Raw genomic sequence first — 288358 nt, 5'->3', positions numbered from 1 at the left:
TAAATGTGTTATTTTCAGTTTAAACGCTTCAGGTCTAAAAAAAAAAAAAAAAAAAAGTCAACTTCCAAGCAAATGTTAGCTTTGTCATAACTTTAAAGACCTTGTTGCTTTCTAGTGCTGAGATATGTAAGGCCTACGTGGCCTCTCCGAGCTCCTCCCACGCCACAGACTTTGCGCCTGCAATCGCAGCAGCTGTGGCCCTTTGAGCCTGCCGATACCTGTCTGCTGAGTCCGGGGTGCCCTGGGGCCAACAGGCTCTGAAAGCCTCCTTCTTCAGCTTGACAGTTTCCACAAGAGTGTCCTTGGGTTGCCGCCATGACAGGCACCAACAAGCTTCCGGCCACAGCTGCACATAGCCGCTTCCACAATGGAGGTGTTGAACAGGGTCCACTCGGACACAAACCAATTCTCATGGAGGTAGGAGTGGAAATCCTTTTGGAGTGAAAAGCTGCCATATGAAATGTGAACTTTATGGTGATAGGTTAGAAATGTGTAGAAAACATTGCCAATCAGAATTAATCAGCTTCCCACTGAATGTCTCGTGTGGAAACCAAACTTTGCGTTATTTCAAAGGGGCTTACAATTAGTTGTTGTTGTGGGTCTGGCTATTTTTTTAGGGAGGGAAACAACTGTTCTAGATCGTCTAACAAGTGGGAAGTTACTAAGAAAGAGGAGAAAAGGATAGTTGAGAAAGGATAAAAACGTAACGATAATGGGCTGAACTAATTTGGCCACAGTATTTTGGGAACAAATCAGACTTATGCTAATTTGTTAGTTGGTTCCAAAAAAAACCATTACGACTACATATCTATATATCCATCCATGTGTTTACCCACTAGGTCCTTTTGGAATTGTGGTGATGATAGAGAGAACAGAGAACCACAGACGTCCCTGCCATCCGCAACTTATCGCCGCAATCTCATCCTGGGGGAGTCGTTCCCACTCTTACAGACAGAAATAATCTCTCCAGCAGGTCGTAGGTCGACCTCAGGGCCTCATCCCAATTAGCCATGCCAAGCACACCTCCAACAGACGTTGACTGGGGAGCATCCTGATCAAATGCTGGATCTACCTCAACTGGCTCTCGGTGCGAAGGAGCATCAGCTCACCTTTAATTTCTTCCCTGATGGCCCGACTCTTCACTTTCACCAGCTGTATGCGACAAGCCCAATTAGCTCATCATGTGTCCATCCACCAAATATCTCCTCTTACCTATTTGTATTGTATAATTTCTAATACTCACATAACAGGGAGTGACAGATTGATGAACATACTGGTTTTAAATTGAGAAAATCAATGTAATGAACGCATAAAAAAATTCAACAAAACATTCAAAAAATAATAATAATACACTGATAAAGCCAATTTTAAGGCAGACTGGATGCTACAGTGACCCACACTAAACCGTCAGTGACTCATTCCACCAAAGTGCACAATACAGCACCAGAGGAGAGCCTTCATTCCTGTGGCACTAAGACTCTGTAAATGTGTGTGTGTGTGTGTGTGTGTGTGTGTGTGTGTGTGTGTGTGTGTGTGTGTGTGTGTGTGTGTGTGTGTGTGTGTGTGTGTGTGTGTGTGTGTGCGCGTGTGTGCGCGTGTGTGCGCGTGTGTGCGCGCATACCTTTCACTCTGTTGCCTGAAAAAAGCGACGTCCAAACAACTGTATAAAGTGACTAAGCGAGTTTCATGATGTCACCCATAGGGATGTGTACACTGTGACACATCACCTAATCAAACAATAAATGATTGGATTGTTGTTAATTGTTCAAGGACGACAGAAACAATGCCTGCAAAAGAGCTTTTTGTACAAATAATCATCCGCAAATACTTAAACATCTCTCACTGGCTATCACAACTGCTCCTTTAAAGGAGACATATCATGCTTTTAAATCCTTCCTTTTTACATATAAATCATACAGTTGTGGTCTATATAAAGCGGAACTGCAATGCTTGGGTCTGAATTCCTCATTATTAGAGCTCCACAGGCCCCTTTTCAACCCCTTTTCTGATGTGCTTCTGAGAGCAACTCGTTTTGGGGCGGTCTCTTCAAATGCAAATGAGACACTTCATACCCCGCCTCCTCTCCAGGTTGCAGAGGTGACACTCGGTTCAACGCCACCCTGTTCGGCCATCTTTGTAGTTTGATAGAACAGATACAATTATCTAGCGGTGCAGAAACTTTATATTCACACATTATTTACAAAATGTCAACAACGGAAGATTTGTCCATCCAGCCATACATGTTGGAGCCAGAGTCGGACCCGGCGGAGCGAGATGAAAATGACGATGATGCACCTGCAGAACAACGTCTTCATATGGATGTAATGCCATGGTGTGTTACTATATTTACACTAACTTCTCCATCCATGCCCACTACTACAATACTGCCTGTATTACAACGACTATTTAACACAGAAGTTACATTATAATCTAAAACGAGCACACAGCGCTAACATATGAAGACGGTGCAACTGCTAATGCTAACAAAACAATGACAGGGACGTCTTATCATCACACTTTTTAGCGTTATATACAGCTTACCGAAGTGCTCTGTTCGTCGTCTCCATAGATAGAAGGAACTGACCGCTCAATCAGACGAAGTCTTTCGGCAAATCCTTCTTTATACTGGCGGAGGTTGCTGAAGCAGTCATCCTTAAAGTGATTCGCGCACACAAAAATGACCTTACCCACAGATGTGGGTACATTTCTGTGAAAAATAAAACTCAACCAGGCACTTCGAAAAGGTTCTGATACTGGGAGACGGTGTAACGACACTTGTGGGTTACTACATCCAACAACCGAACATTTCGACTTATCCTCTCGTAACTTCGGTTGGACTACAAAATCGCAGCGAGAAACAAAAATTTCGGATTGCTCGAAATGTCGATGTCCTAATTTGGCAGTTCCGCTGAGAATACTGTGACGTCATTGTTCAAAAAACGTAATAGAGAATAGAAAAATCGAAACCGATCGCAAAATATGACCAAAACAGAATATAAAGATATCAACGGAGCACCTGAAGAGACTACTTTGAACTTTTCTGTACTTCTAAACACTCTAAATATACAACAACATGCATTTAAGGGCTAAAAAAGTGGATTTAGCATGATATGTCCCCTTTAATCAAAAGAAGTGTCAGAGCAGCTGGCCCTTGTTGCATTTCTATTTTCTGAGGAGTATTATAGCTCTGTGTATTGATTGATTTATTATTTATTTATTTATTTATTCTCCCCTTCAACACATGAAGTGACAAAAAAGTGTCACTAAAAATGCATTAATCGCCTATTTGTTAAAGCTTTATGATTTATTTTGTTCAAGGTCTTACAGTATGCATCTTTAAGGAATCGTATTTCGTTGGCGTATTTCCTCTCAGATGACAGGCGACCAAGATAACTTTTGATAATCTTGACTCATTGCGAAATAAAAAGACAGAAAAATGGAAAGTTTGATGCATGCAAGTCCCACTGTGGTAGAGTGTGAAAGGAAAATTAATTTCCCAAAAATGTCATTGTTATGGGACATTACTTTCTATATAGAAAGTGCTCTTAAGTTGTTTTCAGTTTCGAGCTTTGTTGATAAATCTTTCAGGGCCTCAAAACCTTCATTTCATTGAGTCTGGCCATGCAGGTTCTTGCTTTGGGAGACACAATGGTGAGCTGTGGTATTCAACCTTCTGTAACCTCAAGGCCACCACTGCCCTATTCAGTTTTCATGTGTCTGTTTTGAAGCAGTAGACAAAAAGATGGTTAAATTGGTTTTTGCACAAAGTTTTGGGTTCGATCCCCCGTCTTTCCATGAGTCAAGATCTCCAAGTTGCTCCCAGCGATGTGCGAGTACTCTGCATGGCAGATGCCACGATTGGTATATGAATCTGTGCATGAGTGAGAGTATTAAAGTAGTAAAATGTACAATATGAATAAATCCCAATTTACGTGTTTATCCACTTTCTATTGTCGTAGGGAGTTGGAGCTGATCCCAGCTAACTATGGATTACACCATTTAGGGGTCAATGGGAGAAAACCCGGTGAAAAATCACACAAGAAGAACATGCAAACCCTACACATGAAATATCTCCACACACAAACTGGGACCAGACGTTTTCTCAACCTCTACACCTGTGCAGCCTGGCATTTATAGACTCAAACATATAAACATAACTGCTGTAAGTGAGAAAGGAATAAACTGGATACAACTTCTGTTGATATTGATTCCAACTATGTGTCTCCTTGATGATTGGGATCAGTCGAGAAGGCAAAGCTTGAGTTTGTTTGTAGAGGTCGTGCTGCAGTGTGCTTTTCCTAGCTGTGTCATTGTGCGCAGAGCAATGCGCAATAACGGCATGACAGGCTGTAAGCATTAGCAGACCGGCTCCTGTCTCAAAAATGACCAACCTCCCAAACAACCGCAACACATCTAATTGACTCATATCTCTTTGCTGTTCGCCTTGTGTTAAATGAAGTTCACAAAAGTGTGCAGCCTGACACTGGCATAAACTCTGAGGCTGCATCTGTATCGACTGTGACTGAGTCCTCAGCTGTCGGCCAAAGCTGCTGCATCTCCTCCTGAGGAGCAACAGTGCTGTGATGCACCAGGGTTTTATAACCGTGCCAACACACACACTTTTTTTTTTTTTATTTCTCTAGCAGTGTGAAAAACATGGTTTTCACAACACGTCTAATGACGGTGCTGTGTCAAACAGACTGTTCTTGAAATGCAAAATGATGGTTTGAGGGTTGAAATGGATTGAGAAACAATTGCATGATCATTTCCACATTTTTCTGAAGAACTGCGGTTCAGTGATATACAGCGGTGGATTCCATTTTGAAATGTCATGGCATCACGCGGTGTATCTTTAAGCTTTTCAAGGATAGGATCACCACAGATCTCAGCTAACGATGGGCGAGAGCAGTTTCCACCCTGGTTCGTCCATCACAGGACAAGTGATGTTTCTGTTGTGAGTGAAGCTGCTTTTAAACAAAGAAATTCCACCAAAGAGTGGGGGATTTGTTTGTTTTGCAGTTGTTCAAGCCACTTGTGATAAGTTGCCTGTATGATGAGAAACTTGTGGGTGTACACACGAAGCAGCAGGTGCACGGCAATTGTTACATCCTGGAACTCTATGAACCAGACATTTTACAGAAAAAAAACCCAGATATTTGATCTTTTTCTACCACTGTACTTTCAAGGGCATTGTTTGTAGCACCCAGGTCCATGCTGGATATATTAAAGTCAATATTCTATGTAATACATGGCTTGTACAGTAGTAGTTTGGTTTACAGATACATTTTACATTACATTTGGTTCTAAATTTGATTGAATAAATAATCCAAACGCCACTCAGGAGCCAAAAGTGCTGGTTGTTTTAAATGAGCTAAATGTACCTGTGCACCTTGCATGGAAACTTGGAGATCATTTTCAATTTGGCTTGAATTCATGGCTTTGGTCTATTTATGTAATTGTGGGAAAAGTGATCTTTGGCTTACAGAATGCAATCTGTTAATCTTTGAGTTGCAGCAGATCTGTCACATTTACTGACACTGCGGATTCTATTAAAACTATATTAGCAAAGTTAACTTAGTATTTGAAATTTGCAAATGTGCAAAATCATACCTGTTAAATCATGGTTTGACGATTATATTAAGGAAGAATGAAATATTTGTTACAGACGCTTGCATTGACCATACCTCCGTTTCCAAAACTTAAATCATCAACAACTGGTTACAGCCGGTTGGAATTGATCACAACTGACAATGTCACCACTGAGAGACAATGAAACATTTACAATTCAGCCCAAACACCTAACACAGGCGCAGCAAAAATCATACATAAGGCTTTCTTGTTGTGAGTCAAAAGTGTTACGAAACCACTGTGCAGCCCCATGTATTGACTGATTATTCATTATACTTCTCTACTTTCACTGTTTCCTACATTTCTATAATCTGAATTAATGATTCAGCCCACACTATAATTAAAAACCAACATAATTAGATGTTGTTTGGTTGAAACACGGTGAATTTGGACTCCTGTAATGCAAATCGTTGTCACATGGTTCATTTCTCCCAAGATCAAACTGATGTGAGATGCGGTTAGCGTTGAGATAATATTTGGAACATGTCCTCATTAATTAAAATGATTGCTATAGAATAACAAGCATTAACATTTGCTTACTTCTACCCCACTGCAGCCCCCACCTGCGACTGTTGCGCTCCACGTGAACCCTGCATGGTGTTTGTCTCTACTTCGCACCCATGGGGGGGGGGCTTTTTTTTTTTTTTTTTATAACACTCTGCATGTCGCTATGTGTTTCGCGCTGATGTGCTTTATCGACGCAGCGGGGAGGATCCCCAGGAATAGACTTGCATTTCCAAGTGAAACTATACTGCTTCCTCAAGTTGCAATATGACGCCAACACCCTTGACGGATTTTCGCCCGGCGTGTGCCAGGGTCCCACAAGATGACATTTTTCGCTGACAAGTTTTGAAATAAAATCAAAAATGGAGTGGAAGTACTCATAAATGATACACATTTCCCAGGGCTGCAATTTGGTTCCTGTTGAGAAAAAAAATCATCTTGGCATCTGCTACTCATAAAATTATATTAGCTGTGTTTGTTAATGGAGAGTATTGTGAAACTTGCCATATGCAGCATGAGTCATTACACAAACTTAAAGAGATGGGAAAAAAATCACGACGCTCACTGACAACAGAAAGACAAAAACAGAACGGAGCAGCTCGTTCAGAAGGCTTTTATGCCTGTAAAATGTGACAAAATTGCACAATTCCTCCCATTATGAACTGTAAAAAGGCATCTAATGGTAATGTGGCTACATACGTATACTCCATACCCTCCCTCGTGAAATGCAACAATGCTTTGTGTACCAGCTCTTTATAACCTTTGCACATAATATGATCCCGATAACAGCAAGTCTCTAATTCCAGCTAAATGCAAAAGCATGAAAATTCTGAATATTCCGCTGATGTTTTAGTGTATAGGTCCCAAAAAGTGATTAACAAAGGTTAAATTATTGTTGTACACATTCAAATGCCACAGTTAAACGAACCTGATGTTCACAGAGGTTGTCAGAGAGCTTTAATGTAAATCTGTTTATTTATGAAGTTTGAAACAGATTAGATATTAAAATAAAATTATAATATAACAATGGACACATAAAACTGAAAAAAATGGCAAAAACGTGTGAACACAATTATGAAACACATTTAGAGAAATATACTTTAAGCTAATTAAGAATTCTCAGTTAACAATAACAGTTGTTAAATGAGTGACTATAAAAGCTTCAACAAAATATCTCCCATATCTTATCTTATATGTAATACCGGAAATGATACAAACCAAACAAAGATACTAGATTAACAAACCATCCATCCATCCATCCATCTTGAAGCTCAGATATCCCTGTCCCCTCCAATGTCCCTCAGCTCTTCCGGGGGAACCCCAAGCCGCTCACAAACCAGACTGGAATAGGTATAATCTCTCCAGCGGGTCCTGAGCCGACCTTGGGACCTCCTCATGGTCGGACACACCTTGTAAACATTTAATAGAAGAAAAACTCATTTCTGCTGCAGTCTCATTCCTCCGGTCTTGACCCACAGTTCAAAGCTCAGAAAGGTGGGGATGGGAAAATAGATCGACCAGAAAACAGAGAAAACAGTCCAGGACTGTGACTAGAACCCCAGGAAACTTAAACTCCTCCGCATCGGGAGGGGCTCCTTTTTTTGTGAGTCAACCATGGACTTGGATTTGGAGCTTTATAATATCAGAAACATATAAAACCCTTTCATGATTAATAGCTTAATACATCTGAATGGGATATATTTCTGTAAGAGGATATAGAACGTTTGCACATTCCCAGTGTTTTTGTTTTGCCACTTGTTTTATGGGTAATTCTAAGCTCAATAGGCAAAACACATCAGTATAAGAGATTATAAGCAGAGTTGTCATGCTCTGTCAAAAAGCCAACACAAACAGCACATATTTAAAAGCGTATCCTTTTATGTCTTTTGTAACGTGCCACAAAGACAAAGTTGAGGCATATTAGTACCAGACATAGTGATGGTGTGTTGATTATCTCAGTATCGTGAGCAAGAAGAGAGGAACTGTCGAAGACATCCAGGTACGCATTGGGAAAGCGAGGCAGGTATTTGTGATGCTGAAAGTATGATGGTCTATGGCATTCACAACCCAGACCAAGACTCTGCGGGTCAAATGTGAACATTGTGCTCCTGGAGACTGACAGGGGGATTAAAGTAGAAATTGCAGGTGTTGCATCAACAAGAGTCTGAAGAGCATCTGTCAGATTTGGTGGCCAAGAAGAATCTGTAACGAGGAGCTCTGAAAACAAACAGGGCAGTGGCCGATCAAGAAGGAGATAAAACAACGAGCATGGAGTTGGATTAGCCACACAGTAAGGAGGCCAGGTGGACATGTGAGGGCCCTTGAGTGGAACTGAAAGAGGGAAGCGCAAGAGGAGACCCTGACAGACCCAAGACACTCTTGGAGAAGCATCAGAATGTCAAAGTTGAAAAACAGAAGAGTTAAGTGGTGTGAAGCAAAAGATACTGCACAAAATGGGGTCAGATGGCGAGTCTTCCATCAGGAGTGAAGAGGATAAGGAAGTGACAATCCTTAATTCATCATTGTTCAGAAGAAACAGGAAGACATATGGAAGCTACCAAATATGACCACATTGGTACTTAATGATACCTTTGGTTTTGTCCTTTATGTAGTTCTTATTAGTTTCCTTTATTCTGTTGGAAGAATGGTGTCTCAGACAAACCAGCTGTAAGGTAATCATAATGGAGGCCAAGCCGGTCTGGGCAGCGTACCAACTGCCAACTACTGCAGGGTGAAGGGAAAAGAAGAAGGAACCTTGTCCAGAAGGAAGTTAGCGCTGGAGTTGAGGAGCTTTGTGCAAGCCAGATGGTGGGGATGTGGCAGCAGGGGGCACGGACTACATTGGAACAGGCTGTTGATCGTGAAGTCACATGGCCAGAGCTGTGGAAGGCTGAACCCTTCCGCATCATATTACTTATACAGTCCGTTTATGATGTGCTGCTTAGTCCATCCAACCTTTTCTGCTGGAGCAAGGTGGATTCGCCATCATGCTCCTTGTGCCAAAGAAGAAGTATTCTGGAGCACATCCTCAGTGCTTGTCCCAAAGCGCTTGGAGAGGGCCGTTACCGCTGGCGGCACGACCAGGTGCTGAAGCTCATCGCAGAGTCCATCTGCAGCGCCTTTGACCATAGCAAGCGTCACCTACCATCAAGACGAGAAATCGCTTTCGTGAGAGCAGGACAACATTCAAAGCTGCGTCCAAGAGCCCAGACAGGCCTCCTTGGGATAACTCACAATTGGCAGATGAGGGTGGACCTGGAAACTTGACTCAAATTCTCTGGAGCCATTGCTGAGACCACCCTATGACCAAAGGTTGTGCTGGTCTCTGAAACAACCAAGCAAGTGGTCATGCTCGAGCTTACAGTGCCCTGGGAGGAGAGGATTGAAAAGGCCCATGAAAGAAGAAGCGCAAAGTACACCGAACAAGTGGAGGAGTGCCGCAGATGGGGGTGTCGATCGAAGTTGGTGGGAGGGGCTTTGCAGGCAAGTCCCCAGGTAAAGCTTACAACCTCCTTGGCATCAATGGGGCGTGTAAGAGGAAGGACATCGGTAGAACTTCAGAGGCAGCTGAGAAAGCCTCTCGATGGCTGTGGATCAAAAAGGACGAGCCATGGAGTAAGTCTTCTTGGACACAGGATGGGAACTGTTCACTCCCGGTCGGGTCGCCTGGGTGACGGTGTCTGAAGTTGAAAGACCTGAAACTCCCGATGACCTCAGGTACTATCACTGATGATATGTCCAAGTACATTGAGAGATGAATCCCACTATCATAAGTTTCCTTTATTCTGTTGGAAGAATGGTGTCTCAGACAAACCAGCTGTAAGGTAATTATAATGGACATCACAGCTGTGTATTAATGTTCTTTTCTTCAAAGGTACACTTAGTATCTTAGCAGACACTGCTTCCTATATAAGAGTGTGTATTGCTGGACAGGCTTTACTATGAAGTGCAAGGTTGCTGATTGGAGGCGGTGATAATTCTCCTGTTAAATACGCCCACACATGCATTTCACATTGCACAGGAAGTATGAGTCATGTGGACCTCAGTGTGATGTTTCTCTTCTGTACTATTTTCCTCTTTACCCTCACACTGAATGCAAGGTTGTTTTCAACTTTTCTCACAAATCTCATTATTGGAAATAAGTGCTCAATCCCGCAATTTGAAGACAAATAAATAAAAAATGTTCCTTCCTGCTTTCATTTTGCAACTGATTGGAGGAATATTATAAGTATCTGATCCATACAAGAAAGATTTGCGCCAGTCTTTTTAATGGTGATTCGGACAGATTCATCATTCTGTGTTCACAGTAACAGACAAACAAACAACAGAAAAAAAAAACTTTTTATGACTGACTGGCACATTTCAGCAGAACAATTTCTCCCAAAAGTTTGAACTCACCGTTGCGGTGAAGGTCTGATCGCTGCTGAACGTGTCGAACAATGCCGCTTTTCCTTGGAGGATGCCTGTTTCGTCACGTTACTGGTTTCCACCCACACACTGCAGCAGTTAAGCATCGTTGTTGTCTAACTGACTACAGTGAAATCCACTTTTATTTTGTTTCACTCAAACAATGGTGTTGATTTATAAAGGACCCACTTGTCAAAAAATCGCATCCGTGCTGCAAGATGAAAGGAAAGAAGTTGTTGAAAAGATGTTCTGCCATGAGTATTTGCTGAAGAGGATGCAGTTTGTTATTCTAAAGCATGCATGTATGATCTGATAGTTTGTAGAAGTTGTGTGGAAAATAGTCTCTACGAGGAGTTCTCCCTTATTTTCAACAACAGAATGGATGTTCTCCATGGCAATAAAAAAGTAATCAAAAATAAACAAATCATGTAATTTCACTATAAAACTAAAATATTAAGTTACAGTGGTGCTGGATTAAGAGACGTACAGAACTTTGAGGATTCAGTTATATAGACACTTGAGTTGCTTTGTGTAGAACTTCAAGGCAACATTTGAATGGCAGTGAGGACCATCTGTGGTCATGGTGTTCTATGATGGACATTATGTTTATATTTGAATAAGAAGCCCTTCAAGTGGCTCTGAAGAGAGTTTTTATTTTTTTTTTAATCAATATGACAAAGCGCCATATAGGCAAAGGGTCAAAGATAAATTGTTGCATTGCAAGTGACACACTTCTACACTTTCTCTTTTAATTAAAATAAATTTTTTTAAGTTATAAACAGTAACGTGAACAAATCACGCAAAAGTTTGGGGAGTCTATCATCATTATCAAGTGAAAGCCTGAAGAATGAAGCTCCTTTAAAAGGAATTAAACAAAAGAAGGCTTGAAGTATTTTTAGTTTGTGTAATAACTCGTCAGGGTTTGGAATATACTATGTTGGGAAATATACATTTGTTCCATCTATTGAAATATATTTTCACCTTTAAACCACATACTGATGGCTGCTTGATGGGGGGTGAGAGCAGAAACTTCCATTTCCACAGTCAGAAATCCTGCAGGAATGCACAGAGAGGAAAAAGACAGCACAGACTACTGGAGTGAGACAGAATATCAGTGACGTGAATATATACAGCGTGAAGAGAAGAGCTCAGTAAAAGTCTCAACAAGGAGTTGTACTTGACTTTAGGTTGTTCCTGACAATAAATTAAAATAAAATGATGTCTGTGAAAAAAATATAAGGGATTCTGGTTTATCAAAGTTACCACTTCATCAAAACAACTTTTCTTTTTGAATCAGGTGTGATGAGCACAAACATTCTTAAAGAGAATAGAACTGTGTTTTCAGGACAGGACAGTGGTGGCCTTGATACTGGAGAAGTGGACTTGGGATTGGAAGGTTCAAACAGGTTGTAGGCAAACAGGTCACCACTGTGGCCCCTTGAGCAACACGCTTGACACCCACCGGCTCCCTGGAGCATCTTAATCTGGCTGCCCACCGCATCCAAGAAATGCGATAGGAAAAAGATTACAAACTTAATTTCTCCAAGAGAATTAATAAAGTATGGTCAGTTTATAGTGCTGTCAAAACATTTAAAACAATTATCTGATTAATCACAGGGTAGCTGTGGATTATTTTCGATTAATCCCTATTAATTATCACAAATTTATTGCATATATTAATCACGTTTTATTTTGCATGAGCAAACAGACTCAAGAAAGAAGGGGGGGCACGTATGTGCAATTAACATGTCTAATAAACACCTTTCATAGTTCATGTTAACCAAAAAGCATCTCTCTTTGTCAAAACAAACATTTATCTATGTTGATGTGGCTCTGTCCCTCCTTTTTCAACCGCATCGACTACGAAGACAAACTAACTTGTTGACATTGTCCGAGGGAAGAGCTGAGCGCCTCTTATTTACAATGTTTCTTGCAACTGAGAACAATCGTCAGAATCCCAAACTAATGTATGCATCGCGGCAATGTGGTATTTTAAGCTTGAAGGGCTTCAGTGAAAAGAAAACTCCTTCCTGCAGAGTGTGTATAACATTTTGTGTTGATCGACTGTTCCACCTTGAGTTTTTTTTTTTTAACTCAAATTTCCCATAGAGGGAGCCAATTTGCCATTAGGAATATTTCATATAGTTCTTTCTGTGACTACAGGAACGAATTGCATATGCACAACGGCATGCCCGACGGTAAGTCTACTGGGACAAACTATCTAAAATGTGTTGCCAGAGACATTTCTGCGCTGCAAATGGATTAATTGCGTACATTTTTTAATCAGAGTCATCATGATGCATTACTGCCTTCATTTTGACAACCCTACTATTTAATTTAGTTTTAGCAGAGAAGGAAAATGTAATTCTGTTCTTCATGGTTGATGTTGGACTTATTGACGCGTCATCTGAGCAGAACTTTTCACTCATGTGGTTTCCAGCAACGGTTGTGTGATTGGTTTAGAAATTGGGCATTGTCGATGCAAAAACATGCTGCGTATTTTTTATTTTTTTCATATGTCTTCTCTCAGGAGTTTTGAGTTTTTCATGAAAAGTTCTGACCAGATAGAACTCAGTTCCTGTTCCAGCCACCTTGATACATTGATCCATATCTCTCTGTTCTTGTGTGTCCACCTTAAGACATGTAGAATGCTGGGACCCCAGGATCAGAGATTAGGAACACTCCTCTGTTATTCACACAGACTATATAATGTGTCACTCATTATATAATTATCAGCGCGCTCATTATTAAACCGTGGAGGAATTAGTTCACTAATCTGCCCCAAGTTAAACTTTTTTTTTTTTTTTACTCGTCAGCACGGAGAACGTTGCTTCCCTGTGAGGGCAAATGTTCGTTCTTCATCTAAAAACAGACACTAACATAGTGAGAGGCAGTCAGGGGAATTGAAATGGAGCACAGCCACTCTATAAGTGGTATAAAGAACTGATCCCAGGGCTATTGCCCAGATACTCATGTTGCACCTGATAGGAAACTACTTCGATAAGACACATCAACAGATTCAGTACAAGAGAGTCGCCGTCCAAGTCCAGGATGCAACAACCCTTTGTGGTAACAGTCGCTAAAACAGCCTGTACTTTGACTCCAGTGTCCTTTTGTGTTTTCAATATGCCTCTAATAATTCTAATAATAAAATGCTTCATTATCCTTTCATGATATAAAATGAAGTTCAAAATGCACGTCAAATTTTGCAAGTGTTTTCCAAATAAGTACTTTTTTTTTTTCTTTTTTCTTTTTTTAAATTGACAGGCACTGTTTCAGAGAGAATTAAATGCTTAATTATCCACATTTATGAAATGCCTTGGGGCGTACTTGCTTTGGGCCCGACTGCGTGAGCGGTCAATAAAATATGAAAGAACATTTTGGCACCGCTGACCTCGGACTTCTCAGTAAAGAGGGAGCTCACTGTGAACTCGGTGCTCTCCCGCTAACCACGGCCATGTGACAGAAATCAAAGCTTTGGCTTGTGCACAACACTTAAATAGCCAGCCATTGCATTCATTAGATAAATTGGCACTCTGATATGCTCGGATATCTTCGCCAATTTGTTCATAATGTCAGGGTTCACAGTGCATTTCTGAGTTGTTAGCAGCCTGGTGGAAGTGATACCACCTGCTGTGATGAAGATGCTTTATAGTGTGAAATTTCCAGGAGGGGGGGGGGGGTTAATTTGCCCTTGCATCCTGCCCACATGGAGCAGAAAATAGTTTCTCTCTGTAATAAGTACACAATTCTGTAAACAACCAGGGACGAACATTCAAACATGGGGTCTAATTTTATGCAGGGAGGATTGCTCGGTCTTATTAAAAATTCTGTTTCAGACGGCAAACAATTCATACAGTATCACCATCTCGACTGTCACTAGTGTTCAGAGTGGAGCCTTTGATTTCAAAATTAGAGTTCATGTATGGTCAACCAGTTGAAATACCAGGGAGCGCTTCAAAGTGCCGTCAGCATCATTTTTTTTTTTTTTTAGTTTTCATATTTGTCTGTTTTTGGGAGGGCTGAGAAAACATGAGAAAAAAGTGACTGATGTTTTATTGAGTCTGTTTGCCTTTTAGATTTGTCTGACTCCATCTGATGTTTCCTGTTGCTTTTCTTTTTGTCCCTGTCCACCCCCCTTCCCTCCATCACGTCAGATCTGGCTGCCAGTCAGCCCCTCTGATTTTCAAAGGCTCCAGAGCTTGAAACAGAGACTCTGAACATGGGCCAGATTTTCATTCTCTGATCTTCTCTTCTCACTTCCCTCTATCTCAGTAAGCCTCCCCATTTTTGTCTGTTTCTGTTTTCCCGATAGTCAGTGAGGCAGACAGGCATTCAACAGGCAACTATTGAATGATGGCGCCACAGAGAACATGAAGAAAATAAGTCTTTCTGCTGTTTCTATAGGTACAATATAAGTCTTGGCGTCCTCCAAAAGCTTTCCCTGAAAGCATGAAGTATAACATGATTATACTATGGGGAATTATTTTTATCAACTGGCAAAATAAACACAAAAAGAGAGAGAAAGAGAGCGAGAGAGAGAGACTACCCGTTTCACCGTGATTAAGATAAATTATTTGATCAATTGTTTAGGAAAAATGGAAACATATTATTCATCACACATAATGTGATCATCGCAACCTTTATACATTTAATGCAAATGCTCGATTTTCTAACTTCCTGCAGGTTAGAATTAAAGTGTGGAAAATCTTGCACCTGCCAACCATGAATGTGCATGAAGTGTTTACAAAATGAAGATTGTTATTCCTGCCCTTTAAAAATTTACAACAGCATCCATTTATTTATTTTTATGCCGCATGCTTTCTACAGGACCGATTTTAAGGTGATTTATGCAGAACTACTGGAATAAATATTCAGCTTAAGAGGCACGTTTAAAAAACTGAACGCAACATGTTAACTTTTTGCCCCAAAAAATCATATGTGAAAAAGAACTAATGCATAAATTTGTGTTTTATTTTTACACTCCTACGTGGAACTTAACCTGCACCTTTCAGCTCCCAGCACACCGATCATATTCTAGTGACTCTGAAATTTTAATGTATTCAGTGGTATATCCTGTTCTTAACTTTATATAAATGTTGACTGATGTTTACGTTGCCTGCGCTGGGCCAAGATGTTAATTGAAACACTGTCAGAGTCCGTGGCGGTTTGCAAATTATGCAATAAATAATTCAGATTTTACTGAATTTATTCAACTCTTTGGCATAACTTTGATATTATACATGTAACCTCAATGGTGGATGCCTGAGCTAACATTGGGTTTATGCCTCCTGTTATACTTGAAAAACACATCGACATTAGACGTATGCTTATAAATAATAATAAAATAATAAAATATTGGTTTTGTAATATTTTTAAACTTATGTAGTTTCTGTAGCAAATACTGATGTGATTAAAATGTGATTGGTTGCAGATAATTAATTACAAAGCCCCACATTATTAGAATTTAATTTGGATCAAATCTGACCACAAAGACATATTACAAGAATCTGATCATATGATACAGGACAATCATGTAACTTACAATATCAATCTATTACACAATTTGAAAATCCAATTTTAGTGAACTCACTATCAACAATAACAGCTACTTATCATTTGTAATGAGACATATCAATTAATAGTGGTTTAAAATCTTTTTCTTTCATTATTTTCCTTAAACATCTGATGTCTGCATTAAGCATCCTACAATTCCACTTTTGTACAATGAAAACCAGCTATCTTCGTCAATGAGAAATATTCCCTGCTTTGGTCCTTCGGTGGCAGTTTTCTGATTCAAGAGAAGAAGTTAAGAGAAACAAGAAGTTAAGAGAAATCTATCAACTATGGTGATACTGAGAAATCCAGCCATACATGTCCAATGAATGAAGGGTTACAGTACTTAAAAGCTTATTGATCCTTTTTTTTCTTTTTTTTTTTTTAAAGCAACTCAGAACATTTCCATAATGACATTTGTAAATTGGCTTCTTCCCCTTTGTTGCTTCTTGTTTTGGTTCTGATAGAGTGTCGGTGTTAGTCGTTTCACACGCAACGACTGAAAATACTAAATACAGTTATTGTATTTTAAAACGAGAAAAGGACTGACACAAAAAGACTTGCAGCTTTAATGACCACCTTACATCATCATCCTAGGATAAAAAAAAAAAAAGAAACAAATGAGGAGGAGACTTCGGCGGTGTCTTTTTCTTCTCTTTTGAAAAACCGCACTGTACAGCTCTGGCCAAAAGCTCTTTTTTGTTTTTGCTCCATTGTTTGTCTGTTTCTCTCTTTGTGGATTTCCAGCAGGAAGAATGTCAAAGAATCTCAGAACAAACCTGATTGATCAACTTTCAGGCGGTGACCCTTGACCTTCGGTCTTTTTGAACTCCCTCCATGACCAATAACCAGGCACGATGTGGCTGTGAGAAGGCATCGGTTCCAACCTTCTCTCCAGATCCAACCCTGTGAGAAATAATGCTTCGTTAGAACATCGAGCACCCATAATCTCCGAGGCCTGCTTGACACCCTGTGCAAGTCATCTTCTCTTTCCTGAGCCACCACTTACTTTATATTGCTTCTCATTTGCTTGTATTAATTACAGTGAGCTTTCCTCATGTCTTTGTCTGTCATAGTCCTGCACTTCCTCTTTCCTGCACTATGTCACTGAAACGTATATTTTCAGTCACTCTGAGCACCGTTGTCAGTTAAACCTCTAAAACACTGCAAAAGGTTTCTGTCTTCACATGAAAATGTTGTGAAGACGGGGTCTGAGAACCATCTGAGGTGTTTCTTTCTCAACTTTTGCCAAGACTTTAGGCTGCTCTCCCCGACCACTCAGCGCCTGCTTTACTCCTTCCAAAACTCCACACTCTGCCTTTTTGGAAATCCAACCACTTCATGTTTGGCTTTCCTTTTTCTCTTTTACTGCTTTTCACCTCCAAAGTCAACCTTACAGTCACTGATCTCTTTCAAATGATATAAGATGACCATGATCTGCTCTTGTACATCACTCGGTTTGTCATAATGAGGTACACGTTCAACTGATCAACTTTTTTTTATTACCTGTTTAAATATGTTGTGAATAGTTGGCCTTTACGCTCAGCATCAACATTCTTCAACGTTCTGTTTGTAAGGTCACTCATTATATTGCAAGAAGATGTAATCCGCAAGACTACGTATGTTCCGTCTGATTGTTTTTACACACTTAAATTGGTAATATGGGGACAGAAATGACAGAAATGATGGATGATGGTTATGTGTGAATATCTTTGCTTGCTGTGACTCATCACGCAGGCAGTCTAATAATAACTGCGGTTTGCGTCCCTCTCCTGTGTTTTTCTATTGACATTTTCATCAGAAAATTGCTCGCAAATGAATATACAAGACACGTTTAAATTATATTTGCTTTCTGACCACTGTGTGCTTACCGATGCAGGGATTTACATGTTTTATATATTTTGCTGGCTGCTATTGCTCCACACACCTAAGACTGATTAAATGTCCAATCACACTTTAGAGAAGAAAGTAAGCGTATTCATCAAAATGTCAAGCTGTTTTTTTTTAATTGCTATACCTCTAATAGAGAAGGGAACATGTGTTCAGTACTTGCTTATGCTATATGTAGCTTATGATATATGGGAACGCCAACAAGGAACCCACAAAGGTGTTATTTTTATATATTTCTCTAGATGGAAAAAAAAGAGAAAAAAAGACAAACAATCCTTGAGTTTTCCATCTTTACAGATGTAAAATGACGAGTATTTCTGTAAACAAACGGCACATTCCTGATGAAACATAAGGTGGGAGTTTGAACAGTGTGGTGTTGTACATTATCCGTTAAGATTAAATGCATATGAAAAACGTAGTTGTCTTTGAAAAGTCCTGGCGAGTCCTGTGTGACACCTCATTCTGTCTGAATTTACTAGCCTGCTCTCTTCGGTTATCATCACTTGCTACCTCTGGGGAGCATGAGAACGGGGAAGGGGGGTTCTGAAAACAGACATCAAACGGCCGGAGAGACGTTGCGGCCTATCTCCTGTGCGTTCCGCTATGACCGAGGCTCTCGCTATCATGACAAGGTCTATCTTTCAGTGCACTGAGTGAACTAACCTGCAGAAGGAAGATAAAGAAAAATGGGTTCAATTTCTTCCATCTGAGAAAGTGTGCTTGTTAGAGCAGAGAATCCATTCCCGTTTCCCTGGGACCTTTGATCTGGGATTACACAGGAAGCTCTAAGATGAGAGCTCTATGCTTGGCCTGGGAGAGCTCATGATAGAGCAGCCCGAGGTGGTCGTGGCCTCTGAAGTGAAAGCGGCTGCTGATTCTGCTGTGAACCCAGCTCGCACGCCCGTAAGTGGATTATTACATGATTGTCAATTTTCATCAGTTGAGAACGAGAATAGAAGTAGAGAAAGCTTGATCCCGATTTCCTCTGGCAAAACGGAGACGATATGTTCACGTTACCTGAAATCCATGTGATGTAATGTTATTCATGTACGCGTTTTTCTCATGTCCTCTTTGAGAGTTTGTGTGTTTCAGACAGGTAGGCAACAGCCTCCTGATCAAATGCTTGAATACTCACGTAAATCTCCATCATTCTACATTGCACTATTGGAAATACCCCATTAGTGCAGTTTCAATAAAGTCAATGATCACTAATTTGCTTAAGCCAGTTAAACATGAAAGCATTTTTGGATTTGAAAAAAAATTATCTCAATCTGGCAACACATTTACATGTAAAACTTCGGTTTGTTATTATACTATACTCTGGTATACAGACACTGGCGAAACACATTGACACAGATTGGAACTCACAGAGGGAGGCCAGCAGGAAGGATTAGTGCACGGAGATGCAGACAAGACAGGTGAGTCAAAATGAAACAGGAAGTGACATCAGGGGCCTATACTACAACTTGGGATTTTCTCATATAGAGGTAGTAATTTCAGGGTTCAGCCCTTGGTTTTCTGTACTGCGACGCTGGTTCACTTCTTACCTGGATAAATCACCCCTGCAACTCACTCTGAATGTCTAACCAGGTTATATTGTGGACTTTAAAAGTTCAGCCTCCTGACCAATGAGATCTCTTCGAAAATGACCTGTCTATTCTTGGAAGATTGTCATTGGTGCATGGATTCGGAGCGAAGAGGAGAGTTTTTGACATAATAAAACAAAGCCTTGTCACAGAGGCTTTGAAGGATATTTGTGTTCTTGTTCTTGACTTGTTCCCAAATCTCTTTAGCTCCGCGAAGGCTGCGTTTGTAATAATGAGGTTAATGGTTGGGCATGGCAGAACTGCAGAAACATGAATTTGTGGAGCGCACAACTACCAGTGCTGTCACGGTGAGGAATTAATATACCAACACAGAACGGTCTCACACTGGGGAAACTGAGCCTCATAACAAAGCAACGGAAAATCTGAACCAAAAGAAAAGCACTGAGGGAGTTCTGCCCCGACACATTTCTGCCATAATAAGTGACATTGAGTGATCTGTCCGTTTATATTGTCCGACAAAATTAATATCGCATAATCTCGTGAACTTGGGCAACAAGTCAGGAATTTTTGGACTACCGAGTTGTTAGCATGCTTCAAGTTATTGCTTATGAGGATCGTACATGTCTGGGTAAGTGAACCCATGTAACAGAGAGATATCCTGGGTATGTTTATCACGAGTCGTAGTACAGGCCTCAGGTAAGAGACATGGACTTGACGATGAGACCCGACATATTCCGGCTACCATTGAGTTTCCAGCAGTACACAAGGCTGCCACACAAGAGCGTTATGTCAAACTTCTACTTCTAACAAAGTAGCACACGTCGCAGCGCAAGTGACCTCACTTTAGACTGACGCCGTTGTCTTTTGTTTGCCTGCCTCATTATAAACTATACTTGCCAAAAAGTCCCAATAGATGCATTTCTAGTGCATTGATATCTTTAAGCAAAGAGAACATATTGAGCTATTAATCAACTAAACTCTAAGTCGATGGCTGAATGGTTTCTTGTTCAGAGATGACAGATGGCTCAGAACTGTACGAGTTTATTTAATTACTTCATTTAAGTTTATTAATTACGTGGACCAGATTACTATGTTAATCTCCAAAGTGGGTCAGCGCGCGAGACAGCAGCAATGTCATGATTTATAAAGTTTTCCCTTGTCATACACAGGTGAGCTGTCACACAGAGGAGCCTTTACTAAACATAGCAATATAATAATATACTGTACATTGAAATGTAGGACAAAAAGAAAACAACTCCCACACCAGCAGTCATTTGTGACATAAGAGAGAGAAAAAACTTTGAAGTGGCAATGTGTAAGTGCACGCAAGTTCCTGAAGAAAGTGAGAGAAGGCAATCAACAAACTTTCAACCATGACTGGACTAAGCTGGCAGATTATGTGTCATTATTAAAGCGTTTTGAATCGTTGAAATTGGGCCCGGAAAGGTAGACTATACCACAAATACACATTAACATGTATGAAAATCTCCTCACGATTGTATTGATGAATAGACACTAAATAATCGATCAAGTCGGTCTTTGGACTGTGCAGGGATTCAGGGAGTCTGTAGAAAAGCTGTGCTCACGCAAGGAAAACATTCAGGAAATAAATTACGTTGGAGCGACTGTTTCATACATGATGTTTGCAACTTGGCTGCATTTTCTGTGAGATTATACATTATAATCACTTATTTATTTGGAGCATGGTTTGGTATACAAATTCAGAGGCAAGGTCGTGCTAATGAATGTAGATGTATGGCTGATCCAAATGGAGAAACCTCTCCATTTTCTGTGTCATAACCTCTACGGTTGCCAGAAAGGATATTTGTCCATATATTACTATTTAACAGTTATTGCTGACAGATGTGTGAAATACTTCTCAAAATGACAACTGGAGGTCATGTTTAGTCTTTATTTTAACCGAGGTTGTTCATTCGTTCGTTCGTTCGTTTGTTTAATGACGTGTTTATTTATTTACACACTTTGAAGAATGGAAGCTTAACATGTAGAAATACTGATTCTTTACTGGAGAATGAGCTTTCCTTTCATGACCTGCCATTGCGTCAGGCTGAATGAAGTACTTACACAGCTGGGTTAGCGAAAAAAGCAACTTTGATATGCATTGAAAAAGCCAGCCCTGTGTCACAACCTCCAAGTGAGTGTCGACTTCTACGATACAAATCGAGGAACACATATCTGACATAACTTGGATAACGCTTTATTAAGCCTTTTCTGTGTCAAGAGACAAAGTCACATGCAAGATACAGTATATCGCCACTCTATAGTTTTACATACGTTTTTCTTTTCACAGACATTTCTATAAAGAAAATAAAAAATACAACACTTATTCTTTATTTGAACTTCAAGCCGACAGACTGGACTGCCAGGGCCCAGCCTTCCCTGGATGACGGACTGTGCTGCTGCTCCTCGATATGAACCAGCCTACGTCGAGAGGGTTGTTGTAGACAGACAAGGTGGTGCAACAACTGTGTTTTGCAAATGAGCTAAAACCACTAGGAATGTGTCGCCTCGTTCATCGAGAACCTTTAATACTAAAATGACTCCTTTTCAAAAGCCCTTCCCCTCGCCGCTTAACAATGGGGCCGCAGAATAATGCACTGTTTTTCCAAACTACAGAGTTTATACATGCATTTATTCAATTGGCATCCCTCTGCTTCCTTCTCCCGCTCCTCTCTCTCTTGGCCTCTCTTTTTCCTCCCCCTTGAACTCCTCTCTGTGGATTCATGTTGTGATCTTAACGTTATAAATGGGTTCTCTGGCAGCGCTTAGATTAGATTTGTTTCTATGAGATTCATTCCAGCCCTAACTCTGGTCTCGGTGCTCATGTGGCTTGTTTCCTTGATGAATGCCCCCTGCCCTGTCAACAGTCATTTGCAAGATCTCTTCTCATAAACTCGCCCACAGAGGGAGGCCGAACTCCTCCCAGCTGAATCCATAATGCAGTCCCTTCAGAAGACTTTTACCTTTACTGGAGTCATTCAAGCATCCAACTCCAGAGCATGCGTACTTTAATTCAAAATAATTAGAATAATAATGGAATTAAGACTCCTAAAATATGTTGCCCTGTCTTGGGACAGCTGGTGCATAGCCTTGGGGGTTTGTGTGAGTGGAGTGCGTATGGATGATTGGGTTTTGATTGATATGTGTGCTCTTTTCCTTAGGGAGCAGAAAGAGGAGTATTTAATGCCTATTGCTTCATACAGAGTGAAGTATTGATCGCCATGGCCTCCATCTTGCCTTTGTCACACACCCTTAGGCCTGACAGCTCCCACTGCTTGAATAAGATGTCATTATTTCTCAGTTAGTGGGGGTTGCTCTCAAAAACTGACAGTAACATTTGGTCGGGTTTTTGTCCGCCATTGTACGATTATGCGGAAAAGGATATGAGCAGCATTGTTTGGTCTTTTCGTTATTACTGGCAAATCCCCCAAAGAAGCCAAGCCAACAATGAATTTATCCTACTAACAAGTACAGCCTGTGCAACCCCATCTTAGTACAGCTTCTGTGCCACAGAACTCTGCTGTTATCCAAAAGCTATTAAAAAGACATTAAAGAGCTGCACTGCTGCAATGGGTGACGGAGGCTTTTATTGCCAAGTACACGGCCAGTGTAGTTTATTCTCAAACAGCGGTGATTGTAGTTTTGGTCTCTGCAGAGAAGGTCTACGTTAGGAAGTTGTCACTAAGAATGCTTAGGGACACGTTCCTGTTTACTAAGTGTTTTGGGGTTTTTTTTGTTTCTTTTTTGTTTTTGTATGCGTGGAATATTCAGGAGCACAGAGGCAACACTTCTATTAGTTTCCCGATCTGATATAAACAAGTAAACCCATGCTTTCTTAATTTGCTACACTGTCGAGAACAACTTTTTAGCCATTTTGAAGAACAAATCAGGCTGTTATTAGCTCCAGCATAGGGATTTAAGGCAGGACGATCAATACAGATGTGAGAGAAAATGTGGACCACTTCAGCTTTAATCAGGACCAATATTGTTCTGGTTATAATCAAAGACTAGACTGTAGTGCACATACCTTTGCATTGACATGCTGGCATGACTTTGGGCTCTTTGTGGGATTATTGTCGTAGTACTTTTGGATAATGTCTTTATACAAATTTCAAAACGGAGCACAAATGTGTATAAATTGAGATTAGTAATCTGCCTTTCAATAGAAGTAATGTGACAATATGAACTTTTGTTTTAGGGAAAACCTTGACCTTTTATGCACTAATTTTCTAAATATCACTTATTTCTGTATATAACATATTTATCTATCTGTTGGAATTGTTGTATCAAACTTGCCTTTAAAGTGGAATTAAATGTCCCTTCATGATGTAGTGATCTATGTTATATCGGGGATTCGTGGCTGAACAAATGGTAAAATGAACAAAACAAACAAAGGAATCTCTGCTAAGGACAGGCCAACCACGATCGACAGGAATAAATAGAACATATCACTCTAATCCGTTTTGTGGTCATACTTGAATATCTTCTTTGAAAATAGACCTGGACCCACTCCACTGGAGGTTTCCAATTACCAAACAAAGTTTTGCACAGCAGGAGCTTAAGGGCAGCAGCCCCAGATCCACAAATAAACTGCCCTGAAAGAGCAATTGGACCTTTAATTCAGTGACGTGCTGAGGAACAAAAGAAAACAACATACTCTGAAGGGGCTGATGTATTATTGGTTGTCTTGTTATTTCATTATTTACCCACTAAAATGGTCACTATTTTTGTCATTGGGACACTAAATCACTGCAGAGGAGTAAAACCAAAGTAGCCTGAGAGATACAATCAAGATTTCGCCACAAGAGGAAGTTGGAAACAGGCTGACCTGTGCAGGACATTTTCCCATTGTCATCATTATCTTATCGGCATTGTGGTTTTAGTTTTAGTTCGCATATTGATATGTTTCCTGTTTTGTCTGCTTGGAATTACAACCACCACCTCTTCCACTGTTGCTGGACAGAGACCCACATACCAGAGTGATGTGCATCAGCATCATGTGGTAGAAAGTGTGATATAAGGATCATGGGGCTACTTGCTTAGGTTGTTACCTTCAGTAGATTCCCCTGACGCACAATAAACGGGCATATTTCAAAGTCCATCATAGCTATTCAGTCCACCAGATGGTTTATGTTATTATAGAGGCCTTAAAATGGAACTTAATGCAAATCAGCCATGCTCTCACTTATCGTGTGAGCACAAAAAAAACACAAAAAACTGTACCAATTGTACTGAAATCAAAGAACTTATTATTTTATTAGTGTTCACTGCAGTGAGAGAGTCCATGGTGGGGAAAAAAAAAAAAAAAGTCCTCTATAACTAAGTTTCAGGCATACATTTGACATAATCAGTTCACTGGCTTCACACTGCTGTAGGTCTAATTTGCTGTGGACTACAGACCCGACTGGTCAAGCTACAGCGTCAAATTCCTCACTTTTTAAAGGGTAAAAATGGAAATAGAAGAGGGGGAAGAAAGTGCTGCTCAGCAGCAAATCTCATATTGAGACATGTTTTCCTCTTTCTGTCAGCAGTGAGCAGCGGGCGTGATTGACAGAAACCCAGCCCTCGGCGGTGAGACGGGTTCAGCAGGCGACATTTTTTAGGCATCGAGTATTATTTTGTATTTGTTTACCTGGCATAGACACGCAAAACTGGGATTGAGTTTCCGATACTTGTACAAACTGATTTGTTAGTGTGTGTACCTCTCAATATTAACTGAAATTCTAGTTCCACCAAGGAGACACTTTCATCCAAAGCATTGCATATATGACAACACAACGATAGTTGCACTGCATCTGCACTTCACACCATTAAACAAACATCAAGTTATGAGATCATTGGTGCGACAAACATATGACAGCTTTTAGCAGTGACGGACCATGGAAAGTAGGGAATAAAACAAGAAAAGAATAGACCAGGACTACAAAAACCCTATACAGTGTAATGAGAAAAAAAAAAAAACATCCACCGAGGTCCCTTTCTAGCGCCATGGCAACGAGCAGACAATGTCATTACATCTTGTTCAAACACAAATCCAATGTACACAACAAAGAGGCAATTCTATGGTCTGCCTGCTTTAATGTTCCCTGAAGACAGATAAAGAATCCAGACCCTAAGGTGAGGTATGGCACCTTTTGATGAACCACGCAGGGGTGAAAAAAAAAGAAGAAGAAAAAAAAAAGATAAGCATGTGTTTGTGGCCACGGAGGTGTGATTCAATCAAACTCACAGAGCATAAAGCATCTAAAAGATGACAGAGTCGTTTAATTTTGCAAGGGGGGGGGGTTTAAAACTGCTGGTAGAAGGTGACTCGATGTGGCGCGATGCCGGTGAGGGAAATAATAGAAACTGCAGGGACAGGAAGGAAAAAAAAAAAAAAAAAAGAAGGTTTTACTTCCACAAGACAAACAGTGATTGACACCTTTTGTGTTAGATAACTGAGGCGGTGTCGCCGCTTCGTTGGTCAGCGTTTGTCACAATTGCACATGTCAATGCGATACTCAAGCGGTCATTACGCAAGAAGAGGTGAACACGCGAGAAGACTTTAATAGCTTTGTCTTTCGTACGTGATCTGGAGCATCTATGCTGAGCTGTTCCACTCCGCCGTGCTAATGAGTGGATTCCATCCGCGCTGTGTGCGGGATGAGTGTCAATCAATCTTTAATCATTCCTTCTTTTTTTTTTTCCACTGTATTCACCTCTTTGAAACCACATAAGATAAGAGCTCCATGTTTTCCCACTCATGCTACAAGAAATAATTAAACATTATCCAAGTGTAAAGCGACATCCAATGGCAATTTTTATTTTAATTTATTTGATTCTATTTTTAAATGGGGGGGGGTTGAATTTGTTCTTGACTTTACATTTTGAGTGGTTGTAGTTAAACCTTCAAAGAGGGTGTTGAGCAGTACAAAACAGAGCTCTGAGCTTGTAATATTGCCGGATGATTTATTTCACAAAAAAGGAATAAAAAAGACAAGCAAGTGAAATAAGCCCTGCAAAAAGCACTTTTATCCCGTCACCTGAGAGCTATCCACTAACGATACTGAAATTGGAAGCCAAAGTGTCAAAGGTGGTGCACCTTTACTGTTTTCAGAGAATTAAGCCATTTTTATTATGCTGAAATCTTTCAAATCAAGACAATGAGCCGCTGTGTGATGAGTCTGGCATTGAGGAAGGATTTATAAAAAGCAACTGAATACTAAACGTGACACTAACACTGGGTGGGTTTCAGATTCAGCAAAGTTTAATGGTCACGGTTCAGAATTATGTTGATCCTGTCAATGTAAATTGGAAATTCTTCATTTCATATTATAACACATTTTGTAATGCCGGGGGCTGCTGATAATTTGGTTTTGAACAGGAGCTACCCCCCCCCCCTCCGAGGAATAACTGGCAATGTATAGAAATACCGCATTTTTCGTGTCAATGCTTCTCGTCTCTGCCAAGTTATTAACCCACTGAAAAGGAACATACACTGGGTTTACAATGACAACAGACAGGTTGACCGTCTGTTTAGTTTTGGCTCCCTGGTGATGTCGTAATCCATCATCGCCAGTTAAAGTTCTCATGAGGCTCTGAAGGACTCATGATGGCAGGTTTTGTAAGATCATGATCCAGGAAAACGAATCTCGAGGACTGAGCTGCTGACTCATTTTGATCTTAAAAAAAGAGCATTTTTCCAAACCACATCTACGATAAAGTACCTCACTGCTAAACCAGAGAGGGACTTACAATTCAAATTACAGCTTCAATTTGTGTTCAGAGCCTCCTACAGATGATTTTTGACAGATGAAAGATTGCGATCGTGGGAGAGTCATTGTGAAATCTTGGGTCGTGGCTCTAATCGGTGGCCATAACGTCACCGTGAGCCAGATTGAAGGATGGTCATGGTCGTAAGCCTGCGATCAATATCGGGTGGTGTCAGATATTTTAGCCGATCATACCTGCTGCTGCAACCTGCAGCCTGTTTTTGTTTGGGGGGGGGGCAATCACGTTGACGTGTTGCACAATATACAATTGCGCAACACGTCAGCTGCGATTCAGCGTGTGTATTCGTCGTACAATCAGCACACATGTCGTACAGTGTGGCGGGCTGCGACTTATAAGCACATAGGAGCTTTTAATGAGAAGTGTGAATCCATAAGAACAGCAGCTTTACAAAAGTGAGTTGTGAAATCTTTTTCTGGATTTATTTTTTAACAAATCTGATGCAACAAACACTAGAATTATTATCTCTGTTACTTAAACTAACCACCTTTTTTATATTCATCTGAAATGGTCCACACACCTTGAAAAATAAGGGACTCCAGATATTTAAAAACTCTGTTTAAACCTAAAAGTCTCAAGTTTTACTTAATGCTAGATAGTTTAAAGTTTATCTAAATAATTTTGTTGTTGACCGGCCTTTTAACTCTGTGCAGGTGACGGCCCCGTTTACACAACATTTTCAAATGAAAATGAAAAACCTTCATTACGTTTTGGGTGTCACTTTACGCAACAGTGCTTGTAACCGCTGAAAACACAACCTTTTGAAAATGGCTCTCAAGATAGCAGTTTTCAAAAACGGTCCGACTCCATCACTGTGGAATAAGGGGAAAATGCAACTTTCTGAAAACACACCGCAGCAGTAGTAACACGCACACCCCCGCACACACACACACACACCTAGGGGCAATTTAGGGTTACCGTTTACAATTTAGGGTTTTTGGATTGAGGGAGGAAACCCGGAGAACATGCAAAGGTAATACTTACTACTTATTACTTACTTATTACTTCGTATTTCAACCTATTACATTCTCACTGTGAGGTGAGAGCGCTCGCACCTCTTTCACTGTGCAGCCCCACTTTATTGCGCCAACAGGGAAATTCTTTACAGATGTTCGACACAGAATATGAATATGATATGGTACAATATTAAAATATCAAATAAGTAAGAATAAAAATATTAAATAGGTAGATGGAAATGGTCTTATCAATATTTGCAAGCCAAACAGTGAATTACAGAAGGACTCGACAGTATAAACTATTTACATATTGGTGTCGCTGGCCTGAAAGCAATCAGCTGTTCCCTCATGTAAACAAGCCAGCTGTCAGAACATACAAATAAATAATATTTTATTTTGTTCCACGAGGCTCTACCTCCTCTGAGCACATACCACTGGTGTGAGCGTGAAACTTTTGCGAAACGAAAATGCAAAAACGATGCATTTTCACCTGAGACGTTGTTGTGTAAACGGAGCCTTAATACCAAAGTTGCAATAAAATCATGGAATCATAAACCAGCTGAAGGCCGAATGACCTTTTAAATGTTTATTGCAGAAGATATATTAATTTGTTGAAAACAGTACATAACCATGTGAAAAAGAATTTCCACCTACTGGATGTTTGAATTATAACTGTGGTACTGAAAAGCAATCTTGAGTCCCAGCACAGAAAAAAATCTATTAAACGTCTTAGTTTAGACAAAAAAAAAAAAGTGTGCATTTATGTCATCTTGAATGCAGTATTGACCGTCTTCTCCTGATGTGACTCCAACATTGACCATGACCGTTGACATCGACTGATACAGAGTGCCACGTTCGTATCGATGGGCAGGCTTTCTCAGTCTTCACACTACACAGCAGAGCTCCGTCCTTCGCTATGTAATCATTACTAAGTAACGTCCGCGTGGCGACTGGCTCACGGCTGTAATGTTACCTTATATCTGCCAAGTGAACATCCTTTGGATTGTGTCATTCCTTCTCGGTCACAGAAAGACCTGCGAAGATGAAGCCCTCTAAAGGATTAATAAATTCACAAGGAAAAGTTATGATATTGCTAATTTTAGGAAGTGTAGAAGATAACAGGATTCTCCACTGATAATACCAGAGGCAGATTGTTTAAATAATGAGTCTCTTTCTAGAAACAGTATCGCTGCAGAGTCATTTTATGAAATCTAATCTTATTACCTTCCACCGAGTCATTTCAGCACACCGACCGAGGTGTGTTGGGTATCAGTCTACCCAATACTAGCGACAATACATCTGCTATGAAAACACTTTCAAATTATGCAGAATGAATGCCATGATTAAGTATTGTTTTTCATGGTCCCTTCATCATTCTTTGTCACAAGGCGCGGATTACAATGCAAAAAAGATGAACAAACTATATTTGGATTTGTATCCTCCAGGCAAAATACGATACTTTAATAATCAGAGTTCTTTATTTCATAATCCTCTTGAGATGCTAATTTGGTTTAGATTGAAAAAAAACAAAAGAAAAGAAAGACTAAGTAGCGCGATGTTCCAGTTGGAGGAAGCTAGTTTTAAATCAATTTCCATTTTTAGAATTGTTGTAATTAGTCCGCCTGCAAGTTTTTATGTACGGTTCCTTTCGGCACGTCTACAAAAACAAATCTCTGTACATAAAAAGTCTAAATGTTCAGTATTGTAATGAAATTCCTCAACGACGCAGATTCCGTTTCGTCAACGGCTAAAAGCAGGTCAGATGAACCTGCCTTGATATTGTGCAAACTTCATCTTCAGGGTTCTGTAATTGTATTTGGTGCCGACTGAATTGACTTTTTTCGCGATTTTATGCTCCGATCACATAACACTGTTTTAACACCGAGTCATTTCTGTTTCTCGAGGAAACAAATAACTGAATGTCACAAGAAATACGTTTGTTTATGTGGACTAAAAACTGAAGTTACTTGTGGCTGTGTTATTACCACCGGGACTGTTTATTGACTGCGGTTTCAAGTTTGTGAAGGGATCTATGTTTGCGAAGGACGGGACCTTAAAGGCCATATTGTTATTGGCTTTTCATATATCAGGGCTACCTGGGCTCAGCAAGACCCGACCTCATGCTGCATGGACAGGGCAATTATTTCTAAAAGAGGCACATCTGTTTTTCTTCCCTGTCATCATTAAAACAGACACAAAGCACTGCGTTTTTGTGTAGGTGTATGGACCAGTGTCAGCCTCGGTCATAATAGGACAAATGTTTTAAAAAAGGGTCTAGAATGCTCTGTTTGAGTATTATTTTACAAATACTTGAGACTCTTAATCACTTTTTATAATTACAATTATTTGCTATCTATCTTTTCTCTAAAACGTCTCCATCCATTTGAAACGAGACTTACAAACCGTTCCCTGAGTCTGCCGTAATGCAAGGTTGCGTGTGTGTAATTTGACACCAGCTTCATTGTCTTCCCAGCTGCTCATTTCAGGGATCGCGACAGTAGAACACCTGCCTCCCCAAAAATTCATTTTTAGCCACATTTGAACTGTGTACCCAAGAAAATCTCGTCTGACATACAGTATGGCATCAAACAACCGAAACTGTGCTTAGTAATAAAAGTTCCACCGTCAAAGTTCCTGAATTTAAGTCCATAAATTACACAAATTGAAAATTATATGGGGAATGCATCATGGAAGTTGTTATTTTAATTAAAGTGCCAATGATTGCCAGGTCAAAATAGACTCTAGTCATATTTTATCCACACAAGTAATACAAACAGTGAAAATATACTCATTTATTCGGTCCTTTCTCCTATTTCAGCGGAAAAATAAGATCATTTGATATAATAAACATGTCTACAAAACACCAATATTTCATCACATGATCCGTGTGTAACTAATTACTGTCGGTGTCATATTGCACAAATATTACCTGCTTTGCAGGCATTCCGGGGTCGGGCAGAAACCCTGTGCTGCCAACACTATCTGATTACTAGATTATCTATGATTTATAGCAGGCCTACTTAAAGCAGAAGGTGTTTGGGGTTGAAAATGCAGCTGCAAGTCAACATAAGCATTTCACGTGAGCCGCAAGCTAAACCTGAAGTTTAATGTAATAGTGTCCACTTCACTGAAAGGTGGGCGAATGAACGAATGCATGCATTTGCAGTTGACATGTCAAGTCCATAAAGGATATGGTGCCCAAGTGAGAATACCTATTTGTATCTTATCAAGTAGTAAAGAACTTTATCTTGTTTGTTTTTGTTTAAATTGGACACCCTGGATTCCATGTCTTCTTTACCTGTGCCTGTACAAACATACAACGCAGCCCCATGTGATCTGAGGAGACACTGACAGGTGATTTTCTCCTTTCCAACTCGTCCCGGCTCCAGTCAGCTTCTCCCTGCAGACATGATTGTATTCTACTCACTCTGTTGCTGTTTGCCACTGTTGGGGAGCGGGGTGTGTGTGGGGGGGGGGCTCGCCATTAACCACAGTGTGCAATGGGCGCTGCTGCCTCTAAGTACCTTTATTAGTTTGTCCAAATGAGAAGCGAGGCCAGGGAGGTCGGCCATCAACACGGGAAAAGCAGAACGAACCAAGATAGCCACAGTGAGGTGAAACCCTTAGAGAGTGAAGAAATCAAGGTCTAATATGGTTGTGATGTCCCTAGGCCAAAGCCATCTGGCAGACTGAGAGTGATAGGTTTGCTAAGGCAATCATACATCACTTTTCACCTGTATCAAACCAATTGGCTGGCCTTCTATGGACAGCTGCTCCCTCGCACAGTGTTTGACACCTTGATGGATAATGGATAGACATAGACTCCATATGGCAGATACAGGGCAGTATTACGCTGTCTAATTCAAAATCTTTTTTTTCTTCTATTCTCTTCCTTGAAGCGTAAAAAAAAACAACGTGGAGAGCATGTCATATACACTGAACGATCCATGCAGACGAGCGAGAAGAAGTTTAATCCTTCCATCCTCAATTTGCGTCAAATATTCCCCAACTCAAAAGATTCCAACTGTCGAGAGAGCTATTATTCTAATCACCTGCAACTTCGCTGAAGAACCTACTGATTGTTGGTAATGACAGCTGGGTTGTGATGATAGCATACTTCTCATGTGACAGTCTCGCGCTGATACTGCTGCGCTTGAGTTATGTCGCATATTGTCTGCATGCTGTTTGTGCTCCTGTCATCAGGGGCAGACAGCTAAGATCAAGGTGGAAAAAAAAAATGGGGACTGGTATTCAGGAGGTGTTGTGGCTTCAAATTCCAAATATTTCTCAATTTCTAAATTCCAAATACTTATTATTTTTACATATATATATATATATATATATATATATATATATATATATATATATATTTAGTAGCGCAGACATGCGCACATGAAAATTATGAGACAGAATTTATTGCACAAAGCTGCATTTAATTTTGCCCACATATAAACACTCAGCACACAGGGCTCTGTTCACCCGCAACATCCCCTCAACTCACGGTGCAGCACAGACATAAAATGAGGAAGCAACGATAACCAACACCATAACGGAAACACAGAACTACGGCACGTAACCGTGGCAACAGGCAAACAAAGTCCCGGGAAGCATTTCCCATAAACCCTGAATGCCGCTCCCTCATATATATATATATATATATGCTTAAATACTGTATCCTGACCTAACATTTTCCATTGAGATATTCAAATAATTTGAACTCTGTGTAGAAATGCAGCAGCTCGAAAGCCATTTTCCTAAAGGGGAATCTGCAGGATGCCAAGAATACCCAGATGTTGCACTGAGAACAAATGTTGAGTATGCAGTGGATTAGTCTACTTTACTTACTTTATCCCACATCCAAAGGGACAGAATGATCTCTTCTTGTTTGTCCATTCTATGGATTAGCAACGGCTCCTCTGTGAATCCGTTAAAACAACTGAAACACCAGGAGAGGTAATGTGAGCAATAGTGAGATGCCACTGAAGCCAAAAAATCTGAGGTAAAAGTTTATCTTTGGGAAGTTTTTTTTTTTTTTTTTTAGTCCATGGACTCAGTTTTTTTTAGTGAGCGTTAAGGTTCAGGTGAATCATATATTTCAGCTCAACACTTCCTTCCTATTATACAAGTCATATGAGATGTTTAGTATGTAGAAGGTGGTTTCAAATACTGCCTGGATATATAATTACAAATCAGTCCACATTGCTTCAAGTCAGTCATGTAGTGGTACCCTTATATGAATTAATCTTCCGTTGTCAACTGCAGAAAATCACTCAAAATCTCTTGCATGGTTTCGTCAGGTGCCAAGTACAGATAACGTACAGCGTTAAAAGGCTGGAGTTCAGCCTGAGTTCATCGAAACTGGGAGGTCTGCCTTGACCGCTGTCTGTTTCATACATTATGAAGTACAGAGAGCTGTGCAGTATTTAATCACTTCTGGGAGCTGAGCTGCCGATGATCATCATGCCTTCCTGAAAAACCTTTGATTAATAGGACTTAGGTTTGATAAGCAGAATCCTCCTGCAATCCTGTGATTCACGCAAACACACACACACACACACACACACACACACACACACACACACACACACACACACACACACACACACACACACACACACACACACACACACACACACACACACACACACACACACACACACAGAGAGAGAGAGAGACAGAGAACGACCACAGTCGTTTGCCCTTTGCAGGAAGTGTTTTTGTTTTGTTGTTTCTAATGTTTGGTGTACCCGATGCAAAGTAGATGTCCTAAATGAAAATGAATCATCAGGGAACACACTTCCACGGTGCGCATGCCATGACTGTCGTGTCACAAAGGAGCACTGTTTCTATTAACCCTTACCTGTGCCATAAAGAGGTCAGCTCTCCGGGGAGGTGATTATTTTCCAGCCTGCTTAATGGTCCTTACTGGCAGCACTTAATGAAAATTAATGACTATCTTCAACAGCGTGCGCACACAAACAGGAATACCACTTCCGTCATCATTGCCTATTTATTGCGATTGTTTAACTACCATTCATTGTCAGGTAAAAAAATAAAGAAAAACAATGATCCGTATGCAAAAACAAATGCATCGTTGGGACTCATCTGCTGCTGTGAGATGCTGCTTACAAGGTTTTTATATTTCTCTCGAGTGATGAACATCGGACTACCTCTGTTTAGGAGCTGGCTATCCTAATGTGAGGGAATAGAATATAAGGACATTTAATACACCTCATTAGGTTTCCATTATATTTTGCTTTGGGTGATGGGCTGAAATGGGCAGTCAGATTTGCCTGTTTCTGTCAGTGATATACAGACAGCAAGATGACATGATTAAGGGGTCGTTTGGTTAATTGCACTATACTGGCAGAACGTAGATGAAATAGGTGCCAGGGGCATGGTAATTCATGCGAGTCACATCTCGGAAAAACAAGCTGAGCAAGTTATGATTGCTTTTAGCCTCTTGTTTTTTTTGTTTTTTTTTTAATCTGTCCTCTGTATGCAAATGACTATTAATATACATGAAGAGATATGCATTCGTTTGCATGCTATATGCCGTGGTATCACGCAGCGAGTGTGGAGGTGGCATAGAGAGAGAGAGTGTGGGGGGGGGGGGGGGGTTGTTGGCATGAGATGAAGAGCATTCTGTTAAGTGTTTATCGCACATTTTTCACCGTGACTGGCCTGATTTTGGTAAACAATCCCAACATGCCACCTGGGCAAAGGGCATGGAGGTGGCGGTGGTGGCGCGGCGGCGGCGCGGTGGCGTGACATTCACAATGTAATCAAAACACATTAATAATGCAATTAAATTGAATTCCCATGCAAGCCTGTTGGATAAAGTGGTCTGAGGGCCGTGGACACCCACAGCCCTCACCCTTGCATCCTCATCAGTATGAAGCCGGCCCTCTCGCTGCCATCCCCCTCTGTCTCGTGTGCTCCAGCCCCTTTAATCTCTGTCGCTCACACACTCTGCCCTTCTGTCCGACCTCCAACCTGCATTCCCATTTTATCCGTCTGACACCCCATTGTTTCCATTCATTCCTCTCATTCTCACCACCCTTCCCTTCTCCTCCCTGTCCTCCCCTCTCCTTCCCTTCGCTATCCGGAGTCAACACTGTGGCAAGACTGCCATCTCTGGTCCTGACATCATTTTCTTGTTGCCATCTTCCTCCCTTGTGTCTGACTACGGAGTCCTCTGTACCCCGCCCCGCTCCCCCCCCCCCCCCCCCCCCCCCACCACCACCACCACCCCCACCCCAGAGGAGTGCTTTCAGAAGCAGCCATCCAGCAGTGTAATGAAGCTAGACTGCCATCTACCGCCCACTGGGAGTTTGCCTGTTACCGTCAGGCCGCGTTCTCCTCCGGCAAAGACAGAGCAACATTGCCATCTGCTGCAGCCGCAGAGTGAACATCCAGTTTTGCTGCAGATTCTTTGTGTGCTGCTTTGGTAGCTCTTTGGAGCCGTTTCAAGTTACCTGAGGTTACAATGTGTTTATTTTCTGGTTTGATGTGATTATACTTGTCATTCTCTTTTTTCTCAGGCAGAACAGCTGAGATTAAAAACTGTTTAAAACTGCTTCAATGTGCTCCTGATTGTGCATGTCTGACCTGTGTTCTTTGTGCTGTGTGGAAACTTTTCTTGACCTCCGCAGTCATTTGTGCCAGACCGAGTAGAAAATCTTAGAGAAAATTGCTTTGTCTGCATTGACGCGACACTGCAGGATGACTCACAGCACAGTGTCATCAATCAGACACTGTATTGTTTATTGCAGATAAATGAGCTTTTAGGTGCACAATGAAGTTGTTGCCATTTTGCACTACAAGATTATTTCACAGTGTACGCCAATCAATATGGCAATAAATCCTGCGGAACACTGAATCGAATTAATAAATGTCAAAAACTTGTACACGCTCAATAGAGTAGGGAGTGCCAGCCTGGATTTTTTGACATTTTTTACTTGAACAATAGCTGCGATCTGGCAGTGTGGAGAACCTCCTGTGCCAATGTTTTCTCTCTCTCTCTCTTTTTTTTTTTTTTTTTTTTTTGTGATGCATTGCTGCTGTTCTTTACCACGGTGATAAACTGCAGTTTATGCCGCCGCCGCAGTTCCACCTGAAGTCAAAGCTTTGAGGTCAATCAGCACGATACACCAACACAATGACCCCTTTCCGCCTCTCCCCTGTATAGCTTTTATTAAAAACACATTCCTGCATTCAGCCCACACAGGTGTAAACACTGCTGCTGCGCAACATGCGCACATGATTCAGGCATTTAATAGAAGAGTCAAGGACCCTTGTGAAACTTTGGAGATGATTTCAAAACGTTGCCATGGCGTTGACTATTTTTCCATTAACTAGATTTATTCTTTTATCCTTGAAAGTGCAGATGATATCAACTCCTCATATATTTGTGATGGTGCTATACAGATCTCAATATAAACTATATTTGACGAGTAGACAGAGGGTCTTTATATTGTGTCTTTATAATTGCATGCACTTCACTGTGGAGCTGGACGACCCTTTCTCATTTATTCCTGCAACGTTTTCCCGTATCTGTATGGGAATTTGTGCTGATTCATTCTGTAGTGTATTTATGAGGTCCAGCGCCGATGCTGGACAGTAAGGTCTGGCTCACAATCTCTCTTTCAGTTCATCCCAAAGCTGCTTGATGACTCTGCATGTTTTATCATACTGTAGCTTTATGGGTCTTGCAATGTCCCCTGGGACACATTCAGGTTGGAAGAGAAAAGGGTCTTTAAACTGTTGCCACAAAGTTGGAGGCAAAGCATTGTCCAAACCCTTTTTTTGGTCTGGCTTAAATGCAGGAATTCAGTAATTAAAAGGCATTAATTGAATATTCCTTGTGCTGGAATTGACCTGTATTCACTCTTCATTCACTACAAAGTAGTCTTATAACAAAAACACCACAGTCACAGTGAAAATGGTGACAGATTTAATGATTGTCACGGTTATCGCTGCATTATTTAGGTCATGATGGCAGGATTTATGTTGGATGAGTGAAGTTGTCTTTATATTTGAATGCTGAACAGACACAGTGCGTGATCTTCCACTCATTTCTAAATACGGTGAGCCCCGCTTGCCTCCGGAATGGGGAAACTCAGAGTCAAAAAAAGCTCAAGCCCACTTGAAGCTAGGCTTGATGAACTCAGAGATCAAGCAGTGTTGTTTCATGGCACTTAGGTTGTTCTGAGTTGCGTTTTATGAATGGACGGATTTATGACGAATAGACGTTGGAAAGGTTCGGCCAGCTTGAAATGTGAATCTCAAGATTCAAGTGGGAAAACGTTCATGAACTTGGAGTTGAAATCGTAATATGGCTGCAGGCGACGTACCTCTGTAAACAGTGTTGTGAAGATTTTAAATGATGTCACATCTTTCACAGATGTTTTCAACGTCCCAAATTAAGAATATAGCGCTTCATGAAAATTGGTTTCAGTGTCTTGGTTGCCAGAAAAAAACAAGATTTTGACATTCTCAAAAGTGTTCTGCTTATTTAGGATAAGCAACAAGCTAATGGATGTGATTCCCAAAAATTAAGGTGGTTTGAGTCATTGTTTTTTTATTATGACATTATGACATATTTTCTTCTATCTTTGAAGTGAAAGAAATTGGGTGAAAAAACTAAATAATAATAATAATAATAATAATAATGATAATAATGATAATAATAATAGCTTTGTGTCTTAAACTGACTAGTTAATAAATTCAGTTTAAATATTATGCTAGGTATAAAATAATAATTAAAAGAAAAAACATGTATTCAGACTTCATACATTCACCGAAAGGCTTGGGAAGAACTGTTATGTCTGTATTTGTTTCTGCAGGATTAAATTTGGACGAATTGCAGTGAAATGTTTCAATGTCACTGACTTTGAAATCAATATTTTTCATGTAAATAATTGCATTATTCTAACACTGGTGTGGTGTTTAAAGTGCTTTATGATAATGTCCAGTATTTTTTTTTCCCCTTCATCCACCATTGATTAGGTCACCTAACTTGCATCTCGTTCTCTTCCCGGCTCCAGAAGTTATTGTATTTACACCAGTAAATAACCAACGAACTAAAACAATGAGTTGTGGCTCCGGCTAAGTCCAACAACAGGCCTATATTATTCTGTGTCCACTCTGCAGGCATTTGTTTGATTTATTGTCAACAAAGAAAAATGTTCATGCAAATTTAAAACACACACATTAATCACGAGAGCAAAAGAAAAAAAATCCCCAATTTGTCAAAGCTGCCGCCGTGAATTTAAGTTATCATTCATTCGTCTTATGTGTTTTCTGTGTGAGTTTTTTTGATTCTGCTTCTATTTGATCCTTGCTGATAATGAAAACACCCAAATCAATCAAATTTCATTTATATAGCACTTTTAGTGCAGAGTGGTGGAACTCAAGGAGCATCACAGGAAAATGGACACAATAGAAAGAAGAAAACAAGAAAGTACGAAGAAAATGAAACAAAGAAATTCTTAAAATTTCAAAAAAGCTGAGAGAAAAAAAACAGATTGAAAAAGAAATCACATACAGTATTAAGTAAATTATACAATTGAGAAAATGCATGTAAAACTGAAATGTAAATGCATTAAATATCAACATGAAACATTAATGTAGTGGTGAAACTTTAAAGACCAGATCAACTTACAGTAAATTAAAACACAAATAGAAGACAAAATAAAATGTGAATGAATGGATGGATGAATGAATGAATGAATGAATGAATGAATGAATGAATGAAAATATAACCAAATGATTTTTTATTAACACTACGTTTCTCTAAATGTTGGCAAAAACCTTTTTGATTCTCTGGCACTGAAATGTCTGCAGTACTCAGTGTGCATGTCTTCACAAAGTTCTTTCTGCAGATGTCCTATTGCTGACAGAAAGGTGGATGCTTCTCACTTTCACTGCAGCATCTTGCAACAATCGATTTCGCTCAATGTTTCACTGACGTGAATCCCACTAAACATCAATGTGTCTATCTGGCCTGCATAATTCGTATAGCACACAATTATTATTGCGATATCAACATATGCCACATAGATTTGAAAAAAGGTGACTTGATTCCAGCATGCACTGAACATTCATGCTCTCCAAATTCAAAATGACAGGATTTTACAATATAGAATTAACTCACTAAATGTGTGCAGTTGACTAATTGAAATATCTAAATCAAGCTTGAGCAGTTCTCAAATGCTGCCGCCGCCCTCTCGATCAGGGCCGTCTCCGCCCTCCTTGGACTCTGCCTCTGCCTCCGCCCTCCTTGCCTCTGCCTGGCGCCTCACCGTCCCGGGGCCGCTCGCTGCAGCCCCCGCCGTCGCTGCTGCCAGTGAGCGCGGGGAACGCCTCCGCACCATATATGCATTACAGGACACTTCCACATGACATTGGAGTCCTCCACTAGTAGAACCAGAAGGGAGTCCTGTAGAGGGTTTTCAAGGCTTAGAGAAGCTGCATGGCTTCAGATGACAACTCCAAAGTTTGTCCCTCTACCTGCATACTAATAACATCTACACTCACCTGGATGAAGGTACATTATGTTCACAGGCCGCCAGAGGCTTTGGTAATAAATCTCTCATATGTATTTTCTCGTATGGAAAGGCATTCCTTACTGCGTTGACGCACAAAGCCATCAGACGAATGTCGGAAATTTAATAAAACATGGAAATTGTGACACCGTATTTATTCACAGTACCCATTAAGCAAGTGACAATTGACACATGCGGGGGGGGGGGGGGGGGGGGGCTTTTATTAAATGACTCTGTAGGTTGGCAGTACTCAATAGTGTGTGAAATGTGTCAACTACATTTTGTAACCACTGATAGAAATCCAATTAGAAATTAATCCTGTTTAGATCATTTTATAAGCAGTAAATCATGAAATATGTGGTAGTTTGCTGAGTTTTACACTTTAGTTACACATTTTGTTTTGCAGTCCGGTAAATTAAGCCTTGAATACCCAAAACCCCCAGGTAGCAAATTTCAACTGTGTCATTTTACTGGGAGCCCCATAAAAGGATTTTAAAGCTAGGAAACAGTTTTGTCTAGTTTCATCTATTCTGTCATCAGTTACAACTGTGAAATTGAGGTTACATTACTGACCTGACTGAAATTAATATACGGGTCATATTACATCAATCAATCTTCTATACTCCTTTTCCTATTAGAATGTGTTAGAAATGAGCCTCCAGCATGTCAGTCTGGTCATCACACATGATTAATTGACTAGGGACAGAACCAATATTCATACTGTGAAGGAGTCACTGTTGTCTCACAACTGTTGCACAATATTCATGTATTTTTTGCAAGCTGGTCATGGATACTAAAAAATGTGTACTTTGCCACTATTGTGCGATATATGCAGGATTCTCTGCTATTCCATGTAAAAACAGCTGCTGACTTGATTATTTTCACATATTTTTGTGCCAACTGCTCACCCCATTATGATAGACTGAAGTGAAGTGTTCTCCCTTTGTCTGTTGCCAGTTTGTTGTGTTACGTCTTTTTGTTGAGGTACTACATTCCAGGCAGTCCAGGTTATGTATGTATTCACGTCAACTCAGTTTTGCATATCACATATAGTCTGTAGACGATCTTGTTAACGCTGAAGTCTCGCCCTTCTGATTCATTATCTTTTTTGAACTCTATCTGACTACTCTTTCTTTTCATAAAGGAACTTTTTATATCAAGAGTTTTGTTCTTGTCTCTGGTCTGAATCAGGTCAGTGATCATGATATGGTGATGACGCGGTCATGGAGAATTGTCATCTTGCCACATAACTTCTTTAAATTAAAAGTTGCATAGTATGGCCTCAGGGCCTTTCTCTGTAGAGTTTGCATGTCCCCACTGTGTGAGCATGCGTCGTCACCGGTTTCTTCCCACACCATGCATTTGAGATTCATTTTTGTGAATCTTTTGACTGGTGACCTTAACCTATAGACAGCCCTGCGACCCTGAGTTGGATAAAGTGCAGCCAGATGAATGGATTGTATGTATTTAACATATATTACATTCTGTGGCTTGCAGCTCATGAAAATCAAGTACTATGTCAAAAATGTTCATTTTATAAAAGTAGGCATTGGCTTTATATTTCTTATGTACTTTAAATAAGCATGTACATATTGGAATTTGTCTTTTTTTGAGTGTGTAACATTTTCTTCTGCAGCCACAAGAGGGGGCAAGTGCTTCATGTGTCATTACCTTCAGCAAACCCTCCCAGAAGGTAAATTACTGACTTCCACTCGCTCTGTCTTTTGTGGAAAACGGGATATATGGGACAATTTATAATTGCAATATTTAAAATTTCACATGCTCCTCAACAATACACGATGATGCCATTGTGAGGTTCATCTGAAAGATCAACATGAACATAAATGTATGAAGGTAGGGTGAGAATCGTACCTGGATTTTAACCTGAAGTATTGAGCAAGCACTAACCGTGTTTCTTGGATTAAGTGAAGGGTTTATAAATCAACTTGTTGTCCTTAAATCTTGCTCTTGTTTTGAAAGGTTTAAGGTTAAGTAATACCTTAAATGAATCTGAGTTCTAAAACTGTGGGGTGGTGCAGAGGAGAGTTGTTCCTTTTCCCTTTTAATTCCAGACATCAAGATGCAAATTTTTAGAAATTGTTTTTTATAAAAAAAAAAAAAAAAAAGGGTTTGAAATCATAAAAAAAAAAAAAAAGCTTAAGCACAGAAAAGCAGGCGTATATCATTTACAGTTGCAGACTGTGCATTTGATTTTTCAAATTAAAAATGCAACCAGCATGAAAATAGAAGGAAAACAGTAGACGGGAATGCCCTCGTCTCTTTAAATACCCGCTGGTCTAAAGCAGACATGATTTAACGTATGTGGGCCACATCGAGAACCGCCGTCTCCAGTCTTTGTGTTCTGTGAGGCCATTTCCCAAAAATCATCTGTAAAACCAAAGTATTAGTTTCCCATTAAACCACATTTTAACCATCAAGTGTCATCACTTTGTGATACTCTATTATCAAATGCAATTTTTGTAGCATTTCTAAATGAATGGGTTGTAATTATACTCATATATCCTGGTGGTAGAAGTGCTTGGCTCTCTGGGAGGGTGGATGATATTTTGTGGCCCTTTAAATAAAAGTAGCACATCAGTAGCTTGAACCTGTGAGGATGTCTTTATTTACAGAGGGTTAGGGTGACTTATGAATGCTTCTATCCATCTATCTTCTGTACTTTCTACATCTTGTCGTCATGGATAACTCAATTTAGAATAATGAACCAAACTATGAAGTTCATGCACATGCTCACAAGATGGCTCTCTTTACCAAGGATACTCACGCTCAGCATGTAAGAGAGAAAGAATCTGCAGGCCTGAATCATTTTATAAGGATAATATACAGTATGTTGCTACACATGGCTCTCATTACCAAATGTTACTGATTTATAATCATTATTGTATCAGTGTCTGAATAATATACCCTCAACATGTCGAAAGTAGTGCTTTTCACTCTCAGCAGGAGAGAGATTGAAGCTTAAACTGGAACATCAACACGGCAAAAAGTTTCTTTTTGTTGAAACACTTGTTGGCGTGACGCATGGACGCAGCTCGACATATTCCTCCTCGTATGATTTAGACACGGAGGCTGTCACGCTTTCTCCTTCCAAGGAATCAACGCTGGTTCACTTTAAGTGTGACCGTGATCTTTTGCGCCGCTTTTACCAAGAACCTTTTGCGACTACACTTCGGCCAAACCTTAACTGCCGAGTCAACTGGTCGGAAAACAGCTTTACTGTTTCATTTGGATGATGTGACAGTTTCTGCCTCGCTGTTCTTGATTACCATCAGCCAACTGGTTTGTGGTTATTTGTGTGTTTTGTGAGACACAGGGAAACGGGGAAATGCATGAAGCAAAGGGCATTATATGAAGTTTGGTGGATGTGTAGCTTTCTTCAGCATTGGCTGATTAACGCTTAAAGCTGTAGTTATATAGACTATAACAGTTCAGTCCAGTAGCCATACTGATTCAAATAGTCGTCATCTTGTCTGATTAGATTGGCCCCTTTTTGATTGGATCATAAACAAGGTCAGACTCCATGTAAACAGCATGTCTGATGGCTCCCGACTGTCGAAGCTCTGTGCTCATGTTTGTCACATAAAGCTTCATGCACGGTGTTTACAGAAAGACGTCGTGGAAAACCACAACTAGTCGATGCAGTAGATCACACTACTTTTTTTTTTTATAATCGCCACTTCCTGATCGTACTCTGAACAAGAAGAATGTTTCTACAGTGCAATTCAGCTTTATTAATCTCACCAGCAAGTCCATCTTTATTATTGGTAGGTCTCTGGTGATGCCCAATGGGGGAACGTGTGTGTGTGTGTGTGTGTGTGTGTGTGTGTGTGTGTGTGTGTGTGTGTGTGTGTGTGTGTGTGTGTGTGTGTGTGTGTGTGTGTGTGTGTGTGTGTGTGTGTCTCAAATGACCAACATCACAGTCCAAAGCATCATGGGATCGACCCGCTGAGTGAATCAGACGCCAGTCTTGGTGCGCTTAAAGCCACGCATCAGTGAAAAACAGAGAAAGTTGCTGAATGTGCGGACAAGAAAACAGTGGAGTAACAGTCTTAAATATGTGTGATGATTGAAAAGTATAAGTTGTTGAGTGCTGTTTAAAAAAAAAAAAAATTGTGTTATTATTGTATAATGTTAATGTTTCCATTCCCAGCAAACGGCACCCTGGGCTTACTTCAACACATTCACTTGCAGTCTGTCCAGCCACCCCCACCTCCCCTCCCCATTTTTCCTCCCCTCATTTTGCGCCCCACATTTTGGAGCCTGACTGCGAGTCTGTGGCGCCACATTCATAACTGACAGCTTAATGCTGCAGCAGAAATTGTTTTTTGTGGAGTGGGCAAAAAAAAAAAAAATGTGAAGGGATTTTGAAAAGGCTTCTTTTAAGGGTGGGCTTTGCTGCGCTGTCTTCCTCATCATGTGTCATAATTGCCTGTTTAATGATCTTTAATAACAGAGTAGGGCACAGCACATTGAGCAAGACACTGCCAACTATTGTGCCTTCCTGCCCATGACTTGAGGTAAATGTTATGACGCAGTGGAGGATTTTCACTCGCTGGCAATATCCTTTCCAGCCAAGTTTGCTGTCTGTCAAACAGATCCGAGCGAGGGCTTGGCTGCTCAACAAGCCAGAGCGTGGATATTAAGGTTATTTCATATTGCAGGTTCTCTGTTACCTCTGTACCAGACAGATAATGCTCACATCAGGTTGCTGGGGTTTAATGTTGTCGCTCACATTAACTTGTTAAAATAGATCCTCTATTATTCTATATTTTTTTTTTTTTGTAGTATTATAGCAGTTTTCTGATCAACATTTGCTAAAATCTATAAATATCTTTTTAAAGCTTGCTTCTTTCTTCCTATTTGAGGTGAAACAATGACAAAAAGGAAGTGGAGGTTGAAACTATTAAGCATTTAAAGAAAATAAAACATCTGATAAAGTGCAAAGCGACATGAGCAATTTGCGGATTGCACCGTCTTGCCATATTTCTAAAGAAGAAAAAGTTATACTTTTCCTTTTCTACGGTTCCAAATTGCCCACACCAGTATATCTTTCATTGTGTAAAACATTAGGATACCAACGTTTTACCAAGAATAACTATTTGTGAGATTGATCATGTGCAATGTGAGTGTTGGAGTGAAGTCTTGTGGTTTAAGCTCCATGAAGAACTTCTCGTACCACCAACCTTTGAAAACACATTCAAAGTCTTCCAGGTTTGTCAACCTGCGCTGGTGATGTGATGCCGGGTGGTGCTAATCATTATTTGTGACGGAGAGTCATAGTGTTGTGGTTTCTATCTGCGAGTTTCTGTTATTTCACGAGGGCACTGCTTCCAAACTGTAATACAAAAACCTCCTGTTGTACATTAGGCAACCTTTTACAGATTTCACAAATGCATATTCTTATTTCAAGCGACATATCTAAAAGTGTGTGGAACAACACCAAAGAGCTATTCTGGCAAAAAGTAATTTGATGATTTCCAAGATTAAAAAACATGTTTTGTTTTTTTTTCTTAAACCATTTACACTTGAAACTTTTTTAAGAAGCTTTAATTAAAGAGATAATTGGTTTCAAAACCATTTTTAATGATTCCTATGCATATTTCATTCCATACGACATAACAAACTTTCAGAAAGGATATATTGAAAATGCTACTTCTTTGCTAGTACAAGTTACTACCGATTTTTTAACATTTTGGTGTGCATAACAACACATTGTCATCATTTTTACCCATTTTCAGTCTAAAATAAAAACCCATTACGCTCAAACCATGAGGCAGCGCTGGCAAATAGTAGCAACAACCCATGTCTGTGCTGGTTTCTTGTCCTCTGACCGCGCTGAGTTACAAGAATAACCACGAATCCTTAATTTTTAACTTTGCAGTTTGTAGTGGGTGTGCGTCTTCCCTGCATGACTGCTGTGTAAATGCATAAGCTTTCAAGTCCGGTTAAACTGAGAGTCCCATGGTTGTCAAACCCGAAACAAAGTAGCTTTTCTTGTCTTCTTGGAAAGTTGACTTTGTGGAGATGGAGGGCTTGACTCCTTAGAAAGCACAGCTGTTTTTAACTGTACGTGTGTGTGTGTGTGTGTGTGTGTGTGTGTGTGTGTGTGTGTGTGTGTGTGTGTGTGTGTGTGTGTGTGTGTGTGTGTGTGTGTGTGTGTGTGTGTGTGTGTGTGTGTGTGTGTGTGTGTGTGTACTAACACACATGCTGATTTAGAGTGTGTGATCGCCTCGTACGCGGGCCTGTGTGTGTGTGTGTGTGTGTGTGTGTGTGTGTGTGTGTGTGTGTGTGTGTGTGTGTGTGTGTGTGTGTGTGTGTGTGTGTGTGTGTGTGTGTGTGTGTGTGTGTGTGTGTGTGTGTGATATCTGAATGTGCGCCGGAGAGAGAGCACATGTGAATTCATGCCCCTCAACACACTCACAGTTCGCTCTTTCATTGTACACAGCTTGCGTCACAGAGCCGTACAAACCCTTCACTTTTTTCGCCCCACAATGTAGCCAGGAGCCAGAGCCGTGTTGAAGCCGAAGCCCTTTAATTAAAGCAAGCAAAGCCTTTGGGTGCTTTAATCATATTACCCCAAACTGTCCAGGACTTGTCCTTTCTTGTAAATAAAAGCAGCTTTCGACAAGTCAGAAAGTGTGCAGACAGGTAGATCGTCCACACCATATTGTGTTTGGCAGCAGAGCCGCTCCAGACACAAAACCCCTCTTTGTCTCATTCACTGAGATGGTACTTGAGTGGAAAATGGGCTTTGCTCCGGAGCAGTAATGATGTTGTATCTGTGTTTTCCATCAACGTGAGATAATGTTTAGGGAGAAGCCCGCAGCTGATTGTGATCTTCCTCGTTAAACCTCCGTTTGTGTTAATATCGAGCAGCTTACGGCTTCACTTTCCTCCCTCACAATTGTTATTCCAATCTTCTGCGATGTAGGTACTGTCTGGAGGCTCGGAAGCTTTGACAGCCAAGGCTCTTGTGGCCGTCAGCTTTGAATGTGTCTCCTGTCACATGGTTTCTGGATCTGCATCGCCAGCAATGGGATTTTCTTCTGTCATAGCTTACACTGCACACATATAGACATATCCCAAAAGATGTATTACAATAAAGTGGAGTTTTTTGTAGATGGAAATTTGTCTGTGCCCCCCACCCCAAAAAAACAAAACATAAAACATTTGATTATCCAAGAAAAAATCTTTAGACATATTAGAAACACTAAGGAACAAAACATTGATTCCAGATACATGTACTGAATAGTTTGATATTGTTATGACTGATGATGTGCTACAATGGTTATAGTGAAAAGGGTTGCAAGATTCTGGGAATTTTCAAAGTTGAAATCCTTCCATGGGTATAAACAGGAATTTATGGGAATAAACCAGAAATGTACTAAATCTTAGATTAGCTCTCAATAGGGATCTTGAATATAATTGGTGTGTGTGTGTGTGTGTGTGGGGGGGGGGGGGGGGGGGGGGGGGGGGGGTTATTTTAACATAATCCTGACTAAAACAACATTTCATGCATATTCAGTTGAATATATATGCCACCCCATAATCACATGCACATAGCAAATCACAGAGCTGACCTCAGAGCTATGGAGACCACGCCCCCTATATGCACTGTGCATTCCTCCATCACATGCACTGATGATTCCTAGAGTCCTGGACCCAGAACACAACACTATTGAAGCCAAACATTTGGGCCTGTGGACTGCCCAAAATGGAGTAAGAAATTAAGGAATTTAATGTGTTACTGATGCTCAACTTATCAACGTCACATAAAAATATCAGGATTGTTGTGAATTCAATTGTTTCTATGATGCATCGCAATGCGGAAGTGGACAATTGTGCATGGATGAAGCTACAAAACGGTTCTAAGGACTATTTTCAAAATTCTCTAACTTAACTTCCCATAAAATGTACCGGAGACTTCCTGGAAATCAAATCAAACTTTATTTGTACAGCACTTTTCATACAGTTTTTGTAGCACAGAGTGCTTTATATACTTTAAAAATAGAAATCAGGCTCGTAAAGACTAGCAGTTTGTTAAAATCTGCCATTATATCCAGTTGAATTAAACATGGCGATTTAACCGCAGTAACTATATACATTGTTTGGTTCAGGCTCGTCGTAGCTCATCAGTTGGAGAACCTTGGTACATGGTACAGTGAGCAGTGACTTAGTTAATGCCAGCTTAAGAATGATGTGTGAGATTCCACTCAAAAGTTGAACTTCAACCAGATGGAGACAAATCCCCAACAGAATAACCAACTAAACCAAACGGGAGAGTTATGATGGCGTTCCCAAGAAGGTAAAATGGTAGGAATGAAATGATTTTAAATAAGTGTGTGTGGGGGGGGGGGGGGTATTCAGCAAGCTGGAACAGAGTAGCATGTATTGTTTTGTTAATTTTTTTATGATGACACATCAACTTTTTTAATAGAAATGCTTAAATAGATCAAATGTTTGCTTAACTTATTACCCCAAACCAATAAGTACACTCACTTTTTCCACAAAACTCAAAATTAATTGGCAAATACATTTTCTAAAGTCAACAAACAGACTAAGGCTGAAGTTGAGGATTTCATTAAGAAAACCGATCTGGACGGGATGCATATCTTAAAATGTTTCTTTGTGTTTCATTTCCAATGATTCACTTTTCCATTTTGTTCCCATCACTGTCTGACCGATCGGTTTAACCATTGTTAATTCTGTTTGGACTGAATCATTGTCGGTAGTGATGCATGGAGATTAAAGAAGCATTAAGGAGGCAAATATGAGCTCCTTTTTTTTAGGTTTGAGACCAAAGACACAATAAAGCTGTAGAGATGCTCCGGACGCTGTGAAAATGGCCGTGACATAGCATGGACATTATCAACCACAGAAATGTTCCACTGATTGACTCAACTCTGCTTTCAACTGTAGTGTAATGGAATAAGCTACCCCAATCAGTGGGGGTCACAGCCATGTAAGTGGTAGTATATTATGATTCTGTATTGACCTGCAAATGTGTTTAATTATAATAAATGTGTTGGGTTTTTTTTCTTCCAAGGTTATTTTACCCTCCTGCTAGGGGACTGTGACAAACTGCACTGGGTTTTAAAAGCAGGTTTTAAAATTAAATGAGATTATGTTTTTTATTGGCATTCATTCCAGAGCTGCAATACAGAGATATACTAGCATGTACCAGGTTAATACGAGTTATACTCTTTGATGAAACTTGCAGTACTGAAGCCAAAGTAGCTTTAGTTGTTTGAATCAAATTGCATGAAACAACAGTTATATTTTTCAGTATTTTCGGACTCGCCCGTGTTAATGTTTAGAGCGTTTAGAGTTCTCTGTACTCGTGTGTGTGGTTTCATCACAAAACCAATGAACAGTGGCAACTTGTGGCCTCGGTGATACTTGGATTGTTTTCAGCCTTTTCTGCCATTTCCATTGATTAGACATCAAACTTTTCTTCATGCTCAAGTGTGGATGGACTGTGTGGTTCGATAAACCAGTCAATCAAGCATTGAAAGGTGAGAAGAATGTGCTCCAAGTGTTTGGATTCACAAAGAGTCTGCTGCACCGCACCGGTCTGGAGCTCTTCAGCTGATGCAACGTCACATCATTGGCATTTGAAAGCCGGAGCAAAGACCAGCAGGGAGAGTGTGGAAGGAAGCACAGTGCAATTGGTGTCCTGTGGGAGGGCTTATCTGAGGAGTGGGACTGACAGGCCTGTAACTCTCGTGGCAGGCTGCAGGCTGCAGGGTTAACCTGCCGTGGCAGCCAGCCAAATACTCCCAAGTAAGCGGGTTCAAGTTTAGGCCTCGTGACCCGAGAATGATAAGGTGAAGGGTCGTGAACAAGTCAGGAAACCATTGTTTTTAGAAAATCCCAATTATTTGGTTATTTAAGTCGACTGGGGCTCGCGCCCCTCCCCACCCTCTCCTACTGCACCGAGAGGTCTGCACACCATCACCGCATTAACCACATGTGTGCTGGTGAGAGCTCTGTGGAAGGGTGGAGGGGGAAATGCAATGACACACAAAGAGAGCAAAGTAGGCAGTGAAAGGGTCCTCGTGATTAGAAATCAGGTCTGGAACACAAGTTCTGAATTACACAACGCCGCATGGAAACTGTAGTAACTGAGTCACTTTGGTGAAAAAATACTGGTATAGTGAGTTTGTCGAAATGCTTCCGTGCGGTGTCGCTTTCTTCCGTTCAAACGGAAGAAAATTCCCGTCGTAATGTAAGCTGATAACAGTTGTCCCTTGATTTTCCACAATCATCCAGTGTTTTCTTTTGTGGTTCTTAGAGAAAGGCAGTGTGTTTCTTTCTGCTACTTTCTAGTTACGGAAGACGTGACCGGAGCTGGCCTTTGCTGAAGCACTAAGCGCTCTCTTGTGAATCTATTATCTCCTCAAATGAGCAATTTAAAGATGGTAGCCTCTGTCTGACCTCCTCTCATCCTGAGTTCCATATGTGCTGATAAACCAGGCATGTGTGCGCTGAACTAGGATCTATTTAAGGATGTGCAAGTATCTGACATTGAAACAGGCAGTGCGCCAGACGGACAGAACTCCGAAACTCGATTGAATTTGCAAGCAAATGCATTTATTAACGTTTCACTTTGGACTGACTGAGCGACTCGCAAAAAGACAGTCAGACTCCATTTACTATGTTCCTGTAATTGGTGATTGCTTTCTCAGTGGCGCGTTGCTTCATGTACCATGAGCCAATCATAAGAGGAGGCTTCTTGTGTCTCCATAATCAAAAGATTTCTGTTTGTGTGTCTGTACCGGCACAAGGAGAGGCGACGAGTCATTAGCACCATAAAGTGCTGAAAATCAAAAACCCCACACGACACAAGACATGAACAGAGGGAGGGGGAGAAGGAGGGGGAATAAAAGGTAGTAGAGCTTGAATGAAAGGGGTTTTGATGGGCGTGTAGGTGCAGCAGGAAAAAAAAAAAAACAATACAAGGGTGCAGATCTACAAACATTGTTGTTTATCAAAGGGAGCGGCCCTCCCACCGGATTCGACGGGCCCCCATGGGGGCAGTGCCAACTCTTGGCCTGACTCCTTGTCTGCCCGTCTCTTTGGCAGCTGCACTGGGTTTGTCTGTTTGAGTCTGACCTTCCTGGACTGAATGCCGTCACACAGAGAGCTCCCTGCCAAGGGCTCATTTGCACATAATAAGTTTTCAAACATAAACTAGAAGATGAATGCTGGAGGCATGCTTTCTCATCTGGAAAACAATTTATCTCTGTCTCTTGTCAGCAAAGCCATAATCCAACTGAGTCGTTCCTTCTCCCTCTCTCTCTCTCTCTCTTTTTGTTTTTAGTGCTACAACTTTTTATGTTATTCCTGAGTCCGGATCATAAAGCAGGCTTCTTGTTGGAAACACATGGTTTTCAGGTTGTTAGTTTTTTTGTTTTTTTTCTACCCTTGGCTTTTGGACAATCGGTTCCCTTATATACCCCTTTACTCCACTTTGCCAATACCACAGAAACCCTTTCCTTCCATTTAGATGCCTGAAGTCAATACAAACCAAAGAAACAGAAGCCCGTGCCAACAGTGAGGCTTTGAGGAAAAAAAGTTTGACACTGGAGGAAACTATGAAAGCATGCGTATTTTTTTTCGTCAGCGCGATGAACGCTCTGCGACTCGATCCTCATGAATCTACTTTTATAACTGACATTTTTGCCGTCACATCCCATAATGATTATGTGCATTACTTCCGTTCTTATTGTTTAATTTATCCATTGAATCATCTGTCACATCACATCGAGCAGTCCAGGGGTGTATGGTACTCCTGAGAGGTGCTTCGCCGTGCTTTTTTTTTTTTTTTTTCCTCCGCTGCCAGTGTGATCAATTGTGGTGTGTATGACGTTCCTCCTACCCACAGCCGTGATGAATGGAAAACTCATACTGCGGTATGTGTAATTTCCATTCAAATCAATAGCGACTGTAAAGAAATAGGGGGAAAAAAGACACTTTCACTCTCTTCTTGTGGATCGTGAACGCTTCAGGTCAGACTCTCAGTGGGCACATCAAACAACAAACGCAACAATCAAGTAAAAATGAAAACATTGCAGCCATTAAGAGAATCATTAGAGGGATGTGTACTTCCATACATTTTCAGTGGGCGGGATGCCTGACGTTTAATCTGTGTGGTAACATACCTGCACAAGTCGCTCACAGTCCTGGTGCTGAGCGATCCACTGCACACATACATCATTAAAGTTAGAACAGGTCCTCTCATAATGACCCACAAGTAGCAATGCGCACACGCTTTACATTGTCCAATCCAGTGTAGAGATCTTGTCGGTCTTGTCTAGTGTGTGTTTAGATCTGCTTAATTTTCTTGCTTATTGACTCAGCTTTGATGATAATGAACGCAGCTGCTGCTGCTTATGTTGACCTCAGCACGGAACTCCTTCGCTCAGGATCTGGGACAAAATGGACACTTTTTACTCTGCAAAAAAATAAAAAGAGGGCATCACTGTAAATATTTTTCTTTAAGATGATGAAACGTTATATTAAAGTAAACACAGAAAAGGTAACCAACCACCCTTTCAGCACACTGCAGCGGGATTCAAGGGCACGTCTTTAGTTTACATAAGTAGTTTAGTCTGGACTAATGGACTGTTGGTCACTAAAGTTTACTGCACAGCTGTATGTGGTGGAACAGCCATGGGATTATATATACCCTGTAATGTTAGTCTACCCTATTTTTTTGTTTACTGGTATTCAATGATCCTTAACATTCCCTTCCTCAGTAAGGGACATGGAAGGGCCCAAGTAAAACATTCAAGGACAAATAAAGGCAAATAAGAAAACATTGACTGATACAACAGCTTTACTTAGTTTATTTTTTTAATCTAGCTATGCATCTCGAATAAAATTTATAGACAGGTGCTTTAACAATCTTGTTACATAAGATGAAAATAAAGATCCTTGACATCAATGAGTCAGCCTAATGGGGAGATTTTCTCTTAAAAACAAGGAAGTACAATTCTATCAATCAACACTTTATTTGTAAATGTCTTTTTGCACGTCAAGGCCATGTGTGCATAACGTTTGAAGTGAAAACGCATCATTTTGCATTTAGACGGCAATGTTTTGAAAATGGCATCCGTTTACAAGGAAATGGCTGAAAATGTAGTTTTCATGTTGGGCCACTAGTGGATGCTGTTGTTTGTTTTTGTAGTAAAACTTATATACATTACTTGTTTTAATGTATTTAGTTAGTTTCTTGGAAAGCTTTAATACATTATTTTATTCATATATTTCTTTGATTTCTTTATAAAGCACTGTGAATTGCCCTTTAAATGGTGCTCTTTAGATAAATTTGCCTTGCCTTGCCTAATGTTTCGCTTTGAATGTACTATCTGTCTTGACCTATAAGAGATGGATGCCTGGGTGGATGCATGCACTGATTTAATTTCCCCGACTTTTTTTGTGGGCAATGAATTTATACCTCATTAAAAACACTGCTATTCAGACTGAGCAGACACGCTCTGGATTTCTGTGAATATGAATTATCCACACGCCTCCCTGGGAGCCTGTACGGGATGCCAGGGATCCCTCACTGCTCTCCACCCTCTCATCTGAATGATGTCTCATGTATTTGATTCTGGTGCTTGTAAGTGGAGCTCTTTAGGGGCGTTTGCAGCACCAGGGGAGGCGGATGTCAACCTTCCCAGCACTCTGCCCTTCATTTGTTGAGAAAACAAACATTTGCTATGAGGGGAGCGGAGCTGTCAGGGGGTGTTGGAGGGTAGGAGCGGGCGAAGGAGAATGATGATGACTTCATCAGCACCTTTCAGGGTTGGCTGTTGTGAGCAGGATGAATGGAAGCTCAATGGATTGTGAGGATGAAGCAGAAGTGAATAGAAAACAGGAATAGTTGAAAGAAATGGGCTCAGTTTTCCGGTGTTTTTCTAAAGGAACTCATTTCTTTTTCTTCTTTTTTTTTTAAATTACCTAAAAGGCCTTAAATTGGTTACAGATTGTGTTTGTGATATAAAGATGCTGGTGTGCGTATTGGAGTATATCTTTCCATATTTTTCATTTGTTACACTATTGTACCCTCTATTTTCCCCTACACTATATTCTTTCAGTAGATTTCTTTGATCTGCTTTTCTGCTTAGTTTGGCTCTGGTTGTTTTGGGCCCCCTGCCGTGAAACAAAGTCCCAGTCTGGGCTCACAGTGAGAATGCCAAAATTAAAACCAACAAGGACAAAATAGCCTCGTTCTGGACAAAAGAGCAATTAATCACTATTTAAGATTAAAAAAAAAAAAAAAAAAAAAAAAGATAACTGGGACACAACAAGTACTCTGTGGAAAGTACCAGTGCCCAAAGGTTTGCTGTTGTCTATGTAGATTCCTCCACCATCTGCTCCCGCCCTGAAAGTCTTCTGTGTGGGAGTCTCGGTCTGCTGCGCAGTCTTTGAGTCACCGATGAGTTCAAATGCAGGTAATGTGCAGCATCTGTAGTCTGTTAATCTAAACTTTCATTCTAGTTACTTTGGAATAGAGGATGCGCTGCTGAAAAATAATCAAAAAGTGGCAGTAGTCCTCTTTCCACTCCTACCAAGACAGACATTAGTATTATAAGTGCCCTGTCCATGACTCTATCCCTGATTCTTTAATGTCATTTTTATTAACCCAGTTCGCATTCACAGGTGAAAGGCAATGGATAAGTAAAGAAAAGAAATATGTCATTTCTTGAAGGACTGTTTGTGCATATGGAAGGCAATTTGTGCCATTGACCAAGTTAAAAACTTATTTTTTTCTGCTTAGCGTCTGTCGTACCGTTTATCCTCGGACTCTCTTGCGTTTGAGACTGGCTGCTGAGGCCGGCTCGGATTCCCACAACATATTACACTGAAACCAAACACTGGGAGACAGAAGAACTTTTCATATCGTGCAAAAAATCATCAAACAACTGGGAAAATAAATAAAACAAAAAAAACAGAATATAAATTTTAGCTCCTCCATTAATTTAGAGAGGAAATCTGTTTCAATTTGTTTAAGGGAGCCACATTAGATTAGTCATGATAAAGCCTTATTTTAATGTGATTTATTTATTTCTTTGTTTTATTTGTTTTAATGATGCAACTGTGGCAGTGGCCCACAATAAATCCAGTGGAATATGGAGCACTTACATATTTCACTTAGGTTTGTTAGGGTTTGTATACCTAAAACAAGTGCTTTTTCCCACACAGATATTTAAACCCTGAGAGAAAATGGGCCAGTGTTGACTTTCCGAGCACAGATTACTGTGATCTGCGACTCTCTTCCATCCACGCCGAGAAAAAGATGCAAGCAGATGTAAAGTGACTCACAAACATCAAACCGTCGTCATCCCCGCAGATTCTGATCTGCTTTCACTTCAGCTCTTGAATTTATAAAATAATAAGCAATAAAGGCAGAGGGGGGAGAGACGTGGCTCCCTGGTGAGTTCGCTCTTTATTCACATTTTTCTCGCACCTCTCACCTCCTTTAATCTATTTTATTTTTTTATTCAGTCACTCTGGGGTAGTCCGTCTTCCTCAGCAACAGCCTGGTATGAGGTTTTTCTTGGCAGCTTTTCTGCTTCCTCTCATCACATGGAGTTGACCCTGCCATCACCTGCTTCAGCTTGTTAGCCTTCTTTATTACAGCCTATATGCCCGGCTCTCCTGTCAATTTCTATCACTTCCTTTCATCATCACTCCGTGCACATCCAACTTCAGATCTCATCTTGAATGATGCTGCGCCTACATACAGGAACACTGTCGCTTGAATTAAAGCTACAAATGCGTTCATACACTATACACAGAATAACAGCAGGATATGTGCTACATTATTTTTATGTCGTCACGCAGCTCAGAGGTTATCTATTAGATGCCAATAACAGAGACATCGTTCAGGCCGCGTTTACACGACAACGAATACGAGTGTATCCGCAAAACTTTGTCTATTTGTTGGGTCCATTTTTATACTGGCTCCCTAAGTGGAAAGATTCTTTCACAGCCGTGATTCCCTCCTGGAGAGATTGACAGAGGTGACGGTGCGCTCCCATTGTAAAAGGTTTATGCTTATGCGCCTTTAAACAAGCATGGCGGACCCGTAGTGATATGACTTGTAGTTCTTGTTTTTTGGTCCATATCGGTAGTTTAATAGTTGAGACTCATGCCTGATAGCATCTGACTCGTCATCAGTCCATATGAAGGTTGGGTTTTCTCGGTTTTGTTCACGTTTAGAGCGTATTGTTCTCTGCGCACAAGTCTGTGTGGTTTCATTACAAAAACAAGTGACAGCGCCCTCCCGTGGTCCGGCATACTAACTACATTGCTGTAAGTGTGTCTGCTGCTGCGGTGTAAACGCACCACTTTATTTTATCGCGATTGTCTTGTAAACAGGGCCTCAGTAAAGTAGCAACCCAAGAATAGTCTGTCTACACAACTTCAGGAGAGCTACCTTGTAAGAAATGATGTAAGTATATGCTGACTCATAATCGGCCTTGATTAGAGTGTATATACGTAAGCTATTTCAGCCAAAGTCATGGTTGATATGAGCTTGATTTAATTTGTACAGATGAGTATGAGCTGCTCATTCATTTTATGATTGACTCTAACCTAAAACGTGTAAATTTACATATGAATTGCCACTATATAAATAACCTGTATTTTTCAGACTATGAGTGCACTTGAGTTTCAACTGTCAAAAAGTTCATCGTGAAGAAGAAAGAAAAAAAAATCAGGACAATGTTTTCAAGTGAAAACGGAATACTTTAGTTGCATCTTTTTACCCGAGAATGGTGCTCAGATCCACGGAAAATTTAACTTTTCGAAAAGGCTCGGACTCCATGAATGAAACATTGTGCTATAACCATTGACAATGGTGAGTACACGGATGTTTGTACGGACAGATTAGAAGTAGGTTTGCTAATACAGATGACTCTCTGCATAAAACTTTCATGTGCCACTCTGGAAACCGCCATTGTTGTTATTGTCCATTTCCACAGAAGAATTATTTAAGACAACTGTGGTGCACAAGTGCGGTAGCAGCGTTTCAGAAAAGTTCCATTTTCCCTGTTTCCAAAAGGTTCCACCTTGGGAGCGGTTCAATTAAAAAAATGTTTTGTAAATGGATATAATTACCCCGAGGTGTGAGTCGACGGCTCTGCTACTGATATCTGTTGTTTTGTTTATCCTACAAATAGTTTAAGTCTTGTCCATCTGACGTTGCATTGTTAACTACTCATTCATACCATTTTATGATACTTCATTTTAAGTGTCATCCAAATCCAACCAAGTAGTTGTTATAATGTTGGATCAAGATTGGCGACATTAGATGAACATTTTTCTATCTGAAGAGGCAGAGCCTAAAAATGTCATCAGTCACTTGTGTGCGGTGTGGGATGGCATTTTAAATGTCTGTTATGATAAAAAAAAAAAAAAAAAAGAAGAAGAAGAAGCAGCTTCTTTTCACCACAAGCATTTATTCAGCACTTAAGCTTGTGTTTTCTTACTAACCAAGTATAGATTTAGGTAACCCTCCGACAGAGAGACCACATGAATTAGGGTTTAATGATTGCTATTTTTTTTTTTTCCCCTCGCATCGTTCTACATTTCTATTTTGTCCCTCCTCTGTGTTTTTCACCCTCTGCCCAGAGCTGGAAAGAGTTCAAACCTCAGTGAAAGCTGCTTGCCTCACATTGGTGTGTTTGGGAGGGGAACAAAACCCAGCAAACTGGTGAGGGATTAAGAGATTTTAGAGCTAATCTTCCAATGAGAAGCGTCCATAGTCGTGAATACGCTGTCATCAGTGTTATTAATAAAGACATAGGGGATTAAATCAGCAGAAGTTCAGCTGTGTTTTACAAAGGATGCTGTTGTTCAATGTCCCCACCCTTACTCTCGTGTCATCGTGCCCCACCTTCTTCCCATCAAGGAGATTAAAAAAAATAAAATACCTTACAACTTAGTCAGACTAATCAACGCGTCACAAAACTAAAATGTCTTTCAGTACTGTCATATCTTCAGCCAGTTTATTGCCTTTTGTATATTATTATTGTTTGAACTTGGAAACTAATAATGCTCAATTGGTTTTTCTTTCATCTGAGATGAATCTGAGGACACAGGAAGCAGTGCAGCAACCAGACCATTTTGAGAGCTATTTGTAGCTCATTATGTGTTCATTAGTGTTCAGTAGACTCATCAAGGCGTGCCCCAGAGGAAAGCGGGAAGATTCACAGAACTTTGGCAGATGCTGAATTTTAATCAGAGGTCTAGACTTGCACTGTAAAGAGTTTGAAGGTGAAGATCCGTGTCGTTTTAGCGTATCAGGATAGCAGAAAAGAGCCTGCTGTGTCCCACCACAGCTCAAGTTCAATGTTCTTCTCCTTTTCAGTCATTATTCGACACAAATTCACCACAGATGTTACAAATGAAGTTGGCTTCCTTATAGGCCATAGTTTTATTTGAGTTTTCAAGCAATTGTGTTTCTAATTAGAGACTCCTTACCGGTGACATGTGAACAAAAAAATGTGATGGAATAGTTTAGAGACCCGGCAAACTTAAATTTCCTCGATACTTAAACTCTGGGTTAGCTCGCGGTAATTGATTACTGTCATGAAATTGATAACACAGACATATTTACAGACTTTTCTATGAGCATGGTACTTTTGAACTACTGTCCCTCTTTATTATTCTCCATCAGGCTTCTGTATTTTCCCCATAGTGCTGCAGATGTATTGGCAGCTCTGAAATAAAACCTTGGATTAATGTTTTTTTTAAAGCTTGTTGTTTCTATTTTGCATTCTGGTTGTTTATTTTAGCAGTGCGGTTGGACCTCCTTCGTGTCATTCGATCAACAGTCATTTTCTTTCGAGAACAGGTGTTATGCCGACTTCTTCCAAGTTTCGCAACCAACTTGAATGAGCAGCTGCTTGGGGTACTCACTATTGAACACTACCAGACATTGATAATGACTTTGATCATTCAATTTGATTAACTCAGACAGGCAAAACGGATATTTGTATCACAAGTTGACTTCCAAATAATGGATTTGACTTTAGCTGAACTGTTGGTCATCAGGCTGACAGCAGGCTGCCATTCAACAATATGTCCAAATAAGAGACAAATACTATGTGTCACAAAGTCCCTCGTTTGTGAGCACGAGTTCAGTGGAGATGAAAATTTGGTATTTTCAGGTTCAGTACTTGTGAGTATCACCACATGATATCACCGTATTATATATCCGAAACATATACACATTTCCTGTATATTTCTACCAATTTCCGCAAGTAACTGGTATACAGGTAAAACAAATGAACTCATTGTATCACCCCCAATGTCCTGGTTTCTGTAAACTGAGTAACATAAGCTTTAAAACATTATATTTACTGTGCTAATAAAGTCAGATCAATATCAGTTTTTTAGCTTTAATTTCAATAGACCATGCAATTATTGACAGATTTGTTTGTTTCAAATAGATTCCAGAGAGGCATCAGAAAATACCCAGAAGCATATGGAAAAATACAGTTTTGTTGTGCTGTCTTGCATTGTGCATCGCTGCAGTAGCAGCTCTACTTCTAGTTCTCAATTCATAGACGGTCTCTCCTGGTTTGCACCATACAGACTGAGAATGGTAGGTGATTGCACCATGCTTTGAAGTTGGGATGAGGACCATTACCCAGCTGTCCTTGGGCCGAGGATATCCATCTCCTGTAAGAGGCGTGACATGGCCAAGTGAAGGTGATGATGTTATGAATGAGGCTGGTGGGCAGCACAAGGTAAGGCTGGCTGCGTCGTCACTCAGAGCAAGAGTTGACAGGGTCTTTGCACAGACAAGGAGACAGGCCTTGACTACGTGGGCAAGGTTAATCTGAGTGATATGCGGACTTGAAAGAAGGTTGGCCAGTCTCTTATAGCACTCCGGCACTGAGCATGGTGCATCACGGTATGTCTTACGTGAAAAAACTTTAAGGAATTTGAGCGATGCATGTGTATTTGCACAGCACGGTAACTCACTCGCAGGTCTATGCTTGTTCCAAATTTCATAACATAGCTATCAACTAGCAGATAATTGGCATCTGGGAGAGACAGTAAGCAGGCAGATGTTCCTCAGCATGAAATCTTTTTTTTTTTCTTTGCATTGAAGCCTCGCAGGAAAGAAGATTTTGATCCTGGCCAAGCACTGTTTGATCTGTTTTGTCCCTTTGTTTTATACGGTCTTTCACCAGGGGAGCTTAGATGAGCTAGACTGGCAGTGATGCCGCAGCAGGCCAGTGTTTTGAACCAGCTTGTCATAGAGAAATCCACAGAAGCATAGCAGCCATCTGGACAAGTACAGCGCTGTTCACTTCAGCAGTCATTTGGGATCTAAAATCGTATATTTAGGTCAGATGGCAGAAGGAATTCGATGTCAACCGTCAGTACCATCAAGTCCTCAGTGGAAATGAATTTGTTATTTTCCCTCTTTCTGTCAAATGTCCAGCAGTGAGGTTCTCTAAGGTTACATTGCAACAGCCTTGAATGGCTGTCTCGTGATGGGCGTGGTGGATGGAGGCTCATCTAGAGCAAAATGGGCAAACACTTCCTGGTTCTCTTCTCAGGGAGCCTGTGGCTGATGTAATTGAAGTGGGCAGAGTGAGGGCCGGATGATCCCCCTCTCACAAAGACAAACTCATCTCTCCAGCTCTCTTTCCTCTGTTGGATCTGCCAGGCAATAGAGCTGTCGCGTAGTGAGTCTACTAATGGAACACCCAGCTGGCAAGAGGCTTCATCACGCCACAGTGAATTATTCAGTTTCCAGAGGGTTCTCCCCAAATTATTTAAAAGCCGCGTTAGGACTAGCAAAGCACCTCCCCAAAATAAACTCCAAATTTGTTAGTTACGTTTCCAAACGCTTCACCCATCTCTTGTCAAGTCCCCAAGCTAAAAAGATAAACTGCTGTGCAAGTCCGCCCTCAGCAAAAAATGATCTGATGAGTCAAGACTGTTTAATGAAGCTGCTCACAGTTCAGATTGCTGAGTAAACCACCACATTTTTGCATAGTTGCATTATACACATGTAACCGGTGTGTCAGACTCTGCGTTGTGTGCGTTGTGTTTACGAAGAGACTCAGACGGAGATGAGTGTGGAGGCCGTCTGCACTAAACACAAAAAAAGAAACTACAATTTTTCAATTGTCCTAATATGTGAATGCTCCTACTCCTCCTAACAAGAATTCCGTAAAACTGTGACATAGCTGCTTGTCAGTCAAGACATCATGCTATGCCAAAGCTGATTGCGGTAATAATCATATTGTTATTTCCACTCTGTAATGCTTTCCATAAAATAATGTCTAGAAATGTGCAATTGATTCCACAACATCGTACTATTTACTACAGAGGCATACAATAGTACGTTTCTGTAGTAAAATATTCTTGGTATTTGAACTGATGGATATTTAATTCAACCTTGTGACAAGAACAGGAATGAAAAGGAGGTGCAGCTGAAGTTTTATGTCAAACAAGAGAAACCTTCACTTTTGAAGAACTGCCGACCCCAATCCCAAAAACAGAAAAGAGATTTTTCAAGAAAAACGTATCAGTTAAAAAAAAAAAAAAAAGAAAGAAAGAAAAGAAAATGTGTCTTGAATGAAAAAACATGTCTTCAGCATTAAAACGAGCCTATCCATCCATCTCCTGTACTGAATCAAGGGCAGGGTACGTCCTGGACGGCTCAGCAGTCCATTACAAGACAAACACAGAGAGACAGTCAATAACACATTCATACCTACAAGCAATTAATCTAAAGTGAATGTTGTGGGTTATGGGAGGAAACCGGAGTACCTGGAGAAAACCCATGCTTGGACAGGGAGAACATGTAAAGTCTGCAGAGAAAGCCCCCCCAAGTATGGATTCAAACCAGGGGTAGCAACGACACCTACGCCTACATTTTTCAATACACCACAAAAACTATCACTTTCACCATTTGATGTGTTGTCTTTGTAATACTTCGTCGTTTATGAACATTATTTTTCATGTGTTATCCACAAGGTTCCAACTTTTGGGGCACTGCTCTGGGTAACTGGGTAACTGTATCTGTTTATGTAGCCTTTATTAGTGAAATGGTTGCTCTAATCCAGGATGTGGGGCACAGTATCGTCCCGTTGCAGAAGACAGCCTCGATTCATTGCGCCTTCTGGGTAGGTGTCCTGGCAAGATTGACTGATTGGAATTCCATGTCCATATACATCACACTCTATCCCCGTCCACTCAGCAAAGAGTGGATAAATCACTGCGTCTGGGCCGTCCCTCAGCAGGCCTCCAGAAAGCCTTTAATAACAGACTCAGGCTGCCTGCAGTGCCGGCCCCTGATTGTTTTGAGTGAAAACAGATGTGGTTGCTTGCTTCGCAGTGTAGCCCTGCTTGACTGAGGTTCTAAACAGACCTCTGTCACAAGGCCCACGCCGCCATGTTGCCGTACTAAAACATCCGGCGCCAATGGGAAGCCACCTGAACTCCCTCCTCCCACTCCCTGTGGCCTTCGTTATTACAGCATCACCCCGTTGCCATGCCCCGTTTAAGAAAGCAAAAAGAAAAGAGGGAAAAAAAAATTTCAAACAAGGTGGAAACAGGCTTCCTTCTTCGCTCTCGTAAAGCATACTTGAGAGTCTGGGTGAACACATTCATGCCCCCGAGGCCCTGATGAAATCAAACACCAGCGCCATGCCCTTTATGTGAGCCAAAAACACTGGCCATGTTTATTACATCTGACCATCTGGGTTTTACACGTGCACATCTGCTGGACAGCTCCTCACAGCCATGCATTCACACATATGTCAAAGGTCCTTCCAACAGCCACGTTTAACATATAGGCAACATGATTACAATAATTCAACACACCTCTTCTACCCTCAGAAAGCTCACGCAGGTACTTTCTCTACCCTTGCATTTAAAACCATCTCTCCTCCCCTTTTCCCTTTTTGCAAACGACACAATGATCACTTGAAGGGAGACAAATGCCTCTGCAGCGGGGGGAAGAGACCAACAACATCTCCTGCCGGGTCCTTGGTGACTGATATTCTTCACTGATTTGTTTAAACAGTCTCAAATGTCCCTCCCAGCAGTCTCCATCCTACCTCAATAACTTACCTCCACTCCCCCTTCAGGTCTCACATGTGGCGTGTACTTCTGCAGCCCCGAGCGGTTGGTCAAGAAACCCTCCAGCCCAGAAGTTTAAATTAAAGCAGGATGGACCCCATATCGTAACCCTGCCCTTAAAGCAGATCGACATAGAGTTTTAAACTTGTTTCGTCACCCCTCCCACAACCCCAATAGGGGTTGTTTGAAGGAGCCGTGTGCTCCTTCAAACAACCCCTATTCCCCCTCATCCGCTCCATGTCCAATTTGTTTCTCACACCTGAGTCTGCCGCAGGAATCCAGTCGCTCCGTCCCACCCAGCTCAGCACGTTGTGGTGAATCAGGAAGGAAATATTTACCCAGCTCTGGTGTGAAAGGGCTGTGACCTCTTGGTCGAGCAGAGAGTCAGGATGTGGCTGTTTCAGGTATGGTAATGTTTAAACATGTCACTCACAATGGCATAATATGAGCCCTGTAAGGTTGGAGTGTCAATTAATAGTATTTCTTTGTGATATTTGGATTCACCGTACTTCTATATTGGTTTCTATGGCAATTGTTTGGTAATTAGTTTCTTGTGAGGCAAGACGTTGATGCGGAGGCCCCTCTGGTGCCAAAAAGCTGTGATAATTGTATCCTTCAGAGCATATTTATCACTGTACAATAACATTATTTACATTTCAATTCCTTGACTTTTGAATTAAGCAATAGAATATATTTAAAACCCAAACCATATATTTGTGTTAAGATTATATTCCAATTAAATTGGTGCAAACATTACCCATCTTTGGCTTGATTGATGCACAAAGTCAGAATGAAAGGTACAAGACAAATGTAATGAGTTGCATTTCATACAGAATACAATAGAATGGTACAGTTTAATAGTAGTCTGATTACAATGGATTCAGCTTGACCTCAAACACCTAAGTATGTCATGAATGAGGGATTCACTTAATCGCTATTGTTGATTAAGGCCACCTTCACAGTGAAAACACTTTTTTTGCATTTGTAATTTCAGAAAAGAGTTGCGTTTGCATAGCAACGTTTTGAAAATGATGTCCGTTTACACGGCAATGGCAGAAATGGAGAAAACCATGCCGTTACCTCGCCAGATTACTCGTGGGCGCTATTGGTTGTTTTTCACAGCGAAACACACACACATGCACATGGAGAACCATAGGCTATGAACCATAGCGAGTACATGGACATGCGTGGACAGACAATAGAGTTGGATTGTTATTACTGCGACAGTAGGCCACTTTGTGCTGATAAAACTTGTATTACCCTGGGTAAGATGATAGTCATGGTGGGTCGTAACTTGAGGCATGACTTTGCATGACAAGCTGGTTTATTTTCAATTGCAATCACACTGCTATAATCCATTTTTAAAGCAAAGCATCCACAAATGTTGCAAGGAAGAGCAGTCACTGATATAAGACTATCATTCTGTACAATACATGAAACTGCACTGATGGGTGCAGAATAAAAGAAGTCCTAAAAAACGACAAGCAAATATGTGTAACAGTGTTCAATTTAAACTGTGTTTCAGAGGTAAATCATGGTGATGTTTCTGTCATGGTATTGTTTCTTTTATGATTTTCAAGTAAAGTTAATCTAGTTTGTTCAAAACAGGTTTATGCCATTATTTAAGAAAAAAAATTAGAATGCTGTCAGCTCTCTTATATCACTGCCACTTAAGAACCAATCTGCTGTAAGCTCCATTAAGCCTGATAACCAAGGCCATTTAAGACCTACGTAATTAAACTGCCAGTTCGTACACTGAGGTCAGACATTCAATTCAACATATGAATATGACAGTTATAGTAACATAAGGATTTTGAAACCCATTTGCATTTGCCTCGGAGCTATTTCTTTTTTGGCGTCCTCGAGAGCTGTCCAAGACACAAAGGGAGAAGATGCAGTATATTACCATTTCTGACAGTGACACTTCTGTTATAGAGTTTTCATTGAGCTTTAGACATCGATGTCACACAAGCCTGATAGAGGTATGCATGAGACATTAATAAAATATAGACTCAGTCTGGATAAAGTATTTATTTGTTAGGGTGATGGCCGTTTTCCATGAAGTTCTGTTGTACAGATGGGGAGTGGATAGTTCTAGTTACAAACCGCAATAGTGGAGATAATTGGCCGCAGTGGGTCAAGATGCAAAGGTTAGTTCTACCAGTCTGAGCTTTTTTTTTCATTTATTTATTTTACATTGAGTTTTGCAAACACCTTCCTCCCTGGATTGGAGAGAAGGAAAATGTCCCCTGACACGACAATGAACACCATCTTCACAAAGACATAATAACCTCCCATATTGGTCTATTACAGTCCAGGGTCTGAATGCTAACCCTGAAACGTCTCAAGACCAAATAGGTTCATACCGTATATGTCCATGGCCTCCCGACCCGCTCTATGTGACAGGATGATGTTATAGATCTTACTAAGCTGTCAACTGTGTCTGAAAAATATCTTTTTCACAGCCTCTGAAATGAAATTCATCACAAGTGAATTTCTACACTAATGTGATTACATTTACTGATTGTGTATGTGCTTTGTCATTTCAAAAGCAGAATTGTTATTTATTTGCCCACATACTCATTGAGAACAATTGTTGGACTGGTTCCGCTTGTCTATGGCGGCAGTGTGGATCTGACAGAGAACCTCTCCAGGTCGTTATGCTGTGGACAACCACGCAGAAAAGAGGACCATTACTTTTTTGCATACTAGCATTGTGAGCTCATAGCACTAATGGAGTTGATCAATAGTGAAGCAGTCGTTTTTCAGGTTAGAGGTCCCGTCAGATCGCAACAACACTGTAGGTCATTACACACATTAGCAGCCAACAGATAGACTTACTGCCATTATCATGATATATAAAGCAGTATGATAATGCAATTAGTTTATTTTAATGCCTGTACCATGTCACTTCTGTTGCTGAATGAGACAAAATATTGATGCTCAGTCTATAAGACAGCTGAAGTATATCTCATGTTTGATTAATGTGCTCGTTAGGCCAGTCAAGCATGTGCTAAAGCACTGTACCTGTGTGTGCAGCGCTGATAATATTCATTACTGTGTTCTTGAATGACGCTTTGCGAAGCACAGCTTTGGAACAAAGCCGTGTTGAAACACACAAAATAGTAAAAACAACCAAAGAACAAACCCCTCTCAGTAGTAGCATTGTGCCAGAAGGTACCGGCAAGCATGAGAAAGTCCTGTTTCGGAGTTGAGCCTTGCTCTGCTCCCTTTCGATTGCCTGAAACTGAAGAAAGCCAGGATTTCCTAATGCCCAGAATGGGGAGCTCATAACAGATTGATCTGCAACAGGGGACTATCCATTCTTTGCCGACAGACTGGTCAGTAAGAAAGAAGAGAGCAAAAACAAATCAGTCTGTGGGAGAACAGTCTGTGATAGACATAGTGTGATCCTCAGGACAAGTTTGCACCTGGCAGAGGAGGATGTGAATCTGTGGCTCCGTGTGCTGTCAGAGATAGCTTATCATGGATCCATTCTGTCTGGACATTAGTATGGGTGAGTCAAACACAGCCGTTCCTCTTCAACACACTCGTTATCCAGTGAAGGCTTGCAGAAGATTGGAGCTTTTACCAGCTGACTCCCGGTGAGAGGCAGGGTACTCTCTGGTCAGCTCAGCAGCGCATCACAGGGTTTGAGTCAATCACAGAATTACGTAACTTAGCTGCAGGGAGTTTGTTTGACTTCTCATATCAGCACTATTTTCTGACTTTTTAACTTCTTGACCTGATTGAAAATTGCTTGTTACCTCGAGGCAGTATTGTGACTGACATGCTAAAAAGAAGAAATCAGTATTGTCTAAATCAGCGCTTTTCAAAGTGTGGGAAGATGACCTCCCCACCCCGGCGGGTTTGAACCTTAATGTGCCCTCCCAATTCTCCCGCTGCACATGCTTTGTCTCATCCCATGTAGTAATTTCTGGTTGAAAGAGGAACTTCCTAATGTTTTTCAGGTAATGAGTTATTTTTTTTGGCAGCTGCTGAGATCCTAAAGCAATAAAAACAAACCCACAGGACTGTTCCCGGGACAAACGGAGACACACACCTACACAAACCGCATCGAAGGGCAGATTAGAGTCATTTAAGGCCCCCGTTTACGCAACGTTTCAAGTAAACATGCATTATTTTCGCATATTCGTTTCAGGAACATTTTGCAACACGGCAACATTTTGAAAACAATATCTGTTTACACGGAAATGGCGGAAACGATGTAAACAATGTAGTTGGTACACCAGGCCACGAGTTGGTGCTGTTTGTTGTTTTTGGAATGAAATCGCACACACACGCACGCAGAGAACAATATACTTATAAACATTGACAGTCGTGAGTACACAAACATTCGCATGGACAAACAAAGTTGGACCGCTATACTCTCAATGATAAAAACTACCAAGTCCCAGGAGAATATGGACGGGGAGTCATAACACTCTGAAGTCAGCCATTGTTGTTTTTGACCATCTACTCGCACATGCGCAGATGAACACTTATTCTGGCCGTGGTGTACACGTGCAGTAGCAGCATTTCGGAAAAGTTGCATTTACCCCCCATTTACGTGGAGCGTTTTCAAAAAGTTGCGTTTGCAGTGGCTCAGAGTAAATGGAAACTTAAAACGCACTGAAAGATGTTGCGTAAACGGGGCCAAAAAATGTCTTTAATAAAACAAAATAAAGTTTTCAAAGTTTTTTTCATCATAGTTTCCTCTTGGAAAGGTAAAAAAAATCACAGTATGAAATAGCATCACCCAGACCCCAAAATGCTTTCTGCACTTTGAAAATGTATCAAACATGACTAAAACTTGGAGCACAGTTTGATCGATTTGAGCATCATGAGAAGATTATCTGTAATAAAAAGTGCGTTGCTGTGACTGACTTGCCTTCAAATTGATAAAAACGTAATTTCAAGTGATTATTTTTAGGGTTTGAGTCAGACTCCTAGACATTCTTTGTAGGTCAAAGGTCAACACCCAGTTGGCAGCTCCTGCAGTGTATCCGCTCGATGCGCTTGTTTGTTTGCGACAGTTGAGTTTGAGCACATACAAAGGTTCTGTAAGTAAACTCCTGGATTTCAGACATCTGGAAAAAAAAAAAATATATATCCTAAACTTGATACAATTTTGTACACAAGTTGCCGAGGAGACTCGGTAGGATAGAAAACACTCACGCTACAGAGGAGCCCTGGTCTGTTTGTTTGTCAGGAGGGACTCGGGAATATTGATTTTGCAAGTGTGCCTGTGTGTGTGTGTGTGTGTGTGTGTGTGTGTGTGTGTGTGTGTGTGTGTGTGTGTGTGTGTGTGTGTGTGTGTGTGTGTGTGTGTGTGTGTGTGTGTGTGTGTGTGTGTGTGTGTGTGTGTGTGTGTGTGTGTGTGTGTGTGTGTGTGTGTGTGTGTGTGTGTGTGTGTGTGTGTGTGTGTGTGTGTGTGTGTGTGTGCGTGCGTGTGCGTGTGTGTGTGAGAGCTGGCACAGAGCCCTGGAATGCAAGCAGTCAGTGTTGCAACAGCCATGGCAATTCTGACCACAGGCTAGACGACACACAACATTTCATGATGTACTTTACTTTAGATTGCTTCACACTTATTAAGTCTTTCAGTGCATTTTGCGCAGTAGGTTGAAGGTCACATTGTTCTTATAATTGTTAACCACTTAAGGATTGATTATAATCAAGACATACACTTTAGATTTACTTCTAAATGCCCTTTACACTTTATTATAAAACTATAAACTGAGTTTTACTGAATGATAAAAGTTCTGGTTGTCCCTTTTTATTATGGTTTATTCAACTTCTATTTTTTATTTTTTTTATTTCAGAAAAGCCAATAGTGTGGTAGCCACAGTTCCAGCAGAGAAATGGTAATAAGTCTTTAAAAATGTTGTTTTTTTTGGTTTGACAATAATGTGGTCTGTTCCAGAAGGTGAACAAATATATAGTTCAATGTAAATTGTGTATTTATTACTTTGCTGCCCAATTCCATAGCATTTGGTTATCTAAAATACAAAAGATACAAAAGCCAGTATTCAAGGACGTTGAATTAGATTCAATTGAATTTTGAAATACAAAGACAATGTCAGCATTACTCGAAAGGCAAGAGAGATACGGATTTGACGACACTACTGTTTTTATTTTATACATATAGTATCTGTTGTAAAAGAGAGAAGCAATACAACTTGTGATCTTTTGCTTTTCAAATTAAAAAAAAGAAAGTTAACATTCATGTTTGTCATTTTGTGTAATCTTGCTTTTTTTTTTTTTTTTTTAGCCCCAACAATCACAAATCATTAACAACATTTTTGTTGTACTTTTAAAAGTTCTTGTCAAGATTCTGATGACCTTTTTCTCAATTTGAAAGATTTCAGTACCTCGGGGGTATGCCTATTATACCTATTTATGCTACAGACCTCCCAACTGTGCTCAACTGGTCGATGCCCCACAATGTGTTTTACTAAACATTGTATATCATATCTGATTTTGTGGCCCTGTGTCCTAACTTGTCTTAATGTTTTGCTCACACTGAATATTAATCATTCATGGATTAAGGTTTGTTTATGTCAAAATAGGTGTGAAGGGAAACTGATGATTGAGTTTCACAATAATACGTCCACTCCATGTGTACCAGATCATGAAAAATACTGGGAGGAGTCGAGGCGAATAGATTAATTTACAGTACATTTTGATTTCCAACATCTGATCACATTTGATTTTTATTTGGTAACTTAATAGGAGATATTTTCTGTGTTTGTACATCTAAGGCTTCACTTTGAGTTTTTTCTGAATCATTCCTGCTGCACTTGTGTTCTCCCCACAGCTTTGACTTTTTGACAGATGATCTCCCATACTGTGTTTTTGCCAAATTCCAGTATTTTTTTTATTTTATTTTTTTTTTCTGTTTAACCCTTATGGTATTACATTTCATTTTGTGCTTGTAGGGTCTAGCTAAAGCAAGAATCTGAATAGTTCTGCTTGTCCGTATTGTCACTGTTCTCGTACGTTAACTCATCAGCATTTTAGTAAAGCAGGCCCTTTTTTTTTTTTTAATCCTTTAAAATTCCACAGTACTAACCTTTAATCTGTTCACGAACTCTTTTCAATTAAATGGTGGGCTCAAATGCACAATCTTCATTCTACACAATGTATTCCTTTTCTGAGGTTTTCTGGGGATGTGGTTGTAAACTATAACAAAGCACTCCAGTATGTTGTGGCTAGTTGAACCGTGTTTACTCAAGTCTGTTTTTCCTTAGTTACGCTTCATTTCAAAACATTTCTAGAGCTGCCTCCAGCGTTCAACTTTCAAGTTATGAATCAGTCCTTGTGCAAGAAGTTGTAACATTTGCAAAATATCCCCGACTTCAGCTTCGGCTGATGAGAGAAAATAAATGTTCCATCAACATGGCGTCACAGATGAAAGGCACTTTAGAATTTTAAACAGCGGGGATTCACCAAAGAGCTCGGGCGCTCTGCCGTTTGCAGAGCCTAACGATTCATTTCCCTCCATGCCGCGGCAAACATGATGTCGACAACAAAGCAAAGCGGAGAAATATGTGTGTTGTTACAAAAACCAGATATTTGCTCTTTTCTCTGTCTGCGGCTTTTTTCCGGTTAACGCTGAGAGAGAGAGAGAGAGTGAGAGAGAGAGATAGGAGTGTCTTGCACTAACGCACTCTGTCAGGAGGCTGTAAGGTATTGATCGCAGCAGTGTATGAAGATGATGGGCTTTGACAGCCCACTGTGTGGACCTGAGCTGAGTCAGACAGGAGCCTGCTCCGGCTTCTATCTGCAAGGGGCCCAGGGTCACGTCGGTGAATGACTGCATCCCTCCGTGCGCATGAATGCATCGCAGACATAGGCGGCGAGGAGACAGGAGCGGAGGAAAAATGTGCCTCCAATCTTTAACATTTAAATAGGAGCATCAGCTAAATGTCAAGCTTGCAGCGCGATTTCGACGGCAGATAATTTTGTGTCAGAAAGGCTTACGCCACTTCATGTCAGTTTTTCAGAGTTGCGACATTTAACCATGGTTGTGGTTAATGATTGACTTGCTTAAGCTCCCGTAGTTTTCAATCCCTTGTTTTAAACTGGCATTACAAAGGGAGCATGTACATTTTAGTTTTTCTTTTATTTCAGGCTTGTCAAGAGAAATTGTGAAGCTATCCAGCATATTTTCCCAGAAGGCAATGTTATGCTTATGGCTTTTAAAACAATCGTCCAAAACCTGAAGATGGTCCATTTTCAGTGATAAAAAAAAAAACAATAAATAAAAAAATTGTTTCTGCTTTGACCCTGTTCACTGCACTCTTTTAATGGATTTTCAGAAACACTAGGAGCCTTTGGTTTCTGGGAAAGTCCGACAAAACCTGCCGCTGAGCAGATGTTAATAGCGTCCGCCTGTGGTAAATGCATTTGGGTTTCGGCTGTTCATGGCCATTAATGGTAATGGGGAAAACCACTCATTCGTTAGAGCGTAGTGTCCCTACGGTAACTGCACATAGGCAGCGGGGGGACCCGTGTCAGGAAAAGAGAAGGTCTTGAGAGCAGCTACGAACCCCGGACCTGATGAGGTGTCTTTGAACAAAACACTGAAGCGCTCTGACCTCAAACAGCCCAGTTCCAGTTTAATCTCCTGATGCTCAAGTCCTCCCTGTCGGGACATTAAAAGAAACTTTCCAGAGATTGTTTATTGCTGTTGTGACGACACCATTCTCATGAAAAAGACGAGGAGCCAATGGAACGGTCTGCTTTCTGTTGGTCATATAGCAGGAAGTCGTTTTATTGTACGCAATCCTTGGAAAATTCTCAAGAAATTAAGTTATCGAAAGTTTTGAGGACGTCTCATCCATCAAGTTGTCTATTTTTTTTTTTATTATTCTTTTCTCAAGATTTTCTTCAGTTCTTGATATATTGACTGTAAATGCAAAAGGTTTCATTAAAGGAGTCACATTGTCATATTTTTTCTTAGCCTATTCTTTAAAAAAAAAAACCCTGAATGGGTGTGTTATTAAACATTGAAAGCAATACATTAAATAAACTCTAGACTCGTGTTTATCGTGATCAATGTTTCTTGATATTTGTTTGGAGTCTACTTATGCCCCACTAGACAATCCGGACATAACTTTTAAAGGAGACATAAACGTCCTGCAATCCTGGCCAATGTTCAAGATCAGCCAAAAATGTTTTCTTTCTCTCTCTTCCTCTCTTCTCGCAAACATATTTGAAATGAATGCTCTACACAATAACACAACCAAGTGCGCTGAGTCTTCACAGTTTAGTGCCACCGCATTCACAGGTTAACTGTGAATTTTCACTTTTTAACAAGTCAAGTTTTGTGCACCCGTTTTCCTCACTTGTCTGTCACTTCACCTCAAGCTTCAGACTCAGACTCGCAGAAATACTGAAAACTCGGGTTTATCACATGAAGGTAACAAAATCCATATTATCGATTCATAAGGTCCACAAAATAACAAAAAAAAAAAATTTGTGGTGTTTTTAGGGACGTGTAAATCCACTGGAGCGGGGGTGTCCAATACAGCCATCATGGTAGATCACAAAGGTAGTCAAGGTCTGTCTTAATCACACATAGTGCAGTGAAAAGTGGCAGCAACAACTTCATTAATCAAATTGCTGTGTAGTGAGATAATTGCAGACTGAGCTTTGCAGCGAATCATGTGACATCACATAAACAGTTAGGAGTAATGGCAGAGTCTCCCCGCGTTGTTTCTACGGTAACTGTTGCTCGCCTTTCAGCAGTTGCTGTTTGTGCCAGAAGGTGTTTAAAATAGTACATGTTTGCAGTAAACAGAGATGACGTCCTGCTGAACTGTAAGTGTTCAGCTCGGAAGTACAAATTAATTGTCCGTTTGATTGACATGTCACGTATGGAAAAGTTCAGTTAAAATGTTTTCTTGTGTATAATTGGGTTAGGTATTAAAACTGTATTTGAGTACAAGGCCAAATATTTAATGATTAAAAATGAGAACTTATTTCCTTATTCATTTTTTCGGTAGCTCTTTCTGAAAAGTGGGTTGCAACCCAACAAGGTGTGAATCCCTACGTTGGAGGATTCAGCGTCAGTTGCACTGTTTCATGGTCTGTGGTTAAATTATTCTCGGTTGCATGTCGGGTTTAAAGAAGGAAAAGAAAACCTTCAACAACTGCTTTAATAAGTTGAAGTCTGGTGTGCCATTATGTCGTGGCATTTGTGGTCCAAATGCAAGAAAGAAAACGAGCTGGAAAATTGAGCAAACGGAAATGGAGATACACACCTAAACACATTTGCATCCAAGGGCAGATTAGAGTCACCTGAGGCCCCTTTTATATGACGTATCAAGTGAATGGTAAATGGACTTCAATTTGCATAGCGCTTTTTTAACCGCGCGTGTCTTGCTCAAGGACACTCCAGCACGTGGACAGGTGGAGACGGGAATCAAACCTGCAACTTTCCCATTGGGAGACGACCGCTCTACCAACCACGAACATTTAGTGTTTTATGCATTTTCACTCACGCCTGGAAACGTCAGAAAATCCTTAAAACGATGTGTTGATCATTCTGGGCCACAGGTTGGTGGTGTTGGTTGTTTTTGTAATGAAACCACACACATGCGCACAAATACTCTTTAAACATTAACAATGGCGAGTACACGGACATTCGTATGGACAGATGAGAAGTCGGATGGTGACTGGAACTTGTTATTGTCCATCGACTCGCACACGTGCAGAAGAACGATTTACTACAGCTGTGGCGCACATGCACAGTAGCAGCTTCTTCCTCTGTTTACACGGCGATGCAGTGTTTTCACAAAGTCGAAGTCTTCGGTATAAAATAGACATGCCTGCAAACTTTCTCAGAAGCTCTTGATGAGTTGGTACCAGTGGCTGACACTTGTAAAAAGTTTGATTTAAGGGACTCTTGCAGGCATCGTATAAGAAAATCAGATAGGACAAGTCCAAACCCTACATATTCAAACTAAACACTAAACTTAAAAACCTTATAATGCTCATCAGATGCTTAGTATCGCTGGAGTGGAGCACTGTCATGGCAGCGTCATGCTGCGGGGGCCTCTTCGGGGGGGCGGGGGTTCAGCCAAAGCTCAGACTGAACGTTTGAGTTTCTGTGCAAAGATTTGATGATTGTAGTTCCATATTCTATCTTTCATATTGTGACAGAGCTGCAGAGAATCTGTCAAGAAATAATGAGAAAAATCATCCAAATCCACTCACCCGGTTCTTGTTAAGACGCAGCGCACAAGACTGTAAAGAAAACGATGGGCTTTTCTTGGTTTTTGATTAATTGCACCCTTGAAACGCCTGTTAATGACAATGAAAGTGCACCATTTCTGAGAAGGTATCTTTAAATAATGATTGCAGATTAAGCAGTGAAATTTTAATATTAATCCACTTCACTTTATAAATAAAAAATGTAAAATGTTTGAAAAGTGAGATTATGTAAGAACAGTTTAACATCTATTGTGTTTGTTTCTGGATAATTGCCAATGAAGCATGTTTTAGAGTGGTATACAATTAACTTTATGCGAGACGCAAACATTTTGTGACACTTTGCACATACCAATTTGATCACTTTTACTGAAATGAATAGTGAATTTGTTTAAGTTTTACCTTGGCTTAAGCTTGAATATTTGATTTGGGTTGTTTTTTTGTGTTTTTTTACAAATGCTTATCATGAAACATGTTGTCACTAAAGTCATTCTGTTTGTTTTGTAGACTCACAGTAATAATATTTTCAGCCCAGTACTTGGTTTAAACCACAGAAAACATATTTTGAAGTATTTCTTTTTTTTTTTTTTTCATTTCAGGCTTTTGTATGTGTATAGGGTCAGTCTGGTGTCACTTCGGAATTTAGATGGAACACAAATGTTTTCTCCAAGGTTGGAGGAACTCTTGTTGACGTATCATTTCTGAAATAGAAGGCTGATGTTGTGGACATGTGCTATACACCTTCTGGACGTATTAAGTGTTCTGCTTTAGATTTGTGTTTCAGTGATTTATGTAGAAATAAATGAAAAGCAATCCTCCTGGCATTGGCGGCTGAGTGCAGGTCCACAGTGAGTAATCTCAGAATGTGTTCTATCCAAGGCTCAAACTAATGAGCTGGACTGAATGAAAGCTTTCATCAAATCCACTTTAAACACTGTAAGCAGTGTTTCAGCCTGTAGAAGTCACTCAGCATGACTGGCTCCGTAATGACCTCCAAATGTGTTGTGTGTGATTGCTGCCTTGCAGCCGTGGCCTCCCTCACTCCTTCACCCCCTCCCTTCCTTTCTCTCACACCAGCCTGATTTCATGGGAAATTTGCCCTTTTTGTTTGAAGATAAATATAATATACATGAATGAAACTATGAAAATAACAATCACCCAAATCGTCCAGAGTCAAACGAAGGAAGGACCAGAACACAGGCTGAGGTATAGCTCAACAAGAGAAGTTTATTTTAACAAAAGAAAGGAAAGTAAGCTGATGATGTGCGGCGAGGGTTCACAGAGCCGTGGGGATGAGCGAGCGAGGTGTGTGCGAAGTGCCGGAGTCGAGCAGGTGAACGGAGTGAACCAGATGAGGCAGGCGGACAACTTGACTTGAGGCGATCCCATCCAAACCGGGGGTAGGAGTGAAGAAGACGAGGCAGGCGGGCAGCTTGTTGGCCACTGGAAAAAGACCATGAGCGACTGTGCACCAGACCAGCTGGCACAACTATCTGGCGATTCATCACTGGGAGGGATAAGAGCTAAGTGATCCTCCAAATACACAAAGAATGCACCGTACCACAAACAGGAATCCCAAGAGAATCTTTACAGTCATTAAAGTACATTGACATTATCTTAGCAAAGTGTTGTTTTTAATTTTTGGATATTTTATTTGACCAGCGTATGAAGTTCAATAACACAAGCACATTCACTTAGGAGTTATTTTACATTTATTCAGTCTTGTAATTTTCACTCTTCTATCAACTAACACTGGGTGAGGGGCACCTTTGATGGACTGCTGACTCATCAGACTCATCAGTCCTGCAATCAGCGCCTAGTCACATTTATTTTACCGATCATCAACTAAGCAAGCCTCGTGCCTTTGCACATATGTTGATTTGTGACATATCACAATGGATGTTCTCATTCCCAAAGCGTCTAAATATTGTCACTGTGTCCATTCACTGTGGTGTATCAAAGTTATACAGCAACAAAAAAAAATGCTTAGATTTAGGCACCAACTCTTGCTCAGTCACATCTCAAGAAAAGTATTTTTAAACACCAGTCTCCCCTACTAAAATTCAGTCTAGAACAACCTCTCATGTGACTGTAAATGTCATGAAGATCATCATCAACATCAGACAGTTTGATGTTCCCCCAAAATATAGTCCAAGATGCAGTTTTTCCCCAGTAAACTGTTGATTTCAATGACTGATGAGCGGAGAATCGTCTACGTCGCGAGGATTCATACTCTTCTTGACATGACTGTACAATGTCACAATAATCAATTTAATACAGATTACATTTCAATAGATAACTGAAAGCACAACTGGCAAACCAGTAATTGCGCGAGACTCGGGGGTGTAAAAGCCTTGTCATTTGCAGTTTATCAAGAAATGGATTGCTTGTTCATACTCTGCAGTCATAGTACGAGCACCTACCGAAGCACATGTTCAAATATAAAACCAAAAGTCAGTTTCATCAATGCTGCTCACTCAAGGGGAGTGTTAGCCTTTGACAAGGCGCTATCGATCTGCGAGGAGCTTCCACAGCTGGGGTAAGACGGACTGTATCTGGTTGTGCAGAAACTACCCCCTCAAGGCTCGACGAGTCCTGTTCATGCCGTAAGTGATTATGAGCAGCCGCCGCAAGTGGAGCAGAGAAAAAAAATATATAATTCCAAACTGACAGCAATCAATAGCAGTAATGGACATGAATCGAAGTGAAGACCAGGCAGTAAACTCTGCCAATCTGTTTAATGAGGGGGATGTTTATTACAGCTTCTGCTTTTTGTCCTTTTATTGGAATGAGAACAAAGTAGACTTCGTCCTTGGATCCTTGAGTACCACATATACCCGGCTAGCCATTATGCTCACTGTTTACAAAAATGCCTAAATAAATCCTCTGTACCTGTCTTACTCTAGGCAGACGTCGGCTCATTAACATAAACTTTATACGGTCAGTCACTTACTGGGTCTCGATACATTTTTTAACAGAGTATTATGTTTTTTGGAAGACTTGCTCAGGAAGCGATAGTTTACTTTAACTGACAAAGTCCAAACAGTGAGAGATGGAAACTTTGGCAAGTCCAAGGTGTGTGGTGACAAAGGATTGTTTGAAGTAGGAAGCTGAACATTGAAGACGATCCACTGAATCTCTCTGTCTTTCCAAAGCGTAATCGAGCAATTAGTCACTGCCTATTAATGGAAATATGCCGTCTTGGCATGTCCAGTAACAGGTGACAGATGTATAGAACGTAATAGACTAAGCTTAAAAATCAAAGCATCTGTTACTGTGGTTTTCCAAGTGATAGTTGACCTACCCCAGGGAGACGCCATGACTTACAGAGGGGGGGAAATCAGGGAATGCTTTTTCATGAGATCATAATTATATTAATCATAATTATAATACAGACAAACTGTTGAATAGGATTTTATGCAAAATCATGCCCTGACTATATAGGAAAATTTACTTGATATTTCAATGAAAAAAAACATGTTACGTGCATATCTAGTTCTGATGGGTTCTTATCCCACTCTTATCTAATCTAAGTTCCATATTTATTAATAAACTGATAAAATTGTTGACAAGAACACACACACACACACACACACACACACACACACACACACACACACACACACACACACACACACACACACACACACACACAGTAGAAGCAACACAACATTGAACTTCATTAAAACAGTCACAGTCCACTCTAAGTAAATGGTAAATAGAGTTCACTAAGTTCACAGTTCACACTTTTCCCACATTCTTTTGTGTGAATTCTTGCTCAAGGACATGAACAAATGGGGGATAGAACCTGCAACCTTCCAATTGGGTGACAACCCACTCTACCAATCCACCCATAGCCCACCAAGTTAAAGGTTCTCGCCTGATTTTGGAGAAGAAATGTATGCGATTACACTGAACTTACTTGAAAACTAATGTTGACCTTTTATGTCTCGTACATTGACATAAACCCCATCTTGTAGCTTCCTCTATAAAATCCATTCATCCATTGAACATAAAGATTCCAGCTATACTCAGGCAAACCAGCGACACAACTCAATTTACAGATAACACTAGCCATTATTCAGGATTTGTATATCATCCAACGGTTGACTGAGGTTGATAATTCAAACTAAACTTACAGGTTTGACATAACTCCAACAAATTCATCTTCAGGAGCAAAAATCTCTTATCTGAACAAACTGCTTCACTATTGACAGTTAAACAAACGTAGGACTTTTCTATGGATAAAGAAATGGAGAAGTAAATTGACTCAAGATGTTTTTCTGAAAGTGTTTGCTTGAATTTCTATAGTGTGCTGCTTTCTCTTCTCAGCACTGAAGTTTTCAAGGCCTTTTTTTTTTTTTCTTTTGTGGTCCTTTCTCAAGCTCTGCAAGCATTGGGACACATGAGCGCCTCTCCTGAGATCTACCCCCGGTGCTCTCAGGTGATCTGCCCGTGTGGATCCGTTTACCAGTGGAGCAGCTGCCGTGGGAGGTTTGAGCCCTCTTAAAAGTCGACGTGGGGTTATGGTTACAAACTGCAAAGGCAGTGGATAGGAGGGCCAGCTTAAGGCCAGGGGGTGCCGTAGGCCCCCTGCTGTGAGTTCAAAGAGAGGTCCCCAACAGCTGTGGCTCTCAGAGGAGGCCCAGTGGGCTGGTCAGGCAGCGGGGAGAGGCAGGAGCGGAGGGTCACATGGCAACTCAATCTCACCTCAAAAACCAACTTGCTCTGTTCGTCATGATTTCCACATTTTTGGGGGTGAAATATATACTCCTAAGGTTTTATCGCAGGGTGACTACTGTAAGCCTTTTTCTCATTTCTACTCAAGCTGTGTATATTATTTTCAGTTGCACAGACTGCCTCTCTAACATGGGCGAATCATTGGCGTCACAACAATCTGCACTCACAAAGGAAGCAATCATCTTAGGAGAGAGCGTTTGTTTCCGTGATCATTTTAGTAGGTTGTGGCTAAAGTTGCATTGAAATCAGATCATGCAAATGGCCCGTGTTGAATCATAAACCTGGCAGATTTCCTCATCAGTACTTAAAAGATGTGAATTTGACGTCTGTGCACAGACTTGGATTGACGTCAGTCAGATTGACCACATGTCGGGTGAGAAAGTCGAAATGGTGAAAAACAGCACTCCTTTTTTAACGAGCACTGAGATGCAGTTTGGCCCAATTCAAGGTTAGTTTAGCTGAGACGTGAATAGATTAGAGACGTAGCCCTGTCAGTGGGCGAGCAGTTCTGTAGAGAGATCCTGATAACGCAGTGAGGAATTGACAGCCCAGTCTTATGGGGAAAATATCACGAGTTAGAATCTTGTCACATATTTGGATTACTCACATGTAATGCAGTATTTTTGTACAAATCACAAGGTTTGTCAGTGATACCTATATTTATCAATGATCATATTCATCCTGTCGCTAGACATGTTTCCACCTGTAATTTGACTCAAAAAGGCCGAGGTTGACCCTCCTACGTGCGCCGCATGTCGGAAACAAAACACCAAACAATCCACATTTCAGTCACCAGTCAAAAGCATCTGTGACCGTGTCTGTCTGATTCTGCTGTCAGTGACACTGACAACCAATAACTGTAATCCTATGTGCAACTTCAAGCCAGACAGAAACTGACACCAACCAAAAAGCAACACAGCACTGAATGTTGGAGCCGAGATCCAGTCAAATCCATATTACATTTTTTGCATGAGCAGCAAGGCCGGTAGAGTGATAAAGGTTGTCAGTCAATATGATGCAAGGCGTTACGTTGTTGACATTTGGCGAGGAAATCTTTTTCTTACCACTGGTACTGTGTGTTTGTTTGATTTCACTTTTAACCATGTAGCAACATAAATCTATATATACTTTATAACAACTACAATGGGACGTCTCAGTTGCAAAGAGAGGTCCAAAATGGAACAGCCAGGACACTTCAGGAACGCGTAGCAGGAAAGGTTCCTTTGTTAGTTATCTCCATCCTTTGCAGAGTTTTGCTTTGTGATCCATGATCAGCCTGTGAGTTGTACTGTAACATTCTGAGACGTCTGTGAAGGAACGTCGGCATAAACCTTTGTGAGCAGTGGCACAAGATGGCATTTGGATGCTTCATCACAACAGTGCAGAGGCTATAGTGTATTTGGTGGCACTCAAGTCTCTGAGCACTCGTACTTAAATACTTCTTCTTCTGCCAAGTTGACTCATTGAGACTTTAGCAAGAGCAGATCATCCAAACCTGACACAGGTTGACTAAAGCTTAGACCTGATCCTGGGTTTCACTGCAGTGAGTCAGCATTGCAATCGACTGTGCCAACCTGTCTCTCAACTCATCAGCCCATATCCCCGCGATTGGTTGAAAGCGTTGCTTCCTGGTTTTTGAAGTTTTTCAGACCCTTTCTTTTGAAAATGATATCCATGTCTCCAATATGAATCTACACATGAAGGATTGAAGCTGCTCTGGTTTTTGGTTTCTGGTGTTGGCACGACTCCTTGTTGAGATTGTTTTAAAAAAAAATTTTATAGGTCACCCAGCTGTTTATGAAAGGAAAAAAAAAAAAAAAAAAAAAAACTGCGTAACCAATAATGTATTTTTTGAAACTATGGAAACATAGAATTTTTTTTTTTTTTAATAGGTCACCCAGCTGTTTATGAAAGGAAAAAAAAACAAAAAAAAAACCTGCATAACCAATAATGTATTTTTTGAAACTATGGAAACATTTCAACCTTTTTTCATCTGCATAAACAAGTCATTGTGAAGCCGTTTGCAGACATGATTAAAAGCTCCCTTCCCTGTAAATACACCTGTCCTCACTGTGGGTGTTGTGTTTGCTGCTGAGAGCTTAACATGTACACCCACAGTAAGGCCGTCTCAATCCGGTAAATGACAGTTTCTCCTATCTCCTTTTAACAAACTGCATTAATCGCTACCAGAGTGGACACTCATCCAGTTAATAATGAAAAACCTCTCCAGAACTAAACTCCTCAAAGACCCGGAATAAATAAATACTCTAAATGTTCAGAGGCCCTTTCATTATCGTATTTCCTGAGCTTTGATCAGTGAATGATCCAAAAGTAGATCCTTAGATAAAGTAGAACTGTAGTACATGTGTATCTGACTTTTCAATCACCCTCCCTATTCTTGTCTCCCCTAGTTAGAATGTTCCCGTAACATGATACTGTATAAATATTTGTCCGACATAACTGCAGGCCCATTCAGCTGATCCTGAGGCTTCAGCTCAGGCACAATGGGCCCTTATCCTGACCAAGTAACTCTACACTTGCCTCCCTGGTCATTATTGATGGCCTGGTAAGTGTTACAGTTACAAACCAATTACTCTACCATTAATGTTAGATGAGCTGCTCTACAAGTACAGCTCGATCCTTATCAGTTTCCTTCCGTCACTTGCTTTTTACTTTCACTAAACTGCAGACCTTCCCCGGCGCACGGTTTCAGTCTCTAATAAGTGGGAGGTGAGAGTGACAGCTGGCAGTCTCAGCCTTGTATCAAGGGGAAATTTTGCGCAGTTCAAGAGGTAAAGAAGTCAAAAGGTGAGCAGCGTGGCCCCAGAGTGACTTTGGGAAATCTGGTGACCCGGTAAAGTGATATCACGCCACCAAAGAGAAGAAACAGGGAGAGGGGGAGGGGGAGGAATGGTAGAGAGGTGTAGGGATCGAATGAGTTGCACTACCACCTCCACATGTGGTTTTTACCAGCGCATAGTTACAGCACGTCTCTCCGGTCGATGTAAAGGAGTACATTTAAGTGGCACCAACAGCAGTTTTGTTTCCACTCCAGATGTGGTGAGTCGTGTCAGACAGGTGGCTTGTTTGCGTGGAGGAGGGGGAGGAGAGACGGTTCACAGATCAGGTCAACACCTTTCACATCTCCATCAACACATCGGCTGAGAGATCCATTAGCACACGCTCACTCAGAGTTGTCTTTCTCAGGAAGACTCTGAAACTCAGTTTCAACATGTCGAGTACAGTTGCTATCAAATAACATTTCTGGGTAAAACACTCATTTGCACTATCTGTGTTTTTATCATTGTGGTGCCGAAGAGGGTGTCTTTTATGTAAAACTTAGTTTCAAGTTTAAGGGAGGAGAATGCGTCTTTGAAATTAAGATTTTATGGAAATCTTAAGCTTCATAGCTGCATAACTGCTGGTTGATCATAAGTCACACAGTGGTGTATTGGTGAGCAAACTGAATCAATAATTTGGGACGTTCTCCCAAGCATTTTAGAATGCGTCGAAAGAAACCTCAAAAAAAGAATCTCAAAATAAACGGTAGATTTTCAGTCATTAATAAATATGAGTATATCTTACCATTTATATACATTAACAAACCTGGAGACATTTGCAAAATCCTGAAAGCATTTCTGTTTGTGTGCGTCTCGTAGAAACACACAAGAACAAACCACAACTGACTTTTAGCCAATCACTGAGCAGGTCTGGCGATGCGCGATTTAAATGTCTTGTCAAGTCTTGGACATGAACGGAGGCCGATTGTTTTCATTTTATGTCAGTCACTCTGGTGTTCATCAGTATTTGGTGACATCGCTACTAAGCCCCGCCTCCTTGGGGCGGCTTTCACATCGCCCCAAGCTCACGCGCGCACACACACACACACACACACACACACACACACACACACACACACGCACACACACACAGACAACGAGAAAGAGAAAGAGAAAGAGAAATCAAAAAATCCTCTCTTTTATTGAACATAATCTGTAGAAAATGTAGTGAATACAATTCAGGGTCCATTGTTAGATTGTTGGTAAAAATATATTTAGACAGAATTAGAGAATATTATTTATTTAAAATTTTTTCTTTAATTCTTCTCGATCCAAGGGAGGGCGGCGCACTGCTAAAACTATAGAAAAAACTTTATTTGTTTATTTGTACTGAGAACACTACATTGACTCACAATAAAGTTAAACTTACACATTGCAATGTTATATGCAACGAGGCTTTACAGCGTTGTTTTGGCGATAAACCAACGTTTTTGACATTTTACACAGATGGTCGTACTCAAAAAGTGGGAATTACGGTTCACAGGTATGCGTACCAAATCTTTTAAAAAGAGGATTTCTGTAAGATTTCAGTTTGCTGGTGTTTTATATGGGTCATTATGTAGACCAAATTGTCTTTCAACTGCAGTGTTAGCCGTTTGATTCCCTGTCTCACTCTGTTCGTGTGTTGAAGTTTCCTTCGGTCCAAGCATCGAGCAGTGAGTTCAATTCTTGGACCCAAGAAATCACTCAGTGGCGTACAAGCACCTTGCATGGCAGAACTCACCACCGGTGTGTGAATGTGATAGAACATGTAAAGCATACACGCCAGAAAATGCCTTATATAAACTCTGATTAATATGATAGAACTCTGACCTCTGATGTGTTCATCATTTTAACTCCAAACACCAGCTGTTTCAGACTGGATGCAACAGTGACTCACTACACCGCCTTGTGGTGTGAAGTGGTTTCACATGAATGGGTGGGTGCGGCCAATTGGTTTACACAATGACATACTGTACATAAATTCATAAAAGGTTTCCTACAGGTATTTTTGAACGACTCAAACAAGGGTATTGCATAATACATTATGAAAGAGAACATCTTTTCAAAGAATAGGACAAATAAAATTCAAATTTTTTAATTTTACATTTCTAATATAGATTCCTCAAATATTCCCACCCTGGAAAGACCTTAGGACAATTACAGGCTGCCCTCTCTCCTTTGTATATATACACAAACACAAATACTGTCATGTCTGTTGATGGTGGTACCGAAGCCATGCATCAGCAGCTTTGCAGAGGAGTTTGTCCTTAAGAATATGATAAAGAGGAAGCAGGCATTTCCTCCCCAGGAGGGATGTTTTCCGTTGTACGTCCTGTGTGATTAGTGAGACCAGAGCCTCCTTCCCCCCTAAACTGCACCAGCAGACAATGCTTTACCACGCTTTCACAGAAAAGAGGTTTCATGTTATACAGCATGTTGTGAAAATGCTCTCCATCGCATTGAGACGGAAAGTCTCTCTATAATTCATAACTCTGCTCCAGCTTGCACTCGATCATGAAACTGTCATGAGACAAGTCTGCAGTTTTGCATCAGGTCTCTGCTGCTTGAACGGAGTTAATCCATCAGTGTGCTTCTTTTAACAGTGACTCAGTTTGACATACAGAATTACATTTGTCCAAACACTGAGACCCAAGACAAAAGTTTGTTACAGCAACACGAAGAGGGTAAAGTTACCTGAAACCAGGAAAGCCCACTGTTAGGAAAAGCCCCAGCAGCAAAACTGTCCACTTTAGCAATGCTGCCCAAAATTTTTACTCCATGAATCACCGCGGACAGAATCACAGAAGGAGCTGTACAGTTGTGGGAAATCAAGCGCTCTCCTCATCTCCTCTGGAGTCCGTCTAGGGGGGGTTAGTGGGCCGCAGGAGGAGGAGGAGACGCATTATCTGAGTCCAGCGAAAGTGGAAGGGGGGGGAGAGTTGCTGGCTGAAGTTTATGGAGATTTATGACTCCTTCCCCAGCTCTTAATTGCCTCCTCCTCTGTGGGTAGTCCTGGGAGGCCCATGGTGAACGACAACCAGCACCAAGGGCTCCTGCAGGTGGGCCCACCGAAATCCCACTGTTCACTGAGACCCTGTTATGGAGACAAATGGTGTCGCGGAGCACTCCGAAAACCAGACGACAAACAAAGAGGAGGAAGCGAAAAAGAGGGAGAGACAGACAGTTGGTCTCTGAAAGGTCTCGGGTCTTCAACTTGGCCTTCAGAGGGAAAGAAAGAAAAAAAAGAGAGATTTATGAGAGCCTTTGCTTCACTTTAGTGGTGCCAATTAAATATCTATCATTGTAGAGTGCTGGGTTCTAACTCTGACAGGAAGACGTATGTGAACTTGATCTTAGGACATTAGTTTTGGGAAGACAAGTCCAAAACCAGGAATGTATCTCTTTCCTTTTCACATGGATTTGCTCTCTTCTTTCTTTTTGCTTGATCAGGTAATAGGAGATGAAATAGGCTGAGGCAACGCCATGTAAATTGTAAATTTTTCTTGGCAGACGGACACATTTACACACTTTTGTGCCAACTGGGACATCTGCAAATCATCTCAAGACCACAGACCATGTGGGATATTTATTACAATTTTTAACGCAATTTTGCATAATTGTGGAATTCAATGTTCTCTTTCTGAATATTTTGATATTTTTCATGAGCGTAGCGAAATTGGCAGCTGATTTAAAAAGCAACTGAGTCTGTTTACCGAAAACATGATTCTTAAAAAAAGATCCTTTTATTAATAAAACACATTGCTGCAGTTGTGAAGCCTTATAAAACACTATTTACACTACCAAGGACAGCTGCTTTGAATTTTTCCTTCAGCTGAGCTGTTTTTTGTTGTTTTTTTTTAAACATTTTTATTAACATCTATGCCTTGTGGCTGAGATGATTTCATAGGTTGAATCAATAGGGGCATGGCATTTATGCGGTCTCACTTGGTGAATCGAGGCCAAACACTCTGCTGTTGATGGATTTCTTTTCTTTTCATTCAGACTTCAGCTTGCTGGAGCCACAGCTTGCCACCCTGTGTTGTTTTCAGTTGTCTGTACCGTCTGTACCGGAAACATGAAGCATGTTTGTATAGTTCAGCCAAAGGTGGAAATTTCCTTTTTCAGCAGGTACTTTTATAGCTTTGTTACAGATTCAGACATGTGACTTTATTATTATAATGAAATATGCAGAACATGTGTCTTCAAACATCTATGTGGAACTCAATTCTATCCAAGTAAGTATCGTAGTGTGATGGCCATAAATCAGAAATATAAAGCATCTACTACCATGAGAATAGGTAGAGTTTTTAAGACCTTTGAGAGCCAGCAGCTATAGATATTATCTATAAAAACATCCATGAAATCCTGCATCCAACCTAAGTTTATAGCGTAGGTCCTTCTAAAAGCTGTGGGCCAAAAGCAATCCACAATCTGCAATCTGATTAAAGAACCCACCGAGCAAAATGTAAAAGTCACCAAGAAAGTGTTGCATTTTTAACACCGCTTTCTTAAGGGTAGCAGACATAACATAACACTGAGGCCCAAGGCAAAGATGTCTGTGAGGTTACCATGAAAGCTAGTGACGTCCCCAAACTAGCATTCGTCTCAAAGCCATACGCTCAAGGTGAGTTGGTAAAAACATGCACACAAAAGTTTGCAAAATCCAGCCAATATAGGTGGGGTTGTTTTTTTTGTTTTTTTTTTGGGGGGGGGGGGGGGGGGGGGCATTTCACTGTGTTTTGCATCACTCGAATTGTCTTTATGTTGAGATTGCTGCAATTTCTGGTAGTGATTATACATATTTGAAAAAAACAGAGTTTTTCAAAACATATAGTGTTTTAGAGTGTAAATTTAAAAGTTACTATGACATTATATCACCTGCACCACTGGAGATTCTCAAGTTGAAATATCCATGAAAGAAAGGCCATATTCTGGCATAAATTTATCTGGTTTCTCTTTTTTTACCCCCCTCCTCTCCTGGCAACCCTCAGACTTGTCTTGCATCATCTTTCAGGCTGGAAAACAGGTATCCCTAATACATCATCCTCTGTCACTCTCAAAGTAGCCACTTCTTAATAAGACTCATAGCATCCGTTTTCATTTTTAAGGAGCCCGAGGAGGAAGGAAAAGCTGCTTCCTTTTCAGGTGGCAGCGTGCATGGAGTGTCAGGACTGTTGGAAATGACAGGCTCATGTTTATTGCAGGGGGACACGTCTTGAGTGACTGGCTGGCAGTAAGTGCACTAATGACTGCGAACAGTCTGGCCACTCAAACCATGAATATTGGATACGTATATAGCAGCACATTCACACACACACACACACCAGCAGCAGCAGCTTCTCCCCTCCCTCTTTCCTGTTGAACTGGCGCTGCCTCTGCCGCTCATCCAGCCGAGCCCACCCACAGAACACAGGGGACATATGTTGTCATGAGGAAGGTGTGAAAAGGGAGGAATGCTGGAGACCTGGACTGCAGTGAGTGCGACATGCAGGCAGAGATGTAACTAAGAGGAAAGGAACTACAAAACCCATGATACTGCTTGAAGTGCTGCTTTGTACAACCTGCTGGGTTAAATATAACTCTGTTTGGGCTGGTCGTGCAGTTCAGAGCGAGGTCAGAACGGGATAACTATTAGTTGGATTTAGTGTGAGTGTGCGTGTAAAAGTGAATAAATTATGACGTTTGATACTACAAAATGTTATAATAGACTATTTTAGCAATCTTATAGGTACAATTAAAGAACGTTTCAAGTGAAAACGCATCGTTTTTGCATTTTTGTTTCAGACTTTTGTGTTTGCACAGCAGCATTTTAAACCAATGTCCATTTACACAGAAATGTCAGAAACGCTAAAAAATCATGGTAGTTAGCATGCAAGGCCAATAGTTGCCACTGTTGGTTGTTTTGGTTATGAAACTACACACGTGTACAGAGAACATTAAGATAAGAACATTAACAATGGTGAGCACATGGACATTCTCATGGATGGACGAGAAAGTTTGATTGCTATTACAGTGCCTCTATATAACTACCGAGTCCCAGGAGAATATAAACTGGGAGTCGTGACACTCTGGAGGCTGCTATTGTTGTGAATGTCAAGCTGCTCCCCAACATGCAGAACAACTACTTAATATGGTCATAGTGCACATGCGCAGCAGCAGCATTCACAAAAAGTTTGGGTTTCTCCCTTTTCCATGGACATAGAGTCAGAGCATTTTGGAAAAGTTCCACTTTGGAAGCCATTTCCAAAAAGTTGCACGTAAACGGACACTCAAAACATTAGAAAGTTTTCACTTGAAACGCTGTTGTGGAAACGGAGGTTCTGTTGCAGTTGCTGCAGGTAAACATGCTGGCCTGGATGATGCTGGGTGCTGGATGTACTCTGTACTCTCTCAGTGGAATGCGATGGTCCCTCCCACCGTTGGAGACAGCCTGTAGCGCCCGAGCTTATGCCAATCCGGTCTGGGCTTATAACCCCGTAACTGCTGTCTCCCGTGTTGTTTCTGTCACTGGGACACGGGAGTGACCTCTCCCGGGTGCAGGCCCGGGTGAAGGTTATGGAGATCCTGGGGTGCCTAGTAGTCAGAATCCCCCTCTTGGCCTTGCTGGCAGGATCCAACGGAAAGGACGGGCCGATACACTTAGTGTCAGCGCAGATGCAGGAGTTGTCGGAAGGTGTCACAGCGTTCCAGGGGGGCGCCACTCCTGATTTTCTGTTGGAGTTTACTCCCTTAGCCTTTCCCAAAGCAATGGTAAGCCACAAGGCAGTGGAACTCGTATCCCTGAGTGGGGGGCCCTAACCGGGTACTGACAGCCGAAGCCAACTGAGGCCACGTCTCGCCTCGGCAGGGTCGACACTCCCTGAAGTAGCACCACTGGGCTACCCGCTACCACAGCACAGAATAAATAGACGTCCCATTTCCCAATGACGTTAACATGTTTGAGTAGTTGATTTGACAAGATGAGTTACTGCAAATGTTAGGACAGCTACTTGTGTTATATGATCTTGTGGTTTTCCTTAAAGGACACTTTTGACACTGAGGCTGATGTTAAACAACAGATGCGCCATTCAATTATATTCAATTATTTCGATACAATATCTGAATGCAAAAGTAGTACTTCTGTAGGTATTCTATCGTTTATCTTGTGCGTCATTGAGCTTTTTTCGCAGATAACTGCTATCATTAACATTATTACTTTCATTTGGCTTTGTTCCACCACCCACCTGCCCAATAAAGCGCAGGCCCTGCAGGAACAACAACCTGTTTTTGTGTTGCAAAATTCAGCAGAGTAGTCATTAGAAAATTAACCTCTGCCATTTTGTTTTCATGCAAGACAAAAGAAGCCCATGTTCCAGGCTACAATTAATATATGGACGGAGTTCTCTGAGCCATCTGGATCCTTTTTCAATCGACATGCTCTCAGAGCTCGAGATAGGACCAGTGCTGCTCTATTATTCCGCAGCTATCTCTGATCATCATCTCAGGCCCGTTTTGTCAGGGACTCAACAGCTGCAGGAGAAGCACTGTTTATAGTTTCCCAGCAAAAGTGCATGCTGATAAGTAAATTACATTAGCTTTGCATTCTGAATTATTTAATTCTTCCTTTATTTGTGAAGAGCCATAGCCGCACCAGCTGTAAACAAATAATTTTTCTCTGAATTACAACTGAAATTGTTTCCATTTTGCACTAATTGACGATTAACATTAGGTTAAATGTGACATCTTATTTCAGGGCTAACATTCATGTTCACTCTAGCTTTAAGGCGCATACCAACCAAAGTGATTGAACGTATTGAACAGTGTTTAATATGCTTTTATTCTATTAGAACTGTAATACATGGTATTATTCGCGGTTCCCAATGCATGACCCTGAACCACCAACTGCTTAGGCTGCGCCTGAAAGAGAATTCTGAGGAAAACTTGTGCCAAATCAAACATGCGGATCACGTGATCTGCAGTTCTAATCACGGAAGGATACCGACAAAACACAACACCACCTGTAAAAGTTGTATATCAGACAAAACAGCTAGAACAAGAAACTACAGTATTATGAAGGTGCAGAAATGGGAATATCGCTGTGATTTATACAATATGAAATGAAACAAAGATGTGTGCAGTTCATAGAACTGCAGCTTCGAATGAGAGAGGAGATCGGGGTGAATCAAAGGAGCCATAAAAACAGTCCCAGGCTATAACTTTCTGTTACTCATGCATTGTTTCCATTTTTCTCCTTGACTATCACCGATATCTTTTCACTTCAATCAAGAAGGTCCCTGAACTGTAATGATATATAGTGGTTGTAACCAAACCACTGTATTTCCTGATCTCTCTAACCTTGACTAGTTATTTGAACCTAAACTGTGGCTTTCTTTAAATCTAATCAAGGGGTGCTCGTCTCGCAAACTGTAATCCAGTTTCTCCAAAACATGGACTTCACTCTCAATTTTAAAGAAAACATCAACAACCTGATGTGTTTTAAGATTGTAACTCAACGGCATAAAAAAGGTTTTAAAGGCATGGCTATCCAGAGTGAATAGTCTGGCTTTTTCATTTCATTGTACGTTCAATTCATTGTCGTCATTGTGTGGATGGAGAAAACTATACTGAGCATATGTGACTGTAGTGACACTTGTGTTAGTTTATTTCACTGCTTGAGGGCCGATCTATTCTAAAACCTTCTGGCTTAGAGGTTGTTTTCTTAAATTATATCCTGTGAGTTTTGCAAAGTGTGGATCATTGCTAACAAATACTTTGATTTGAATTCCAGAAGAAAACACAAGTTATACCCTTACGTTTGTCTGGGCCAAAAGGAGTTGTGTATGCAAACCTTTGAACTGCATGAAAAGTCAACAGCAGGGCCTCAAATGATGCTTTCATATATATATAAAACAGTCTGTGGTTGCCAGATCTGCTGAGTGAATGCAGCGGGTCAAGCCTCCCTGCCCGATCGAAATCGCCGAACGCTGCACTCCCATATGGTGCAGAACCCCCCTGCCTTCCCCCCATTCCTCTGTCTAATGAAGACCAGAGGAGAGGATATCAGGACCTCAATCAGCCGCAAGTCCCCTTCACATATGTTTCCATGAATCTCCGCTCATGCGCCGAGCCGTGCGAGCTCAGGGGAACACGCTGCCGAGCCTTATCATCATTCCTCTGAGGACACAGTCAACAAAACCACATGGGCTGTCGCTGACAGGCAATGCCTTGTCACAGGCGGGCAACACCTCGACGTTTGATCATGTGATAGTCTAGGCAGCTGGGAGCTGGACTGTTTGTGTCACGTGTTGTAATTTGTCGGGTGAAGACTCGCTTGCTTTTGAGGAGTTTATGAAAGGATTGGGGGCGGGGGGGGGGGGGGGGGGGGGGGGGTTGAGAGTGATTGGCAGCAGGGCTTCGTAAAGAGTCCAATGTACAAATGAGCTTTTCTTTCCAATCCTGCTTCTGTATTTTAGGTTAGGTTCTTTTACAATATACTCTCATTAGTGCCTTTGGTCACTGAAGTTCCTCTTGAAAAACTCAATTCTGGACTATGGCTTTGATTTGTGTTTTCATATGTTATTAAAAACTTTATATCAGTGTCCCTTTCAATTTATAATTTGTCCTTAATTAGCTTTCATTTGAGTGTATTACTATTTTGAACATGATTGCTTAAATATCCTTTCTATAACTGTATGGTCTGGCAAACAAGAAATTGCTTTTTGCTTTTTTTCCCACAAATGTTTAAATTCTTTCTAATCCTGAGCAATGGGCAAAAATCTAAGATTTACAAGGTCTAACCAAAAAGCAGTGATTCCATTAATTGATTTTGGTTTCGAGTGGGTTTGTGTCTTTTGCGCTGAATGTTTTCCTGCGCATCACCCAGGTTCAGTGGCTTTCACCGTGTGACCCTTGGTGACAAATTCACTGTTGTTGTCAATTCACAGGAAAAAAAATCTGTCTAATCTGTGCATTAAACTGCTCCTGCACACATGCATGTGCTCACAAGAAACCAATACCATGGAAGTAGGAATCACGATTTTTTATTTATTTATTTTATTTTATTTTTTTCAATGTGAAGGGCGGGCTTTCCCAGGGTGAGCACCAGAGAGCTTCAGGCTGAGAAACTGCAGGAAAAATCTGTCTTTTCCCAGAGTGATGTATTTCCTTTGAATTTCTTAGACGAAACCATGATATATATATATTTTTTTTAATGTAAAAACATGGCGGGCAAAGCAATCATGAATTGTAGAGGCCAAGCCAACGCTTTAAGACACTGAGTTGCTACACCAGGAGTACTTAATTGACGCTTTGTCACTGTCAGAATAATGATAATCCGAGACATAATTCACAATTGAACATCTTTTTTCCTTCATTAACGTCCAAACTTACTGTGTCCAGTAAACTCACGCTCATCTTTCAAATATTAAGACGTGTCCCTGTTTCACCAGTTAAAAACAGTTTTCTTGTGAACATCTGACAGAAAGGTTCCCCCATATGTAGTTCTCTTGCCAATCACCTTGTGACACCAGTGCAACGTAGAACCATATATACATAAATATACATTCCGCTCCTACGAGAATTATATGTAACAACAGATATTTTAGGAATCTGTCAATAAAATTGTAAACTGAGCATAAATAAGTTGAAAACTGTGAAAAATGTCACTGTTGCAACATTTGCACGCGACATCCGTTTTGATGTGTATTGGTTTAAAATAAGTACTTTTTCCTTCATGAAATAAAAAAAATCTTGTTGTCATCATAGTGTCAATGATGGAGACATGTTTAAAATCATGGTTTTTGGAAAGTTTTTAAAGGAATATAAGTCCAACAACTCTGACTTTATGGGAAATTCAGTTCCATTTTTGATTGCATTGTGATTACTACGGTCACTTTTACACTTTAACATACACCTGTGTTGTTTGAGGACTTTATCATGTTACATGTTAATATTGTATTTGTATTATTCATAGTATTTACTTCATGCATGCAGTTGTGAACAAGTCGATGTCATCGTTTCCACAGTCCCAATGCATTCGTATGGCACAACCTGTACTCCGACAAGTGGCCCACTGGAAAATTCTATGCAGTCAGATGTTTTTAGAAGGTGTGAGCACATTTGTGTGTGTGTGTGTGTGTGTGTGTGTGTGTGTGTGTGTGTGTGTGTGTGTGTGTGTGTGTGTGTGTGTGTGTGTGTGTGTGTGTGTGTGTGTGTGTGTGTGTGTGTGTGTGTGTGTGTGTAGGTGTATGGGTTCAGGTGGTGTTTCATTTTAATCATTGAGGTCTTCAATCATTGGAAACATTTTCTCACACAGGAAGAATGTCCAGTCATCTAGAGCTGCAACATCTCGCACATTTATAGCCAAAAGGAGATTTACACCAACTTCATAGAGGATCAAAATAGTAACTGCTAAGTGAGCATTTTAAGTTGCACTTTGCAGACTATCACCACATTAACTATTTTATTTAACCTTCTGAACTTTTTTTTTTGAGTTGCTGCAGAAGATCTTCATCACTTTTATACTTAACTATTTTAAATTCTCTTGTTTATACACTTCATTTGTAGCAGTATCATGATGTTTTCATGGATGAAATGTTTAGTTTGGACATAACTTGGGGTATTTCATCTGTTTAAATGGCCAAAGAGGGAATAGACCAATGCCATGGGCTTATTGAAACCCATTCCACGAATTACATGGGATAAACTATAATATGAATCATATACAACCCCCATGAAAAACTATTTGACTGCACTGGTACTCTAAGCTTTAATCTTGAATTATTCTATATTTTGCAGCTTTTTGAAAGTCAGACAGTGACTACATTAAGTTGCATCTCTGAGAGCAGAACAGCACCAGTTCAATATTACATATCCTGGAAGTCGTCATTGTACGGGACTCAAAAAACAAACAAACAAAAAAAACAGCAAAGTTCGAAGAACGACTTAATACGGCCGTGGTGCACATGTGCAGTAGGAATACTTCAGAAAAGTTTCCCCTGTTTCCATGAAGACGAAGTTGGAGCATTTTCCAAAAGTTTCCCTTTTGAAGTGGCTCTGACGCCGTTCACGTTTTCTTTTGTTTTTTAAAGGGTGAAACGACTTCTTTAGCACCGAGTGTCCAGAAGTATTACAAGCAATCTATTCCAAGATCTGGAGATTTTCCAGTCATCTCTGCAATAGCTCCTCAGTGAAGGTCATTTTGCAATTAAAACTTTTACAAGGTGCAACATTTTACATGTTGCACCTCCAAATGTGGTGATATGCGTATAAACAAGGTGCTTGCACTACGTTTTTCTTGCGTGAGCGTGATCTAAAGTGAAAAGGTAAAATACAGGCAGCTTAAAATATCACATCAATCCAGCCAGAATGTGTTCCGTATTACTAATCAGCTCTGCAGACGAGATGACAGTCTTAAAGCGAGAAAAGAACTCAAGTGGTAGAATCTTTGGTGGTTAAGAAGAAGGCCGCAAATAGATTAAAAAAAAAAAAAAAAAAAAAAATGTGTTTGCACACTGTGGTGGTTAGATGTGCACAGGCTGAGACAAAGTGCAAACTGGCTGCCCTCATTTCAGCTTCCTACGTCACGACCTGATTTCAACCCGCAAGCTTTCGTGTTCGGTCTGTGATTTATTAATTTCATCTACCAATGTAATGGAGAGGTAATGAATAGGAGAAGGGGATTGTTAAGTGGATGATGGAAGCAAATATGAGGGGAACATACAGCTGTGTCCAAACTTTCCTGGAAATTGGGGGGGTGGGAATTTTCTACTCAATCTATTTTCCAGGCTTGTGAAAACACTGTAACTTTAAAAGCTCTCAAAGGTGCAATCTGCTGAAGCACCGAAAGCACCATCAGCTGCCTGTACACCTTTACTGAGCACGAACGAGGCGGTGGGTGTGGAGAAAGGAAATGCTTTCACTTTTAGCTTCAAATCTGCCGGGGAACAGTGTCATTTTCTTCCTTATAATATACTCAATTTATTTTCTAGCTGTATAAAAAGCACACATAATGGCTTAAAAAGCTCTCAGGGGGGCATTTTGTTAAATCACCCATGTAACGCCACTGCAGTATATAGTGTATAAACAGTGTATATACCTTTTTATTTGGTTGGGTTGTACTCTAAGGTGGCAGGCACACCATGTGAGAAAACAGGAAGTTAGCCAGCTGAGTGGTTTCTTTCTTTTGTCTGCACTGCACTTTAACCCGTCGATGGAAATAGGGCTATGGAAAGTGTGACTCCTGCCACAGAAAAAAACAAAATGTTCAGAGCAAGTGACAATGCAGGAAAACAAGTTAAACGCCTGGTTTGTGTGACCGGCGAGAGTTTCACACAAGTGCCACCTTTCCTTTAGTTCAACTACTTTCGCTGGAGTATTTAGCTGGGATTGATCGAGCGCTTCAAAAGATGCAGCTCTCACTTTCGAATGGATGAGATCTCTTGGCCCGTCGTTGCCGGATTTCTAACAAGAGAGGAAAAAAAAAGAACCCGAGCTGAAGTGAAACCGCTGTCTCCAGCAACTCTGCATGACTGCATGCTGTTGAGCAACAGTCGCACACTCTATTTACTTGTATTTCCTCTGCCAGGCGGGTTGTTTTACACTTTCAACATCCTGCTCACAGGGTGCCACGAGAGGCTGACACTGCTGTTTAACTCCTGCTTTATTTAGACCCGTGAACCTCCTGCTTATGACTAAAAAATATGAACAGAGGAAGTAAAACATGCTTAAAAATCATTTTTATTAATAGCAACATTGTATTAAAAAAAAAATGCTATGCTGTGCTACACTGGATTATTTAATTAATAGTTGAAATGCTGATCTGGTTATGGGTTAAACTCAGTACGTCAGGATGAACACGTGTCCCAGCATCAAGCTCATCATGCAGCCGGCCTGTGACCAGGTGGCCTTTTTTTACTCCATTCCTCCATTTGTCATCACAAAAACACATACACATGATAAAGTCGTCAAAAAGATGTCATTCTACGATACATGGTAAATGACTAATGACTATTGAATGACTGAAGTTGTGTCGAGTTGAAACATGAACGTATGCTGAATTTATAAGGGACTTGAAAATATGTTGAAAATAAATAGTTGACTACGTATTGCCATTTCTACAATGTCTGTAATGTAGAGCAAGGGTGCTAAGATAGTCTGTCGTACACTCAAACTATTTCGTCATAAACAAATCCTTCAACCCCGCGAATGAAAGACGTGACCTCAGGTGACATGACGCTTTAGATTGTGTTATGTCCCCACCACCCCCCCCCCCCCCCCCCACCCCCCACCCCCAAACACACACAAACACAGTTAAGACTTATTCTGGTGTGTTTTCAGTTTGTCAAGGTATACCTATTCTAAATAATTGGCACATGCGGAGCTTTTTTGCGCAGCTTTCTGAAACTTTTCTGAACTGATGTCACAGAAAGACGATTGCCATCATCTTAAAATAGCCCGGGGTTGTATCCTGTGATTTCAAGGGAGGAGTGAATGTGTTAAGTGTTTCTGTTCCACAGAGGATGTTACTTGCTGGCAGGGTTCATAAATGCATGTCTGCGGTTGATTGTGTGTGTGCCTGTGTGGGTGTGTGTGTGTGAGAGGATGCTAAATGAGGCAACGCTGGCGTTTTTTTTCCACTGTGAATAGACAGGTAAAGCTGTGGGCCGCTCGTCACGGTGAGTGTTTGCTGTTTGTTTAGTTCTGCTTGACCCGGTGGACTCCTGGAAATGAAAAAGAGGTGGAGAGGTGCCCCGGGGGTTAGGAGGTCAAACAGAAATGCAACGCCTACACACTGTAGCTCAATTCCCTCTTTGAGTCGAAGAAAATCCACAGCGAAACACTGTGCAGCAGTTTGGTTCTCCCCCCCATTTCTGCACAATAAATCCTTTTCTAAACAGTCACCAGAGGTTAAACTGTCCAAGTTCAGGCTAACGGGGAACGACATCAACAAGGAATGATGCTCAAAATCTGACATTTTCTGAGGAAGTTTCAAAGCACTAATAAGCGAGTATAAACGTCTATAACCTCATAAGTCAAAATTAAATTAAAAATCCTTTTACTTTGCAGTTTTGTTATCCTTGAGAGATAAACGCTACAGCAAAGCCATAATCCCTTTTAGATTAAGTTCTTTATACTTCATTGACAGAGCGATCCAACACCGAGGAGGAAATGCTAAATACCCACTGACAAATATTACTGTTTATCCAGGGGTGATGCAAGTGGAAATGTTTTATTAAAAACTTTCAGAGATAAAGGAGCACCACACCAGCTCATTTATCTAAAACTGAAAAAAAGAAATAGATATAAAGCCATAGATCGGACTATCCACGAGGGATTCCAACATGTACAATAAGTCAGGGTTATTTAACAGGAGTGTGTCCCATTCGCAGTGCTATGGAACTGAACTGTTTACAGTATTTTCTGCTATCAATGAAATATTTATCGAGGACATTACATAACAGAGACGGAGAGAGCGAGACGACGGCAAATGAGACTGAGACCGAAAGTGTTTGCATGTGGCATTATTATCTTAACATTTTCCGTAATGACGCACGTTTGAGTATTTCTTTGTTTTTGTTTTTGTTTGTTTTTTGAAAATGTACCTATGTGGAATAAATTCATGACAGAAGTGGGTCGGAATCTCGCTGCTTTGTACTGGCGCCACAAAAACGCTGTACATGAGGAATATGATTTCGAAGGGTCTTTTCTATGACTTTTTTTTCTGCGCAACATGACCGGTTTATTTTTAGTGATAACTCCTTTTTGTGTAAATGTATGCATGACACAAAAAAAAAAATCAGTAACACACACATACACACACACACACACACACACACACACACACACACACACACACACACACACAGCATCACAGTCCATGAACTCCACAGATTTTAGAAACGTTTGTCTGTGAGCTTGTATCATAGGATAACTAGGGGGAACTTTGTGTTTCCTGTCTCTTTCAGCTCTGCTTTTTGGCGTCCAGAAACAACACAGGCCACACAATTGTTACCAATTTGCTGCAAACTGTGTGTGTGTGGCTGGCATTCAATGCTCAGCAGGTGGTGCAAAGTGGTGTATCTGACCTTTTTTTTTTTGCTGTAGCTAAAAAATGTGAAAGCTCCGAGGGAAAAAAAAAACAACACAGTGGGGGAAGTACACACTAAGAACGCAAACTCATTGTAAAGGTTCCGTCACACCGTCCCCAGAATCACAGTCCTTAAATGTCTTTTACTTATCGCATATTCCTCCTTTAAAGTCTGCAAATCTGCACGATGCATTGACTTATGGCCTTTTCTTTTCATAGGTTCATGTTGTCTTGTCTTGTCTGCATAAGCTTGACACATTGAATCTCATATTTTGACCTCAGATCTGCAGAGTCTTCCAAAGTGGAATCCATCAAGGACTCCAGGTGTATACAAACTTTACTCACAGTTAAGGTCACAGCTGCCGAGGGAAAGAAAACTTCCTCTTTATTGAACCTTTTTTTTTTTAAAAAGCAGACAATCATCCTCCTGCACAGTAGATTGCATTATTATTCTCTTATGACTTTTAAAAACACATACTTTGATGTCACCTACCCTCAGGAATCTGTTCATCACATATTTGCATTCCATTGAATTTTAAGCTCCAAGCCTAAATTTGTCCCCTCAAATTTTTGGGGGGGGATATTCATTTAATATTTATACCCCATAAACAAAAGGAAAAACAAACTCTGAGACCCCACCCCCGAGGTGTAAAATTATACAGTAAACAATGAGAATAAATACCACCATGCTTCGCGCCGATTGTCCTTCAGGCAGCTTGCCAACGCGTGCTTGGCCCACGTCCTGTAATTGTCAGATGAAATAAGAGGGACGACACCAACACCGACAGGACCGTGCGGCAGGTTTTGACATCCAACCACAACACAATAAATCCTCAGTGAGAACACTGAGGATTTTTTTGTCCAGGGATCCCACTCAGCTCCAGCTATGTGTGAAGTAAGAACACATAGCGGTCATTGTTCAAGTGTGTAGGAGACGCACATGAGTGCAACTACTGTCCAGCAGACCGGGGGACGGAGCTGTGGCTGCTGTTGCGGTCGATGAGGCGTCTGTTGTACAAAGTTGTCACTGTGACTCCGGCACATGATAATGAGGAAATAATGAGAAATGAGTCTCACTGGGGCATAATATGGAAAAAGTTGACGCGATTTGACACTTCAACCCATTGCAGGGCAGCCCAGACTTCACATTGTGTACATTTTAACCAAACCAATATCAAGAATGATAAGGAACAAAGCGGTGTCCTCATCACTGTTCTTCAGCAGATTTTTCATGTGAGTTTCAGCATTTTGAGACTTTCACTCGTTACATTTGAACACAAACGTCTGTACTTTGTCCCTGTCACACAATTCAAACAGTCTCATTACTTGTTGCATCATCAATGGCTCAATGTCAATACTTTCTAAAATACAGCTTTAAATTGAGTCCATACTCTTGTATATCTTGTTTTTAGTGGTTGCTTATTGCCATTCCTGTTTTTACAGCAAAACTAGTTTTTCCCTCGTCCTCAGAGCAGATTAGGAGATTACAAAGTACACTACTGGAAACTAAATGCTTCGATTATCAGACCCTGGAAAGCCACAGAAGACGTTAAGCAAATGTGTCCACTGGTTAAGTCATACGTCTTTCATACACGCCACCAATGTTACCAGTTTATGCCCATGAAGTGGTGAGTAGAAAACTGTGACGAAATGCAATTCGTGGCGTGTTATTTCCCAAACCGCTGCAGCAAGTTGGCTGCATGCGACTGCAATTTGTCCACGTTTTGTTGAGAAGCTTTCAGCTGCATCAGGTCAGTAAGTGTCAGAAAAGTAACATAAAAAATATGGTAAATTTAAGAGAGTATTTGTTTCCCATATTTGTTGCTTGAAGTTGCTTCCTTCTACATTTAAAAAAACAACAACTGACCAATGGAAACCAATGTATCATGAAAATATGTTCACATCTTTCACAACATCAAAAGATAAATCATCAACACTGGTGATCATGCTGCGACAATCATTCATTCCCCATTTCATCTGTCCGCCAAGATGCCAACGCTGCATTAAAGCAAAGCCTTTATAAATCCTGTAATTGGACTCCAGACTAAAAGACAGTTCTGAAGACAGAAATGAACCGTCCACGTTCAATTTCCTCTCATCGATAAACCCTTGTTCCCACGATAATATGTCGACTTTATGTTGAGTGTCTCACACTTAATCGCCGCCCAAGTAGGGCATTTCACATCTTGGCAAGCCTCTGTGATTATTGTTTGAGGCAATAGTGCCACGAGTCACAGAGAGCTTCAATCATTATAATAGCAAAGAAGATGAATGGAGGTCAAGCAAACAGGTCAGCGCGTCTTAATCATCCTCTCGGCACATAAATCGTTTCAGGGAGAGAAAAAAAATGGAGATGGAGAGAAGCAGTTTTCTCAAATGTGAACAACAGATCTTTATCCAGGGAGCCGTTCAAAAGAATGTCTGATTGTTCTTTAACGCTTGCATTGTTATTGATGGTTGTGTATTTGAACATGTTGAAAGGGCAAAAAAAATAATAAAAAATTAAACAACACTACTCCTTCAGATTTGAACTCGGCTCCAGTAGCATTGCAAACGAGGAGCTGTTTTCATAGCGCGGGGTTCATTCCTGGAGGAAGTCAGCTTCACATGAAGGTAATAAATGGAGTTTCCTTTTTGAAATCCACTCCATGCCAACCTGAGTGGATGACAACCACTGATAAGGTTAAACAAACACCACGGCCTATCCGCTTGAAGCCCCAGAACCCCCGAGACTCACATACGTATCACATGCATGTATGCAGGCTGGACTCCGGGCTCTTAGAGCTGGGCCACCGTGCGCTGCCATCTGTACCTGGTCGCAATCCTTTCCTGGAGCCTCTGTGCCGATAGTCATCCCTGTGCATAGCTTTATTTTTCTTTTAAGAGTAAAAATAAACAAGCAAAATCATAAATATTCAACCAAATGTTTCCCAACTTTCATTGTAAGTTTGATATAATTTGAACGTTTTTAACTATTGTGGGCTAAAAACCAGCTGGCCTCTGATTCATGACATTTCTTTGTATCACATTATGGTGTAATCAGACTATTGCATGGGGCAAAACACAACTTTTCTGAAACGTTGGTACTGCGCATTCACACCTTGGCCAACAGTTCTTCTGCACATGCGCGAGCAGATGGACAATAACAGCAATGGCGGCCTTCAGTGTCATGACTCCCTGTCCATATTCACCAGTAATAGCAATGCAACTTTGTTGTCGGTCCACACGAATGTCCGTGTACTCACGATTGTTAATGTTTATAGTGTATCGTTCTCCTCATGCATGTGTGTGTGTGTGTGTAGTTTCATTCCAAAAACAATCAACAGGACACACTAGTGGCCTGCATCATTTTCATTGTTCTGCCGTTTTCGTGTAAACCGACATTGTTTTCAAACCTTTTCCATGTAAACTCGAAACTGGACCTAGATCGTCATGAATTTGCATTTAGTTATTGTTGGGAAAAAAAAAAAAAAAGTTTTTTAAAAAGTGCCAGGGCCCTTAAAAAGCGGTACCATAAAAACAATAACTAGAGAATTGCAAACCAAATTTACATTTATGTTTTTCAACATTTTAGACTGACCATGAAAACTTTGTGGAAATAGAGTGACATCACCTTGTGCAAGAACATGCAATATTCCCACATTTCACATTAAAGATGTGTTATGTAGTATTTAAGTAATGCCACTTTTTTTTACATTGTTCCTTCAGTGTTTGTAATGCTCACTGTTTAGCGAACAGTATTTTCATCTTCTTATTCTTATTCTCTTGTTACACCGGAGTCGGAACCTTTTTCAAAAAGTTCCACCATTGTCGTGTGAACGGACCCCCAAAACGGGTCTTAGTTTTGTCGAAATGGTGAAACACTTGAAGCATTAAAAAAAATAAAAATAAGGAGGGAACTTTTTGGTTGCTGGTAGCTGCTCGTCTCACCTTTTCTGCACCGCGGCTTTCTCATAAACTGTCACACCTTGTTGAGAACTGCTCCAATCGTGCAAAGAGAAAGTTATAAAGAGGAAGGGGAGGGAGGAGGAGATTGGAAGGGGAGGGGTAGGACGGGCAGAGGCTTCCTCACAGAGCCTGGAGCTGTGACTGTGAGAAAAGGCTGTTACGCTATCTTCACAGAACTCCCTAGACCGAGGAGGGATTTTATCTCTCGGTCCTTTGGGAGTGGAAGAGGCAATAGAAGGTTATTTCCTGAGAAGTGAAGCGAAGACAGTGTGAGTGGGGAGAACGAGAGAGAGGAGAGAGAGGAGAGAGAGGAGTGGGTAAGGAGGCTTTCTGTGTTTGCAGGATGTGAAAGGAACAGGGGGGAAAAGGAACAACCCAAAGCGACACAAACACCAAGCAACAACAAAACACAAACAGCCCATCGTGGTAACCCTCGGTCCCACCTTTTTCACACTCCCATTTCCACAACAAAAACATCCACGCTTGCTTCTGAGGCGCCGCCGGGTCACAGGAGAAGACACGCGGAGCGAGCCTGAGTGAAAGAAATGCAGTACATGAAACACTCTCCAGACTTGAACGTCCTGCCTCCTTCATATGCGGCTCGTTCCTTAGTCAAAACTGCACAGAACAAACAGCTATCAGAGGGAGAGTTGGGAGGCAAAGGCATAACTCAGTGATTGAACAGGAGAGCGCAAAGAGAGGAGAATCCTTCAAAGACACCCATGTGGTGCTCTGGATCTGGGTCAGGCTGGGGTTTTTCTCTTTTTCCTCTACTACTGACTTTACTCCGACACTGGCTGCGTCCCGAGTCACCATGGAGTTCACCGTATTTATAGTCAGCCACCGAATCTACTCCACTGTTACCCCTAACAATCAATGGCATGAACGCATGAAGACTTGTATTGGTGCACTCCAAAGGTACAAGTTATATATATATATATATATATATATATATATATATATAACTTTTTTTTAAAAGGGACTAATGTTTAGTCCGAATTCTTTTTGAAAGTATGTTCTAAGTCTATAATGCTTAATTGTATGTTGCCAATCATACAAATAAATCCAGTAGGAAATTGACCTGTTTCAGATAATTTTGCAATGAAATGGCTGAATTTGTGTAGTTTTGGTCACGTCAGTGTTATTTTTATTGATTTAATCTTTTTGTATTTTTATTTTTTCTAAATCGTTATTATTTTTGGCAATTTCAATTCCTTTTTTTGATATTGTATCACTACTTCTGGCATGCCATTTCATTTCTGGATATTTCACTTAGCATCAGCATTTCAACTGAATGGTGAATATTTATACTTCATTATCATGTTTTCCCTAAACATTTTAACTTTGCAGTTTGCAGTTAATATACCTATTTGTTTGTTCACATTTTCTTGAAATGGTACATTGTTTTATTCTGGTAGTTGTTGTTTTCTTCCTTCTCTCGGCTAAGAATGTTACATTTTCTAATGTTCACCTCAGATCTTCCTCTGCCGAATTACTATCATCACAATGTATCCTCAGAAGGGTGAAACAAACCTCCGTCGTTCTGACTTTGTTCTCGTTAGGTTGTAAATAACAAATTAGCTTGAGGTGCCAGCGATTTCCCCTGGAAACATAAACTGCAGGGGTTGTTCTTCGAGCACATTTGGTCCATCCTGATCTCAGTTTTAAGAGTTTGTCAAAATCTTGATTTGTCTTCAGGTGATATTTTGAAAAGATCACTTATGATACAATTCCATTATTGTTTAAATTAAAAGAGAAAAGGTCGTTATTTTCAATGTTACATGGAGGAATGGAGGATTGATTTAAATACTTAATATCTAACCCCTCTTATTTAGTAACCTGTCAAAATAAATCCCATAATGTGCCATATGTGTGCAAGATAATTAACCTAAACACACATGTGTTGCAATTTATAGCCATATAATTTCCTTGATGGGCTCAAATATCAGTCAAATAATTCACAATCTTGTACTGTCTTACAATTTAGTCTGTTTTAAAGAAATCGGCTAAAATTAGACTGAATGAATATTGGCTGAAAATTAAGATTCTCAAATACTTGCTTTAACGTACGTATTTTACTTCTTTTTAAAGCTTTAATGCATTTATTTTGTAAAACACTGTGAATTGCTTTGCATCTGAATGGTGCTCTATAAATAAATGTGACTTGCCTTGCAGAGACGCATGGAATGTTCATTAAAATGTATTTGTACAGTGCATGTCAATAAATATGGTGGCACCATTGCACTTATATTAAATTATATTTTCATGTTAAAATCATTGAGCCGGTGCAAAGGCTGTGAGTTACAGATGTGCTGCTAAAGCAAAAAGGCAAAAACCCTCCATGAAGCTTTATATATTGTTGTCATTTTCACAAATTCTTCAAAAGTAAGACCGAGCTCCATGTTTGGCAGAACTTTTTAATCGTGTATTATGAACATTATCTTGCAATAGAATGGTGGAAAAAAACATGTTGCTAAATATAGTGATTTGAATCATAAAAAGGTGAAAGATGTTATTTTCCTTTTACAAAGGTTTCAAATTTGACCTCCAAAATGACCAAAAAAACAACCATCGAGCGCCGTTAAAGATAATGACTGTATTTAAACGTGATTGATTTTTAACTGTGCCGAGATTGTCTGTCTTGTAAATGGCACCTAATGGAGCAGATAAAATATAATAACTTACAGCGAGTCTTAAAATAGTTATGACATTTACCCTTAGAATTACTCATTCCTTGCACTGTGTGAGAAACGGACTCAAATGTACTTCCTGCTCTGAACAACGGCATCATGCAAATACACTTTTATGGGCTCGCGCGGACTTTTCACCCTGAGTGGCCAATAAAATGATGAAAATAATGATTCTAACCCAATGCTTCAAATCCAGTAAAAGTTTAGAATCCAATAAAATTTTTGTGTATTACGCAGAACCCCCCCCCTTCCTGTTACAGTGTTTACTTCCTTCCTGCTGGTGGGAGCGTTTCAGTCGAAATTACTACTAATGGAGATGTTAACCACAGCTCGAGGTAATGCCAGCTCAGCCTATGAAAACAGCTTCTACTTCTTGCTTAATTACTGCTTTAAATGTCACAAATAGGGATAAATCCTCTTCGTAAAAGGACCGTGGCCTTTTTCTTTAATGCTACCGTTTCAATTAATCAATCGCACGAACTGCAGAGCATGAAACATAAAAGCACGAGAGACTCCACAGTGCTACAGATTCCCGTGTGGTCGTGTGTGTGTGTGTGTGCGTGCGTGCATGCGTGTGTGTGTGTGTGATGGGGAAGGGAAGGGTGGTGGTGGGGCGCCTATCCACTTCACAACAGCCCTCTTCCCTCCCTCATCACACGCCATCTCCGCGCGAGGGTGACTTTGAGCGGGAGATTTACTGTTTCACCGCCGGTAGCCGCGCAGCACATGACAGGGTGCCGTCTCCCTCCTCGTTCATCAGAAAGAAAAATGGACGGGAGCAGTTGGGTGCGGACAGGACATCCATCTCCGCAGTAATTATGCACAGAGCTGCTGACACGTCGTCGGACTCCTCGGTGCGCCGGGGCCGGGGCGGGAGAGATGGACAGGGCTGTGGTCACCTCTTTTCAAAACCTCTTCCTCTGCATAACTTATCCATCATCGGGGAGACAATAGAAGTGCAGGGAAATGCAGCGGCGGCATCTTTGGATAAACGTAACGCAGGTTCATCGGTTCTCTCCAGGAATCAAACGTCTCTCGTCTCTCGTCTCCACTGCAATGTCCTCAGTTTAAACAAGAACGGTGTGTCAGACCAAAACTGTCAAAAATATAACTAATTTATTACAATTGCGCAAGAATGTTCAGCATTTTTACTTTAATTAACAGATTCTTCTGTATTTCTTATGTGTAAGAATCAGATAGACAAAACTAAATCAGAGGCCTTTTAATCAGAATTCAAATAAATGTTGAGCATTGAACTAATGTTTTTATTTAAAGTGGCCTCCATTGAGAAAACTGTAACACTTTCATGCTCAAGGACACACAACCCGCAAAATATTATGGAAATAGAGGGAATCAGACCAGGAGCCTCCTGAGCACTGGTGTGATGCTCTGACCACGAAATGTCAATTTCAGTCTATGGTTCTTCAATAACTTGATATGCACAAAGAGGATTTATTGCATTGTTTAACATCTTGTCTTTGAAGCTGTAGCGTGACCCAAAGCCACATGAATACTGTATTTCACTTCATAAACAAGACGAATACCCTTGATGTCTATTTAACATTTAATAATGTCATGATGAACTGAAGTGTTTTTTATTCTTCAGATAAAAGGCTTAAAAAAAATGAAGGAAAAAAAAAAGATGAGAGGGTGACATACAGGGAAAAGAAAATAAGTTGGGTATTGATAGATTATAGGAGTACAACAATTCAGTCTTAATTACATGAGCTGAATCTGCGAGGACAGAAACTACAATCCACAATCAGTCTTGTACCCGTCATGCAGCTGGAAAGAAAAAGAAGAGTGCACAGCTCTGAGGGAGCGCCGGGGTGTCCACCGGCCGCCTCAGGCTTGTTTTGCCCATGAACAGCCAATCTGACCGACCATAACACAAACCAGCAGGAATGAGTTGATGTCTGGACTGATAGCGACGTGTGAACAGTATTTTCAGCAGAGCAGCTTTTTTTTTGAGGCAGTAAAAACTGCAAAGTCGTGATATTTTAATTCCCGATCTGAAGAGAGGTTGAGTAACGTCCCATGCGTCTGTATCAAATCGCAAATTTGTGTGTTAACGACCACACATGAAAAATGAGTCGCACACTTTGTCATATTTCCAAAAAGCCAACCAGCTAACGTGCGACGACGTTCAAAATCCCTTTGCAAGATCACCCCCCTTTTTTTTCTTTTTGTTTTCCAACTTGCAGCTGTGCCATTTATTTGTCTTTCAGATGTGTGCAAATTTCCTCCTTTCTTAATCGGAGTAAGCAGGGAGGATTACTTGTGTTAAGACCTGCCTCGTTATATTAAAAAAAAGGAAAAAAAAGTACTCAACATAAAAACCAGATGGTAAATGATTAAATGCAAAGTAGTTCTTTTTCTTTACAAACTTTACGAAAACGGCGCATAGGCTGTTTCTCCGCTTACTGCTTGTTTCCATTGTATTTATCTGCTTTTATCTGCTATTTGTGCAATACATCCACCCCCATATTGTGTACATATGTGTACATGTCCACACTTATAGGCACCGTGTGCATATTTTTCGATTATATTGTATTTTTATCTGCTTTTTTTAGTTCCTGCTATGTGTGCTTCTTTCTCTGTACTATCCTGCTGTACCACTACAAATTTCTCCACATGCGAGATAAATAAAGGGATATCTTATCTTATAAACCTTATCGATTTTATGATGATTTCATACGAACAGTTGTGGTGAGACAACAGAGCTCATAGTCAATAAAATTGAAATAAATTGTGAGAAACTTTTGGCCACAGTCTCATTTGAAATATACAATCAGATTGGATTTGTACTTTTACTTTTAATTTGATTGCTTTTGTTTCATTTGCAAACACATTGAATAACAGAAGTCCCACACATATGCACATAAGCTGCACTTCCACTTTATACATTCAGTTCTCTATATAACAAGGGGATTCAGGGGCTCCTGGACCAACGTTTACTTTATTTTTTATTTTATTTTTTTACAAGAATGAGACAGCTCTCCGCTTCGTGAGGCCTCCACTTCTGCACACGCTGCCCGGTCTGTGCCGCTGAAGGGCCTTGCTGGCCATTTATGTGTCTGCTGTCACACTTTGGAGGAATTTTCCATTTGCACTGTATGCGATTTTAGTGTTGTCACTTTGCAAGACCGAAAAAATAAATAAAAACGGACCGAAAGCGTCTTTCTGCATGGCTGCTCTGGTTCAGATCCGTATAGGACGTTACGCAGCAACAGCATGTAGACACTGAGCAATGACAGACAAAAGCCTAAGTCACAACTGTATAGGAATTTAAATAGAGCAATCCCATAGGGTCCCTTCTCCGTTCACCCCCCACTCTCAGGAACAGACGTTCGAGTAAAAGAGAGAGAGAGAGAAGAAGGAAAAAGTGGGGGGGGGGGAGAAAGTGGGTTAAATATGTGGTTTTGCGCTCGATCCCACCGCGGAAAACGTGATTAGTTTTTGTCCAAAAGTCCCTGTGCATACGTTATTGTTCCTCCGTATTGTGGATAATCTTCCCCTTCAATTTCTTACCATTCCTGCAAGACACCAGAACAAAAAGAAGACGTGGTGTCAAAACTTCTGCGCGTCTGCGCGATGCATCTCGCATTAGAGCATTCTGCTGAGAATGGAAATGGAAGCACATTTTAACCGTATAGCCTGGAACACACTCAAACTCTTTATTGTGCGTGCTTGTGGGGAAAGGGTGGAGGTGGGGATTTCAAAGTCTGACACACTCTAAAACTGAACCGAACAAGCTACTTCAACTTGGTCTAAACTGTAACCTGGATGCTAGAAGCTTGAAAAGTATGGCTGGTGCATTTTGAGTCGGAATAAGAAATGAAGGTTTTTGGTGGTTCGTTTGTGATTCCAAAAAGAGACTGACTAAGAAACAGTTTAAAACAGCAAGCTTGACATATCAAGTTGCGCAAACATGACTTAACACTCCTCATTTTGAAAGCAGCCGAGTTAAAATGTGCCAATAATTATGATTATTTGTTGTATTTCATATTTTGAGCACACTCTGCTTCAAGCTTCAAACTCAGTTGAGAAAATGGGATGTGGTAGCCTGAGCTTACTTTTTTAACTTTTTTTTTTTTTACAGTGCTCAAGCTTCCACGGCTTTGAGTCATCGTCTATTTACAGAAAAAGCCTATAGAGAATCATTGCAGGCAATAAACTGTATATTACATGTAAAGGGTGCTGTCAAGAAATCCCATAAATCCACAACTGGCATATATATATATGTTTCAGCTCATATGGGTAGATTAACTCTGAGTGGGCCGCAAACAAAGCAAAGAAAATTGGAATAAATTATGCAAGCAAATACAGTTGTTGGTATAGCAAAAAAAAATAAAAAAACTACAAAGGACTCTAGAGTATCTCTACAGTCTGTCTCGGACTAATTTAATTGTTTCCAGGCAAACGAAAACAAAGCAAAAGAATAAGTCCGGCTCCCTCCCAATGTGCTCTCAGCGGGTAAGCATGGGGGGGGGGGAGAACAGCAGTGAGCTGTGGCCTCCCTGACTGCCTGCACAGTGTAGGGTCTGACACTTTCTTTTTTTAATTAAATATTCCCTCTCATCCTCGGTGTGCGGCTATAAGCGCTTCAGGTTGGGAGTAGGGAAGAAGGGTGGGGGAATTCTGCCTTCTTTTTTTTTCCTTCAGTCTTCCTCTTTCTTCTACCACTCTTTAGGAAACTAGATATATTTAGAAATAAGGACATTAAAGAAGAACACCCCCACCCCCCACCCCACTCCAAATGCTGAAGACACAAAGGACCAAAGTCCCAACCCTGATAAATCACATTATGCGAATAGAAGGAATAAAAATGGAGGGAGGGATGGAGTTAGTCCGTCGCTGCTGAAATATTCCCAGCAAGGACTGTGCAGATGGCTCAATTACGACTTGTTTTCCGTGAGCCTCCGACGGATCGTTTGTCATTTAAATCACCTGGCTGAATCTGCTGATAACTACACCAGGCTTTTACCCTCCTCTGTTTTTATAAAAAAAAACAACTGTCAAAGATTTATGGTATTTAGTTGCTTTGTGCACATTAAAATTGAGTGTTGTAGTTAAAAAGGTCAATAAAACCAAAATGCCCCGATCTTCCTGTATGTGTGATGACAAATGCGTTTACCAATGTATTTAGGGTCGTGTTTAGGGTTCACTGTCAATGCTGATGACTTACCGTAGTTTGGTTTGATGCCAACTGTAATTAGAGACCGAAGCCTGTCTTCCTCATTCATGATATATAAGCTTATATAAGCCTTTTGCTGCATGTATACATTCAGTTCTTTAGAAAAAAAAAATAAAAAATCTCATCAAATAATATACAGAGTAAAATATATTGCAAGCAGTAATTTCTGACATTTTAAATATAATCGTTTTTAATCAAACTTGTGTTTAATTGAAGGGCACATTTGAAATGAAACTCAATGGGAAGTCCTAAAAACGTTCTACAATGATAATCATTAATAAGAATAAGAATAATTATAATAACACTTTTAACTTTGTCTATGCATGTAATAAGCATGACAAGGCAATACCAAAGTGGCAGATTCTCTTCTGATGGAAAAATAGAGGATCGTTTAATTGAAAATGCATGCGTTTTGATAAATAACAGTTATGTAGAAAGATACTGCACATTTATATTTAACTAATTATTCTCAAATGCCAGCGTTCTCTCCACTCTAGAAAGCTTTGGCCTCTGGCAGCTCCTTATTTGCTTTCTATTAAAACTCCAGCCTCTAAAGTGTTAGGAATGACCTATCACATTACATAATTCATGCACGGAGCTGGTGAATAATGAATGTTTCTGTCCCGGTTGATGTGATGCCAGGGGTGGAACAGGGCTGCTCTGTGTCCACGGCCGTGTATCTCTTGGAAACCGAGTGCTGATGCCACAGGTTGTCTGGTTTTATTTTCCTGCATGCTTCAGCTGTGCCGCAGAAACACTAAATAATGAGACGTCAGCTCCACAGTATGCTGTTTTTCATTACTGTCTTGTTGTTTTTAAAGTTCTGTTTTTTTCTTTTTATCTCAGTGAGGGTTTTTTTCTTTTTTTTTCTTCCCTCTGTACTGACAAATTCGCGAGGATGAATTTTGCCTCGCACAAACTGAGTCATCTTTTAATCTGGGCTCGCGCTCCCTTCGGACCAACTGTCTGTGTTAATGTTTTATCAGGCCTTTTGGGCCCGTTCATCACAATTCTTTGTGAGGATGCCAATGAGACATCAGGCCACGTGAGCTCAGGGTTTCCAAAGAGCCAACAGCTTCTTGCTGCTCGAGACTTGCATTAACCTGAGCTTTATTAATAAGTAATGGCTGACATGTTTGTGGCCCGCAGAATCTGCAAGCGATGAGGCCTGCGCTAGAAAATTTGCCAAGGCAGAAGTTGAAGAGTCACAGCCACAGTTGGTATCATTAGCAGCCGAGCAATGGATACCCAAACCAGCCTGGGGCAGCTCATCTGTACTTGTCACTAGGTTGGCTTCATTAGTCACTGTCCAGATGACAGGGGGCTCTTGTAAAGAATATCTCACCCCCTGTGGAGAGCTAAGTGTCCTCGCAAATAGGCTGCTGACCTCCAGAGGGTCTCTGGTCTTGAGGGTATTGGGGAGGGGGTGCCAAAGATGAGGATAGGCCAGAAGTGGGGTGAGAGCATGCAGACCGCAGGGCACAGCCAGGCCGGGGCCTCTCCTTTCTGGACAATCCCCGGAGCTGACCTGCCCCTGACCCCCTTCTCCACAATGAAGCAAGCCGACTGGTGACTCCCCCACCACACTCTGATGAAGTGGCAGATTCCCCAGAAAGAGAGAAAAAAAAAAAAAAAGAAATCTGGGGCCCCTCTGATAGAGAATGGAATACCAAGCAGTGACATGCTAATCTGCTTGGTTGATGATTAGGAGTTGGGGATGGAGGGAGTGGAGAGGTTGGAAAGGCAAAACTGAAATGATGTGAAAGAAATCCTGGCAGCTTTTTGATGTGTCTTTCTTTTGATTCGGTCTCTCTGCCGCACTGTGTAAATGACAGCAGCACTGTCAGAGTGGAGGTATCTGTCTAACATGTGGACGTGTGAGGGATGATTATTCTTTGATGTGGAGGTTGTGTCTGGATCTTCAGCGCGCTCCCGTACACAACTGCTCTTTGATATTCATTTAAAGCACTTCTTTATCAGGGAATTTGTTTATGTTGAATTAGTAACGCTTTGATTATTGGACAGTTCACAGAATCAAGACATGACAAGAACACAATTTAAGAATGCTCAGTTGTTAGTCATGAATTCAGTTTCAAATCCATGCATACATGCATATATTGGTCTGAACAGCTGTGAGACCTTCCCTGCAATTGCAAAGATTTGCTATTGACTGAAGGGCCAAAAGTTGCAAGAGTGAATTATTAAAGCACATATTTGGTTCATCAAAAGGTTTGTGTTTGATTAATGACATGATTTCTGTCTTTGTTTTAATAATATTAATTCATTCCGGGCATTTGACATTTCAAACGTGCGCAATCACATATGTACTCCGACATAGCTATATCTATATATTGTACACACACACCATATATATATATATATAGTTTTTAATGATAATATATCAAATACATTTATATTTTATAAAGATATATTCAGACAAAAAAATATATATTTCAGCTTACACACACGCACACGCACGCACGCACATCCATATTGCATGGCTGGCCAGTAAAACCCTCTGGTCAGCCACATGCTCATTCATTCATTCATTCATTTTCTTCCGCTTATCCGTTTCCGGGTCGCGGGGGTGACAGTCTGAGCACCGTCACCCAGATCACATTGCACCATTTAAGAACCTTCCTGCAGGTGGTGAGCCCACGGGAAGGTGGCGCCCGGCGTGGGACACGAACCCACTACCCTGAGATTGTGAGTCTCATGCTCTACCAACTGAGCTAGCCGGGGGACCGCCACACGCTCAGTTGGTTGATTAATGTGAACTTGACTGAGGGTTACATACATGTAACATGGCTGAGTGAAGTCAAACCACTAGTCAGATAAATGTCCAGTGACTGGCATTTGGATTTGTGTGATTAGTCTGCCAAAGATTGGGAAAAAAAAATTTTTGACAGAGTTCCACCAGTGGTTAGACGTTAGATGTTATATCACAGAATTTCCACCACCAGTGTCACCATTGGTTAACTGAATGTAAAATGCTTTTTTGGTCATGACTGACAAATATTGTTTTACTAACCATTGTTGTTGCACCACTGGTTTGCCAAATACTTTATAAATGACTTAGAATATTCCACCATTGGTCACCATTGAGTTATGTTCAAATTGGTTGGTTAACCATCGCATGACTGATCATTTGAATGTCATGTGCTCGAATCAGGTCCACATTTGAATATTTTAATGTGGTATGACAAAAGTTTCACCACTGGTGTGTTAAATGCTGCACGGTCAATCAGTGACGTGTCCTCACTTATAGGCATGAACTTTGGTTGATTCATTTATATAACAGATTGAGCAAACATCCTGGATCAATTTTCATATTTAAAACTGCAAAGAAAGCCTGAAGGTTTGATTTTTACATGTTCTTTGGTTAAATGTTTTTTTCAGGCTTGCATTCATTGTAGTCAATAAGTGAACATAATGGGGGGGGGGGGGGGGTCTGTTTTTAGACAAATTCTACAAATGTCTTTCCTCCATGCCGGCTAAGTATACATTTTGACAGCGTTCCACGAGATAGTCTTGTACATACAGCCGTCGGCACTTTCCCTGTGTGGTAAAACATTAGTGAGACGATTGTTTGCACTTTAACTCCAAACCCTCTGGTGTTCCTGTGGCCCTTTGTGCTCGCCGCAAACCGTGTGCACAATCACATTATCATTACAGAAGAAATCAGTCATATTAAACCTCTGCGCTGTCACTTGCCCTGCAATCTCAGCTGTGCGTTTGCCAAACAAGCATGGCAAGACATAAGACGCATGTGAAATGAGATTTGCATAAACAGTGTTGCTCTGTCATTTATTTATTTTCTCCCCCCTCAGTGCGCGAGGAAATAAATAAAAGGTGCCAGCTGCTGGTGGCGTGCCTCAAACAGGTCTCGTTACGGGGGTCGAGACTTTACTGATGGTATCGTTGCATTAATGACATAATGACCTGATCAGGCTTTCAGGTGTAGGTGTTGGGGAAGTGTAAATTGAAGGCACGAAAAAGGGCTTCGGGATCAGGTGGAACCTCGCGGGTATTTATTGTGTGAATCATTATGTCGCTAATGGGCTTGGTGGTGACGTCACAGGAGGTAAGCTTAATTCTGATGAAAACTTTCAACTGGCAGAAGATCTGGTCACTGCTACCCACAACAACCAAACCCTGTTTAGAAAGACGACAGCACATTCGTCGTCAATGTGACGCATAAAGCCATCTCATGTAGAACATGATTGTTTTCTATTTTAGCATTTTTATTATTCCCCTTTTCACACTTAAACCTGGAAAATTTTGTTTAAGACGATTTCATTTTCCAAAATGACGTTGGACATCAAAGTTGTTGTTTTTTTTAAACTTCTGTTTAAAGAATATTTATTTGTTATTTGATATTATTTATAAATATATCTTGGTCAATATTTATTATCTTACACTATTTTGTTAGCAGTGACTTCAAAAAGGATGAAAAGAAAGTAAAACTGTTAATTCTCCGTGGGATCATCAGTGCTTGCTATTTTAGTTACTTTATTCAACTGTGTGTTGACTAAGTATTAAGGTTATATAAAAAGCATGAATATTGATTTACAGAGAACCATGCTGTAAACCTCATATACACTTTCGGCAATGGGTGTAGGGCTTTGTATTATTAAACTGCATTACCAATCAATTGTTTGCTTTCTCCGACCTTCTAATACTGCACCTTGAAGTTTGCTCACATCAGGATAGCAGAATGTTAGATTGACACTGTCTGTAATGTTTACGAGTGCTGTCCCAATTTTACATTGCCTGTACATAGTTTTGTCTGAATGTATAACACATACAGGATTTCCCATGTTGATGCCAGCTGCAGATGTAATGAATCGTACATGCTGGAAATAGTTTCAACTTGTACAATGCAGACTGTTGTACTCTTCTTGAGTCTGAAAAGTGACCTAGCAGTGTGACATTATATACATATATTTGATCTGTTTAAAAGTTTGTAATCCTTTAAATCAACCTAAACCTAATCTAATCTGACTAATTACATGAATTCAGACTCTCAAATGATATTTATTGCATTTATTCATGCACAAATAGTAATTGTATGATATATTGCATTACGTTTTTTAAACTGCTTTAAAAAAGGATGGTATTTTATGACGACAATGAATAGGTTGTAATACTGAGGTCCAAAAAATCAGGTAATGGGTGCGATCACCATTCATTGAAAGAAGAAATTTAACACTACATGTCAAAATTTAAAAAAAATAAATAATAACAACTTAGAATTCAGTGCAACAGCACTACCACTTGTCATAAGTTGTCAAAAGATATATTTTCCTTAATGCTACATCAATTCATGAAGGGGTTTGACTGGCACAGCTTGATTGGCCATATAATGTTTAAAAAAAACCAACAAAAAGAAAAAAACGTTACATCAGTGTCCTCGGCTGGAACCCAGAATAAAAGCCTGACTGACAGCGAGAAGATCAAGCTTCTGTGTGTGTTTCTCCATGAATAATGAGTGTGCAAGTGGGTTTGTGCTCACACTCAGATGTGTAACGTCTATCTGCAGGCAGGTGGAGAGATAGTTAGCTTGAATGTGTCTATTTTTGTGTGTGCGTGGGTGGATGTGTTGAATGTGTGTGTGTGTGTGTGTGTGTGTGTGTGTGTGTGTGTGTGTGTGTGTGTGTGTGTGTGTGTGTGTGTGTGTGTGTGTGTGTGTGTGTGTCCTGTGTGTGTGTGTCCTGTGTGTGCGTGTGTGTCCTGTGTGTCCTGTGTGTCCTGTGAGTGTGTTTTGTCTGGGCCAGGGCAGACTGTACAGGATGGGGCTTCAGCTGAAGGCTTGTCTGCTGCCCCAGTTCACTGCGACACCCGCTCCCTTGCTGACAGCAGCCCTCCACCCGCCCCCTCCACCAGCCCCCTCCACCAGCCCCCCTCCCCTTGCTACTTCTTTTCCATCTGAAATTTCATAGATGTATTCGGGCAGCTCAATGACAACACGTCTCTATTCCTCCTCTGAAAACCTCCCAGCACCAAGCAAACTTCCTTACTGAGCTGCAAATTGGCATGCTGGCCTGGGACTATCGCCTCACTCATCTTGAACGAGTCTTTTGTGGTTGGAAAGCCTTTTGAAAAGTTTTTTTTTTTTTTTCATACTTTGTCATTGGGAGAGGAGAGACGCTTTCATAAAAACTTGAAAAAGCATTTAGCTTTTATACTTAGCATATTGTCAGGCATGAATACTGTAACTCTGTGGATGAACTGCTTTGTTTATATTTCATTTCTTTCAGTATTTATTTACATGCAGCATTCATGGGTTCAACACCCTATTCAAAATTCAGTCTGCAGTCCTATGACTTTTTTTTCTTGTCTCTAACCATCTGTTCTCAAGCATTTTCAATATCTGAGCATGGCGAAGCATAGTGTAGTTAAAGGAACGCTATAAACAAACAATTTTTCTAAATATACTAGATGATCTATGTTGATGGATGCGTGGATGGATGGATGTGCTCTTGATGCAGTCGTACATAATGTAAATGATAGTGATCTATATAAGATTACAAATAGGGCTACACAATGTATGTATTGCAAATGTGCAATACATTTGAAATCTCCATATCACAATTGCAATACATGTTCACATGCATGGTTCAATCATGTTCTGTATGTTAAAATATTTGCATGAACAGATGGAACCATACTGCTGGAGGTTGTGGTGATTGTCTTGCATTTACATTACATCTTATCTGGTGGCAAAAGGCTCCAAGTCATCACTACAAAAGCACCAAAATCACCAAAACAAAACCATAAAATCAACAGTTGTTCCACGCTGTGTGTGTGTGTGTGTGTGTGTGTGTGTGTGTGTGTGTGTGTGTGTGTGTGTGTGTGTGTGTGTGTGTGTGTGTGTGTGTGTGTGTGTGTATACACAAGCTCTAATATCTAACTGACATGCCTGAAAAGGGGTAAGAAGAAGTAAAACTTATCTAATCCTACCCCTTCTCTAATATTCAATACTGATCTTACATATTTATCATATAACTAATACATTTAAGTCCTGCATTCACATTCACACAGACAGTGCAACCCTTCAATATACATGTTCACACCCAAACAACCACATAAAGACATACTAACAGCCATCTGTGTACAGTATTTTTTTTACCATGTAAAAGACACCCATATAGAATCATCACCGACCTTCGTCCCTGTACTTGTTAACAATCAACAGTCTGATCCTTTTTTTTTAAACAGTCTTATGCTTGGATATTGTTTCAGGTCTTTACTCAGTTTGTTCCAAACCCTCACATATACAAATGTAAGCAAATGCATGTGTGTCTGTTTATCTGTTGGCAGGTCTGCATTTAAGAAATAGAACTTTAGGGCCCCTCGTGTGGCTATGCGTGTGGTTCGGTTTTCTTATGGAAACCAAAAGAGAAGCTCAAGACTGACTAATTCCAAGCCTGAAGTCAATCGTTTGTTTTTTTTTCATTTTGGAGGTGTGAGTAGTCAAACCTCATCTACCCATCTTCTCCACCATTTTTATCCCACTTACTTTGCAGGGCAGCTGGCCCTCGCTGACATTGCACAGATTGCCAGTCCAGTTCAGGGCATATATAGTCAGTCAATCACTCACATTGAGACCTATGGTCAATTTAAAGTCTCAAAATGCCTTGTATGAAAGGTTTTTGGACTTTGGGAGAAAGCTGGAGTACCCAGATAAAAACCCACGCTAACACAGGGACAACATCCAAACTCCACATAGAAAAGGCCCTTAAGTCTGGAATCCAACCAGGGACCTCTTTGCTGGGAGGAAAAGGCTGATCATCACCACATTCCAATGTAACCTGTGTAGTCAAACCAACAGCTCACTGATCATAAAGTGGCTGGGCTTTCACTACTGCTTGGCCACTCCAAAAGTGTCTCATAAATATGCAGACATCGCATTGTTTTACATCATATAAAGAATTTATATATTTATCGTTTATTATGCATTGAGGATCTTTTTTGGAGAGTATTCTGTTTGACGTAAAACAACGTGCAAGTGAATCAAAGTTATTTGAAGAGAAATGAAGATAAAGATTGATGCCACATCTGAAAGACACCAATAAATACTAACAAATAGATACAACCCCTTGAATTGATGCATAACTTTGCACACAGCTGTTAAAATATTCACAGTGGACTTGGTCAAGTCCAAATTTCTTATGGTTTGGAATATTTTGGATATAAATCGATACATTGAAACAATCTCAAAAAAAATGACTTTACGTACACTTAAATCATTTTAGCTTTTTCTTTTTTCAATAGTATTAAATATTTCACTTTTTAAGTTGTACTTAATGCTTACCTTTTCACAGCCAAGGTTATACTTTATTAGTTATTTCCTGTCTTGGAAAGGAATGGTAAATCTGGAGGGTCTCTTGCCTCGGAGGTGTGAAGGAGGCCCTTTTTTTCCCTGTGGCAGGGCCTCTTGTTGTGGGGGGGGGGGGGGGGGATGGAGGATGGTGGCTGTGTGCAGGGGGTTGTGTACTGAGAGGAAGAGGGTTAATCATGTTTGCAACAGGACAGGCTTCCCCTTGAAGTGGGAGACAGTGGTAGGAAGTGTTCAGATTTATGGTGCTCCGTAGCCGTCCGTTGTAGCCGCCTTCACCGTGGCAGTTGACCAGCAGACAGAAGGGGAGAGTGTGAGAGGCGCAGTAAATCACAGCGAGAGTGTGGCTCAGACACACACGCACACACACACACACACACACACACACACACACACACACACACACACACACACACACACACACACACACACACACACACAGTCAGCACCGCGCTGGCAGTTCACAAGCAGATAATATGCGAAGGAAGGGCGGACCTCCAGTAGTCTGCTGACAAGATAGAGCTGTTTTTATGGATGAAAAGTTCTGGGAATTTGTTTTTCTTTCCATGTTTTGCTTGATTTTTCTTCAACTTCATATCCTCTGTGGATTGTGTAAGCGACACCAAGCTTCGCTGAGGAACTTTTACTCGTGCCAAGGCCACACAGAGGTTTACATTTTCAAGTCTCAATAATAAAACATGTTTCAGGAGTTTGGTGTGCAGCTGGAGCCAGACCTGCATCAAACATATTATACACATAATGACAGGCAATTGTCCTGATTTTTTATTTGTTTTGTTTTTTTGAGTGAAGGCCAGAATCTTTTCAGGGAAAATTACAGTTCTCTGAAAAAGTAGGCTGTTGTTTTGACTTACAACTATTGTTTTATATTTCCTCATTTTGTTATTTGTCTCACTGCTGCCGGTTTGTCAAAAAAAAAAAAGAGGCAATGATTTATTGTTATTCTACCTGCTTCAAGTTAACAGGCCATTTAATTTGCAGTAGCCAGTTCTTATCAGTCCCTTAGATATGAAGGCAGTGGGAGTCTCCCACACTTCTTTGTTGGTTAAGTTGCCTGTAATCAAGATTTATGAATGAAGAACAGCCCTGAACAAATATAGATGACATTTTTCATTCGATTTGATCGCAGAAATTATCTGTGATTCAAGAAAAGACAGATTTAAGTTGAGGTTGCCCCCCCCCCAAAAAAAAAGAAAACAACAAAACAATTTTCTCAAGTTGTTAATGAGTTATAAAAGAAAGCTTCACATTGTGGTGATGCACATTTATCACTATTATCCAATAAGTTTCACCTTTTGGAATCCAGAGCGTAAACATTTTTCTGACTGCTGTAAAAAATGAAGGCGATAAATACGAATAGGGCAACATGAGCTCCTGCGAGGAGGGTTAACACTGACAAATAGCCTCATTGGTTCTCTCTCTATCCCCTGCGTTGAGTGGGCCGCACACATGAAATAATCCCTCGCAGTGCGATCTCCATGGGCCGCCTCTCAAGCACAGGAAAAATGACTTTGATTTTGTCAAATTTATTAACTCCATCAGTGTCCGGGTCACATTTGACTCGCTGAGGTTTATTATTAGCAGCCGTCTCTTTGCGGGTGCCTGTGTTTGCGCGAGACTGTCAGCGCTGCTCGGTAGGTGAGTGCGCAGGAAGCCACAGAAGAGGTGTCCTGTTACTCCACTTCACTCTAATGTTCCTCTCCCTGAAATGACTCTCTGTCCCTTTTTTTTTTCAAGCACCGTTGAGTCGATTTCCTTGGCAGGCGGTCTGGGGATCGCTTAACGTGCAGCGTGTGCATGTGTTTGTGTGTGCAAGAAGGACGAGGTGTGGAGCCGCTGCAGCCTCAGACCTAAAACCAAGCTGGATCGTCTGAGATTGATGGTCTCGGCAGATGGGGTGTTCTCTTGTCGTACTTGCGCTGCCGTGCCCACGTGGACTTTGGCCTGGTTGGACCATCCATCCTCCGTGCTGCGCGGCTGTGAGGCCCCCCCTCCCTCGCCTGAACGTGTGCTTGTGCCCCGTGTGTACACAAGATCTCTGGCCTCGGCGGGGGAGTGTTTACCCAGCTGAAGTCCAACAGTGTCGCGCTCTCTCCCAGCTGTACTGTACACTCGAGAAGGGAAGTCACTTAGGACAAATCAAGTGACTGCTATGTGCAGGCTACTCTGAGCGTTACAGCCCATTAAATGTCAAAACATGTCCTTTGAAAAGTTTTACACTCTTATTTTACCATTTACTACCAGCACTATGTCTTACATCCCGTAGCACAGTTGTCAAGAAAGGTGAGAAAAATATAGAAATAAAAGAATACGCTGTAGTTTGTCATATGAGACAAAGCCGAGCAGATTCTCTGTGGTATACGTCTCTAATGCCCGTTTCATCGAAGTTTAGGACGCAGGCCTCTTTATTTGGCCTCTTATTCTGGCTAATCTTAGGAAAAAGAAATTCGATTTGAGATTTTTTACCAGCTCCCATGCCAACATGTACTTATGCAGCAAGTGAACCAGATCCTGCCAGTCGAGGATTGGACTACACAGCCACAGCAAGCACTGCAATCTAACTACAGACCAATCCATGATGCAGCATTGTGGTTGGTCTGATTTGCCATTAAAAAAATCAATTAAAAAAATAGAATCCAGTTGGAATACAATTTTCAAAAGTTAAAGTGGTCAAACTGAATTGCAAATGTCCTGTAAAAAGTCAAAATGTTGGCCAAAAAAATCAAACAAAATGACTTTGTTTTGGAAAAATTAATCTTTCAATTGTCTTAGTATTTAATTTTTAATATATCAGAATAATGTCTTTTTTTTTTTTTTTAAATGTCCATATTATCATTTACATTCAGACACAGTCTAGAAATGATCCTCTAGAAAAACCCAGTGTTGGTTTGGATGCGGGTCTTTTGTTCTCACGATTGATGATTCAGCTGTAGTTTGAACACGGACTTATACATCTGTGTGGAAACAGGCTGGGAATAGACAATAGACATTATTAAACTCAGGTGTTTTGACAAGAAAACAGATCGTGTGGTCGCATTCTAGGTTTCTGCACACAGAGATAAGACTCAAGTCTTCCATTGAGTTTTGAAGGACTGTTGATGGAAAATGGACATCCTGAAGGTGACACTTCATACGTCTTTGGTTCAGGGTTTGGATGATTACAAAAAGGGCATTCAGTTATTTTCTCGGAACATAATCTCATTTCTTTTCGGGTATTTTTTCCCGTGGAGAAGAATCAAAAGTCATTGTGAAAATTAAAAATCGGTTGCATTCGTCCTCAAGCGGAGAGAAAACAAAAAGAGCAATTTGACTACACCTTCAACCCTTTCCAGAGCCGTATTTCACCCTCTCAATCTGTCAGCCCCAGCAGCTCAGTGGCTCCATCATGGCGCAATAACGCTGGACTCAATCGCAGGTACGGAGATGATGCTCTTCAGGGAGGGTGATTCTCCCCTCTGCGATAAGACCAGTTCTGCCAAGGGCTGTCGAGATTTATCGCTGTGTCTGTTTGAATGTAGCCAATTCCACTTTAATATGATATTAAAGAATGATGCATGCCTGCGCTTCAGACGATCCCATCGAGGGAGTCTCATCTGCCTATGGCAGCATTCAAAACCCCCAGCTTGAAGAGTCAGAGATACAGCTGATGTAATGTTTAGTATTGATAACAGCCCATAGCAGAATATGCTCAGATCCTTTTTTTTTTTTTTGGGGGGGGGGGGTTAAACTACCTTTTCTTGGCCTGGTGCCTGGATTCTCTCCCTGCGTCAGTCGGATTTAATGGACAGACATCCACAAAGCTCTTATCTACCCTTGTGAAATGAACTGTATCTGTAGCAGCACAAGCTTAAAGATGTGCATTCGGGGTAAAATGTACATTGCATGTACGCCATTGGAAACCAGAAAATATTTCTGAAATGCGTCTTTGGTAGGTTCATGCTTGTTTTGGCGATTCCAAGAATGACATAGTGGAAAATACAGAGGCTTTCAGTGAAATGGCTTTTGAAGGTCTTGTGAGGGATTTTGGTCATCTTTTTTTTTTCTGCCGGTTTCAAACTTGTGTTACGTAGAGCACCATATGGACCCTGATCTGCGGTCACTGCGATCAATCCGGCCAAATGTGTTGATCATCTCGTTTTAACTGTTTTGTGGGTCATAGTAGGTCCAAAGCGACAGACCGTTTCGAGTCACCAACTCACAGAGGAAACATGTTTTAGATTTCAGGACGTATCCCAAGAAAAACAGCGTAGTTATGAGGAAGTGAACGCGCGCTCTCTTTTAGAATCCGTCCTTCCAGCTTGCTTGTTTTCCAGACCAGATAGCAGAGAGCATGTATCTGCCTCACTGTGTGTGGTGCTGCTTCTTCCTGCTCCAGCGTTTGGTGTGTCAGCTCTTGTTGATTTCCGCAGGGGAAGTTGCCTCAGTGCTATCCTCAGACAAAAGCCCTGACCCCGGGGGTTAAGGAATGTGAACTCGGGGCTGTGACGATCAAGACCTTCCCTTGGGGCAGACAATGTTGAACACCTACGCAGAATGGCCTAATGAGCTCAAAATCCTCAATCAAGTAGTCACATTTAAGTGGAATCAGATTTGAAAAGGACATGGCACTTCTGCTTGAAGAAAACCACTTCAGCAAGATCATTCCTTTGATTTTGTGACCTGAGACATTGGGCTTCGAGTCCCTCTGTAGGAAATTACGTTTTGAAAAGGGTACAGGCGAATAGGTTTTTGATCAGTTGAAATCAATCCGGCCATTGATCCCTCAAAACAAACCAATGGAAGGCTTGAAAACGTAACATAGTGTGTGTCTGATGTGTGAAGAAGGAAAAAACCGGTCACGCGAAGCTTTAACTCGTGCCAGTTGAACAGTAATCATACTCTAAAATGACTTCTGAGGTATTTCACTCACTTCAAGCGATCCGATTAATTCATAATGCGCCAGCTGGTATCAGGATAGAACAGTTCATTTATTCCGATTACTACTCATTCAGTGCATGCTGGTTGTTTTGGAAAATGATTTTCCTTTCATTTTCATTTCATTTCACTCCAAACCTTTTTGTTTGCATACATCTTAGCACATCTTTGAGGGAACAAGGTGGTGTTCATGAGGAAAGTTTTGTTTTAGTGTTTTTATTTTTAATCAGCCAGCAAGGTTGCAATATAAATTTGATTTGCCCTGATTAGTAATCTTTTCAACCCAGAAATCTGTAAATAAATAAATAAATAAAAGCAATGCATTAAAAAATACCTGTCAGTACTCATGGACCGGCTTGTGTGAAGTAAATACTAACTAAATAAACCTCTAATGGGTTTGTAGTTTTACGGTTTTACACAGTAATTAGTGATAGCTTGCACTGGCTAATATAATTAACCTTGTGATAGTTTGACTTTCATGTAATTATTTTTTATTGTTATGACAGTATAAAAAGTACTAACTGCAAAAATCTCATTTCTATGTTAAGACGCATCTACTTTGTGTGGGGTCTCTTAACTCCATGATCCGTCCCAACTCACCCAGCCTGTACCTTAGCATCCAAATTGCTTATTGTGTGTTTACCTAACTATAAAAAAATAAAAAATAAGTCATAGCCCATATCTTTGTGTACATTCCTCATGGCTGGAGACCATTGTCATTACCAATGAAAGGAGGCCATAATAACTTTTACGAATGAGCCTGTTGTGAATGGTCAAAGTACAAAGGAGACCAAAAGGCCCTTGTCTCGTTTATCACCCACTTTAAGAGAGAGATGAGGAGGAGGAGGGGGAGGAGGAGGAGGAGGAGGAGGAGGAGGAGGAGGAGGGGTGTGTGTGTGTGCTGTCAATGCAACCATAGCAGTGTATCGTAACAGCGGTGGTCTCTCATCCCCTGAGGCCCAAGCACATTGCAGTGGAGAAACAGAAACAGAAAGGTTAGAAGCAAAAGAACGGAGCCAAGAAGATATCGCAATATTAGAGGGAAGCGTGGAGCCGAAGCCTTTGGGAGCAGAGGTGTGAGCTATCAAGGTGAGCCAAAACAGCCTCCAGAGAATTTGACTGGATGGGGGGGGTGAAAGGTCGGCACGCTATTAATCACGGCCCAAGTTGAGGATTAAATATCTTTGTGTTGTGAGGGGTTGAGAGAATTGGTGAAGGAATCAGCCTGTTTAAGGTGTGAGTAAAGACCGTGTCTGTTTTATATTACAAAGTGAAGTCCCCTGCAGGCAAAACAACCTCCTGAACCAACCTAAAACGTCCAGTCACTCACCCTTCAATGAGATTTTACCCAACTGATTGTCTCACTTAACATTATGACGCTCACTTGACACATCTGATTGATCACTGTTTACATTGAAAAGGTAGAAAATGTCTTTTTTCCCCTCAAAAATAGGAAAAGAAACTTATTTGGCGGTATTAATATATTATTTTAATCAATTATCATTCATTCTAAGTAACTGCCTCTTGTTATTCTATTATGGAAAGTTAAAAAAAAAAAAATCTAACTTTCCACTGTACATGGAATATTGAGTATAAGACTCAATGTGTAATATTTATTTTTGTATGTATTTCATTATGTTGAAAAAAAATAAAAAATGGTCACACTGTGTAACTTTGGCATTAATGCTGAAATAATGTTCTTGTTTTGTACCACTTAAGCTGCTTAGGTTTCACTTGAACAGCTTACCAACGCCGCTGAACAATCACATGTTAAAGAGAACTAAGTTATTCATACGGACACTTTCAACCTATTATGATTCTTGGCAGTGGAAAGCGAAGAAGTCATACTCTACATCTTTACAAAAAAAAAAAAAAAGACTTAGCAGAGGCAACAAATGCAATATGAAGACATAATAACACCAAACTATCAAAAAAGCATCCACTCGCCTTCACTGCTGTCACTTTTGTATACCCCCCCCTTCACCCCAAACATTACATGGAGCCGCTCCTGATCAAAAGATAATCATCGATTCTATCTCCTCTACCATCTGTACATCTATAACGCACACACACACACACACACCTCCTCTTTTACACGTGCGCACACACCTTGAATCGGTGCCCAGTCGTACTTAATTTTTCTCTTTCCCCCCCCCCCCCCTGCCTTTGATCTTTGATGTGCCATGCATTGCATTAATTATGTATCTAGCCTCAGTACAAATGTGGCGAACACCTTCAAGTCTCTAATAGAAGCAGGCTCATCACAGGGGCCTCGAGGGTGGCTGGAGGAGGTGCGAGCAACATCCCTACATCACTCCTGTATGCTCTGCATAGGGGAACATTGCAACGCTCTCCTCCATGCCAGGTGCTCTCCTGCAGTCCGGACCGAGAAGGAGAAACTCTTATGTCTTGTTCAGTGTTGAGGGATTGAGCGTTCAACTGTGATGATCAGAACAAGGTGGGTGTGACACTAATCAAACAAACTTGGGCGGCCCAAACAATAGAATCACAAACCTATAAGAAATGATCTACACTGGTGTGAGAAAGAATTATGCAGTGTGAGCGTGCTGGTGCTCGCTGCAAATATAGCCCGGGGGGGGGGCTTTTGTAAATCTGCCCCAAAACTTTTATGCATGTGCAATAAATTTATAGTTTAAATCCCCCCACCCACCCTATTTATGCGAATCACAGCACAAATTCAAAAACATGAGCAGACATTTTTTGGAGAGGTTTTGGGGCGACACGTTGAAGTTTCTGTTTTGTTTTACACAATCTCAACACCCGCACACATCACTGATATGGTTGGATTAGGCTGCAGTGCCCAGTTTCCGTTTTGGATGCGATTCCGATCCGATGTGTCATCAGATCTCTGAAACAAACAAAAAAAATAATAACTTCCAGGAACCCTGTTGACCACATCTGTCAATTGACACCAGCCTCAACTCAATATCTGGCTCGCTACTGCTATGCCTGGAATGTGCTGCTCCTTGAAGGAGATAACTATGAAAATAAAAACGCGACAAGTTGATGCCAGCTCATCCAAACTCAAAAGAGAACGCTGAAAACTATTCGGCTTCCTTTTAAGCTTTGAGTGTCAATGTTCAATAGCTGGCTGCTTCTTTATTTGATAACAAGGTATAGTAATGCCAGTTCCCATTTGAAGCAGAGCAAATTTAAAGTTGTTTCTTTTGGAGGGAATCACAATTTGCTATGATTATTATAGCTGTCCAAGTGTCTCGTCGTTAAACACGTGATAAACATGCATTAACACGTACATTCTCCCTATGAAGCCTAGTGGCGTTCCTGTTTCTTTGAAACATATATGCATTCGAATTATCCTAAATAGCCAAAATGTGTCTCAAACTACAATTCAAATGAGGAAACGGATCGGCAAAAATGACACATCCTCTTTTCTAAATACTGAAGTCAAACAGATGCACACAAAAAAAAAGCAACTAATATCAGTAATTACTATTCATGTGTTTGTTTTTTGCATCTTTTGTTTTGAGCAAGTCGTGTAAGATTTGTCCATGTGCAGGAGTGAATTGTATATTGCTTTGTGGAGTTCGATTACCGGTAATACTGAGAAAATAAACCGGACTGATAACTGGGGGAATTAACTCGGCTGCACTTAAGAGCATTTCACTGGTTTTGCAGTGTCAAAGCAGTTTACACGATTCAGCACATTCACACGCCCACTCCGATGGTGACGGCTGCCACGCCAAGCGCTCGACCTGAATCGGGAGCAATTTAGTGTCTTGCCCAAGGACACTTCAACAGAGCGAGATGGGGAATGCCAAGAGAGTTTGCCTAGTTTTTATGACGATCTGAAATGTGTGACTTTTGCCCAGAAATCTACCATTTAGGTGAGGAATGGGTTTTTCTTGGAAAAAGGGCGCTGACACAATTTCCCACAAAACCTCAAAAACACTGAGTGGCAGAAGAACTCGATCGTCTCATTTCTCCACTGGTGAGCAAAGACAGTTGAAAAATCTTCGCGCTGAGCCATACAGCCCCGGTTCAACACATGTGACCAGGTTAAAATAACAAGAGATAAGCACTAAAAAGAGTAAGTAGCTGCTGCTCAGCTGGAAGGGCTCAAACCTCTACCTCTAGGAAAGGTGCAGACTTCTCACTGTCTGGGATGAAATGCACAATGGCTTTTGTTTTGTTGTTCTGTGTGTGTGTGTGTGTGTGTGTGTGTGTGTGTGTGTGTGTGTGTGTGTGTGTGTGTGTGTGTGTGTGTGTGTGTGTGTGTGTGTGTGTGTGTGTGTGTGTGTGTGTGTGTGTGTGTGTGTGTGTGTGTGTGTGTGTGTGTGATTTGAAAGTTATGAAGACGCCTGCAGCTCCGATGTGTGGCGTCGCTGCAGCCGCGGCGCGCGTCGGTGGGAGTACCCCCTGCAATGGTCCCTTTTGCAGAGCAGATCCAGTAGTTGGAGTTGTTGTACACCGAGAGAGAGGGGAGAGGAGCGCGAGCGCAGCAGCTGAGTGAGCAAACAGAGGTAGAAACATTAGGTTATCTTCTGAGGCGATCGCACACCGACCTGTCACTTTTGCCGCTCAGAGCCGAGTGTTTGCGTGAGAGATCCCCGGGCGGCAGAGAGAGAGAGAGAGACACAGAGAGAGAGAGAGAGACAGAGAGCGGCAGCGGCTGCAGCTGCGCTCCGGTCCGGGTCTGGTCTGCCTGAACGAGCCGCCCCGTGAGGAAAAACTCCCAAACGCGGTCGTCTCAGCTGGCATGAGCTAACCTAACGAGTCGGACATGGAAACCAAACCATTCCTGTCATTGGGTAAGTTTGTTTGTTTAATGACAAAGCCTTTCGCTGCTGGTTTTGATAGCACTCCACTCCCCCCCCACCCCCCCTTCTCGGGACGATAGTGTGAAACGTGTCCTCCTGTTTCTTTTTTTGACAGCGCGTGGAGCGAGTTGGCCAAACACGTTTTAGGGTTTTTTTTGGGGTTGTTGTTTTTTTGTTTGTTTTTTGGAGCTTGTTTACGCGCTCCGGTTGATATTTCTCTCCCACAGTTTTTAATTTCTTCTCGTGCAGTTTGTGCTGTTCTAATGAAACCAGAGCCTCATATACGTCCGCCGTGTTGCATATCTAATGCAGCCATTTGAGCTGATGACATTTGGCTTTGAAACGGGGTGACACCGCTGCGCTCCGCGCGCAGGAGGCTGCGCCGCGCGCCGCGCTCGCCTGCTTGTCCTAACTTTGCACATTTCTGCACACATTTTTCTAAACGTTGCGTAAGTTCAAGTGTTGCCCGAGGTGAAGCTGTGCGTCCACGTGTTAGGAGCACCCGTAAACGAGCTGCACGTATCCACTTTAAAAAAATGTTTTAAAATAAAACCTTTTTGGTTATGTTGTTGATGTTTTGCGGGTAAGTGCGCGCACATACGTTCAACCTATAAATTAAAGTGACGTGGCGATTATGTGAAGACAGAGACAAAAAAAACAAAAACTTTAAACACTTTTTGGTTTTGTTCTTCACGTGTTCTTGTTCAGCTTTAAGGTAAATTTAATTATTTATTTGCAAGTTTGGTGAAACTCTCGCAGATGATTTTTAATAGCCCTCCCATGCAGTGAGTACAGTGTGTGCAGGAGTTAGTTTGCTTTAAGTCGCAGTGGTTACATACAGGTGACACAGGTGTGTGGGAACTACAAGAGTACTCGAGAGTACGTAGAGTTTAGGGTAAATATCTGCTTTTAAGAACAAATCATTTTTACATTTCACCCTGACGTTTGTGTTCCTAGAAGTAGCCCTTTGTAGGAAATCTCTAAAAAAACATCTGTAGTGATTTAAAAAGAGCCACTCACTACAGTATATGTTAACAAAAAAATACTTCCATATATATTTTTGTCTTCTAATTAAAAAATGTTTTTATATTGATCTGTTTTAATTCCCATCTTAAACACACATGAGCACAGCCCCACTGTAAATCATTAATGTTGATAGCTACTGTAAGTTTGTGCAAAGTGAACAGAGTAGACCCTTGTCCCCTTGAAGCAGAGATCAGTCCAGAGCTGCAGAAGACCCCCCCCCCCCCCATGTCCCCCTGTCTTTCCCTCCTTATTGTGTCTGTTGCTCTTTCATGAGGGCGTCATGTTACACCTCTACACATATCATCAGCTGCCCCTGAACGCACCGAGGAGATTCACAGGGACTTCTGAGATGCCGGTGCACTCTTTTCTTCTGTTACAGCACCCCCCCCCCCCCCTCCCTTTTCCTCCTCTGTTCTGCTTGCTGACACCGTCGCCACAACGCCCTTCATGTGGCTTCCCAGAAATACGCTTTAAACCGCCCGTGTTACACGCACACACTGACAGGCTGTTATTACAGGTGCAATGTATTGTGTGTCCACGCTGAAAGTGATTCAAGTTCCAGTCCGCCGCGGAAATGTGCTCTTGAGTAGCAGCCCGTGACGGCATATGTCTAGAGAGAGTGAAGTCTTATCTGCAAGTGGTTGGTGTATGGCTCAACACTTAGCTGTTTAAATGAGCAGGAGCACTTTTACCATCTCCTTTTTTTTTTCTTCTTCTTCTTTTTTCCCCTCCTCCTCTACTCTGAGCCACACCACATGCTGTATCAGCAGCTTTTTCATTGCCTGTAGCCCTAATCTGCCGCTCTTTAAATCACTATTTATATTTAAACTTGCTCCAGCATAGGGTTCCACTCCAGCTTCTTATTGTTAATTGGCCACTTCAAGGACGTCGCTATCTGCAAAGTCCTTGAATTTATCGATTACCCGCTCACTCAGTGTAATTATCTGTCGAGCTGCATTAGAAATTCTGACATGCAACTGTTTGAACTGACACCGAGTACATTTTTACAGTTATAGATCGCCTGATGACGACACCACTCCTTTGGCACCGTGCGCTCTGTACGCTGATGTGCCGCCCGGATTCCCACTATCCCTTCCCACTGCTTGCCTGACATTAAGCTATGAAGACTGAAGCGATGACATTGAAAGGAGAGTGTGTCCTTTTGTCAGAGACTTATGAGGCTGAACGTGACAGTCTGTCAGTGAAATAAACAGTGTGGCTGTGACAGGATGGGAGAGTCTTAGAACAGCGCTGAGCTGAAGAGCTTTTTAAATTAGTTTTGTTCACTATCGAGTTTCTATTTGGTTGATTATTTTTGGCAAAACATGTCCGCATTTAGCGTGAATGAATGTTGCACGTGTCGGGCTTTATGGGTTGAATTGATCTTCTCTTTTTCTTTTCTAACCTTTATGCATCGGGATGTAGTTCAGACTGAAAGGCACACGTTAACGGATTTCGGCACATTCGATAAGATTAACTGGAGCGCAGGCAAACAAAAGTGAAATCTATACTTGTGACAGTTTGGAATGATTTAGATTATTTTCTCCCAGGTGAGATTATTTTTTTTTAAAGTCCTCAAGTCATGAAAAAGAGTTCAAACATGGCAATTAAAAAAAAACAATGAGTTGAAATATGCATTTTTTGTAATTTATGTATTTCTGACAGTTTGATTTACCGAACTGATCGATTCAACAAGTTACCAAAACTCAAGAAAAGACTTTAAACGAGCCTTAAAGTTGACAACCATCACATAATCTCCGATGTGTGCGACGTGCGTCTGCTGTGTGTGGTATTAAAGACACTTATATTGCTTAACTCCGACCTTTTCAAGTTTTCCCTTCATATATACCCGATAATCTAAACCTGTGACATGCTTCCGTGTTTTTTTCTGCACGACACAGCAGATAACAGAAAATGGAGAGAAACTGTAGTTTGAAGTGGTGCTGACTTCATCCGCAAGAGGAAACGCCAACTGTAAAGTTGTTTAAAAAAAGTTGGATGTGCTTTATTTTAAACCTCGCAGACACTCGTTTGTAAAATCAATGAAGTTCATGGTCTTTGATGAGAAATGGTGTGTGTGTGCATGCAAGAAAACGGGGGTGGGGGGGGTTCTAAAGAGTACATTCCTCCTCTGGCAGTAACTCAGGAACAAAGGTAATTCTGCTGGGAGGTGTGTGTGTGTGTGTGTGTGTGTGTGTGTGTGTGTGTGTGTGTGTGTGTGTGTGTGTGTGTGTGTGTGTGTGTGTGTGTGTGTGTGTGTGTGTGTGTGTGTGTGTGTGTGTGTGTGTGTGTGTGTGTGTGTGTGTTCGGTGGGAGTGGGCTGGTGGAGTTACACAGTCAAAAGCATTTGGCCAAGTTTGTCTTTTACGGCCCGTCCAGTTTTGTGTTCCCGATGTGATGCTTTCTGCCCCCCCCCCCCCCCCCCCCCCTTTGAGAAAAGGGGCTGCAGCTGTCATTTTTATTGGAGGAGTTTTATAGCGAGACTTAATGGCTTAAAGTGACAGCTCTCTTTCCCTCGCTTTTCTCCCCTCCCCCCCCCCCCCCCCCCACCTCTCAGTCTCACCCACGAGGTCTTTAACTCAAGCAAATCAAAGAAAATTTGCTCGCCTTGGATGTGCCCACCCTAAACTTTCCCACCCTTCACCCACGCCGTCATCCAAGCCAAACTAATACGAGAAAAAAGGCTGATTTATGCTCAATTATGAACCCGGCGCGAGCCTGTGGACGAGTGTGTTATTTATTTTCATGCTCGTGAAATGTCTGCTCGGCAGCATTAATTTATTCTTCATGACTTTAGAAGAAGCAGTGCCGGCTTCACGTGAGCCAGTGCAACAGATTTCCGCCTGTCGCGTTCGCCGCTTCCCTCCTCCGCAGCCTGCTCTTGTTGATGTTCCAAACATAGTGGTAATCAGAAAGTGCTGGAAGGCTCTCCGACGCACGTGTCGCGCTGAGACTCAAAGGCTGGTTAATTATTTGTGTAAGGCGCTCCTGGCTCGCAGGAGGTCTTTATTGATAACGGCCACGCTGAACTTTGCACTGCAGACCTTGACCTTTGCTCCCTATATGCTCCATCATTCCAGGAATTTGCCGTGGGCGTCCAGTCTGTTGTTCAAAGTGTTTATAGACAGTAGCTTGTAGTTTGCGTCTTTGATTACCTCTCTTTTGTCGGATTTTTTTGCCCAACCTGTGGTTCATGGTGAACCACGTCAGGGCTGAGAGAGTCCAAGGTGATGCGCTCATTGCTTTATTGTTGTTTCTTTCCCAGATTTATTCAATTTCCAAGTAGGAATGAAACGACAAACAGCGGGCTTACAATTAAACGGATAGCTATCACAATTACCAATCCAATCCAAGCCAGTGTGTGGCTACCGCACTTTAAAAAAAAAAAAAAAAAAACTCAGTGGGCGCAGCATTCACCGGGCTTGTGTGCGTTATGTCGGCAAAAACAAGGCGCAAGACGGAGTCTGAAGTGTGGTTGTATTATTTTGAAGAGTGTGCAGAGTTAACCTTGATTGAAGGATGGATTTCTAGTTAGGAGAGCACATGGAAAAGAAAACCTCAGCTAAAGAAAACACTTCCATACCAAGCGGTCAGAGTTGAAGCCCCTTATCCTTCAGCGAGCTATGTTACGAGGCGGTCCGTGTATACACCGTGTGAATGCTCCCCGTGCCACACATGTTCATATATATAGTTCCCATTTTTCTTAGGTAGAAGTTAATTAATACAGCAGTAACTTGTGTCGGATGGTGTCACAAATTATTTATAATGCACTAAATTTATTATATGGTACTTATAGTAATATAACAGATTTTTCAATGCTGAAACGCGATCGTGCATATTAGTGCTTCTTGAGCTTTTTCAATGTACTGGAAAGGATGATCGTTTTACTCGCGACATTTGTGATTTTATACTGTTAAATCTCCATTTACATCATTGAAATAAGATCAGGGCCCAGGGGTCCTACTTTATAGCTGAAAGCAGGGAATTATTTACTATTATTTATGGTATATTTAATTCTTCAATGCACCAAATACTCAGTTTGCATCAATAGAATATATATATATATATATATATGTATATATATATATATATTTTTTTTTTTCTTAAGTACAGAAGGTTGGCTGTTGCAGTGAACAATTTTCATGACTCAGTGATGGACTCATCCAAGCACCATTGGTCTCAGGGTCTATTGCAGGTCCTCAGAGTGTCTCTGAACGGCTTTTCTGTGGCCTGGCATTATTCAGGGTGCGTACAGTCACCCGTTTGAAGTGGAAACTTACTCTCTGCGGGGATTTGACCAGATCGTACTTATAATACGTACTGAGAGGAAGGTCGTTTCGCCCTACTCCAGCCAAGAACTCTCTTTCCCTCCGTTCAGCATTTCCTTCCAGCTCACATCATAGAACGAGACCAGGAGAGCCAGAGAAAGTCGATCCGGACAGAAAATGAGAGAAAAAGAACTTGGAGAGGGGGGGACGCTGTGATTTTGAGAGTTGTCAGAGGCTAACAACCCTTGTTTCTCCTCCCCAATCCTCCAGTGTGCGTGATTTCAGTAATAGAAACTAATGTCAGGTCTTTGTATATGTTTGCGTAAAACTGTCTTGGCCCTTTGGCGGTTATGATGTGTTTATAATTATGTTATGAACATATAGGCTTGGATGGGATTCTGCAAGGGAGGCGTTACTAATTGTAATTGTAATTGGCTCCAATGAGAACCCCTCATGTAAAAAAAGATTTATTTTCAACTCATAAAATGAATGGAAAATAGCCTCTCTTTTCTTTTTCTTTCTATTTTTATACCCCACTTGCAGATGATGCGTGGCAGAAGCAAGATTAGACTACAGTGGATCACCTCTTTGTACGTGGTAATAATATGTATTTGTTACACTGGTTGAAGTATCATTAGTGTGGAACATGATCAAAAGCTGGAATGATGCGTTTGATGTTTGCGTTCCGTACAAAGAAAAGAAAAAGAATGAGATTATGGACTCCAACTGTGAGCTTGTTTTTCTAAAACTGTATGCTCAGGTGTGTGTACACTTACACGCACACACACGCACACACACACACACACACACACACACAGTCCCCTACCTGTCTTTCTTTTTTCTTTTGAAGCACGTGTACAGGTTTCATCAATGCTGAGTGTGTATACATGTAAACACTCGCCGTCGCGGCAGAAACAGAGCGAGGTAATTAAGACGCTGCTCTGTCACAGCTCCTTCTCGAGGTCACAAGCAACTCGAGGAGGTGTCCCAGTGTTCCCCCACGCCCTCCTCCTGCCCTCCTCTTTACCCGCCATCATCACCACCGTGACTGCTGTTACGTTTGTCTATCACCTCGCCACATGCAGGGGGTGGGGGGGGACAGGAGGAGGTGGTGGGCTTTCACGCACTTCTGGCCACACGGCCTCGGAAATCCCACGGCATGCAGACACCTTGGTGATGTTCTGTGTGTGCATGACTGACTATGTGTGTGAGTGAGTGAGTGAGCATGGTAGGATGTTTGGATGTAAGCAGAAGGCGTCAGCTTTTAGAGTGAAGAGTGAGCGTGAGGTACATTTCCACTTGCGTGACATCAAATGCTGCTCGCTACTTTGTTTAAGAACTCCCCAACATGTCACGCGTACTTACATCAAAAGAAAAACTAGGAAGATCTGTTTTGGGTCTTTGCGTTAATTGTTAAAACATCTCTCTCAAATTATCAGAAGATTGCTCATGTATGCAGCGTTTCATAAATATGGATCCAACAGAAATGTTTTCTTCTATTCCTGAGCCCCTACCATACTGACAGAAACAGAATGAGGTTCCTCTTTACAAGGAGTCTGCTCTGCACCAACATCAACGGCATAAACAGGTTCAGATATCATTTGTAGCGAGGAAGGTGATTGCATAATAAAAATGTCAGTCAAACCTTGAGCATGCACACTCTGATTTGCAGTCTTTTCTCAATAAATACAGACTCAGTCTTGACAACCTCGTACCCCGGTTCTTATATGTTTCGAGCACAGCTCGGCTGCCATCGTGTTCTGCTCAGTGAGAAACGGGTCCAAATGACTCTCTGAGTGTTGAAGGTTGCCGACCCCTGCACGAGGTCGATGTGTGTGGTTCAGGTCACGGTGTGTGCAAATTGGGGACAGGAGAAAGAACACTGTTATCTGGCAGAACAAATATCAAAGCACAAATACAGGTACATTATCTACCTCACATGTTTCTGTTCATTTTTGCTTGTCTGACAAGATCGTCACGTCTCCCTGCTGTCATGCGGCCCGAGTGAGAACCCTCGCCTCGTAGTGAAAATGTCCTTCGTGTGAGTCCGGGATGAGCCGGAGTTTGCATATTCGCCCTCTGCGTGCGTGAGTTGTGGTTTGAGGTGACTCTATAAATCAAAACACCATATGAGGAAGAAAAAAAATTCTTCTAAGCACATTTAAGATATCACGACAATGAGAACGTGTGAAATCACTGTGACCTTAACCCCTGATCACGGGCTACGAAATGTTGATTCAACCAGTTTTGACAATGTAGATATGGATTGAAAATGTAGAGTAAAGCTAAAATGTCCCCAAAATAACTTCTTAGGTAAAGTACAGAACCCTGAAAAAACTTATTGAAGTAGATACTTGCACTTGTCCAGAAATGAGATGTGACCCCAATGAGATTCTCTCACGCCATCAAATTTGAAACCAGCCTTGAGTTAAAGTGGAAATGTAGTCATTTCTTTTTCAGAGGTAAGTACACATTTGCTTTGAACACACACACCCGCACCTAGAAAATTCACTTATTTTAGAGCAGCCATAATTTAAATCAGACCTGGACAGAATAAGGCTATGTGGCCTGTGGGCACAAACACAGGTAGCTCATAATAGTCGGTGACTCACTTCTTGAAAGGGTGTGTTTTTAAACTCTCCACATTTTCAGGCGTCCTGTGGATGTGACTGTCATCTCTGTAACTGCAAAACATAGCCATTAGCCAAGAACAAGCTCTACTTTGCCTTGTGTTAGTCAGAAAAACCTGGCATTATCATAGGCTGCAACATTCCCACAATAACAAAAAAACCTTCCCAGTGCATTTTCAGGAGCGCCACTTGAACAAGGCATCACTTATTTGTACCCATTAGCACGGCCAGAGTTATGTAAGCAAAGGTGCTGCGGTATATCTGGAAGGAATTAAGTTGTAATAATAGCGTCGATTCATTGAAGGAGTAACGCAATATTAGTTCTGATGAGATCATATTCAGCCTCACATACTCTTAAATGTGTCGTGAAACCTTTCTTCTCCAAACTTTTTCCCTTCCTGAATAAAAAAGAAGTCGTATATCATTTAAATTTTTCATCTTAAAAGCTGTGACAAATACTGATGTCTTTCAATATGCCTGAATATATATATAACGCTTGCAGCTTTTGCAGAACATGCATGGAAATGACGGCCAGGTTGAAAAGAACTTTTGCGGCGAACGCCACACGTCTCGTTCCTATTTCTATAGTGACTGCTGTCCTCTGCATACCTTTCAATGCATTCCAGGCTTCGTATTGTGACATTTGTCTCTCCTGCTCACTCGGGACCACAATGACAGATTACAGTATGAGGATACCTCAACAGCTCTTTCCACAAGGCTTGGATTTGATCTTTTCCTCTGCTTCTTTGGCGTCTGCACTGCTGGGATCAACAGTAGTTGATGTGCGTGATGAGATGATTGTACATTGATTTCTTGCATAAGATACCATTAAATGTCTGCAAACAATTTGCATTAATGATATTCATACTTGTGGCAAAGGAAATAAATAGTGAGATAGTTTTGCAACTGCCAATTCAGCCAGAAGAAGGTTCAGTGTCATGCAGCGATGATGTCGCTTTGAGATTTAGAATAGTTTGGGAACATCGAGGTTTACATGATAGAGATGCAGAAGCTCGTGATTCTGAGGAGGAAGACTCCAAAAAGTCTTCAGGCCCACCGATGTCTTCTCCTCATCATGAGTCATCGACAGAAACTGGTTTGATTTACCTGTAAACCAAAATGGTGCATATTTAGACGTGTGAAAGTGCAATATCAGTTGTTTTTGAAGTTATGCCAACTTGTAAAGAAAAGATCTGAAAGTCTTTGAAAAAGTTGTTTTTTTTTTATCTTTTCTTTATGTTCTTTTTTCCCTCCCAATACGTTCTGGGTTCAGGTTCAACTTCCGTGAAAGTCCTTTACGCCATCGTTAAGAAATTAAAGGTTGCGACTGCAATTACGATAAACAAAAGCTCCATTACGGGGAACGGGCAAACAGTCAGGATTACCGATGAGATGCAGGATATGGAGGGATATTAAAAAGGATTGACACAGGTTAGCTCAGATTAAACACGGAGCCTACATTTGCTTTTGTCAAACAAGTTCTAGCTTTCACGTTACATTAACGAATCATCACGCGTGAGGGGACATGAGAGGAGAGAGGAAGATTAAATGAAAGATAACAGGGTTCCTCTGTGGGTTTTTCTCCCGCCTTCAGTAGTGAAAGAGCGATTAACCGTTTGTTGACGCCTGCAGGTCTGAAGCGCGTTGGTACATCCGCCCAGACCACGGCCTCTCGGCCTCCACTCACACGCACACACACACACACACACACACACACACACACACACACACACACACACACACACACACACACACACACACACACACACCTGCGTGCCTGCAAACGCATGAGGACAGGCACATGCACAAACAGTCTGTACTGAAGTCTGGAGGGCTTTGTCACCTATGGTTAGACACCTCGCCGCGGCCGTCTGGTTTCTGGAATGTTCTCAACTGGAGGAAGGTGGAGGGGTGTTAAGAGCGAAGGGGGAGGGGCTGTCTATCTGGAAAAACGGCACAGCACTCGTGATAGAGACACATGAACATACTGTACCAATTATTTCACCTTAAATAGCTTTGAGAAAAATGGAAAGGAAAATATTTCATATCTGCCCGTGCTGTTTGAGTGACATGTCTTTGAGGGCACTGAGACGGTTGTTCCCTCCCTTCCTCTGCGACATTCACTTTTTCTTTTTCTTTTTTTTTCTTTTTTTTTATTATTATAATCTATTTTAACATTTTATTGTCCCATAAGGGTAATTTACTTTGCAGACAGGCCTTGCAATAAAACCACACAGGCCAGCCATTCAATACAGAACAATAAGGCCACATAATATTGGACAACCATGAAACACATTGTAAATTGCTCCAACATAAACCAATCTTGACCATCGAGAGACCAGAGCACAGGGTCTACTTATTTCTTCGTGTTAACTGAACACCACTGCTTAGTCACTCAAAGTAGGAGGAATGAATGAATGAATTGCAAAAAGCACATTAACCGGTTACTGAGTTAAAAGCTCTTTCTCGTCGACTGCAGAATTGAATGTGCTTAATAGACTGGAAAAAAAAAAAAAAAACAGCTCACATTGTGCCACCAAGGAGAAATCTAAATGGATTACGTGCAGCACTTTTTTTTATCACTGCTTCAGTCATGTACTTTTTTTCACTTGTAACATAATTGATCCAGAACATTGCTTGTGCTATTTAAGAGAAGAAAGTTGAACGACCAGGTCTACCCGACCGAAAGACAGACGCAGGCGTGCAGGTGCCGGTCATGTCTTTGTCGTCAGCGCTCTTACATACCAAAGTGCTGACAGTTGCTGCCTGCACAAACGGCTCCGACAAGTTCAAGTGTCACAATTACGGTGCTTTCTACTGTTTGAGCCCAGAACGGGGAAACAGAAGAGGACCGCAGATGAAGTGGAGCTGCTATTGTTAGTAGTATTGTTGTAGTATTGACGGGGCAGTATTGAGCTGAGCTGGTTTGTTTGCCGTGTTTGTATCTGCAGTTAACAGCCATGGAGCTGTTGAATTACTTTCTATTCATCAAGTCAATTAGTTTTGTTCAGATCAGAAAGTTTTATAGATGCTTTGAGATTTTATACATTATCTATCATTGGTTATGAGATTTCAATGCACTAGTCAGTAATCAGTCTTTTTTTTTTTTTTTTCAATGGTTAATTCGGCAATATAGCACAACCCCAGGTTGTGAAAATCGATGAAACGCTTGATATGTGTTCGTTCGAGAAAATTACACAAGAATGACAGTTGACACTCTTTTGCGCTACGCGTAGATTGAACTAACGGATGCACATGCATGATGAGGAATTTCACCTGTAACTGTATGACTATGAAAAGGATTCCTACTTAAACCCTAACAATTCCACCCCGAGGTTACAGCTTCAGATGTGTCATTTTAAGTGGGTTCAACTGTTAAAGAAAAACTGGAATGAGCAGTTGGATGCACCTTTAACAAGAGTACTTTCATTATTGCGGTTTGATCGGTAACTTAAAATCTGAATTTGATCACAATGAATCACTGCTGAGTGTTCTGAAATGATTCAATAGCCACGTGTGTGTGCGTAATGAGTTTGGGTGAACACTTGAGCATGCATACGAGTCCTTTAGGCCTGAAAGTTTTTATGATTGTTCTTAATAAATTCGACTTTATTTATATTTTGGCACATTTGCTCGAGTACACAAGTGATGAAAGCAGAGAGCATGTACTGGGAAAACGCTGTGTAACCGATGACGAAAAGTGGTTGCTCACAGCTTCCCGTGACATGTGTGTGTGCATGTCTGCTTTAGATGTGCCATATGTGTCGTTACCTGACTCGGCAACATGTATGTTCTGTTGGGGGTTGAGATGTTAGGAAATCCCCGACACACTTGATTCACAGCCTGATATGTGCAGGGCGGAGCGGCTTAGAGTCAGTGTGCCGTCTGGCAGCGGAGGTAAGGTCAGGGGGTTGCGGCTGGGTCACGCTCCGTGGGAGCGTGCAGCCTCTGCAGACATGACAGCGTTTCTATGACGGAGGAGAAAAGATGGAGAAAGGGAGAGAAAGAAAACAAAACCCGATCAGAGTGGAGTCGGGAAAAGAGGAAGTAGGGAGCTTGTTGTTTTTATTTAGCTCCTGCTTCACTCAGCGTATGCCCCCCCCCCCCCCCCCCCCCCCCCCCATTGGTGCGGCTATTGTTAGCAACAGAGTTAATTGTTAATTGATCCAAAGAGCGATAAAACAAGGCAGCTAATCTCCCTCTTTTCTGACAAACACACACATGTGGGCTGTAGCGAATGAGAGTGGATGTTTATTACAGGATCCTAGTGGATGCTAAGGTGCCCCGGGGGCTATTAAAGCCCTCACTTAAAAGGCACTATTGGGGAACAGTGATGTGGGCTGCTCCAGGGAAGAAAAAGGGGGAAGAAAGAGAGGTCTTCGGTGCGGTGTGCAGAAGGAGGGAATAAACAGAGCGAGCACATCTGGATTGCCTCAGCAGAATATTTGTGCAACATCTGGAAAAATTCCCTGGAATTTAAGGGTCCCCTCCTCTCATTTCAGTAATTTTTTTTTCTTCTTCGTCTTCTTCTCTTCACTTCTTCTCCGTCCTGTTTTCTGCATCTTCAAAGTCTCTTACCTTAAGTGCAGCAGGCACGTAAATACTCCCCGAGTAATGCTTGTTGAGCCCTCGCAGACTTTATAGCGGGCCAAATTGGGCCCATGTGACCCAACTCCCCTTTGTGCACGGTCGGGCTAATTAAGTGGCACAGAAGTGAGAGGGCACCCGGTTGCGGATCCAGACTCAGGCCAGACCTGGGCCAAACACAACCCCTCGTAAAAGAAAAAAGTAAGAAGGATCCCTCTCTTTAATACAGACGATAAAGTTTAACTCGCGGCATAAAAAAATAAGCTCTTTGTTTTGTTTTCAGCAGAACTCGAACGTAAGCTTCTGGTACATGCATGAATGAGCCACTGTATGTTATGATTAGACTACAAACAGGCCATCTTTGTTTCTCTTAAAGAGCAGCTTTTTCATGTGGGACTTTGTTGTCATTGAAGAAAAGAAAAAAAAAAGGCTTTCCTTTGAGAAGTCCCATGAGGGGTCCAGAGAAACCTTCGTATTTAATCAACACCTTCACTCGCTTTGTATCAGTCGCGTTTCAGAGGTCCAAGGAGGCCTTGACAGTACATTGGCGATGCAAGGCGGCGCTTTCGTCTTGTCTCCAGCACAAGATCACAAGCGTGGTTCTCTCTCTTCTCGTCGCTGGGCTGAGCAAGCGGGCATTCATTAGCGATTAAGATTCAGACGAGGTTCTGAGTGCCTTCTGTCTTTACCTGGGCGAGGCTCCTCGTGGGTCGTCGGCGCTGACAGGCAAGGCAGCTTACTCGGGAGGAGCAGAGGTACATGCTAATGCAGCGACGGGGCTGATCAAAAGAGATGCATCGCCGGTGTCTCCTTCTGATGGGCTTACTGATGTTGATGCTGTGGGCCCCCACCCCCTCCCGAGAGCCACAGTATGCACAGGCAAGGAGCAGGGCAGCGATCAGACAGAGGAAGAAAGGATGGAGGGAGGAGGGGGGAGAAAGATGTACTCGTATCGACGGGGGTAAGTGACAGTGAATAAGAAATCCAGGGGAAGATGAAGGGAGGAATCTGAGGATTAGTTCTGAATCAACGAACCTTTTGATTGACTAAACTTTTAAACTTTTGGTCAAAAGTACGTCAGACATTCACAGCTTCAGATGTTGAAACAGTAATCTGCTGTTGTTGTGAAAAAGCATCTTGCGCTGCCTGTTTGAATGCAGGTCCGATGTCCTTCACTTTCCTACTCATCGGCAAACCAGACGTCAATCATCTCTCTTTCTGTGAGGACACGGAGCCGAATTTCTGTTTCCCCTGTGCTGCTCTGCAGTTGGCCTACATCTTTCTGCCTGGCTGGAGTTGACATGTTGCGCCCCTTTCCAGGAATGCTGATGTTGACCACGCGGATGGTTGTGTCTGTCAGTGTGATGATAGATTATGTGGAGCAGCGAGAGTCTGGATGAGGATATGTGCCGATGTTTGTGTCGATCTGTTGAGCCAGTGTGATTCAGCATGCAGCGGAAAAAACTTAAATGAGCTAAAACCAGATTATATAAGGTGGGAAAAAAAAACCTCCACAGAAATCCAGTTGAGACCTTGATAATAAAAAGATAATTTGCTTCAGGAGCACAGTGAGATTGTTTGTCAATCCAACCGTCTTCTCTTGATTGTTTCTCTTGAACTTGATTTTATTGCAAGGCGTTAGCAACTTACTGTCTGACCCTATAAATCCTCTTTAAAAGGGTGTGTGTGTGTGTGTGTGTTTGTGTGTGTGGGGGGGGGGGGGGGGGTTGTTTGTTTTTTAGGAATTGTTGTCAGTATTTACTTTAAAGTTCTGTATTGTGCATCAAACAGAAAAGAAGAACTTGATTGTGGCAAATTCCTACATATTAAGAGCAAGATTAAAATTTTAATTTCCCATCTACATGTAGTTAAACGTAATATGCTTAATGGCTTTAATGAGCAAAATTCAAGAAATAGTTTTTTTCGTTGACATTAAACAGCTTATGTGCAGCAACAGATGCAATGTAATTTGACATCAGTATCATTGTCTCGTCCACAGCTTTAAGAGTTATTCATTCGGAGCAAGTCTCCTCACAAACATGCAGTTAAGGTAACTGTTGCACATTGACTTCCTTTAACAGAAATGTCTGATATTTCAATGCCACATCCAGGGGAGAATTCAAAAAAGAGAATCAAAAATTGCTGATTTGATATAATTACATGCCGACAAGACATTTTCCTAAAACACCATTATGACAGGTCGGGTCGTGCTTGATTCAAAATGTATGCAGCCTGCGGGCAGGAAAATACGTGCGACCCCTACATCAAGCTCCGCTGGGACACATTTCTTTCTCATCTTTAGATTATTGCGTATGCGGACGTCTCCGGGTGACCTTGCTCTGGCTCGTCCACTTGATTGTCCGTCCCTTGATCCAGATTCAGAGAGCTGTTTTTATGAGGGAGCGCGACTGCTCAACTGTAAGCCGATCTGACGGTCTGTCTCTCGTGGTCAGTAATTGTTATTTGAGATAAGAGGGGTTTTTTTGCCCTGGAAGGCAGATTTAGTATTTTTGGTGCAGCCCTCATGCTTCGTTGGCTCATCTTGTCTCCCGGTGTCTGCAGGTGGACGTGTGCTGATGTCATCAGTGGCATTTTGGTAGCCCTCAAAAGGTGCCTTACCTTTTGACCCGTCAGACCTCTTTGTGGTTTCTAAATAAACTGTAGCTGTTTGATATTTATGTGCTTGAGGGAGAGGGCAGTCGCTCTGACTATGCACTGAAAAAAACTACGAATAAATCTCTCAAGGGTCACCAGAAGATTTACTGTTTCATCATGAATGCCTTCAATAAATACCAAATGGAATTATGTTTACACTTGAGCTAAGAAAGTTGCCATAAACTTGAAATACAGCAAGAACACACACACACACACACACACACACACACACACACACACACACACACACACACACACACACACACACACACACACACACACACACACACACAAAGCTGTGGAAACATCAACAAGTGTCACAAGCTTGCTATAAGTAATTTTCCTAGTCTTTAAAACTGTCACGACCCCTCAAACTTGCGTAAAGCAACTTAAATATGAACAAGTGTCAGTAAAGGCGTATGGCCAGTATTGTCCAGCCAATAAAACATTATTATAATTGAGAAGAACGATGCTTACAATAAGTGTATTCTTTTTACGATTCATCAGTCATCCTTGAGAGGACTCCACTGAATCTGAAGCAATGAATAGAAATGAATGCCTGTTAACAAATCTAAACAATGCAACGCTGAATAATCATGTCCATTGATTGGATACACTTAATTACATGTCTTTAATAGTCATTAAATTCAATAAAATGAAAAACAACTAATTGTTGCTTGATTTTTGATATATTTCTTTCTATTTTTTATATATATATTTTTTTTACATTATTGATAAATAGCTATAATAGATGAATGTTACAATGGATTGTTGAAGACACATCGTGCAAGGATGTGAAGAGCTTCGGGCAGGCCTTGAGCAATCTAGAGTGGTGGTGTGTGCTCGTACCATATGCTGCAAACTAAACCAAACAGGTCCATGGTCACGCCACCACTGAAAGAAAAGAGTAATGTTTGCTGAACGATTCACAGAAGAGCCACAGTCTTTCAGGGATAATGTACGGTGACATGGATACAAAGTAGGGCCTTTTCAATAATGTAGTGCCTTGGTTGGTGTATTGGTGATTAAATCCAGTGACGTGAACGGGGAGCCACGCTATGGTACAACGAGGCTTCGGTTCAATCACACTGTACACTGTTAGGATGGACATTGTACTGTACAAATACACTAAACAAATGAGATTACCGAGGCTTTTTGCGGCCAAATGTGTTCTCAAGTATCAGTAAAATTCCAGTTAAGATGAAGGTCTTTGTTCTTTCAGCTAGACAACATCTTAAAGCACACATGAAGTAGGACCAAGACGTTTTAAAAGGGGAAAAACTACACTTGAAAACCTTTAGAGAGAGTTCAAATCTGCCAATGTGCAAAAGAACCTCGCACACTTTGAGCTTGAACGCGCGCCGGCGATACTGAGTCTGAAACGTTCCAAACGGATGCAAGAAATGTATTTTTGGAAATCAAATGTTATCCAAGTTATTTATGAAGATTTAATAAATGCTGTAGTTGAGAATCAAAGGGAGCTGTAATTCAGAATCACATCGCAACTCACGATTAACCTTTGTTTCATGTATGAGCTGTATAACAATCTATAGTTATCTCCTACAAAGTCACATCATTTCATCTCGGAGATCTTACGGTTTCAGCCGCCAGCTGGTTTAGCTCTGCTCTCGTAGTGCTCGTGACCGCAAACACCAGAAAGGTCAAACCTATTGCGGAGAGCCACGTGTTGGTATGAACCATCAGTGGCATTACATCACATTGATTGCCTCAAATCTGGTTGGGGGGGGGGGGCGGGTCTCCGGTTCAAGTCCGCTTATTGAAAGTGCGAATGTAAGCCAACCACAAATTTCAAACCGGTGATCAACATCCTCTTTCTCACACTTACACATCCTCTCTGTGTGTTTTCCGCACCCAGCCCGCCACAGGCGTGAGTGAATGATCGGTATTCCACTCGGGGCTCCAGGGGATTGACTGAGCTTTGGACCGGCTTAGCCTGCAGTCCAACCCTTGATTGACAGCTATAGTTTCCAATTTTGATGCAGCGGGCCAGAGGGGCTGATGGGATATGTGAGGCATTTGGCATTTTATGACACGTCACCCTCCATTATGTCATAAATTTGCCACATGTATGAGTGTCAAGTCACATCAGAAGAGCATCGGTTGGGGTCGGTGAAGATTTTTACGGCTTTTTTCACGGATATGACTTTTACAGTACGACTACAAATGTAGGCCTGCATCCATAGACACCTGAACAAAAATACCGAATCCCTCTCCTTCACTAGTTTCACCACAAACTCATGATGAACAGACTGATGTACTTTCATGTCTTTATTTTGTATTGTGATGAAGATGTCACGGATAAGAGAGATGCACACAATTCTGTGATTTGGACCAGATAGTTCGTGGCAAAGTGAATGTTGAGTAGTTGAAGGTTGGATCAATCCCCTCGGCCCTCAGAAGTGAGCTTACGACTGTAACACAAGTCATGGGAATAAGGCCTGTTTTAATAGAGAATTTGGAGAGAAACTCTTGGTCATAATCTAAATTAAAAGCAGAATTCAAAATATACTTAGACTTAGTTATTTTACGAGATTATATTGTGACAGTGAATAGTGTGCAGCCACACAGAATTAACTGAAACATGGCCTTTAGGCCTGTCCAAACCTTAAATGGTGTTTCTGCTGCATTGTTTACCAGAGATCTACTGCATCATAGACAATCTTCACCTGTTTTTTAATAAAAAGATTTTATTTAATTGTTTTTCTTCTTTTGTTCTACTGAAAACCAAATTGCTGCACGTCACAGCACTTTAAAGACGCATGTGTCAATGTAACAGTTGGCACAACGTTTCTGAATGCCGCGTTAATGTGGGTATGCTCTGGCCAATTTTAGCCTGTCCCACACAAAGGCGTTACAGTAAGAGGGGTTAGTGTGTGGCTCGCATAGTCATGTGACCAAAGATAGCCTGAGATAATCTCAAACAGTGTTTTAAGACCGCCTCGCTCCGCTGCTGAGTGTCACTGCTGCTCCGACTCCAGCTGCTTTCAAAAAAACAGAAATGCAGGCATGAGATCGTTCATGGATTCTCATTGAGAATTCAGCCACATCCTCAGTCCCCGTTTACTCCTGTAACTAGCATTTTCACTCTATGTAGATGCTGCTGGACGTAAAGGATAATGCTATTTAATAAATCTCTCCAACCTTTTCTAAACTGCTTCATCCAATTTACAAGATCCCAACTGACTGTGTCTGAATGCAGAGATCAAACACACTCACGTTTACAACTACGGGCATTTAAAGTCACAAAATAACCTGAAGGGCATGTTTTTGGACAGCGGGAGGGAACCAGACTTCCTCGGGAAATCTCACACAAGCATAGAGAAAGACTGCAACACCACCGTGCAGCCCCGCTATTAACCTTAAAGGCTAAAATCCCACAGTGTGAAGATGTCTTCACAGGCCAAAAGCAGCATTATTATGATGAATAGTGATAATGTGCTTCAATACTCATCAGCCTGCCAACTACTGTTGGAGTCGACTCCTCAGGATGCAAGTCAACGTGAAGACGAAAACACATCCACGCAGGCCAAAACGTAATGGCACACTTCTGCTGTCACTTTGTAAAGAGTGAAAATATGTGACATCTTTGTTGTTTTCTTCTTCTTTTTTTTTTCTTTTTTTTTTATTACATTTCACTGTCCTTTGCATTTCCCCGGGATAATGGGCAGTGTATGTTACAGCCATTAGCCTGTCACAATGGAGCGGTCTCATGCTGGAACCGTGTCCCCTCCTGTTATGATCATTTTCATGCTATTTGCAGGCTCCCGCTTTGTTTCCCGTCTCGGAGGGAACGGCTCGCTCAAGTCTTTGCTGCTCTGTTTTTGTGCTCACTTGAAAAGCCCCGCTTCAAGCCGGGCGCACTGTGCAGCTCCGTGCACACTCTGCCGAGCCTCATCCCTCCCCTGTGAAAGAGAAATAATTTATAAAAAATGAAATCTACATTTGTTGTGTAAATGACCACATGCTGTAGGATATTTAATCCTGCCTCCAGTCGATCCCAGTCATGTGACTTGACCTAGTTTTGTATGGCTTCCTCTGCCAGCCTCTTTTTTTTTTTTTTTTTTTTTTTTGGTCTTCTCTTTCATTCTTTCCCTCACCCTTTTTCCATCCTAAGCTTCGCTGTCATCGTCTTCTCCCATCCCTCTTTTCACTTGTTTTCTCTCTCATTTCATCCCGCTCCCTTTTGGTTCGCCACCATGTTGGCAGCTGTCCTGTTTCATGACTGATCCAAGGATTTGTCTTTCTCACCCTGACGTGTTCATATTCTCAAGTGTGGCCGAATCACTTTGTCCTTGATTATGTAGCGAACACAAACCCTGTTTCAAGAATTCTGTCACATGAAGGACACGACTCTATCCCGCGGAACGAACGCCACAGTCCTGACAGCAGCAGACGAGTTATCGCCGGAGTCACGACAATCACTCTTGATCTCTGCAAGATCTTTAACCACACGACAGTTATGCTGAATCATTTCAGCGTCAACTAATGAATTGAGCAAGTCAGATGAAGATCGACTTCACTCAGGATTTCCCTGCTTTCATTTTCAATCTCACCTCCTCAGAGTCAATAATACGAATCTTTTAGTGCCATAATTAAAAATTTTATTGATCAGTATCCAGGCGTAAAAGTCTGCCCATTTGGTGCAGTGCCAGTGCTGGTTTAAATAGATCTGCACTAGTCCTGAATATTAAGCGAGGCTTCATTTAACAATGTTTGACGATGGGGAATGCAGTAAATACAAGTAGCACAGTATAGAGGTGCAACATAATGAGAAAAGCTGTTTTGATAGAGGGATTTTCTCTACGTGACAGCTTTCATTCAGTCAGCCTGAAAAAGAAACTGGAGTATTTTGTTTTGGAATTACATATATTTCAGTTTTGCACATACGCACACACACACCATAATAGTTAAACGTTTGTATTTAACTTACAGACAAACAGCCACCCACACTGGCATTCACACCTACCACTATTTTAAGTCATCCACTAAGCTAAAGTGCATGTTCATGGGTTGTGGGAGGAAGTGAGAGGACTCTGACAAAGAGAGTAGATGTAGAATTCATTCACGTGGCCCCCAAGTGAATGGTTTGAGCCTACAGCCTTTTTGTTTGGCACACTCACAAAAATAAATAAAAAAATAAAAAGAAAAGATAATAAAAGCAGGACAAGGTAGAAATCTATTGACTTTGCATGAATTGCATGAAACAAGAACTTGTAGCTGAAGCTTCAGTTTGTGAGTGTGTGAGTTCACGTTGCGGTCCGATTTGCTCGTACAAAAACACACCGTGCTTTGCTTCGAATCCCTTTTCACTACAGTCGTGTTTTTGAAAAGGATAAACAACATATATGGCCACTGGGTGTAATTTGTTTTCTTTTATCTGTGTGAAGACGACCACTTATCTTTCAGTCCAACTGCTCGGCCCTGTTCACTCTGCAACTTCTTAAAGTGTAAACAGTAAACACCAGATATATATATTACTTGTGCGGCTCACTCTTTTGAATTTAATAGTGCTTCTGTAACACATTTTACTTTTACTTGTCGACCTGGATCAATGGTGATGCATTTGTTACACACACCAGTTTTATGACCGAGAAAGACCATTTGAAGATGCTTGAATGTTTATAGTGTTTCTCTTCACCTCACTGTGTGTGTGGTTGTATTCCAAAAACACAGCATTAGCTAGTGGCCTGGCGTGGAACTACAGCATTTTCAGAATTTTATCGAAACTTGAAAATAAGAAATCAAAACTTGAATATGAACCTTTTCTGAAACAAAAATCCCAAAACGAGACTGTTTCCAGACGGCGGTTCTCCTGGAATTTCTGGCATGTATCCGTTCCTGTGTCCGGGAGATCACTTGGGCTTTGGAATGACACTGTAACGTGTAACAAGCGTCAGCTGTGTCATCCTTCTCCTTCCACCGTCACGTACACTCATTACATTGGCGATTTTTACAAGCCGTTTCCTTGGTTGCCTCAATAGCGCTTCATAGGCTGATGTTTCAGGATATGATGTGAATTAGTTGTGAAGCTTGAGAAGCATAAAGTTATGTAATTAAGATGGTCACTTATTTTGTTTATTCATTCAATTGAAAAATAAACTTTTGCTCTGTGTCACTATATCAGAAGCTAAGAAAACGTAGTTTACTGGAACTTTAATGACGGGAACACTATGGTACTTTTGTATTTCTGAAGCGATGGCAAGAATAAGTCTTTGTTTATGTGGATAACTACAAGATAAAACACTTCACGCTCAATAAAGCTCATTTCATCTTGAACCATTTCAGCACATTCGCTAAATTTAAAAGAGTCTTTGTGTCTGCTGACCCCAGCGAAGTTCGAGTGCTCCCTGTGTGCGATTATTGTTACGTAACGAGTACATGAGATCCCCAACCAGATCTGGACCTTGTCATGTGTTTGCTAAAGACCCGAGGATTATTTAGGACTTTGCTCTTCCAGTAACGCTTCACAGTTTGAGTTTTATCAAAAATGTGTTTTGGATTGATGTTCTGTTCATGAGTTTTGAACCCAAATTCTCGAAGTCAACCTTCTAACCGTTTCTGTTTGTATTGATAATCGGTTAGTTTGCACCAGGAAATTGCTGTTTTGTTTTTTTACAACCAAAGAAAGTCATCCCAAATATTCGATGGGTAAATACATTTTGAACTAGACAATTGGAAAAGTCTTCAGTACTTCAAATTTATTAAAAAAACAAACAAACAGAATAATTGCTTCTTTGACTTCTGGGGATTGTTTTGATGTTGTCCAGCTCTCAGTTCAGCTTCGTATTGTCATATTTAAATAGGAACGACATCATAGCTTCAAGCCTTCCTTTTGTTCTGCTGGACTTGATTGATAAATATTTGTGCGATATAATGGACCTCACACCTGAATGCCTCCTCTGTAGACAGACAGAACTCACTGGTTCTGCTGCTTGTGCGACTCTAAATAACACTAAGTCACGGTGAAGTGCTCAGCAAAAGGACTTATCTATTTTTAGGCTTTAGGCACTGCGCTCATATGCCGATTACGAGGGGGAAAACCCAGAATTTTCCCCACATTTCTGGCATGTCCTTCTTCATTTTGCATTTGGCAATTCATTTCTAGCCTTTGTTGCACAGTCTTAACAGTTTGTTCTTGTTTTTCACAATGTAAAACGTTGGAGGGCGGTACAGATGCAGTTAAGTGCATGCAGAAAATGCCACATGGGTCATTATTGTAAACACTGTGTCCATTTACAGCTCTGTGTTTAAATATGCAGGAGCTTATTCAGAATAAAAATTACTCAAAACTATATAACACCTACCCTTTGTCATTGTGAGGATATGGAAGCAATAAAAAAAAAAATCTCCTTTTGTACTGAGTCCTCAAAACTTAACTTCAACCTTTCAACATACTGAACAAATAGGCTTGTGCCACAATAACAGAATGTGCTCTCTCCCTTGCTGAATTTCATTCACAAATTGCATGGTCTTTAAATGCCAGTCTTAAGTAGGCTTAAATTGAACAGTTTAGAGAAATTATACAAATCAGTTCCTTCTTAAGCAGCAGCAGTCTTTAACCATATTATTAATTACAGACTTTTAATGCTGATGCTTGAATTTTAACCCATACAGAGCATTTTTTTGTGTCTCGCCTTGGTCTCTAAATTCTTAAACTGGACTTTGCTGTTTTAGTGCCTCTTGCAGATCCCGGTCTCACTTGACTGTTTTTAAAAATAACGATACCAAAGGAGAGGGGTGCGCTTTACAACCAATTTAAAGTGTTTTTTAACCCCTGGGTGGGATTGTGCCAACACTTTTTCCTTCTGGAGTCGTCCACTCCCTAATGGAGATTTACAGGCTACGAGCTGGAATCAACATTACTGGGTTCTTTTTAAATCCCCCTCCATATTTAATGAGCCCTTCTTAAAGAGGCATTTTAGCCAAAGAGTGCACTTAATCCCTGTTTTCAAACCGAGCCTGAATGTGGTCTGTCTTGTGTAATTCCTATTCTCCTTTATTATGATATCTTTTTTTTTTTTGTTGTTTTATTGTCGTTCTGGGTTTCAGTGCACACCCATGCCGAGCAGCTGCAGCACCAGATGTTTTTGTTTCAGGTTTTGAATTATGGACCACTCATATTAATGTGTCTCGCGTAATAGCCTTCAAACATGTCGTCTGTGCAGGGTTCCTTTTAACAAAGCTTAAAATGCTGCTATGATTTATTTTTTTGCAATGGCACACAATTGCCTACATTCACCAGGGTCTTAAGAATAACAGAATTGCAAAAATGTTATCAATCATTCACCAAAGCAATTCATGTTGCAGGAATGCTGAACATTAGACGCTCGGAGCTCCGTAAAATGGGGAGGCTGTGCGACGGCTTCTCGTCGCTGTTATTTGTAATGTTTTCCTGTCCGACATCAATGTCTTTTGTGTCCTGTTTGTTTGGGATGTTTGAGTGCTCTTGTCAAGTTGAGTTGCAGTTGGATGCCAGATGAATTTCAATGTAAACTGACAGAAAAGTTTTTCTGTATCGTATTGTAGGTCATGATTTTTTATTTTTTTTTGTTCTATATTCAAATATTAATGGAACACCTTTTTTTTTTTTTTTTTAACAACATCACACACTGACACAAGCTTGTTCACTGTACTTGGTGGGTAAGAATTTGAGTTTACATCCACGGCAGTGAAAACTGCAGATCCAGTAGGTCTAGTTTTGGCTTGTGTCTTCAACAACTGGGTGAGAGTTACAGAACACATTGTTCAAAAGCAAAAAGAATAGCCCATGTGGGTGGCAACACGAAGTCCTCCCTCCTGTTTTGTCCTTGGGTGTTTGCACATGTTTACATCCTCAGTCAGTGAGTGGACTCCGGTTGGAGTTAAATTGAGGCGGCGGGAGGAGGTTAATGTGAAAATCTGCGCTCCCTTAGAGATGGATGCGGGGGCGTGGGGAGTCAATTTTGCAGTGCCTAACAGGAAGCGTGCTCCGGGACCTTCCTGCAGGCAGAGAGCAGGCCACAGGTCGCCGTGACGATGAGCGCCGGCTTGGCTTGCGGCCTGACTGTTGATGCATTAGCTGCCCTCCCCACAGAGTATTCATCTCTATACCATAAAGATTTTTTTTCAGCATTAGCTGCTCGAGGTAATTTTCTTTGATCACTCCAAAACATCAACTACAATCAAGGCAAATCGAGGCTGTAAACTTAGACCAGAACTGTGTCCAATGGTAACCATTAATCAAGGCTAAAAATAGTTTTGATGCTGGATTGAAGCCGCGCAGGCCGGGCTGAATCCTCACAAAATATTGGATGAGTTTCCACGAGCGATCCATTAGAGGAAGAGCATAAGACACAGTTTTATCGCCCCCCCCCTTTCTGGCAGTTTCACAAGGAATAAAGAAAGAGCCAGTGTGCGCCTTGCCAAGGGCTGTTGGTGTGGGCAGATAGTCTGTCATGTGAGCAGCTACTGTAAAAGATCTATAAAGAGATAGTAGATTTTTTTTATTTATTTATTTTTTTTTAATGTTTCCTTGTGTCCGTTCTTAGAGTCATTTGCCCAAGGAGCCGCTCTTGCTTCCAGGCAGCGGTGGGGCCCTTGTTCCCCCATTTGCCCCGAAGAAAGGTTCTGACGGACACGACTGGTCTTTGAACCAACCCCCTTTCTTTTCTTCCCCTTTAACCTCATTTACCACACTCGTTTAGTTATCCTCCCCACCTCCTGTCCGTCTGTGGCTGCTCTACCAATGGCCCCCACGTTTGGCTTCATCACGTCACAGCAAGTGAGACAAATGACTGTTATAAATTACCAGGAAAACTCCGCTTGTGAGTCTTCTCTGCTTAACACCGTGGCGTTGCAGTGTTCCGCGCAGCCCAGAGAGGAGGCGGTATGTCTGTGGAAAAAGGTGAACCGATGAGGCAAATAAATACAGTTTCCATTTAGTATTATTTAGTAGTGCGCCGTACAAATGGACATGCATATATTTGTTATGTCAACCTTGAATAGATCTGCAATAATGTTGTTGAGTACTGCGATAGCAGTATGATTTGTGATCAGTTCAAACGTTTAAGATAGTTTACAGCTGCTCTTCCTGCACACACACACACAGCCCGACGTCAGTTAACTGAAACTTAAAAACAGAAATCACCAATATCTTACTTTGACAAATAGAAATCTTCTAATCCAGCCCCCTTGTCTTCTATTTACAGCAGAGATTTTAAATTGAACTGACTCAGAGAAATGAGCAGCTGAAACAGTATCTTCCTACTTATAGCGCAAAATATCGTCATGGCTGTTACTACTGTTGTGCACACGCATGCACGGTGTGTGCAGGAAAAAGCCCACAAGATAACAGAGATTAAGAAATTCTACAGCATGTCAGTTCAGTATCTGGTGGAGGTGGTGGCTCTTCACACCGAGAACAAAGCCACAACCACACGCTTCGCGAGCTGTTTAAGGGGGTGTGTGTTCAGTTTTTCTGCCCCTTTTTCTTTGAGTGTGTCTCGGCCGGTTCTTCTATGCTGGTGGGGACCTAAACCTGATTGCACACTAACCCATGGGGACTCCCGTCACTAAGGAGACAGATGTTTAGGTGAAGACTCATTGTGAGGTCAGGCAGTGGTGAGGGTTAGGGTAAGGTTGGGAGAAATATTTGGGTTATGCAGCTGGGTTTAGATTAAGTCTACAGGAAACGAGCGTAAAGCCATTGTAATGTACCCAGAGGGCAAGGAAGCACGTGCATCTGTCTGTGCCTTGTAATAGTAGAACAATATCAGTATTTCTCTATTTTTTTGTTGTCTTTTTTTTTCACCCCATGTTTGTCTTGAAAGTTAACTACTGATTTAGTCAAATGACTTTAATGTTTAATTATAGCAACTTCCGTCCTCATGGAGTTAAGGCTTTTTCCATCACTTCTTCCTAGAAGTATAGAGTAGAAGTTACCTTTTCTATAGATACTTGCAGCATCAAATGCCACACCAGGGCAACTGCCAGTTTCATTCTTCTGAGACTGTGTGAAAGCACAGACTTGGTTTCAGACAAAGTAAAAAAAATGCATGGCTCTTTTTTTTTTTTTCTTCTCCTGACAGAGCCGTTACAGAAAGGTGCTCTTGTTCATTTCAAAAGCGCCTCAGTTTAGGTCTCACAAAACACAGTCGCTTAATAAGTCATTCAATAAAGCTGTCCAGTTAAACCTCTTTACTGCCAGTCCAGACCTCAGCAGCGCTCAATTTTGTGAGTCAAAAAAAGTTTTTGTTTTTTTTAGATTTTAGTCATCTTTGTTTTTCAGTGAAGCGACGACTCATCTTCGTCGCAGCATCATCTTCCTCCTCGTCGCTTTGTCAAAGAAAGTTTAGCCGCAACTGATTAGGCCTGTTGTGGCTGAACCTGAGAATTGAGTCTGCTGGCCAAGGTCTTCACGGGTATCTGTTACTACGGATTCACTTTAAACCTTTCATTAGGACTAAAAAAAAAAAAAAAACAGCCCTCAGGTTTCTGACGCTGGCCTCATGATCTAAAGTGCAGCTGATCACGGTTCCAAACAAACAAAAAAAAAAGGCGTTTCATTTTTCTAGTGGTTCATTGATGGAAGGCGTGTATTACATTTTGACATTTTTGACTATCTTATATATTTCTGGTTTTTATTTGAATGTGTAGAGGACATTTCGAAAATTGTGAAATGTGTATAAAGAACATTTGCTGAAACAGTCAACATTACGTCATACGTTCAGCACCATATGACAAACTGTGCAGTTTTTACTTAATTTGTTATGGACCATTTCCAAAACTCATAACTCCTCACAAAATGCACCAAATTGGATTTTAATGTCCTCTCAACAAATCAAGTAATCAATTTTAATGGGAACCGTAACATACGGATGTGTGTATGTTATTAAAAAATTAAAAAATATTTATCATTCCTCTGTCGCTCAACCTTTTTGATATTTTCATGTGTTCAGTCTTACCTTTTATGGAAAACCGACCCAATACGAGTGCATTGATGCTGTTGGGACAATGTTTAATGTCTGGCTGAATTAAATGCAGTAAAGAAACCTCCAAAAGCTGAAGTCACTGGATGTCAGTTGGACTCTGAGATCTTTGCAATGGTATTCAAACTGAGACAGAATTTCAACCCAGTGGTGGTGTTTCTGCTTTCTCAACCTGAAGGAATGCGCGTAATTACCAAACACAGACAGCAAATCGTGCAGAAAAGGCATCAAAAGTATTCACATGTTTGTAGAACACAGTAAAGCTATATCTGCTACGAGTATAATACTGTGATCAGCATTTAGGTACTGCCTCTGGTGATCTTTATGAGGCCTGCTTTGTTGTCCTGATGGATCTGCGCAGGCTTTTTTCGCTCAGCTTCAGATAAACAGGAGCTCAGAGGCATGTTTAAATATGGCTTACTCTTTTTTCAAAATGCAGAGAGAGAACACAGTTTGCTGATGGAGCTGATATGCGCAGGAACTGGCCAGGATGCCTCTTATAGCTGATAAGTATCAGAAAAATGATGCCGAGGAGCTCAGACGAGAAATGTTTGATTATCTGGCGATTTTGGCCCAAAAATGTGTTTTAGTTTCGCACAAAGATGGACCTGCAGGAAAGTGGAATTGGATCAGCTCTGAGATTATGTTTATGGCCTTTCATACGCACTTCAAGTGCTCAGAGAAGATGGTGTCCACGTGCAGCCCAGTGCTCGTGTTCGTGTGTCTAGTAAGTGCCACACGATTGTCAAATGTGCATGTATAGGAATTTCATTTAAATGCCTGTTTGAGGAGGGGCTCTGCAAAGAGATTTGGGATATCCCGAAATCCTTTTGTGAACAAAAATCATTGGGAATCGTTAAGAGAGAAGAACATCCCTGCAGGCGGGAATTTTAAGTCACTGCCGAAGCGGATTTTTTTTATATAATTTGGCTAAAAATAACAAAAGCCTGAACTTTCTTTTAAGAAATTACCATTTTTCTTTCTATTAATTGCATATATGTTAAGACGCAGTCTCTTGTTTAACATATATGCGAGGAGTGTTATTACATTATGGGTGTATTCACACGCATCTACTTTGGTTTGGCTGAAGTGAAACAGAATAGTTTGTTTAGTTTGGCCCATTTGTGTCATTGTGAACGCTGTATCCACATCAAAAAAAAATAGTGATACGAGAGTTCTTTACTAAAACACAATACTACAATAAGAAAACAAAAAACTGTCTATCCCTCTTTCTACACTATCATTGTTTTTTTTTTTGTTGTTGTTTTTTTTACTGTATTTGTAGCCACCAGCCATTTATTCTATATTGTATTTTCACAGATAAATCTAGCTGTCCTCCTCAGCAGGCTTAGTACACCCCTGAACACACCCTGCAGTCAGTCGTCTGATTGAAAAGTCATATAATAAAGTTTTTTATTGAACTACGTATTGGACTTTTGGTACTATTGGATCAATGCCTCATTTAGATGATCATTCATTATCAAAGTGCTAGAGTATTGATGGCTTTGAAAATCTTAGTCAGCTTACAGATAATAAATTAGGACTTAATTTGAATGGAAGTTAGATTGTTAGAACCTTTAGATTGGTAATTGTGGATTGAGTGAAATAATGTTGATGGATGGGTAAAAAGAACTCATTTAAGGCTTTTCCATCCAGTCATCTTCTATATTGTTGTATTCATGTTGCTTGAGAAATCCATGAATGCTGTGTTTTTCAGAAGTGGTTATTATTGCTGCCGTTCCTTTTTTTTTTATATACATATACCAACTATTCCCCAATGACCGTGAGATCCATTAATTTTCTAATAAATGTTCGGCACGTTTCCCCTCGATTTCCTATCACCTTGAACTCAAGGTCACGCATGTAAGTTGAAAAATCCAAAACAGTTCAATTGTATAAAATAGAAAAGCAGTGGAGGACGATGGGGATAACAAACCAGATTTTTCTTCCAAATAAAATGTGAAAAAAATAAACAAGATATTCTCAAGGGCATGTGGAGATGTCTTTCTCGCCCAGGTTCACCTTCCCTCACATGCAACTTTGATGCTTCCTCGAGTATATGGTTGAAGGTGAAAGGCATTCTCGATGGTAACTCTAGCGACTGATGGCCCCCACAGGACCGTCCTTCCGCGCACTCTACCAGGACCTCATCCCCTGGAGTCTCATGAGGGAAGAGCCTTTTCTTTTATTGCACCTGGGAGATGCGTTAAAGGCGCAGTGAACTTTGACCTTGGGCTTGATCACTCTGGCAACAAAGGACACGAACAATTGGCATGCTTCTGGGGAACTCAGCTGCAATCCCCTTAAAGTCTCATAAATGTTTGATTTGATTTTATTCAAAAGATCTGGGATCTTGTAAAGTCTGAAAGCTCATTCCTTGATGAATTGGTTAAAAAAATTAAAAAAATAAAAGCTCCACTTTAGCCCTTATCAGCAGGCGTTTGTTGTAATGGAAAATTTACACACCTTTGTTTCATTAGACCCTTGTCATTAAGTCTTTCTTTTATTAGCCTTATATCAATAAAAAAACCTTTTCTTCATTAGTAGAACATCTCAAAGACTTGGCTTCATTAACGCAACGTTGTAAATGCTGGATGCGATTTCATTAGCAACCTATCTTTAATGAGGAAACCCCCAGCGTGTTTACATTGCTCTGATCCCCCCACGATTGCTGGTAAGGATAATACTGATTGGCTCTTCGTCGAAGAGGGGGAGGGTACAAGGCTTGACGCCCGAAGATTGGATCATGCACTTATTAAAGCCTGTGAGATCCTCGCTGGTTGGAAGTAATGAGCGAGATCAAACATTTCTGTAATCAAGGTCCTTGCAGGGTGCGCGAGCCAAGACATAATGATGCGGCGTGTTGGGGAAGATTTAATGACAAGACGTGTACCGACCTTACCGCTCATGACAGTGGATCCTCAACCTGCATGTACACGTCCGTGCACTTTCATCATCCACTTCAAGGCATGGAAAGCAAAGCCCTTCACTGAAAATGATTTATCACGCCAAATAAGAAAAAAGAGGGATGCGCGCCTCTCAAATCTGCAGTTTTTCAAACATTTTTCGCAGCTGTCAAGCTATCCAATGTGTCATGATTAATTCTTTGTAATCAAATCCGTCTCATTTAAAACGCAGCCTAAAGTTTCTCTTTTTTTTTTTTTTTTTGAGACGCGGAGATCGTGTTCAGGTTCCAACCAATTTGTACATATTTCTTGTGTTCCCTTCAAGCTTTAGGTGAAATTCCAAACCCTTTGCCTTGGCACTGCTCTGTCCCGTGGGAACATTATTTCTGCGGACGGCGAGCAGTGTAGGGCCGCTTCTGTGGGCAGAGCTGCTGTCTCCTTAGTTTACGTTTGATTTTGGAAAAGCACAACTTGACTGGGAGGCCGGGCTCGCGTGTTAATGCCCTAATGTTCAGTGACATTGCTCAGAGCTCTACAACATGTCATTGTTTGCCCTCCGAACCCTTTGTACGGCCAGGAATGCGCCGTGTTCGCCGAGAATTGTGTTATTTGTAGAAAATGTGAGTGTCCATGTCAAGACTGCTTTTTTTTGGGGGGGGGGGGGGGGGGGGGGGGGGACTTCCAAGACATTTGTCTTAGTCATGTGTATTAATGTGAGTCCCAGGAGGAGAACATTATAGGAAACTACAGTGAATGAAAAAGAAGTGTTGATTGGAATAGGTATTGTTAAAGTGTTTCACTCAGAAGCTTGGGAAGACAAATGTCTCATTTACATCCCTTTGTCATCACTTCCAATGTGTTATTTATAAGTTGATGAATTTGTTAAAGACCCAAAAGATGAATAGACAAACTACTGACACTTGTTTTGTTATTACATTAAGGTAATGTAGTAGTAATGTAATTGTTTGCTTTAAAAAACAAAACAATCAAATACTCAGACTTTGGGGTAGCGGATCTTGTTAACAAAACATTTCTTTAGGAGGCAATTTTTTTCTATTTTTAATTCTGACTTCATCTTTGTTCATTGATTCAAAACCTCTGATGTTCGTCTAAGAAAAACTGAAAGTCCATTTCACAGTATTAGTTTCTCTCTAAACAATATATTTAGTGATGTACTGGCTAAAGCTCCTCTGAGTTAATATTTGGAGTGTCGGTCTGGATTGTATTACTTGTTTGTATGCCTGGGAGTTATTGCACCGGGGTGATGACGGAGAGGCCGACAGAAAAATCTAATTTGGCAGATCACATTGAAATGATCTCAGCTGATAGATGGCATGGGAGCGGAGTGTAAAAACATGTTTGTATTAGAGGGTGAACTAATCCCATTAGAACAAATTTACAGCTTATTCAGAACTTAATCTCGCGCACACGCACGGTCTTGACTGAAGTCCAATCGACTCTTTCACTGTTGTTACCCAGGACAATTACGGCAAATTGTCATTCCGTTTACGTTCAAGCCTTAACCAACATGTCTTTACTCCTAATGATACCCCATAATACTTCTGACATTTCCCAACATCTGATAACACCAACATTGTTACTGCCTCTCCTCTTTAACAACATGCGGAGAAACAAGTTTGTTTCTACTTTAATGAGACGGTTAAAATACCCTCCTGGTCTGTTTTGCTTCATGCGCGTTGTATGGGATGATCTCAGTCTGCCTGTTTTCTGCTCTGGCTGGTCCAGACTTGCTTTGCTTTTTGCCCGTTTCTGTTTCATACGTAAGATTAATCAAAGCTTTGAAGACTTGCATTGAACATGAGAGCCCCCCCCCTCCCCATTCCCGCCCCTCGTCTCTTCCCCACTTCCCTCTGCACATGCACACTTGCACACCCATATAAGCAGAAAAATATCAGCATCCCAGACAGCTTATCATGGGGAACTAATTCAATATCCCTTTGCCTGTTTTAAATGTCACTCTCTGAGCTCATCTGGAGTGACATGTTTTTCATGGTGGAAATAAAGGAGCTTTATTGAGCTCAGAAATGCGGTGTTGAGTTGGGGGAAGGGGCTGGAGGTGGGCTCGTCTCTCTGCTCGTCTCGATGTCTGTTAGAAATCCAAAGGTCCTCATCGGGATCGAATAAACTTTAGATTCGTAAAGGTCTTCCGAAGGCCAGTACGATCCACCGGAGTTACCCGGTGGATAGATAAAGATGAGCGATTTCTCCTCTGATGTGAAAAGTACAATCAGGAATTTCCACTTCGGCTAAAAGCTTTCAGCGCAGTCGAGATGTTAAATACCAGTCATCGGCTTATCAGGAACTTCAGATTGTGTTAAAATGAATGCTTCTCAGTATGGTAGTTTTTATAGTCATTAAATAAATCTTCATTCGAACTCAATTTCTTTATTTTTTTTTATGTTTTCTATCAATTTTGAGGGATTAAAAAAAAGAAGATTACAGTGCTACAATTCCAGAAGTAATTTGCAAAAAAAAAAGTTTCTATTTTTAGAAAATCTGGTTCTTATGTTGCTTTTCCTCTTCTCAGATGATGTCAGTGACTGTTGAGTCCTTGCCCGGAGGGGGGGGGGGGGGGATACAGCCTCCTCAGTTGCCTCATTGTGTCAGATAATGACTTCCCTATTGAAAATGACCCCAGTGACCCCAGAGACAGACAGTAAGACGGCCCCGTCCACCCCCTGGAGGCACCCCGACTCACTCTGGCATTTTGCCCAGCGCGGAGCCGCTAACCTAAAGTCCCGCGTGCCCTGACCACCCCCTTTGCCTCCCTTTCATAGTTTCCCGCCGTCAGCCGCGGGTTCCGTCTCATGTCCGCAGTCCACAATGTGGCTGACATGAGCCGGTGTCCGAGCTGGTGTGGTGCCGCTGGAGAGGAGGTTAGGGTGAGGCCGGCTGCAGAGCTGTAAATGTGAGAGGTTGGCTGGCTCTAACGCAGCACGGTGCTGGTGGAAAGTCTTTAACCAGTTTCTTCGTCGCTGTGTGGGTGTCAAACAAGAAAGCTTTTTTTTTTTTTTTTTTTCAGCTGGAGCTGGCGTCTCTTCTGTCCAACTGTGTCTTAAGGTGTCAAGAAAACACAGAATATTATAAAGTTTGCCACCGGTTTTAATTGTCCTTTTAACATTATGCTTCGCCCTTCAACTTTATTCACACTTTCTCTTTAACCGCCACGACTTTATTGTCAATTTTTTTAAATTTAATTATTCACATTTTGTTTTTTGTTTCCCTTTTCTTCTCAGTTTGTTAAATTTGCTGACATTTTACCATTTTACCTCAACATGTGGCGATTGAATTGTGGATCTGGATCATGTTTGATTGGCTATAGGTAGGAGAGGTACAATTTTGAGAGAGATCTTATATATTCCATAGCAAATCCAAAAGAAAGAGAGATTCACAACATGATCCAGATGTGTAGGAGGAAGACCTGTACCTTGGGTGGAGGACAGGTGGAGGAGTGAAAATTGCTCTGCTTGTGCCTTCTTGTTCTTGATGTTTCACTTTTTCAACATCTTCAACAAACGCGTTCTCTTTTCAACCTAACTACACCGTCCACAGCCATGCAGTCCGTCGGCTGCACAAAAGCTGCTATTTGTCTCCACCTCATCGTCTTTAATGTCCCGTCTTCTCTGTCCTTGCAGGGTTCTTGAAGCCCCAGTGCTCGTTGGCTCCTCCCATGCAGCGAGGTCGCCCAGGTGAGGTCTGTTCCTGCTTCAGCGGCATGTGTCCCCTCCATCAGCGTCGCATATCCACAGGTAAGACCCACTGTCTTAAACAAATCCCAAATACCTAAAATCCACGTTTTGCCAACGGTTCCTCACTAAAGGTTAAGCGTCATTGGGTTGACATTTTCACCCATCCAGCTATGATGAGAAACGTTTACTCTATATGTGCTGTTAATCACACATATCGTGACGACGTGCAATTAAACTAAACTTAGTTTAACAAAACAACTTTATTTCACCTGGGATAAACAGTAAACAAAAAAAAATAAAGGTTCAGAATATTTTCTCAAAGTGTAGATAAATTGACATAAAAACATTTAGGTTTGAGTAATATTGAACCTTAATATTTCAGAAACTGAGGACCAAAGCTTTAAATTTCCTTACACTCTTAGTCTGCTTTGGCATTATTTATATTCCAGACAAATCCAAGGTTGACATTTTTGCTGATAATATATGTATTCATGTAGTACACAGACACGCAGACATCGAGTGGCAGCAGTGTTGTATAGTCTATTTAAATACTTCCCAAAAAAAAAAAAGAATACAAGTGAGAATGACTGGTGTTGTCAGAGGGTGGAAAGTACTGCTAATTTCACTTACACACACGCTTTTGCTCATGCCACCGCCTGTGGTCGGGACTGTTCTCCGACGTTGGTTTTCATGATTAATGGTGTGTATGTGGAGCCCCCTTTGATGGACAAGTTAACAGAGGTGCCCCCCCCCCCTACTCCTCACACCCACCCCACCCCTTCTCCATTTGCCAGTTTCCATTCTACTCAACATTTACTGGCAAAATTTCACACAACTATTGTGGATGCGTATTGGTCTGTGTATATGTGTATATGCATGTACACTCGTACATGTGCATGTTTGCGATTGTCAATCATTTTACTTTTCGTTGCATTTTGCTTGAAAGGTGCTATACACATGAGCAAATATCTATTGATTGATTTGTTCTACCGGCAGCGCATCCTGTTTTTCTGACACCACTCCATATTCTTAATTCAACTGTATGTATCTGTCGTGCTTATACGACGATATATTTATCACTGCATCCCTGAGATCTGCTCAATCTGCTGCAAGCAGCTGCCCGTCCTGTGAGGAGAGCATGAATCATATGACAGGACAAAGTCAATTACACATTTGAAAAAAGATGAATTAGAAACGTCTTTTTAAACAAAATACCTTTTTTTTTTGGACGAGTTGTGAAAGGATGCCTTTGTGTACAGCCTTGTACATACATCTTCTTGAGCTGTTCGTAGTTTTAGAAGTATTTGCACGTGAAAATTAAATGTTTTTAGTCTTTGTCTTTGGACAAAAAAACAGTTCTGCTCCATGAGTTTCTAAACACAATCGGATCCATCTTTGGCACAATCTGAACTTGATAGGCAGAGTGAATCCTCTCTAAATATTTTAAAGCCTTTATCAAAACTGCCTTGAGGTCTTCTTATATCCCTAATCTTTAAATCATAATCCACATATCTGACATTGAACCTTTAACAAAAATAAATAAATCAGTGTTATGATTACACAAATCCAGCTCGCAGTTTGTTGGGGGTTTTTTTTTGTGTGTGCAACATTTTTCCCCTCAAGAAGCAGTGCAGAGTTGTCCTTGAAGCCATGTGACTATTCTTTTAAAAAAAGAAAAGAAAATGTGACTGGATAATGCCGTAGTATATCCCATTTGACTGTTGACGCTCGTTATTTGTCTGGATGACCTCCGTATGTCCTTCAGGCCTTGCTTATTGTCAGAAACGTGCGTCTGGAACGACACTTTGTCAACAAGAGTTGTAAATAAGTTGAAATTAAATTAACTGAGTTTTCATGGCCAAAATATGCTTAGAAGAGGTTTTTATTGTTATGTCTTCATAATAGTCTTCCAGTTTACATAGACAGTGCTTTTGTTCCCTAAGAGACCACATTGGGTTTTTCCTCTGTTAAAAGCACAGAGAGATGACAGTGTTGTATTTGGTGCTATATAAATAAAGTTGAATTGAATTGAATTCATTAAAAGAAGAAATAAACTGAAGGCAAGACGCAATTTAGAAAATTATTATGGATCAGACTAAAGGAAATACTGGACAGTCAGTGCAGCCATCCAATTACTAACTGGTACTCTTGAGAGATACTCCCACTGTGCAAACAAAACTCTAGAAAGTACACTTTCTATAGGTACTTATGAGTCCTGCCCATCAAACCTACAACAACCCGCTGTGGTGTGTCCAACAGTCCTCCGACCTCCCGAATAATCTGCTGTGATGTTTTGCAAACATACATTTTTCTTGTTTTTCAATACTTGTACTCAATGCTCTGTGTGATTTTTTTTTTTTTTCACATTTTATTTCAAAGAAGGTCTTTTTATATTCTTCACCTTAAGAGAGACATTTTCACTCACACTTCATCAAAACCGCTAAGTTTGAAGTGAGTCAACAAACGAGTCCGAGAACATGATGTTTTTGAACTTGTTCCAAATTTGACACAACTGAATTGAAGCACAGAGTTGACGTCATGTCTGTACTGTTTTTTTCCAGGCTGTTGAGTGAATTTGCCGTGTTTGGGGGGAAAAAAATTAAAAAATACTGAGCCTGATATGGCCTGGACCTGGTACCAGGGCTTCCTGGGCGTTAGGTGTTAAGATGATCATCTTAACACTTTGAATTGGCAAATTCAGTCTGGGATACCTAGCCTGAATGAGCAGGGTGGACATAATCCCCATCAGCATCCGAAGCTAGAGAAGTAACACATTTTCTAAATGCATGTTTAAAAAAAACAATAACACCAAGAGACTTAATGCCTTCTTTTTTCATGTGGGAAGATTAGGCTTTTCTCGGCACAATGAGAGCCCGCTACCCCTTCTTCACAGGCAAATACTTTTTTTCATGGACGTGTTTCGGCACGATGAGGTGCACAGTTACTCCACCAGCCCCCCCCCCCCGTCTCCTTGTATTTTACACAGTTTATCTTGATTGATTGCCACATTTTTTACTGTCACAGCTTGTGGTGAGGGTGGATGTGTTTCCTGAACAATTTGGACCATCTGGATTAGGAGCGTAGTCTCACTCAACTATGTCAGAGGTTTACTTCTTTGTGTCGTGGCTATTTTAAGGCCAGGTTACTAGGATAGAAGTCGCTTTTGATTATTTGGTCTGTCTTTGACTCAGTGGCAACAGGATAAGAGGGAAAAGCTGTTTAAAAAAGTTTAATTGTACAGTCTTTCCTTGTTGTTGCACCGTATGAAGTGATGCAGCTAAATAGCAGCATGCGCCTCCAGTAAAAAAGAAAAGTCGATGCATCTGTGGGTGGACAGCTGCTCCGGAGTCGAAAGTTTGCAGACCCTGTAATGACCATGGGTCTAATTATGGAACGTGTTACTATAAATCTACCAATGTCCACAGTTTGCGTGGGATTGTCTTCCAATTCAGCAGCTGGATGAGAGCCGCAATGACAAGCTTCTGTGGGGAGGCGCGAGGCGTGCAGCGGTGACTGAGCAGGAGGTTTCTGGGAAGGTTTGTGAGCCTCGCCCGGAGCAGTGGAAGTAGTTTTGGGGGGGGGGGTTAGCGGCGATCTGCTGAACTCCAGGCAGCACACTGATGTGGCCAGGCTCGGGTTTCAGCGGTTTTACATTGTTTTGGCTTTTCAAAAACAAACTCTTACTGGAAAAGGACCGTGAGAAACGTAGCGATGGCGGGAGTGTTTCCACAGAATCGTTTTCAAAAAAGCAATCATTTAATGTTTCTTTTTCTTTTTAAGAGTAAAAGAAATCGTGATGGGAAAAGATTTTTTTCTTTCTTTTTGGAATTGCTGCACATGAGGTAGGAGAGAGAGAGAGAGAGAGAGAGAGAGAGAGAGAGAGAGAGAGAGAGAGAGAGAGAGAGAGAGAGAGAGAGAGAGAGAGAGAGAGAGAGAGCATTGAAAGCAGGGCTTCTTGAAAAAGGGCCTTCACAATGCGAGCCTTGTGCTGCGATTTGGTCTGTCCTCACCGAGCTGAGCAGAGGAATGGAAAAGATTATCCGCAGGAATGTCTGGGGTGCCCTCAAACGGAGCGGGCCGCGTGACTGGCCAATAGGAGCGAGGCCTTGCAGAGCGGCGGGCTAATTTTTTCCTGATGAACTCAGCCGCCTGCTCCACAATGCAGTCTGATTGCCAGGGCTGAACTCACATATGGTCTGTGTTTGGAGGGTCCAAATGACAAGACCGATTCTGCCTGGAGAGAAAAAGGAGGGGGGCGGGAGAGTTGGACAGAGATGATTATTAGTGGCTGGCCCTCTTCTTTTTTCCCCCCGCTTTTTATTTCATTACTTTTCGACTGGCGCTCCGGAAACATAATCTGACTGTCCTGTGCTCCCTGCTGCAATGATCCTACCAGGTGTGATATTAGCTTTGTGATGCATTGCTTTTTTATTGATTGCCTTCGATAAGCACCAATTATCCCCAACGCCCGGCCGCATAAAGTATTCAATGCAGTCCCACTTTATTACAGTGCTTTAGAATTATCTCATTGTCTCACAAATGCTGCCAATTAATTTGGAACGCGCTCACTATTCAGAGTACTTGGAACGAGGCGCCATTGCCCCTCCGCATGGAGTGGATCCAGTGTAATCTATGGGGGAAAACTCTCGACCGAAGGCTCTCTCGCTCAGCACAAGTTGAATGTGTACTCATTGTTTTTCTATGTGTGCTCTTTAGTATTAGCACGGCGCTAATAAGCCATGTGGTTGGCCTCCGGAGAGAGGCCGCATGTGTTTGTAGACCTTGTGGTCACACAGCGGGGTTTCGGACTAGCGCTGTGGAGGCTAAAGATAGTGGTTCTGAAAAAGGGGGAGTAAGGGGAGGACTGACGTTGAGTTAAAGTGGCTCCCGGCTCCTCATATTTCCCATTGCGGGGTCCTGCAGAGGTGAGGAGGGTCACAGAGAGGGAGCTCGTTAGCCTCGATGCGCTTCCCGCTCCCCGAGCTCTAATTGGCTGGCCGGAGTCGGTTGCTCTCCCCCCGTCTGCTTCCTGTTAGGTCAAGAGCCACAGGAGCTGGAGGATACAGAGCTGCCATGTATTCGGGGGGGGGGGGGGGGGGGGGGGGTACTCGTCGGGACACAGTTTATTTTTAATATACAAACTCTGACTATCACAGCTCGTCTCATGAAGCAAGTCCGCCCCTCTGCACTGACACACTTATCTCTCTTTTTTTTTTCACTGGTATGTGGTTTGATTAAGACCATAAGGCTGGAGTCTGTCATTACAGTGATAAAAAGTGCCAAACTGTATAGTTAATTAGGTGTTTGAGTTTATATGAAACCCATCAGATACCGTGAGGCACGTCCACTGTGGTTCCCAAGATGCACTGCCTCCTCCATGCTGGAGAAGATTTTCGAATTTGAAAGATTTCTAACTAAGTGGGTGGGAGGCAGAAGTTTAATGAAGTGAAGTTGTGAAGAGTTTAATCCCTCCTTGAGATCCTCATACATAAACAGGAAAAACACTAAAATCTAAATCCAGATTGATTAGTGCTCCTGTTCTTGCTAAAATTCAGGCCTTTGTTCCAGGGATTTATTTTTATTTTTTTCAATGCAATTGTTTTTGGAGCTGTTTAACTTTACTGCATTTTGGATTAATCAACGACATACAGCAAAAAAAGTACAATGAGAGATCAGCTAACAGCAAGCAAGAAAAGAGTTGTAATTAATTTGAATTTATGTTTTCGATTGCATTGGCTATGACATTTCATTGAACTTCACATCAACCAAGTTCCAATCACTTCTAACTTTTTGAATGTTATTGTTTCTCTACAGCAACTGTTGGGTCACTGATGGTTTTTAATTTAATATAGATACATTTGCTGTTTGCTCAAATAATGAGACAGAAGATCTTCAGTATGCAATAATGGAAAGTGTGCACTGTATGCACTTTTGTGTGCAGCTGAGTGTAAATAACATTTTTCCTCCGATGATCCACATTTTAGTTGTTGGCTAAACTGCAGAATCAATCGATGGAAAGCAATTTTATTTACTTTTAAGTGGCCATGCATTTTAAGAAACATGCATTTGTCGGACGAGGAGTGGGACTGAGGATGTTGGTCGAGAGAATTTCGAAATTTAAGTTTATTCAACAAACATGAGCGTCAGTAGCATGCAGAAGCGGCACCGTACACAGTTTATTCATTTGCTCGAACAAAAGGTTTTGAAGGATGTTACAGTGGTAAGTGTCACTGGTCAACTGTTAGTGAGGAATATATATTATAGAGCAAAATACAATGATTTTGGCTGCAAACAAATATATCTGGTCACTAGGGTTTTTCCCCCTCTTTTTTGAATCCAAAAAATATGTTGTATCTTTAGTCCTCTTCTATAAAATAAAGAGGACTAAAGATACAACATATTTTTTGGATTCAGAGTAAGTCCCTGTAGAACCGAGGTGAACTGCTAACTGGTCAGAATAATCTGTGGGCAAATTTCGATGAATGGTACATTATCTATTTTTAAATAAATTGTTATTTATTACAGGAGCTTCCTCAACATTATTTGCCATTTTGAAGAGTTAGTGATTACAGTTTGCATTGATAGTTTACTTTACCCTAAAGTAGGAGTGAATTTAGAGCCCAATATGTTTGGCTTGTGCATGCTTCATACTCTAATAAATTCTCAGCTGTTTCTTTTATCAAATGGGGATTCACAGGATAGCCATAATTATGTATCCATCGTATCCGGTGGGATTCCCCCAGCAGATGACATGGCCTGCGGTGGCCGGCTGCCACCGCAGCAGCAGTGAGGACGCTGCCGCCGAGGCGGAGGTCTCCGTGCTTGTACAGAGCGACGGCTGCCATCCATGGTGGGTCACCAGAAATCAGAGCGACGAAGCCTTTGATAACTCTCTGATCCTTTAATCCCTCGGCAGCACCATCATGGTGAAATGCTATATCATTGTCACAGTGGCGAGCGAAGGGGAGCAGGCAGCCTGGGACACTGGGTGATGTACACAGAGGGTTCACATTCCCCGCTCTGTACTGTCACTGTCATCTCAGCGGTGTGACGGAGCGTGCGCGAGTCAAAGGTTGCGAGTTGAACTGGAATATTTAACTGAGATCAAATCCTCAGTGGCTCTTATATTGAGTTAAAATTTGAAGCACAGTTGTGCAGAGGAAACAAAATTTAAATTTGAATTATCAGGAGAACAGCATAATTGAATGTCTAATGAATAATAAAGTGCAATACAGCTTTATCCATTGTTCCTCTCCTCTTTAATAATGAGAAAGGCTCGAGTAAAAAAAAAATCTTTTTTTTGTCTTACATTTGCTGTCTGTTGCATTTTTTGTTATATTTAGATTGTTTATAATTTATTCTCTCAGAGGCCGTTTACACACACGAGGTGAAATTTAATTCTGCTGTAGTCTATCCCTTCTCTGAGTTTATCCTGACCCCGTGAGTGAGATTAACAGTACAGTGTGTGATGATTTGCATCTGGAAATGAGAAAGAAGAAGAAAAAAAAAAAGGAAGAGGAATCCTGCATTTTTTATTAACATCAATTAAACATGAATAAGCAAGTTCTCATTCTTCAGGCCCCATGTTGCCTAACACAGAACAGTATGTTAATCACAGCGAAGCACGTCGGGTTCCGCTGGAATATATGGGCAAATTAACCACCGGCATGAATATAAATTAATGTGTACGTCTTAACCTAGATATCAAACTCCTCGGTTCAATGTGCGCCATAAGATAGCTGATGGAAACATCACAATCAAGCTGTGGTGCCACTGCAGCTTTGTTTTTTTTTTTTTTTGTTTTTTTTTCCCTAGCTCTTTAACCCTGATCCTGAGTGCTGTGTTTACATCAGAGAGGCTGACAGAGTGTCGAGGGGCACTGGCCTCATCTAACCGCAGATAAACATCGGAGCGCCGGGGTATGAAGGAGTTGCGTGTGTCGCAGAGTAACAGTAAGGCGAAGCTCGTGACGCACTCCGTGCTCCACTGTGCAAACAAACAGTGGCAAATGTGTTCTTTACGTGTGGGAAAATGCGCTACGGGATGGGATAAATCATACATTGCACAAAAAAACTCTCAGCTCATGATGAAAACAAAGAAAAAGACACGCGGTATGATGTATGATCATGATCAGCAACAGGAATGCAAAAGAAGACATCGTTTTGAGGAGTGCCATCCGTTGCGGCGCCTATTTTTGTTTTTCCTCCTGTTTGCTGAGATGATGGACAATCCGGAAAGTTTGCTTTAAGGCATCTGGATCAGTAGAGAGCAGCAGCAGGGCCAGAGAGGAGAAGAGGCCAATATCTGTGATTTATTTATCAAGTCTTATTTTCTCCCTTGAACCATGTGTTTCCTGTTGTTATGCTTTGCTTGCAACATCCAATGGTGCTTTAGTCACGATGAAGAAAGACAGGACCAGAAAACAGAAGAATTTTCTGGGGGACCTTTTGTGTGCATAAAGTTTAGACACATGTACAGACATGTACTCTCAAATTGTGTGACACTTTAGCATTTTTCTAAATCATTATGATATTGTTCTGGAGGCTGCACCGGGGTGTAGCGTTTAGCGCTCGCATTCAAAGTGAGAATCTCTCCAGTTTGTGTGCAGGTTGTTCGGTGTGGCGTTTGCAGTTCCTCCCTCTATACGTGAATGGGTTTTGTCCTGACACTGTTTGGCTCCGAAATCCAAAAACATGCATTTGAGATTTAGTGTGTGTGACTGTCTTTCTCTTTGAGTGATGGATGGACATCACCCTATAAAATGTATTAACATTATTTTCCATCAAGCTTGAATTGGCGACATATGTCAAGCTTTTTCAAACACGCTCTTTGCTTAAAATTTAAGTAATACGGTATGTTTTGCCTTTAACTTCTAAAACAATTGAAGCACAGTTGAAAAAATTCAGTTTTTGAGAGTTGTATTCCATATGTGAGACAACATTATTTCTGATATGTTCATACCCCTGGTGAAAGCGCACAGTGTTGTGTATGACGGTTCACCACAAAATGAAGTGCTGGAAAACAGATCATAAAGTTGGACTGTTCATTTAGAAATTGAGTTGCTGGAGAGGCTAGATTTCTCGTTTGGTCTGGGAGTGACTTGGAGTCCCCCAGGAAAAGCTTGAGGAAGTTGCTCGGGGACAGAGATGTTTGGGCCCATGGATGGATGATAAAAGAAAAATCAATATCTTAAGAAAATAAGATACCCCTGAGGCTTTGAAATAAATTCTGATGTCCCTTTTTCACAATGGAAGCTTATTTTGAGGGCCAGTTGGTGTAGTTGGGGCATTAGTAGAAATGGACCAGCTTTTTTAGACGTTAAAAATATCAAACCAGGTTGAGAAAGTCTGAAAACTGATGGAGATATCGGTTTATAAGTTTGTACACTTGTTGATGTTCATGTAAGATTTAAGGCAAATCTGTGGTAGTCAGTCTTGACATTTGTCTAAAATCTGTTGATTTGATGTAGACTGACCCACTTAGGATCTTGTTTGTTCACTGGCCTGTTTGTTGAGGAGGGTTGTTTTTTTTTTTCGTGGACCTCAGGTGTCCTTTCAGAGCTTCAAGCTGTCAGTGTCAGTTGGGGCTGTTCCCTTCTTTTCTAGGGTCAGCTGGCTCTGTTCACCTCGATGGGAAGTTGAAGGGCAACGGCAGCTACACATCATCAGGCTCTGTAAGCCCGGCCTCTCAACCCCCAGAGGAGGAGAGGCAAAGGGGAGAGACTGTCGGGGATGTTTGAGGTGGGGTGAGGAGTTAGCAGAGGGGAGTGAGGAGGGGGAGGCGACTGTTGGTATTTTGACGCTAAAGCGATTCGACACGCTTGGCATTATAGCCGGCTTGGCGGCAGGAAGAAGGAGGGAGAGGCGGTGCAACCGAGCGCTTGATCCGAATGTCACCGAAGCCGATCTCATGAAGTGGAAGGTCAGAACCGCAGCACCTGCCGCCCTGGCTCAACCAGACCCCGCCTTTGCAATCCCCGCAAAGGGCGATCCCAGAAACGAGGAGTCTCGGAGGTGGAGTACACAGGGTCACATAGGTCTGTAGAAGAGCGCACGGTGGGCAGGTGGACAGAGGTCGGCCTGGCGAGGCTCCGACCTCTCAATGTCACGTCTGTGCAGCTGCACAGCAACAGGCGCAGCCGAGTGTGCTAATGTGTGGCCAGTACATGCTGCGATGTGAGAGGTGGAAGTGGGGGAAGAAGTGTTTTTAAGTCCCACGTGCTCCGTCCTCAGAGGGCGCTTGTTGTTGAGGTGCGTGGAGAAAGAGAGGAAGAGGTGGGAGGGAAATGGTAATGCAGCAGCTAATGGAAATGTCTTGTCAGGACTTGGTGTTGGCCTGAGAAGCCGATGGTCCTCGCGGAGTGGACGGCGTGGCCGCCCTGCAGCTATAGCCACTGTTTTACCAAACAAACAGATGAACAATGGCGACATAAGAAATCTCAAAGTCAAAAAAAGAATGCTCATTAAACATCAATCCAGCTATGATTAGGGAGTGATTCTTGTATGTTGCTGACTCAGTACCTGCGGCGTCTTCAACTGTGTTTAACAGAATAGTTTCATGTCATTCAGAGGAAATTTCACCAGTTGAATCCTTATTCTATAAAGATTTTTACAGGGATTTGTACAAACGTCAGACATTGAATTCAATTTGACCTCATGTATTCTCAAAAGGGCTTTGGTCATTCGTCGAGTCAACTTTTATATCGCTTGTATTTTCTGTGTATTTTTTGTGTTATTGCCAAGGAAAGTTCACATTTTTCAATTTCGTGAACTCTGGCTTTACACAATAGATGAAGTATCACTTCATTTCAAAATGTCTCCAACCGTTCACAAACATTTTCATATAACTTTTAGATTTACTTTACTTTTTTTTACTTTTGTCTTTCTTTATGCTAAAAAAAAACAATCAGTATGTTTAATAATATTTTCATTTGAACAGAAGTGCCAAATTTATTGGCATCATAAACTGTATTAGACAGTTATTACAGCTGCTTTACACATTCTTTTAAAACTAGTTAAATATAAACATCCTTAAGTAATGTTCGGCTGAAATGACCCCTTTTGGCTGCTCCTTGGGCTACTGGAGTGTTGGCAGTTCCACTTTATTATAACTTGGCTCGTGTTTTAATTGTTTTGGTCATCCTCTTTAGCAGTTATCATAACACAGAGCTTGCCAGAGTAATTATTGTGATCGCAATAAGACATGTCTTTATCAAGAGGTTGGTCACACAGGTTGTAAACAAGCTGACAGTTAAACCCGAGTATTTAAGGGGGCTTCATTGGAGATAAAACTTAATGTGAGCACCCTCACAGTGACAATTATAACAGTTCAGCTCCACCAGTGGCTGTAAACTGTGACAGATGCTTATGATAAGCTCTCCGGATGATCATTTCACTGTTTCCCTTCCAAATAAATGAGTTTCACCTTGAGATTGTGTGGGCGATCAACAGGTGCCTCGATGACGACTGTGATTTCACTAAATTGTAATTGTTCTTTTACTCGGCCATCCCCTTGCCCACTCTCCATTCTGTCTGGCCAAAGGCAGACCCGGGGCATTATCAGGGGTGGTTAGGGAGCCGTTGCAGAAAGCTGACCTTTCGTGTTTACCCATGCAGACGGCTCAGTCGATGCGACTGTGTCATGGAGTAGCGACTGCGGGAGAAGAGAGAGCACCAAACGCCACAGGGGCTTCATGTCCACAAGTCCATTACGGCCACTGACATTGAGCTAATTGACTGGCGTAGCTGTGCATCAGTGACGGCAAGACTTTGAAATGAAAAAAGGGAAAATAGACAGAGGAAATATCCAAAAAGAGATTGGAGTCAGCGCCAGAGGGGGGGGGGCAGGAAAAGTCAAAGTTAAAAGTTGATGGCTCAGCATTGACTTATTCATGGTTATTTATCAGATGTTTTGACTGTGGTTCAGTTGCCAGACCTTTATGAATCATACTGATAAGATTTCTTGCTTCACAAACTTTTAGGGTGACTTTAGGGGCATGATGTCGTTGCAGTAAATACATAATGCCAAGTCCTTAAGAGTGCAGTCGACCCTAAATTTGTGGTGTGTGCTTACTGGACTCTTTGTTTGAACTACCGGTGGAAATTTAAAAATAAGAAAAAGAAAAAAAAGCCATAAAAGAATCAGGTTTTCAACTTTGACGCCCTCTTTCTCTAAAAGTTAGTTGTAGAAACACACGCACGCACGCACGCACGCACACACACACACACACACACACACACACACTGGAATAAATCATTTATTGCAAATCTCCCACAGATGTGAAGAGACTCAAACATATAGACATTTTTCTGTTTGACCCATAACCACTTTTTCATTTTATGTTCTACAGGCTTTCAGGATTTCTTTCTCCTTTTAACGTAAAGATTTTTTTTTTCCCCCGGTTTCAAGTCAAGGCCATTTAAGTAAAATATTGAAAATAACATAAAGTACAACTTCAAAGCCAAATGACTCCATTTAAACTCAAGACAGCTTAAATGATTTTCAGATAGGAAAGAAATAGAAGTATTTCTTAGGCTTGCGGTGATTGGTTACTGAAGGGAAATGAACTGCCGCGTCGAGTCAGGCAGGAACGTTTCACTTGGAAAAACATAGTGAATTACATCATTTCCAAATGTAAATATCTTTCCTCTATGGTGGCTCGTATTTTACTCCATTGGTTGGACGCCATGAGAGAGGAGAAGTCAAAGGCACAAAAGCAGTTTGATTGGATGTATTTTAGTGTTTTGTGGTCTGATAAGTGGTTTTGAAGAAAGGGAAGTGAAGTCATGCTTGAGGAAAACTGTGAATGTCCAAATGAGCAATGAAAACGTAGCTTCTGAAACACTACTGACTGAAGCTCAGCTCCACACTAAAATCTAACCCTGCATGACCATGATGCATCGCAGCTGCAAATTGCTCTTAATTTGAGCCTAATTACCCTCTCACTGGTGTTGCCATAGGGTGAAGATTGGACTTTCCTCTAAAAGGCAAGATTCCTCCACTATGTCTATCACTGGGTTTCGAGTGAGCTCTAGTTTAGACAGAGTTTGAGAGATCCTACATTAAAGCAGGTTTGTCTCTGTCACTATGGCAACACCCATCGTGTCTGGTGGTCGCTCTGGAAACGGGTGATAGTTTAGGTAAAGGTCAAATTACCCCTGGAATGGTGATCAGGTAATTACCAGGCCAACCAGGTAATTAGTTTCCTGGCTCTCTGCTCTTATTGTTACTCCAACTACCTGTCAACCCACCTACACGTGTTCCAATGAATCAGCTGTAATATTTTCAATTGGCAGAAAATGGGTCAAGATGACGGATTTGGGTTCTTTGTGGCTCAGACTTCATATCAGAGGTCACATTGACCAAATATTTTTTTTTGTCACTGATTGGATTTTTTTCCCCCCAAAGCTGTCTTTCTTATTGATTCAATTACCAATGGTACATCTTCTGTGGGGGACTCTCAAAGTCAAAATGACAGCCAAAATAGAAAGTGTATCGTAGCCTCAGCTTCATACATGTCATAGGTGTGTCTTCATTTCACACTGCACCTGCTTTCTCCATTCCCCCCTGAGGCTGCTGAAGGCTTACCCAGGAAGGAGTTAATCATTTACGTGACAGTTTTCCACTAAAATAAAAATATGAAACCATCTACCTGTCCTGGAACATTTAGTTCTTGCCTATCTGTTAATGCTTGTCAAGTTGAGATCTTTACAACATAAGGGTAGAGGCTTTGTGCCAGAAAGAGGAGCTACTGCTGGCTCAATGCATCAGCTTTTTTCAGGCGTTGTGTGTATTTGCAGTTATAACTGTATGTGTAGAGTGCTTGCACTGAAATGCACACGTAGGCTTGCGTACATATGTACTGTATTTAAAAGCTTGTGTCCTCTTCATCTCGCTGCCAGCTGTGACAGACTGTATTTCAGATTTAGCGTGCGCCACCCAGGCGAGTGATTAAAGAAGAGCCGAACAGAGCCGGCGTCGCTCATCGCCATACAAAATGACTCGTGCATCTCTCTGCTCAGGCGGTTTGTTTTCTACTTCTTTCCTACGTTTGGAGTTCATCAGGATGTGATGCTAAAGCACCTTTATGTCAGAGACGTAATGGGTGGCAGCAGCTGCCTGTAACCCAAGCTGATAATGAGCATGTATTTGTGTTTATTTAACACCCTCCATGCCATCTGTTCCATGTATTGTGATACACACACAAACAGAGCACGTGTGTATGAGCCTGATGATTACACAACAACCAGACTTTCTTTTTTGTGTGTGTGTGTGTGTGTGTGTGTGTGTGTGTGTGTGTGTGTGTGTGTGTGTGTGTGTGTGTGTGTGTGTGTGTGTGTGTGTGTGTGTGTGTGTGTGTGTGTGTGTGTGTGTGTGTGTGTGTGTGTGTGTGTGTGTGTGTGTGTGTGTGTGTGTGTGTTTGTGCTCGGGCGACATCAGCTGCTGCTGATCCGACACCAGCATAACGTTTTTATTATTCAGACTTCTGCTTTGTGGCAAATCAGGCAAAAACCAGTCAGGATGGGCACCAAGTGTTAAATACACATGAATCAACGGAAGACTAGAAAGGGAGACGCGTGCACAGTCGCATGTCTGTGTACAGATGTGCACATAAGTGGATTTGATTAACATGAACTGGAGCATACGTAGAGGACGAATGTCTGCTGACACCATCATTCTGAAGACAGGCGTTCGCTGAGCTTCTGTGCCCTCCATCTGTCTGTCACGGGTCAGCAGGGTTAAAGGAGCATTTAAAGCTTATGGGAAAACAAACAAGTCTATTATCACTGATGGTGTCTCTGCGTTATGTGATAATGAAGCATGTGTTGATTTTTGCCCTTCACTACCTGTCCACATAACCATTATTCGTGATCTTGCCGCATTTAGCACGTGGGAGTGCAGAAATTAATTCTCGAGCAGAGAAACGCTGTTACATAATGATCCTAACCTGAAAAGTACTCTGTTCTCTGAGCAGCCGGCTAAAAACAGCTTTCATAGCACAGCTTTTACAGCACTTTGTTATCTGACTGCATGAGTTATGTCTTAAGATGGTGATACAGTCGAGAGATCAGAGGTTCACCTGCTGTTATTGGCTGGGAAAGTGTCTGGCTGATCTTTTATCTTTCAGAAAATTTGCCAATATGTAACCCTGTCGTCGACGAGCTGCATCTGTGTATCAGCAGAATTCAAAACAGAGCTATAGCGATCATTTACATAACCTGTAAATACGTACTTTTTTTATGATACTTCAGATATCTTGCATGTGTTGCACTTCTGAAAATGCAACTCTGCACCTGTAGTGTGGGCTTTCTGTTTAATGTTTCAACCCTCCACTCCCAACCAACATTTATTTAGTTTGACAGATAATAAAGTCCTATATCAGTGACTCGCTGAGTGATTAAGTGATTGGATTAGTCAATTTATGCCATCAGCTTACCAAGTGCATGAGTAAAAGTTAAATTAAAAGCTTGCATAGTCCAGCCTTGTTTGTAGGCTGAGCCATAAACACTCGGACTCATCTCAAAAGCATCCTACTTTTTTCTCTCTGTTTTTTTTTTCTTCTTTTGTTTCTCATTGGTAACAATTACGTTTTGTTGGCTGCGACATTTTTAATTTCAATAGATTCAAGGGCACAAGGAGAGTGCACCGGATCATCCTTAAATAGACTTACGTGACTGGAGTACCTTGCAAGGTTGTTAAATATTGCTAACTCAGGGGGTAAAAGCTCGCACAATTCACTGATTGAATCACTTACGAAACAGGATATTAATGTGAAGTGCATTTTTGAACAGGGCTAATATTTTTTGAGGAAAATCAGCTGATTGTTCCTGTGCAGACTCATGGGCATGTTTTCAAATGTACTCAGTGGCTGCTTTGACTCCATTTTTTTTATGGTAACTCTGCATCATTGATTTAGGGAATCATATCTTTAGAAATACAATGTAAATACATGTTGTTCATGTTAAACATAGCAATTAATCTAAAGTTCTCATGTGCGCCGAATCAGGGTATGTACGAGTTGTATTAGTGTCAGAAAAGATCAATGCTCATACGAGATTTGATGATTTTGTTTTTCCATGAAATATCGACAGATTCCATGAAAGTTTTCACCCAAGACACCAAGTTTCCCACCGTCAGTGAACCAGAAACCAATGTCCAAATTGCAGACAGACATGGCTCAATAAACAGGGCAAACCCATCCATGGATTTGACATACATTTTAGAACTTTTCTCGCGGTGTAGCTTGCATTTAGACTCAACTGAATTAGAGTTCTGTCTTCAGGAGAAAGAAGAAGTGTCTAACATGTCTAACTTCATTCTCAGCAGAGGCTGTATGATGACAAATAATAGAGATAGTTCATCCTGAGGTTTATACTATTCATCAAACAGCATGAGTGATGCAGACCGCTTCATTCCTCTCAGCACTGTTAGAGGAGGAGGAACATGTGGGTGAGTTCTACCAACTCACTTATTAATACGGATGTTAGTGAAGGAAGTGTGTGTGCAAGGGTTTCATTGTTTGAGGTTATGGTTTACATGCACATCATAAGATTGTGTAACATCCCCAATCATGTTTTGCAGTCTCTCTCAATTAAGTCTTTAATGAATCAGCCTTTATGGGGTTTGAAGTTAGTTTTGATAAGTGCAGAAGGTAAAGCCAGTACTTAGCTCTCGCTAGATTGATTTTACCAGTTCCCCCGCTGTGATCGGATTGATACACAAAAGAGTAGATTAAAATCCCCCATTTCAGAAGGTTCCCGAGCAGCAAGTTCTAGAGAAAGACTGTTTGATAGTTTGCCAAGCTTCAGTTTGCTCTCTATTCCTGACAAAGAGGTAGGATTATCTAGTTGCATGACTCAGGACCTGAGTTTGGGTCTCGACAACTGATAGCATTTATATACTGTTAAAAATCAGCTGTACACACACCGCTCTGCTGCGGTCACACTCTTTTGTTCAGTGCCTGCTCACAAGCTGCAATGTCTCGTTCTCTGCTCGACACCAACTGCACACTTCACCCATACATAGTCAATTTTTCATTTCTCTTAAACAAATCAAATACAACATTTGTCAAATTCAGAAAATGGCGGGTTGTTACCAATCCCAGTCGACATGAGACAAATACACTCTAAACAGGTGGTCATCACATCACAGGATCAAAAAGAGTGAGGACAATCTCACACATGTTCAACAACTCTTCGTGTCTTTTATCTGAGGGAGGAAACCAGAGTACCCAGAGAAAACCGTGTATAATATGGAGGCGGATTTCATCATCTGTGTTTTTCAGTTCTTATCCTTTGAGTGCTTTACAGGTTAACTATAGACACAAAAAAACTTTGACTTGGCAAAACAATATGTCTGAGAATATTGCACAAGAAAAGTAGAAATAGAAATCTTCACTTTTTGTTTGTCGGTGTCTTTCATAATTCAGTATGAAACATATACCTGTGTAGAATATGAGACAGTGCAAGCCTGTGATGTTCTTTGTGTTCAACATTACAAGTCTCTCAGCTCTGCAGACCAGGGAGACAAAGAATCCTGCCTTGTAGTTTGTGTATGAAGACATGCCTCCAATCACACATGACAGGAAGCTGAGTTGCACAAAATGCTTAAAAGGAGCGTTTAATTTCATTGCTCACTCTCTCAATAGAGCATGTAATCATGTGTTCTAGGTCTAGACATGATATTTTACACACACAGTACCTGTGTTTGATTTTCCTGACTTTTGACAAGAGTATTTGCAGTCCCATTCATTAAATCATTGATTCCCAACCTGAGTTATGGGACCCACTTTCAGGGGTGGGAGAGATCACAAGTGGCCCCTGAGGCTTTTTCCGCTTTGAGGTTGTCAAATTTAGATTTGCACATGTCAAAGAAAATCATAAGAAGACACTTTTAAAATGTAGAGTTTCCAATAGCTTCTAGTGGGTGTGTCCACTGATTGTTTGGCTTGTTTTGGGGGCAATCAGAGATTGTAGAGGGGGTCCAATGCAATTTGTGGGTTCTGGGGCCCAAGAAGGTTGTGAGAAAGTGCTATTCAATGAAATGTCAACTGATGAGAAAATGTTTAATAAAGTGCCAACCACTCTGATTTCCAAATATACGTATGAATCCTACGCTTCCTTAAAAATTACATTTCTTTCATTACTTTTTGCACAAATTGTAGTTGAAATTTGGCAGGAAAAGTGGTGGACAGAAAAGTACTTTCCATGTCAGCTTGCCCTTTCATCTTCTTTTTTTTTTCCCTCTTACTCTTGCTTGTTTCCCTCTCCTTCCTCCATCCTGCTTCCCTTTCTCTTCATGCGATTAGTCCTGAATCATGTCCCAGTCGATGTACTTCTCGGCCAACTAAGCCAATAAATACGGTGGACGTGATTGATCCTTCTGCCTGTCTTGTTTACACGGCGTGTGCTCGCCTGCACCCGAAAGAGACGTTGACCTTTCACACTCAGGGCGGCTCACCCCCTTTATCTCGCATCATTGTGCAGCTGACGAGTCAATCGCGGCCCAGTCATGTGGGAAGGTGTCTCCGACAGCTGCGGAGGACCACGCGGGCGTCTGTGTATGCAGGGACGATAAAAGAAACGGAAAAGAGATGTTTGAGACGCGTGAGGGCTTATTTATTGAAGGTGGCTGTGGCTTGGGGAGGCAGGGCCGACGTTCCTCCGTCATTAATCAACTGCTGCGTGGACCTTGAGGCCGCCGGCTCGCTCTTCTGGTCAACTCTGGAGTTCAAAGGTCGTCTCCCAAGCTTGTCTCCAATCTGTACACGTATAAATGGGCCGTGTTTGGGATGATGCTTGTTGTTGTGTCAATTAAATGGATGGTTGAGTCAGGTGGTCGTCTTTTTAAAAAATGACTGCGAGGTGTTTTTTTTTTTTTTTTTAAATATGTATTGCTATGTGTCAGCTGACTTTGGTCCATTTTGTTGAGACTTGCTGCGGTTGGATTGTAGATTACTCATTCTATCCAACAAAGGTCAAATGAACTTGGACATTAAGCTACTGAGTTCTATTTCTAAACTCTGTTTGTCACAGTACGTATAACAGTTTGTTTTGTGGTCTACCTCAAAGCCAGCTCACTTTTGCAAATCAGTCAGCATTAGCCAATACCACTCGTCATTGGTGTTTGAAAATCTAAGATAGCTCTTGTTGTATTACTTACTGGAACTTGATGGTCATAACTAGTCACTGCAAAAGTAACAAGTGCAAAATAAATGAGTATTAAAAAAAGTTAATATTGTAAATGTGCTACATTTCTTTTCTCAAACTTTGTGAAGGACATCCATTGTGGTTCATTGTCGTGCTGTCAAGGCATTTCTGAGCTCCAAACTACGCCACAACACGGAAAATCCAACGTGGAAACGTGCAGCTTTCACTCTGCAGCAATTATAGTAAAGGATGTAAAAGTTAATCTCTTTATCATGTGATTCAGTCTCGCACTGTTGAGCCGACCCTCTGCGATTGGCCTGCTGACCCCTGAAACCCGTCTCGTTCACCTGCCCCTGCTAATCTCACCCGCAATAGTGCACTTGTTGGTGTTGCACTTACTTCCGACCATACGGATGAGTTCGGGCCGGCTTGCTGTCGAGCAGCAGTGCTGTGAAAGAAGCTGACCTCTTGACCTCTTCCTGTCCATTAAAATAGTTATTCAAGAACATATTCTTTAATTCGTACCATCCTCTGCCATTCGCCTCCTCTGCTGGTTTTTTTCTTTTTTTTTTGTTTTTCTCCCAGCACTCTCCCTGAGGTATAAGGAAAATGGAAAAAGTGAGTGAAGCAAATAAAAAAAAACACAGAACGAGAGCTGAGATATTCTACAGGGGATTGTGGGAACTCACTGATAAAGCCTTGCATCTTAATCCATCCTAAGGCCTGTCTTACGGTGTACTATGAGCTTTTATGTGATCATTAAGAGTGTGTGCTCGTATGCACACCCACACGCGCACTTGAGGTTGGGGTGTGTGTATGTGGCTCTGCGTATTTGATATGTTAATGTTTTCTTTTTGTGCATTCACTCATGCACGAGTCCACTTCTTTTGAATCTTGTATTTCAAGGCTCCTCCAGATCCTCAGATATCAGCCGTGGAAACTCGCCACACCTCTTCACTTTTCAACAAGGCCACTACGCCGCAAGTGCATAATGACTTGTTTTATTACTCATAAGTGCATTAAAAGCACTAATTAATGCGGTGCAATTCCGCCTCTAATGCAGTGCTCAAGGTATGGATCGCTCTCCCCCTTCCTCGCTCTCAGGTTATTCCTTCAGCTCCCTCGCTCCTCCCTGAGCTTTAGTGGAATTTGGCTGATGTACGCCGAGGGGAGGAGAGGAAGGAGGCGCTCATCTTGTTTCAGAGCTTTATGACTCTGACGTGTACGTCTGTAATTGCGGTTATGGGTGATTAAACTCTCGATGCCCCTCAAGATCCGCAGCCAGCTATCAGTCAGCGTCAGGCTGAGTGGCGCTGCGCTGTTCTCGGAGCTTCAGATTGGTTCATGTGAATGTCTGTCAGACAAAGCCACTTCATGCCACTCTGTACCAATACTCCGTAAAGGAGCTGCAAGTCATTAGTATAATAATCAGGTTCTCATTAATAGGATACTTTGAGTTTACTCAATCCTTTTTCAGAAAATAAGAACAAAGCAATATCCTCAGACCCTTGAGCATTATCATTCACTTTGTGTTTATTCTCTACAGCTGTATTGAACTCCAGGAAGCACAGAAATATCAGTGCTTTGGGAAAGGGCTTTTAGATATTTTCTGTAGTTACAGGACTCAATTGATAGTTTTCCTAAAAGTACAATTGGGTTGTGATGGGTATAATCTGCAAAAGACTGATCAGGTTTAACCTTGACAAGACGAGGCAATTCAGAAGTCAGAAGTCTGAAGACTTATGAAGCCTGAAACATGAGAAGACAGCGTGTTGAAAAATGCCGATCAAATGACAATCATAGCGTATTCATCATTGCCAATTTCTGTTTTAAATTTGAATGGAAATTCCAATTCACTAATCTGTTTTAAAGATAAACTTGCTTGCAATACGGGCACCGAATCCAGTCGGTGATGCATATCTTTCCGTTTTTTAAACCAACACACACCCGATTCGCACTGCTCTTGAGATTTTTAAAGCACCTAAGTTTCTTATGATGCAAGGCTCTTAAGTACAAGTCATCTCATATCATTAAAAAAAAATGCTTCATCAACCTTTTGCAAAGTATTGCTTGTTAAAGTTTCCAACACATAGATTTATGGGTCTTGGGCATTTTTGATGTAATGCTATTTGGAATGAATAGGTGTGCAAAATCCGTCTAGAGTTTAACAGTGTTGATGTTGAATTTGTGACTGTGAAATGTGAAAACTAGAACGGTTTTACCTCTCTCTTGTTGATTGATTAATCTTCTAACAGGTTGTTTCCACGTCGGCTATATGTTCTCAGGATTGAAGCGACATGGGAGAGAAATGTTGTTTATTATCAAATCCAAATATAGAAGTTGTGTGTGGGTGGATGGAAGTCGGGTACTGGAATGGAGAAGCACTTGATCATTTTGTTTTATCTGTATGTTTGTGCGGAGTGTGCTTTCATGCTTGCTCTTGTATCTATTCAATGTGTTTGAATTATATTGGGGGGGGGGGGGTGGTAGCCTTGAGGCTGAGGCCTGATGCTTGCTGGTCTAATTGGCATGTTAATCATGTCTCTGTGGGTGGGATTTGAGCGTGTGTGTGTTTACGAAAGATCTATGACTTATCTCTAGAGGCAACACACGACCGCTGGAGTCTTGTCCTCCTCGCTATCCTGCTCTGACACTCCCGTGGCGAGAGGGAGTTTCGCTCAGCTGAAGGGAGACTGGAAAGCCCGGTGCTCACTCCCTACCTATTCCTTCTACTTTGAGTCCAAATAAAACACTCAAACATGCACTTGTGTGCTGATATTCAGCTGCTTGTGTGTGTCGGTTATCTGCCAGTGGCCTCCTCTTTGGCTGAGCCTTTGTCCTCTTTCAAATGGACGATATTTTCTCTTGTCTGTCCTCTTCTCATCCACACATTATGCTCAGAGAGAATCCACACTCCTTTTACCCCTGAGGACTCTCGTTAGTCCCGGGCAGAATGACCTCGTAGAGAAGGATGTGGGGGTCACCAGGGCAAGAAAGAGAACCTTTGTCACAGCACACACAAAAAGAAAAACTAGAAATGTCACGAAGAAGAAGGCCAAAGATCAGAAGATCGAGAGGAAGAATAAAAAAGAGAGTGACGTGAAGAAACACCTCCTGTTGCTCCACATCAGAAGCTCTTGTCTTGTCTTTACTGAGGCAGTGCGTGGAGGTCAGCCCAGGTCAGCTCCGCTCCAGTCGTCTTTGGAAGCTTGAAGCTGATCAATAGGTGACAGTCCACATGTGTCTTTTACATGAACACACTGAGAACGCGCTCCTCTTTTAATGCTTTGGTAATCAGCATCGATGAAGTTTTTGAAGATCATATTAATATGAAATCAGCCTCTTTTTTTTTTTCCAAGATAAATTGTGACACGCTAGACAGTCTTTTTTAGACAGTTTGTAAATGAATGGTCCTACTGCATAAATTGACCATAATGAAAGTGATGTACACTAAAAGCATATTTCTGTTATTTCTGGTCTCATTTTTGATTTTTTTTTTTGTTTGTTTTGTCTTTTTGGTCATGAGAAGCACATATGCACAAATCTGTCTGTGGTGACAAGATATGAATAAAAAGGTTGAAGACATCGCAGCCTATTGATGTGTCCCTAATTTTAAGATTTGACTGAGTACAACTCATTGATGAACTGCTTATATTTCTAAAGCAATCAGAGCAAATGAAGTACAGAGAAGGCATCTGACAGCGACAGCCAGGGCAACTGGAGGTGCACGAGTCACAGAGCGAATGATCCGGTGCCATAAATCCTCGACCATATGCCACAACTTCCTGTTTTTGTTTAAAAATAAAGACCCCTGTTCCAAATTACAAGTTACATAAGTAACATTTCTGAATAGGATTCAAAATGTGAGCATATTCTCAACAGTTTTTGAATCGTTTCGTATCTTAACTCATCCACATAGCAATCTGCTCTGTGTCAGATAACATGATACGATCTGAACTGTTTCATCACACCCCTTCTAATGAAATTAGTCAAACTTGTACATAACGCTTAAAATGTGAATAAAGCCATGTCAATCCTTGATTGTAGATCTATTTTCACAAAGAAATCAAGAGGCCATATCTTTCATATTGGATTATTGTCTAATCTTCAGCATTGATTCTGCTACTACACAAACACCCTTTAACTTTTTTTTGCATTTTTATTTAAAGATTGTAGCCCGATTCGTATGAGTGCTGTATTGTTTTTTTTAACAGTATCCTTATATCCTCTTTGACCCCCTATCTCTTAGGTCAAAGTAAATATTCAGAGCAATTCTTGGCGTTTTGTGAGTCTTTTAATCTCATTTCGCTTTTCAGTAGGCACTGCAAAATAAAGCCAAATAACTCTTGGTGGAAAAACCCGAGCTGAAGCCTCTTCTGAAAGCCTTTGCTGGACAGTGTGTGTTTGTTGGAAAGCTGCCAGTGAAAATGTAAGAGAGGGGAAGTCAGCAGACTGGCTGTCTTCTGTTCACTGTTGTTCAGATTGACTCTGTCAGGCCTGGCCTTTGAGGACCGTGATCCAGGTGGTCTGTTCTCCGCAGAAGCACCCCCCCCCCCCCCCCCCCCCCCCTCCCTCCTTCTCTCACCCCTCCCGTCATCTTCCCCCTTGGCTTTGCCCACAAACACGCCTGGCATCGGCAGCTTCTTCCTCCCAAAGCGGTGGCGTCTCTGCTCCGCCAATCCCAGCACTTCCTCGGCTATGGGCACATCAGCACGGGCCAATGAGCGACACCTGTTTCTCTCTCTAGAGAGAGAGAGAGAGAGAGAGAGAGAGAGAGAGAGTCGCCGCCCATGCCAATCATAGCACTCACTTTATTTGGGCCCCTGTCACCAAGCCAAACCCAACACGTATTTCAATGGCATCCAGGCCACGAAAGACACCAGCAACAAAAATATAGAAGAAAAAAATAAAACGACCGAGAAATATGGATTTTGTCGCCAGGGAACGGACCTTCCAGAAAATGACTGGCCCAGCACAAATGTCACCTCAAATGTGCGTTACATCATTGCATCATTGGAAAAAAGTACCTTGCACTTAAGCAACCTTTTGATAGGACTGAGGGATCATTGTTCACTGCTGAGACTTTGTGAGAATGACTCATTTTCTTTGCCTTTTGAAAGTGTCAGGCTGTTCTGTATGATTGCATGCACAGCTCAGAACTATTCCTGTATGGAAAAACTTCACATGAGATCAACAGTTTAGTTTGAGTTTTCATCCCACGACAATCCTTGAAAATTCTTGGTTATGTTACCATTGGATGATTCCATTGAGGCTTTTAGAGAAATTTGCAATCTACTGAGGGATGTTGATAAGTATTTGTCGGTTAAAACTAAGCATACTGTATGTCTGTCTGTTAACCATGAAGAATCTAATAGGTTTATCTACTTAAAATTAATCCAGATTTTGCTAAATAAATGCCTTTGTCCCTTTGTTGATTTATTTATTTTTTTTGGTAAAAAGTTTTAATTATGTACAGTTAACCTGATTTTGATCAGCTTAAAAACACATTTAAATCTGTTAAAACTGAAAAAGAAAGCACTTGTGTGTGACTCATTACAGGCGGTTCCTTCACTATTAATGGCTACAAAAGGATCACAAAAGTCGTGCTCTACGAAAAGACAGGAAATAAATGTTAAGGAAAATGAAACCACCTTAAAGACAATTGAGAAGACACATGGAAGAAACAACACAACCAACTGGAGACGAAAAACTACAAAAGATCTGTTGCAAGATAAGACACACAAAACAGAGACACGGTTACAAAGAAATGCTAAATGACAGCAACTCTACACAACAACAAGTAATCATGCAGAGATACAAAATTCTTAACAAAGCAAAACAAAAAAAAGCCATACGAGTGCGAAAAATCACAGAGAAACTATGAAGATACACAGACAAATGACAATCGTACAATTTACAACACAAAGTGATTCCTAATCAACATAGTAACTAATGCACGTGATATGAGATTACAGAAAGGAAACAAACATGAAGCAGTTTCATAGTGACTCAGGTTAAACACACAGATCATCACAGCTTCTTCTGGAGGGTGGAGCCCTCTACATGTCTGTGACCAGGGGCCTATTAATTCTACCTTCCCCAGGTTTATTGTTTTTATTTCATAATGAGGTTCTCCAATGATCAGGGAGTTACTCTCTTCGAACTACTACTGGACAGGAAATGTTGTCTTCAATATTACCTCATGTGGGGAGTCTCGTGCCTCAATATGTTTTGGCCCCAGTCCTCCTGGGGATCCTCCGAAACATTCTTCCTTCTTCCCAGATTCCTCACATGTATCCTGGGCACACAAAAGAGCTCAGCAGGAGTCGGTGCTGCTGTTGTAACTCCCAACACCTGGAGAAGCATCCGACTCCCCCGTGTTTGTGTTGTGTTTGCACTCTCTAAACATCAGCTAGTTGTGTTAGTCACGTCCCCCCCCCCCGCCAAAAGCAATGGGTTCATCATGAAAGAGAGCATAAACACGTGTGAAAACATAAACAGAGCGGGAGTGAGAGTGAGAGAGAGAGCGTGAAGCCAACGCAGGTATCTGCGGAAAGGAAGGAGAGCTGGCAGCGCTCTCGCCGCTGTGTCTTCCCAGGACATGAAAGCCTCGCTGCTCCGAACTGGGATTATCCTCCACCTCTGGGGAGTCCCTGTGTTGAGCGGGGAAGGCAGGGGGAGAGATGTGGAGAGAAATTGAAGGAAACAGGATTGGAGGCGAGCAGGGATGGGAAAAAAATGAAACATGCGAGCACCAGAGTGAGTGAGAGATAAAGAGGCAGCCACACAGGTGCCAACTTCACTTAAGGTCCTGTTGATGCTCTCCGTGCCTCAGTGACCATCTCTGTGCCTTACGTTCACCTGACTCCCCTCTAAAGCGTGACCCATGCTCGTAATTCAGCTCCGAAGCATGTCCTTGTTTGATCCTCCCTGAAAGTAAACTGTGTTAGCATGTCAAATGAAATCGTTCTTCTCTGGTAGAAATGCAGTTAAAATCTGTATAAAGTGTATGTTGTTGTGTGTCTCGTGTACACATTTGTATGCAATTAATAAAAACCTACTATTAGTAAAAACTATTGAAAGAAATTGCCACTGAATTGTTGAAATTTGTGTGTAGTAGGGTGCCGGAAAAGCATGAAAAACAAGAATAAAGAATGTTGTAATTAAAGTTCAAAGCAAGTTGAAACACAGTTTATTAAGAACAGAAACGTCTCAATACCATTTTTCATGTCCTTGTCGGTAGGGAACTTCACTTTTTTTTGTTCAAACAAATTTAAATTCGGCAAATGAAAAAAACCAGACATGATAGTAGTTCACTGATGAGTTTGAGTTGTTCTGTAGGTATCACTTTGACAGTTTGCAAAGCTGTGCAGTCCTATAAATCCATCATGTCGCCTGTCCCGGAGCTTTTGGAAATTACTAGCTGGAAAACCAATCAAAACTCCCGACAGAAAAATCAAAAAGACTATATTATAGTGACTCACTGCAGCCATGTCATTCATAAAAGTGACATCACTTAAATTCTACGTTCTGTGCTTTTAAAGAGTGAATACATGACAGAAAGTGCTTTCCCCAGCATTCATTATGAATGCAACATTTTGAAGGAAATCAAAATCCTTTCAAAGGAAAACTGACAGCAAAACATCATTACGGCAATCAGAAAAGTGACGGGTACGCAGTTCCTTTGATAGACGCCCCGCAGTGCAACCAAAAGTCCATAAAGTGCAGCCCTACGGTGAAGAGGCAGCCCCCTGCCAGAGCATATCTTCTCCGAGGAGCTTGATGTCCCAGCAAAAAGCCATAAAGACAACATTTCGACATCAGGCGTCATAAACGCATGTGAACCTGAGGTTGCCGTGCCCGGTCAGTTCTGCAGCGCTTTAATCTCCACTATCGAGCTTGTTTGGATGTCGATGGGCGATCTTCCAACATACACTGAAATCCGATGACTGCGTTTGTACCTGCTGGGTTTGGGAGTACATCTAATAGACGTCAGACTCGGATTAAAACAAACATTTTCAAATGTCCTATGCATTTTGAATATACAAAACATGCTACATACTTACTTACATTGTTCAACAAATTGTTCCTATCAAGTTTATTTGACAGAAATGGACTTTCCTGAGTTTGAAGTCTTTAATACGGAGTCAAACATCCCGGCTGAATGAATAACTGTATGTGTTTGAAACTGTGTGTTCTGAGGAATGAGGGGACACTGTTGACTCAAGCTGTTTGTGTTGTCTGTCCTACTTATTTTTGTTAATAATGGGCCAAAGAGTAATTGATTTTACGTGAACTGGACAGCGTGTTTGTCCGCAAACCAAGAAAGGGACGGATGAAGGCAGGAGGGGAGTGTCCATGCCGGGCCCAGCCAGTCAGTGCGAATATATTTTCATCATTCTGTTTGTTTGTCTTGGATACGGTGTACCTCCGATCCTCCTCCTTCACCCCGCAGGGCTCTATTTGCTGTGAGTCCATGCACCGATCCAAAGTACACTCGTACGCTGCTACAGCGACACTCGCGCACACAGACTCGTGCTGTTCAAAACATGAAGATCGTCTGCTCTGGTTGAAGCGCGTGCGTTCCGGCTCGGCTCTAAGGCCTCTTCCCGAAGCACGTACACACATTAGTTTCCCATCGCTGCCGCCGCTGCCTCGCTCTTCCCACCTCATCCCCTCCGACTGGCCCCCAGGGGTCTCGAGCTTTCTCTGAGAGACTTCCTCACACTTTCTCTTCCTCCTGCTCCAGGTTTGACTCTCTCTTGTCCATGAATCTCTCGAATTCTCTCTACTTGCTCATCTATTGATCACTCTATCACTGCCTACCCTCCTACTCCCCTTTATCTCAAGTGTGTTCCCCAGAGGGAGAACGAGAAGGAGCTGCTTGAGCTCAGTGCCAGGAGCCAGAACCTTCTCCATTTGGGTTTCATTACAAACAGACCAGCACCTCACAGCCTACAACAAAAGAATAATAATCAGAGTAGGGGGGGGGGTAAAAAAAATGAAAGAAAAGGGGGCAGTGGGGGCCTCAAAGGCTTGTAATGTAGTCAATAAATTCAAGCTTAAAACAAAAAAGGCTGTGATATTGTCTCTTTTTTGCCCAAAACTAAATGTGAACCAGCTTCCATAGGCAGAGCTGACACTAATCGAAACGGATCTGTTATCCGAAATCACACATAAACACGTCCAGGTTGGTGCAGAAGGACAGTAACCATTTTCATGGACCTGGCTGGATACTGCCTCTCCAAAATCTAGCCTCAGGGGTGGGAAAAAAGAGAAGGAGGGAGGGGTGGACAAGAGTTGCTGTGTTAGCCAACATCTGCCTTGGGCCCAGTCCAGGTGTTGCACAGGATCAAACGTGAGCAGCAAGACGCTGCACAACATTCCCCTTTTGATGTGTTTCGGTGCTTCCTCGACACAAATGGAAGCCGTCAATCACCCGCCGCCTCCGAAACAAGTCATCAAGTGACAAATGCCTCATCCTGATTTCACCAAAGGGCAGAGACTGTTTGGATTTTATCCTTCTAATTGGCAAAATTAACATCCACAGATAAATGGCTTAATAAGGGTTGAGTCATACCGTGACACACCTTCTAGATTGGTAACCGAAATGCGCCACACAACTTCTGAGTTAACCTAGTCTGAAGGACAAGATTATGCTAGTTTAATCAAAAGAAAGCCAATGGGATAGCTCCATTGGTTTTTGAGTCATTGCATATAACCCAGTCTCTTACGGATTGCAGCTTTTGTTCTGTAACATGAATATGTTTAAATGCATTTACCAGAAATACAATGCTATAGGCTCAGATCTAACCACGCAATATGTCCAACATCAACACCACTTAGCATTAAAATCACTGGAAAATAACTTTTCAATGCGAAATATTGCACACTTAGTATTTGAAATGAAGAACTGCGAAAGTGAACTTCAATTTTAAAATAGCATAATGCATCAAAGCCTTGATGTCTTTTTCTCTTGTGGATTGAGAAAGTTTTAAAGGTCATCAGCGTAAAACACAGATGTTCTTTGGGACATCTAATAAAAAAACTCTTCCAACAAGTAAACATTAAAGTCAGGATGTGGAAGCCGTAAGTGCACAGATACAAACTTAATCCCTGAATTGACTACACACTTGTTAAAGGAGGTGTTTGAAAATGTTTTACAAGATAACAAATCAGTGTATGGAGGATTATTTCAACCAGCTGTCATCAAAACAGTCGACCAACAACTGGGGACGTTCTCTGGGCTGAGGAAAAAGTTGTAATCCCATTGTAGACTGGCTCCTGAAGCAAATCGCCAATAGTTGTCCAAAATATTTGAATATGAATGAATGACTCTATATTTCGAACATAGAAACGGAAAAAGAAATATCATTCTCTCATCTACTATCCCAGCAAAATGCTGCAGTGCACTGAATCAGTTGCGGACAAATGTCAACAGTGACGAGAACTTAAGACAATTCTGCAATCAATTACTAATTTGTACATCTCATAGCATGTCAAGCCGACTGTAAAGTTGATAATGCATTACCATGCTCAGTTTAGTTTTATCTTGCTTAAACTGACATATCTGGTGGGGGTATGAATTTAATCAAATGTAGTTATCGTCCTCCTTGTGCCGGCTGCTGTTGAAAAAGCTCCCAATCTTGCATTTGGCAGTCAGGCTTTTATCTCTCCTTGTTTGGATGTTTGTGTATATGCTCGGCCGTGCGCCTTCAAGTGTGTTTTGGCAGTGAGCAACCCAGATAAGGGCCCATGTTGTGATTTTCATCTCTGGGCCTCAGAATAGGGGGAGTTCGGTGAATCAGAGCTGCCTGGCCGCCTCACATATCCTGAGCTTTTGTGTTCGTAGAGCATGAATGCTTCTTTTCTTTCCTTTTTTTTTAAAAAAAAAAATCTAAACCTACAATGAGGAAAGGAAGAGGTACCGTAAGGTTTCACATCATCATTTAAGAAAGTAATACCCTATTGCCAGTCAGTCTTTACCGCGCTGGCGTTTGCTGCGTCGCTGTTGTCTACTTGCGGAGCCGGCATGCTGCTGAAGAGGTAATGAATCCCGAAACGAATCCGAGAAGCATCAGTTGGGATGTAATCTTCTCCTGATGGCGACTCCATGGGCGGTTTTGGTAATTATCGCTCCATGCCATGTCTTTGATCTACCGGCATTGTCAGCCGCCGCTCACGTCATAAGCTGCTGACCAAAGCACAGCCAGTGTGATGTATTCAGCATGCGGGATAGTACATGTCCTTCACAGCAGCTTTGTTGCTCCTGCTCGCTTTGTGTTTTGTGCCTTTTCTCCACATTCGTTGCTTTCCCGACTATTTCAGATGTATTAGCTGATGTACTAGTTCACACCCACGCCTTGAGAGGAAAGAGCGTTCCTAGTTGTGCAACATATAGTGGAAACCTCCACTTGTTTCTCTCGTGTGCCATAATAATGGGTATGTACGATTTGGAAATAACTTCAACGTTAAGGTATAAAAGGGGAATAATTTAGTAAATTAAAGAAAGACAATTACATTTACAGTTCTTTCCTCACTTAGTCGTTTTTATATTCCAAGGCCGTGGTGACCTGGAGCTCACAGCCAGAAGTTTACTGATTGAAATCCCTCTGCTGACCGGTCAGTGCTCTGCGAGTCAGTAAAACTTGTGCCAAACCAATCATGAGTCCCTGACCCTGGACCAGAGCAGCCAAAATATACTTTTATGTTTCCTTCTCAGACAATGATTTTTTTTTTTTTTTTTTTTTTTCTTCATATATATCTTATACATTATGATGCTGCTGTAAACTTACAATTCAGTTTCATCATTCAAAACCCTGGACCTTTTTAAATATAGATCCATCCTGCAAAGATCTATTGACACTATTGAACTTAACAACACGTAAGGCGACTTTTGCGTCCACCCCTTGGTGACTGCTGGCATTGTTCAGAGGCTTCATCTTTAGAACTGCTACATAATCATTCACTCTCGCCACATGATCATGGTATTTCTTTAAAAAAGATGACATCTTGTAAGCCTATGGCTCTAGAGAAAGGTTTCTCACAGTGGTTATTCGATGCTTCATGGTACCAAGCATCTTCACTCAAAAGTCCCTCTGTATACTTGTGAAGTGGATTTATGTTTGACAGTTATATTTTTTAATGCATTTTTTTTTATCTTTTTTAAATCAAGCCAATTAGATAATTGTTTTATCAAATGTCCATCTGTATGACTTGCATGGTTTTGCCAAGGGCAATAGCACAAAGCCTCTACAGAGAGAGCCAATTGTCATCATCAGTCTTGTCTCATCATGTGATGGATTAATTCAATGAAACCAGAGAAAACATTCAAAAGAAAAACTAACTCCACTGCTCATCTCATGTAGCGGGCCCCAGACGGCTTGCAAATCATAGATGTCCTGCTGTGTGTTTGGCAATTTGGGGAGGGGTGTTGCTCGAGGAGGGAACTCATTATGAAGACAATAATGATAAAAGATTAGAAATAATATTTATATCTTTTAATTAAAAAAATCACATTATAGAATGTAGTATAAAAGAATGTGATGTGGAGTATGTTACAATCTTTTCTAATGCTTGATGGTTTGATCCCCAAAGAAATTAACAATGGCTTTTATCTTGAAAGTCCCAACATTCAGCCTAAAATGACAGCGTAACGTCTAATATACCAGCATGGTAGGTGCATTCATTCAGTTTAATTTTGTTTTTGTCTGGTCTGCTCGTAAATTAGTCATTTTTGCTTTAATATCATTCTTTCTTAATCCCCTAATTCCTTTTTTCCATGCTCCCCATGTGGGCAGCCACATTAAGGCACTCCGGGGTGCTGACGGGGGTTAAGGTTCTTGCTCAGGGACCTCCAGTCGTGACCTGTCCACTGTGGGATTTGAACCTGCGACATTCCGGTTCCATGTCCGCTCCTCGAGACACCAGGCCTCCATTGCCCCAGAAGTGCAGAAGAAATAGATATTACCACCCTCTAAAGTCAAACCATTAGCAGAACGGTGTGTGAACAAATCCTGTGTAGATACATGCACAACTTAAAGAGAAAAAAACATGTTCTGCCTCTAAAAAAAAAAAATACAATCTAAAATAAGTAGGGGAAACCGTGATATAGCCGAAATAACCATTATCATCAAATTCCCATAATTGAGAGAACTCATAAATGCCTCATCCTATCTGAGCGCTCCCTTTAAGTTAAGTCATATACTCTAGTATTATGAGTACACAGCATACTTTTCTGGCACTTTTCACTCAGCGTTGCACTGCGCAGCGCCGTCTATTTGCCGGCTGGCGCTCTGGCTCTGAGCTCCCACGGAGAGATGGTGTATCACCTCTGAGCTAAAGAGAACAATTAGGCCATATCAGCAGATCAGAGTGTTGGCAGTTGGGGCACGGTTCGCAATAGTGCCAGTAATCTGCAGCTTAGCTGGCACCTGGCCACGGCCAGCCACGGCTCCATGGCCTCTTCAGACACTTAAGAGTCACCGAGGGCACCGGCATGCCCCAGGAGCCGGTGCTTTTATCCACATGCTATCAGGGACATGAATTGGATTGGGGTAAAATCAAGCCCACGAGAGACAGAGCAGAGTAGAACGGGAGGTGGGAGGGGAAGAATTAAGTCTGTAATGAGGGCAGTTGTTTCAGCAGGCAAAAAGAATCGGGTTATATCAACACAGTGTATCAAATGATGGCTGTTAGCGGCCCACCTACTGTGAAATTATGGGTGGCCTGTTATGGTTCTTTTCTGCCTCTTATCCAACATTGAGGGGTTTTGGTTTTTTTTTTCTGTTGCTCTTACATTTCCCTCTTTTATTCTTCAAGTTGGTTCACGTATGACAGCAGATAGGGGCCCGACAAATAGGACAAAAAGGGCTTGGATACTTTTGATCAGCGCCGTCACAGAGATGCTGACATAGTTGCAGTTGTTCCGTCTGATCACGTCCCGCCTCGACAGGAATCGCTGCTAAAAATCCTCTTTGGCTTTCCGCAGCTTCCTCATTCGCCGCTTACCGTAATGAGGATGTGGGACTGAAAGTAAGGCGAGAGAGAAGGAAAAGACTTGTAAACATAGTGTACTCTTTTCTCCTGTTGTGTATTTTAATTTGAGCTGGGATTATAAAAAAGTACAAACACCACAGGGAAGAAACAACTCAATAAAAAGCCTCTTTTTTGTGTGTCAAGCAGCCTCTAATAAGGCCGTGAAGTGCTTTGCTCAGTTCCGATTTAGAGATGCTGATGAGACACTTCTACCTGCAACTGTTCATTACTTCTTTCATCTCTTGTGCATTATTTTTTTTTGCATCAAAATACATTGAAAGGCACACTTTCTTCACATCGGTGCCTTATTGTAACAATACGATTTATAATAAGATAGTCCGACACCAAAATTGGAACATCAACACGCCGAGGCTGTTCCATTCAATAGAGTCTGTTTAGCCAGACTGTCTGACTGATACCAGAGATACCAAACAATTTGTACGTTCTGTGGACCAAAATAGCTCTTTAGTAGGAATGCAGGAAAATATTCAGGAAGAAAAGGCTTCCTCCGCCCCTCCCGACTCATTCAGTCACTGAAGTGCGACGCAGAGTTGCTTTTTCAATTATGGCAAATTAACAGACATGTGGATGTAGATGTTTCCATTGTCTGAAAAATTGGCAATTTAGATAAAAAAAAAAGAAAAATTACAGAACAGGCTGGTTAGGAGGGCCAGCTCGGTCCCAGAGTAGAGACGGAGCTGCAGCCCATCATAGTAGCTCAAATATTGGTAAATTACATACATTTGGAGGATGATTGTGATGGTCAAAAAGACTAAGCACTGTAAGCCGTAGAAAAGTGTGACGTAGGTGATATTCACTTACCATTTTAATCATATTAATTTATATATCTAATTGAGTTTTTGTTCATATTCTCTTTTTTTTCCCAATATCCACTTCATTCAGGTTTGAGTTGCAAGAACTTATTTTAGTCAACGCTGGGTGAACTGATGAGCACATGTTAGGTCTAACAGAGACATGAAAACACACACACACACACACACATATTTATTATCAGTTAATTTTGATTCAGCAGTTTATTTGGATTATGAGAAGAAGCTTTAGCAACATGCATGTGATAAACTCCACTTTTTTCAGGGGGGGGTCTGCTGATGGGACAAACATTTCCAATAAGAGTGAATGAGATCTTATAGGACACGTTTCTGTTGTTGACTTCTCATGAAAAAAGTGTATTTCAACTGGTTTTGGTTGCTTGACAACGCACTTCGTGTGTTTGCGCATTGCAGTGTCGAATTCTGCTTTTTGTAAATTTGCACTAAGTGTAAGAACTAAACATTTGCTTGTTGCAGCCTCCTAAATTCAAGGATTTTCCTCTTTCTTTACTATTGCAACGAGAAATTCTTTAAAAACCTTGCACGCTTATGTTTCAAATTGAGCCTTTTTAACGATGTGGTCAGTAAATCTTTTTTTTTTTTTTTGTCTTTACAAGCTAATTAAAAACAAGCACTTTAGTTGCTGTTTTTCAAAGTGCAGTGCAGAACAGCATGTTTTATATCACCTGTTGTCATGTCATCAGCCAATTATGAGCCCGCTCTGTACATTATCGTCCATCATAAACACACACACACACACACACACACACACACACACACACTCCCACCACACACTCCCCTGTGCACAGAGTAAACACATCAGACTCAGATATTTACACTTTAGACCTCAGACTGAAAGGAGCAGATAATTCTGTTTATGTAAAGGGAAACAGTAGACAGACATTTACTGATTAATGAGCAAACATCCATGTGCACACACACACACATCATCGGCTTCCATGGATAGAAAGTCTGAAACAGTAAAGGATAGGTTGATGACTAATAGTCTAATTATTGAACAAACACACGCACACATATTGATACTTATACACCTTCATGGAAGTAAAATATCAGCCCGCCGTTGTCCTGGTGATGGAGACATCAGTATAAACAGCAAAAGTGAAGCTGTTATACAGACTACTGTTATTTTGGGCTCTTTTTTTGCTCTTTCGAAATTCACTGAATCTCTTGGGTTTTTGGTTGAACCCTCCTCAATCTCCTCTCTTCTCCCTCTGAAATGCTAATGACGAGCGTTTCATCCCGACTGTGCTCTGCCTCTCCGTGCTCTTCAAAAAAAAAAAAGTGACTCACCTGCCTCTCTCCCTAAAATGTCCCTGTGAATAATGAAAGATCCGCTTGTTGCCTCAAATCAGCAGAAAGAGGAGGGAGGCAAAAAGGGGGACTGTGTTATTGTTGACAGGCCGTGGTTTCATCCAGTTCTTCCGCTCTGTGAGGAACCGCAGTTTGCTAATGTACCGTGGTGTAGGTGCAAGTGACTCACACCGCTTTAATTTACGCCAAAGTTGATTTGCACAATGGCCGCTTTTTCTTTTTCTTTTTTCTTCTTCTTCCCTGGCTGCTGTTTCACCAATGCCCTCATGCCTCGTCTGAGCGGCTGCCAGCCGGGTGGTATAGAAAATGTATTGTCTGTGAGGGGATTTTCTCAGAGCCCATCTGGATATTTTGTTTTTGTTTGTTTGTGTTGGAGAGAAAGATCTAACAGAGTCCCTGGAGGACGCAGGATTGGACCGATGCTATGGGGGTATTAACCTAATGCAGTGCTGCTGTACGCATCCTTTTCTGAGCCCAGACTCGCGTTCGCTCACTCACACTTTATAATTTTTGCTCATCAACAGTCAGTTCAAGTGATCATCATCAAAATGGTTTAATGGCAACTGGACATAAAGTATGTGATTTACTGAGATTTACGAGCTCTCGCTTTCTGTTTTTGCTGCATCCCACGCCCTTCCCTGCTACTAAATCTCCTCTGTGGCACGAGTAGATGAATAATAGAGGAGGAGAGTTAGACATGAAGTAAAAAAATAAATAGCATCTGTCTGCCTATGAATGTGTTTAAAAAAAGGAAAAAAGGAGGACAAACAGGTTGTGAGTCAGGGGAAAGGTGAAAAGAGACAGACAGGGGGCAAACATGAAGCCACCTTGTGAGACTACGGGCTCCAGAGACGACGGAAAGACGATTTTAATCCGTTTCATGGACTCACCATGGCTCAGACTGGTGTGGGGGTGTAGCGGTGCAATTTTCCATCTATAATGCATCATCCCTCGCTGGTGGCAGAGGCAACGCGAGCTCATGGGTTGGTTAGGAGTGCAACCGGCGAGGTTGGCTCAGCGGCACGCTGACTCACTTGTCGCCTTTTGAGGCTTATTTTGAAGATCACTGGTTCCTGTGTCATCATGAGCATCATCATCAGGTTCACAGAGTCTGTTTATTGCATGACTAATGGCAGCAATATGCTTTTTCTATGTCGTTAGAATTTTAGTGTGTAGTTACAATTGATCAGAACGAATATATTAAAATAAAGTAATTGTTCATGTGTGTACATCACTTGTTTTCAACAATTAGCATCCAGCTTAATCGTAATGAGACGATAAAGTGATGCATGTGTTTGGTTAATTTAGACCAATATAGTTGTTATTTTATTGCTCATTGCTGTTTAAATAGCAAGGAACCAGAAGAAATCGGCTTGTTGTTTGCAGCACCCCCAACTTTGTCTTAGAGGGATCATCACGTTTTGGAACCGACTTAGTGTAATGGTGGTTAGGATTGCATTTTTTAGAAATCAGAACATCTTACATTTAAAAAATAAAACAAAGGAGATCATTATAATTGTTAAAATACGACTCGGAGGAGTGGTTTCATTTTTATTCAGCTAATATAAAGCAGTCGTAGCATTAGATTGAATTGTGGCATAGTTTATATAAATCAAACATAAATATTTCTTTATGTTGATGGCAGTTAAACAAGGAGCCTTTTTCTCCAACATGTGTCTCTCCAGATTGTCCTAGTCGGACTGGACTCTCCCGCTTTACAGAAAGTAGGAAAGGCAGGTTCAAGAGCTGGAAAACATAAGTTACTAACAATAAGGAGGCTCACAGCCAATTTGTTCTGACCAGAGAATAATTTGCAATTTCTTTAGGTTTCTTTTGTATAGATGCTTTTCTTCCCAAATCTAGTGTCAGTTCAACTAGACAGACCTCACCCTCACAAATTATCACAATAAATATAAAAAAATCAGTGTAAGACACTGTTTTAGTCGACCAATATCACACAGTAATGTAAGAAACATATTTTAAAGTAACTTTCAAGGCGGATGTGTTGATGACACGCTAATGTTCCTTTCACTTTCAGGCCAAACAAACTTTGCACTCTTTCCAACTTTCCTACCAGACAAATGACGGATGTTGTCATTTTTTTTTTTTGTCTGGAAAGGGTTCCCATTACTCACATCTGCGGCGGTTCACCTGTCAGAAAATGTAAACAGGTTGTTTCCAGCATGTGAAGAAATGCCACATGCTGGCAGTTTTTATGCTGGCAGGAATGTCTCTTTTCATCCCATCATTCATTCTCATCTGAATCATCCATTTATCACATTCAGAGCACTGCAGCCAGCAACAGCCACGGCTTGGATTGGCAAATTTCCTCTGTGTAATCGCACCCAACGGGCAGAACAAAAAGGCAAAGGAAGGCAAAGCGAGAGATGGCGTGGAAAGGGTGGGAGGCATTGTTTAGAAATAGGAGACGCTTGAATGGAGCGCTGAGGTGATAATGGGAGGACTATATCGGTGCCTGCCACTAAGATGGGCCCTAATTTGCTTATTTGTAGGTGTCAGTTGTGTTTTTGTGTGGCCAGTGATCTTGACCGATTGAGAGTCCGAGGCCTGAAACACTCATTACGACATTTTAGCTCTTATTTATATTGATTCAGATCTTTTATGCGGTGACACCAAGCAAAGCTGCCACTCATTTCTTGGGACGCTTGAATCATTTTTATTTCCCCCAGTGCCCTTCCCTCACACTCTGATGTGCTTTAAATGCACTTTTATCTAATCTGGCTAACATGTTTATTTTATCCTCTGTGCAGGTAGCGCAAACTGTTGCCAGAGCTTGTCGTGTTTTATCGCGGCTGCTTGTAATACTTGTTTCCATTCCAAACGCAACAGGTTGTCATGAAAAGGACCTAACGGGAAGTTACAGACAGCAGGGTTGATTTTCTTAAGCTCTTTTATACCCTTTGCTTGTCCATGCTGTGTACTGTACAACTTCCATGCATCTTCTACCGCTGAAGAAAACCAACACACTCGCATGTAAACCCCACGCAGAGAAACACCCAAGCAGACATGAACTGATAAATTCTGTAAGTGAAGCTTGAGTGAGTGAAACACATTTATGAGTGTAGACATAATTGATCAAATAATAGGCTCTTCAATGACATTCTTTCTTCTTTTCTTTTTTTTATCCACCTGTGGAATTAAAACAATAAAAACAAAAAAAAAAAGTCAGAAATTACAAGGACACATGTGAATCAGGCCTACTACTGCCTTAATGGTGGAATCTCTACTTTCTTCAGTTTTTTTTCTCCTCTTCTCTCTTTCCTCCTCTCCAGGGAGGATTAGGACAGTCCTTTTCATCCTGCTGTAATCCTACACTGGCAACCCAGCTTCAACAAGCACACACACACACACACACGCACACGCACACGCACACTTTGCCTATGAGAAATCTGTGCGTTCTGGGAGTTTTGCCTAAACAAGCCCATCCTCGCACAGTATGACCACATAGCTGCATCGCTTGCCTCTCGGTCATCTGGACAAAGAACGTTACAGAGAGTGAGTTGTTCTGCTCCGGTTGTCGCCTCTCTCCCAAAAAAAAAAAAAAAACAGGGAGAATTAAAGGAGGAAAGAGATGTAAACAGTCTGATCTACCTCCCAGCCTGTCTCTGTCATCCCCCCCGGAGGTGGGGCCTTGCTGGGACTCTTGTCAGCTGAGCGGCTCCCTCCTGCTGAGACCCACAATGGCAGATTGGCAACCCTAATACTGCAGCCCGCTTTATCTGCCCGAATTAAAACCCAATTGGAGAAAGGGTTATGGGAATTGCTGGCTCGGGCAGAGCTCTTTATTTATATATTTTTTTTCAGGAATTATGTGCGTGGGCGCATTTTAGGAAAAAAAATGTAATCAGAGGGATAGAAGCTCAGGGGGTATCAGTCAGGGGATTAAACACTGAACTAATGCAGCTCGATGCAGAGCCGTTGTTAGCCCTTTATTAAGAAGGATGTTTGTTTGTTTTCCAGAGGATAGGGAATGTGTGTGCGTGCATGTGTGTTTGTGTGTGTGTCCTTAAAGGAAGTGCTCACGAGGCAAGCAGGATGTGCAAGAAGTGTTTGGCTTGGCTCAGCCGGCAGCGAGGTTCAGAGGACTGCTGATACAGGGAGAAAGATGGGAAGAATCGCTCTTTCTGTGCTCCCTTAACAAGACATTTTCTCGCAGAAAGGAGAACACACACAGACATAAAAAAAAAAAAAAGTCAAAAGAATCTTGTAAAAGCTGCCGGGACCAAGTAGTACAGGAACTGAACTTGTTGCTCAGCTGTCAACTAATTGAACCGTCGGTCAGTTTGACTCTGCTGTGTGGAAACAAACCTTTTTTTTTAATGTGGGAGTGCAGTGAACAAGCCACGGAAAGCACATTAAAAAAAAAAAGAAATAGAGGTGAAATTAAAATGTTCTTATAAATAAACTTGTTTTTAAATTTACACATCATTTAATTGATTCGTTGAATATTCTTAGCAAAAACAAAACAAAACAGTGATCTAACCACCATGGTTCAGCATGCACTTAAATGACATGGCATTAGTTTCAAGGTTTAGCCATAATAGTGTGGAGCACAGTTTTTAATGCTTCTGTTGCTTTTCAGAGCGAGTAAATCCTTAAATGTGGAACCAGAACCACAGTGAAAAGATACAAAGCTGCTGCGTCACTGGTTTGAAAGCAGCTGACAGAGACTGACGCAGTGACGCAAGTCCATTACTGAGCGAGTATTTAAAGTTAATTCAATGATCGGCTACATGTGGCGACGTCTTAATGAAAAAGACTATTTGAAAAGACTCTTTTTATTCAATAAAAAATAGAGCCCCCGATTTTTGGCACTGTTACTTCACATTTAAAGAAATTAAAACAATCAGGTCTTTAACATTTTCATAAAAAAAACAACTAACAAATTCAGTTGTGTGTGAGTTGTTATTCAGTGGAGAGATGTACTGTCCTTTTTATAGAGTAGATCTAACCTGAATGTCTCTCAACTCTCTTTATTAGACATTCATAGCTTGAACCTAAAAGTAAACTACAAGTCCTCGTGATGTTTGGAGCACAAATAAGCAGCAGTGAGTCAGAGGATGAAAAGGTATATAGAAGCAAGGTCAGACACCATCCTACACGAAGAGAAAGAGTGAACGGCAGTGTTGAAAGCTGAGACAGGAGGGAGGGACCTGTTATCACTACACATGCAACCCTGTTTCCAAAGTCTGTGTGACACACGACAATATGCCAGCACCTCTCCGCTCCTGTTTGCCTCATATCCTCCGTGTTGACAGCTGATGGGAAGATAGCCCGCTTAGCCCGGGCGAAGCCCGGGAGTAAATCTGGGAGGGAGAAGAAAGGCAGAAAGAGCAGATGAGCCTCCGTACATGTGACCTTATCCTTATCACTCTCCGATTTCAGCACCGCTCCGGGTTTCTCCTCAGCTGAGGCGCAAGGTCGTGTCCCCCCCCCCCTCCCCATTCTCCGGGGCCCACTACTCCACTCATCAGCCGCATGCATTATAGATATATTGTACACCCTGACCTCCAGCATCCCTGAGGGAAGCACTTTTCAAGTTTGAGGGACAGAAGCAGTCTGCTAGAGTGCAACACAACAACTCTGCAGACAGAGCCCGCCTCAACAAATCAGTGCTGCTGTTTTTCCACTACGAGCTGCGTTAGAGTTTGTTGTTTGTGGGTGTTTTTTTTTTTTTTTTTTTGCTGAATTGTTCATTTTCCTGGACGGTGGTCAGTTTCAACAACTTGCTTTCACACTTCAGCAGATGTGCTCGTCTGTCAGTGCCAGCGCAACGATTCCTGGTGGGGGGAAAAACACAAATTAGCCCAAGTGTGAAAATCCTAATGTGTGAAGAGTTTGATGTTTTTAAGTAGACCAGGTTTTTCTTCTGTATATCACAAGAAGAATATGCCTCTTTTGAGCACTTACATCATCAAGATAAAATGCCTTTTTTTTTTTTTTTTTTAACTTACAACTCTCTCTTTTTTGAATCCCCAACAGATTCGTCAGGCCAACTGACCTCACCTCTGGGCTCGCCCACTTCCCACCGGGGAATGCACCCGTCCCTGCTCAGCCCGACGTCCATGGGTCCCTCCGGGTCCCTGCACTCGCCAATCAGCACGCTGAGTTCACCCATGAACGGCCTGGCCTCACCTTTTTCTGTCATCAGCTCGCCCATGGGGCCCCACTCTATGAACTCACCAGGCATGGGCTACGGCCCCAGCGTCAGCCCCCAGGTGAGGCACTTTCAGACCCACACGGAACGTTTCCATTTCTGCAAACAAGCGTTCCAAAGTCATCTGTGGCTACTAGCGCTTGAACCAGACTTTAATCAAAATTTCACCATATAGCATGTCTTTAACTCAAAATATCATTGTCTTCAAAGTCCCCACAACCGCAGAAGAACAAGAACGCGCGCGTACACAATTCTACAGCACACAGATGTTTGCAGCTGGATACACATGTTGACACAGGAGAGGTTATTCAGGTTTCATGTCTTCAAGGTTACTCACTCACACTGTTTAGATCGGGAAAAATGACCAGGTTTGCAGCTAAATGCACTCATATTTCAAGACCACAACCATTACATACGTATGCACAAACAGACGCGCACATTTATAATACATGAAACAGTACTATGTCCAGACCTGGGACTCTTGTGGCAGGTCTGCAGGGCTTATAAATGTCACCTCATTCATCAAGTTGGACTCCGAGCGCCGTATGTGTGACGCAGATAGTGTGCATTAAAGTGCACATTTATAACGGGACAACCACCAGAACGGCGTGTTACTCTGGTATGGTATGTTTTCATATCTGAAAGCTCAGTTGTACGAATTTTGTCGAGTCAGTTTTTGGTGTATAATGAAATATTTTTGCTCTGTGATGAAAAGTTGATCACTCACAGCCGTGTCCTTTCACTACACAAAAGGTTTGGAGGTTTTTTTTGTTTTGTTTTTTTAAGGCAAATGTGCGGATCTATATTGTAACAAAATCACAAGACTATTATTGTAGTCTTTCAAACACGAATGCATGAACCGGGAAAATAATACAGAATTCAGTAAATGTTAAGAAAATCTGTCTTGTGATATACTTTTGTAAAAGCTCTGCATGATAATACACAGGTAGCATTCAGTTCAGCATCGGTCACAGTTTGAAGCCCAGGCCATGAAGAGTGTATTGAACGGGGGGGGGGAACTCAGTGAACCCTACAAAACATGCTTAGTTATAGATAAAGTCTCCAAGAAAACCTAAATGAATCAAAAGAATGACATTATGAACAAAAATACCCCCTACTAAGACCCAATACAGAATACGTGTAGGAGTCAGCAGAATATCTATTCTTTTGTATTCTGTTATACTAAATGATTTTTTAAATGTTACGTGTTAAAACTGTAAAGAGCCACTACACGAACTGTAAAGGTTTTAATAATGACTTTGGTTTGTGTAGATCAAACAACCATAAAAGACAAATAGAAACTTTAAGCCATCCTTTCTCAAAGTCCTTACCTGGTAAGATCTCGCCTTCTTCGTTCGTTTGATCTTGTTGCTAACCAACAAGAATGATAATTTACTTCTCTCCAAAACAACACACAAGCAATTACCTGACCCAAAAACAGCCTCTTGCCCCGATTCACCACCTGAACAAGTTTTTTTGGGAGATTTGTGCGAAGTGAAATGTTTTGGAAAGAGGTGAAATCACATCTCGAAAAACGTGGAAGACGAAGCTCAGGTACATAATCTGGAAATAACCAAATTATTAAATACATTTATAATTTACGATTAATCTAATTTGATTTAATGAATAATGAATTAATTAAAAATTACATTTTATGGCTCATTATGCTGCAAGTTTGTCGTGGGAAACTTCGACGTGATGGGGGGATCGAAACGCCAACTTTACTGACTGAGACACAGGCATATGGACACTTACAGAGGTCTTGATAGAAGCTTAAACCCTGACTCAAATACATTCAGAAGCCCAAATCTTCTGGCCCAGCAGCCTCCATGCTTGTAATGCTGGCTCATGTGTGCGTGTGTGTGTGTGTGTGTGTGTGAGTGTGTGATCACAGGGAAACACAAGCTGCCCAGTAAAAGCAGCCAGCAACCAGTTTTGTATCATGTCTTACAGACTGCACTCACATGCTTCAGAAGTGCAAATTACAGTCACTTACCCTCTCAAACACACACATGCTCTCTCTCTCACACACACACACACAGAGACACACACACAGACACAGACACACACACACTGGTATAATTTTCCTAAGCCAGGCCCCAGCAGACAGAGGCCCTGCTCTGACCCCGGTGGCACAGTTAATCAAGGCCTATTCAGCCGGGATTCCACAGCACTTCAGCTCTGTCACTCTTCCCGCTTTATCCCAGGCATATTTGTCATTCTCTCCAACCATATCTCGCTTCCTTCTCCCTCACTTCAGTCGTCTGCTTTCTCCAGCTGTCCTCTTTTCCCTTTTTTTTTTTTTCTTGTTTCTAACGCCTTGTCTCAGTCATATCATCTTCATTCTCCCTCTTTCCCTCTCTTTCTCTCCCTCTCTTTCTCCCTGTCATTTTTGTTCCATCAATAAGCCTCGCTTTCTCTGGCACACACACACACACACACACACACACACACACACACACACACACACGCACACACACACACACACACACACACACACACACAATTAAGACATCAAAGCTCGCAGTGGCCCAGTTTTCCGTCTGGAGCCATATCTAAAATTGAAATTGTTTTCCTCTCTCTTCAAAACTCAGTTGCTGCCCCTTTTTTTTTGTGTTTGTTGATAATTGTGTTAAAGTACGTCGGCGGTGGGATGCCGCTTGGGATGGGGTCCCCTCGCCATTGTTGAGCTTATCTGCCTTATTCCGAACGAAAAGTGTCCCTAAAGTAATGGAGTTAAGAGTGGATTAAGGGCACTTTGAGAAAACGGCCAGAATCTTTTATTGCTCGAAAGCCCCCCGCATCCCCCACCACCACCACCACCACCACCCCCACCCCCCCCTTCCCCACCGCAGGTTGGATGTTTCATCATTAGCGCTTTGTGGATGATGCAGCTCGGTCTGCCTCCTTTGATTCCCTCACAGGAGTTTTAGTGATTTTATGACATTGTAAATGTACAACTTTATCATGGTTGTCATGGAAAGCGTTATGTGCAGGCATGTTTTCTCTTCTTTCTTTGTTCATCCTGAATGCCTCCCGGCCATTCCTTCCTTCTTGAGTAGCTGTATGAATAGCAGGTAACATCTGTTTCTGTTGGCAGTGACCGTTTTAATATTGTGTGTCCGGTAATTACAGCGTGTGTTGAGCTTGTGATTTGTGTTATGAAGGGTTTTCAGTGTGTGATACAGGGGGATTATTTTAAATATGTACAAACAGGTGGTGTTCGAAATGCGACGTCTTCATTTTAGATTTATGAAAAGGAGCAATTTATCATCCAACATACCGTTTATATCCCAAACTGTTTCTGCATGAGCTGTTTGGGCTCAGCAGTTGCATCACCCTGTGCAGTAAACTCATGCAGATGGATTATAAACATGTGGTACATTGTCAAAGGTTGCATCACAGTTGTACTTTCTCTACTACTGTTACAGTACTTATTGAGGTCTTGCGGTTATTTGTACTGTAAAGATTTCCATGTAGCGAGAGAAAGTGAAGAGACACAGACGTTTGAAGTGTAATTCTCATGTTGTTAAGACTCGTTACATTTTACGACACATTTCAGAGTGATCAGATTACATGAATGATCGTTTAACAGCTAATTGATTTAATATGATACAAGTTGAATCCTGAGCTTCGTCATTGCTAATGATTAAGTTTGTGTATTAAAGTAAACAATTGAAGCAAGTAAAGGATGTGAGTACTGTTTCCATCTCTGCATGTTGTTCTTGTGTCTTGATATTTAAAAAAAAAAAAAAACGACTTAGTTCTGGTTTTAGACTGTTTTGCACCAGGAGGGTTTTCATTTGTTTGTATCCCAGTTTATGGGTGAGTTTTTGGCTCCATCACCCCACGACCTTAACTTGGTTAAAGCAGTATAAAAGAGGGATGAATGGATGCATTCAGTTTTGTTATGTTTAGTTGTTGTTTTTTTTACATTGTCTTAACTTTTGAGATCAGAAATAGGTGCCAGGGTTCAGTGTCTATACAGTATGTTGGTGTTTACCCTGCGTCTTGTAATAGGGGGTGAAATAAAGAAGAGGCCGAGCCGTGACCTGGTTCCGGTTAACTGCTCCCAAAGAAGGGAAAGAAAAGAAAGGGCAAGTCAGCCGTTTGTTAAGAGCAAGTGGCGCATGCCGCCTGACTCAAATCACGTCTCATCAGAAGTGCCGCACCTCACGACCACAGGGAAGTGCCACCATCTTTAACCTCTGAGTCGCACTTTCACATCCCGCCCCACGCCTTCCCCACCCCCCAAACCCCCCCCCAGGCTGTTTGTGAAGACTGTCGCCATGATCTGGGAAATTACAGGCACAACTTGCCTCGGGGGATTTAATAAAATAGTCTCCATTTAGCTGAAGCAACTCGTTTTGCAACTGCAATGTGGTGTCAATTAATTCCTTTAAAGAAATTATAGTACAACGTTCTCCTCTTTCTTTTAACTTTGACCAAATTTGATTTTGCCTCCATTCTCACAACGCGTCATTGTAAATTCCCCCTACATGAATACAAATGTGATTTGTTTTTTTTCGTCATACAAGAAAACGGCGTGTGTCTTCTGGATGCAAACTGACGTGTACCGACTTTTAAACATTTTTGGGCCAAATACCTAATCAAGATCTGAATAATCACTAGTTTAAAGCTTTTTTTGGTTGTTTGTTTTTTGTTACGTAAATCATGACGTATGAATGTAGCACTATGTGTGTGTGAATGCTACTGATAGTGCTTGAAGACTGCTGAAGCGGGGAAAATATAAAAGTAAATATCAAAGTAATTGACCCCACACACCAGATGGTTAAAAGAAAAAAAGAAAAATGGGCATTCGCTAATTTTCAGTTCAATCAGACAAAACTCCTAAAATAAAAAATGTTTCAATATTTCGAAACTTGAAGCTATTTTGTAGAAAATTCTGTTTTCACCTTTTTTAAATGGTTAAACTACCTCCCAGACTTTGCTAACTTGAAAAAGAAATAAACCCACCATCCTGTCTTTTCTTTCTGCTGAAAACCTTTGTAATGCACAGAGACATGAGCTCAAGGTCGTAATGCAGGCTGAGACCACTCTGCCTTCAACCTGCTTATTTTCTGGTCATAAATGAAAAACAGTGGTGCTCAACCGTCTTCTGCATCAAAGCTGTAGATGACAACACGATGAAAGCTGGGGACACCATGAACAAAAGTCCCATTCTTAAGGGGAATCTTGCGTCCTGCAACAGCCAAACCACATGTAAAGCAAGAGACGGTCCTTTATCGTCCGCCAATTCTTACATCTCAAGCAACAGTACTTCCCCTTCAGCTCCGTCCCAAACGTCCCAGACACTCTGACATACTGCGGCTTTGATTCGTCTTTTTCTTAAATAAGAAACTTTTTTCGTCTGTCAGGTCCGATCATTGCATGCCAATTATCTGCCCCGTTTGCTACACAAGATCACAAAAGCTTTGGCGCTCCACATTGTCGGCAGACGCATACCTTGTCTGTCCTTTCGCGTTTTTTTCTAGTTTTTTTTTTTAACCACTGCGGGACTCGTCGTCTCGCGTGTTTTTTCCGGAGTCACAATGCCACAGTCGTGCTCGTCAGCGGTCATGTCTGCGGGGCTTGAACTTGGGGACGACACAGACCATCCTCTCTATCGCGGACGCCACCGCTCGCCCGAGCAGCTGGAAGGGATTACACGCGAGAAGGACTGGAACACATTTTACACTTCCAATGACAATGGCGAGAGTTGTCTTGGCTCTATTTATTTAAATTCTTTTAAGTTTGGGGGGTTCTTTATCATCGAACCACTGCAGGCTTCCATTTCCCTTTTTTTTGTTTCGGCTCAGCCTTGTACCGCTCTGAACCTCCCCCCTCCTAAACTAACAACAGGCCTCCAGTGTCTCGTAGTGAAAAAGCAGAGAAAACATAAAGCTCGAGTGTTTCTGGACACACACATACATAAAGAACACCAATGTAAAAAACGAAAAGAAAAATGTGTGAATGTTTTACAAGAAATGGAACATGGGCTTAATAACTTATAAATGAGCGGCAGTGGTGATGTCATGTGCTACTTTGGAGGACGTTGTGTTCAGACGAGGGTTGCTAGGACACTGACGCACAACACACTCGAGAGAAAGAAAGTAAGGGAGCGCGAGAGTGGTCCTCAGCCCCCTTTTCCTGTGTCGGAGTAATAAAGGTCTATTTCGCCGCTCTGGTCTTTGATGGACCTGTGCTGTAGCCACTCTGCATGACATCATGGTTACATGGCGGCACAAAAGAGCTGTGTGTTGAGTCCCGCGGGAACTGTTAAGGCTCTCTAATGTCAATCAACCCTAAAATGGATTGAGGAAAGGATTTTTTTCCAGCTGAAGCTGTCTCCAGGTAGCAATTAGACAAAGTTTTAGACAGCCCCAGCCCCACCCCCACCCCGACTCCATTTTTTTTTTTTTTGTTTTTTTTTTGTTTAGTTTTTTTAAAGAAGTGTAACTAATGTGCAGATTTAATTCAGTTGTGCTTCACTTGCGGTTTATCAGACACAGAAACTCAGTTTGGTGTGAGGAGATTTCTGCTCTACTTCGACAGGCCTTGCATTTTAATTGCTTCACATAGTATAACTACTGGTTTTGGAGCTGGATTTCCTTTCCTTCTTTCAAAAGCCGTTCTGGATCTAAAAATCATTTGATTTAGAAAATACTTTTGCTTAAGAACAGCCTTAAGCAGCCCCCCCCCCCCCCCCCCCCCCCCCTTTATTTTTTTTCCTGCTTTTGCATATCTGATGGTGCTTAAACCTCTGTCCCATTCTTGTTAATCTGGTATCTTTGGAATGCATTATGGGAGTTTTGCATGCACTATAAGTATAACTGGTTTAGTTTGGTGGCCAATAGTAACTTGTTTATGTCCTACTTCTGTGAATGCATTAGAGTGCCGCATTATTCTTTTCGGATATGAAGGTTTGCATCAGTCTGGTTTCCTCTTCTAATAAACACTCAAAACTGTTGGTTGAATCCAAACACCAGAAACCGAACTGCTCTCTAACCGAAAACATGAAAGATTTCAATCAGCAAAACAATATCCATTGATAAACAGCAAGTATACTTTTATATTTGTAATCTGAGAAATTGTCTCAAAATGACAAAAGCTAAATGGAATTACACCAACTCTCGTACGGCGGCGGCATCTCCCCCACAAAGCTTTAAACCGCATCTTAAACGACTCTCTCCTTTTATTTTGACCTTGAAAAATACTAGGAACTGATAAATCCACGAGTCGGAAAGATTTAATAATCGTATTTGCAATTGCATGTGAATATAAACACAATGAGGCTTTTAAAGCCGACTCGTCCATGATGACTGAGTGCAGTGATGTAATGACCCCTACAGCCTCTCGAGCCTCATTAGGAGGCTTTGTAGAAAGCGCTGGTTTCAAGACAGCTAAAGCTTCAGAAATCACAAGTTTTGCTTAGTGCATCATTGGAAAATGAATAACAATTATTGATTCGCTTCAAGCCTAAAACTTTGAGTGGAGGAAATACAAAAATGCAGCCCTTTTCCCCGCATGTTCAATAATCCACTCCTCGATTAAGCCTGGGAGGAAATATTTTACATGAATCTTCACATGGACTTCATGGTGGACTGCTTTCATTTTGATAATCAGTTAGTACGACCTCTTGTCTGCCATGTTTTCATGAATCGGAAATATTAATAAAGCCTTGATATGATAACCCATATTCTTTTAATGTTTTCATTACATACATTTTAGAGTCTAGACAGACATCGATGTCAGGTGGGAAGCTCAGCTGTTGGGTGGAGGCGTACAACCAGACGGTGAATACTGTAGTTTCTCAGGGTTTGTATTGTGTCCGCCCTTATTTTCTCAGACACACTGTAGGCAATCGTTTGAGAACTGACACTACAGTATGTTGTGGGATGAGACTGGGGGCCTGTGAGTGCGCGTGTGTGTGTGTGTGTGTGTGTGTGTGTGTGTGTGTGTGTGTGTGTGTGTGTGTGTGTGTGTGTGTGTGTGTGTGTGTGTGTGTGTGTGTGTGTGTGTGTGTGTGTGTGTGTGTGTGTGTGTGTGTGTGTGTGTGTGTGTGTGTTCTGACTTGTGTGGGGGGGCCACACAGGAGATGAGCCATTCAGAGGGTGGCAGCTATAAGGGACGGGATCACCGGCTTCAGGTTTAGGTTTCATAGAACAGCCTGCAGATGCAGGCTCTAGACGTCGTGGCTTGAATGCCTCTGGGGCACACATTTATTTTAAAGCGGGAGATAATCCCTTTAGGGTTTTAATTGCATCTGCTGGTGTGATCTTACAGCAACACAACACGGTGTGTGGACAGACATGCACACTGTGGCATGTCTGTGAAGTGTGATGACACTTCTGTGTAATTAAACCTACTTTGGCCACTGCTCACACAACTGTAAAACGTGCAGTTTCTATAGAAACCCCAAACTTCAGAAATGTGACAATGAGCTTTGCACGGTTTCCCTAAATCATTTTTGAAGAATAAAAGCTCTTTCTACAAGTTTGGCATTACAAAAACCAAAGAATTCATTTGATTTCATTTATTTGTAGTTTGTTAAACGCATTTATAGTCGAATACGCAAACAGGTTCAGACCACACCGGACTACCATCACCACCAATGGCGCACACACAAACCTTTGAATCCATTACTCTTCGCCATTGTCATGAAGCAACCTGTTTACTTGTAAAAATAGCTGTGAACCCTGTGGCGGTGTGATGTACTACGACCCGAGTGAAGACTCCAGTCTGTTAAAAGCCGGGTGACTTGTGGGTGGATTTATCATCCTATTATCTCCTGGAAGGTGGACAATGAAAATACAACTGAGTGCCTTGCAGGATGTAATTAATCATAACGCCGCTAAATTCAGTGGTAGCTCGACACCGAAAGACCGTTTGAATCACCGCAGGATTATGTGCCATTTGACAAAAGAACTACCACTCGGTTAATTTGCATGTCGCGCACTCCAGAGGACACTTTGAGAGCGGTGATGTATTACTCGGTGATAATGGAGAGAATTAGTCACTGGATTGGCTCCTGTCTTGACATTGGAAATACTTCTTGATCCATCTCTAAGTGATATGGAAGACAATGGACAATCCTAACAAAGGAATGCTGAAGGACATCATCAGTAGACAGTGGAAAAACGGCTTCATGCTCTCTGCATTGGATAAAAGAATTTCTTTATCGCGTATGAGACAATGGAAATGACTGGTCAGTTGAAATAGTGGAGAACGCTAATGGACAATGGAATTATTTTTGTCCATGGATGACAGGAAAATGGCATATATACATATATCAATGCTTATTTTACAGTGTCAGTCTTGAACTTCTGAACCTTTTTTCCTGTACGTCAAGATGGAAGTAAAATGTGGACAAGCAAATAAAAAACGGGAGCATACAGTTTGGAAAAGAGCTTTGTTGCTTGTATATGTTATTAAAGTCAAACATAAGGGTCTTGTGTACGGATCGTTTGGCCATTAAAATTAATATCTATCAAGCGTGTGAAAACATGTTTGTAAACAGTCCATCAATATGATCTTTATTTAACATTGTCTATGCAAAGATTTGTGGCAGTGGCAGTTTATGAAGTTTATTGTATTTATTTTAGTGGAATAATGGACTTTTCAACGACAAGAGAGTGACTTTTTTTTCCAGTATGACTCATGTCCTATCATTTCTTTTGAAATATTTGGATTAAAAAAGAATAATTAGGCGGAAAGAAAAGTTAAAATGCAATAATTAAAGCTCCCATGTAACATGTAAGACAGTTGCAGGCTCCTGTACTGGGACCATAACCCTGACTTTAATAACACACCTTCAGTGATGCTCTTCATGTTGATGATTCAATGTGAAGCTACTTAAAAAGCCGCCACCTCTGGTTCTGCAAAGGTTTCTTCCTGCTTGAGGGAGTTTTTCCTGTCCACAGTCGCTTATGCTTGCTCACGTGGATTTGTTGGGTTTCTCTCTGTAAAAAGCACCAAGAAATGACTGCGTTGTATTTGGTGCTATACAAATAAAGTTGAATTGAAAAAGGACATTACCCAAATTGGATTCATTAATCGTGGGACTATCGGTGCCATTTGTGATCTTTGCAGTTTCACTCTTGATAATTGAGAGTTAATCAGCCCTGCTATACTGTGATTTATTTGATATGTTGTCTCACATTTTCCTGGAGAAGTCGCTATAACAGGGAGGTAGAGATAGAAGATAAGAGGTAGAGAGAAGTAACACACCCTCTGCGATGGAAGTGATTCAGCAGTAGAGATGCTGCACTATCCAGAAGGAGGATAAATACCACCCATCATGCTAATACATGATTCTGATTTCCTTACATCTACACAGCACTGCAACTTCTGTGTTTCAAGGCCAGTGTTTATTCAGTACTGTGTACCAACACACAATTCTAAAGAAAAATAGATTGCTCCTGGATCATTTTGGTGTTAAAATTAAAAGTGAAACATGAACTGCTTTTGGAGCCAAATTGTGAAATTATTCTGTTTTGGACATATTTATTAAGGTCTATTATTGCTAAGCGGACGGCATCATTGTATAGAGAAGTGCAAAGGAATCAGGCTGAAGTTTGTAGAAGGTCGGAGTGAGAGGGAGAGTGATTTGTAAGGCTTATTGTGTCAGTTGTAGGCAGCTGAGTACCCACAGGAACAGAGTTGCTCCTTGTAAAAACATCCCATATGCCCACTCACGCTCACTCAAAGCCAAAAGGACACACGCAGACAAAACAGCCAAACACACACACACACACACACACACACACACACACACACACACACACACACACACACACACACACACACACCAAATCCATAAACACATGTAGGCATACGCATTGAAAACACACAAATGCGTGCATGCCGGCGACCCACCCGACTGAACACACACACACACACACACACACGCTCCCCTGGATGCCAAAAACACTTAGACAAACCCATGGCCGGGTGCTGCCTCATCGAGGTGAGACAACAGCTGAAAGTCGCTGTGCGTACTCCCGCTTCACTGCTGCAAGGCTTTACTGCTTTCATGCCACTGATAGTCCTAATATCCTTTTTTTTTTTCTCTTTTTTTTTTCCCCCTCCATGACAAAAGTTTCTGTCAAAACCCACACACGCGCACGCACGTGTGCACGCACAAGTGCCGGCAGTGCCTGCGATGATTCATTTTATCTGTTGTGGCACAGCATGGGGCCAGCGTTGGAAACCTCCGAGCTGTCGAGAATAATGTCTGCTTCCACTAAATTCTATCCACTGGGAGAAAAGCACAGAGTGTTTTATTAGAACTGAGTGACAATAATCGTGGGAGTTCTTTGACAATACGGCACACTTAAAGAGGATTTACAAGTTGTCATTAATAGGGGATAAATAATTATAAATTCACCTCATGGGCCATTTAAACGCACAAGTTAAGAGCGTTTGCCAAACCGGTGGCGTTTGTAGGCAGGTTGTTGCTTTAATACATTTTTTCCTCCTGTCGCTCCCTACTCAGCCTTTTGAGTTAGCACCTATCAATGTTTAAAAGACAGATTGAGGTAATGATTTTAACTAACCATCATAAAAAAAAAAAGTCTTTCTTCCAACTAAATCAGTGTAACACTTTACAACCTGTGACAAACTACATTTAGCCCTCTACTAGTAGCCTGTAATCCTTATTCTTCTAACTTCTTGGCCTAAAACATAATAGTGCTACTAGAACTTGTTTATTTCTCTTTGTCGTCGGAAATAATCCACTTATTCTATTGCATGTGTCACAGTTAGACAACACAGCCATTCTGTGAGCATCAACTTAGGCATGACAGTCCTTGCACTTGCCACACTTTCTAATCATGAACGTTCATCCTCAAGGTCTGGGCGACTCTGAAGCTCAACCCCCTGTGACCGACATTTGGCACTCATGTAGACTCACACTTGCATGAACATTTACAAATGCACGGCTCAGAAGGAGCCTCTGCAAGCAGACGTGCGTCTTGATTTAGGGGGAAACCCCAAAAGGTTTTCACTTGTGAGGATTGGCTGTGAATGTGAAGGAAGACGGCAGAGGATATTGCATGTTGTAAGGGTGTGCAGCTGCTCATGTATAACTGGCAACTGACTGCACAGGGCACTTATACCCACATGCCATGCACCCTGTTGTTATGTGCCCCCCCCCCACCCAATTTGTGTAATTTGAAGACCAAAAGAATAGGACCTGACGATCAATTATTTCCTCCTGCTTTATTAAGTCGTAATAAATAAAAATTGTTGCTCAATTAACTGATTCCCCCCCCCCCCCCCCCCCCCCCCCCCGCAGCCTGATCCTGATCGTGACTCACACAATTTACAGTTGCAATACAAACCTATTTCCAGATGACCCTTACGTCCGTCCACAAATAACTGTGCGATAGTCTTTTCCTCGCCTCACATACGTGCCTGCACCCATCTTGCCATTGATTTGTGCAGCCTTGACTCTGCTGTTTGCACCAACAGGTGTGTCTCAACCTGAAATTCTAATTAATCTAGCGGCTATTCTCACTTGGAAAATCCCCCGACGTCTCCAGAAGTGCAGGATCCATTAACACACCTCCTCCATGTGAAACATGATCCGCTATCTCAGTCGATTCATGTCCAGATAACTGTGGCACACACACACACACACACACATCCACACTCTCACACACACACACACACACACACACACACACACACATCCACACTCTCTCTCACACACACACACACACACACACACATCCACACTCACACACACACACACACACACACACACAGAGCAGTGCGAGGAGAAGAAAGTTGTCACTCATTCCTCTCACACTTTGCGGGGACTACCGAGATAAGTTTGCTTTTAGAAGGAAGTGATTGTCACTGGGTGTCAGAGGTGAAAGGGGACTCGGGGGTTATCGTGAGGTCACATCAGGACTTGATCCCTGTCTTCACCTCTTGAGGGGGTCGCCGTCCGGGGCTCGTCTAATGTCAGTGAGAGATTATCACCCCGTCCACAAGCGCTTCCTTTGCTTTCCAGCTTTTGTCGCGCAGTGCCTTGAAGCAAAAGTAAACTGAAGTCATTAATATCAATCATTCAGCCACTCGGTCAGTCGGGGGAATAGGATCCGCAGCACTGGATTGGTGGATTGCATTATACAGCGTTCAGTTCTTGATCATGTTGTGCTTCTGTATAATGGTGAAGCCTTGTGAGGGAAGAGTCTTTTATTTTTTATATGAAGAAAACTGTGAAGATAACTTTTTCCTTCCTAAAATAAGGTGCCCTTGAACTGGAAAGCAAGTGAAGCTCCACATGAGGGTTGTGCATTGAGGAGTGCTGTGTGAGGATTTGATGTCTCCTTTTGAAGTGTCTTTATGAGCAAACTCTGCGCTCCGACTTTCTGAATCGAGCTAAGCTCATCTTAAGCAGAGGCCTCCTCTGTCTCAGCTCTGCTTTCCTTTTTGTCCTCCCCTCACTCCAGGGACCGCTCCTCTCTTTGTCTTTCACCACCATGTGTAGTTGTAGCATACTAATAGTTTAGAGGACCTGCTTCACTGCGATCATTCAGTCTTCTTTTAATAATATGAATGAAATGGGACCAGATTAAAAAACACCTGAATGATGCTAGATCACAGCATTGTTATATTATGTTTTTGAGGCAATATACTTCTATTTACTGTTTGCAAACAATGAGGCCATTTTTTCTACTTTGTTATTAAGCTTTGACAATGCGTCTGTCTCTGGTGTTCCTGTGATTTAAACCCTCTAACCCCTGCTAATAAGTGACTTAACAGTCAAAAACTATTATGTTTTATCGCCAAATAACCAATGTTCTTTTTCATGCTTCGGGTTGCGTTTCCAAAAGCAATGAGTGTGAAATCCAGGAGCTTGTAAGACGTGTTTTGTTTCTTGAAAAATAATGAAAGAATGTTTGTTTTTTTGGCACATTAGAGAAGCAAACTGAGTGAGACACACATCTCGAGCCTCGCCACATCTAGAGTTTCAGCCACATTAATTATCACGTGACACACAATAAAAATAGACAGTGAAAAGTTCTACCAGTGATATTGGTTAACTGATACCAGTTGCTGCAGTTGTAATGTGTATCTAAACAAATAGTTGACCTAGGAAAAGTATCAGTTGCAAGTATGTATGTATGTATGTATGGAAAGAGCACCTGCGTGCAGGAATGGAAAAATGACTTGATGAAACTCTCTTTTTCAGTTGTGGAACACTATAGTAACAGTTTGATTACCATGCTTTGATAGAACAATCAATACTAATGTTCAGTATCAACCATAGCTCAGATACAGGATCACGATGGAATATGAAGAAATTGGTAGAATATAACACGCCAGTGATTTTACAGTCCTCTAAGTGGATTAAGACAAATATGGGATTTCTGTATTTATATTTGAAGAGTGTTAATGCAACCCCTCAGTACAAGAAGGCCTAATTTGTTCAATAAATGAATGCTTTACAGAGTGTACTCGGCTTACTTTAGTCATATTTATGATCCGGGTGTGATTTGTGTGATAAGACGATCCACCAACCCTCCGATCGGTGCAACTGCTGGATTGTTTATGTATATTGTTTATGCATTTATTGTTTCTCCTCGAGCAAGATCAAAACAAAACACTTCAACAAAACGTATTTTTGAACGTAAATTATAAATAAATACATTGAATAATATGACAAAAGCCAAGCACGGCAGACAGAATAATGTGTCGGGAAGCTAAAAAAAGTATTAACATAGATATTTCTTTTTTAAAGGCAGGGTTGAAAGATAGGTATGGCACTCGCAGTTCTGCAACAACTACACACACATAACGTAGCTGATGTGGCGCAGGCTTACGTATTTTATTTTAATGTAAAAATGTGGTAAATCCAAGCATGCAACTCCTCCTGCAGTGGCTTGACTGAGCAATATTATCAAAGTGTCACTATAGTGTGGGGCATTTTGTGGTTGAGTGTGTCTCATATTCGCTGGATACCAAACTGAAAGCCTAATGCTGTCTTTGCTCACTGCTTATTTCTCAGGTGCTTCTATTGAGAGCATCTCTATGTAGCCACCTATATAAGTGTCTGACATCAAGGGTTTCAAACCTGTTTTCAGAGCTTTTAACTCATCATGTTTAGCCTGGTGTTTAAATATTCCAGCCGCATGCTGAAGTGCCAGCAGGTGGCACAGAACATATAATCACATATATCAGTTCTGTGCAGAATCTGACACCCACAAGCAGACAGAGACCCCCACTGTACTGGATGTACCAGTTGAATGTCCTTCATAACATGTTACGTAACACCTGCAGCATGCAAAGCTGCGCTCTCCAACCAAGGCGTTGTTGTACCTCGTACCGCAGGGAATCTCATGTTCTACATTCAAAGTCCTTGATGCTAAATGCTCCTCATTTGTGTCTGTGCCTTCCGCCTGTTCAAGTTTGTTTTCTTACCCTCGGACAGCATGCAGAAAGAAAAGATCTCCAGTGGGATTTCCCAAGGCACTGCTGCTGCACACACAGCTGGCATACCCCCCCTGTGAAGGGTCACATGTATGTGTTGTGAAGGGAGGGTGTATGTTTTCTATTTCCAGAACCAGTCCTGAGCCATTTTAATCCCCCTCTTGCCTTGTCTCCCATCGCCATGGACAGCAGAAAAAGAAAAGCCCCCCCCCCTACACACACCTCACCCCTCCAAGCTGTGCCCACCCAACTGTGGGGAGCAATGTTTGTGAGATTGAGTTGCAGATTGACTGAAAATAGATAGTGAGAAGAAGAATCTCCACTGCAAGGCGGACAGAGGAGTTTTATAGAGACGATATCGGCCGAGGAGACGGCTCTTTTGGGGCTGTTCTGAAGGGGAAAAGACTAGACTCAGGTGTTTAACTGAGGTAAGACCTCATTGTGCCTGTGTGTGCTCAGGTGTGTGTGCGTGTGAGATGTAGATGTGTACACATACTGCTGCAGTGATGCCACAGTCCCTTTGTGTTCTGGAGACTTCTCTTGAACTTTTTTCTTGAACAAAGGCTTTTGAGAACAGAGCGGTTGTTACAATACACACATATGATTCTGTCCGTCTACTGTCTGTGTTGGACGGTTGAACTGTCCTTGCCTTTCGCCCACTGTCACCGGGGACAGGCTTCGGTTCATTTGGAGTCTAATATGAAAACTATATGGACTATTATTTGAATATTTTTTTATAGTTGTCAAAGCTAAAGCATCTTTTGTCTGCCTATATATCTTACTTCCCTCATTTCTGATTAAAAGCCCTCGAGCATTCACACACTGTCCAATTATGTGCAAATTTAGACCCAATCATGTTTCTTATTAGTATTGTACCAAAGTTTGGCAAGTGATGCTTTCTGGTGCAGCAGTGTTTGTGGCCTTGTGGCCTGTATCTTCAGAGAGCAATGTTAACTTAAAGTGAAGAATAATATAAATGGCTCCGATGTCTTTGTTATTTGTGGCAGCATTGCATTGAGCATCAGTCGTGTCGTAGCTGAAATGTTGATGGACATCAGTATATTTAAGGATGTTTGACCCTTCACACCCCTAAATGCTTGAAATGCTGAATAAAACAGTACGCTGTCTCTAACTTGTAACAGCTCAAAATGGATGAAGGCAGTCTGCTGTTTGATCAGCTTCGTGAGCCTCATCATCCTCATTATCAACCTTCAGTAGCCATGGTAACCCTGTTCGTAGACCGCCACTAGGATTGTACCATGATATTTTAAGTAAACGGGTTTTGGTGAAGGCATGTTGGACAAACTTGAGATAAACTTGTATATATATATATATATATATATACACACACACTTTTCATCTAAGTAAAATTTATGTAAAATAGATGAACGTTTCACTGTTTTTCATTCAAGGAAAATCAGCCTTATTTAGATTTGTTCAGATGCACCTGGAAATTCGTCACACACCTAAAATATTAAACTGTTTACACCATGTAGTACAGATCGCTCCATTTTCATGTCATGATATATATTTGGGGATTTAAAATAAAAAAGGTAAAGAAACTGGAATATCCGATGTAAGTCTCCTTGCTGCCTCATGCTGTCTCATTACACAATAGAGAAAAGGCCTTCATACGTTTTTTTTAATGTTCTTTTGTTACAAAACAAGCCTATGCCGCCCTGGAGGAATAAATAAATGAGCTCAACGTGGAGTTTTTGGAGTCAGTTTCCAACATTCATATGCAGTCAGTGGCTGTTCAGTTTATATACTTTGTGTATGGGAAAGCTCATTGTTTGTTGTGATATGTACCTCTGAATGTCTCTCCGTTATGTAGATAATGTTCCCTGCTAGATGACTGTAAACACAGCTTGGAACACGTTTGGTAATGACAAAACATGTTGTTCCTGCCATTTCTAGAGAAGAAGTGCTTATTCTTGTTCAGACCCTGTTGATGGAGGCAGGGTTTCTCCACTGCAGTGAGAGCTCAAGAAGAAGTGTTTCTATTAGGCATTTCACATATGTGGTAACTTAATCAAAGCATGTCTGGCTGTATAAGTCTATGTGGCTTTTGTCTGTCTCTCAGCTCTCTGTTGGTTTCATATTCCGATTAGCTTTTATGTCTTGTTCCTTTTTGCTGTGTAGAGCAATCAGTTTCAGCCTCGCCAAGCAGGCATGTTATTTTTGCTTTCATACCAGCTAATGGTGAGCTTGAATCTGTTCCACCCAGTACATTTAGTATTTTAGGATAATTTACATCCTGCCCCTCAACGTTTATCTCCTCTGGAAACAGCATGTAGCTAGTTATAATAATTAGCCTCCCCTTGCTCTTCACTTTTCGCAGAAGGCGTAGAGAGGTCACTTTGAGATGAATTTTATCAACGCTCTTTTTTTTCCTGTGAATGAGAGAAGGGGGGGGGGGGGGGGGGGGCATTTGAAGTTGGACTTAACGCTGCAGTTGCACTGCTGCTAAAACAAATGCTGTCTCTTTATTCCGCTGTTCTGTTAAATTTTGCAGCGGAGTTATGCTCGTGCTCAACATTTGGGAGCCAGCGGGGCTTGTTGAGTGCATGAATAAAAGAGTTCCTGGGGTGGAGTGGTGCAGAATCCTGCTGCGCCAGATTTAGATCTGCAACAAGAGGGAACGGGAGGGAGGAGAGGAAGGCAGGCAGCAGAAAAGAGGAGCTGACCATCTGCATTCAGAACCCACAGACATGATTTCCTTTTTCCAATGCACCGGGCCCATTGGAAAGGTATAGATGGATGGATGGATGGATGGATGGATGGATGGATGGATGGATGGATGGATGGATGGATGGATGGATGGATGGATGGATGGATGGATGGATGGATGGATGGATGGATAGATGGATAGATAGATAGATAGATAGATAGATAGATAGATAGATAGATAGATAGATAGATAGATAGATAGATAGATAGATAGATAGATAGATAGATAGATAGATAGATAGATAGATAGATAGATAGATAGATAGATAGATAGATAGATAGATAGATAGATAGAATTTACAAAAATATAAGTTTGTGATGTTTAAGTAACTTCTTTTTCTTTAGAACACCCTTCAGACTGCCATGACCACTCAGTCGTTGGAATTAAATCAATTATGTAAAATCAAGATTTTAAGAAGAGTCTCTGAGAATCACAAGCTTAACCCTTTACAGGGATAATAAGACTAACATTAAGATATTTTTCTTTTGGTTGCTTGATTTTACTGATGCTTCAAACTTGACATAATTGATACCACACCTTATCAAACCGCACTTTTTCAATAATAAGAGCAGTACTTCAAGTCAGTCACTTATGATTATATATATTGGGGTGCTTAATATATGAATTGTCCTCCTTTTATGAAAACTACAGTATGAAATGAATCCAATTCAGAAATTTTTTCAGCTGGAAAAGGGAGTTTTGTGATGCTTTTCAACATGTTTAATTCCATGTTAATGCTTTGTCAGGCTGCTTTTTATTTATTTTTTTGCTGATGTCAAAGTATTGAATGCCCTCTGGGCTGTGGCATTTTAATGAATCTGGCATAAAGGGTTAAAGTGCTTCTGTTCAAACAGGATTGTCTGAGAACAGCATAAGGGAGTAGTATAGACCATTATGAAATATGTAAGTTTATTTAACTATTATTATTGTGAATCATAAAAAGCTATATTGACAGAGTCCCACAATATAGCCTGAAAATAAGTATCATAAGCCCCATTCCTTGAATCTTTCACAAAAGCTCTTTTGTGAAAACCTGGCCTTTTGATATCATCAGCTTATTATGCAAAGCTTGTGTAATGAGGTACGTGATGATGCATGGTCCTCTTTTTTTCTTTTTTCTTTTTTTTTTCCTTCCTCAGAGATCGGCCTTGTGACCTGTCTCTGTATTTTTGTGTGTGTTGATGTTCCAGCTAAACTCTCCGATGAACTCAGTCAGCAGTACAGAGGACATCAAACCTCCGCTGGGCCTCAACGGCGTGATGAAGGTGCCTGCCCAGCCCTCGGGCACGGCCCTGTCACTCACCAAACACATCTGCGCTATCTGTGGTGACCGCTCCTCAGGTGAGTGACATCAGACAAAAAAAAATGATTGATTAGAAATTGTTTTTAAGAAAGTTAAAGACACAGGACACAACTGTACTCAAATTGAAGAATTACCAAAACGTTCAGGGAGGGTTTGTGTGTAGTTGTTATGAACTGTGGGGAGACAGATTTGTAGAAGTGTATAGTCATAACCTCCTAACAGCTGGCACTGCACAAGGCCCCATTATTACAAATTGAAAGGAAAGGGGGTGTGCCGAGTATTTTCGCTAAAGCCAGTGCTTTTACCACACCATAAAGCCTCCAAAGAAGATCCAAAGATGAACTTTGGACAGCTTCAGCCACACGGACCGCTTTGGCACAACTACACACCGCTGTTTCTAGCTATGGGAAATCTTCCTGGACAGACAACAGTCGGTCGTCACAAATCCAGGCTAAATGGTTCGGAGACCAGAATGAAGACATTTCAAGGGGGGGGGGGAGCACTGGAGGAAAGTAGCATAAACACACATGAAAGACGGTGAAATTATGAGGCAAGTAAGCGTATGGCTGGATGGATCCAAACCTCACATCGGCTTCTACTGAAATAGAGAAGCGCTGTGTCTGAGGGAATCCATGCACAACCCATCACTCACGCAGCGGCCTCCCTACTGTGAGGCTGTCAGCATGCGAAGAATGACAGCCAACAAAGGCGGATTTGGAGAAGAGCCCACCTCACGAGCATGGAGTTTGACAACTTTTTGTTGCAAAGCCACTTTAAGTGTAGATGCTTCAGTAGTTTCAGATGTTTAGATAAAGCTTAGAAGTATTATCTCTGCATTGAGGGAATCATGAACAGTTTTCAGGTGTTTTTAAAGCAACTTCAGTCCAAATTTGACGACTTTTTCATGCCCAACTACTCCTTTGGAATTGGTAATGGCAAATTCACATTGGACACAGAGGGGAGAAATCATCCGCTACGTCGGGAGGGAGGAGATGAAATATAAACGAGATAAGTCTGAGTCTAAATAATAACCCACTGCAAAAAAGAGAAAGAAGTATAAAGCATTAGAAAATACTGTTGATGACACAGCAGTTCCCCTGCAAAAAGTGCCGCGCATCCAAGTTTGCATATTAAGAAGAGACAGGATGCAAAGAGCCAATAATCTGTTTGAGAGTCAGCTGCAAACAAGCAACACTCTCAGTAAGCATGTCTGAGCATCTTCCTGAACGCGTCCTGTTCCAGTGACAAAATCACTTGTGTGTGAGGAAAGAGAGTGTGTATCTGGATTTATATTGATACGTTGTGTATTGATATTTGCATGTAACAATATGTACCTGTAATGATGTTTGTTTGTGCATGCTTCGATTTGTGTGTGTCACCGTCGGCGCCTCAGTAATTACATTTGTTCACACATTCATTTTGTATGCGTTTGGTTTGTGCATACTGAGACATGTACATGTCTACATCAACCTGTATATGTTTGTGTCTTCACCTCCACCAAGGACAACACTTGGAAAACATCTGACTATATTATTATATTAATGGATTTCACTACTCTTTTTGCCATGACAGAGATAAGTATTATTTTGCTCTCAGTATGGAATTACAGGCTCCCTTTTGTCGGGCCAGGTCCTGTCCATGTCGGGTAATGTTATGTTTGAATTCAACAAGCTCTTCATCAGTGCCACATAGGGTTTCAGAGACTTTATTTCTTAAGAAACAGAGTGCAGACTCATTAAGGAAGTCTGCCACAGCAGGAGAGCATCAAAGTCCTTTTGTATGAAAACTGCCAACATAGAGGCCCACCTGAGGTGGAGGTGAGGATGGAGACCTTTCAGGTCCTTGTAGACCTGCACAAAGTCTTGTGCGTCCACAAATTATGATACGCACATTACAATCTTGAAATTAACTTCCAATTGGTGTTCAAAAATGTTTAGAAACATAACTGTATATCATGCTTTTGCAGTGTCCTTGTGATGTTTTTTTTTTATTTATTTGTTTTATGCGATCATTCATTTGTTAAACTTTTGATATTATGTATTTAATGCTAATGTTCTTATGTGTTTAAACTTATACGATTATATACGTTTAAATTCATCATACGACACTGTTGGCTGCACTGTTGCCACATTTAGAGGTCAGATTACTGGAAACGTGTTTGCTGTGGATAAGGATCTTAATGCAGTGGTATTGAATCTGGGAAGTGTAACGACCATGGTAATCTGTCTGGTCTTTCCTACGTCTCTGGTTCCTCTTGTACCGCCGTGGATGTGGCTCCCTGAAGAGAATGGACAATGAAATTGCAAATATTTTTGTTTTATTTTCACAAACGCATTCAAATTTTAACTTTGCAACGGCAACACGGAAAAGAAAACATCACAAGCTCTGTGGCAACAGTGGAAACGTGTTATTTTAGTGTTAAATTCATACGTGAGGACAGCGCTCCCGGGGGTTTAACAATGCAGGACAGAAATTACTGTTTAATTCTTTTGACATTTCTTGGTCTTTTTCTAAACACAGGCTCACTTTTGGTTTGGCTTAATCATGGGTTATCATTTGGTCAGGACCTCGCTTCACCACTTGAACCACAAGAACATTTCACCCGGAGTTAAATGTTAGCCGAGGGAAATGAGTCACACAGCAGCTTTCTTTGGAGACCTCTATTAAATCTTCCTTTTTTCACGCAGCCAACAAATAACTCAGTGTTTGGAATGTTTCTTCGAGGATAAACGTGAGAACTTTTCTGCCCCGGGATCGAGGTGGATATCTAATTCATGGGGAGGTTTTTGCTGTCATCCTGCGTCAGAGGTGCCGTATGCACCCAAGGGGGGAGAAAATCAAAACAGAGTTTAATAGCGAGTCATGCTTCATTTAGCTATACTTGGAGGCTTTATTTATCTTCTCTGGTGGTCCCACCAGCAAAGAGCTAACAAAGAAACATTTCGGACCAACAGAGGGGAATGCAACTGGACTCCATCCATCATAAATAAGGAAAAAAAACAAAAAGAGCTGTTCACAACGGGAGATGGACAACGTGGTTTGTGAACAGTTACTTTTAACGCAAATCTGCAGCCCCCCCCCCCCCCCCCCCCCCCCCCGGGCCCCTATTTCTCTTTTCCATCACCGTTAAATAGGTCTTTGATCATAATTGCTTCTTTTGTTCCCTCAGAAGCGCTGTTTGTGTGGCTGTACACGCAGACTGGAAATGTCACTGTGATCGCGGGGCTCATACTTGCTTACACAATTTATACACGTTCAGTGGTTTTTCTTGTGTTCGCGTTAAAAGCTGTTGCTTTGTTGCTCCATTACAGACAACAAGCTCATTCTATTAAGCGATCAGACATAATAAACCACACTTTAGCAGTCTGAAGGTTGCACGGTCTGATGTGTACCTGGAAAGTGCATTTAGATGTCTCAACGCTCGCGTTGCTCTTTCACTGGCATTTGATATGCATGAAATACACCGATCAAAGGTAATCCTCTCTTCAGTCAGCCACAAAAAGAAATGCTTGAAATGGTTTATGTGACAATTGACTTTCAGGTGCTGAGTATGAATTTTCGTGGTCCAATTCTTTGTTTCTCATTTTTATTTTTTTTTTTGCAACAGATGTCGAAAAGTGACTGTAGCTTGGCGCTCTATACACAAGAACAGGAAATACCATAGGATGAAATAGGCATGAATTGAGGTGTCTAACTGATTAACATTGCATTGTGTTTCTGCAGCTTCATTCTCGCTTTGCATCACCAGTTACCTCGACCATAGCTCATTTTAAGACCAGCACTCACAGACACGTCTGCATCTGATCATTAACGATCAGCCTGCAAAGATATTTCTCCTCGGCTCGGCACAGCTTTTGTTTTTTTTCTCCAGCTCGATATGTTTGTTTATTATTGGCTGCTGTACCTTCACCAACTCTATGGTCTTTGGTATCAAACAAAACCAAGAGGTGAAACTGTTCCAGGGTGGAATTGACACTAACATCCTCTCATCTCTTTCTTCAGGTAAACACTATGGGGTATACAGCTGCGAGGGCTGCAAAGGCTTCTTCAAAAGGACTGTGCGCAAAGATCTGACCTACACCTGCCGCGACAACAAAGACTGTGTCATCGACAAACGCCAGAGGAACCGTTGTCAGTACTGTCGCTACCAGAAGTGTTTAGCCATGGGCATGAAGAGAGAAGGTACAGCACATGCCGTTGAGGATAAAGTAACACTTACACATTCTGTCAAATTTCTACTAATCCATTTGAACCAACACCAGAATTGTTTTTCTCTTTTCTGAAAGACACAAGGTACTCCACAACCACAATCCCAGTTTTTTGTTGTATTTTCTTTTGACAGTGTGCTTCAAACTTACCTGAAATTAGTGGGTAATGAAGAAGAGCAGATGGTTCATTCAGTGGAATAGAAAGAAGAAGGGCTAGGAGAGTTTGTGAGATGCTGTGATTAAAAGTTTGTTTTGGTAGCAGACGTGTGATCCTGCAAGCTTTCAGCTCCGCAATTGAATTCATTCAAAGTAATTTGTTTTCTGAGTAAAGTCAGGAAGGCCCGAAATGCTGCAGACGCTACAAAAACTTCCCAACTGACTCAAAGGTTGGATGTCGTACTTGTTAGTGGTGAAAATCTTCTTATTCCAGCTCTACTTCTTGGATCACAGTGATTTCAGCTGGCTGCACGGCTGCGTGCGGAGACCGTTTGAGGGTTTACTGGGAACTTAAGGTCCTCCGGAGACTTTGCTTGTGCAGGACGGAGGAATGAAAGCATAGCAACAGGTGAACTTCTGCTTCCATCACATCCTCTGGAAGTCTTAACGGTTTGGGATCCTGAGCTTCTAATGATTTAGTAAAAACACACAAACAAGTCACAAGATGTGTGTGCTTATGTCGCAAGTTACTGGACACACAAGATTTAATCAAAGTGTTCAAATTGAGTAATGCCTTGTGATAGCAAGGCACAGTGATAATTAGCATCACATTCCTCGAATTATCGGCTGCTGATGGTATGCATGTACTTCAGCCCTTTTTTTGCAGAGATGCTGACATTTCCACAGCTATTCGTCTGGGTGGCACATGTAGCTTGCTAATCAAAGCCAGTTTACAGGTCGTTATTTCTATTGGCAGCGTTATGGAGATGTGATGAACTGCAACGTGCACTGTGTTCACTCACTGTTTGCCAATTACTACAAGTAAAAAACAACAGACTTTCTGATTTGTGGCTATAAAACCAACTCAAACTATTTGAGTCAGCAACAAATAATTTCCAACTGGTATCTCATATCTTGGCATTTCATCTCATGTTGTTCAGCCTATTAAAATTACACATTATTATTATTTAGCACATATGTCATAATTCACTCATCTGAAAAACAAAGCAATTAGAATTTGGTGTCAGCAGCAGGTTTGCTTGCACAGTTGTACACTAGGTTGTACGTTTTCATCATTTATTCTGTAAAGCTGCGCTTTACTGCTTTCTGTAAGAAGGGTATATAATGTAATTTATTCAAACGTGTAATTTAAGTGCTATGTAGAAAAATTCAATTGATAAATCTAGCTCTATATGAAACAACTGTAGTAACATGTATACGAGCTATATATACTATATCTCAGAACAAATTGCAACATCTACTGTGAAAAGTCTTTATTAACCAAAACGTGATACTTGGCGTGAGATTATACTTTGATCTGAGACTCAATGGAGTGGATTTCACTCCAAGTCTGAGACTTCACAGCTCTGCTTCACCTTTATTTTCAAATACAGTTTTTAATGTGTTTTGTCGCGTCTGATTAGCCTTCACAATTAGATAGTTCAGCTGAAAGGAGAATGGTTCAACCAGAGCTCCACCCACCTCCCCTGGCAAATTGCATGAATGTAAAATACCTTATTGGCACATCAATACAGGCTTTTTTTTTTTTTTTTTATTACCTTTTGAGAACAAATGTTTTCATGAAACATAAACTGCAGAACAAATTGGCCCAATAAGCCGTGTACACAAGACTGCAGGGCCTGAGTTTACCTCATCTTTTTTTCTTTCTTTCTTTTTTTAAAATACGCTGAGTGAGGCGAGCTGGTTTTTGAGTACCTCTGCAGCTGGAAATGAATCGTTTGACGGTGATTGTTGAGCGCTCGGTTCCTAAATAGCGACACCAATAAACATGGCGTTGTGAAATATGTCTTGAGCCTCCTCACGGAGCAGTACAGTGGAGTAGCTTCGGGGAGCGATTACAGCGTGGAATCGGGAGGAGTTTTGTTGTGTGCGTGGAGGGGTGGTGGTGGTGGTGGTGGTAGTGGTGGTGGGGGGGTGGATAAAAAACAGTCAGTGAGGTGCGAGTTTTAACACTCCATGAAGGTGTTAGAAATATTAACGCTCTCGGCAGTGCTGTTAAGCACACTTTCACACATTGAACAAATCAATTACACCGTCTCGCCATTCTGGTAACGCGATGGCTGAATGGAAGGAGCGTAGATTCAACTTGCTGATGCTCGGTGTGACTCAGAAAAGCAGGGATGCAAAGATGGCAGCAGGCGTTAACCCGGCTGTGTTGGACGCTCGTCTGTGAATGCTTAAGGATTTTTTTTTTTGATTGATTTATTTATTTTTATTTCTTTTGATGAGTATGTTTTGTGGGCAGGCCAACTTTTCTTGACCTTTCCTTGGCCTCTCCTCCCTTCCCTAACTCCTATTTATGTCATTGTTTGGCTCTTTACTCCTTTCAAGGATATTATCATTTACTGCTTCTTCTTTTCTTTTTTTTTCCCCTTCCTTGCCTCACTTGCTGTGCTGCTTAAGCTCCCCCCACACTGCACCCCGAGGGCTGCCGTTAAGAGAACAAGGCAGCAGTAGCCCAAAAGGCTAAGCGAATCCACAGAAAAACAGGATTAAATGAATTTATGCTCTCCCAGTCAGGAGAAGAGAAGTAGAAGGAGGGAGGAGGAAAGGAGAGGGGAGAGAATAAAGCTAACATGATTTCAGCCCTCCTCACCTCTCCCTGACTCCAACACAAGTATTCTACCCTTGGGCTGACCTCCACCGCCAGACAGCAGTTCCTCCGAAGTGGGGCCCCTCTTTCACCCCCACCTCTCCACTTTCCTTTCGCCCGCCCCCCCACCACATAACAAGACCACAGCCCCTCTAATTCGGACTTGGAATAGAAACCAGAGTGACGAGAAACTTTAGACACTCCGTTCTGCAAAACCATTGTGTGTGTGTGTGTGTGCGTGCGTGCGTGTGTGCGTGCGTGCGTGCGTGCGTGCGTGCGTGCGTGTGCGTGTGTTGACGGGGGGGTCTTTCCAGGTGTGTATATAAACCTGCATGCTGACTTTCAGTTTCCTAAAGCCCTTAATGTACAACACCATATGTCCAAAACCCTGTTCAGAAGGTACTTACTTAGAGAAAGCCACAACCCATTTTTTCTGTGCTGTCTTGAATTAAGTAAATTATAGCTTTTTGAAAAGACAAAACACATCTATTTCATTCTCACTTGAGGGCGGAGGTGCGGTTTCTCCCTCTCTCGGCCGCGGTGAGTCTCGGTGTCTGCTCCGCACACAAACCATTTCCTGTGTCTGCCTGCCAAGCCAATGGGGATAAAGAACCGACACAATTGTGCTCCAATCTGCTTGAACATAAAGTTTTCATTGATTTGCTTTGAGGCAACTTTTTTGTGAAGATGTTCCAACTCCATTCAAGGAGTGGCAGGCACATGTATTATGTATGTACAGTATATATATATATATATATATATATATATATATATATATATATATATATATATTTAAATGATTTGTGCATAGATGGAGCTCATTGTCATTGAGCAATACATGAAAAACACATCTCTTTCGTAAGCTGGAAGAATCCCTTTAACATTTCCCCACTGCTTGGATGTGCATAATGCAGATCTAAGGTCCTTATATATTCCATTCAAAGTATTGACACAGTTATTGAAGTTTAATCTGCCCTGGACATGTTTACTGTCATAATACATACAAGGTCATGCACTATTCATTCAGTGGCTCACCGAGACACGCATACTGTATTGTGGCAGCACTGAAACATTCATTCACGCAAGCACATGCATACAGCCTGCATGTCTGAGCAGATACAAACAGACCAAGGGTGTATTCATTTTACTACTCATGTGTGAAGTATGGCTCGGAGGGAAAAGGGTTTAGTTTAGTCAGAACATTCAAACCATGTGCAGCCCCCGTTTCTGAAAAGTTGGGATGTTTGGTGAGATCTAAATAAAAATGCTTGAAGTGGACGTATAGTTCAAGTATTGTAGCATTTTTTCAGTTTGCAAAATTGACAGGTCATCATAAGTCTCACAAATTGGCTCAAAGTTTGGAGCAGGAAAGGAGACCAACTGAAACCTAAGACCGATTTTTCACGTTGCTGCTACAAACAGACATGGGTATGGGCATAACATAACCAACTCTACAGATACTATTATACAGGTTTTTTTTTCTAATATTGTCGGAAATTACTAAATGAACAGGTAGAAAAAAATATTTAATCTTCTTTAAACACTAGCTCCAAATTGAGTCTAATAATCTGTTTAATGTGTATCTCTTTTCACTTAATCTCCCACAAAAGACAATAGGATTGCACAATTTCGGTAAACATGACTCAACATGGCCTCTATGAAAGTTTTTACTGATGTGAGTCCAATGAAACCGTTTTCTGGATGGACTTCTGACTTTTATTCCCCTGACTGTTTAAAACAAACAGGGTAGCAGTATGTTCAGTCTGCAAATGACAGCGTCTCTCGAACTATGTCCACTGTGCAAAAAACTTATAGCCAGTCAGGTTTTTGGCCATTCGCATGTTGAGAAATTACTGGAATTAAACGTCCCAGCTTTTCTGGAATCGGGGTTGATGACTTGAACCAATGCGTGCTCTTGAACACGTGCTGAAAACAGCAGTAGTGACCGGAACCAGTTTTGTTACATGCAGCCGTTCAGGAGGAGCGCCAGCGAGCCAAGGAGAGGAGTGAGAACGAGGTGGAGTCCACCAGCTGCGCCAACGAGGACATGCCCGTGGAGAAGATCCTGGAAGCCGAGCAGGCGGTGGAACCCAAAACCGAGACCTACATAGAGACCAACATCGGCGTGCCGTCCAACTCGGTGAGTCGACGTTTATTTGCCTGCTATACAGTCGCACACTGTCTTTGTGCGGCCACTCATCACTTTTGTTTACACGTTCACGCTCACAGGAGCGCACATATACAATGTGAGTGGTTTGTTTTGATCTACCCAGAGACTTGTGGGTATGACTGCATTATCGCTCGTTCTTTCCCCTCTACATTCGACAGTCACAGAATGGTTTTTTTTATTTTTCCTTTCTTTCTTACTACGTCAGCTCAGAGAATGATCTGCTTCTCTTGTGCCCTGAAAGGAATTGTTGGGATCTGTGGCTATATACAGAAACTGAATTGCATTGATTGTTTAGCAGTAAGGTGTTGATTAAAATTGAATACCTCGCACAGTAAAGCTTGTTTCCAACGCAGTTCTTAATGGCATCTTTCATCACTGTGTCCTGATGACTGTGTAAAAAATTCCTTTCAACGGCAAATAGCCATAATTACACCAGATATGTGATTTATGTTCATTCTCCAAGCTATGCACATCTTTTATTTGTAACTCCGATTTTGCTCATTTTTGAGCAATTTGCAGCAACTAAATAATTCTCTTTAATTACTTACCTATAAGCAGGCATGGCTGGTTTGTACACACACAGATAGACTTAGACTCTCGTGAAAACATTATCACATATAGATAACATTATCTTGTCGGTTGCGACAATCTGGGACGCACCGGGAGGGACGAAAAGCTTTACTGCATAAACCCAGTATACTGCAGGGCCTCATCAAACCAAGTTTTAAATTTTTTTTTTCTAGTGAAGTTCAAGAAAATTATTGATATGTAAGTATATAAAAGATAAAAACTTGAGGAAAGTACTGTGCAGATTTTACGCCCCGTTGACACGTTTCACATGAAAACGCATTGTTTTTGTATCTTTGTTTCAATAAAGTTACTTGTTTACACGGCAACCCTTTGAAAACGATGCTCGTTTAAATGGGATGTGGCGGAAATGATAAAGATTATGAAGTTAGCATGCCAGGCCACTATCGGCACTGTATTTTGTAATGAAGCCACAACAAACACTTTTGAAATGATTTGAAAGTTGAAATTGAAATAAAAAATGATTTAATCTCGACAGCAACACTTGAACTTGACATTGTAACACCCAGAACTTCAATATTTTTTTATTTTAATAGACTATGAAATATAAAATCTTGAGTTCAGTAGTATTTTCAGATTATACTCAGGTTACCTACTGAACTACAGGTTGACTTCATGTTGAATGAATTCGGCCAAAATCTGCACTTCATCTACTGTTGACCAACTTCTGTCGACTAAAGAACTCAGAAGAGATGAACCGTTGCAAACACACATTCAAATTTGTGGGAAATTCAGAGTTGCGATTTGGCCTGAAATGCATGTATTTTTTTTTGTGAGAGAAAACCAGAGCACCCAGAGAAAGTTCACACACGGAGAGAACATCCAGCCTCTGCACAAAAAAGCTCCCCAGCCTGACAGGGACAGTCTTGCTATGAGAAGAGAGTGAGAACCACTACACAAGTGTAAAATTTCAATGTTGCTCCCATTTGGACAGCTTCTGGACTTTTTCTGTACCAAAAGACTTTTCTCTCACTCAGGCCCCTCGTAGCACTTTTTCTGAAATGCTTGTAATCGTGGGAAAACTTAATACATTATGTTGAATTTGTGTAGTTTCAGCAGGAGTTTCCTTTTTTTTTTTTTTGTGCTGGTTGTTTCCCTGAGGTATCTCTTCTTTGATGTAGGACCTTAAGCAAAGTTGCTGTACGACAGACAGATCTGCTCAGAGTGTAATAGAGCTAAAGTTGACAGATGTAACTGTCACTGTTACAGGCTGCCCTCAGATCTGTGCATATGTAGATTCTTGTGTAGTAGGTGAAGATGGCGTAACTCTTGGGTCAGTTGGATTCTCACTGTGTCCACAGTCTTTGTCAGTAAAACTTAGAGCAAAACAAAAGCCACATACATTTCAGATTTATAGCTTTTGACATGTATTTGAGCCATGTCTGCATTCCAAATCTTTTTGGAGCTGATCCACTATTGTCCACAACGTGTTCTAATTTCTTCCATATGCAGGTAGCCTCTGTATTTCATTTCTGCCTTGAATTACAGAGACCAGAAACGGCACACATGTAAACCGAGTCAGGTTTGTGGATGGAGTATACATATGTCAGTTTTTACAGAGTAAACATTTTACCTTGGTTTATTTACCCCACTTTTTCTCTTTCAAAAGCATGTGGCTGGTTCTGTTATACAGTGTAGAGCTGAAAGTCTGCCGGTTGAGATGTTAATAGACATCAGAGATGAGTGGTGTTTGTACTCTGTTTGCCTTTGGAGTGTTGCACAGGTTCACATTTGATATGGGCTCTCTCACTCAGCTGTGGGTTTCCTCATCTATCCCCTCAGTATCAGCTGGGCACGATGTGATGTCTTCGCCTCAGAGGAGACTTGCAGCGATGAATAATGCAGCAGACAGACTGTTCCTGAAAGCATCCCACAAAGCCTCGGCTTTCTCAGGAATTCTGCTGGAAGATGGGAAACAGAAGCTGTGCTGCAGTTCTACCAAAGGAGAAGGGAGGCAGGAAGGGGGAGGAGGAGGAGGAGGAGCAGGAGGAGGAGGAGGGTGAGACTGAACGAGGAACGGGCGGGGGACTTCTTCTGGGACTCATCTGCTTCAGGGAAGGGAAATGTCCTGTGAAGTAAAGGTAGAAATGTGAAGGCTGTTATGTGAGTAAATGGGAGCTATTTTGGGGGGAAGGCGGATGGAAATGTAGGAGATGAGCGTTGACATTGGAGAGAGGGGGTGGGGGGGGTGGGGGATTCACGTGGGAGAGGCTGGCAGCTCAGACACTCTAATGCACACAGAGTGTGTTTGGGCTCAGGCGCAGTCGGCCCCACAATGCCAACTGCTTCCTGCCCAACACCAAGAGGAGTTTCTGTGAAGGTCTTCAAAAACATGAAGACAGCACAAACAGGAAGCACCGTTGTGAGGAATGTTCATTTGGCATCACACTGGAAAATGTAATGAATCAGTTTGATTGAATTGATCAGAATTGGGGAAATGAAGTTAAAAGATGCCAGTAAAGAATGACAACAAAGATATCCATATAAATCTGAAGAACAATGTGGAGAAAATATCAGTGTAAATATCTAAAAATCACTATAAATATCTACAAATAATCTTGAATGTTGAGAATGAAGCCAAAATGATGAAAATTGGTTCAGAATGAAGTCATAAAAGGAAGTCGTACATTGTGCTACTAAAATATAAGAACATTTGTGAGCATTGCAATTTCTACGTTGCCTCAGGACAGCAATGCATAACGACACTTCACATGAAGAGCAGTTCAGTGACGGCTAAAGTTCATTCAAGTATACCGTCAAAACGTTATTAATATTCAGAGTTCTCAGTCTTTCACATTCCTTTTTGTCTTTATTCCTCAGCGTTTTTGTAATCTCAAAAGCAAATTAAATAAATAAATAATACCTTATTGTGTTACTTAGTTTATCTTAATGCATTCAGGTGGCCGAAGGCTAGTTTCCATCTGTCGCGTGTGGCAAAAACAAGAGTTTTTCATTCCCAACACTGATGGAAGTCCTCCATCACGAGCTGCACGAGAGCAGTTCTGGCTGCACAACTGAACCTCTGTGCCGTGTGTCCATACCTGGCAGGTGTGTGAACGGAGCTGGCTCCAGTTTGCTTCTGGCACTTTGTCTGCTGTTAACAGAGTCGTCATTTGGAAACTGCAGAAGTGTGCATTTCAAAAGTGGAGCAGAAAGACAGTAAATGAAGTTTTAAGATGGCTGCAACATTTAGAAAATAATGACACTAAAACCAGAACTATCTATACAATTCAAGAATTTCAGAGTAAAATGTTGCTTTCTAGGAAATGGAGGCCCAGAAAACTAAAGCTGCGATTCTTGCAGAGTGTCAGTATGCAGGCTGACCTGACCACAAGGACTCCCCTTACATCACCCCCCCCCCCCCCCCCACACCCTCCAATGAGGTCCCTATTGAGAGGCGCTGCTCCATGCTATAATTAATCACAGGACCCAGGCCATGAGTGTACACCATGAATAGGCCACCGTCACTGTCTAATGGCCGGGGTCTGACCAAGCTGAATAAAGTGTGTTTATCTCATGCTGACCTAGAACAGGAGTTAAACAGGCGTTAGTAATGTTCCTTCAGTCAGACGAGGAGAGGTCTTGTCTTTCAGAGGAGGGGCCCATGAGGAGGAGCTATCGTTCACTACTCCTCAGGATCTTTCTTGTGTTTTATGCATCTCCACTTGCTTAGCCCTCATCTTTTTATTTTTTTATTTTCATGTTCTTTCTGGGTGACTGTCCCACTGTCTCCGCATTCATTTCTGCAAAGCTTTGCTATCATCCCCACAACTCAAGGGAGGAAGCGTTGCTGTTATTTAGATGATAATTAGCTTGATGAGTCATCCCCCACTCGAATATATGAGGACATACTCTTTTTACAATCCGACAAAAGTGGGACACTTGAGTTAGTCATCTTCATGCTGATCTTGTATGAGTAACCAATTTTGTCTCTGTTGTCATGCTAGTGTAGTCTGGTTCATGGAGAATAATAAAAAATTGAAAGGCAAATCTTTCGTCTCCCTCTTCAAGTGATGAAAATTTCATGGGGCAGTATGCAAGCAAGGCATTTCTCTTAGTTTCTGGGGTGATCGAGCTTGGCGGTAGATTGAGCCTGGCTATAAAACCCTTTACATTTCTGGAAAAGAAGACGTTTTATTTGTGGCAAACATTTTTTTCCCAGTTTCAGAGTAGATGAAATCCACGTCTCTTTTAGTGTTCCTCTCAGGTAGATAAACGCCAGTTTATTTGACGATCACTTCCTGTTTGTAATCATCCTTTAAAAATGAATAGTTTAAGTACTCAATTATATATGAGGAACCAACAGTCTTGGTAATCAAATCGAGCAACATCTCTTGCAATACCGTTTTGTACCACAAGATGATGTAATGAGTTCTTCCAGAATTTACTTTGTCAAACAAGAATGGATGGAGACGCTCGTGAAAGCAAATCTAAAGAGAGCAATAGCTAAACCTTTTACTCACTGCAGTGCACCCCAATGCTCAAACATGCAGTGACATACATTTTAGATGTCTGACCCTGAAAGTGATTTTCCCAACAGGCTGGATTTCATACAGGAAGGTTAATGTTATTCTCTCACCGGCCGTAGCTCCTTTGTGGGTTTTAGATAGCGACCCATACATTGTGACATGAGCAGTAAATACAGTAATGCGATGCCCGACGATTGTTTGAGGAGTAAGCTCCTATCCCCTACGTCGCCACAGACACGCGGGCAGAGAAACCAGGTCAGTGTAAACACGGCTAAGATAGCCATACAACATTCATGAGGCTCGCCATGTTTAACGAGAACCCCGGGACTTGTATTCGTACGAGGAGGGGTGGCTCGACCGTGGCCGACACCCCGAAAGCCCTCCCTTTTGTATTTCTTTGCTTATGCTGGGCCTGCCCTTTGGAAGGAATTAGCCAAATCTGTTTATATGTCTTTTTTTGGGGAGGGGTAAAAAAAAAAAAAAAAAGTCCCACCGAGCTGTGCCGTCCACATCTCCCACAGAGATCACATGCTGAAATATTCATAAGATGCCTGTTTTCTTTCTCCCCCTGAAGTAAAATACAAGTGACTTTTAGTTTTCAATACAGTGTAGGCTTTGTGTCTGGTTTAAGTTTTTCATATTTCAGTGGCGTATCTACAGAGCTCTGCAGTCAGTGTGAGTTTCACACCGTAGGGAGGGACCGTGGAGGAGAGGATGGGATAGTCTTTGGCCCGCGTTTTAGAAAAAGGAGACTGGAGAGGAGAGATGTTTTCTCCTTCATCTTGAACTAATCTTCTCCTGAGAGCTGCCGTTGATGTCGGGATCCTCTGAGCTTTTAGCATTGATCTGTGGGATTTGGAGAGGGAAGTCGGGGGGGAAGTTGCTGACTGTTTTTGTCAGAGTGTGAGTTCACACAGGGATGCTTAGAATTTAATGTTTACTCAATTCAAAATTATGCAAAAAAAAAGTGAACGAAATCTTTTGTTTATACACATGCCTATCAAGGATACGTCCCTCCTGGGATAAGAGTAAATTACTAATCTGAGATTGACAGCGATGTTTAGGATTTCAACTTTTTTTTTTTTTTCGTTTCCCAGGTGGAGCCACATTATAGTGAGTTAGTTGTGCTGTGAATGGATGTGTCGCATTAGTATTCCTCCCTCTACTCCCCTCGGGTCAGGGAATTAAACTTCTGAATCTAATATATCAGGACAGTTAAGGAGAAGCAGTCCTTGTCTTTGAACCACTGCTTAAATTGCAAACAGAAGTGATCATCGAAACAGGATGAGCTGATCTCCCAGCACACATTAGCACGCAGAGATCACACCCTCCGCCTTTTTATGTGAATGTAAAACGGCTGCACAATACATCATTACAGCATCAAGACTGTGAGATTGGAGATTTTAAAAGTGTGTGTATGATTAAGGTAATGCCACTTCAGCTTTCAGTCTACACTTTATTTTTACTTACAGAGCAAGAAAACTTCTGCTACGTTGTGTTTACTCTTACATTGGCTATGTTGAGCAGAAGCCTTGGGTTTTTCTCCTAATTATTGGAGCAGAGACTACACTCAAGAACGACTCACTATCCCACCTAGTGGTGCAATGTGGATACGCAGGCTGCGTATAGCTAGTTCACTTTTTAACCTTTTTTCTCCAAATGTACATAAGGCAGTGCAAAATAACAGTTGAAATTTAAGCTACTGCCAACCAAGTACCTTATAAAAGGATGTAATTTCATTATTTTTTAAAGAGTTGAGTCATCTTTGCAGAAAAGCAAAACATCTCAAATTTCATTGCTTCTTTTTTATAACAAAGATACTATATGTATAAAATAAAAACAGTAGTGTTGTCAAATCCTTATCTCTCTTGCGATAAGGATTTTTGAGGAAGAAGCACCTTTTAAAAATCATGAATTAAAATCAATTATTATGTATTGCAATAGCAGTTTTATTTTGTGTTTTGCCATGTTAAAAATGGCAGAATTGGATCACATCTGTTAACATCAGGGATTTTTATTATTATTATTAATAATAATAATATTAATATTGAAAATAAAACAATGGAGTTGTATACAAATAAGCTGATCCAGAACAATAACTGTCTTGCTTTCTTGTGCTGTCAGCAACTTTTACATTGAATTCTGCTATTTCAGACTCACGTACGATTTCACACCAGTATATAAGCCGTTCCCCACTACAGCTGAGCTCACACTTAACTGCGATGCTCTAAAGTGAAAAGGGGCGTTATGAAAGCATATTCACCGTCTTTGACCGGCAAGATCCTTCATCCGTTTTCCCTCCGCCTTTATGCACATCTCTCCACAAGGCTTAAGTTGGTCTAATGAAGTCAAATCAATAAATCTTTCTAGCTTTCTCTTCTTGATTCACAGGGAACTTTTTATTTCTAAAGAACTTGTCTTCCTATTTTGTACATTGGGCAATGTAGCAGAACAGTGGTGGAACGGGTTTTTTTTTTCATTTCAGGAAGAAAGTAAACTTCAATTCACTTTGATTAAAAACCGATGTGGAAATATGAAAAAAGGTACAACAGTACTATGAATTTATGTCATTGTTTGACACAAGGTGAAACAAAACAGTTTTGATATGTAATTGCAAGATGTATTTACTCTAAGTAAATATGAATAATTGCCGTACACATTGGGCGCACATTTTACAAAGGCCTTTCTGGTTGGATGATAAAGTCCCCTTTGAGCTCCCGACCACTTGTTCTGTTGTAAAGTGTCAGCAGAGCCTCTCAAGGGCCTCTTGAACTCCACGTGCTGTCCAAGTGGCTGATTTGTGTTTCAGCTAAAAGGTCCCCAAAGAACGAGTGTGCTCAGCGAAAGTTGTTTTTTCACCGGCAGATCTCTGCAGGTATTTCCTCTGCAAGCTGGGACAGAATCACCGTTTGTTTTGTCTTCCTACTTGCTCCTCTTTAGAGGATATTCTTCTTCACAATGCCCCACTCGTGTTAGTGCGCACTGATAGGTAGCCTATAACGACTGTGACACCGGGCTCTCGGCCAAAAAGTACAACACACACACACACAAACACACACAAAAGAAAATATTAATTTCATCTATTCTCTTAGTTTCTGACTCTTTGTATTTGTTTCCTCGCAGCCCAACGACCCAGTGACAAATATCTGTCAAGCAGCAGACAAGCAGCTCTTCACCCTCGTAGAGTGGGCCAAGAGGATTCCCCACTTCTCCGAGCTGCCGCTGGACGACCAGGTCATCCTTCTACGAGCAGGTCTGTCGACAGTCAACAACCGTTTAAACAATCTCTCTTTGGCTCTCACGACCGTGACAACGGCTGTCCTTGAGCGTCTCTCACTGTACGGTGTAAGACTGAGATCTCAAGCCACAAGTACAGATAGCGATGCTCCTGCGTGTTTTTTGACTGAGAAACCCAAAACGGCCAAATTTAGGCTTGTGTGGCCATACCATGAATCACTCTTTTGGGTCATGTGACTGCGTGGGGAAGCCAGCCAGCTCGGGAACAGAGGAGCGGCAACGATAAGCAGCAAGTGAATCATCTGTCACCTCTGCTGCATTCACCGACGTCACACGCAGGAAGGTCTTTTAGGTTCTCCCAACACTTTGCCCTTGTTGCCTGCCTGTCGCTCCACATTATACCATCATCATTCGAATCCACCTCCAGGAGAAAAATAAACATGCTATTGCACACCCGTCCGTTTACTCACTTCCCCCTCAAAAAAAAAACCCTCCCATCATTCGTCATCCATTGCACATACAATGATGGAGAGACTCAAGTAAAGCAGAGAGAGACATTATTCTGCAGAGCTCGTCTCTTCTCAGCTCTCAGGTTTTCTATAAATAACCGCTTTAGTTCTGCTGTATCACAGATAAAAGCATCCCGGCTCCTCTCATACCCAACTCAACTCTGGGGAGACGAGGCGAGTGTTGCCAGGCAGAACAGTTAAAGGAGCCCTGTCACTCAAAAGGCGGCGTCTTGTGTCTTCATTGCTCTCTGTGTCAAGCCCCTGCTTTGGCACGTCAAGCCTGTTGTCTTTATTGTGATGGCAGGCGCAGTTCATCCTTTTTACACGCTTGTCTCTTTAAAAAGCATGATTCAAATGTCTTCGTAATAACCTGATGCCTGTGCTTGAGAAAGCTGCACGCTTTTACGGCGCAGCTTAATTGATTCATTGGAATCCTCCCCCTTGCTTTGTTGTCAGCTTCATTTTGCTTGAATGCTGTGTGAACTTTTGTACTGGGATTTGCTTGTGTTTTTCTTTTTCTGTCCCTTTTTTTTCTCATACTTTTCCTCGATTCCTCTCATCCCCTCTGCCTCAGGTTGGAATGAACTCCTCATTGCGTCATTCTCGCACCGTTCGATAGCGGTTAAAGACGGGATTCTGCTGGCGACGGGGCTTCACGTGCACCGCAACAGCGCCCACAGTGCTGGAGTGGGAGCCATCTTTGACAGGTCATTACTGAACTCCATTGCAATTAAAAAAGTTTTCAATATATTAGGAAGTTGTTTTTTTTAAATACTGTAATCGGTCCCAATTTTCACAGATGAGTTCACCGGCAGTTCAAAACAACTTTTAACTAACCTTCACCTCATTTACTAAGTAGCGAAAGTGGTATCTTTTGACTATTCCGATATTTTTTAGGCATGTACCATTTGTCTTGTGTTTGAAAGTTCCATTTTCGACAGACATATTGACAACTTAAAGAGATCTTTTATGTGGTACTCAGCTTTTCATGGCGGCATGGAAAGTGTTAATCTTGTTAGACTAATAAACTCGTTTATAGACACATGTCTTGCTTTTAAAAAGCTACTAATGATGTGGCTAACAGCCAAATTGTAATGAATTACAGTTTCAGTAACTGCATTAAGTATGTAAATGAGAAATGTTAATAAGGATCTGATACTTGGAAGGAGCGAGATTTACTGGTGCTAAGTAACCGAACTCATTCAACCACAATTAGCAATTTTACAGACAAAAGGCTGAGCTGGTCAAGTGCTGTTTCTTTCTCAAGGGCTTTTTTTCGGTTTTCATACTTAGATGCTGCACGATAACTAGTGTAGATATGAAATGCAGCCGTTTACCTTTTAGAGGAGTTAAGAAACGTTTCATATCACACAGTAAAACAAAACAAACTGCTTTGGAACGTATGTTTTTTTTTTTTAAATAATCAAAATCATATAAATATGCTTGTAAAAAAATGTTATAAACTTGAATATATGTTTGTAAATAGGTGTATCAGTGAAATCCGACATTGACGATTGCAGTGAAGTGTCACAGAGCAAAGCAGCTTAGTTATTCATTCCTGGATATTAAATACGTGCACAGAAACCGTGAACTATTCAGAAAATGTTCTAAAAGTGTGCAGGAACCACGCCGGTGACCATGTCTGACATATGAGAGCTGCAAGCTGCCTGATAGAAAGTGTAGAATGTGTCTTCTGTGTGTTCAGATTCATCACGATTTGAGGGGGAAAACTTGAAAATAACCAATTGGGGATGAATCTCACATTTTATTGGCCTCTGTTTTTAAGAAGCTGTGTGAAAATTCAAATGCCCACAGAGAATTGTCAGCCTCCACTGCTGTCGTCAGACCCACACAAACAGCAGTGTAACTTTCAGCTGCTCTCCCCTCTTCTCTCCGCTCCTCTCTGATCTCCAGCCTCAGTCATCAGCGCTCACCGCCACAGGACATATTCCATCTCTGCATTAACTGTGGCAAGCATTAAGATACTGAGAACTGATAATGTTTCTTTATCTGCACCCCCTCCCTCGTTTCCCCATACAAATGAAGAGACTGATTAACTTAAACACTTGAGTCCTTTCTCTCCCCTTTTTTTTTCCTTTTTTTTTTTTTTCTTTTTTTTTTAGCGCCGTTGTTCCTCCTCGGAGCAAATTGAATTAGAATGAGCTAAGAGCCACAATTGACTTTACTATCCGAGCATGAGGGGCACAATGAAACGGAGCGAGAGGGAAAATAAGAGCAGCGGGGAGAGGGTGTGACCGAGTCAAAGAGGGGTGAGGAGTTCGAGCGACACTCCTACCAGTGATGTCACACGCAGACAGCGGGAGCGCTGGTGTTCAATTACAGCTCGTGTTTACTCTGTGGCTTTCCTTTTATGAAAGCCACGTACTAAATATAATTACTTTGCAGGGTTGTAAACTTTTCCACTGATCTAACGTTGCATATGTGGGTGGGTTGATTTTTTTTATTTTTTTTTTATTTCTTTAAATAGATGTGAGCCGGATGGTTGCTCAAGCCATATTTTTAATATACTGGTCTGGCTTTGGATAATTTACTTGAGGAGTATTGTGGCGTTTGTGAAAAACGTACCAATTCGACTGAAATGCCTCTCTGTGATCTTAACTATTCTGGCTCTGCTTCCGTCGTCTGATACAACAGAAATAGTCTGTGGCCAAGAACTAAATTAACCTGAAATAATGTTTTCAGCTATGCTTGATGTGATTATTGATCCACCTTTTTTGTCTCCTTTATGCAGAGTACTCACAGAACTGGTGTCAAAGATGAGGGATATGCAGATGGATAAGACAGAACTGGGGTGCCTTCGAGCCATTGTACTTTTCAACCCAGGTAACGACTGACGCGTATGCCACCGTACATTGTCTTTGTAACTTGTGTCAATAACCCAAATGGTGATTGCATAAGTGTGCTGGATGGTGTTCAAGTCAACAATTGCTGCAACATGTGCATAATCTCAGCATAAACTACATCATCAACCTGTTTCATTTACACATGTGGGAGCATTGTCAAAGTATTTAGAGGAGGATTTATGTTCCTTTTAAGAACCGGTTTCACTCTGGCGACAACAGACCTGAGGACAACCGCTGAGTCACAAAGTGCGACTGACAGATCAGATTGTTTGAAGTAATAAAATGTTCATAACATGTACTGGTAAAACATGACCATACTCCTGTTTTGGATGTTTTCAAATAAACATTGACAATATTTCTGTTTTGGCGCGTGTGTAAACAGGCAGAGTTGCATATAAATAGGTGCACCTAAAAACAGAATGCAACAAAAAAAAGTTCAAATTCTTCATTATTTTATTATTTATTTAACTGAAATAATTATATTGTTGTTGTTTTTTATTATTTTAATTTACTTTATGGGATGAAGACTAATTGGGAAAATCTCAGGATGTCTGATTTCCTTTTGTTTTTCCCTATTTTTCAAGGACCATACTTATTGCAGTTAAAATGTAAGATTTTGGTTAGTTTTCTTTCATTTATCTGTTATGAATATGGAAATAACATGTGTAATAATATGAATTTTCTTAGAATACTCAATTTTTTTGCTGCTGTTTTCTTATGCTTCACTTGGTAAACTGTGACAAACTGTGTAGCGTGAACTTTCTGTTGCCTCAGGATATCAATGTGCCAACGCACTTGGCCACGTCTTGCTTTGAAGAACATGTAGTTCCGTGTAAGTGTGGTTACTATTCAAACAGTGTTGGTTCGAGATGGGGAAATGACAACAGCTGCGTTGCTCTAAAACTAACTAAGACACCTTAAGTGTGCTTTGGTGAAGGAGAATAAACAGCTGCTGTAAAAGACCTGGAGATGATACTTATACTAAAATAAAGCTGGTTAAAGATAGGCTACCAAAGTCCATGTCAAGGCTTCAACACTGCTGATATACTGCATTTTCTTCTTTCTTCAGAGTAACACTGAAGTTCCAACTTAACCAATTGAACACTATTGTGTTCAGTTTTATTGAGGCCCACTTTTTATTTTTTATTTTTACTGTTTCATACCATTTGCAATACCAAAATAGAATATGACTCAAGAGCAAAAGCTTAAAGTGATCATCAACTCAATGTTTTAATTCGGATTCTTAATCCTCCAGTTAGGTAGAAATATGACTTTAATAGTGTTTGTCCTCCTCATTGGCTCCAAATTCAGCTGCAGTCAGTTCCAGTACTGACAGCACAAAACACTCCTGCAGCATAATCCACTCCTCCACCGTCCATCAGCATTCAACACGTTCAGATATTCTGCCAAGACGAGAACACAGGCACAACATCAGGTGGGATTAAATTAAGTCGAGAACCAGTGTTTTTCTTCTGTTTGGCACGCGTTAATCAAGAGGAGGAAAGGATTTTGTTGCACTTTGTTTATTTTGGGATTTTTCTTTTCTTTCAGAGAATCTCAAAGTATTTCTGATGTCCTCCTTGTAAACCTTTTTTTTTTTTTTTTTCCAGTTTTTCCTCTCGTAACAAAGTGTCAGTTTCACCTCATTTGTGTGTGTGCATGTGAGAGTTCTTCCAGAAACACGAATCTGGATTTCATGAAAGAAATGTTGCATTGTAAAAACCAGCATGATCAATAATTAAGGTATATTGATGCCCCCCCAAAAATACAAAAAACATTTATCTAAGGACAAGATTACAGTGTCTAAAATCGTGAGTTAGTTTTTGTTTTGAAGATGGTAGCATGTTTTACTTCCCTGGATCCCAACAGCCACATCTTTTAATGTAGAATTGCTTCTGAAGTCTTATTTTGAGTTTTGTTATTTCAGTGTGAGATGAAACGTGCTGCGTGGGATCGAGGCATTATTAAGCATTCACATACTCGATCGTGTGAGAGTTGGCAGCTCTGCTTTACTTGGATTTACAATACAATTATTATTTGATAGGTTTTTTTTCTAGTATGATTTCAGTGGTTTTTTTTTATCACTGTTCATCTCTACATGCAATAAAATACTGCAGCAATGAGCCGTTAGATCAATGCAAAGTATGTTGGATTGCACTCTACAAAGTTATTTAGATATAAGTACTTTCAGTATCTATCTATATACTGTATATATACGTATCTATATATATATATACCACAAAAACTGTACTTGATACTTCTTATATTTTCAGTTAGAGCTTGACTTTTTCCGGTTTCTTTCTTGTGGATTTGTTTTGTTTAGTTTGTATAAAAGCCACTTCTGAAGCTACAGTAGCAAAGTCAAATCCGGCGCAGTTTATATCCAAAACCAAATGAAGTCTTGTTTATTTAATCATTTGGCGTTCCTGAGTAGTTTTATGGTATGTTTCTGCAGAGATCTGGCCACAGACAAAAGGCAGAGTGAGTAAGCGTTCTGTAATTGCAGCCCGGGTCTTGCCGAGGTATGTGCCACTCCTGCTATGAGTGTGCTGTTCTGTATTTAAACCTCATCCACATACTAAACCAGCCTGCGAATGTGACCCAGGTTTTTAATGACTCGGTGTGGGAGCCTTCCCCCAGCCGGTCCTCTGGGGCCACAGCGGATCCGCTCGCCCCCAGACACACTGATCCTCTGTGTTCCACATTTTGTTTTGGGGCCACATCCAGGGCCCACTGGCCCCGGTTCACTTTTCCGCCTGATTCCTTGTTTAATTAGGGGTTTTGGCAAGACTTGGTCTGACTGAGAAAGCAAAATGTTGGTGGGGGCTGACAGGAGGAGGACAGCGCAGTGAGGGCTAAAAAAAAAACGCCCTCAGTTCTTCTTTTCCCACACTGCGATCTAGTCCAACCACCAACAACAAATGTTCATTCATTGTTGACCAATTGTGCGATGCTTTGTCCTTCCCAAATGTTAATCAAAGACGTGGTTGTGTTGTTAATCAAAGATGTGTCCTCCAGCGAGGCTTAGATTAGCGCAGCTCGGAAAATACAGCCTTAATTGCAGCAACCCAGAATATGGTTGCTGAGGGTTCAGGGTTAAAACTCAACTTGCACATCCACGGTTTCCATCTCGATTTCTTGGGAGGTGCGTTGGAGCAAAGCGCTGATTTTTTAAGGAACTGCTGCTCTACGTCTTCTGAGCGCTGTTACAGTTGTTCTGTGTGTTTCTCCGCAGACTCTAAAGGACTGTCCAACCCAGGTGAAGTTGAAGCGCTGAGAGAGAAGGTGTACGCGTCTTTAGAGGCCTACTGCAAACAGAAGTACCCCGAGCAGCCTGGCAGGTGGGTGCAGGATCACAAATCTGTAGGAAGCATCTCGCCTGATAATTGGACGCTCGTAACAATGAAGTTGCAGAGAAAACTTAAACAAACAAAAGAAACATGCAGGACAGTGACCCTAGATTGTGTGGAGTGTGTGTATACCGAGTGCGTTCAACCGCAGCTTATAAGGATTGAAGTCAAAAAGTGAGTGAAGCACCGATGTGAAGTCTTTACTGTGTTGGGTGAATCAACTTTGTGTGAACTCATTAGGCCTTTGTATGATCAACTCCTGCACTGTAGCTTTCTGTTTTGCTTTCCGCGGCTCTAAAACATGCTGGAACACGAGCGCAGACTAACGACTGTAATCAGATGCACCATTTATTCCCCTGTCAAGTTGCACCCGTGAAAAGGTTGTGAAAGGCTGGATTCGGTCCTTCAAGTCCTGCCACAACAAACTCCGCAGAGTTAGTTGACGTTTTGAAAGTCACAACGCCATTACAAATTCGTAAGCAGCCACCGACAAAGAAGACGTGGATTATGAACTTAAGACGCTCCATTATTTGAATGGGAGGCAGTCATGGAAAGACGGGCAAATGATACTGTCAGCTGTTGTAATGGATCTGTTACATTCACTTGGAAAATCCCTGATTACAGCTGTCAGAGTGAGACTGCTGGAATACTGTTGATACACGAGGAAGCTCTCAGATCTCTTTATATTGATTGTAGTATGTAAATTTTGCTTTCATAGTCAAACTTTGACTTCTAACTTGACTTTAGTCTGTGCTCAGGATTCTTCCAAGGCCAGAAGTTCTGCTTCATCTCCTGTCAGAAGTGCAACACTCGCTGATTCATGATCTGTGTGTGCCTTGCTGTTATCCTTCAAACCTGGGGCGTCGAAGCTCATTTTAGTTCAGGGACCGCACACAGCCCGATTTAATCTTGAGTGAGCCGGATCGTTGAAATGAAAATATAGTGACAAACAAATGCAGTTCCAATTTTTTTTTTTTCTCAACCAATTTAGTTCAAAGAAGTACAACTACATGAAACTGTCCCTTTCTATCTTTATACAAAACTTGAGAAAGTATCAATTTGCACAGACAATTTATTACAATTTCAACAATAGGCCATTTCTAACGACGCCTCGTGGTGCGAAGTACAGTCAAATGTCAAAAACAAAAAAAAAAACGACGTCCTTTACTTGTGGTGCCTATTTTCACTTTGAGTTTTGTGGTGCGACTCTGTGTCCAAATCTGCAGAAAGATCTGCGTTTCTCTTCTGGATAATGTTACTGAAACCTTAAGTCTTATCAGACCACGTGGTTTCTGCAGCCTTCTACATGCATGCAACCGCTCCGTTCACACACAAAAACTGTAGCTTCTATTTCAAAGTTTTCTTGTAAATGTTTACACTTTGCAAGATGATCTTTCAGGCTGGATGGGCTTCCAGGAATGGTTTGACACCCCCCCCCCCCCCCCCCCCCACTTGCTCAAAAGCCTTGATTCTTTACACAGTGGTTTACTTCCTGCCAGTGGCACGTCAGCGTTGCTCAAAGGTTACTCCTGCAGACTTGTGGCTGTCCATGACAGCGAGAGAGCAACACTGCGACCCGAAGAGCCTGTGTGTGAAATTTAGTAGTTCTTTAGAATGTGCTTAGAGTTGGAGGACGCACCACCTCACACAGAATGCAAAGCAGATACCTGCAACAAACCCGGTTCAACCCCCTTCACCTACATCCCCCCGAGGATTTTGCTCCACTTCTGTGAACGGGGAAAGTTAGTTTTACACTAGTTAAAGGAATAGTTTGCTCTAATAATGTCAATCTAAACTTGAAAGTCCTATTTCTAAATAAGTAGGATCTTTGCTTTATTTTTCAATGAAACTCAGAAGCGATTCTTTATGTTCTGCCTTTATTTATGAGCGATAAATGAGTTGCTGCACTTTGTCGGGATGAATTGTTGCCTGTGCTCAGGTTGTGACCGTGTGGCTGTCAAATCTGATCAATAAATGATGCTTCTATTCGAAAAAAAAACGCGTCTACTTCGTGAACTGTTCATGGAGAGTCAAGTCAGCCTCCGCTGGAACAACCAATAATGCAACAACTTGTAATAATGGAAGAACTTTGGCCATTCTGAATGTAATAAAGCTGAGAACTTAATATTGTATCCTCAATGAATGAATGTGACAACTAACGCATCCATAATACCTATTTTTATAAAGCAAACTGCACAAAAAAAAGTTTATATTTCCAAGAAATGCAGCCAAACGTATGTATTATTATACAGCTGTTACATTTTATTTTATATATTTTTATGCCACTTTTTAAAGAAATAGTTTATTCGATTATTGCTAAATGTCATTACAATAATGAATCAATACTTTTGTTGCCCTATTTATTTTTTTATGGACTTTATTGGATTGAAAAAGGCCAGAATTATTCCATTACTAGCAGGTATTACATTGTTGGCTGTTACACTCCACTACAGTATGTTCAAGTTGGTCACAGTGGTAGTACTCAATATCTCAATATTTTTCTCAGGTGGCTCAAACTCTAAAAAGTCTGATCCAATCGGTTTAACTATAATAGTTTTCCTGACCCAGTCCCTTCGAAGTTTGTATTCCTCAAGTCCGAGTGCAGTCGTGTCGTTAATAAATCGGGTTCCAATCTGACATTTCTTTATTTTTGTTGTTGTTGTTTTTGTACATGTCTTAATTATTCTTTGCTCCTCCTGCCGTGACAGATTTGCCAAGCTGCTGCTGCGGCTACCGGCGCTGCGCTCCATCGGACTCAAGTGTCTGGAGCACTTGTTCTTCTTCAAGCTCATCGGCGACACGCCCATCGACACCTTCCTCATGGAGATGCTAGAAGCGCCCCATCAAATGACATAATAACGGAGAGGGTTGAGCCCCTTATCCCGCCCCCCCCCCCCCTCAAAAAAGAAAAGAAAGAAAAAGAAAAACTTCTCATCTGAAATTGCCCAGTCCCTGCATTGGGAGCAGGGCCTTTTTTCTTTTTTTCTTTTTTTTTCCAAAACAAAAAAAAAAAAGACAAAAAAACATCCCATTTCCAACAAGAGATGGATCACGTGATGATTTTGGATGGAGACCCTCTTCCCTTCCTCTCGCTCTCTTTTCTATTCCTTCGATTCCCTTTTGATGTGTTTCAGAAACGATGAATTCATCATGTCTATGGGTCGGTTTTATACCTTGTAAAAATATATAAATAAGAAATATATATATATATGAGAATCACACAGCAGCACGGGAGACGACAACGGACTGAAACGAGAGTGAAAGAAACACAGTGAGCCGTCATTTTCATCCATGCTTGTCATGAACTTCAAAAAAAAGAAAGAAAGAAAGCTTGAGATGATCAGGTTTTAATGCCCACAGTTATGCTTGCAGGTATATTCGCAAAAAAAAAAAAATTCAAAAAAAAAAGGAAACAAACAGCGATGATGTCACATTCGGACACTCAGCGTTGTGATTGGGGACAATCGTGGACTCTCGGGGAGCCTCGGGTCGTTTTTTTTTTTTAAGACTTGGACCTGAGCCCTCTCTCGTCTTTCAGGACTGATTCAACATAAAGGTTTGCTTCAAGGAACTCGTCGGTTCCCGCCTGACGCCACCCGAACACGTCAGGTCTTGCACTAGCCGTTTTTCTTTTTTGTTTGTTTGTTTGTTTGTTTGCTTGTTTTTCTCATTCGGAGAAGGTGAGTCGGGAATAAAGGTGGGCCAACAAGATTTGAAGTGCTCGAAAAGAAAAGAGAAGAAAAGAAAACCTCAGGTCTCTGCCCAGTTCCAACGTATCCAAACCATGTCTTACTCTCCTCGCACTGTGCAACACTGGGAAGAGGAAGACGTCTCCGTCAGAGGAGTTGGACGTTTGTGGCGTACAACCGACACACTGGGTGGATCCCACAAGACTCCCGGCAGAGGCAGGAGACGGCTTCTGCCACCCCAAACCGCACGGTCAGCCTTCATGGCAACCTGGAGGCAGACTGAACCAGGAACAGTGTCATCAGCCGGGGTGGGGGGGTGGGGGTGGGGGGGTTCAAGGTTTAACCCCCACTTCTCATTTCATGTGAATTTCAGCACGCCATTGACACCTCCACACTCAGAAATCCCCGCGGCTGCTCAAAGCGCCTGGTGTCTACCTGTACAGCTCCAACCACACGCAGTATTGACGTCATGTACGGCTTCGCAGCAGCAGAGGACGCCGACCTCCGCCTCGTCCCTCAGAAGCGTCAGTCCTTCACCTTTCGGCTCAGTCCGCGAGCGGCTCGCTCGCTCGTCGTCACAAACAGAACGGTTTTTTCTTTGTTTGTTAGTTACTTGGCACTTAAAACCTCGCGACCGTGGAGTCGGGTTTCCTAAAAATGGGAGAGCTGATGTGATTTGACCTTTGGAGGTGGAATGTGGCCCCAATCAGGATCGCCTCGATTAAGTTCCTCCTCAGAGAACACACACACACACACACACACACACACACACACACACACACACACACACACACGCTCTCTCTGCACTTCTCCAGACAACCGAGTGTCATTCAAGCTGAACTGAAATGTTGAATATCTCCATGTTGTGTATAACTATGCTTTATGCCCCGTTTTTCTTTAGCTTTTTCTCTCTTCTTTTCTGTGAATGCTGCAGCTGCTGAAAAACTATGCATCAAGTGCATTTCCAAAGATTGTCCCACTTATAACCAGGTCTGACATTTAAAAAAAAAAAAAAAACTGGTGTTTTGGGGAGTTGTGGGTCCACTGTAAGACGAGCACACTTTATTTGGTCTCACCCCCCCCCCCCCCCATTCCTCCCCATCTGTATCACTCAGATTTTCTGTTCTGGTTGCGTCACCGTTGACCGAAACAGACTGTTATTAACCTAAAACGAAGAGTTTCAGGACACCTTATCGATGACATTCGCGGCTGAGAGAAAAACGGCTAAATTCCATCCTGCGGTTAATGTCCCCTCACATCCACTGCTTTCCCCTCTCTTTCATTTGCACCTTGATATGATCACGACCTGGGAATCAAAACGAAACCTTGAGCACTGTGTTTTCTTCATCTTTGATATCAGCGTGGTGTGTGGGAATATGGAGTCTTGAGTGTGCCTGCCACTTCAATAACTTAGTGGTTATTAAATTATAAATGTCAAAAATCAAGTATTCATTTTGCACTGAATCGAACAAAAGTTAAAAAAATAAATAAATAAATCGTCTAATTGCATCTTATTTTGTTTTAGGTTTTAATCAGTGAGTAAAAAGTCGAACTACGTCTTCAAGAAAAGTCTTTCTTGCCCATAATCTGGTATCCATTCATTTATTGTCTTCTGCGTTTTCAGTTTGTCCTCTCACATATACCGTTATCATGTTTGGTAGTCATATCCAATATGCTTGTTTTGGGGCAAAGTTGCCGTCAGGAGTATCTGTGGCTGCTGACCCAACACATTTCAGGCTGAACAAGCAACCGGAAGAGCTGTGATGGTGACGTCAATCCGGTGTGGGACAGATATCATGAAGAGCTACTTGGTTGATGTTCAAAATCAAAGAAAAACTTAAAAGTCACTTAAAACTAAATTCAAAATGAGCTCACTGTCTAGTGTCCCGTTTCCAGTTTGTACCATATACAAAGATCATGAGGATCCCAGTGGCACTATCAGGACTCCATATGCACCCACCATACAATGGCCATGTGTGAGATTTGCCCTCTTTATGTGGGAGTGTTTTCTTTTTTTTTTAAAAAGGGCATCCACTGTGAGAGAAGGAATTTGTGAATGGATGTTCCCCCTCTGTAAAGACGCCTGGTGATCTCCTTCGCCTTCACACAATGAAAATAAAGTACAGAGCGAGAGGGTTTTCTAGCTGCGATCCACCTCAGGCGGGACTTGGGAGGGCAGTTGGAGGTGAGAGGGAGGGGGGAAAAAAGCTGCCAGCGCCCTCTAGTGAAACATCCACGGCATTGCAAGGTTACTTGAATTTTTCTACAAGTTATTGAGTGAGCGGGTCAGACAGAATCTCAGTGTCTGCACTGGTTTAAAGTAGCAATAACTTCAATATGAACCATTGGCTCATCGTTTGGTGAACACAAACCTTTCCGGGTGACAGTATTGACTGCCAGCTTGAGCTCAGTTTACAGTATTTGTACTTTGGATGGGGAGGGAGGGGCATAAACATTTAAAACAAAAACAAAAAACAAAAAAAAGCTCCTGAAAGTTCAAGAATTCATTTCTCTTTTAAATGCTGATATGAATCAAGGGAATCAGATGTATTTTTTTTTTCTTTTTTTGTTTTTTAAGAAATGTCCCAAGTTACAAAAAAATATAAATCCTCCTGTTGTCTTTAGTCTGACGCCTCCTCCTCTTTAGTTTACTGTGACCGGTGACCCGAGGGGTATCTTAAGCCATAAAGTGGAGGACGTGCACGCTCACCACCCTGCACGATAGACGAGAATCGCCCACGTAGAACGATTACTGACATGAACGCTTTATAACATAAAGCTTATATTTTGTTAATATGTATATGTGTATATATTTATAAATATATATCAGATCTGTTCCTTGAGTATTTCCAGCAATTGAAAGAGGGAGACGAGTCTTTCAGACCAAAATGTCCACAGCGGGTGTTTGTTTTTTTTTTTTGGTTTTTCCAATTTCTTTTTTTTTTTTTCTCCCCACAAATATTTGTGGGGTTTTCATTTTGTCTCTCCTGAACCTCTTTTGAGAATAAAAATCCAGATCAACCAGCAGAATCGCAGCAGCTCTGAGCTCAAAAGAAACCAGCTTCTCAGCAGTTTACAGGACGTCAAAAAAATAAAAAGAGAGAGGAAAAGTGGTTGAAACTTTAAATCCTTCAAGATGTACGTGTTGCTTAGCAGTTGTATGTTTTAAAAAAAAAAATAAAAAAATCTAATCAAAGTGTAATCAGGAAAAGCTGAGCTTGTGACACAATCACTGCTTTCTTTGTTGCATAGACCGTAAAATGTTCTAGTTTAAAAAAAAGAAATGAAGAAAAAAATATATAAAAAGTACAAAAAAAAAAAAAAAAACTTGGAAAAAGATCTATTTTTGTACAAAGGTAATTTTATCCCATGTACTCTCTGTTGTTTCCTTTTCTTTCTCTTCTGTGGGCTGTTGTAAACATCGTGGAAAAAGCTTATCAGGCGAAGTCTAAGGTGAGAGGAATTGAGTCCCGTCGGCTTTTGGCACTTTGGTAACTGTGTCGCCTTTTTCTTTGCCATTTTCAACCTGTCGCTGCAAGATCGGTAAATGTCTTCTTTCATATTATTGTTTTTGGTTTTTTTGTTTGTTTGTTTTTTTGTCTATTTTTAAAAAGGAGATGGAATTTTGTCATATGTTCTTTGTGGATTGTTCTGATGTTCTATCTTTCATGGACAGAAAATAAAGTTATTAAAAAAAAATCTTGAAAATTGATGGATGTCGGTGGATTTATTAGTGAAGAAACATACATTGTTTTAGTCTTGAGCGTTCACTTGCTCGGATCATAGTGGTGGATTTCTGAAACTCTGAATAGAAATTATGAGGAATTGCCATTGAGCTTGTACATGTCATTTTGGCCTTCATTCGTGTTCACATTGCAAGCAAAATTCAATCCAACTTTATTTATATAGCGCTGAGTACTGTCATTTTAGGGCACTTTTACAGAGAAACCCATCAGCAACAAAACTGTGACTGTGATTTTCTGCTCAGAAGTGACCTGTGACAGACTGGCGGCCTGTCCAGGGTGTACCCTGCTCTCGCCCACGGTAGGCTGGGATCGGCTCCAGCACCCCGCGACCCCTGAACTGGATAAGCAGGAAATTTGAATATTGTGGGAAAGTTCCGTTTTGGAAAGTCCTGGTGTCACACCCATATCTGCTAATGAACTCAAAACACCTGCAAAGGTTTCCTGAGCCTTTAAATGGTCTGTCAGTCTGGGTCAGTAGGATACACTATCATGGGGAAGACTGCTGACTTGACAGATGTCCAGAGGACAGTCATTGACACCCTCTACGAGGAGGGTAACCAACACAAGGTCTTTGCTAAAGAAGCTGGTGGTTCACAGAGTGCTGGATCCAAGCATGTTCAGAGGAAGTTGAGTGGAAGGAGAAAGTGTGGGAGGAAAAGGTGCACCAGCAAAAGGGACGACTGAAGCCTTGAGAGGATTGTCAAGCAAAATGCACTGAAGAATTTGGAGGAGCTTCACAAGGATGGACTGAGGCTGGAGTCGGCGCCTCTAGAGCCTCTAGGCACAGACCAATCCCAGACATGGGATACTGATGTGGCTTCCTGGTGTCAAGACACTCCTGAACAAGAGACCAGGTCAGAAGTGTCTTACCTGGGCTGTGGACTGTTGCTCAGTGGTCCAAAGTCCTTTTTTCAGATGAAAGTAAATCTAGTATTTCATTTGGAAATCAAGGTCCGGAGGAAGAGTGGAGAGGCTCAGAATCCACCTTGCTTGAAGTCCAGTGTGACGTTTCCTCAGTCTGTGATGATTTGTGCTGCCATGTCTTCTGCTGGTGTCGCTCCACTGGGTTTTCTGAAGTCCGCAGTCAACACAGCCATCCAGCAGGAAACTTTAGAGCACTTCATGCTTCCTTCTGCTGACAAGCTTGATGGAGATGCTGATTTCATTTTCCAGCAGGACTTGGCACCGGCCCACACTGCCAAAGGTACCAAACGCTGGCTCAATGACCATGGTGGTACTGTGCTTGATTGGCCAGCAAACTGGCCTGACCTGAACCCCAGATAGAATCTCTGTTCTATTGTGAAGAGGAAGGTGAGAGACACCAGACCAACAATGCAGATGACCTGAAGGCTGCTATCAAAGCAACCTGGGCTTCCATTACTCCTGAGCAGTGACACAGGTTGATGGCCTCCATGCCACGCCGCTAAGACGCAGTAATTCATGCAAAAGGAGCCCAACCAAGTATTGGGTGCATAGAAATTAACATACTTTTCAGAAGCCTTACATTTTGCTTAAACTATCCTTTTTTTTCTTGCTTTTAATATTCAAATTTTCTGAGACACCGATTTTTGGGTTTTCATTATCTGTAAGCCATAATTATGGAGGTATTATTGGTGAAAAAGGTTTGTGTACTTGTAAAAGTGAATTTGTAGTTGTGTACCATGAGTTGTGTACCTGTAGAATTGTGTAGATTTGTTTTGTGTACCTGTAGATTTGTTTTCTCTCCACAAATACAACAGCACACTTACAAGTCACAAATTCTTAATTCCAGGTGCACAAATCCTGTTTTACAAGTCACAGGTTTAAAAAACCGTCATGCTGATATTTTTCCTCCAATTGTTGCAGATTGGAGTGAATTGCAATTGTTGTGAAGTTCTTCCACACAAGTCACAGATTGTTTTCTTTAACTACAAATCACACTTCGCGGCTCCCCTCCGCTGAGACATCTGGTGAAAAAGACCCGTGCGTTCGGTCAATGGAGGAAAAGGCGGTGCTTATCTGAGATTGACGGATTTCACAGCCAACCAGGAGAGAGGGTTTTGTCCCACAGCCAATCAGAAGAGAGGAGCTTTTCTGTTTCGATACCGAAACGGAGGAAATAAGTGACGGGACCTGACATTTTTCCAGCTTCGCTTCTAAGTTAATGTATTAAAGACCAATTCATATCCCTTACGAACAAGACGAAAGTTCGGCAGTGCGGGGTCCTGCCGGACAAAATGACATTTCATACTCCGATAAGAAGCTGTCGAACTCGCAGGCCACGCCCCCTCACAGCAGCCACACGTCTGTGAAGCGGCGTCATAACTTTTCAACTGCATTTTATTTCTCGCCTCCATTTCTTTCAGAAATACATTTCGCTGAACTGTTTCAATAATAAAAGTGAGAGGTTGTCCGAGCGCGATGTTGGTCCGGTTTTAACTACAGGAGCTGACAGCTTTTCGTGATGCGTTCAGGTGCATCACGTAAGCCTGCACTCCGACATTTTGACGAGCTGCGGCGCTCGTACAGTAGCGATGTTACAAGCTAAAATATGATTAAAATATGACTGATAGTCATGAGCGAACGAGAACACGCATGCGCAGCACATGGCAGTGCAGAAGTTTCGGCAGTGCGGTGCATAGACATATACATAGACATATTGTAACGACCTAAGTGTCCTTTATTGTTCATTATTGTGTTAAACACTTAGAATCTGTATTGACCCTGTTTTGTTGATGTGGTTGTTATGGTGATGGGATGAGCGGGCTCCTGGGAGGAGGGGCGGGGCGAGAGAGGCTGCCCGTGGAGGTGCCGGAGGGATTGGATTTGGAGGGAACCGTTAGCTTACGCGGAGCTGTTCAGTGTTATTGGCGCGGTCACGGCCAACAGTGACTGTTCTCTGTTTTAAATAAACGATTAATCTACTGCCTATCGGTGAGTGGTTCTTGGGAACACGAAACATTACAATATACATGTGTATATGTCTATGTTTCCCTCTCCTCTGATTGGCTGTGGGTCAGAAGTCCCTCTCCTCCGATTCGCTGTGAAATCCGTCAATCTCAGATAAGCACCGCCTTTTACTCCATTGACCGAACGCACGGGTCTTTTTCACCAGATGTCTCAGCGGAGGGGAGCCGCGATGTGTGATTTGTAGTTGAAGAAAACAATCTGTGACTTGTGTGGAAGAACTTCACATTGATTCTGGTGCACAAATATGTCTTTCACCAGATGTGCTGCAACAATTGGAGGAAAAATATCAGCATGACAGCTTTTTTAATCTGTGTTAATCTTGTAAAACAGGATTTGTGCACCTGTAATTAAGAATTTGTGACTTGTAAGTGTGCTGTTGTATTTGTGGAGAGAAAAGACTTCTACAGCTACACAAAACAATTCTACAGGTACACAAAACAATTCTACAGGTACACAAAGCAATTCTACAGGTACACAACTCACGGTACACAACTACGAATTCCCTTTTACAAGTACACAAACCCTTTTCACCAATAATACCTCCATACACATAGCCTGTCGCAGCTTCTGCATTCCTTTCACGTTTGTTGCATGACTTTTGTCCTTGAATTTTATCGGGTGAAAGTCGTGCAAAACTCATCGTGCAAGGTGTGTGCAAACTGGAAGTGAAAGAATAATTTAGACTAGATTTCACTTTCGTACAATAAAATACTGGAAATACATAACACATGAAATGATCATTTGTGTTTTCAGTGTGTAATTTCATCGGTGATCTATGTGATTAAATCGAAAAGGAAGTGAGTGAAGTGAAGCGCTTCTTCCTCAGGTGGAACTGTATCATTTCTATGTTGGATGCGTACGTCTATTGTTCAATGAGATACCCGGAACAGCATGACGTGTGGGTGATTAAGGGACAAATATGGAAAAAGCGCAAAGTAAAGTTGATCCAATAACGAGGATGAGAGAATGTGCGAGGCTTTAAAGAATATCAGACTCTTACTTCCTTGAGTTGAAGGTCCTTAATTGCTTGCTTCACAGTATACCTTTCACTTCTTTGTACGGCATTTCTTTTACTTGTTTGAAAAGCGCTGTGTGCCTTGTGCCTGTCCGGTGCACTAGAAATAAACTTGCCTCACCTCGCCGATCACCAAAGATAAAAGCCTTAATGGAATTTGTGGGCAGTGGGATTTGAACCCCAAACTTTCAATTGCTGCACTCTGAGCCACTGCTCAATGATTTTCATCAAATTAAGGGGAGCTGTAACCGTAAGTTCAGGGCATTTTGTTTTTGAAATATAAACCTTATAAATACCCGTGAGGCAGACACTGTATGCACATACACACATAACGCCTACGTATTCATTGACAGAGAATTGAGAATAATAATGATGCACTAATGAAACAGATCTCTTCAAGCTCTTCTTTGCCGGGTCGACCTTGGATTTAGGACTGTTGCACCGAGGTCCATGTAGCCTTTTCTGTCGTTTGATGAGGAGAGACTTCACTCATTATACAGGTGAAAAAGGAACAAATCAAAGTGGTCTGACACATTTGAGATCTTTCAATTCTCTGTTTTAAACTGACTGAAATACAAAGATATCATAAAAAACGAGTTGATGGTTTTCAGTTAATTATTTCTTCTATACACTCACATTCACACCTATGGGCAATTTACTGTTTCCGATTAACTGAAAATGCCTATTTGTAGACTGTGGGAGGAAACCAGAGTACAGAGAAAACCACACAAATGCTGGGAGGACATGCAAATGTGACGCTCATTAAATGAAACCTCACATTCTATGTAATTTTGGTTGCTTTAATTAAAGCATATTATTTCTGTTAAGGACATTTATTAAGTCAAAAGGGTCAATTATTGGGTCTTGATAAGAGCAAAAGCCTTGTTTATTTGACGCACTGAGAGCTATCCAGTGTTACCAGAAGGAGGCGCTATTGGACTATTGGCTATTTGTGTTTACGTCAGGCGGGAAAAAAATACGTTGGGTTGGTGATTAAAATTTGGGCTGCTTTTGTCCACATTTGGTGAGTTTTTAATATTGTGAATAAAAAGCTCTCTCTCTCTCTCTCTCTCTCTCTCTCTCTCTCTCTCTCTCTCTCTCTCTCTCTCTCTCTCTCTCTCTCTCCCTCTCTCTCTCTAATAAATAAATAGCCTAAATAAATAATTGAATATAGCTTAAATGATTTGATTCATCCATGTATTAGCCAGCTGATCTGGCTTCCAGTGACGAAATAGTTCTTCAAGTTCTCAACATTGTTGTAGTAAATTGAAAGACGCTGATACTTTATAAAAGTAAGACGATGTTTATGTCACATTATCTTATTTGCACTGGGACTGATTTTGGTAACTGTAGCCCACTTATTCTGTGGTATTCTGTCTGATTGCTGGTTGAATTAAAAACCGAATCAGCTGCTGTGAGACCAGGTCGTTGTGAGTCATTCAGCACCACATGTGTGGAAAGCGGCGAGGAGGAAAAACGGGGAGGAGGGAGGGAGGGAGGAGGGAGATGCGCTCTGTATGTGCGTAATTTAGTTTTGTTTTACATTGTTCTGAATGTAGTCCCCATACAGGTCATTTGTGACGGAAATAAATAAATATATATTTGAGGCCTTCACGGCTTAAAAGTGCACATTTTTATGTGCAGTTAGCGTTATTACTAATCAGGGCCTGGCGCGAGGATGCCAGAGGTTCATTTTGCAATTTGTGTAGCCTATGGTTGATTTACTGCACTGGTAACCAGCTGGTTGCAATTTGTAAAAACCGATTTATCTATCATTTGGATGTGTTTTCTCTGGGTGTGTTTTCTTTTGCATGTTAAGATTGTGCGAGTTTGCGCGGGTGTCTGGCAACTTCGTGGTTTGGGCTGGTTTTTATTGGAATCGATGGGTTCTAAGATGTGATTGGGCTGGAAACTGTCAATCTGATCTGGCAACACTAGTTGGCGGTAGGACTGATGGACATTATACACATATTTCAGACAGCTTTGAGCAACCCGTCCGCTATTTTTTCAGTCGTCTTTTCCGAAAAATGACGGCTGGACGGCTCGCGGTTTAAAACTATGAGGAGAAGTGAGCCAAAAACACACACAGAAAACTGCAAAGTAATTGTGCGATTTATTTCAGCATTCAAACAATTCTGTGTAAAATGTCTGCAAAGAGCCTGAAAAGGAGACGACAATAATATGATGTTCTTGCTGGGTCTGGTTTCTGCAAAGGCTTTTTCCTGTTCGAGGGAGTTTTTCCTTTCCACAGTCGCAAATAAATCTGCTTGCTCATGTGGATTTGTTGGGTTTTTGTCTTTTTTCTGTTAAAAGCACCTAGAAATGACTGTGTTGTATTTGGTGCGATATAAATAAAGTTGAATTGAATTTGATTTAATTTAATTGAATTGGGGGCGTGGTGTAATTTGCATATGGCATCACAAAGGTGCCCAAACTTATATGATGATCCTTAGTTGAAAGGCATCAGCTTTTCAACTTCACAAAGAGAACTTTGTCTTTGATGGAAAAATTATATGTCCTCAGCCTTTTGTCACATTAGTCATTCCTGGTGTTTTTCTTCGTTCTGCTTCGTACATTGAATCCAAAGAAAACGACCATGTCTTACTACTTCCCACTGTCAGGATCGAACTCGCAGGACTTTGTCCAGCAACTTCGCCACTGGGGGAATGAGTATTGGGTATTTGTCCCACACCCTGTTTTGGACTGGGGCACCCACTACTGGGCACCCCACCCTGTTCCGGACTGGGGCACCCACTACTGGGCACCCCACCCTGTTCCGGACTGGGGAACCCACTATTGGGCACCACAGGATCAAGACTCTGTCCAACAACCAGCTCACCACTGGGTAAGTAGCGTTTAAAATTTGAATAATTACCTGGAAATACAACTTATGACAAGTACGTTAGGTCGAGGCAGAATTTAGACCAGTATTATTAATGCTTAAATGAACATTTCATACCACCTAAAATAAACAATGGGGTATTTCTGAACTCCTGCTGGAACAGTGCCATCCACTATAGCACTGTCTTTTACAGTAGGTTGCACATGTACATTCTACATACCTCTACTCCTTCTACAGTATCCTGAACTTATCCTCTGATTTGGCTTAACAAAATAAATACAATTCATTTGGTGCGCTTCTGATAATAAGTATGGAAATGTGGCCTGAGACTTGAGTCCAGAAATAATAATACTGGGATTGTGTCTATAAAGTAAAGTGCCTCGATTTTGTGAAAAAAATTGAATCCAAAATCTGCTGCACTAATTCGAACTTTATAAGATAAATGAAACAAAAGAAGTCTAAAGTAGAAGTTTTCTTGATTTTCAAGAAGAGCGCTGTGACTTCTTCCTTCCTGTGTCCTTCTGTGGACATTAACAGTGTCTTTCCTCTCTTTCTCTGTCTCTTTGTGCCATCGGCAGCAGGACGAGCAACAGCTGGAGCAGCAGGCCGAGTCGCCTGGAGTGTCCAGTCATCTGGATGTTCTGAAGTCGACTCTCTCTGCGACCGCTCCAGAGTTCATCCCATCTGGAAACAGTCTGAATAATGTAAGAATATATGTCTAATATATATATACATACTGTTTTTATATATTTTCTTTTCTTTTACACGTGTACATTCTACATACCTCTACTCCTTCTCCAGTATCCTGAATTTATCCTCTGATTTGGCTTAACAAAATAAATACAATTCATTTGGTGCACTTCTGATAATAAGTTTGGAAATGTGGCCTGAGACTTTAGTCCAGAAATAATAATACTGGGATTGCATCTACAAAGTAAAGTGCCTTGATTTTGTGAAAGAAATTGAATCCAAATCTTCCTCCCTGTGTCCTTCTGTGGACATTAACAGTGTCTTTCCTCTCTTTCTCTGTCTCTTTGTTCCATATTGTATTAATTTCTTGATTTATTTACTCTCCCTTTCTCTGACCTTTCTCTGCATTGTCCTGAGCCTTTCCATTCCTCTTCCTTCATTTACTTTCACATTGATCCTCCATCCTCTGCTTGTTTCCTCCAGTCGTCTCCTCCATTGCTGTCCTCTCTATCTGACCACACCTCATTGGGCTCCTTCTTTCTGCTTAATCCAACATTTTGTCCTTGTTTATTTGTTGATGTGCAGCAGACTGAGCAGCAGCCAGAGCAACAGGCTGAGCAGCAGCCAGAACAACAGGCTGAGCAGCAGCCAGAACAACAGGCTGAGCAGCAGCCAGAGCAACAGGCTGAGCAGCAGCCAGAACAACAGGCTGAGCAGCAGGCCGAGGAACAGCCGGCCGAGGAGCAGGCCGAGCTGCAGGCCGAAGAGCAGTCAGAGCTGCAGGCCGAGGAGCAGCCGGCCGGGGAGCAGGCCGAGCTGCAGGCCGAAGAGCAGCCAGAGCTGCAGGCCGAGGAGCAGCAGGAAGAGGAGCAGCAGGCCAAGGAGCAGCCGGCCGGGGAGCAGGCCGAGCTGCAGGCCGAAGAGCAGCCAGAGCTGCAGGCCGAGGAGCAGCAGGAAGAGGAGCAGCAGGCCAAGGAGCAGCCGGCCGGGGAGCAGGCCGAGGTGCAGGCCGAAGAGCAGCCAGAGCTGCAGGTCGAGGAGCAGCCGGCCGAAGAGCAGCAGGCTGAGGAGCAGCCGGCCGGGGAGCAGGCCGAGCTGCAGGCCGAAGAGCAGCCAGAGCAGCAGGCCAAGGAGCAGCCGGCCGGGGAGCAGGCCGAGCTGCAGGCTGAAGAGCAGCCAGAGCTGCAGGCCGAGGAGCAGCAGGAAGAGGAGCAGCAGGCCGAGGAGCAGTCAGAGCTTGTCCCCTCTGAAGAGAGTCTGAATAATGTAAGAATATATATATATATATATATATATATATATATATATATATATATATATATATATATATATATATATATATACTGTTTTTATATATTTTTTCCTTTTACACTTGTACAGAAGTCATTTCTGTTGTTAATGCTGTATTTTTATTTTTATTTTGTGTGTTAGGAATCGTCTCATCCTGTCGATGACGACGATGATAAGACGACACTCGCTGGGCTGGTGAAGTGCTCCCTGAGGGACCTGAGCTCCTCACCGGCCTCCTTTGACTCAGCAGTTGGGTGCATGACATCTGTACTCAACTGCTGGGTCACCACAGAGGAGCTGTTGATGGAGCTGGTGGAGGAAATCTACATACAGGTTGGGAGACACTTGCTCCTCATTTAAAACAATTTTTGACCACTATACAGAAACACATAACTATATGAGGTGCCATAGTTGTTTATTAAAGTTTGTTTTTTTTGTAATTGCAGTCAATTTCCAATTCCAAATTCTCCACCACTGGGGCCAGGATATGTAACCACCTGGCCCAGCACCTGACCATCAGACCGCCCAGCGGGTCGTTCCGCCAGCTGCTCCTGAAAAGGTACGTTCAATTTAATGATTTGATCTGTGCTTATCTTGAATTCAGAGAAAAGCTTTTGACTGATGACACCCCTCATTAGCATGATCTGTTTAAATTTAGATTGCCATCTTTTTATTGTTTTGATATAGATGCCAAAAGGAATTTGAGCAAAAGGATGTGGCGGTCCGAAGTGACATCGACACTCAGACTCGGTTCCATTCTTTCGTCCACTTCCTTGGACAGCTTTATCTGCACCTGGAGGTAATAATACACCTGTGTTGCCCCGTGTCTGTGAGGTTCTCTTTTGAAATGCTCTCAGGATTTTTGTCATCATCTTTCACCTCTACAAGAGGTGTGGCTGCATTAGAGCATTGCCTGAAATACAAAACACGTTTCTACAAATGTTTCATGATAATATTTGAGATTGTATAAAATCTTAAGAGTGTCTAAAAACCTTTTTCCACCACTGTAAATACATAGCCGTTCCTATTACATTTATTCAGATTAGAGGAAAAAGTCACAAAAAGATTTATTTTTTTTTCACCATATTAAACACATGTATTGATGTTATTTTAAGGTTAAGAGCGCAATAGGACCGGTAACCCGAGCAAACATCCTCCTCAATGCTCTGAAGGAGCTCCTAAACAGCCTGCTGTCCAACCCCGAGAAAACCAACATCGCATGTGCTGCGGAACTGCTCCAGGTACGAAAACTGATTCAAATATGTCTTTAAAATGTTTGTATGACTGTTGAAGTTTGGGCTGGCATTCATGCAGTAAAACACAATGTGTTTGAAACTTATAGTGTACAGGAGCAGTTCTTGAAGACGCCTGGACAGCAGCCAAAAAGCCATACATGGATGAGCTTATCCAGCACATAGAAAACGTCCTCCTGGAGGCTGAATGCAGCAGGTGTGTATGACACTATGGTCATCTGTGTGGATTGTATGCCGAAGCTCATCATTAATCTTTTATATGGTCTTCACAATAAGTCAATTTGAGACATGAACATAAAAACATCTTTAGATGATCGTTTATCATCAAAAAACATTATAATATATATCAAAGAGTTTAAATAGAAATGAGGATTCTATTTAATATATCCACTGAAAGTGGTCATACAAATCAGCAGGTTGGTCACAAATTGAATGTCTGTTTTTTTTTCTCCTCAGTGACGCAAAACGGATCCTTCTGCAGGTCATCAAACTAAAGTCCCAAGACTGGGGCAGAGTCTGTGCAGCTTCCAGCAACACCACGCCAGACAACGACTCCAACTGCTTCAGGGTCAGTGTCAACTTTGGTTCACTGTGTTTTTTTTTTTTTATGCCTTCTTCTGCCGAGCTCACATGCATTTCAGAAACTTTTTGTGTACGAGCAAAGGGACTTGTTGAATGACAAATGAGAAACAGTCTAGACAAGAGAACAGTATGAACTGATGAAGCCACCTGAATAAGAGGGAAACATCTTCCAGAACAAATGACCAAGTCCAGTTAACCTGATTAAATAAGCTTGGAGACGCCTCCTGCCTGGACCAATGACAATATGTACAGACTTCATAGTCTTCTGAACTCAGCAACACGCCACAGAAATGTTTTCAGTGATGTTTCCGCTCAGCACTGAGTAAGTGGCATTTAGAATTTGAATATTGACTTGGAAATACAACTTATGACAAGTACGTTAGGTCGAGGCAGAATTTAGACCAGTATTATTAATGCTTAAATGAACATTTCATACCACCTAAAATAAACAATGGGGTATTTCTGAACTCCTGCTGGAACAGTGCCATCCACTATAGCACTGTCTTTTACAGTAGGTTGCACATGTACATTCTACATACCTCTACTCCTTCTACAGTATCCTGAACTTATCCTCTGATTTGGCTTAACAAAATAAATACAATTCATTTGGTGTGCTTCTGATAATAAGTATGGAAATGTGGCCTGAGACTTTAGTCCAGAAATAATAATACTGGGATTGTGTCTATAAAGTAAAGTGCCTCGATTTTGTGAAAGAAATTGAATCCAAAATCTGCTGCACTAATTCGAACTTTACAAAAAAAAAATGAAACAAAAGAAGTCCAAAGTAGAAGTTTTCTTTATTTTGAAGAAGAGCGCTGTGACTTCTTCCTCCCTGTGTCCTTCTGTGGACATTAACAGTGTCTTTCCTCTCTTTCTCTGTCTCTTTGTTCCATATTGTATTAATTTCTTGATTTATTTACTCTCCCTTTCTCTGAACTTTCTCTGCATTGTCCTGAGCCTTTCCATTCCTCTTCCTTCATTTACTTTCACATTGATCCTCCATCCTCTGCTTGTTTCCTCCAGTCGTCTCCTCCATTGCTGTCCTCTCTATCTGACCACACCTCATTGGGCTCCTTGTTTCTGCTTAATCCAGCATTTTGTCCTTGTTTATTTGTTGATGTGCAGCAGGCCGATTTATTTTTATCTTTAATTTGTATGATCTTGTCCTTCTTGTGTGTTAGAAATCGCCTCATGTTGATGAGGAACAGGACAAAGCAGTACTTGCGAACCTCCTGGTCCACTTCCTGGGGAAGCTGGATGCGTCACCAAAGTCATTTGCGGCTGAGATCGAGAGCATGACCACCGCGCTCAACTCCTGGGTCACCACTGAGGAGCGGCTGCAGGAGCTGGTGGAGCAGCTCTTCACAGAGGTTGGGAGACACTAGCTCCTCATTTAAACAATTTTTGAGCCTCCGACAGAAACACGTAACTATATGAGGTGCCATTGTTATTTATTAAAGTTTTTTGTTTTTGTAATTGCAGTCAATTGGCATTCCAAAATTCGCGAACACCGCAGCCAGGATGTGTAACCACCTGGCCCAGCACCTGACGATCAAACCGCCCAGCGGGTCGTTCCGCCAGCTGCTCCTCAAAAGGTACGTTCAATTTAATGATTTGATCTGTGCTTATCTTGAATTCAGAGAAAAGCTTTTGACTGATGGCACCCCTCATCAGCATGATCTGTTTAAATTTAGATTGCCATCTTTTTATTGTTTTGATATAGATGCCGTCTGGAGTATGACCAAAGGGATGTGGCGGTCCGAGGAAACGCAGAAGTGCGCAACAAGTTCCACCTGTTTGCCCACTTCATTGGACAGCTTTATCTGCACCTGGAGGTAATAATACACCTGTGTTGCCCCGTGTCTGTGAGGTTCTCTTTTGAAATGCTCTCAGGATTTTTGTCATCATCTTTCACCTCTACAAGAGGTGTGGCTGCATTAGAGCATTGCCTGAAATACAAAACACGTTTCTACAAATGTTTCATGATAATATTTGAGATTGTATAAAATCTTAAGAGTGTCTAAAAACCTTTTTCCACCACTGTAAATACATAGCCGTTCCTATTACATTTATTCAGATTAGAGGAAAAAGTCACAAAAAGATTGGTTTTTTTTCACCATAATAAACACATGTATTGATGTTATTTTAAGGTTATGAGTGCCAAAGGACCGGCAACCAAAGCCAACATCTTTTGCAAAGGTTTAAAAAACATTGTGATAAGCTTATTATCGCACCCAGTGAGAGCCAACATCAAATGTGCTGCGGAACTGCTCCAGGTACGAAAACTGATTCAAATATGTCTTTAAAATGTTTGTATGACTGTTGAAGTTTGGGCTGGCATTCATGCAGTAAAACACAATGTGTTTGAAACTTATAGTGTACAGGAGCAGTTCTTGAAGACGCCTGGACAGCAGCCAAAAAGCCACACATGGATGAGCTTATCCAGCACATAGAAAACGTCCTCCTGGAGGCTGAATGCAGCAGGTGTGTATGACACTATGGTCATCTGTGTGGATTGTCTGCCGAAGCTCATCATTAATCTTTTATATGGTCTTCACAATAAGTCAATTTGAGACATGAACATAAAAACATCTTTAGATGATCGTTTATCATCAAAAAACATTATAATATATATCAAAGAGTTTAAATAGAAATGAGGATTCTATTTAATATATCCACTGAAAGTGGTCATACAAATCAGCAGGTTGGTCACAAATTGAATGTCTGTTTTTTTTTTCTCCTCAGAAACGTAAAACTGATGCTTCTGGAGCTGATAAAGTTGAGGACCAAGAACTGGGGCAGAGTGTGTGCTCCCGCACCTGCCTTCACAGAGGTCCTCTGATGCCTCCATATTCTGAGCGTGATGCTCGAGAATAAAGCCTTTAAACAAAGTCTTTCTGTCAGGAGTATTTTATTGAGGCCTCAAGACACACCAACAACACAGTCCCAGCTGAGTCTGCCTTAGAGTGTGTCCTGTGCAGCGTTTGCTCTGAGCATTTTAAGGAAAACAGAAGGGAGCATAGATAATAGACCGTAGATAAGGTTTGTACAAGGACAGCACAGGTACAAGAAACATTTCAGGATCCTGAGAAAAAGCTGAATTCTTCAGTGGCAGATAATCATTTTCCATAACAATTGTTCAGAGCTCCCAAAATACCACGATTCCTTTTTAACAGACCAAGTACAGATCATATCGTGTGTACCGTGAGTATTTATGGAGGACTGAGAAGGTAGAAGAACAGTTTGTCTTATAATTGCAAGGTTGCAGGTTCACTCCCATCTCCCCCTCTTTATATGTCGAAGTGCCCTTGAGCAAGACATTTTACCCCAAACTTCTCCAGATAGTTGGATTGAGTGTGCATGTTGACCATAGCATGAAACAAAACCCATGTCCTATTTCTTTGTACAACAAGGGCCAATGGACCTCGATATTGCAGAAGAAAAGGTTGTGATGGAAATAAGAGCTCAGGATCGATCACAGCCTCTATTGAACCATTGGACCTGAAATGAAAAGCAAAACACAATATCATCTGCTGTCAGATATTCACCCATCACTCTCTCATGTTGGTGATAAAATAACTGGATTACTGTGTGTAAATACACATCCTCTCTCTAAAAACACAACTGAACATCTGGTTTGAGGTATTTACAGGAAGGCCTTATGGGAAGGTCACTGCAGAGCATCAGGGAAACGCCATGCAACCCTCTGGGCTTCCTGAGCTGATGAATAATCTCTGGGAGGCTAAAAGGGCGAAGGTCCAACACACAATAAAATAAAATGTGTTTTATCTAGATGTGGCAACAATTTAAGATCAGTAAGTTTCATTGAAAGTTAGAATTTAAAGAGCCGGGAAGCTCAAAGCTTAACAAAGAACTTCATCAATGATGTAATTGATAGTTTGACATTCCAGTCACTCTACAATTTGAACTTATTCCAACCTGTGATTAGATACTAATGAGATGTGTTCATACTTATTTAAAAACAATAAAAGTTTAACTGCAAATCAATTCAAACAAATGTTTTGTTACAATTCAATGAAAGTGAAAAAGTCAAAGTTTATGACCCTCTACACATTGAAGAACAGTTTTCCTTTGTTTTCCTATTCACACAACAAAAACACATCATTTTCCAACCAAGAGGCGCCTTTCTTAGCCTCGCATGTTATGAATTACATCATTTCTACGGTTTCAAAAGAAAACAGCAAGAGCTCACATGCATTTCAGAAACATTTTGTGTGCGTCCAAAGAGACTTGTTGAATGACAAATGAGAAACAGTCTAGACAAGAGAACAGTATGAACTGATGAAGCCACCTGAATAAGAGGGAAAACATCTTCCAGAACAAATGACCAAGTCCAGTTAACCTGATTAAATAAGCTTGGAGACGCCTCCTGCCTGGACCAATGACAATATGTACAGACTTCATAGTCTTCTGAACTCAGCGACACGCCACAGAAATGTTTTCAGTGATGTTTGGTAACTCTTAGCATCAGTAAGATGTCATGCTCGTGAGATTGTTGAGATTTATATTTTTCATCTGTGCTCACTCCACATGTCTCAACGGTACCAGCATTTGAGTGACAAATACATGCCAACTATTGAAGAGTGGCTCACACTCCCATTCACATCTCCAGGCACTTGAAAGTAATCAATTATTGAATCTAAATGTTATTGGATCCAATCTGCATGTTTGCAGAATGAGAGGAAACTCTTACACACAGGGAGAACATGCTGATTGCACACAAAGGCTCCAAGGCCGACCCGGAGCTAGTTTGGTGTCAAAAAACTAAGAATACACAGTAAAATCACCTCATCAGTGAATTTCTGAAATGTAATCTCTTTTGAAATAGCCTGCAATTACATGGAATGATCATTTGTACTGAATAGGCTTTAACAGAAGACAAAGCATTATTGAGGTGGTCTAAAGCTTTTTAATGACTGACAGCTTCCCTTCTTGGTTGCTTGACAGCGGCCTACACCTCCACAGTGGCTCATTGATGGTGTGACCACTACATCCACTCAAGGGAAAACAGAATAGGTGATCATTTGACACCTCCATGGAGACGGCCCATGTAGAGAGTAGAATAATCGTCAACACGGCGAGGACCTCTCGCTGGCTGAGCAAACAGTCGGTGATTGTTTCTTCAAGTGGCTCATTATGAAAGCAGCATGTGGATGGGAGAGTTTTGTTATAGCTCCGAGCACGTGACTCACTTTAAAGCAGAGCTGGAAGGACCGAATTATAAACTTGATCTGTTTCAAAATTTCGGGTACAGGAGGGCTCCATGATCTGGGAAGGAGGAGCACTTGCTGTCAGAAACGTACACCGACCTACTGCTGTTGGTATTTTCATCTTTTTTGGAAGTACACTTAGTTCCTGCCTTACACACACACGTTTCTTTTTCTCTTGACGTGTTATATCACTCTCTCACATCAAAAAAGAAGTTTGCATGAAAACGTGGTCCCTTATTTTCCATAATTTCTTGGAAATGCATGACATTCCACCAATCAAGAGATTGTGTGACACTATTCTAAATCTCAACATCTAAACATGTTTCTGACAGTGTAACTGCTTTTTTTAAATGTTTCTCTGTTGCATGAAGATACTAACCTTGAAGATCCTTCACACTTCTGCTCCAGTGAGATTTTCTGAAGATCTGCAATTGATGTAACAGTGTGTTTACTTGTCAAACTACTGCTGGTTTTAATCAGGTTTCATTCAACCATATTTAAAGATGTGTGAATAATGTGCTATTTCATTCATTATACAGTCAATTTGTGATTTCTGCCCACAGTCCCAAAACCTCCCATCCATCCATCCATTTTCTCTCGCTTATCCTTTTCACTGGGGTGGCAGCCTGAACACTGTCACCCAGATCACATTGCACATTGCGCCCGACGTGGGATATGAACCCACTACCTTGAGATTGTGAGTCTCATGCTCTACCAACTGAGCTAGCCAGCCAATTCTTAACCCTATATTGTGAATATGAGTGTGTGGTTGTCCGTCTCTCTGTCCTGTGAAGGACTGGTGACCTGGGTGTACTCTGCCCTCGTTCATAGTTCGCCCTGTGCGCCTGAACAGAAAAAAGCCGTATAGAAGATGAATGGATGGATGGATGTTTATATATGTTATTATGCTTTGTTTTTAGTGGTCTGGCCCAGTTCAATTCAATTTGGGGCTGAATGTGACCCCAGAATTACAGTAGAATGATGATACACCCATGGTTTATTTCAGATTGACAATGTATTATGTTGTTGTTGTTGTTTGGGGTAATAAGCACCTCATTACTGGCTTACCTGGTGTTTGTACAGTTTTATAATCGGCACGCTGAGCCCGGACGCCACGAGGTGGTTCGAGAGATGGCAGAGGGATGTGACGAACGAGGAAGTGAGCTGGAGGAAGGGGGAAGGATGTTTGAATGTGAGGGGAAGGATTGGAGTACGGCAGGTGGGAAGAGATTAATTCGGACAAAACGTAAAAAAGAAGAGGCGACCAAAGATGGAAGAAGTGAAGATAATTACTGGAATTCAAATAGTGAAAGGGAAGAAGACAGAACAAAGCAAATAAATGAATACAAAGTAATTATAAAGTTAAATCAGCAAGAAGCGTCATTCTGAGATTGGAATCCAATCAAACTTATAAAAGTAATAAAAAATGCAAATGGAGAAGTTAAAGATGTGAAGCTGTTAAGAAATGGATCACTGCTGATCTTTTGTAAAGATGGAGCGCAGCAAGGCAAAGCATTACGAATAAATAAGATGGAAGGCAAAGGAGTGACTTGTTCTCTTCCAGAAGATAAAAGAGGAACTTTAGGAGTCATTACAGGTCCAGTATTCCTACAGGAGTGACAAATGATGAGATTAAACGAAACATAAAAGGTGCAAATATTCTGGATGTAAACGGACTGAAGAGGAACAGAAATGGTGAAAAACTCAACAGTTTATCAATAATGATGAGATTATTATACATAGGGTATATATTATACATCGGGTTCATGAGCTATGGAGTGAGACGGTATATTCCACCACCACTGAGGTGTTTTAAATGCCAGAAATACGGACACATAGCGGCAGTATGCAAAGGTAAGCAGAGAAGTGGACGGTGTGCAGGTCTACATGAATACGGGATGTGTGAAGAAGGAGCAAAACTAAAGTGTTGCAACTGTGGAGGGGAGCATCCGCCGGCTTATCGAGGCTGTGAGGCAGGGAAGAGAGCTGAGGAAGTGCAGAGAATCAAAGTAGCGCAGGGAATATCATACGCAGAAGTAGTGAAGAAGGTGGGGACAATCAGACAAGATCCAGCAACAAATGCAAACATTGAAAAGAACAATGGACCGTAAAGGATGCTCTAAAAGTAAGGATGAGATGTCAACAGTGAGCAAGCATGACTTCATCCTGTTTATGGTAGAAGTGATAAACTGTACAGCTCAAACAAATAGTCAGACTGATAAAATTAAGATCATTGTGAAGCAGAAAAGTATCTCAACATTAAAGACATGAGGTGGGAAGAAGTGAAGGAAGTATTAGCTGGAGGAACCCCCAGCTCTCAGGCATGGCCTGGAGGAACCTGATGGTACTAAGTATACTACAATGGAATGCTGAAAGGACAAGAATTCAAAACGTTTGTAACAGAAATATCAGAAAAGCCACAGGTTCTATGTATCCAGGAAACTTGGTTAAAACCACAGTGGGACTTTAAAATAGATGATTATGTTGGACCAAGAAATGACGGGGATAATAGAATGGGGGGAGGGGTAGCCACATCTGTAAAGAAGGGGATTAATTATAAAATGGAGAAAATAAGTCAGGAATATGAGTTAATAATTACAAGGGTTAGGGTTTGCTTCACCTGTCACTGGTTATTATGTCACGGCTGATCAGTGTTTGTCCTAACGCAGTCATTTGGACACCTAAAGCATTAAGCATGATCAAAAACTTCAAGCCAGTACAACCTCACCTTATAACGGATTTATTGCAGGCAAACGTTAAATTAAATAATATATAAACACACACAAAATATATCTTTTTATGGGGTCCATGAAATGCTGGTAAAACAGTTGGTCAGTCTGAGAAACCCTGACCAGCTGGAGCAGCAGGGGCTCTGCCCCGGTCATTGGACCTCAACTCCACCAAGTTGCAGAAGGATCTTTCACGTCTCTGAGGAGAAAATACCATTCAGGAGGATGTCTGCTCAGGTCGGAGGTCCTTTGGAGCTCTTAACCTTAAAATAAAATCAATACGTGTGCTTACAGTTTCTCTCTGTTGATAAGACACTGTTCCTGAAAAATTGCACACATTTCCCAAAACAGAATTTGTACTTTGTTTTCAAAATTAGCACACACAAAGCAAAAGTAGGACACTGCACAGCGAAATACAAAACACTCTTCTCTCACTGTGTTTTCACATGAAGAATAAAAAAAAAAAAAAAAAATGGTAGTCATCAAAAATGACACCTTAAACACAAACGTATCCTGTAAATGATTCAGGGGGCCATTGCAGTGCCTGACATTACATTCCAAAAAAAAATTATGTTAGACAAATAAATACAGCACTGTATTGTACACAGTACACTATGCAAATATTTACACGTCTGCATCAATTCTTTCAGCCTGGTCAGCCCACAGGACCTCATCAACATCACAAGCTATGTTTTCTCTGGCCAGGCAACGTGGAAAGAAAGACTCGTGTGTCTGATCCGGCCCTGACATGCATCAACAGAAACATCATCACAGGCCAACACCATGATTGAAAGAGATTTTTCTGAATATATGGCTGCCGCTCATATACCTTCCACCTCCAGTTAGAGAAGATTTCCTCTAGGATTCAGAAAGGGAGATTATGGCGGCAGAAAAATTACAATACTGTATGAATGACAGTGGCACAAATTTCATCTCGATTGTATTTCTTTGCGCGGGTCTTTGTCTCCGTCTAGGTCTTTGCCTTGGTGTTTGTCTGTGTCATGGACCAGGTGCAGGTCCAGGGTCAGGGTCAGGTCCAGGCTCTGGACCAGGTGATTGGGCCACGTTCTGGTTCTGGTCATGGTCTAGGTTGTCCACGTCCACGTCCTCTTCTTCCACCATGACCTCTTATTTCTCTGACATCCATTCTGACCAGCTAAAGCAGTTTCCCAGCAGGTTTTATAGTGGGCAGTTCACTGGATAAAGTGTTTTCAGCTCTGACCTGTTGTGTCTTAATTGTGGCACTTGTGTTGGAACAGAGTCCGAATTCTGCTTCCTCGTGTTCACTTTTTGAAAAATGTGTGCTATGATAGAGAAGTGTGTTCAAACGAACAAAAAATGTGTTCGGTGTTTTGCAAAAAGAGTGCAAGAGTTTTGGAAACTGAGTACAGACTATGACTAGTGTTCAAGATTTTGACACCAGAGTCCTGTTATTGAGAAATGTGTGCAGTCGGTTGGTGGCTGTGTGCAGTGAATGGAATGTAGTGTCTTATCGATAGAGAAAAACTGTATTATGGTGAAAAAAAAAAAACAATCTTTTTGTGACTTTTTCCTCTAATCTGAATAAATGTAATAGGAACGGCTATGTATTTACAGTGGTGGAAAAAGGTTTTTAGACACTCTTAAGATTTTATACAATCTCAAATATTATCATGAAACATTTGTAGAAACGTGTTTTGTATTTCAGGCAATGCTCTAATGCAGCCACACCTCTTGTAGAGGTGAAAGATGATTACAAAAATCCTGAGAGCATTTCAAAAGAGAACCTCACAGACACGGGGCAACACAGGTGTATTATTACCTCCAGGTGCAGATAAAGCTGTCCAAGGAAGTGGACGAAAGACTGGAACTGATTCTGAGTGTCTCTTTCACCTCGGACCACCGCATCCCTTTTGTCGTACTCTAGTCGCTATCTATATCAAAACAATAAAAAGATGGCAATCTAAATTTAAACAGATCACGCTGATGAGGAGTGTCATCAGTCAAAAGCTTTTCTCTGAATTCAAGATAAGCAAAGACCCACTGGGCGGTCTGATGGTCAGGTGTGGTGCCAGGTGGTTATACACCCTGGCTCCAGTGGTGGAGAATTTGGAATTGGCAATAGACTGCAATTACAAAAAAAAAAAAACTTTCATAAATAACTATGGCCCCTCATATAGTTACGTGTTTCTGTCGGAGGTGATAGTGGTCAAAAATTGTTTTAAATGAAGAGCTAGTGTCTCCCAACCTGTTTGTAGATTTGTGTAGCAGCTCCTCTGTTGTGACCCAGGAGTACCGATGTCATACTCTCAACCTCCGAGTCAAATGAGTCCAGTGAGGAACTCCGTTCCCTCAGGGAGTATTTGACCAAGCCAGCTAGTGTTGTTTTGGCATAGTCTTCATCGATATGATAAGACGATTCCTAACACAGAAGAAGGACAAGAACATACAAATTAAAAATGTATATATAGATTCGACATCCACATCATTTGACCCTCTGGACGACTCGGCCTGCTGCACATCAACAAATAAACAAGGACAAAATGCTGGATTAAGCAGAAACAAGGAGCCCAATAAGGTCGAAAATCTTTTGGCGAAGTGAACAAATTGGATGGAATCCAGGAGACTGTTAACACTCATGGCGAGCGCCTGAACTCCCTGGAAGACAACGCGGAGACGTGTCACCTACGCCTCGCTGAAGTGGAGGCTTGCTGTGAGGCTGTAGGATGACAATGCCAGGCTGATCTCAAGGCGAGCCGAGATGGAGGGAAGAAGCAGGAGGAACAACGTCCGTCTTATTGGTCTTCCCGAGGGGATTGAAGGTTGTTTTCCCGCAACTGTTACAGGATGTTTTTGGGCCGGACACTTGCCCCTCACTTCCGGAGCTGGACCGCGCACACCGCAGCCTCGCCCCACCCCCAAGCCGGGACCTGGAGGCAAGCCCCGGTACCAAAACAAGGAACTGGTGATACAAGGGGCGATTTGAGGTTCCGGAATAACCCATTCAGGATCTAGGAGGACGACAGCCCTGACGTGGTTAGTCAAAGGAAGAAATACGCGTCGGTAATGTCAGAACTATATAAGATGGGACTGAAACCTGGCTTCATATTACCAACGCTGACAGGACCCACACCACCTTCACCTCTGTGGCAGAAGCGGAGAAGTTTGCTGGGGACTTTAAGAACGCTTAACTAGTTAAGTCTCTGATAGTATATGTGACTGCTTCACTTCCAAGAGGGGAGTACGGCCGCATGCTGTACATGAACAGTTCTGTATACCTCTGTCATGTTTACTGTTTTGATAAGGGCATGCTTTAAAATGGGCACTTTACGTTCATGATGAAGATACACTAAGTGATTTGTTATGTAGTGGGTTTTATCTCACGTCTAACTAAGTGGGATGGAGGTGTAACGGGTTTGACTAGGACAAGTGGTCACCCGTCTTTGTTTATTAGCTGCAGAAGAGATTAAAATATAATTAATTTTCTTCTTATTGGCCTTTATGCACTCTGGTCCCTCAGCCATTAAAACCAGCACTGTCAATATTTTAAAAGTCAATTTTGAACATCAAATCTGAACAGTGAAATAAAATCAAATACAAAATGTATAATACCGCCATCTAGTGGACATATAAATACAATGCACGAAGGTGGAACAAATCAATCGACTTTATCAATCAACTTTATTTAAATGAACGGAAATAAAGTAAAAACTTAAAACGTACCTGCAAAAGAGATTAAAATACAATTAATCTTCTTCTTATTGGCCTTTATGCACTCTGGTCCTAAACACAAAACAAGAACAGTATTCACCCGAGCTGCGCTGTGTGCAGACGTCACAGGGCGCGCCTTTACTGGCAAATCGCGCCAAAATGAATGAAACTATATACGTCTCTAAAAGTTAAAATAAAGGTCAAAACAGCTCAGTAACATGACACCATACCACGATAAACAATATTTAGTAAAAACCTCAACATAAATTGCTACATTCATAAAGAAAACAGCACGATGTTGCGGCAGTGAATTGTCATACCACTTACCTTTCTGCCATTAAAACCAGCACTGAGGAGTCTGACGGAGAAACTACGGAACAACAGAGTGCAAAAAGGCGATTCATAAATAAAGCAAAATCAATAAAACATTGGCAATAAAAATAATCTATTGAGATAAAATTCACAAATACTCCACATAAAAATAACAAACATGGATTGAAAATAATAATTAATAAAATGCATTTTTAAATCCATTGCAGAGTGACTTATCTAATGGGTAAATTAGTTATGGAAGTATTACAGCTAGTTAGGGTTGGTGTGCTGTTTGTTCTAGCAGCTTACATCACCTGGGGGTTGGAGGGAGGGTCACCTTGTTTCACTGTCTCTGTGAATGGACCAAAGTCTTGTACATATCTTTTTTCTCTTTGTGTCCATATTTTGGTATGCAGCCAGAATATCCGGACCTTTAATATTGTATAAAAAGTTGATTAACAAGTGGATCTATATTCTAACATCTGGATTTGTGATTTGATTATAATGGCTGGCTCATTTAATATGGTCACTTGGAATGTTAAAGGCTTGAACCATCCAGTTAAGAAGGCCCTTACACACCTGAAAAATGTAGGTGCAGGAATAGCATTTCTTCAAGAAACACACCTCAAGAATTCAGACAATGCTCAGCTGGAATGTGGATGCGTGGGGCAGCTCTTTCATTCAACTTTTCAAGGTAAGGCTAGCGGCGTTGCACTAGGCATCTCCTTTACGCCTTCCATAATTGCAAGTCGACTCCAATGGACGGTACGTTTTAGTAACCGGTAAACTTAATAATCTAAATGTTATTTTAGCCAACATATATGCTCCAAACTGTGATGACCCTCAGTTTTTTCCCCCCATGTCATTAATCAGCTCCCTTGCTTAAATTCACACTTACTGATTATGGGAGGGGACTGTAATTTCTCTCTGGACCCCGGGATGGATAGGTCATCTTTTAGGCCGGGATATGCAACATCTAAATCTGTTTCTTAAATACAGTTATTTCTTTCTACTTATGGAATTTCAGATATCTGGTGCTTTTCACACCCAAAAGACAGGCAATGCTCCTTCTGTTCCTGTGCTCATCAAACCTATAGCAGAATTGATTAGTTTTTTATTGATAATAAATTAACAGCGGAGGTTCCGTCATGTGAATACCACCCTGTAGTAGTGTCAGACCATGCTCCTCTTTTACTTAATCTGAACATCCCTGACGCTATAAAGCCCAGACGGATGTGGAGATTTAACTCTCTTCTGCTATCTGATGAATACTTTCTGAACTACATGTCTGACGAAATCTCTTTGTTTTTGAATATTAATATGACACCAGATGTTTCCATGGCGACTGTCTGGGAGGCCCTTAAGGCATATATCTAAGAGGCCAGGTAATATAAACAAGTGGAGTTGGAAGAACAAATAGCTGATTTAGATAAGAAGAATGCACAAACTCCCTCTCCAGATCTGAACAAAGAACGTTTAAAGCTAAATACGGAATATGACATACTTACTTCACACACCATTGAAAATTTACTGTAATGTCGGAGTGATATTTATGAGCACGGAGACAGAGCAGGGGAGGTTCTGACAAGACAGCTGAAAGGTGCCAGGACTAAGCAAATAATTAAAGGGGTGAAATCGCAAGAGGGCAAGATTGTCACTTACGAATTATTGATGCATTTCAATGCTACTACCAATCTTTACAGCTCCAATAATTCTTGTGGCCCTTCCTGTTGGACTCAGTCCTGAGGGTATCAGGCCTGAGGCTGTTAGAACCAGGCCTGAGGGCACCAGTCCTGAGGCTGTTTGACTCAGTCCAGAAGTTATCAGTCCTGAGGCTGTTGGACTCAGTCCTGAGGGTACCAGTCCTGAGGCTGCTAGAACCGGTCCTGAGGGTACCAGTCCTGAGGCTGTTGGACTCAGTCCTGAGGGTATCAGTCCTGAGGCTGTTGGACTCAGTCCTGAGGGTACCAGTCCTGAGGCTGCTAGAACCGGTCCTGAGGGTACCAGTCCTGAGGCTGTTGGACTCAGTCCTGAGGGTATCAGTCCTGAGGCTGTTGGACTCAGTCCTGAGGGTATCAGTCCCGAGGCTGTTAGAACCACTCCTGAGGGTACCAGTCCCGAGGCTGTTAGAACCACTCCTGAGGGTACCAGTCCTGAGGCTGTTGGACTCAGTCCTGAAGTTATCAGTCCTGAGGCTGTTGGACTCAGTCCTGAGGGTACCAGTCCCGAGGCTGTTAGAACCAGGCCTGAGGGCACCAGTCCTGAGGATGTTGGACTCAGTCCTGAGGCTGTTGGACTCAGTCCTGAGGGTACCAGTCCCGAGGCTGTTAGAACCGGTCCTGAAGGCACCAGTCCTGAGGAGCCAAGTCATGAGTGGGCTGTGGGTAACAGAAAATCATCTGGGCCATTATGGTCATTATGGTGTTCTTGAATGCAGAAAGCAGTGGTGGGTTGATGTGAAAATTGGCATATGCCTCTTTTTGTTTTTTTTACCATTGAAGAAAAAATTATTTTTGTGATTTTAGCTTTTGTTCCGTCAAATAAAATGAGGCACCTTTGTGATGTCACATACAGGCTCTTAACAGACATTTCCTCACAATTGTGTGAATACTGAAAGAAATCGCACATTTACTTTCCAGTCTTCAGTCCGTGTTTTTGGCTCACTTCTCATAGTTTTAGGCCGCCAGCCGTCATTTGGACGGTATTTTTTTGGAAAGGACGGACGAAAAACTATCAGACGGTTACTCAAAGCCGTCCAAATATATGTATACTACTTGTCGCCGTCTAATTTCGCCTAAATTCATCTGTTTTCACCAAAATATGATGAATTATCGGCTGGCGTAAACAACTCACGAACGACTTCCGGTTTGTTCCCCGTAACGAGCAACCTGATTGGTCAACTGATACCATGTGAGGCACAGGGAAGGAATTGGATTATTTTTCTTTCCAAAATGCTGAGGAATTTTATCTGCAGAATATCTAAATACTACATTTACGGGTAAAACTGATGATTCAAGAAAATGTTCCACAGTGATTACATTTTAAAAGTGAGTCCAAATATTTGCTATTTCAAATGAATGTGTTAACGTAATTTTTTTAAACTTTATTTATTTAAAAAAAAAAAAACAATTTTCTTATTCATTTATTTGCTTTTTACTGTAACACTTTTATTTTTTATTATTGAATGATTGAATTATTGAATAATGAATGTTGCTGTATTGTGATTGTTGTTCGATGTAATGAACGAAAAAAGACAAAAAGCAAAGAGTGAAAAAAAAGTGAGTCCAAATAGTGTTTGAAATTTTTGGATATAATTTTCATGGAAATATCTGCCACCATTGGTCTTTCTGAATCTGAAGTGTATAACCAAATACAGGGTTTGTGTAAACGTCAACATGCAGTTTTGTGCATCCATTTGAATTAAAATATATCTGAGTCACGGTCCCATTTGTTATCACGGCAATCTGTGCTCATATCTGATTCTCAGCTATTGTGTTTTCTCCTATTATGGCTTAAAGTATTAAGAATTAAAACCAAACAAAGTTTTTAAATATTTTTGGTCGATGTGCAGTAACTTTGAAATCAAGTTTGACTGTTTGGATTAAAATGAGGAAAGTGAAGAACTTTCATAATGTTTTTCAGAACACACTTGTATTCACACATGTAGTCATAACCTGCCCGACAGATGGAAGATAAACATAACCTCTCATAAAACCTTATCAAAATCCAAAAATGGGTTACCTCAGTCCTCATTTATACAATGATCCACCAGCAGATTTCTTCTTTGGCTGAAAAAAATCATGAGAGGAAGAAAGTTGTTTAAGCGGTTTAAACTTCATATTCTCTGTTAGGACCCGGCTCTGCTAAGAGAAGGGTGGAGGTGTAGGGAGTAACGATAAGCAGGTGAGTTTGGGTGAAGCGAGGGTTTTATTGGAAGTTCTCCGGTTGACAGTGATGAAACAGAACCCCAGAGACAATAATATAACAAAGGAGGGTCAAACAGGTGCTGCCCAATAACTATACAAAGGTTGATTTACTATAACAAAAAGGCAGCTTCTTCACTAGAAGGCCGTGAACTAAGGTTTCTACCAACACAAATTCAATAAACAAGAGCAGTAAAAATGGAAACAAAACAAAACACAAAAGGAAAACAGCTGGTGCCGTCACCAAACTGTTGTACTATGGATCCGTTTAAATAAAGGTTAACAAAACTCACACCCTCAAAGATCGGAGTGGAGCCGAGTTCAAAAGACCTCACACAATCGAAACACAGATCAAGGTTCTCGGGTCAGACTGAACAGACACCGCCTGCATCAGCCGCCCCCAGCACTCTGCTGGAGCTTCTTAAATGGCCTCAGCTGGTGGGCGGTGCTCAGCCAATCAGCAGTCGTCCTCCAATCAGAGTGCTCCTCACCAGGACGGGAGGAGGAGGTGAGGCGAGGATACCTCCTGTCAATCAGCACAAGGGAACAAACACACAGAGGCGGAGGCGATGCCATACAGCCTGGGGGGCTGGAACACCTCCCCCCCCAAAAAAACATAGAAAGTCTGGCACATTAAATACCTCTTATACACTTTCAGAGTTTCTAATTTCTTGTTTCCCTTTTTCTGTTGTGCCGTTGCGTAGGAGAAATCCCAGAAGTTGGCAACACACCATTGGACTCACCCTCCCGATGTTTCTCAATCCTGGGACTGGTGTCACTTACTTCCGGCGCAGGAAGTTCTTGACCTCCCGCCACATCATTCCCCAAAATAACAGCGACACCTTTGAGGGGAAGGGCAGGGCACACAGCAAAGGGAAAAGTCCCAGTTACCAGTTTTGATTTTAAGATTACCAGATGCAACATTCGAGGAGTGTAGCCCACGTTCACGGCCTGCAAAACGGAGCGACATTTACAGGAAGTTGCATCAGAAAAGGGAAGCACACTTGCCAAAATGAGAGACTGTGAAGATCCGGTGTCTCTTAAAATTCTCACATTTGTCGACCTCAGTCCCGCCTGGTGATGCCTTACTATTGGTAACTTCTCTAATTACACTAATTAAAAAAAAAAGAAATTGTAAAATTGTCACAACTCCAAAATTTGTTGTCGACATTATTGGTCACAATTTTGCCCATTGAGTGAAATAATTGGGTCCTGATCTATGATCAAATCATATTAACATGGTTCTAAAATGAGTGTCTTTAATCAGTAAAGTAACCACGCTTTTGTAAAACCTCCACGGAAAAAAATTGTGCCAACATTCCTTTGCGACACCAGAGAACTTAAGTGAAGACGTCCGAAATCCCATCACCATGGAAACAAAACAAGTTGTGTGTATATTTCAATTCCGATGTAACCTGTTCTGATCAGTCATATTTAATTCTTCAACCTTAATGTGTCAACAGTATAAAAGATAAACTAGAAATGCCTTCAACGTATCCACGTGGACAAGCATGTCTTCTGTAAACAAACATGACCAAAGTTAATGTGAAACATACAAAATAAAATGGTTTTATTAAGTTGCTGCAGGGTTATAGCGGTCAACATTTTGTCCACGAAATCCAAACTACAGAGAACAGAGGCTGTCGGAGTGCAGATCTACAAGCTACTCGGAGAACATAAAGAGACACATACCACTAAATTATTCAAATACAAGTCTGTAATTATGTACAAATACTAGAAGAAAACAACTCCATTTGGTCACTTTGTGAATGGTGAAATGAAAGGTTTTTTTTTTGTTTTGTTTTTTGTATTTTTTTTGCAAGATGGGACCATTTCAGACATCTATAGGTAGGTCGGTGTGATATCTGCCCCAGATCATGTCACCCTGACACACACGGCTCACTTTCAGGTCGGCGTTAATGAGGAACCGGTAATATTGGTACCAGCTGAATAAATATATAATCAGGATACTTGGGAGTCCTCGGTGGAGCGGTCAAGTTGTCCACTTGATGGCGCTTACGCAGGCTACACAGAACACAAAATAAAGGCAACAGAAATAATACGCAAAAAAAAAAAAAAAAAAAAAGACCAAATGAGCGTCACATTTATTGTACAAGAGCAGGAAGGTGTGCAGGAGACGGTGACACGGAGGCTAAACACAGTGTCGGGACACCGAAGCGCCAAGGATCGCTTGGGAAATAACAACAGAGCCACCAAATCCCCCGGATGTGACGGTCTGCTGCGTGGCTGATGTGTGGATTTGACTTCTGCTGAATTTCATCTCTGTCGGGGAGGGGGGTGGGGGGCGGGTGTCCTCTCGCCTTACAATAAAATGTAGAAATAAAAGAGAAGATACCAAAAAAAAAAAAAAAAAAAAAAAAAACCCCAACAGAATCACAACAGAATCACAAATGGGCCCCAGAGAAGGTGTTTAGCAGTCGCTTTTCCATAGCTTGATGGTTTTGTCGTTTTCTAAAGCGGCTGAGGCGATGATGTTCTCTGTCGGGTGGCAGGCGGTGGAAATGACCACGTCTGAGACACAAAGAGGGAAACCAGCCGTTAGGATCCTGAAGGAAAAGACTTTTCCTCTCGATCTCTTCTGATACGACGGACTCTTGTTTTTAACTCCGGTGAACCAGTTAGTCTCACGTTAAACTTTGGTGTCGAATCGGTGCAATAAGGTTTTCTCTGTGATTTAAAAAAAAATATATCGTCTCTCTCTTAATTCTCATACTTTCTAAGATTTTTTTTTTTTTTAAAACTTATGTGTCCTTGGTTGGTGCTTTTGACCTAAAGCTTCCCAGGGAAATATCCCCCTCATACATTTGTGAACATTTCATGTATATTTTATTAAAATCCAACAATGCTTTTATTTTATTGTTTAGTAATGCGGTATTTTATTTTATTTAAGAGAATATCCATGTTTTTCTTAAAACCTTTGTCATTGTATTTCTTGTAACTTCTGAAACGATTCAATTATGTATATATGTTGAAAACTATTTTTTTTTTTTTTGAAATTTTGTAAGGTTTGTTTTTTTTTTTTCTTTCTAAATTCTGAGTTTATTCTGACAAAATATTTGATTTGTCTCTTTGAGATCTTTTGGTCTGAAACAATATTTTCAACTTCAACCTCAGAATAAATCTAGGACTTTTTTCCTTTGTATGTCTGAAAGTTCTTGTAAATTTTCAACTTTAACTGCTGAATGTGCTCAAAGTTTTCCTTATTTTTCTTTTAAAATCGTATTTTTTCTTGTAAATTCACAACTCTTGATCTGACAAATTCTGAAATGCTGCTTCTTCTTTTTTTGTGCGTTTGAAAGGCAACCTAACAAAAGTGCAATTATTTGCCTAAAAGTGAATTTGAGGGATTATAACTTTATACAAACAGTGTGTTATTGCTGTGTGTGTGTGTGTGTGTGTGTGTGTGTGTGTGTGTGTGTGTGTGTGTGTGTGTGTGTGTGTGTGTGTGTGTGTGTGTGTGTGTGTGTGTGTGTGTGTGTTTTGTGTACCTGTGTGGCCCTGCAGCTTCTGCACGATCTCCTTGGTCTGCAGGTTCCAGATGTAAACCATGTTGTCCTCCGAGCCCGACACGATCCACTGCAAACACAAAGGAGGCGCTCGTCTTCAGCTCAGGGTTATATTCAGAAAGCAGCCGTCTTTATTGGGAGAGCTTACCTTCCCGCCGGTGACCGAGAAGTTTGCAAATATGCAGTATTTCTCATTTTTATGGCCCGTGTATGTTTTCAAACACTGAAATGTGACACAAAGAAGAAAACAATCAACTTCATTACACGAGTAAACTAATACAAACTGTAAAATCTGTATTAAAGCAAGATTATGCCCTAATCCACGTCATTACAAGAGTGCGACTTTGTATTGAATCTCTTCCAATATGAGCAGTTTTTAATGGAAAAATCTGATAATCCTGTTTATTTTGGCGACGTCACGCATCACAGTGCAGCCAAAGCAGCTTACCTTTCCTTTGCTGTAGTCCCACAGCTTCAGCGTGCTGGAACACAAACACAGCAGTGCATCAGTTCCGGAAACAACTTATCACTTATTGAAGATCCCGATGACATGAAGCTGCAGTAGGGAGACGTGTTGAGGCTGTGCTGCCCTCTGCTGCTGGTGAAGCAGCTTCGGCCTGACGCAGGGACGAAGCAAAGCGATGCACTCACTTGTCCAGTGTGGCGGCCAGGATGTATTTCCCGTTGGGGGAAAACTTCACGAAAGACACGGGGGGGTTGTCGTCGTCTAACGGAGAAATAAAAGCACAAATCAACTCGCATAGCGACACCTGATTTTATGTCCCTTAATAACATTTATATGACTAACTTGCTTAAAACCAAAAAGGTGTTGAAATGATCATTTTACTTGAAGATTACAGAAGGTTTTACAATGTGGAGCCAACAAATGGTGTAAAATAATTCATTTAGAACACGGTCGTTATGTTTTAATGTTGGCTGCACATAGATGCAAATATAACATTACTTGGAGGAAAAAAAAAAGTCTAACTGGATCGATCACTTTCAGCCGGCAGAAAAAATATTTCCAAAAGGTTATTTTTGTCATGTGCTGCAGTTTCACAAGGAAAAGACAAAAGAAAAAAAAAATCAGTGATGTGAAAATAGTGCCCGTTACAACAAAGTTTGTTGATTGCAATAATCACAAAAAGATCCTGGATTAACTGTATTATGAGGAATAAGATCATTTCAATCATACTGTGACAACACGGACCTGCCATCAACCAAAGAAATCTCCAAATAATACAAGAGAAGACTGTTTTTCCCCCCCCTTGACTTTTTAAATATTTAAAAAAGAAAAATAAAGAAATGGTTCTGCTCTGAAATAAGCATCAGATCCTACTTCCACTTGTATCTGTGTTGTTTCAAGCGCCTCTGCTTCTCCAAAATGTTCCCCTTAAAGTGATGTTTCTGTCTTCCTGAGCTCGTCTCGCTATTGCAGCCATCATACGCTACAATATCCCTGCGTGATGCGTTCAGGTGCATCACGTAACTCGGCTTACGCTCTCTCACCCATCTGCCGCACCGCCACAGCAGTCGTGTTTAAAACTAGTTTTTTCCTGTCGCGGATACGTTGCTGTTCACTTAATTCACGGTACAAATATATCCAGTACAAAGTAATCCATAGACTGCACTACTCAAAAACTAAATTGAATCGCATCTTTCCTTCTACGTGTGACAAAAAGCTCTCTAGCGGCAGGATCACCACCACATCTTTTTTGGTTCTGTCCTACACTACGACACCTTTGGACCGAGATCTTCAAGTGGCTCTCAAAAGCTCACTCCAGGGACATTCCACCCAATCACTTGTTTGCGATCTTCGGTTGCTCAACGGGAACTTTTCACATGTCGCGGGACTTAAAAGCTGCTCCGCCCGTTGTTTAGAAACTCACTGCTCCGCTTGGGGAATGTCATATTGTCACCAGGTATCCTAGGATCAATGTTGAGCTAAATTGTAAACGGGCAGCTGAAAAATATTGTATCGTACCACATTGTGACCATCTTGTTTGTGTTCTGTTACCAATATAAAAGGAAAATTTAAATAAAGCATTGGAAAAAATAAAACAAAAAAAAGTCTAACCACACCCACAGGTGTTTGGTGTTTACGCACAAGCACACGGCTGTGCAGGAATTTCCCGCACTATGAAAGACAGATTTGCCGGAACTGATGAAAGTATGCACGGCCCCTGCAATCCCAGGCCCTGATATTTATCTTAAACAGCCTCCAAAGATTCCTGGAAATGTGGACGTCCGTGCAGGTGATCTTACCTATGAGAGTCTTTAAACACTGTCCTGATGCCGTGTCCCAGATTCGACTGCGGACGGGAAAGTCTTGTTATTGTTGAGTGAATAACACAGAAATAATAGAAACAGAAATACAAGTTGTTTACAAGCCTTCATAGAAAGATAACAGTAGAACTTCTGTAATCTCAAACTCAGTGGCAATATCGCAAACTTGGCGACCATTTCAGTCCTTGTTGAAATTTCTGTTTCTCAAATCGGTTTCAACCCGTTTCCAGTGAGCTGCATTAACACACTGGAGTCAAACAATTCATCGTTGTCCTCTTGGAGCACTGTGTGTACTTACCAAAGGCCATCGTAGCTACTGGAAACGATCAGGGAGCCGTCTCTGTTGAAGTGAACCTGAAAAAAGGGGGGATATCGGCGATGTTAGGACTGTGACGCCTGTTCCAAGACAATCTGGAAAAGTTTAGGAATCGAAAACTCACAGCAGAGACGGGATCCGAATGAGCCGGCAACGTTTTCAAGCACTTCCCGGTCTTCACGTCCCATATCCGTACGCTCTCGTCAAACTAGAGAATTAATCAAAGATAAATAGATGCTCCAGGCTCCCGGCGCCGGGCCTAACGTCTGACTGTGATTAAGAGTCGGGAACTCACCGATCCCGACACGATGAGGTTGGACTGGGGGTTGAAGTTGCAGCAGAAGACGTAGTTGCTGTGACCTTTCAGGGTTTTCAGGCACTTTCCCTGGTTCAAAGAAAAAACCCCAACTTATGTTAATGTCCCACTTGTCACTGACGGGAAGACGTGAGGAAATCGGATTTCACTTCTGAGCCTCACGAACGCGTAAACAAATCACACTTTGTTCTACCGACTGAAGCTGCTCCCTTACCGAGCTGACGTCCCAGATCTTCAGGGTTTTATCGTCCGACGCAGACACCAGGAGGTTGGAGTCAGACGACCAGGCCACGTCGGATATGCCCTGTGGAACCGGGGGGGGGGGGGGGGGGGGGGGGGGAAGTAGAGCTGTGAGGTCTGTCTTATGGGCACAAAGACAATGGAGGCGAACGTAAAGAGTTTTAATCTCACCAGTTTGTGTCCTGATATGGTTTTCTCGAACTTTCCATCGTACGCCCCCCAGATTTTGATGAGTTTATCAGCAGCTGTGGAGACAAAAATGTGCTCAGTCTCGCTGGAAGCTGCCAAGGAGGAACCCTCTGTCAACTAAAGCTTAAAGTCCCGTGCTGCCTTCTCATATTCATTCCTGTGTGCCAACAACAGCATTCACATCGTCTGTGCAATGCAGTGAATCCAGACAGAATCCTCAGATGAGCCCATGGGGGGGCGGACAGACGGACTACAATTACTACTCACAGGAGCTGGCGAGCCATTCTCCACTGGGGCTGAACTTGACAGAGGACACAGCTTTAGTGTGGCCCGCGAGTGTGAACTTCAGGCTGTAGTTTGGCTTGGCGGGCGCAGACTGTCAATGCAAACAGAAAGTGGCACTTTAATATAAACATCAACAAAGACCACAAACAGCTTCCTCCCATAATCTCTCCAGAGTCTGGATACCTCTGGATTAAGTAACGAGTGGAGTGCTGCAGGAGATGTACAGACCTTGCTTTGGCTGGCGGACGCTGAGGGGACCACTGGAGGCTTCGTGTCTGTCTCAGGCTTCTTGTCTTCTGTTGCCATGGTGATGAAATCAGCATCTATAGTGTGTCTTATTCTGAAACAGAGAGGACACACACGAACACACACATTACATCTACATAGAACATACACATTAGGCTTCTGCAGAAGAGAGCACCAAATTGAATAAAAGCCTGAATCAAGGCAAAAACTGAATCTACTAAACCTGCAGGTCCAACAATGAACAATATATGTTGATCTCTATGAGAACTGGACGAGAGGACGGACATCAAAACAACAACAAATGGCTGCATCCGTTCAGTAAACAGCCCTGTAATAATTGACACTAC

General features: G+C 41.4%; 2 protein-coding genes across 3 annotated transcripts in view; one reads left to right on the top strand and one right to left on the bottom strand.

The window, feature by feature from the left end:
* Positions 1-127351: 127351 nt before the first annotated feature.
* rxraa (retinoid X receptor, alpha a) lies at positions 127352-249662 on the top strand. Of its 2 annotated transcripts, none has more exons than XM_080476914.1 (11): positions 127352-127719; positions 161444-161557; positions 202848-203083; positions 222388-222538; positions 226503-226682; positions 231449-231618; positions 239829-239958; positions 241026-241158; positions 243204-243295; positions 246551-246656; positions 249374-249662. In XM_080476914.1, exons 1-11 carry the CDS (start codon positions 127692-127694, stop codon positions 249519-249521), a joined length of 1488 nt encoding a protein of 495 aa, XP_080333040.1. In that variant the 5' UTR covers positions 127352-127691; the 3' UTR covers positions 249522-249662. The 2 variants fall into 2 exon arrangements, with proteins under 2 accessions (XP_080333040.1, XP_080333039.1); XM_080476913.1 differs by having other exon boundaries at positions 127358-127719; positions 231434-231618.
* A 32486-nt stretch (positions 249663-282148) lies between these two features.
* Positions 282149-288358, bottom strand: part of wdr5 (WD repeat domain 5) — a 6903-nt gene continuing 693 nt past the window's right edge. The window contains exons 2-14 of the mRNA XM_080477267.1: positions 287994-288105; positions 287748-287856; positions 287463-287536; positions 287266-287355; positions 287031-287120; positions 286860-286943; positions 286718-286773; positions 286399-286445; positions 284785-284860; positions 284582-284615; positions 284282-284356; positions 284116-284203; positions 282149-283138 (exon numbers count right to left, since the gene is read on the bottom strand). Of these exons, the coding sequence (XP_080333393.1) occupies positions 283038-283138; positions 284116-284203; positions 284282-284356; positions 284582-284615; positions 284785-284860; positions 286399-286445; positions 286718-286773; positions 286860-286943; positions 287031-287120; positions 287266-287355; positions 287463-287536; positions 287748-287856; positions 287994-288071 (1002 nt within the window). The 5' untranslated portion in view covers positions 288072-288105 and the 3' untranslated portion in view covers positions 282149-283037. The remainder of the gene's footprint in view (positions 283139-284115; positions 284204-284281; positions 284357-284581; positions 284616-284784; positions 284861-286398; positions 286446-286717; positions 286774-286859; positions 286944-287030; positions 287121-287265; positions 287356-287462; positions 287537-287747; positions 287857-287993; positions 288106-288358) is intronic.

Source organism: Lipophrys pholis (genome assembly GCF_963383615.2).
Source record: "Lipophrys pholis genome assembly, chromosome: 12".
NCBI classification, from domain to species: domain Eukaryota; kingdom Metazoa; phylum Chordata; class Actinopteri; order Blenniiformes; family Blenniidae; genus Lipophrys; species Lipophrys pholis.
This window is presented reverse-complemented; position numbering and strand designations above follow the sequence as displayed.

Coding starts and splice junctions, on each gene's coding strand:
- rxraa (XM_080476913.1), top strand. CDS start 127,692: ATGGAAACCAAACCATTCCTGTCATTGG. Junction 243,296..246,550: donor CATTGTACTTTTCAACCCAG/GTAACGACTGAC, acceptor GTTTCTCCGCAG/ACTCTAAAGGACTGTCCAAC. Junction 246,657..249,373: donor TACCCCGAGCAGCCTGGCAG/GTGGGTGCAGGA, acceptor CTGCCGTGACAG/ATTTGCCAAGCTGCTGCTGC.